The sequence below is a fragment of the Caenorhabditis remanei genome, chromosome V (assembly GCF_010183535.1).
Source record: "Caenorhabditis remanei strain PX506 chromosome V, whole genome shotgun sequence".
Lineage (NCBI taxonomy): Eukaryota > Metazoa > Nematoda > Chromadorea > Rhabditida > Rhabditidae > Caenorhabditis > Caenorhabditis remanei.
Genome location: NC_071332.1, coordinates 1,082,936 through 1,352,798, shown reverse-complemented (window position 1 = coordinate 1,352,798; position 269,863 = coordinate 1,082,936). Strand labels below are relative to the sequence as shown.

At 38.9% G+C, this 269,863-nt stretch overlaps 65 protein-coding genes and 1 pseudogene across 66 annotated transcripts; 34 read left to right on the top strand and 32 right to left on the bottom strand.

Annotated features, from left to right (window-relative positions):
* Positions 1 to 485: 485 nt before the first annotated feature.
* Positions 486 to 1,082, bottom strand: GCK72_016654 (uncharacterized protein; the record flags this gene model as incomplete). The annotated part of the gene is made up of 2 exons (XM_053731610.1): positions 486 to 691; positions 1,016 to 1,082. 2 exons carry the CDS (start codon positions 1,080 to 1,082, stop codon positions 486 to 488), a joined length of 273 nt encoding a protein of 90 aa, XP_053580523.1.
* Positions 1,083 to 12,691: 11,609 nt separating this feature from the next.
* GCK72_016653 (uncharacterized protein) lies at positions 12,692 to 16,820 on the top strand (the record flags this gene model as incomplete). Its single annotated transcript, XM_053731609.1, has 8 exons — positions 12,692 to 12,809; positions 13,261 to 13,303; positions 13,358 to 13,499; positions 13,552 to 13,625; positions 13,675 to 13,761; positions 15,734 to 15,992; positions 16,259 to 16,418; positions 16,630 to 16,820. 8 exons carry the CDS (start codon positions 12,692 to 12,694, stop codon positions 16,818 to 16,820), a joined length of 1,074 nt encoding a protein of 357 aa, XP_053580522.1.
* Positions 16,821 to 17,074: 254 nt separating this feature from the next.
* GCK72_016652 (uncharacterized protein) lies at positions 17,075 to 21,128 on the bottom strand (the record flags this gene model as incomplete). Its single annotated transcript, XM_053731608.1, has 6 exons — positions 17,075 to 17,316; positions 17,951 to 18,155; positions 18,393 to 18,492; positions 18,695 to 18,789; positions 19,654 to 19,784; positions 20,858 to 21,128. 6 exons carry the CDS (start codon positions 21,126 to 21,128, stop codon positions 17,075 to 17,077), a joined length of 1,044 nt encoding a protein of 347 aa, XP_053580521.1.
* Positions 21,129 to 32,792: 11,664 nt separating this feature from the next.
* On the bottom strand, positions 32,793 to 35,601 carry GCK72_016651 (uncharacterized protein; the record flags this gene model as incomplete). Its single annotated transcript, XM_003093756.2, has 6 exons — positions 32,793 to 32,955; positions 33,098 to 33,282; positions 33,882 to 34,085; positions 34,135 to 34,385; positions 34,847 to 35,031; positions 35,597 to 35,601. The coding sequence occupies 6 exons, from the start codon at positions 35,599 to 35,601 to the stop codon at positions 32,793 to 32,795; spliced, it is 993 nt and encodes a 330-aa protein (XP_003093804.2).
* Positions 35,602 to 37,205: 1,604 nt separating this feature from the next.
* GCK72_016648 (uncharacterized protein) lies at positions 37,206 to 44,169 on the bottom strand (the record flags this gene model as incomplete). Its single annotated transcript, XM_053731607.1, has 7 exons — positions 37,206 to 37,395; positions 37,887 to 38,029; positions 41,570 to 41,784; positions 42,401 to 42,530; positions 43,118 to 43,194; positions 43,712 to 44,046; positions 44,153 to 44,169. 7 exons carry the CDS (start codon positions 44,167 to 44,169, stop codon positions 37,206 to 37,208), a joined length of 1,107 nt encoding a protein of 368 aa, XP_053580520.1.
* GCK72_016650 (uncharacterized protein) lies at positions 38,931 to 39,533 on the top strand (the record flags this gene model as incomplete). Its single annotated transcript, XM_003093762.2, has 1 exon — positions 38,931 to 39,533. One exon carries the CDS (start codon positions 38,931 to 38,933, stop codon positions 39,531 to 39,533), a length of 603 nt encoding a protein of 200 aa, XP_003093810.2.
* GCK72_016649 (uncharacterized protein) lies at positions 40,485 to 41,093 on the top strand (the record flags this gene model as incomplete). The annotated part of the gene is made up of 1 exon (XM_003093749.2): positions 40,485 to 41,093. The coding sequence occupies one exon, from the start codon at positions 40,485 to 40,487 to the stop codon at positions 41,091 to 41,093; it is 609 nt and encodes a 202-aa protein (XP_003093797.2).
* A 5,429-nt stretch (positions 44,170 to 49,598) lies between the features above and the next one.
* GCK72_016647 (uncharacterized protein) lies at positions 49,599 to 53,386 on the top strand (the record flags this gene model as incomplete). Its single annotated transcript, XM_053731606.1, has 4 exons — positions 49,599 to 49,682; positions 50,154 to 50,603; positions 53,006 to 53,210; positions 53,253 to 53,386. The coding sequence occupies 4 exons, from the start codon at positions 49,599 to 49,601 to the stop codon at positions 53,384 to 53,386; spliced, it is 873 nt and encodes a 290-aa protein (XP_053580519.1).
* A 1,932-nt stretch (positions 53,387 to 55,318) lies between these two features.
* Positions 55,319 to 61,020, top strand: GCK72_016646 (uncharacterized protein; the record flags this gene model as incomplete). Its single annotated transcript, XM_053731605.1, has 8 exons — positions 55,319 to 55,401; positions 55,451 to 56,272; positions 56,764 to 56,897; positions 59,198 to 59,452; positions 59,504 to 59,631; positions 59,685 to 59,822; positions 60,574 to 60,885; positions 60,934 to 61,020. The coding sequence occupies 8 exons, from the start codon at positions 55,319 to 55,321 to the stop codon at positions 61,018 to 61,020; spliced, it is 1,959 nt and encodes a 652-aa protein (XP_053580518.1).
* Positions 61,021 to 62,230: 1,210 nt separating this feature from the next.
* Positions 62,231 to 64,069, top strand: GCK72_016645 (uncharacterized protein; the record flags this gene model as incomplete). Its single annotated transcript, XM_053731604.1, has 4 exons — positions 62,231 to 62,474; positions 62,519 to 62,646; positions 63,623 to 63,934; positions 63,983 to 64,069. 4 exons carry the CDS (start codon positions 62,231 to 62,233, stop codon positions 64,067 to 64,069), a joined length of 771 nt encoding a protein of 256 aa, XP_053580517.1.
* Positions 64,070 to 66,795: 2,726 nt separating this feature from the next.
* GCK72_016644 (uncharacterized protein) lies at positions 66,796 to 69,246 on the top strand (the record flags this gene model as incomplete). Its single annotated transcript, XM_003092347.2, has 5 exons — positions 66,796 to 67,039; positions 67,706 to 67,833; positions 67,885 to 68,022; positions 68,693 to 69,004; positions 69,172 to 69,246. The coding sequence occupies 5 exons, from the start codon at positions 66,796 to 66,798 to the stop codon at positions 69,244 to 69,246; spliced, it is 897 nt and encodes a 298-aa protein (XP_003092395.2).
* Positions 69,247 to 70,135: 889 nt separating this feature from the next.
* On the top strand, positions 70,136 to 70,591 carry GCK72_016643 (uncharacterized protein; the record flags this gene model as incomplete). The annotated part of the gene is made up of 2 exons (XM_053731603.1): positions 70,136 to 70,384; positions 70,457 to 70,591. 2 exons carry the CDS (start codon positions 70,136 to 70,138, stop codon positions 70,589 to 70,591), a joined length of 384 nt encoding a protein of 127 aa, XP_053580516.1.
* Positions 70,592 to 74,005: 3,414 nt separating this feature from the next.
* On the top strand, positions 74,006 to 74,450 carry GCK72_016642 (uncharacterized protein; the record flags this gene model as incomplete). The annotated part of the gene is made up of 2 exons (XM_003092365.2): positions 74,006 to 74,254; positions 74,316 to 74,450. The coding sequence occupies 2 exons, from the start codon at positions 74,006 to 74,008 to the stop codon at positions 74,448 to 74,450; spliced, it is 384 nt and encodes a 127-aa protein (XP_003092413.1).
* A 6,528-nt stretch (positions 74,451 to 80,978) lies between these two features.
* Positions 80,979 to 85,924, top strand: GCK72_016641 (uncharacterized protein; the record flags this gene model as incomplete). Its single annotated transcript, XM_053731602.1, has 8 exons — positions 80,979 to 81,320; positions 82,025 to 82,162; positions 82,213 to 82,524; positions 83,795 to 83,860; positions 84,291 to 84,494; positions 84,540 to 84,666; positions 85,591 to 85,778; positions 85,829 to 85,924. The coding sequence occupies 8 exons, from the start codon at positions 80,979 to 80,981 to the stop codon at positions 85,922 to 85,924; spliced, it is 1,473 nt and encodes a 490-aa protein (XP_053580515.1).
* A 63-nt stretch (positions 85,925 to 85,987) lies between these two features.
* Positions 85,988 to 88,171, bottom strand: GCK72_016640 (uncharacterized protein; the record flags this gene model as incomplete). Its single annotated transcript, XM_003092351.2, has 3 exons — positions 85,988 to 86,244; positions 86,294 to 86,510; positions 87,353 to 88,171. The coding sequence occupies 3 exons, from the start codon at positions 88,169 to 88,171 to the stop codon at positions 85,988 to 85,990; spliced, it is 1,293 nt and encodes a 430-aa protein (XP_003092399.2).
* A 3,815-nt stretch (positions 88,172 to 91,986) lies between these two features.
* On the bottom strand, positions 91,987 to 92,273 carry GCK72_016639 (uncharacterized protein; the record flags this gene model as incomplete). The annotated part of the gene is made up of 2 exons (XM_003092349.1): positions 91,987 to 92,144; positions 92,198 to 92,273. 2 exons carry the CDS (start codon positions 92,271 to 92,273, stop codon positions 91,987 to 91,989), a joined length of 234 nt encoding a protein of 77 aa, XP_003092397.1.
* Positions 92,274 to 94,139: 1,866 nt separating this feature from the next.
* On the bottom strand, positions 94,140 to 94,742 carry GCK72_016638 (uncharacterized protein; the record flags this gene model as incomplete). The annotated part of the gene is made up of 1 exon (XM_003092344.2): positions 94,140 to 94,742. One exon carries the CDS (start codon positions 94,740 to 94,742, stop codon positions 94,140 to 94,142), a length of 603 nt encoding a protein of 200 aa, XP_003092392.2.
* An 823-nt stretch (positions 94,743 to 95,565) lies between these two features.
* Positions 95,566 to 96,177, bottom strand: GCK72_016637 (uncharacterized protein; the record flags this gene model as incomplete). The annotated part of the gene is made up of 1 exon (XM_053731601.1): positions 95,566 to 96,177. The coding sequence occupies one exon, from the start codon at positions 96,175 to 96,177 to the stop codon at positions 95,566 to 95,568; it is 612 nt and encodes a 203-aa protein (XP_053580514.1).
* A 3,829-nt stretch (positions 96,178 to 100,006) lies between these two features.
* GCK72_016636 (uncharacterized protein) lies at positions 100,007 to 102,950 on the top strand (the record flags this gene model as incomplete). The annotated part of the gene is made up of 4 exons (XM_003092361.2): positions 100,007 to 100,168; positions 100,732 to 100,863; positions 101,337 to 101,636; positions 102,606 to 102,950. The coding sequence occupies 4 exons, from the start codon at positions 100,007 to 100,009 to the stop codon at positions 102,948 to 102,950; spliced, it is 939 nt and encodes a 312-aa protein (XP_003092409.2).
* A 180-nt stretch (positions 102,951 to 103,130) lies between these two features.
* GCK72_016635 (uncharacterized protein) lies at positions 103,131 to 106,645 on the bottom strand (the record flags this gene model as incomplete). Its single annotated transcript, XM_003092345.2, has 5 exons — positions 103,131 to 103,232; positions 104,060 to 104,201; positions 104,261 to 104,698; positions 105,363 to 105,663; positions 106,333 to 106,645. 5 exons carry the CDS (start codon positions 106,643 to 106,645, stop codon positions 103,131 to 103,133), a joined length of 1,296 nt encoding a protein of 431 aa, XP_003092393.2.
* Positions 106,646 to 109,757: 3,112 nt separating this feature from the next.
* Positions 109,758 to 111,203, bottom strand: GCK72_016634 (uncharacterized protein; the record flags this gene model as incomplete). The annotated part of the gene is made up of 3 exons (XM_053731600.1): positions 109,758 to 109,946; positions 109,993 to 110,329; positions 111,097 to 111,203. 3 exons carry the CDS (start codon positions 111,201 to 111,203, stop codon positions 109,758 to 109,760), a joined length of 633 nt encoding a protein of 210 aa, XP_053580513.1.
* A 17,448-nt stretch (positions 111,204 to 128,651) lies between these two features.
* On the bottom strand, positions 128,652 to 132,101 carry GCK72_016633 (uncharacterized protein; the record flags this gene model as incomplete). The annotated part of the gene is made up of 7 exons (XM_053731599.1): positions 128,652 to 129,101; positions 130,272 to 130,709; positions 130,765 to 131,061; positions 131,179 to 131,269; positions 131,538 to 131,642; positions 131,688 to 131,898; positions 131,951 to 132,101. 7 exons carry the CDS (start codon positions 132,099 to 132,101, stop codon positions 128,652 to 128,654), a joined length of 1,743 nt encoding a protein of 580 aa, XP_053580512.1.
* A 287-nt stretch (positions 132,102 to 132,388) lies between these two features.
* GCK72_016632 (uncharacterized protein) lies at positions 132,389 to 135,051 on the bottom strand (the record flags this gene model as incomplete). Its single annotated transcript, XM_053731598.1, has 4 exons — positions 132,389 to 132,865; positions 133,573 to 134,080; positions 134,912 to 134,964; positions 135,013 to 135,051. 4 exons carry the CDS (start codon positions 135,049 to 135,051, stop codon positions 132,389 to 132,391), a joined length of 1,077 nt encoding a protein of 358 aa, XP_053580511.1.
* Positions 135,052 to 136,043: 992 nt separating this feature from the next.
* Positions 136,044 to 136,542, bottom strand: GCK72_016631 (uncharacterized protein; the record flags this gene model as incomplete). The annotated part of the gene is made up of 2 exons (XM_003092357.2): positions 136,044 to 136,288; positions 136,350 to 136,542. The coding sequence occupies 2 exons, from the start codon at positions 136,540 to 136,542 to the stop codon at positions 136,044 to 136,046; spliced, it is 438 nt and encodes a 145-aa protein (XP_003092405.1).
* A 416-nt stretch (positions 136,543 to 136,958) lies between these two features.
* GCK72_016630 (uncharacterized protein) lies at positions 136,959 to 137,648 on the top strand (the record flags this gene model as incomplete). Its single annotated transcript, XM_003092355.2, has 3 exons — positions 136,959 to 137,013; positions 137,079 to 137,389; positions 137,439 to 137,648. The coding sequence occupies 3 exons, from the start codon at positions 136,959 to 136,961 to the stop codon at positions 137,646 to 137,648; spliced, it is 576 nt and encodes a 191-aa protein (XP_003092403.2).
* Positions 137,649 to 138,400: 752 nt separating this feature from the next.
* GCK72_016629 (uncharacterized protein) lies at positions 138,401 to 143,013 on the top strand (the record flags this gene model as incomplete). Its single annotated transcript, XM_003092356.2, has 7 exons — positions 138,401 to 138,415; positions 138,462 to 138,568; positions 138,619 to 138,721; positions 139,772 to 139,955; positions 140,839 to 140,936; positions 141,989 to 142,841; positions 142,889 to 143,013. The coding sequence occupies 7 exons, from the start codon at positions 138,401 to 138,403 to the stop codon at positions 143,011 to 143,013; spliced, it is 1,485 nt and encodes a 494-aa protein (XP_003092404.1).
* GCK72_016628 (uncharacterized protein) lies at positions 142,364 to 143,869 on the bottom strand (the record flags this gene model as incomplete). The annotated part of the gene is made up of 2 exons (XM_053731597.1): positions 142,364 to 142,599; positions 143,788 to 143,869. 2 exons carry the CDS (start codon positions 143,867 to 143,869, stop codon positions 142,364 to 142,366), a joined length of 318 nt encoding a protein of 105 aa, XP_053580510.1.
* Positions 143,613 to 145,023, top strand: GCK72_016627 (uncharacterized protein; the record flags this gene model as incomplete). Its single annotated transcript, XM_003092362.2, has 3 exons — positions 143,613 to 143,691; positions 143,739 to 143,986; positions 144,841 to 145,023. The coding sequence occupies 3 exons, from the start codon at positions 143,613 to 143,615 to the stop codon at positions 145,021 to 145,023; spliced, it is 510 nt and encodes a 169-aa protein (XP_003092410.2).
* Positions 145,024 to 145,855: 832 nt separating this feature from the next.
* Positions 145,856 to 154,498, bottom strand: GCK72_016626 (uncharacterized protein; the record flags this gene model as incomplete). The annotated part of the gene is made up of 10 exons (XM_053731596.1): positions 145,856 to 145,935; positions 145,985 to 146,057; positions 146,108 to 146,362; positions 147,046 to 147,151; positions 147,457 to 148,249; positions 149,459 to 149,576; positions 149,765 to 150,723; positions 151,877 to 152,343; positions 153,899 to 154,234; positions 154,290 to 154,498. The coding sequence occupies 10 exons, from the start codon at positions 154,496 to 154,498 to the stop codon at positions 145,856 to 145,858; spliced, it is 3,396 nt and encodes a 1,131-aa protein (XP_053580509.1).
* Positions 154,499 to 155,477: 979 nt separating this feature from the next.
* GCK72_016625 (uncharacterized protein) lies at positions 155,478 to 158,515 on the top strand (the record flags this gene model as incomplete). Its single annotated transcript, XM_003100347.2, has 3 exons — positions 155,478 to 156,131; positions 156,826 to 157,569; positions 158,309 to 158,515. 3 exons carry the CDS (start codon positions 155,478 to 155,480, stop codon positions 158,513 to 158,515), a joined length of 1,605 nt encoding a protein of 534 aa, XP_003100395.2.
* Positions 158,516 to 158,916: 401 nt separating this feature from the next.
* GCK72_016624 (uncharacterized protein) lies at positions 158,917 to 159,308 on the top strand (the record flags this gene model as incomplete). The annotated part of the gene is made up of 3 exons (XM_053731595.1): positions 158,917 to 159,036; positions 159,081 to 159,190; positions 159,239 to 159,308. 3 exons carry the CDS (start codon positions 158,917 to 158,919, stop codon positions 159,306 to 159,308), a joined length of 300 nt encoding a protein of 99 aa, XP_053580508.1.
* A 112-nt stretch (positions 159,309 to 159,420) lies between these two features.
* GCK72_016623 (uncharacterized protein) lies at positions 159,421 to 161,141 on the bottom strand (the record flags this gene model as incomplete). The annotated part of the gene is made up of 4 exons (XM_053731594.1): positions 159,421 to 159,474; positions 160,293 to 160,376; positions 160,852 to 160,992; positions 161,046 to 161,141. The coding sequence occupies 4 exons, from the start codon at positions 161,139 to 161,141 to the stop codon at positions 159,421 to 159,423; spliced, it is 375 nt and encodes a 124-aa protein (XP_053580507.1).
* A 411-nt stretch (positions 161,142 to 161,552) lies between these two features.
* Positions 161,553 to 162,784, top strand: GCK72_016622 (uncharacterized protein; the record flags this gene model as incomplete). The annotated part of the gene is made up of 2 exons (XM_003100386.2): positions 161,553 to 161,657; positions 162,518 to 162,784. The coding sequence occupies 2 exons, from the start codon at positions 161,553 to 161,555 to the stop codon at positions 162,782 to 162,784; spliced, it is 372 nt and encodes a 123-aa protein (XP_003100434.2).
* Positions 162,785 to 163,732: 948 nt separating this feature from the next.
* Positions 163,733 to 164,155, bottom strand: GCK72_016621 (uncharacterized protein; the record flags this gene model as incomplete). Its single annotated transcript, XM_053731593.1, has 1 exon — positions 163,733 to 164,155. The coding sequence occupies one exon, from the start codon at positions 164,153 to 164,155 to the stop codon at positions 163,733 to 163,735; it is 423 nt and encodes a 140-aa protein (XP_053580506.1).
* Positions 164,156 to 173,955: 9,800 nt separating this feature from the next.
* Positions 173,956 to 179,154, bottom strand: GCK72_016620 (uncharacterized protein; the record flags this gene model as incomplete). The annotated part of the gene is made up of 7 exons (XM_053731592.1): positions 173,956 to 174,336; positions 175,017 to 175,589; positions 176,657 to 176,768; positions 176,856 to 177,010; positions 177,060 to 177,183; positions 177,412 to 177,579; positions 178,856 to 179,154. The coding sequence occupies 7 exons, from the start codon at positions 179,152 to 179,154 to the stop codon at positions 173,956 to 173,958; spliced, it is 1,812 nt and encodes a 603-aa protein (XP_053580505.1).
* On the top strand, positions 178,939 to 182,369 carry GCK72_016619 (uncharacterized protein; the record flags this gene model as incomplete). The annotated part of the gene is made up of 6 exons (XM_003100359.2): positions 178,939 to 179,092; positions 179,505 to 179,552; positions 179,604 to 179,827; positions 180,567 to 180,841; positions 180,887 to 181,040; positions 181,995 to 182,369. 6 exons carry the CDS (start codon positions 178,939 to 178,941, stop codon positions 182,367 to 182,369), a joined length of 1,230 nt encoding a protein of 409 aa, XP_003100407.2.
* A 59-nt stretch (positions 182,370 to 182,428) lies between these two features.
* Positions 182,429 to 183,458, bottom strand: GCK72_016618 (uncharacterized protein; the record flags this gene model as incomplete). The annotated part of the gene is made up of 3 exons (XM_003100333.2): positions 182,429 to 182,537; positions 183,177 to 183,250; positions 183,303 to 183,458. 3 exons carry the CDS (start codon positions 183,456 to 183,458, stop codon positions 182,429 to 182,431), a joined length of 339 nt encoding a protein of 112 aa, XP_003100381.2.
* A 285-nt stretch (positions 183,459 to 183,743) lies between these two features.
* Positions 183,744 to 187,984, top strand: GCK72_016617 (uncharacterized protein; the record flags this gene model as incomplete). The annotated part of the gene is made up of 6 exons (XM_003100346.2): positions 183,744 to 183,865; positions 184,670 to 184,810; positions 184,858 to 185,025; positions 185,075 to 185,209; positions 185,257 to 185,338; positions 187,817 to 187,984. The coding sequence occupies 6 exons, from the start codon at positions 183,744 to 183,746 to the stop codon at positions 187,982 to 187,984; spliced, it is 816 nt and encodes a 271-aa protein (XP_003100394.2).
* Positions 187,985 to 190,077: 2,093 nt separating this feature from the next.
* On the top strand, positions 190,078 to 196,974 carry GCK72_016616 (uncharacterized protein; the record flags this gene model as incomplete). The annotated part of the gene is made up of 10 exons (XM_053731591.1): positions 190,078 to 190,206; positions 190,549 to 190,733; positions 192,281 to 192,352; positions 194,664 to 194,856; positions 195,636 to 195,757; positions 195,805 to 195,968; positions 196,224 to 196,421; positions 196,468 to 196,607; positions 196,654 to 196,785; positions 196,834 to 196,974. The coding sequence occupies 10 exons, from the start codon at positions 190,078 to 190,080 to the stop codon at positions 196,972 to 196,974; spliced, it is 1,476 nt and encodes a 491-aa protein (XP_053580504.1).
* A 1,114-nt stretch (positions 196,975 to 198,088) lies between these two features.
* Positions 198,089 to 199,468, bottom strand: GCK72_016615 (uncharacterized protein; the record flags this gene model as incomplete). The annotated part of the gene is made up of 3 exons (XM_053731590.1): positions 198,089 to 198,281; positions 198,335 to 198,877; positions 199,458 to 199,468. The coding sequence occupies 3 exons, from the start codon at positions 199,466 to 199,468 to the stop codon at positions 198,089 to 198,091; spliced, it is 747 nt and encodes a 248-aa protein (XP_053580503.1).
* A 328-nt stretch (positions 199,469 to 199,796) lies between these two features.
* Positions 199,797 to 200,738, top strand: GCK72_016614 (uncharacterized protein; the record flags this gene model as incomplete). The annotated part of the gene is made up of 3 exons (XM_053731589.1): positions 199,797 to 199,846; positions 199,922 to 200,506; positions 200,555 to 200,738. 3 exons carry the CDS (start codon positions 199,797 to 199,799, stop codon positions 200,736 to 200,738), a joined length of 819 nt encoding a protein of 272 aa, XP_053580502.1.
* Positions 200,739 to 201,972: 1,234 nt separating this feature from the next.
* GCK72_016613 (uncharacterized protein) lies at positions 201,973 to 203,103 on the bottom strand (the record flags this gene model as incomplete). The annotated part of the gene is made up of 3 exons (XM_053731588.1): positions 201,973 to 202,150; positions 202,199 to 202,783; positions 202,859 to 203,103. The coding sequence occupies 3 exons, from the start codon at positions 203,101 to 203,103 to the stop codon at positions 201,973 to 201,975; spliced, it is 1,008 nt and encodes a 335-aa protein (XP_053580501.1).
* A 1,080-nt stretch (positions 203,104 to 204,183) lies between these two features.
* Positions 204,184 to 204,774, bottom strand: GCK72_016612 (uncharacterized protein; the record flags this gene model as incomplete). Its single annotated transcript, XM_003100327.2, has 4 exons — positions 204,184 to 204,216; positions 204,271 to 204,419; positions 204,481 to 204,568; positions 204,709 to 204,774. The coding sequence occupies 4 exons, from the start codon at positions 204,772 to 204,774 to the stop codon at positions 204,184 to 204,186; spliced, it is 336 nt and encodes a 111-aa protein (XP_003100375.1).
* An 890-nt stretch (positions 204,775 to 205,664) lies between these two features.
* GCK72_016611 (uncharacterized protein) lies at positions 205,665 to 206,599 on the bottom strand (the record flags this gene model as incomplete). Its single annotated transcript, XM_003100332.2, has 3 exons — positions 205,665 to 205,851; positions 205,900 to 206,478; positions 206,562 to 206,599. The coding sequence occupies 3 exons, from the start codon at positions 206,597 to 206,599 to the stop codon at positions 205,665 to 205,667; spliced, it is 804 nt and encodes a 267-aa protein (XP_003100380.2).
* Positions 206,600 to 207,575: 976 nt separating this feature from the next.
* GCK72_016610 (uncharacterized protein) lies at positions 207,576 to 208,037 on the top strand (the record flags this gene model as incomplete). Its single annotated transcript, XM_053731587.1, has 1 exon — positions 207,576 to 208,037. One exon carries the CDS (start codon positions 207,576 to 207,578, stop codon positions 208,035 to 208,037), a length of 462 nt encoding a protein of 153 aa, XP_053580500.1.
* Positions 207,621 to 208,894, bottom strand: GCK72_016609 (uncharacterized protein; the record flags this gene model as incomplete). Its single annotated transcript, XM_003100367.2, has 4 exons — positions 207,621 to 207,780; positions 207,835 to 208,013; positions 208,064 to 208,656; positions 208,705 to 208,894. The coding sequence occupies 4 exons, from the start codon at positions 208,892 to 208,894 to the stop codon at positions 207,621 to 207,623; spliced, it is 1,122 nt and encodes a 373-aa protein (XP_003100415.2).
* Positions 208,895 to 209,771: 877 nt separating this feature from the next.
* Positions 209,772 to 211,783, top strand: GCK72_016608 (uncharacterized protein; the record flags this gene model as incomplete). The annotated part of the gene is made up of 6 exons (XM_053731586.1): positions 209,772 to 209,838; positions 210,555 to 210,657; positions 210,709 to 210,915; positions 210,960 to 211,269; positions 211,318 to 211,589; positions 211,642 to 211,783. The coding sequence occupies 6 exons, from the start codon at positions 209,772 to 209,774 to the stop codon at positions 211,781 to 211,783; spliced, it is 1,101 nt and encodes a 366-aa protein (XP_053580499.1).
* A 4,228-nt stretch (positions 211,784 to 216,011) lies between these two features.
* GCK72_016607 (uncharacterized protein) lies at positions 216,012 to 217,294 on the bottom strand (the record flags this gene model as incomplete). The annotated part of the gene is made up of 4 exons (XM_003100407.2): positions 216,012 to 216,171; positions 216,226 to 216,404; positions 216,455 to 217,056; positions 217,105 to 217,294. 4 exons carry the CDS (start codon positions 217,292 to 217,294, stop codon positions 216,012 to 216,014), a joined length of 1,131 nt encoding a protein of 376 aa, XP_003100455.1.
* A 3,195-nt stretch (positions 217,295 to 220,489) lies between these two features.
* On the bottom strand, positions 220,490 to 221,561 carry GCK72_016606 (uncharacterized protein; the record flags this gene model as incomplete). The annotated part of the gene is made up of 3 exons (XM_053731585.1): positions 220,490 to 220,729; positions 220,781 to 221,183; positions 221,500 to 221,561. The coding sequence occupies 3 exons, from the start codon at positions 221,559 to 221,561 to the stop codon at positions 220,490 to 220,492; spliced, it is 705 nt and encodes a 234-aa protein (XP_053580498.1).
* On the top strand, positions 220,523 to 221,804 carry GCK72_016605 (uncharacterized protein; the record flags this gene model as incomplete). The annotated part of the gene is made up of 4 exons (XM_003100364.2): positions 220,523 to 220,712; positions 220,761 to 221,362; positions 221,413 to 221,591; positions 221,645 to 221,804. 4 exons carry the CDS (start codon positions 220,523 to 220,525, stop codon positions 221,802 to 221,804), a joined length of 1,131 nt encoding a protein of 376 aa, XP_003100412.1.
* A 4,323-nt stretch (positions 221,805 to 226,127) lies between these two features.
* On the top strand, positions 226,128 to 227,413 carry GCK72_016604 (uncharacterized protein; the record flags this gene model as incomplete). The annotated part of the gene is made up of 4 exons (XM_003100352.2): positions 226,128 to 226,317; positions 226,366 to 226,967; positions 227,018 to 227,196; positions 227,254 to 227,413. 4 exons carry the CDS (start codon positions 226,128 to 226,130, stop codon positions 227,411 to 227,413), a joined length of 1,131 nt encoding a protein of 376 aa, XP_003100400.1.
* GCK72_016603 (uncharacterized protein) lies at positions 226,994 to 227,431 on the bottom strand (the record flags this gene model as incomplete). Its single annotated transcript, XM_053731584.1, has 1 exon — positions 226,994 to 227,431. One exon carries the CDS (start codon positions 227,429 to 227,431, stop codon positions 226,994 to 226,996), a length of 438 nt encoding a protein of 145 aa, XP_053580497.1.
* Positions 227,432 to 232,765: 5,334 nt separating this feature from the next.
* Positions 232,766 to 234,171, top strand: GCK72_016602 (uncharacterized protein; the record flags this gene model as incomplete). The annotated part of the gene is made up of 4 exons (XM_053731583.1): positions 232,766 to 233,031; positions 233,542 to 233,748; positions 233,791 to 234,100; positions 234,148 to 234,171. The coding sequence occupies 4 exons, from the start codon at positions 232,766 to 232,768 to the stop codon at positions 234,169 to 234,171; spliced, it is 807 nt and encodes a 268-aa protein (XP_053580496.1).
* A 6-nt stretch (positions 234,172 to 234,177) lies between these two features.
* GCK72_016601 (uncharacterized protein) lies at positions 234,178 to 234,628 on the top strand (the record flags this gene model as incomplete). The annotated part of the gene is made up of 2 exons (XM_053731582.1): positions 234,178 to 234,419; positions 234,472 to 234,628. The coding sequence occupies 2 exons, from the start codon at positions 234,178 to 234,180 to the stop codon at positions 234,626 to 234,628; spliced, it is 399 nt and encodes a 132-aa protein (XP_053580495.1).
* A 1,435-nt stretch (positions 234,629 to 236,063) lies between these two features.
* GCK72_016600 (uncharacterized protein) lies at positions 236,064 to 237,143 on the bottom strand (the record flags this gene model as incomplete). Its single annotated transcript, XM_053731581.1, has 4 exons — positions 236,064 to 236,220; positions 236,272 to 236,549; positions 236,598 to 236,907; positions 236,950 to 237,143. The coding sequence occupies 4 exons, from the start codon at positions 237,141 to 237,143 to the stop codon at positions 236,064 to 236,066; spliced, it is 939 nt and encodes a 312-aa protein (XP_053580494.1).
* Positions 237,144 to 238,212: 1,069 nt separating this feature from the next.
* On the bottom strand, positions 238,213 to 239,626 carry GCK72_016599 (annotated as a pseudogene). The gene is made up of 4 exons: positions 239,623 to 239,626; positions 239,103 to 239,412; positions 238,444 to 239,028; positions 238,213 to 238,390 (listed from the first exon to the last, which is right to left on the bottom strand). Coding segments are annotated over exons 1-4 (1,077 nt in total).
* Positions 239,627 to 240,985: 1,359 nt separating this feature from the next.
* On the top strand, positions 240,986 to 243,544 carry GCK72_016598 (uncharacterized protein; the record flags this gene model as incomplete). The annotated part of the gene is made up of 2 exons (XM_053731580.1): positions 240,986 to 241,073; positions 243,039 to 243,544. The coding sequence occupies 2 exons, from the start codon at positions 240,986 to 240,988 to the stop codon at positions 243,542 to 243,544; spliced, it is 594 nt and encodes a 197-aa protein (XP_053580493.1).
* A 547-nt stretch (positions 243,545 to 244,091) lies between these two features.
* On the top strand, positions 244,092 to 245,629 carry GCK72_016597 (uncharacterized protein; the record flags this gene model as incomplete). The annotated part of the gene is made up of 8 exons (XM_053731579.1): positions 244,092 to 244,163; positions 244,210 to 244,404; positions 244,455 to 244,610; positions 244,826 to 245,071; positions 245,121 to 245,217; positions 245,265 to 245,355; positions 245,402 to 245,509; positions 245,557 to 245,629. 8 exons carry the CDS (start codon positions 244,092 to 244,094, stop codon positions 245,627 to 245,629), a joined length of 1,038 nt encoding a protein of 345 aa, XP_053580492.1.
* A 620-nt stretch (positions 245,630 to 246,249) lies between these two features.
* On the top strand, positions 246,250 to 247,624 carry GCK72_016596 (uncharacterized protein; the record flags this gene model as incomplete). Its single annotated transcript, XM_053731578.1, has 3 exons — positions 246,250 to 246,268; positions 246,520 to 246,829; positions 246,913 to 247,624. The coding sequence occupies 3 exons, from the start codon at positions 246,250 to 246,252 to the stop codon at positions 247,622 to 247,624; spliced, it is 1,041 nt and encodes a 346-aa protein (XP_053580491.1).
* A 1,309-nt stretch (positions 247,625 to 248,933) lies between these two features.
* GCK72_016595 (uncharacterized protein) lies at positions 248,934 to 250,209 on the top strand (the record flags this gene model as incomplete). Its single annotated transcript, XM_003100328.2, has 4 exons — positions 248,934 to 249,123; positions 249,172 to 249,764; positions 249,815 to 249,993; positions 250,050 to 250,209. 4 exons carry the CDS (start codon positions 248,934 to 248,936, stop codon positions 250,207 to 250,209), a joined length of 1,122 nt encoding a protein of 373 aa, XP_003100376.2.
* Positions 250,210 to 251,350: 1,141 nt separating this feature from the next.
* GCK72_016594 (uncharacterized protein) lies at positions 251,351 to 254,079 on the top strand (the record flags this gene model as incomplete). The annotated part of the gene is made up of 6 exons (XM_053731577.1): positions 251,351 to 251,418; positions 251,480 to 252,064; positions 252,118 to 252,206; positions 252,858 to 253,167; positions 253,266 to 253,841; positions 253,890 to 254,079. 6 exons carry the CDS (start codon positions 251,351 to 251,353, stop codon positions 254,077 to 254,079), a joined length of 1,818 nt encoding a protein of 605 aa, XP_053580490.1.
* Positions 254,080 to 255,326: 1,247 nt separating this feature from the next.
* GCK72_016593 (uncharacterized protein) lies at positions 255,327 to 256,525 on the bottom strand (the record flags this gene model as incomplete). The annotated part of the gene is made up of 3 exons (XM_053731576.1): positions 255,327 to 255,510; positions 255,564 to 256,148; positions 256,224 to 256,525. 3 exons carry the CDS (start codon positions 256,523 to 256,525, stop codon positions 255,327 to 255,329), a joined length of 1,071 nt encoding a protein of 356 aa, XP_053580489.1.
* An 845-nt stretch (positions 256,526 to 257,370) lies between these two features.
* GCK72_016592 (uncharacterized protein) lies at positions 257,371 to 258,857 on the top strand (the record flags this gene model as incomplete). The annotated part of the gene is made up of 5 exons (XM_053731575.1): positions 257,371 to 257,471; positions 257,784 to 257,978; positions 258,021 to 258,330; positions 258,378 to 258,649; positions 258,701 to 258,857. 5 exons carry the CDS (start codon positions 257,371 to 257,373, stop codon positions 258,855 to 258,857), a joined length of 1,035 nt encoding a protein of 344 aa, XP_053580488.1.
* A 2,716-nt stretch (positions 258,858 to 261,573) lies between these two features.
* On the bottom strand, positions 261,574 to 262,176 carry GCK72_016591 (uncharacterized protein; the record flags this gene model as incomplete). The annotated part of the gene is made up of 2 exons (XM_053731574.1): positions 261,574 to 261,784; positions 262,055 to 262,176. 2 exons carry the CDS (start codon positions 262,174 to 262,176, stop codon positions 261,574 to 261,576), a joined length of 333 nt encoding a protein of 110 aa, XP_053580487.1.
* Positions 262,177 to 264,825: 2,649 nt separating this feature from the next.
* On the bottom strand, positions 264,826 to 265,613 carry GCK72_016590 (uncharacterized protein; the record flags this gene model as incomplete). Its single annotated transcript, XM_053731573.1, has 3 exons — positions 264,826 to 264,982; positions 265,034 to 265,311; positions 265,359 to 265,613. 3 exons carry the CDS (start codon positions 265,611 to 265,613, stop codon positions 264,826 to 264,828), a joined length of 690 nt encoding a protein of 229 aa, XP_053580486.1.
* A 1,668-nt stretch (positions 265,614 to 267,281) lies between these two features.
* On the top strand, positions 267,282 to 268,069 carry GCK72_016589 (uncharacterized protein; the record flags this gene model as incomplete). The annotated part of the gene is made up of 3 exons (XM_053731572.1): positions 267,282 to 267,536; positions 267,584 to 267,861; positions 267,913 to 268,069. 3 exons carry the CDS (start codon positions 267,282 to 267,284, stop codon positions 268,067 to 268,069), a joined length of 690 nt encoding a protein of 229 aa, XP_053580485.1.
* Positions 268,070 to 269,863: the final 1,794 nt, after the last annotated feature.

Sequence of the window (269,863 nt, the reverse complement as noted above, 5' to 3'; positions counted from 1 at the left end):
CTTGTTTTTTTAATTCAAGTATTTTCGCTAATTTGACTCTCGATTGGTTTAGCCGAACAGCGAAAACAATTTCTTGACTTCCCTCTTTTTTTAATCGGAAAATATATTTCAGGGAAATAAACGTTTTGTTTGTTTTATTTCTGTTATTCTTAACAAAAAAAAATCGCCCCTTATCAAATTTCAAAAAAACTTTTCATACTTCCCCTCTACTGATAAGAACTTTGGCGAACTAGTGTAGGCAAACACGACCTGCCAATTTCACCGCCGTTCTGGCCGAGTGGTCTAAGGCGCTGCGTTCAGGTCGCAGTCCTCTCAGGAGGGCGCAGGTTCGAACCCTGCGGACGGCAAATCTTTTTTTGTTGGTTTTTTTGTTTTATTTATTCAAGGAAAAAAATGAAACACGTTTCATTGGTCATAAGAAATATATACAAAAGATGAGATGCGTTTGTTTCAAAAAGTTTTAAAAAATCACGATTGCAGAAAGATTATTTCTTGCCAATCATCGCTCCCATCGCTGCTCCCAGAAGTGCTCCTCTCAACATTCCTCCAACTGGATTCGGTCGGTAACCATATCCACCGTAGCCTCCATAACCACCATATCCACCATATGGCATACCACCGTATCCATATGGGCCTCCACCATATCCACCATACATTGGTGGGTAGCCACCGTAACCACCGTACGGCATGCCTGGAAACTTTACATTAACTAGGGAAAATCAAGAGTCGTGACCTATATAATTGGAAAGCTGAAAAAACGCTGATTTCAAATATATATTCAGTTTTTTCTCTCGATTTTTTCTGGTTCACGAGAAAAGCAAGATCAACGTTCTGGAAAATTCTCTATTTTACCAAACTTCGATCTTGTTTTTCTCGAATACCAGACCTCGAGGGCAAAAACTAAATATATATTTGAAATCAGCGTTTTCTCAGCTTTCCAATTATATAGGTCACGACCCATAACTCCAAACTGACCTAGTTTCGAAATGTCCTTATAAATTTCTATAACTCTTACCTCCGTAAAACTGAGCTGTAGTTGTTCCAAATGCCAGTACAAATAGCACCACTGTCAAGTAGTTCATGTCTTTTCTGGAAAATTCGATTCGAATATTTCAATGACAGACACAGAAAAGTTGTCCAATTTATGTATTAGAAAACTGGGCAATTCGACGAATTGGAAAATCAGAAAATCAGGTGAAGAGGAACGAAAGAAAACGAAAAGAAGGCGACGGTCAGAAAATGACGGGGAGAAGAAGACACGCCTCATTGAATAAGCGATTTGGCGGGGGGACAAGATGACTGGTAGAAAACGAAAAAAAAAACGATTATGGATTATCTGAAGGAGATCTGTGTGTACAGTGAAGAAAGGGGGAAGTTATTTATATCAGTAGGTCGAATCTGTGTGTGGAGAAGGTCAATGACGTTTGGTGGGGCGGGGTCAAAGTATCTGAGAGAAACCGAGAAGGTTCTGGAAGTTTTGGTCAATGTTTTGGCGTTTTATTGAGAATTAAGAAAATACAGCGGGAAATTAAAAAAAAATCAAGCGTAGTTTGTTTTCACCAAAAAATGAAGGAGCTGTATCCATCGGTAACTTGAGAGGCGGCCTAGGTATCTCCAGTGAAACAAGGACGTTCGGGTACAAAAATGTGAAGCTGAAATACCTAGTTTGCCGTATACACTAAAGTTCGAGACATCACAACTGGAGAAAGATCACACACTCCAAAAATCAATATTCTAAACAAAATAACATATGACTAAAAAGCTGAAATCATGAGGATTCTGAATTTGTATTCAAATTTTCACTACGACCCGATTGAGCCGAGTTACAAACCTTTTTGTCTGCATCACTTCCTCGGGAGATTGACAACTTTGTTTCTCGATTTATTTTCATCTCACTCAAAATCTGAAAAGATTTCTAGAATCCTCATGACTTCTTCTTTCCAATGGTATATGTACAGCGTGTCACCAGAACTATATGACTATTCTGACAAGGGAAGTACACGACAGACCGAGTTGAACTTTTTCTATAAATTTGACCATAGGTAATTTCAAGCCTGGGAATTCCAAATCTGCAAGAAAAATCTGCAAAATGGCCCCGTGGGCCGAGTTATGAGCCGTCCAACTTGAACTTGAATTGAAACTTGAAAAAGAAGAAATAATCTAGGTTGTGGCAGACACTTCGGCAGACCGTGTGTCTCGTGGTAAAAAAATTAATCATAGGAAAAGGTTGATGGCTCATAACTTGGCCCACGGGGCCATTTTGCAGATTTTTCTAGCAGATTTGGAATCCGCAGGGTCGATATTACCTATGGTCAAATTTATAGAAAAAGTTCTACTCGGTCCGTCGTTTACTTCCCTTGTCAAGAAATTCAGGAGAGACTGCACAGAGAAACGCGCCACGGGTGCGCCAGTTGCGTGTTGTCCTGAGTATGACTACCTTTTGTCATTGCACCCAGATAGTTCTCCTATTTTTTTCCCTCGAGACTCCCCTAACAATTCCAAGCACACAAACTGTTCTCCGATAAAACAAAATCGAGTTCACACTTATGTTTTGATCATTCCCTTCTATACCCCATATGTTTTATATTTCTTTGTTTCCCCTAGTCTAGACAATTTGATATTTGAAACATCTACTCTATATATTAATTTGTTTCTATTCAAGTTGTGCTCTCTCGATTCTTGTTTATTGCTCTTGGGTTGGATGGAGGCAGGTGATAAAGAGATTGGAATTTGAGATCTAACTTCACACTCAAACCCCTGAATTAAATATTTTTCAGTTTTAGTATTTCGACAAGAAATTGGCACCTTTTCGAAAAAAATTTTAAGAAAAGTTTTTGTTTTCGATTTTTTGAAAGTCATATGACGATATTGAATTCTTCAAAAGTTTTTTGGCATGTGGTTTGTAGGATGAACACATTTTCATTTTCGAGAACGCCATGAGGATAATCTGACGCTATCAGGATTCTGAATCTGCATTCAAATTTTATCGGAAATTAAACTCCTGCGATGTTAGTTGCAGTGACAAAGTTACAGTGACCAAACTACACTGACAATTTTGGACATTTGAGCGTTTCAAAGCGGTTTTCACGCTTCAAGCTTCAATTATCATCGGTTTTTGATTGAAAATTATGATTTTCAACATGTGCAACGTTAGACACATTTTTGGCCCTTTATACCAAATGATTCCCACCCAAAAACGACAATTCTAGCCTGTCTGGCGCACCTGGGACGCGTTTTTAGAGAAATGGTGCATCTGACTAAGTGTTTCCTGTATTTCCCCGGTGTTTTAATGGAAATTATGATTTTTAACATTTGGAACGTTAGACACATTTTTGGCCCATTTTACCCAGAAACGGCAATTCTAGACTGTCTGGCGCACCTGGGACGCGTTTTTAGGAAAATGGTGCATCTGACGAATTTTTGACGGTTTTTATTCTATGTTTATGCTATACTTTTTACATTTTGTTTTTTTTTGTTTCAAAATCTCATTTCCCTTCCCTTTTCATCCTCTTCACTTCTCAATTTCCTCCCCCTTCTCCCTCATCCGGAAATCCATTTTCCTTCCCCCAACTGGGCTCTCAAATATCAAACCGGATATCCTCCCCCATGTATCACCCTCTCACTCATTCTCGCTGTGTGGCCTCTTGAAATCCGACCTCTATATTTCATTTCCTCATCTTTAAAGGGGCTACCTAAATTTCTACATTTTGTTTTGTACTGCATAGAATTGGTTCTTTGGATTTTCATGTGTTTCTCTTATGATCTTTCTCCGAAAAAACATGATTACATATTGCAAAATGGCTTATTTTTCATCTTTTCTCTTGAAAAAGTGATCCAGTTGGTTTCCTTCCTTCCCCCCCCCCCTCACATCATTTTTTATTGGTTGACCTTCCTTCAATAGTGAGTCATGTTAAAATTTCCAATCTTTTCAGCGAAAAGGTTTTTTTTTCATGATTCATTTTAAATTGTTGACCTCACCACTGACCTTCATTTAATTGCGGTTGGCACGTGTCTTGATAAAAAAAACACGTCAAGTTTTAATTGCGTTCCTTAATTATATAGGCTCCGCCCACTCAAACCAAAATACAATTAAACGTTGTTCTTACTCGAAATACGGCAATCACATGAACGGAAATTGATGTATATATAAAAAAAAATTTCCTGTTCTGTCTTGTGTATACAATGACGGAATTGCAACATGAATTGGGGGAGAATAATATATAGAGGTACTGGTCACAATGGATAGAGAACAACAGTTTTTGTTGAATAACGTCTTGAGCAAGCTATATGCAAAGTTATGGCAGTCATGATGATTTTTTAAGCGATTTTTGATTTCATGGTTTAAAAATGTTAAAAGGTAGTGAAGAACATGAATAAATTTAAGTAAAAAAAGAGCTACCAAAACCGAGCTTGCTGCGGAAACATTTGAAAAGTGTCATTTTTCAGCATTTTTTGGGTAATTTTTGACGATTTTTCTGAAAAAATAGCAAAAAACGCTCAAAAACACCAAAAGCTATGCCCGGCCGTCTTGTCCTTATGAAGAACAGACCAATATCTTGCGAGTTATCCGTAGAGCGCACTTGCAGATGTAACAGTTGAAAAATGCCATTTTTCAGCAATAATAGTTTTGCTGTTTTTGAGCCTTGAAATCATCAAATCTGTTGAAATTTTTTGAAATTTTTTGACAAGTATTACTAGCACGTCCCGCTTCTTACAACCGCGCTCCCCCGAAATCCAAGAAAATTGTGTGCGAAATTGAGAGACGCATAGAAAAAGAGACATTTTCAAGGGGATCTCGGTGGAGCGCAGTTGTAGGAACTGTGTCCAGCTAATATACAAAGCTAAAGTCATCAAGATTCAGAAACTGTTTTCACATTTGATGCATCATCAAAATGAACGGTGGCATACTTGTCAACCGGGCCGAAACGGGCCTACACGGGCCGGGTCGTAACTTCCTTAAAACTGTATTCTATGAGCTGAAAAATATACCAAAATGTAGATCTCGACGAGTTCTATGTCCGTGACCTACTACGGGCCGGATATTTGGCTATTCGTTAATGTGCCGCGGGCCGGGAAAAAGTGCCAAAAAACGCGAAAATGGCCAAAAAAGCCATTCTAGCCCGGCCCGCTGCACATTAACGAATAGACATCCGGCCCGTAGTAGGCCACGGACATAGAACTCGTCGAGATCTACATTTTGGTATATTTTTCAGCTCATAATATTGATTTTGAAGCGAGTTACGCGCCGGGCCGTGTCGGCCCGTTTCGGCCCGGTTGACAAGTATGGACGGTGGCTTACCACATTGAAGCTAGCAACACTCTTACATATCCCTGGCAATGGCACAGTTCCATCTTTTTGCTAACAGAAAAGACCCCTTTCTTTTCAATTTTCGGAGTCTTCTATCTATGTTTTTTGTCAGAATCACCACGTCTTCTTCTTCCCAAACATATGATTACCTTTCTCTCTCTTTCTTCTCCCCAAAGACACTTTTCTCTTCAAAATCAGATCGTGAATAACACGATAATATGTATGTTTTAGACTCGAGTTGAAGTGCAAACCAAATTATATAAGTGGGTTCAACTGCGTTATGAAATAAACAGCTGACTCAATTATCTCACTTTTCATTCGATATTTCATTCGTTCCTCTAAAATCTCTTAACTTTCAACAAACTTCATATTTTTTCAATCTTTAAATAACCCATTTTCATTTTAAATAGTCATCAAAAGTCTCCGACTTCACCTGCTCTAAATCAATCAGTTAATTGAATCCTTCTGCTCTGACTGGCCTTGTACTATTTCACTTTAGGACATGACGAATACGGAACTATTTGAAAATTCTAAGATGTGCTTTTTTGCAGCTGGTTTTATTATGTGACAAGTTGAATTGGCACAAATTTTTGAACGTGATTTCTGAATGTGGCTGTTAAGTTGGGTGTTTAGGGTTTTCTTGAATTTTTTATTTTTTTGAGGTCCATATCAAGATATAATAGATAGCTCAGAGAGTCGATACTCAAATCCTGAGATTTTTCGAAATTTGATGTTTTGATATCTCGAAAATGGAAAATAACTCACCAGCAAGGCTGTCAAACATCGCGGCCGGCCGTGAAGGGCCATGAAGGGCCGCGACCGGCCGCGGCTTTCTAGAGTTCCAACTGAAAACATGACTTGATATACTTTTGACTTTTTGGTACCATTCTGACCACCAGGGTTCGACCCAGAGCCTCCCCCCAGGAGCCTAGGGTCGGACCGACCGCGGCTATTTGAAATTTTCAATAATAAGGCCGTACGACAGCCTTGCTCACAAGGGGAATCCTCAAAGTGTCCTCTTTCAAGCAACTCAAGAATTTGGCCCCTGACACTTTCGAGTCCGTAGATTCCGAATCTGAATTGAAATTTTGCTAAATTTTTCTGTGAGTCTTCAAAATTTTCATATTGTCAGGGAAAGTTAATAGGGAAAATTTATCACGAACGACCAAGTATCGAGATGTCTCAGTTTTGAAATTTTTTGGTTTTGCAGCATCTCTTTTTTGATCTCACATAGTTCTGTTATGAAACTTTTAAGTTTTTGAAACGTCTCAGTTTTGGAAAATCGTGGTTTTACACGGTCTGGTTTGGAAATGTCTCCTTTTTCTTTTTTCTTTCGAAACGTCCTAGAACCTATTTCCTCAACATCGGTCGTTTTTTCGAAATCTAACATAAAATTTGAAAAGACATCCCACAGTACTGTAATCACAGGTTACTGTAGTCGACTTGAACCTAAGGAAAACGTACTCAAAACCACAAAGAAACAACTTTTTCGGTCACACCAATCTTTCTGATAAAAACGCGCCCTAGTCGCACCAGGCCTGTTCTCAAAATTCTTTTCCTAGTAAATAAACGCCGTAGTGGCAGAAATTAATGTAGTTAGGTAACTTCAACTAGTAATACCAAAACGGACCGACGGACCACGGGGACCATTTTGCAGATTTATGTTGCAGATTTGAAATCCTCAGGGTCGAAATTAGCTATTATAGAAAAAATTATAGAAAACGTTCAACTCGGTCCGTCGTGTATGTACCTCCTTGTAAAACTCATATCATCTCGATAATATCAACCCTTCCAACAAAAACGCGCCCGAGGTGCGCCAGATTGACTTAATTTGACTTTTTTAGACATATTGAACTAGTTGATTCTTAATACATGTTCCCTTGCTCTTGTTCATGTAGTTGACTCTAAACGCGCCCACGGTGCCCCAGATTTGTTCTGAGAATCTAATTAACCCCTGATTCTGGTTCAGAGTTGAGCGGAATTCCGCCTTCCGTTTTCCGCCTTCCGCTATTTTAAGATTTTTTTTCCGCCTTCCACCTAGAGGATATCAACTTGAGAACTTTGTTCGCCCACTCCAATTTACTGATGTTTTTGAGGTTTTTTGCAGCAAAACTATCAGTTTTTAACGTAAAAAGCAAAATTTAACACTAATTTAACCATTTTAAGCAGACTTGTCAAAAATCGAGCCGGCCCGGGCCGGGCCGGGCCGGGCCGAGATTTTTCTTGACCGGGCCGGGCCGGGCCGAAATTTCTCTTGGCCCGGCCCGGCCCGGTCGGCCCGGATTCAAAAATGGGTACCCATGTTTACCAATTTTTTTTTTGAAATTTTTCGAAAAAAAGAGTAAAAATGCTTAAATTATCATACACATTCACATTTTGATTCAATTTTAAATGTTTATTCAAAAACTATACTTTTTCAAAAAAGTTCAAAAAATTTCCAAAAATTTCCAAAAAAAAGTTCGAAAACAAAAGATGTTTTGGAAAAATGTTTCAAAACGGGCCGAGCGGGCCGGGCCGGGCCACGGGCCGGGCCGGGCCGGGCCGAGATTTTTCCTGATTTTGGCCCGGCCCGGCCCGTGACAAGTCTGATTTTAAGGGCTTTTTACAACAAAATAAGAATGAAATGTTTTTCTTTAAAATGGCATTTTATTCCGCCTTCCGCCTTTTGGCTCTTTTTTCATTTCGCTTTCCGCCTTCCGCCTCCCGCCAAAAAACTTGTGCTTCCGCCTTCCGCTTTCCGCTTTCCGCCATTTCAAAAACCGCATTCCGCTCAACTCTGTTCTAGTTCCCTGTTCCTTGTTCCCACTCGCTTCACATTTTTATCAAATTTTTTCTCTTCTCTCTTCCCTAAATTCATAATTTCGCTTTTGATATTTCCATCTTACAAAAGAAGTAAAAAACATAAACAAGTTTTGGTATATCACCCCGGCAACCACATCCACCAGACCCTCTCATTTACTCCGCTCCGACTCCTTCTCTCCTCGCTCTATCTATTTTTCAATTTTTTTGGTTTTGGTTATTGGTTTCTTCCTTTTTTCCACTTTTTGTTAAAGAAATTTAGTTTGTAGTATGAAAAAAAAACGGACGGTTCATTGATTCCTCGTTGAATCCAAAAATTGATTTCATCATAATACGCTTGTGAACAGAAAGGAAGGCGTGCGTCTAGGGGCTCCACTAATTGAGTGTGACGTTGTCAGAAGGGGGGCGCTCTTGCCTTTTCGTTTTTGTGTTATATATTAGTTGTTTCTGGTCAATAACAATGTGAGCAAGAGCTGTTGTCTTTGGGAGTTCGATTCGATAAAAATTTGGCTCTATTCCAGTTTAGATGTCCTTTAAAAACTAGAACGTCCCAAAAAACGTTCAAACGTCCCATAAAATGTTTAGACGTCCCTTGAACCCTTTTAGTGACTTTTAGTGTTGAAGTGAGTCTAAATATTTTTGGGACGTCTTAATGTTTTGAGGGAAGTCTAAGTGTTTTTTTTGACGTTCAAGTTTTTAAAGGACATCTAAACTGGAATAGAGCCAAATTATTTTTTGATAATTGTGGTTCGATCCTGATGGCCGTTACGTAGTAGGCTCCCACGGGTTTATCCAGCGTACCCCCATGCTTTCGAAATTCAAAAAAAACGTTCAGAAAAACGAAATTTCAGTTTTACTCTGTAAGGTGAACTTTTTGAAGATTGTGATTTAGGCCAAAAGGGTACATAACGTTTTTTTCTAAAGAAAAGATATCGACCAACGGTGAAATGCAAAAAATTCAGCATAGTTAATAGTACCTTTGCGTCAAATTTTAGCAAAAATGAACAACAAATTAAATAAGTTGAGTCCTTATCCGATTCCTCTAGAAAAATAGATTATTTGGCACCGTTCCAAGTTTTCCTTATCACCTAGACCTTGACCCCCCTTTTTTACGCTCCACGAGTTTCCATGGAGTTCAAAATAGGCGAAGCGTGAAATTGGTGGAGCGTAGATTTTATCGCAACCTTTGATATCTCACCTCATTTTTGTGGTAAAACAATTTTGAATACAGATTCAGAATCCTCATGATGCCAGCTTTCGAGTCATAGCAAAAAATTTCAGATGTCCATAGTTTTGCTGAAATTGAGGTCGATTAGACTAGAATCCTTGTATCTCTGTGCATTTTAACGCTAGAAGAATTTTGAAAACACATTCAGAATCCTCACGACGTCAGCTTTCGAGTCGTACAAAAATGTTGATAGTACATCTATGAAAACTTTTTTTTGTTGCAGAGTTCCTAATTCCAACTCCTCATTACTACATATACTAGTTGCTCTGATGTCTGGTCTGGTTTTCGTTTCTTCTTCCTTTTTTTCTTCAAAAATTTTGATATTTTCTTTAGAAAAACAATTTCTCATACTCTCTTTCCTTCTGTCGTAAGGTATCATTTTACTTTGTTTGTTGATATTACTCTTTGAAATTGTCTTCTTCTCATTTCTTTTTTTTCAACTTGTAGTGTGTATGTGTCAAGTAGACAACAAGATCTTTACTTGTTGCTGAGGATATTGTGGAATTTTTTGTTGAAGAACAGAATTTTCAAATTCTCAAGTGTTCAGTTCTTTTCTTCTACTTGACTAAATATTCTAGACTAAGAAAGTAAACTTTTTAAAAGGGTTTTTAGAGTTTCAAAGTTCCCTCTAGAGCTAAATTACACAAAAATAAAAGCTTCTAGTATTATCAAACTTGCTTATTATTTTAGCTTAAAAAAAACAAAATTTTAAATTTTAAAAATCCAATTTTTTGACTCATAACTAACTAGCTTTTTATTAAATTCTGACATTTAGTCAAAAATTCGACGCTATTTGACAAAAAGTCAAAACATTTCAAATCTTTGTTCAAAATTTATTCCAAAATCGCTCCAAACGCCGCAATTCCCGTTCTCCTGACTCAAAATGAGGTTTGGTGGAATAGTTTTTCCGTGTAGTCCTCTCGGACAAGATTTTTTCTCAATTGTACACTACATCGATAACACTCTATTATATCAACGTACTCAATAGGAATTCTCCAGATTTTTGAGGATTATAGAAATTTATAGTAATAGACAGGTGTAATTGTGAGAATTTTGAATCTATTTTCAGATCTTTTGTAGAAAAAAAATTGGTCATAATTTTGAATCTCGGCACAGTTCCTACAATTGCGCTCCACCGAAATCCCCCCTAGACAAATATCTATTTTTCTCCGTTTCTCCCAATTTCGCGCTTTCTTCGGTTTCGGTAGAGCGCGGTTGTAAGAAGCGTGTCGTGCTAATATATGTGATGCTCCATGTATCTCGGTCCAATTAGGAGCAGATTCAGAATTCTCACGTGTTCAGCTTTTTAACAATTTAAAACCAAGTTTTTGGGACACAACCAAACCATTTATCATCCCATGCCCTTTCCAAACTACCGTACCCCAAAAACTTCCAGAATTTTCTGAGCCTTGGGGATTTCTGTGTCTAAATGTTTGATCTTCTGAATATCTCTGCTCGTACATACTAATTACCGCTGTCTAGTCTTCACCTGATCTCCTTATATCATTCATTTTCAGCAACCACTACTTCAGTTATTTCCTTTTTTCAAATAGAAATATAGAAATCAAATTTCCGGACACTTTGTCATCTTACTCCGAGTTTCTAATGTCGTGGGGACCTGGAGAGGGGAAATTAAATTCCACCTGCTTTTAGAGAGAGAGAGGTAGAAGGAAAGACAAAGTGTGATATGTGTATTCAAACCACTTTTCCAATTTTTCGGGGATGACGTTTTGTTTTTAGATTTTGCTACTATTCGATTTCCGCACTTTTTGAGTTTTAGCAAAGTTTTAGCAAAAACGGCTCTATTCCAGTTTAGATGTCCTTTAAAAACTCATAAGCGTCCCTTGAAACACTTAGACGTCCATCAAAACATTTAAACGCCCTTTGTGGTATCAAATATGCTAAAAAACATTTAGACGTCCCATAAAATATTGAGACGTCCCTTGAAATATCAAAATTTGGTTTCACATAATTAGACGTCCCAAAAAACATTGAAACGAACCAAAAATATTTAGACGTCCCTTCAACACTAAAAGTCACTGAAAGGGTTCAAGGGACGTCTAAACATTTGTTGGGACGTCTAAATTTTCAAAACTATATTTTGGAGTTTCAAGTGACGTCTAAACATTTTAAAGGACGTTTAAGTGTTTCAAGGGACGTCTATAAGTTTTTTGGGACGTTCTAGTTTTTAAAGGACATCTTAACTGGAATAGAGCCCACGGTTTATTTAAACTCGGCCCATTTCTTGCGGCAGTGTTAAAAATTTAAGACACATTCTCTGTGAAACTCGAGCATGGCGAAGTACAGAAAAAAGTCAAACCAGTTTTTATGAGGTGGTAGTATGCATAGTTGGTACCCAAACAACTAATAGCACATTCATATTTCAAATACGCATTTTTTTGTGTTCAGACCATATTTTCAGCGTCTCGTTTTCATTGGGAAAAAATGTTTTTTCAAACTTTGGGTGCGCCCAATTTTTTTCGCTGCAGAACGATTTTTGAGTTTTTTGTAAAAAGGTACGTTTTTGTTTGTCACCAAAGTTTTCCAATTCCCAAAATCCCAACTTTGCTATGAGTCTGTATTATTTTTCAGACTAAAACAATCGCAGATCCTTTAAACTTTCGAAAAATACATTCACAGCTTGGATCGTTTCTTACTTCTGCGAGAAGGTGAAGTTCTTAAGAATCCTTGAAATCTTTGGATCTCGCTTAATATTGATCTTGGTCGAAATCTGAAAACAGTTTCAGAATCCTCATGACTTCAGCTTTCTAGTCGTCTAGGAATCATACTAAAAACTTTTTTGATCAAACTTTAAACACCAATTCCCTTCAGAACCTTCCCGTGCTCATTTTCAGAAAATACCATCATCACTTTATTCATCTCTCCCTGACATCACTTGAACATCCCACCACCCACTCGTCATTCTATTTATCACATTCTCGACCAACTCTATAATTATCACCAGCTGCCTCGGTCCTCTAGAGACAGTTTTTCAATTTTTCCTCCTCTTCCCCTCTCCCATTCATCGATTTCTCACTTTTCTGCTCACACACTTTTTTCCTCTTCTCGTTTTTTCCTTTTTCTTTTCAACTGAAAATATCGAGATCATGAGCGAAGCGTGTGCTCTGAAGTCCGAAAGGCGCTAATTAGGGGCTGCTGCTCGACGAGCCGCTCTCACTCTCTCTCCTACTCCTCCCACAGCTTTTCGTTTCGAAAAGACACGGCATTTTCCGTTTTCCCGCCTGCTCGTCGTCGCCATCGCTACCCCCAAACAGAAATATTCCTATTCGCGCACCTTACTGAATATTTTTGCTATTTTCCGTTGTATTACGATGAACTTTCTCAGAAGAAGACAGATGGGAAATTGTGATAGCCGAGAACTTGCCGAACAGACAAAAACTAACAAGAAGATTAATACGGAGCTCGCGACGGCGAAGAAGGATGACGAGAATGTTATCAAGTTGTTGTTGTTGGGTAAGTGAATGAGCTTAAATGTCCTTGAAAACTGTTAAAATGTGCTGAATTCCATAAAAATCCCTCAAAAAGCGCAAAAATTTCTCAAATTTTTGAAAAAAATCGAAAAATTGAAGTTTTTACAATAGAGCGCATTTGCACAGTCTCCATTCAAAGTTTGAATTTCAAACTTCCCCAGCCCTTCTCCCAAGTCCAGCGCCCTCTTCCTTTATCACCACCATCGCAAGCTCGCCGCTTCCCGCCCCCTGTGGCCGAGTGGTTAACGCTCACCACCAGTAGACAACCCATCCTAGGTTCGATTCCTCTCCCCCGCCAAATGTTTTTTGCATTTTTTAAAATTACTGTATCTCGGCGACCAATCGATATTTCTGCCTGAAATTTTGTAGGAACAATCACAGAAACTAGTACTACACGTGACACAAAAAAGTTACCCAAAAACTCACTATTTCAGGAGCCGGCGAAAGTGGTAAAAGTACAGTACTCAAACAGATGAGGTAAGTAAAAGTGATTCCTCTCCAGTACCCCCTAACAAAATATTTTGTTTCCAGAATCATCCATAACAGTGGTTTCTCTCAAGAAGAATCCATGACAAAGAGAAATGTGGTTTGTGCGAATACAGTTCAAGCAATGGGAGCCCTGGTGGAAGGAATGAGATCCTTGCGGATAGATTTTAGTAATCGATTATGTAATGTAAGAGTTTGACTATTTGGTGGTAGATATGTATGTACATACACAATTTTAGGCCCATGAAAAAATGATTCGTGAGACGTTGAGCGAGAACACCGAGTACAACCCATTCACCGATGAAATGTTCACGTAAGAAATAGAATATTGTGTAGACATGCCTAGAAAAAAGTTTTTTCAGCGCATTGACAGATCTATGGGCAGATAAAGGAGTTCAAAGTGCCTATGAGAAAAGGGAATTGTTCTATCTCCATGATTCTGCCAAATAGTGAGTTGTCAACAGGATACAACTACTTGAAAATCGGAAAACTCTTTTAAATTTTGAAAATTGGTTCAATTTAGCACTTTTAAGCGTAAAATTAGCTGGGAATAGCCTCAAAACCCCCGCTCCCCGCTTCCCCCTAAAAGTGGGTGGAGTCTCAGCGCACACAAAACATAGCGGGCGGCGGAACCCGGGAGATGTCGGCTGCTGCGCGCAATCACCTCCCATCGCCGCGCCGTCATCAACGAGACCATACTATACAGAATCATTTCTGAAGTATGTATCTCGTAATTCCCATCAAATTGGTAGAGATGCCATCCGCGATGAGTGGGAGACGGGCGGGCCGCGAGCGTGAAACAGTCCTTTCGAGGACTTGATGACCGCACGGAGCCGATGAATTTTGGAGCCGTAGTGGCCAGCTCTTCTGAGCGGATATTTATATTTATACTGAATGAAAGATGGTTGAAGTTGAAGCATTTGGAAAAAATAGAAAGTTTCTCAACTGGAATTCTAGTATTCGCAATTTCAAGAATATTTTTCTAGGACAAGTTTTATAGATTCTCGTGGAATTTTTTATTCTAAAAAGATTTTAACTATAAACTATGATTTTAAACCCAAAATTTGCTTGTTTCACCCTAATTCCATCATTTTACCAGTCTTTGCCTCTAGAACTCCCATTTCCAGCCGAAAATCCCCTGTATTTCCTCTTTTTTTCGTCGCTAAAATCCAATTTTTCTGGAATTTAGACCATTCCCTCGTGGAAATCACAAAAAGCAAAAATGGAATTTTCACAGTTTTCAGTCAGACATTGAATGCCATATATCTGAAAATGTACATTTCTGCTCATTTTAAATTTTGGACATCTGGACATGCCTACACACAGACAGACAAGACTTTTAGGCATAATTTTGAGCATTTCAAGTTTATTGAAATTAATTTATAAAATCAAAAAATAAGTTTTTAATATCCACCCAGTTTTTAATAATCCTGAAAACAAATGCCCTGTTGTCTAAAATGACAAAAAAACCAATTTAAAAAAGATTTGCCGTCCGCAGGGTTCGAACCTGCGCCCTCCTGAGAGGACTGCGACCTGAACGCAGCGCCTTAGACCACTCGGCCAGAACGGCGGTGAAATTGACAGCTCGTGTTTGCTTATAGTTTGCGGTCTTTTTTAGTAAGGGAGTTTCGAAATTAGTTGAAAAATTCCGAAATCAGGTGAAAACAAACATGTTTTTTTGAGGAATTTCAGTTTCTGTTTTGAAGAGAGAAATCAAGAATGAGAATAATAATAGGTAATTTATTTCCTTAGGGTAAAGAAATCTAAACAATTAACTTTGAATTTTTGAAAACATGTTTTCTCTTTCTGAAGTCGGAGGGTTTTTCGAAAAATATCAAGTTTATACTGAAAACTTACTAGTTAGGCCAATAGATGTCAAACGTATGTAAATCTGAAACTTTAAAAAACTCGGCAATTGCCAAAACTGCCACTAAAAATGGAAGAAAACTTGAGCTTTTTATGTCAAACTTTATGGTTTTTGTGGGAAATTTGGAATTCAGTGGGTTTTTCTATATACTTCAGCACTTTTAAGCTCTAAATTCGCTTGAAATACCATCAAAAACCCCAAAGTCCTCGCTTCCCCTAAAAAGTGGGCGGAGTCTCGGCGCACACAAAACATAGCGGGCAGCGGAACCCGGGAGATGTCGGCTGCTGCGCGCAATCACTTTCCGTCGCCGCGCCGTCATTAACGAGACCATACTATACAGAATCATTTCTGAAGTATGTATCTCGTAATTCCCATCAAATTGGTAGAGATGCCATCCGCGATGAGTGGGAGACGGGCGGGCCGCGAGCGTGAAACAGTCCTTTCGAGGACTTGATGACCGCACGGAGCCGATGAATTTTTGGAGCCGTAGTGGCCAGCTCTTCTGAGCGGATATACCTATAAATACTTTCATTTAGAAACTTGCTATGTTTCAGCTTCTTCGAATCGCTGAAACGAATCAATGAGAAGGATTACATTCCATCAGAGACTGATATTCTACATATTCGGGTTCCCACAATGGGAGTGATTGAGGTGAAATTCAATATGAAGGGAAAAGTGTTCCGGGTATTCGATGTGGGTGGTCAACGGTCGCAGAGAAAGAAATGGATTCACTGTTTCGATGATGCAAAAGCATTGATTTATGTTGCATCGTTGTCTGAATATGATCAAGTTTTGCTGGAGGATAATACCACGGTTTGTTTCTAAAGGGGGCTGCGCTATTCCCGAAATGTCGACATTTTTACATGAATCGATGCAGAATCTGGGGGAAAGAAAAGTATAGTTATTAGGTCTGAAATTTTAATTGAAGGAAGTTGGGAGCTGGCACCTGGCACGTTGACAGCTCATAACTTTCTTCAATCTAGTTCTCAGACCTACATCCAAGACGATGTTTTTCTTTCCCTCAGATTCTGTGTCGATTCATGTAAAAAAAAGTCGACATTTCAAGAATCAATTTTCAGAATCGAATGCACGAATCGTTGCAACTCTTCAAACAAGTCGTCAACAACAAGTACTTTGTCAACACCTCAGTCATCCTATTCCTCAACAAAATCGACCTATTCCAAGAGAAAATAGTCACCAAGAAACGGAGTCTTGCCATTGCATTCGAGGCATTTAGTGGTGAGTCGACGTCTTCTCTCCTCTCCAGGGCGTGTGCATATGTACGCCTTCCACCCCTCTCTCCTTTCGTGCTGTTCTGGCCGAGTGGTCTAAGGCGCTGCGTTCAGGTCGCAGTCCTCTCAGGAGGGCGCAGGTTCGAACCCTGCGGACAGCAAATCCTTTTTTTTTTCTTTTTTAATTTTTGAAATTTTTAATTAAAATCTTTTTTCAGGACCTTACGAAGACTGGGAGAAAGCCGTCGAGTTCGTCGAGAAGAAGTATAGAGGAATGGCTGAGAATAAGGAGAAGAATATTTATTGCCATCAAACATGTGCGACGGATACACAACAAGTGCAATATGTGCTCGACGCGGTGCTAGACACGATACTATCCTCTAAACTCAAGGGATGCGGATTGTATTGAATTCTTCTTTTCACTTTATTTTTCTCTTTCTTACAACCGCGCTCTACCGAAACAAAAGGAAATTGTGCGATGGAGCGCAGTTGTAAGAAAAAACTTATATATTTCATAGAGATCTGTCATTTTATTACTCATCGCAATTGGCGGGTGGTTTCGTATATTCTCTTTTTTGTCTGACGGAATGAAGTAAAAAACATTAAAAAATCAATAATTAATTTATGTACAAGTGATATGGTAAGCTCGCTCTATGGACAATTTTACACAAATTGAGATTGCTTTTCGACATTTAATCGATTGGTGCTTCGATGAGGGTCCTCCTCGATTTCAGCAGACTCCCCAACTTGGCATGGCAGCGTGTCGATTCCCAACTTGCTCATCTCGTTTATCAGAAGTTTCTCGAGCTCGTAACCGAATTTTATTTGATTTGCGATGAATGCGGAGAGCACAAGCCAGGCTTCAGAGGTGATAGGGCACACGGATTTGACGCCGTCGACTTCATCTGAAATTCTTTTTTACACGTTTTTTTTTGAAAAATGGGTAAACTTTGACAACAATGACGTTGATTTGCAAATTTTGGACAAAAAAAGTTTTTTTAATTGAAAAATTGGTCAACTTTGACACTATGTTTCAGTGTCAAAAACTAAGAAATTCGAACAATTTTTAATACGACTGGATAGCTCAAGAATAGCTCTACATTTTTGTAGTTGGCAGTTTTTTATAGCTTTTCACCCTACTAAGATATTCGTCTTCAAAGATAGGTACCTAAAAGGAGGAGAGCGCAAGACGCAGAGAAATGAGAGCGGCTGTCTTCTCTGCGTCTCTCCCCCTCTCTTCCTCTCGACGCCAGAGGTCTATATCTTTAAACGCACATATCTCAGCGGGCTTTAGAGCTATCAAAAAGTTGGCAACTACAAAAATATTGTTTTAGACTTGATCTACACAACTATAGTAATTTCAAAGTGGTAAGTTAAGTTCTGAGTCTGTGGCAAGCGGTTAAAGTTAGGAAATTTTTAGAGTAAAAAATGTTTGAAAGTGATTTTTGTGCTAAATTATTCATATTAATTATTTATTCGCGCTGTTATGTTAATGCTGGTTCCTTATAGTTCGGTACCTGAATTTATGTGAAAACTTACGTGAACACCTTCTGCTATTCACACAAGACGAGCAGAATGAGGATTCCTCCTTCAAAGTTTGCATCTGCGATTCTGAGTGTCGAGTGGTCAGAGGCTTCGGGTACCGTTGACCCGATGATAAGGAGGTACAAGAGGTGCACATATTTGAGGTGTTATCAGTGCTCGAGGAGTCGGTCACAGCGTCTTCCATTCGGCTTTGGGTTTTCTGGAAATTTTTGTTTTTAGCTCTCAAAACATATCTGGTTGGATTCAACTCGTTAAGACAATTCAGAAAAGTATAATCATGATAGGTTTTGGTGGAAGTTGGGTCTTTGCGCGATGGTTACTGTAGTTTTCGTGGTGGGACCACAAAGTCATCAGAACCTATCCATGATTATACTCATTCAAACCGCAATTATCTACTAATTCTGAATATGATAATTTCAACATCGATAGACCGTACCTCCACATCCAAATGATCACTTTCTTGTAACTGTCCCGCCGCCTCGTTCATACTATTCGCCAACCGCTCGAAGTAGAGAGCAGACACCCGTTTTGGATATCTGAAAGCGAAAAAGATTTTGGTTTAGGAAGTTTTTTGAGAAAAATCCTTTTCGAAAAAATCGTAAATCATTTGAGATTTATGTGAATCTCCTGAAAAGGAGGGAAGAAATGGAGACAACAACGAAAAGTCTCCCGATGGGAAATGGAAATTGAAATTGAAAAAAAAAGGAAATAGGGAAGAAGAAGAAAAATATAGCTCACTTGGCATAAATTGCGCCGAAATCGCGGAGAATGTCGATGGAAGTGGAGGGCTCTTTGAGCCGACGCATTGTTTCGATGAGCACGGTGACGAAGCGCTGGAAATACACAATTTTAGGGTCACAGACTGGTCTAGGATTTCAAAACTTTAACTTTTTGTGTAGGCCAAACCTAGAACTACATTTTTGTAGTTGACAACTTTTTTCTACGGGTGCTCCCTGAAAAGTTATGGCTGTTCAAAATACCAGTGCCGATTTACGGTGGAAAAGTGAGTTTACGAGGACTACGGTATGTGCGATAGAGCGTTATTGCGGAGTTTGAAGATTTAAAAGTGGATTATGTTGTTTCATTAAAAAACACAGAAAAACAACACAATTTAGGTTCTCAACGATTTCGTACGCATGTTAACTTGGATGAGAACCCACATTATACGGAAATTGAGAGTTTTCTGTTTTTTCAGGAATTCAATTGGCTAGCCTTGTAGATGGTGGCAACAATAACGTTGAATTGCAAGTTTTGGGCAAATAACGGTTTTTTAATTAAAAAGTTGACCAACTTTGACACTATGTTTCAGAATCAAAAACTAAAAAATTCGAAAAGTTTTTAATAACTGCATAGCTCAAAAATAGCTCTACATTTTTGTAGTTAGAAGTTTTTTGATAGCTATTCACCCCGCTGAGATATTGGCGTTTAAAGATAGGTAGCTGAAATGACAGGAAGGAGAGACGCAGAGAAACGAGGGTGTCTGTCTCTCTGCGTCTCCCCCAATCTCTTCCTCTTGCCGCCAGAGGTCTCTATCTTTAAACGCGCACATCTCAGCGGGGTGAAGAGCTATCAAAAAGTTGTCAACTACAATAATGAAGATCTTGGTTTGATCTACACAGTAAACTAAGTTTTATTTCTATCAGACCATGTTTGACACCATAACCACTTGTTGAAGTTTCACTTTTTTTCAGACAAACCTGCACATGAATCTTAAAATTGATATGATTCCACCAGTTGACCTCATTCTTCAAATCAATGTAAGCAAGATACTGTGGATTTTCGGTGAAGACGTGCTCAAACATCCGTCGCCCCATCTCGTAGACAGTGCCTGAAATTCTTCCATGTTTTTAAGTGAGAGGGTGACGCAAGTAATTGGTGTCCCCTGAGACAAGAGGAGGACACAAATGTTTCGCAGAAGTTCGCCCAGGACAAAAAGAAGAGAAAAAGCGAATTCAATTACTCTCTTCTGGAGTCCACACTTTTATAGACTCGATTGACGTCACGGGCGGCCTATTCAGGAAGTTTATCTTGTGGGAGACGAACGGAAGGCGACGTTCCGTGATTGAATATTCAGAATACTTTTTTGATTTGTGACGCAAGAGATGGCAATTGTTTTAGGAGAGAGAGAGATCAAAAAGTGAAAACTCATGGAATTTTTTTTCTCGAAATAAATTGGACCGTGTAGATTAAATCCAGGGCTTTATTACTGCAGTTGAAAAATTTTCGATAGCTCTTCACGCTTTCGAGATATAAGCCTTTAAAGATAGTTAGCCGAAACAAGGAGGGAAGAGACGCAGAGAAAGCAGACACTCTCGCTGTCTGCGCTCTCTCCTCCTCACCACTGAACTTTAACGACGCGTATCTCAAAAGCGTAAATAGCTATCAAAAAGTTGTCAATTACAAAAACGAAGATTTGGGTTTGATCTACACAGTGAATGCAAGTTCAAGTTATTTGGTCATAATAGGACTGAGTTACAATCTCCCAAAGTTAATCAATTTTCAGCAAAATTTTCTACGAAAATTTCCCTAATCGTTGGGACCGTATATCTGACTGAGTTTAATTTTTATTCTCAGTAAAATTGAAATTCCGGACAGTCTGATATCAGACTAAAATTGACGCTAATCCTTAAAGTTGGCAAATTTACGACAAAAATTTCACATTAAAAAAATTTTCTCCCGAAATTCAATAACTTACTAGTGTAAGAACCCTTACAACCGCGCTCTATCAAAACCAGAAAAATTGCGCGCAAAAGGGAATTGCGGTGGAGCGCAGTTGTAAGAACTTTGCCGAGCAAACACATAAATCAGAAACGTTTGAAGCGATAAGATGAAAACTGACTTAAGTACAGTTTCTGACCAAAATTTCGGTTTTTCAACTCCAAAATTTTTCAATCATTTTACCTCTATCCATCCGATTCCATTTCCTTGCCAACAACGCCTTCTGATGGAGTGTCAAACCAGTGACCGGACAGACCGCCCGTCTCAAATTATTGCGATCCTTATGCCGAGTGGTTCTCGACCTTCTGATACCCCCACCCTCTACGGGAACACTCGTCGGCGGACGTCTCACACTGGCACTTCTGGTAGCCGTCGGACTCTGGGATACCGTCCGTTTTGGTGTTTTTGAAACGTTGTTGTTTGACAAATCGGAGCTCGATTCGCTGTTGCCCATCTCTGTCAAAACAAGAGCAAATTGAATGTGAGTTTTTTTCGAAAAGATAGAAGAAAAGAGATAAGCCCGAAGATCATGAAGGTCATGAAACAAGAGAGGAAACGAAAACGAATTTGAGCGAAGAGAGCACACGGAGCCCAAGAATGTGTGGCCGATGGGAAAAAAGGGGGGAGAGATATTTGGGAAAAGAAGGGGGCGGAGCCTCCGGACCCCCTCTCAGGTGTGTGTTCTGTGTATTCACATGGAGGAGAGATGGGGGATCATGGGGTGTGGAGGTAATTAGAGATGGTTTAGAGGTTTGGATTTCAGAGACTGACTCATAGTAGTTTGGTTTTTCGAGGTGAAGAAACGGATAGAGTAGAGAATAGTATTGTAGCGGAAGTGTTTTGGAGGACCCTAAGAGAAGAATTTGGGATGACTAGGAACCTGAAGTCGTGAGGATTCTGAGTTTGGTTTTAGATTTTATTAAGGGAAGTGAGATCTTGAAAATGGTGTACCTTGGTGTCATTCTGAAGGTACCGTAAGAGGATTTGAAAAATTTTGAAGGTACCGTAAAAGTGTTTTCTCGGATTTTTACGGTTATCCTGAAATTGAAGTCGCTCAGACTAAAACCCTTGTATCTCCATACATTTTAACGCTAGAAAAATTTCAAGAACTGATTCAGAATCCTTAGGACTTTAGCTTTTTGAATATACCAACTTATCAATGGAATTTTCATTTTTACACAAAAATTTTCCAGTTCGCGAGCTGATGACCATCAAGCTTCAGGTCAGGCAAAGGTTTGTCCGGGTACGGAAACAAAGAGATACTGTCTACAGAAAAATTGATATGCTTGGAAAACTAACGTCATCAGAATTCTGAATCTGTTTTCAAATTTTTTCCACGATTGAAAAGAAACGAGTTATGGGAGTTTAAAAATTGACATATTTACTTGTTTTGAGTCCAGGAAAATTTTTAAAAACGGATTCAGAATCTAAAGAACGTCCAATTTTCAAACATGTAGATTTTGTCGGAACATCCCTATAACTGGACGAGGTCTGATTAGCCAGCCGAGTTTGAGCAAACTCGCTCTACCGTAATGCGATTTCCGTAGAGCGCGTTTACTCTCTTTACACTATTTGAGATGGTATGGTTGCAAACGATACAAAGGTATTTTCGAATAATCTGCTCGCTGCGTAGCCACTCGGAACGAAAAATTGTTCGTTGCAAGTGCTCCCGACCAAAGAGTAACAGTGGCCGTTTGGCATCCTAAAAATCGACCTGAAAAATCGAGAACTCGCCGACTTTCACCTCGCTGATTTTCTATTCCAGAGGTCAATGTTTCATTCTCGCATTGTTCATTCACTCACATCAACTAAGTCGTCGAACCCAAAAGGATTCATCCGAGCAGAAAATGAAAAACCCAACGAAACAAAATGAGCGGGGTGTCTACCTACTGGAAACAAAAAAAGCTAAAGAAATAAGAAGGGAAAAGTCTTGAATTTTTTCTCAAAAGGGCACACATCATGTTTTATGGTTCTCCGTTTCCTTATGTTGGTTGAAACTTGAAACAAATTGAAAAAAAAGGAAGAGACCACTGGGGAGAGGCGAAGAGATATGTATCTGGACAGAGATGAGGGAATATATGTTTTTTTGTGGTTTGACGGGAAAGATAACATGATGAAAGTGACAACAGACAGGTGGATGAGTCTAGCAGAGTGTGCTTTGAAGGATGGGGGTACAAGGTCCGGAACATTAGTTTTGGCGACTTGCTAGGACAAGTGGAATGGCTATAATGTGAAAATTTGTCTTCAAATTTCATCCACAAACTACAAAATTTCAGCCTGGAAGCTTTTTGACAAGATTGCCATAGGCGGTCATGTTGTCTCGGGAGGCATCGTCCAAGTAACAAGATTTAGCCGGCTTATTAGGGAAGGCCTCCGCAGTGACTGTGGAGTTGTGGGACGTGACCTATAGCATTAGAAAGCTGAGAAAACGCTGATTCCAAATATATATTCAAATTTTGCCTTCGAGGTCTGGTATTCGAGAAAAAAGAGGTCAAACTTTAGATCACTGACAAGCCGTTACCGTTAGAGATAGGCAAGGATTAATTGAAGTTTGTACAAGACTTTTCCAAGACTTGAGCAAAATTCGGACTATGCTCCCAGTACCGGACTATGATCACCTGTACCAGAGAACGCGAGAGAGCTGTGACGGCGTGTGTAGATTTACGAGAAGGATGATTTACGAGGATCAGAACACGGCAGTATTGCTCTGTTAGGTAGAGCGAATTTGTAACCCTATTTGCTTTAAATTTATCAAAAAGCGACTGTCCATAAGTGATTGCTCTGGTTTTACGCACTGCACAAAAATGTTTGCTTGAATGTTGATTCGTGCTGTAGATCAGACAATTCCTATTTCTTTTGGTAATATCTCTGTAAAATAAAATCAAAATTCGTAATTTTTAAGGTTTTCTGCCCAAAAAATCGCAATTTTTCGAAAACTTTTGATTGTGATCCAGTGGTTAAGGTAACGATGCCTATTGCGCAAAGGGTCGGGGGTTCGATCCCCATGGTGGTCAAAACTTTTTGATTCTCTTTTTGCTTGTTTTTTTCAGGTTCTACGTGTCTAATAACCTATAAATCTGGAGTTTTTGAGATTTTCAACTACAAAATTGAAGGTTTTAGTTTTACCTCATAGAACCACGACTCCCTACACAAAAAAAACCAATTGGTAAACAAAAAGCATTGCTCAATTCACATCATGTTAAACAATCTTCTTGTCGACAACGTGTCACCCGAATAAGGGCGGGAAATGAGAAACATGAGGAAGAAATAGGAGCAGAAGAAAGCGTTTTCGTCGAGAGCCGAATGATGGATGATGGAGGGGGAGCAGCGCCCCTCTCCGATAATCGGTTATCAAAAATGCACATGTTTTTTTATTCTCGGAGCATCGGAGCACTTTGTTCGACGATGGGTCGTTTGAACTCTCTCAAACATTCCTCAGATATATGTATTTTGTGTTAAGGAGAGATAGATCTCACTTACACACGAGTAGTCACGCGTTCGGTTATCACAGGTGACACACCATGGAGAGTTAGAGGAGAGGGTGATAAAGTGATAAAACATTTTTTCTTCTTTTTTTTGCAGAGAGAGAGATGAAAAATGTTTTGGGGTCATGAAAGAAAGGTTTTGGGCGGATAGAGTTAAAAGGGGACTGCGGTATTCCAAAAATTGAGATTTTTGATATGGATCGGCTCAGAAATTTTTCATTAATTCCATGCGAGAGGCCCTTTTTTGACACTTTGAGGCCTCATAACTCGTTGTAGACTAATTTTCGGACCTACCTCCAAGAGACTTTTCTCTTTTCTACAAAATTCTGAGTCGATTCATATAAAAAAGTCTCAATTTTTGGAATACCGCAGTCCCCCTTTAAAGGATTTTTGGCACAGGGATTCTGGAAATCGGTGCATTTTAAGAATGGCTCAGTGGGTATGGGAAAAATCCGAAATCTAAAAATTCGCTGTCCGTCCCGCCCGTAACCCGGCTCGCCCAATTCTGAAAATGCTTTGAACAAATTTTGAAATTTTGAATTTTTTGATTTTAAAAATTGAAAATTCAATCAAAAAGTGAGTATGTATGATAATTTTAGCATTTTCACTCTGAATTTTCAAAACATTAAAATTTTATTTTTCAAAATTCCCAAAATTTGACATTTCGCTTTCGGGACGTTTCGAAACGTTCAGTCACCTTATTTTTCTCAATTTTTTTCAAAAATTATACAAGACTAAAAAGCTGACATCATGAGGATTCTGAATCTGTTTTCAAAATTCTTCTAGCGTTAAAATTAACAGAGATACAAGGATTTCAGTCTGAGCGACTTGAATTTCAGCATGACCGTGAACATTCTGTAAGATCTTTTTACAGTAAAAATTTGTTTCAGAATTCTCACATTTCCAGCTTTTCAGACATACATAGCACCTACTTAGGTAATTGACATAACTAGTGTACGATCTCAAATTTGGAATCTCAAATGTTCAATAACTGCTAGAAATCTAGAAATCTATATATATACGTGACAAAAAATTTGAAGCCCCCCAAAATTCAAAAGTTATGAAACTTATTCATAAAAACAAGGATGAGACCCCAAAATCTGGATATTGTTGCTCTCCTCCCCGTCCAATTCTTGACAAAACAAGCTCTGCCCCCAAGACATATCAATTGAGCACACCAAACGCTGCTCCCCCCTCCTTCGACATCTCCGGGGGATTCATTCACACGGGCGTGTCTTCTGTGTCTTCTGATGGCAGCGGCGGCGTCTTTAAGCTTTTAAAAGAAAAATACGAAAAGAAGAAAAGGAGCAATTGGGGGTGACACCAGCACACACACACGAAAATTGTTGCCATTTTTCCATGTCAGGGAACAATGGTATAGAAAGGGGAGGGGGGAACTTAGTAGACACACCAGAATTTGATAAATGATAGTTAGTCGTTACTCGAATAGAGAAGATGTACCCGCGAAAGTTGAAAGAGTAAAGAATGTCTGTGGATATTATCGGATTGGGATGGGGGGATGATAGCAGACACGGAAGTTGGTATAAATCTTTTTAGGATAGTGTGTTTGTTTTTATGGAAAAATGTGGCAATCTTAATAGGGAAGGCCCTAGAGTCATTCTGGAGATAAGGGACGTGATCAATATCGTTGGAAAGCTGAAAAAACGCTGATTTCAAATAAATATTCAGTTTTTAGCCTTGTGGCCTGGTATTCGAGAAAAACGAGGTCGAAGTTTGGACCCCTGGCAAGTAGACGTGTGAAAAGTGAAAAGGGATAGCTGAACATGGGCTAGGACAGTATGTTTTGCTCTAGTGTTGGTCAGGCCTATATTACGTCCAAACACTTTTAAGGGCCTCCCGTTTCACTCTTCCTTTCTTAGCTATGGAATGATCCCGGTGATCCATTCTTAGTTCTGAAGTTTCAGTCTGGACTACCTCAGCTGAAACACCCAGCCTGGGACTAGTTTAGGCGTAGGCTTAGAATTCCTAATGATTTTACCATATGTACTTGTCAACAGGCCCGAAAATGGACCGAAATGGTCCGGCGCGTAAGTCACTTAAAATGCAATGCTATGAGCTGAAAAATATACCGAAATGGAGATCTTGGTGAGTTCTATGTCTGTGGCGTACGAGGGGGCCGTATGGCAATTCGTTAATGAACCGCAGGCGTTAATGCCTAGCCATCCTGTCCGTTGTATGTCACAGACATAGAACTCGCCGTGATTTACATTTTGGTATATTTTTAACTTCAAAATTTTTATTTTGACGAAAGCTACGAGCCGGCCCTTAAGTTTCTATGGTACCGTCCGAAAAGTGATTTTTTTTTCTATTTTGTTATAAAGCTGAGATTACGTTAAGCTCAAAACCTGACAAAAAAACAGACCTAAAGTTTCTTATTTGCCAGATTTTATTCCCAAAGTTATTATTATTCAAAGGGTATCATCACAAAGCCCTGGATTGTCCCACAACTTCAATATTCTCAGAATGCCTAAATCTCTATTTTTCTAGTTTTTGAGATATGGGACTTTGAATATAGCTACGCACTGTCAAATCTTGTTATTAGTTGAAATTTTGGACAAAATTGATTATTACATTTGGAAACAGCGTTATTCCAGCTCTCGGCACAGTTCTTACAACTGCGCTCCACCGAAATGCCCTTGAAAAATGTCTCTTTTTCTCTGAGTCTCTCAAGTTCGCACGCAATTTTCTTAAATTTTGGTAGAGCGCGGTTGTGAGAAGCGTGCAGTGGTAATATGTCCTTTGGATATCTTGGCTCAACCGTAAGTGGCAATTTGCAGATTATCGGGTAGCCAAGCACAGACCACAAAACTCAAAAACGTGCTCTTCGAACATCTTTTTTCATTTCCTCCTTGCCCTCCACCCATATTGAATTGGTAATAAACTTTTGGGACGGACTACTTGTTTCCACAAATTGGATTTCGAATGAATAGCAGGACAGACATCATAAAAGTGGAGAAGAATAACTTATGTGAATGACATGAAAGGAGTGGGAATGATGAAAAAAGAACTTCCGTGTGTGAAAAAGGATTACAAAGGAAGAAAAATGATGGAATAAGAATAAGAACGACTGGGGGTGAGTGTGTCACTTACAAGTTCAAAAACTTGCTTTTTTGAAAACGTTTTTTTCGCAAAAAGCAACTCGTGAGAAGAGGAGTTGCAAAGGGGAAGGAAAAACAAAAAATGGCTACCGTAGTGTTGAAATCCCTTTGGGGACGTTCAAGGCTCAAGGAATGGAAGAAGTTGCGTACTTTGTTCCGGAAAAAGGTCTTTAGTCAAGTTGGAAGAAAACACGATTCGAGGTGATCATTCATTCGAACTTTTCACACAAAAAACACACAGAAATACATGTTTTGGAACAGCAAAAAACAAGAGGAGAGGATATTTGGGAACAGTGCAGTAGAGCGACAGCTCATAACTCGGCTCGCAGAGATATTTAGCTGGTTTTGAATGCAGAAATGGATTCCCCGTGGTCGAAAGTACCTATAGCCAAATTTATAGGTCGTTTGAAAGTGGCGTCTCCAAAGACTTCCCTTGTCAGAGCAGCAAGTAGCCAATCACTAGTAAACTGAGAGAATTATTTAAATATAAAATAGTATCAACAAATGGTTTTTTGTTGAACGAAAACTCGTTGGGAAGATGATCAGTTCTTAGTAACGCCGAGGCACGTTCGGAACATCCATACGACCCGAAAAATGAGTATGAAGGTACAAATATCTACAATAAACTGAGAGAATTATTTTAATATGAAATAGTATCAACAAATGGTTTTTTGTTGAACGAAAACTCGTTGGGAAGATGATCAGTTCTTACTAACGCCGAGGCACGTTCGGAACATCCATACGACCCGAAAAATGAGTATGAAGGTACAAATATCTACAATAAACTGAGAGAATTATTTTAATATGAAATAGTATCAACAAATGGTTTTTGTTGAACGAAAACTCGTTGGGAAGATGATCAGTTCTTAGTAACGCCGAGGCACGTTCGGAACATCCATACGACCCGAAAAATGAGTATGAAGGTACAAATAACTACAGTAAACTGAGAGAATTATTTTAATATGAAATAGTATCAACAAATGGTTTTTGTTGAACGAAAACTCGTTGGGAAGATGATCAGTTCTTAGTAACGCCGAGGCACGTTCGGAACATCCATACGACCCGAAAAATGAGTATGAAGGTACAAATATCTACAATAAACTGAGAGAATTATTTTAATATGAAATAGTATCAACAAATGGTTTTTTGTTGAACGAAAACTCGTTGGGAAGATGATCAGTTCTTAGTAACGCCGAGGCACGTTCGGAACATCCATACGACCCGAAAAATGAGTATGAAGGTACAAATATCTACAATAAACTGAGAGAATTAATTTAATATGAAATAGTATCAACAAATGGTTTTTTGTTGAACGAAAACTCGTTGGGAAGATGATCAGTTCTTAGTAACGCCGAGGCACGTTCGGAACATCCATACGACCCGAAAAATGAGTATGAAGGTACAAATATCTACAATAAACTGAGAGAATTATTTTAATATGAAATAGTATCAACAAATGGTTTTTTGTTGAATGAAGGGTGAAAAGGGACAGTAGAGAATGTATGCGACCAACTCAACTGTGAGTAATTAATCAATATGGTATTATGGAAGAGGTCTGTTTGTCTTTATTGTCCTTGTGACCATTTCGCTGATTGACAGTTTGATAACCACCTGTGACAAGTTGGAACGTCATATGTGATGATTCTGTCGGCAACTTCATAGAAATCTGTCCTATAAATAGTGTGAACGGATAACTCTGAACAAAGTTGACCTTTTTTGTATGCCACCGTGGTTGGTTTTTTGATCTGCTGCGTCTGTTGACAAACACCTGCGAAAATCCGTTTTTGACTTGAAGAACATCCTCCAAACACGTCTCGTCGATACTCTGTCGTTTGAGGTGGGCGCAGTTGTAATAAAAAAAAAGCTCGACTAATACAGTAGCCCCCGTAAACTAATTCAGATTGAAAAAGAAAACGAGTGCATTTATCACAACAAAAAAGTTTCAAATTTTTTACAGACGCGCAAGACTCGCGCTACTGATCTACTGGAACGCCCACTAATCATGAACATTTCTTGTGCGAGATCAGTTTTATTCGCATTGATTCCGCGGGTAAAAAAATTGAAAAAAAACCGCTTTTCATCAAATTTGATATATTTTCATTAAATTTCCGCATTAGCAGTTAAATTTCAGGAAAAATATATCAAATTTGATGAAAAAGTTGCTTTTTTTGAAAAACAATTTTCCCGCGAAACCAATGTAAATTAACTGAAACCAGTTCCCTGATGTTGCAAAAGAAATGTTGACGATGAGTGGGCGGTCTCGGAGATCTGTGGCGCGACTTTTGTCTTTAAAAATGTCAGAACTTTTCATTCTGATAACGGGCCGGGCCGAAATCAAAAATATTCTCGGCCCAGTCCGTTTTGAAACATTTTGAATTTTTGAATTTTTTTGGAAATTTTTGGAAATTTTTCGAAATTTTTCGAAAAAAGTATAGTTTTCGACTAAAATTTTTAAATTCAATCAAAAGGTGAATAAATTTAATAATTTAAGCACTTTACCTTTAAATTTTCGAAAATGTTCTGAAATTTAAATAAAAAATGAGTACCCATTTTTGAATCCGGGCCGAGCAAAATTGCGGCCCGTCCCTGTCCATTTTTTGACAAGTCTGCTGAATTTTTTTTTGATTTTTGACAAGGATAAGTAAAAGAAATTTTGATTCCAACGCAAGGAAGTAATCGAGAAACAACAATAACGGACCAGTGACTCAAACAAATATTTTGCAGCAGTACTGATTTTTTTCAACTTCTCCGACCCGTCTCTCAATGTCAATTTTAGTTGAACGGTTCTTTCACAGCATCAAAAGTATGAAACGTGCCATCTAGGGTACTTTCAGTTCTTTGACCAGCGTATTCTTGACCAGCAGATGCTTTTGGCTCTAATTGTGAGTGACTTTGTTTTCCAATACTACCCTCCTATCGAACACGTTGTAACTTGCCAAGTCCGATACAACAAGTCTGCAAATGGTCCTAGTTATTAGAAAAAGATGCAATTAAAATGAACTAACTTCATAAATGCAGCAATACGAATTTCTTCCGGCTTCCATTTCTCCAACTAATGATTCTGATTTGAGCTTGAATCAGCTTTTTCCTTAGCGGAATTGGCTCAATTTTCAGCAATCTGCACGAACTCGAGTGTACAAAACAAACAGTCCAGTATGCAGCACTTTTAACTTTTGAAAAGAACGACTATAGTCTACCAGAATTTCAGACGTCAACGATCTCTGATCAATTGGAAGCCAATTGTTGTATTTACCTTGAAAATGTTTCTAATTTAAAAAATTTAAGTTAATTTAAAAAAAAGCTTACCTTTCCCTTCAGATGAAGTTGATTGAATTGAATTGGAAATTTCCGTGCTTTCACAGACATCATCCTTATGGATCTTATTCTGATTCCCTTGACTAGGTGTCAATCTTGGTTGAACGGTTTTTTCACACCGTCGACGGTTTAAAAAAGCTTAAAAGCGCACACTCGACCAACGTTGATAAACAAAAGTTTCTCTTGTTTGGTATTCAAATGTTCGCCTATGATCCTTCTTCCACGGCTTGAAACTGAGTTTTATTAGCTGAAAATTATACCAAAATGTAGATCTCGGCAAATTCTATATCTATGACCTACTACGGGCCGGATAGCTGTTCGTTAATGTGCCGCGGGTCGGGCTTGAATGGATTTTTCGGCCATTTTTGCGTATTTTGGCACTTTTTCCGACCCGCAGTCAGCCATCGGCATACTTGCAAAATCTCGTCCTGGATTAACAAATGTGCGCAATATTTAAACTTTTTGTTTTTAATTTTTCGATATTTTCATAAAAAAAATAGTCAGATAGTTCGACATTTAATTGAAATTTGAAAACATGGTCGAAAATTCTACATTTTTGGAAATAATTCAAAAAAGTTCAACCTTTTCAATTTTTGTACTGAAACCTGGGCCAGATGAGCTCACAACTTTGTTCAAAATTGTCATAGAAATATTGTTCTACTAACATTGAAACTGTATACTCATTTTGATAAATCTTAATAAATCATGATATAAATTACACCGTAAAGTTGTAAATTCTCGGGCTCACCAAGGAAGGTAATGGAGTCAATTTGAAGATATTGGACGTGATCTATACCATTGAAAAGCTGAAAAAAACGCTGATTCAAATATATATTCAGTTTTTGCCCTCGAGGCCTGGTATTCGAGAAAAAAAGTTTTGAAAAATGTCAAATTATTACCTTTCTGAGTCGCGTGTAATAATCCTCTATTTATAAAACCTCGAGCTTGTTTTTTCGAATACCAGACCTCGAGGGCAAAAACTGAATATATATTTGGAATCAGCGTGATTTCAGCTTTCTAATGATAAAGGTCACGTCCAATATCTTCAAATTGACTCCATTACCTTTCTTAGTCACATTTTGATGATTCGTTTCTCTCCTCAAAATCAGCGCCTTGTTTTCGTCTTATTACAATTTGAACCGCCTTCTTAGTGTATGAAACAAAATGCCATTTTTGACTTACAAATAATACCTACCGCTGATTTAAGACCTACGAATAGACGATCTTTGACTAATTTCTGACGCTTCTAGTTGTTCACAGCCTGATTTTAGACACTTCTTAAATATTATAAGGTAGTTTGGTTAGCATCTAGAAATTTCAATTTTGAAGATACGGAGTAGAGAAATTGAAAAATTGCATAACTCTTTGAGCTCTCCAGTAAAGAGTCTCCATTCGGCATTTGAAAATGTCAAACGTAAAAAAGTGATCTTTCAATACCCAAATATCAAGATGAAATCCCCGAAATAAAAACAATTTCCATTCCGATTAAATCTACGAAAAGAAAAAAATGACGTGCGAGTTCTTCCGTAGCAGAAAAAAGGCGAGGAGGCGGCAATTGAATTTATCGGACGATGGAGGGGCTCTCCGTGCGCAAGGAGCCGTTTAAATGTGCTCGAATCTTGGACGTGAATCTAAAAGTCATCGACCAAATAGACTTTTTATAGAAGAAAAAAGGTGAAAAGGGGAGAGTTTTCGGAGAAATAGGGAAAAATGGGGATCTGGAACGAAGCTAATTTACAGTGGAGGGAGAAAAGGGTGGCTAAACTTTGTAAGGGATCAGTTTTAGAGTTTAGTCAAGCAAACTTATTTTTAGAACTGCAAATTGTCGTAGTGGTGTTTGCACACAATCGGGGCTACAGTAATCTATAGGTAGAAAAAAAAGAGTTTACAGCATTTTTAGCCTGTTTATAGCGAATTTTTTCGTCATATTGCTGTGAAAAACTGTTATTGCAACTGCGCTCCACCGAAATTGTTTAAAAAAATAGCATGAAAAACCGGGATACGCAGTAAAAAACGATACGACTGACAAGATTATAAAAACCATGCCGCTCTAGTTGTTGCACAGTCCGCAACGAACCGATTTGATTTTTTTTTTCCGGTCGCGTTGCGTGCGCGTCGCGGCTTATATTGAAAGAACCTTCTGTGCTATCGGAAAAAGTTAATATTTATTACAACAACTAATTAGTTCAATCAATTAGTTCAATCAACCACACCATACACATATTCAGCTTTTCTTTTCACATTCTCCGTCAGTTTTTCAATCAAATTCTTCGGATAATTTGTATTTCTCAACACTCCAAATCTCAGTACCACTCTCAACCATTTATCTCCCCAATTCCCCATTGATTGATCTCGATAATGTCTGAAAATCTTTTTCGTTATTAGCACGGCACAGTTCTTACAACCGCGCTCTACCGCAACCGAAGGAAATTGTGTGCGAAATTGAGAGACGCAGAGAAAAAGAGACAGCGCAGTTATAAGAACTGTGCAAAAAGAATATGTACCTAACAAGTCCGTCCGTCGGTTTGACACCTGCTTCAATATAATTTCCATCCGGGAAGAACTGTGACACACTGTGTACCCACATTATAAACACTTTGGATGTGTCAATTATGCATTTAGAAGTATGGCCAGGAGCACCTATTCCAGTAGAGTTGTGCCAGCGATGAGTTGGCATCCATTCGGTTAGCTGGAAATTTTATGGATATAATTTTGGTTTACTAGGGAAAGTCAAGAAGTCAGTTTGGAGTTATGGGAAGTGACTTATATCATTAGAAAGCTGAGAAAACGCTGATTCTAAATATATATTCAGTTTTTGCCATCGAGGCTGGACATTCTAGAAAAATTAGGGCAAAATTCTGAAAAATTGTTTATTTTTTGACACGCAAAACACTCTTTTTTGCAATTTTCGCATTTTTCAGATGTTTTACCTCATTTTTCTTGAATACCAGGCTTCAAGTGGTAAAACTGAATATATATTCGAAATCAGCGTTTTCTCAGCTTTCCAATCATATAGGTCACGTCCCATAACTCCAAACTGACTCCATGACCTTCCCTGGTTAGTCTTGGTTACAGGTACAAGAAATCCTACGGAAGTTGCCCTTTTCAGAACCGTTCTATTTTAGAACTGTCCCTTTTCAGATCCGCTGTTTTTAGGGCTGTAACCTATTGTAACAGAATGTAACAGAATTTATTTTAATCCTGTTCAAAACATTTTCTGGGCATTGGAAACCTAAAAAACAACGGTTCTGGGATGGGATGGTTGCGAAAAGTGTCCCAGTTACAAACCTCCTCCTCTCCCTCATACTTCTCCGGCATTTGCTCGGTTTTCAGAACCCATTGCTGTCTAAACTTCAGACTTCCAACTCTCTCATTCTCAACATTTTGAACGAATCTTCGAATTGTTCCCATATAATTTGACATGTATATCCGTTCATCCAGATCTGCGAAAATCGTCCATCTTGATTCAAATCTCGACCACACTACGCAGTCCTTCAATTAGGTATATAATAAGTTGGAGATACTATTTTCAAATAATTACTGCAATATGGACCATCTGCCAATGGTCATCCGTTCTTCGATCTCTTTCCAATAGATAATGAATTTCTAGTTCACCAGTTACAACATAGTCATTTATCACTTTCAAATCGTAAATCGATGCATTGTGAATATGAGTATAGAAGTGTTGAACACCTTGTAGTTTGTAGTGTTCAATCATCTCAATAAACATTAACCACTTTGGCTCAGACCCGTACAGAGGTGCTATGCACATTGATAACTCGTATTTTGGTTCTGGAATTTTTATTCTTATCATTTTTAAAAGCCGAGTCGCGAAGTGAAAAAGTGTGAAAAATTGGCCAACTTTGAAGATGCATAACTTTTTTATGTTCAGCACAACAACTTTGTTCTTACATTCATTGTGTAGATCAAAACTCGCTCTATATTTTTGTAGTTGACAGTTTTTTGATATCTCTTCTAGGTTGTGAGATATAGTGGCTCAAAGTTTAAGGCGTCACTGAGCGAGAGGGTGGAAGGGGGAGAGACGCAGAGAAGTCGGCCGCTCTCGTTTCTCTGCGTCTTACCCCTCCGCCTGCTAGAGGCGCCAATCTTTGACACCACGTATCTCAAAAGCGTAAAGTTCTATCAAAAAATTTTCAACTACAAAAATGTAGAGCTAGATTTGATCTACAAAACTAATTTTTATTCATATCATTTTCTTCCCGCCCATCCCAAGTTGGCGAGTCCCAACTCACTTTTCAACATTCTGTCGATTAGTGGAAATGACTGAAACTCTCCATTCCTCTCTACACTCAATCCAATTTTCCTGGTTCCAAATCTTTTCTGACAGGCTACAGTATACTCTGGATATGTAAAACTTTTGAACGGCTCTCCGATTTCAAGATTGTTCTCATCCACGTAGCGACAGTAGACTCGGTATCTGTGGAATTAATTTTGTTGATTTGAACCTTCCGGTTTTCAATTTTTCTGTTGCACTTTTTTATTTTGTCATGTCGAGCCGGTAAATTGAATTAAAATCGGTCAAAATCGCTCAAAAATTATTAAAACCAGCGAAAATTTACCGGAAATTGGCTTTAAATCGTTTTAAATCGCTCAAAAAACATTTGAAAGCGGTTTCAGCTGCTTTAAATCGTCTCAAAGCTATCTAAATTAGTCTCAAAATGTTCCAAGTCCCCAATTAAGGCCATTGGTGTAGATTCCAGGAGTTTTTGTGTCGATATACGGGGAGTTTTGTCAATTTACGAGCCCAAATTGACAGAAGTCGGCCTTAAAATGGTCCTTGGAGATTTACGATGCTAGTTCTGTGTCGATTTTCGATCCTTTATATCTTTTACAGATCGATTTACGAAATTAGTCAAAATAAGTCAAAAATCAAAACAAGTCAAAGTATTAAAAAGGACTGTTCTGAGATTGGACAGTTTTAAAAAAGAACAGTTCTAAAACGGAAATGTTCTAATAAGACCAGTAATTTGTTAACTACTCACCCCATACGATCCTTTGAAGTAATAGTTACTGTTATTTCGTGTTCAAATTCGTAGGCACTCAAAGTGCTTATATTTGTGGCAGTCTTTAGCTGAAAGTATTTCTATTTTTAACTTTTTTTCCGTTTTCTAAACGACTCCGGGACGTTTTGGAACGAAACGGTTAGTAACCGAGTCATTGACATGAAACGTCTGGTTTTCAAATGTCTGATATGCAAATGTCAAAATTGCCAAAAGTCTCGGTTTTGAATAGCCTGGTTTCATAACGTCCATAAGCTCTCCTTACCTTTATTATTTTCTCCTTTAAATACATCTGCCTCCTGTACCATTCAAATCTATCCATACCACCAATCATATATGAGGACGAAGGCCACAAAAATGGAGAAGAATTGTTCGAAATATTCACGCTGATTTCAAAAAACTCCTTCGAAGATTTAGAAAAAGAAAATACCGGATAGACAAATATCATCATCAATGTAGAACTTGCAGTAATAATAAATAGCCAGAGTAGTGTCTTCATGGGAAATTAATTTTTGTTTCAAGTCCCAGTGTCTTATTTATATGTCTCCGGGGAGAGACAAACTATGAAAATCCATCACGCCCATTTTTCCTAGAACAACATGGGTGTGGGTGAGAGAAATTTCAGATATCCTTTTCTCAGTCAGGATTCATTTATTCGAGATCCAAATCTTGGTCACTTTTCCTTTTCTTGAATAGGAAGTCATAACATTTTCATTTTCCTTCATTTATTCGGAAGATCAATCGAAAGACTAACAATTTTAAAAACGTTAATGTGCGATTGAGATGTGAATCGAGTTTTCGACGCGAAAATGACATTTTTGAGCCTAAAAACGCGGTTTTTACAGCATTTCGAGTGTCTGGCGCGTTTTTAACAGAAAAACAAGTTGCGCTTATTTTAAATGCTGAAAATCTCACTCTGGGCTAAAAATATTGAAAAAAACCTCCGATTTTTTATGACTCGTTGGGTGTCAAATCCGGAACCCTAAGAACCACAGCAAACGCGCTCCGTCGCAAAACAGTGGACACGGTGCTAAAAAAAAGTTGCCAATACAAACCGCGACGCGCACGCAACGCGACTCGAAAAAAATTCAAATTTGTTCGTTGATGATTAATCATCATTTTAAAACCAACAGACCACAACTTGGTAGTTCTGATTTGGCCGGTTCTTATTCGTACCAGTTTTAATTTGGGAAAATCTAATTAGGGGTAAAACGTGCGGAACTAAAAATTCGAAACTTTTCCGAATTGTTCTTTTCGGAAACTCAGTTTTTCATGTTTCTCACAGTCAAAATCAATAAATATGCAGTAAAAACTTAAAATTCTGTAAATTTTGACACCGGAAATTTCCGAAAGTTCCGAAAACAAAATTTTTAAATTTTCCGACGGAAAACAGTTCCGAATTTCCGATTTCCGGTCCGCACATCCCTGGGTAACACCTCCGGAACAAAGTCATTTTTCAAAGGAACACAGAGTTTGTCTTATAAAAATATTTTCCGTGTTTTAAAAAAATTCAAAAAAAATTTTCTGGGGGATTTCCTCCCCTCGCTAGTAAAACCTTTATTCGTACATTCTTCGAATCATTATTTCTAGTTCAGGATTTCGAATCAATAAAATGAATATCCTTTCCCATGACAATCAAATAGAGCACAGGTGCCGGTGACTTCATATTGACAATATCGTAGAAACGAAGATTAGTGTCGTTGAGTGCAATCGGGAAGAGGTCGGAACAACGAGACGGTTTGTAGGTGCAATAGTAGAAACGAGAGTTGGTAAGAAGGGCTCTGGAATATTTTGAGACGGTGGGAAGTATGTACAGTACCGGGCAAAAATGGTATCAACTTTGGCTGTTTTCAGTGGAAAATGACTAACTTTGAGATTGTGTCATGGTAATACTTATTGTACCATCAAGTAGATTTTTAATGGATCATACAAATCAAAAGTAGAGCTCTATTTTTGTAGCTGACAACTTTTTTGTACGGACACTCCCTAGCAAGTTACATATCGACAAAGTAATTTCTCCCTCAAATCGACCAATTTCAGTGCATTTTTGAGCTGTCGTCTTAAAATGACCATAACTTTCTAGGGAGTGTCCGTACAAAAAAGTTGTCAACTACAAAAATGGAGCTCTACGTTCAATCTATATGATTCATTAAAAATTTTCATGTTGTGACATTCAGAATTGCTACGGCACACTCTCAAAGTTGGAAATTTCAACTGAAAACAGCCAAAGTTGATACCTTTTTGTCCGGTACTGTACGTGGTGGGGACTCACTCATAACGTTTCAAACTTTTGAGGATCACCGAGAGACGAGCCGACGAGGAGAACTCGAATTCCACTTCGGTACGAAGAATGTCACGTCCAAAATTCTTCATGATGGAGACGTAGGTTGGGATGACCTCAACTGCGCCGAGTTGCTGGAAATGAAAATTATACAGTCCCGGCCTTGAAAATTACAAACTTTGAGAGGGTGTTACGGTATAACTGATTGTCTCACAAAGTAAATTATGTACAAACCATACAAAGCAAAGGTAAAGCTTCAATTTTTTAGTTGACATATTTTTTGTACGGGCACTTCCTAGAGAGTTATGGGCATTTTAAGACGACAGCTCAAAAATCACCCTATTTTGCACTGAAATTGGTCGATTTGAGGGAGGACGTAACTCTTTGAGGAGTGTCCGTACAAAAATGTTGTCAACTACAAAAATGAAGCCCTATTTTTGATCTGTAAGATTCATTAAACCTGTACTTGATGGGACAATCAGAATTACTTTGACACTATCTCAAAGTTGGGCAATTTCAATAGAAAACGGCCCAACGTTTTGACCGGTACCATTACGACGTGACCCGACACTCTCCACCTGTCTCAAGTAGGCGACACTTCTGTTGCCTATACTTTTCTAATGGGTACTCATACAGTTAACTACAAAAATGAAATTCTAGACTTGGTCAACTTATTTTACAGGTTTTGTTATCAAGCCGTGTGACTCCTTATTCAATTTCATCATTTTCCCACAAAAGATATTATTCTATGAGCTGTCATATTATCGTAAACACAATCTGATCTTCTGAGAAACTTGGAACATACATTTTTAATTACGTGAAGATACTGTACTGTAACGTGTGAATTCGAGAGTGCGAACGCGCCGTCAAGCCCCGCCTCTCATTCTGAAGAGACATCAGTCACTCTCATTCAGTCATTCCCATTGACACACGACTACTGTCACAGCACACACTTTTACTCTCTCTTGTTATTGACATCGACTATTTCAATCAATTACTCCATATTCTTCTGAATTTACACTTCCTGCTTTCGTCATGGCACCAACCCAAAACTCCACTGTCTCCGCTTACTCTCTCAACTGCCAGTTTGATTCTACTAGAATCCAGACCAAGATCTATGCGGGAAAAACCAAGAAGACCATCCAAATTACTCCAACGATCTCTGAGGAGGAAGTTTTCGAAGAGAAGTTCAAAAAGGAGTTCCCCGAGTATATTGAGCGAAAGAAGGAGAAGTACACATGGAAGCAATACTATCAAAAGAGAATGGAGAAAAAGCAGAAGAAACAAGAGAAAAAGATGGAGAAGTTGGTGTCGAGAATTGGAAAATCCACTGCGATTCAACGGAAAGAAACGTCCAAGACCAAACTCATTGATATTGCTGGTTCAACTTCTGGGAAGAAGCCATCGAAGATCCGCCCACTCTCCACCAACCAAGGAATCCAGAGAAAGCCGCCTACTATCCCAATTGCCACTGCTACTGTCATCAAGCCTCGCCAAGTGTCTGCTCCCCTACAAGGACCAACACAAGTTCGGCGTGTTCCACCTGCTGCCGTCGCTAGGACCTTCACTCAAAATGGAGCATCTACGAAGAAAACAACTCCATTGATGCGAAAGTGTCTCCAGATGATGAAGAAGTAATTGTTCATAATTAAATGTTTGCCATTTTTCTATCCTAACTTAATTAATCTCAATTTTTAAAAAACTTAATAAACCTTATAAAAAGTGACTCTTGTTTTTCAATGAGAGAGTTGGGATTCTGAAGTTTAGGCAGCAATGGGTTCTAAAAACTGAACAAATGCCGGAGAAGTATCAAGAGTCCCTAATTATATCTACCTTTTGATTGAATTTTTAAATTTTAGTCAAAAACTATAGTTATTTCAAAAAAAAATTCAAAACTTTTTTCAAAACATGTTTCAAAACGGGCCGAGAAAATATTTTTGATTTTGGCCCGACCCGGCCTGTGTCAAGTCTGCTTTCAAGTGCGTTTTTCTAATAAATTCCTTCCAATTTCAGAATTTGATACAACTCTTACTATGTGACGTATAATTGGAACCAGCTCGCACAATTGGTTAAATTCTGTCACCTACCCATATGCTCCATCTGATAACCTGGTAACCCACGTCTTTGATCTTTTGCGGACACTTCTCCGCACTATATCTTTCAAGGAACAGATCGTACTAAAATGGTATTTCCTATCAAAATGAAATTCTAGACTTGATCTACTTAATTTACAAGTTTTGGCATCTCGGGTCAATCAGTGTTACAGTGTGACTCCTTATTCAATTTCATCGTTTTCCCAAAAATTCATTGAGCTGTCATATACTCGTAAACACAATCTCATTCACTGAGAAACTTGGATCACACATTTTTAATTACGTGAAGATACTGTACTGTGACGTGTGAATTCTAGGGTGTGAACGCGCCGTCAAGCCCCGCCCTCTCATTCGGAAGAGACATCAGTCACTCTCATTCAGTCATTCACACTGACACACGACTACTGTCATAGCACACTTTTGCTCTCACTTATTATTGACTCCGGCTACCTCAAGTTCTCCTTATTCTTCTTCATCACTACTTTCTGCTTTCGTCATGGCTCCTTCCCACACTACCGTTCTCGCCTCTCAAGCTTCTGTTGGTCAATTCGATTCTACTAGAACGCAAACCAAGATGTTTGCTGGGAAATCAAAGAAGACCGTGCCCATCACTCCGACAATCTCCGAAGAGGATATTTTCGAGCAGAAATGCAGAAAGGAGTTTCCAGAGTACGTTGAGAGAAAGAAAGACAAAAACACTTGGAAACAATTCTACCAGAAGAGAATGGACAAGAAACAGAAGAAACAAGAGGAGAAGATGAAAAAGCTGACGTCAAGAATTGGAAAATCTACTGCGATTCAACAAAAATCAGCACCCAAGACAAAGTTAATCGACATTGTTGGTTTCACTTCTGGGAAGAAATTCGGACAATCCTCCAAACTCCGCCCACTCCCCACCAGCCAAATGACCTCCATCACAATCTCCACTCCCAATGTTCTCGTTCCCGTCACCAAGCCCCGGCAAGTTATTGCACCTCTTCAAGGACCAACACAAGTTCGGCGTGTTCCACCTGCTGCAGTCACCCGTACCTTCACTCAAAATGGTGGATCGACAAAGAAAACAACTCCATTGATGCGAAAATGTCTCCAGATGATGAAGAAGTAATTGTTCATACTCATAATTTTGTCATTTTTCAATCCTGACTTAATAAATCGTAATTTTTTAAACTTAATAAACTTTATAAAAACGATTCTTGATTTTCCATTCCTTACAACCATTTTCAAGCGCGCTTTTCAAATTTTCTGTGCGACAAAGTGTGTTGCTAAATCGGGCCAAATTCAATAACTAGTCATATTCTGACACTGATTTTACGCTCGATCTGATTACTTGGGAATCCATGTCTTAATGCCATTTTAAGGGGACAGCTCAGAAACTGATTTCATCAGAAACCATCGAAATTCCGCAGAAATTCCGTCGAAAATTCAATAATTTGAAAGTGGCAAAACATTTTCAACGGAAGACGGAAGTCGGAAGTAATTTTTCTAAAAGGGAAGTCGGAAGAGGGAATTCCGCACAGCCCTGCTGTACGGGACTGTATAGTGGAATTCATAGGACACCGAGAGTGTTTTTCTCTTACTTACCGTACACACCGATGGTTTCGAATCCGATTGCCCTGAACACACCTTATCGCCAGCCAACTTGACACACGTCTCATTACAACAGCCCGGTGATCCATCGAACAACGCGGCACTCGCGTTCTTCTTGAGACAAGTGTCACAAATCACATGGTCACATCCGAACTGGCTGGTGTCTTTTTGTGGGACTATCTTACCGCATGGACCATCGCAGAGCACATCTGGAATTGGTTTCTACAGTACCGGTCAAAACGTTAGGCCGTTTTCAGTTGAAAACGTCCAACTTTGAGATTGTGACATGGAAATATTAATTGTCCCATCTAGTAGATTTTTAATGGATCGTACAGATCAGAAATAGATTTTCATTTTTGTAGTTGACAACTTTTTTGTACGGACACTCCCTAAAGAGTTATGGTTATTTTAAGACGACAGCTCAAAAATCGCATATTTTACACTGAAATTGGTTTAAGAGAGAAATTACTTTTGCGATATGTAACTTGCTAGCGAGTGTCCGTACAAAAAAGTTGTCAACTACAAAAATGAAGCCCTAAATTTGTTCAGTAATATTCATTTAAAAACTTCGGCACTGTTCTAGAACGCCGGAACGAAAGAAAAATCCCGGAACGAAAAGAAAAAATCCCGGAACGAAAAAAAATCCCGGAACGAAAAAAAAACCCCGGAACGAAAAAAAAATCCCGGAACGAAAAAAAAATCCCGGTACCAAAATAAAATCCCGGAACGAAACAAAAAACCCCGGAACCAAAATTTTCATTCTATTATTTAAATTTTTTTATCGTTTTTCTTTCAATATGTGTCTTATAATTTAGCTAGTCATACATTTTTTCTTCACTCTGCCTTTTTTATTACAACATGATTTTTGCGGAATCTTTATTTGGAATACATGATAAACAAGGTCTGTGTCGAGTCTGGCTTGGTAGAGGCTTACAAGAGCATGCACAAGAAGTATCTGAAAAATGAAATTTACAGGTAAAATTGATAGGAATCATTACCAATGTCTTCCTGTTGGTGATCTGGTTCCGAGTCATCTGGCCCATACTCCAAAGGTACAACAAAATAGGGTACAACGAGGAAAAAGTTACTCTTAGGGTATCATGACTCAAAGGGTACTATACTTTTAGGGTACAACAAGTAAGTTGCTCATAAGGTACAACAGATTGTTGACTCAAACGGGACAACGAACTCAATACTCGAACGTTGATGTCTTATACTCGAGCCAGTCAGACATTGTCACTTAAATAACCAAACACGGTTGCTATGTTTATCAAATTTATGAATTTTGGACCAGTCTGAACAATATTCCACAGTAAAACTTTTATTTTGTGGAACATCATACAGTTTGAATAATGATACTTGAAAAAGTTCAGTCCAGTTTTTTATTGTACCCTTCGAGTATTGAGTTCGTTGTCCCGTTTGAGTCAACAATCTGTTGTACCTTATGAGCAACTTACTTGTTGTACCCTAAAAGTATAGTACCCTTTGAGTCATGATACCCTAAGAGTAACTTTTTCCTCGTTGTACCCTATTTTGTTGTACCTTTGGAGTATGGGCCAGATGACTCGGAACCAGATCACCAACAGGAAGACATTGGTAATGATTCCTATCAATTTTACCTGTAAATTTCATTTTTCAGATACTTCTTGTGCATGCTCTTGTAAGCCTCTACCAAGCCAGACTCGACACAGACCTTGTTTATCATGTATTCCAAATAAAGATTCCGCAAAAATCATGTTGTAATAAAAAAGGCAGAGTGAAGAAAAAATGTATGACTAGCTAAATTATAAGACACATATTGAAAGAAAAACGAAAAAAATTCAAATAATAGAATGAAAATTTTGGTTCCGGGATTTTTTTCTTGTTCCGGGATTTTTTTTTGGTACCGGGATTTTTTTTTCGTTCCGGGATTTTTTTTTGGTACCGGCATTTTTTTTTCGTTCCGGGATTTTTTTTTTCGTTCCGGGATTTTTTTTTCGTTCCGGGATTTTTTTTTCGTTCCGGCGTTCTAGAACAGTGCCAAAACTTCTTGGTAGGACAATCAGTATTACCATGACACCCTCTCAAAGTTGGACAATTTCAACTGAAAACCATCAAAGTTTACACTCTTTTGACCGGTACTGTAGGATGACTCACTTCCAGAAATCTTCATCATCGACGACTTTTTCTTGACCAACGGAGCCGGGACGTCAGTTTCTGAGGAGGCCGTCTCAGCAGCCGCAGGGGGTTTCTCATATTTCTCAATCCATTTAAACTGATAAGTCAGCACAGGTTTATTATCTTTAATCTCGGTGATCACTTCCACTTTTTCAACTTTCGCTACTTGACTGGATTTGAGGAATGGTGGGAGGAACATGTGCATATTCTTCAGGTTTGGCGGCTCCTGTGACAGACTTTTGGATTGCTGAGGTTTAGTCGACAAGAGCTCCTGGAAGAGTCTGCCGGCACGTCGGTGTTGTTCATGGATTTCTCTGGAAATGGAAACAATTTGCTGAGTATCGACTCACGGTGGCGATACGGAGACTTGGTACACACTTTCAAAGCTGCGCCGCAAGTGCGCCCTATTGCTAAACTCACTCAAGACTTGATTGCATTGCTGACCGTTCGAAAGATCACAACAGTGTGGTATTGATTGGTAATAAATTGTGGTGGGGGATAGAATATACATACTGAGTAGAAGAGAGTGACGTGGCAAAGATTGGGAAATAGATAAGGGGATTTGGGAAGGACAGGTCACGCCAAATTTTAAAATAAATAATGAAATTATGTTTTAAGAGTTCACGGTCTCCAACACAGTGAAAAAGAACTGCAAGAAACGTGAAGCCAATTTTTTTGCACTGAAAATGCAGTTTCAGACGTCGCCATGGCTAAAGAAAAGGTCCCATCCATCAAAATTTGAGAAAATGAATTTCTCTATCGAATGAGCCAAAAAGCATGGATTTTGGTCAAAAATTGACTTTTTTGATACAGAAAAACAGATTTTCTGAAAAATGAGTATAAATTTTTTGGAAGAAAACATTTTCGAGCAAAAATTGCACATAATGTGCAGGGATGTGCGGAACGGAAATCGGAAATTCCGAAATTTCCGACTTTTTTCGGAACTTTTTTCCGTCGGAAAATTTCCGAAATATTTTTTCGGAAATTTCGGAAATTTCCGATTTCCGGAAATGATTTCGGAAAAAGAAAACGTTTCCAAAATTTCCGAAAAAACATTTCGGAAATTTCGGAAACAAAACAGTACTGTAGTTTTAAACGCACATGCTGAAAAAATTACATTGGTCTCGCGAATAATTCGAGAAACATTCGAATTTTCAAATTTTATTTGTTTTTAATATTCATATTTCCCAATAGAGTACAGCTTCCGCTGATCTTTCATGCGTTTCATTGCAATTAATTGAAAATTATTGTTTTCAGCATCAAAATTTATCTACTTGTCAAATGACGGCCCGGCTAAACAATGATTTCCGGAATTTCCGGAATTTCCGAAATTTCCGAAAAAAAAATTTCGGAAAATTTCCGAGTTCCGAAATTTCCAAAAATTTTATTTCCGCACATCCCTGATAATGTGTTTGACGATGCTCTGAAACTGTTACAATTTTTATAATCATATTTTTCTGAAAATCTGTTTTTCAGTATCAAAAAAAAAATCAATTTTGGCCAATATTCTCGTTTTCTGGCTCATAGAATAGAGAATTTCATTTTCTACAATGTGATCCGGTTTTCATCCATTTCGACGTCTGAAAACCTTAAAATACTGTTTTTTACCGTTTCAAAGTTTTCAGCTTTGGAAAACGCTTGTCTTGGTCTCTGTAGTGAGCACACTTTTCTTCAAAACTTTTTCCTTTCATTTTTCTAAAACACCTGTCAAGCCACCAACTCAAAAATCCCCCCCCCCTTATTTACACATTTCTTGAAAATGTGGCTATTATTAATACAACTTGTTTATGTCATTCCTTCCGTAGCCCTTTATATTCTGACAGTTTGTACTATAATAGTGAAATGGAGCACTTTTAAATCCTCATTTTTCCAGTTCTTCTTTTTTGATTTTGGGGTGGTGAGTCTTACAGCCTTGCAATATTCGTAAACCTTTTTTCTCAAATTCCAGAATATTTTCACACTTCTCAACACTTTTTACGTACTCCGCTTTGCCAATTACACATGTGACACTTGCTTTCTAGCTCCAATTTTTCAGAATCTAGGTTTGTAGCTCAAATCCAATCAGAAATCCCAAAAAACGATTCCAGACAAATATTTTAGTTCTTCATTCTTCTACGCCATGCAATACCATATGGCTTATGTTCAGTATGCGTCAACTTTGATCACTTCCTTGAATCGTCTCTCTGTGATCTATAATTTTGGACGTTTTGAACCGGTTGAGCATAGACAGACAAGTCTTTCAAAGTCAGGTTTTTTTTTATTTTCAGCTGTGGAAAATGTATAGTTTTATTGCAATGTTATTTATATTAGTGCTGCCAACTCCTAATACAATTTGGATGATGGGTTATGGAACAAGTTGGACTTATGATGAAGTGCAATCGAGGTTTTTGTTGCATTCTCCATTGGTAAACAGTTTTTTGAACATGACAACTTGTTGATACCTCTGCGAGCTTTTCAGATACAGACGTATAAGAGACACAGAGAAGTCAGATACTCCCGTTTCTCTGCGCTCTCTGTTGTTTAACCCCTTTTTTAAGAGGACATATCTCAAAATCTTGAAGCGCTATCAAAAAGTTGTCAATTACAAAAATATTCTCCTGTTCTAGACCTTTTTTTTTGTAATTGATAACTTTTTGATACCTCTACGAGCTTTTCAGATACAGACGTTTAAAAAAAACTCAGAAAACAAAAAACTCATTGTCAGAGAGGAAAAGGGAGACGCAACTTTAAAGCTTCCTATCTCAAAACCTAGCAGCGCTATAAAAAAGTTGTCAACTACAAAAATATTCTCCTGTTCCAGACCTTTATTTTTGTAATTGATAACTTTTTGATAGCTTCACACGTTGTTGAGATATTAAGTCCGAGAGGAAGGTGGAGACGCAAAGATGACAGACACCCTAGCTTTTCTGCGTCTCGTGGATTGCCTGAGTTTGCAGCAATGTATCTCAAAAGCGTGAAGAACAATGAAAAAACTGTTAACTACAAAAATTTAGCTCAAATCAAGGTTCACATTTTTAAAGTTAAATGGTTTTTTTTAGCTTTTGTAATTTTTGAGATATGCGGATCTAAAGATAACTAATTAGCACCTCGAGAGAGCGGGCATTTCAAAAAGAAACAATGACATTTCATCACTAAACGGGAAAAAATCACTGAAAAATAAAGTTTATCTATTCAAATTCCACAGAAATAGCAGAAAAACTCCTCATTTATTCAAGTCTGGTGTCGAAATGTCATGGTACACTTTAAAGCGCCCCATCTCGAAACCTAACAGCGCTATAAAAAAGTTGTCAACTGCAAAAATGTAGAGCTTGGTTTTATCTACACAGCCGACCCAAATCTGGCACATCCAGTCAACTAATTTGACAATTTATAGACCTAAAAATCGATATCCACTGTTCTCCTCCCCTTCATGGTAATTTCAATTATCCTATCCCTCGGCCTAAACGTTTTCAGCTTAATTTTAGTCCGACGTGTGAGTCAGCAAAGAAGAAAACTGGTGGGTAAGTCGTACCCTCTTCTTTGATCGGACACCTGATCGGATTCTTTTTTTAGAGACTCATTTTCTCAAACTAATTGTTATTACCTGTGGGGTACAACTTTTGGGGACTTTGTTGACGGTAAGATCGTCTTTATTATCATTTTTGATATGGTACATTGAATTTCCAGATAATGCTAGGAATAACTCCTCCTACTTCATTCATCTTCTCCCTTATCGTCTACGCCATCCCATTCATCAGCGACTGCCTAACTCTTTGCCACCCATGGCTGCTTATCTGGTTAAGCAAACCTGTCAGAGACACTATTCTAAATATAATCAGATCTACACCAGCGTCGTCAAGCATTCTGATTATACAGAGAAGATGAGAAACAACATTATTTTGTAGTTTGATAAATTAAAGAAAGCGTATGACCCTCTTATTATGACATAGGTCTCACTTTCAGATCAAAATAGAATTTGATGACTTATGAAGATAGCTGATGCTTTTCCAGATGAATGAAGAAATTTGTTGAGGATATTTGGATAGAAATCAGAGAGAGCATTCCTTGGCTCCGTTGGTCTGGGCAGACTTTTGAGCAGACTTCATACAAGGGCAGGTGTCGACATCAGTCGTCTCATTTTCTCTAGACAGAGGCTTGACACGGAAGTTCCGGCCGTATATCATAGAACACGAATCTAAACTTTTCAAGGGCTGAATAACAGTTTACCTGAAAAAAGCATACCAGAAAAATCATCAAATCCCCTTGGAAGTATGTACAGTACCGTGCAGTAACATATCCAATTTACAATTAGTTTTTTTCAGTTAAAATGTCCAATTTTAAGAACGTGTCATGCTATCACTGATTGTCCCATCAAGTACATTTTTAATGAACTATACAGAACAAAGATGGAGTTTTATTTTTGTAGTTGACAACTTTTTTGAACGGAGACTCCCTAAGAAGTTACATACCGACAAAGTAATTTTTCCCTCAAGTAGTGTCAGTGCAAAATAGAGTGATTTTTGAGCTGTCGTCTTAAAATTATGATAACTCTCTAGGCAGTGTCCGTACAAAAAAGTTGTCAACTAGAAAAATAAAGCTCTACCTTTGTTCTGTATGGTTTATACATAGTTTACTTTGTGGGGGACAATCAGGTGACACCGTAACGTCCTCTCAAAGTTGGTCATTTTCAACTGAACAAGGCAAACATTACGGTACTGTACGTGACGTGATCTATATCTTTTGAAAGCTGGGAAAACGCTGATTCCAAGAATATATGTAATTAGGTTTTTTCTTTGAGGCGTGGTAAGAAAAATGACAATTTGAAACATTTTGAACAGTTTTTTGCGTATTTTTCTGAATTTTAGCTTTGTTTTTTTCATATTTCAGGTCTCAAAGGCCAAAGCTAAAAACGTTTTTGGAGTCAACATTAGGTCACTTGTGAGCTCAGAGTTTAGTAGAAAGTGGTTTTTGACAAGGCGGAAGACGGAAGGCAAAACGCGGAATGCGGAATTCCGCTCATACCCTGTTCATGTTCGATAACTTCTCGGTCACTTACTAGGGAAGTTTTATATTTTTTAAGATGTCATTTTTTAGAACTTAGACCTGATTTTTCTCGAATACCACGCCTCGTGAGCAAAAATTAAATATATATTTTGAATCAGCGTTTTCTCAGCTTTCTAATGATATAGGTCACGTCTCATATCTCCAAATTGACTTCATGGCCTTTTCTAGTTAGTAATTTTTTCTGCCGATGCAGCGACTTAGTTAGTTTCCGGGTTTTCCAACTTTATACTTTCATAATAAAAAACCAATTAATTGTTGCTCAATTTTTTCACATGTTTTAAACATTTCAAACCTACCTACATGCATTGTGCATAATGAGCACACATCACCTTCGCATGTACCCTAAAAACCTAACTCCACCTCCCATCTTATCACGAAAAGAAACTCATTGGACTAGAACTTATTAGACTAGAAGAAAAAAAAACACAATTTCGTGTCAAAAAATGGCACCAATGATAACATTTATCGTATATTTACTATATGCTATACCATCTCTTATTCTGTATTTTATGACGCTTTTTGTTATTATAAAGAATAAATCGGAATTTAGCTCCTCATTTTTCCAGTTGTATTGCTATGATTGTCTAGTGGTAACTTTCCAACTTTTTTCCCGCATTCCACCTTTTGGTTTCAGAATTTTGCAACATTTTTGAAAGTGTTCACAACTCTCCGTCTTCCAGAAATCACTTGCCACGAATGCTTACTGGCTTCCAGTTTTGAGTGGTGTAGTGAGTTATTCGAGGTGGAATGTGGTTGCTTACTCAAAATTGATTATCCAGATAAGTACCTCCCGATGCCTTTCATATACTCTATGGGGTACCATATGGCATTTCTACAGTATGGTATCACTACGATAATCTCGTTGAATCGTTTGACAGTGCTACTTAATTATAAATTATTTGAGCCGGTAAGTTTATTACTAGTACGGCACGCTACTTACAACCGCGCTCTACCGAAATGGAGAGAGCCAGAGAAAAAGAGACAGACATTTCGGTGGAGCGCAGTTGTAAGAACTGTGCCGAGGTAATACAATTTTTCCCGCCTGAAAAAATTTTCCTTGACAAGTTTTATATGACCCGAAAGCTGAAAACATAAAGATTCTGAACCTATTTTCGAATATTTTCTAGTATCAATACGAGCTGACTCAAATCCTCGTATCTCGCCTCATTTTGACCCTGGATAAAATCTGAAAACAGATTCAGAGTTATCAGCTTTCCAGGCATATAAAAATTTTCAGAAAATTTTGACGTTTCGAAACCAAGCGTTTATAAGCTAAAACATTTCGATACTAAAGGTGAAATTGAACAAAAAAAGACTAAATTCTTCAAAATGTCTATTTATGAAACGGTCTGGATTCTGTATATTAAAAAAATTCCAGCTCTGGAAAAAATACTGCTGGATCATAATCCTACTCCTTATATTCCTTCCATTCCTGAGCACCGGTGCCGCCTTTAACTACCCATCTCAATTCACGTACCTCAACTCAACCGACTATTACTCCCTTACCACCGAGATGCCTTTACTAGAGATCTACGTCAGTCTTATACCATTCATGATAATTGCTATAATTATCTCGTTAATTGCCAACTATTCAAGTTTCAAGTTTGTGAAAAAGGTGCAACTTTGGAAAGCGAGTAAAGCAGAGTCGAATTTTCTGAAAATTCTATCGACAACATTGGTGATTCAAATGATTGGCACGTTTCTGAGTACAGGAATGTTGGTGTTCGAGCAATCGGATTTTAAAACAAATCTATCAGTGATAAGACCATTTGTGAGTGATGGATTGACACTGGTGCAACCATGGTTATTGTATATTTTCAGTCATTCGGTAAGTCAGGGTGCAGGGTTGATAAAGGATATGTCTGAGGGAATCTGGGACATTTAGAAACCAGTCGTTTTGAAACCATGGCATCGTTTTTCTGTACATTTTGCTTTTTCATCTTCGAAATGCCATAGTTTCCAAACATCTGGTTTTGAAATGTCTGGTTTCGAAACGTCCTGGAAACCCATTTTGAGAATTCCTGGTCAAAATACATATGTATGAACAGTTTAATATTTGACAGACTATCAACGTATTAAACTTTTTCAGTTTTGTTACACTTACAATTTTTGACCTTTTTTGGCCCATGCGCCTTTAAATTCCACTCGAGATCCAAAAAATCAAACATAGTCATGATTATACTCATTCGAACCATCTTGACGCGCTGATTCTGAGAATATATGTCTCGAAGGTCTCGCCACGAACATCATAGAGTTACGGTAGTTTAAGTGAAATGCATGTTTTCGAAACTTTTCGAAACTCTGTAACTCGGAGAGTTTTTGTCTGTTCGTAACGATTTTTGGCTTAAAATTTGTAAAATTTGTAGAATTTTTGATTTATATAAAAACGACTAACTTTGAGAAGGTCTCAATTTATTCAAATTTAGTATCACTAGAATGTACAAACCTGGTACTTTAAAGGCGCATATCTCAAAGCCATGCAAACCTATTGAAAATTTGTCAACTACAAAAATGTATTTCTACCTGGAAAAATTAGTCATCTTTGACACCGTGTAACTCAACATCAAACATCTCAAATTGTCCGAATTTAGCTTTGTTATGTAGATCAATACTAGCTCTCCATTTTTGTAGTTGACCACTTTTTGATACCTCTTATAGCGTTTGAGTTACACCGCCTTGAAAATACGCTACAGTAAGATCAATTGAGGCGCAGAGAAGCCAGAGTGTCTAACTTCTCTGCGCCCTCTCTACCAGAAATTCCATATGAAATTATTTGTGTTTTCCAGATTCGCAATAAAATCAACACGATGCTCCGAGGAAGAAAAAAATCCGTCACAACTACCAGTAGAATTCTTATTGGTCGATCGCCATAATGTTTTATTTTAATTTTTTAGCATGATTCTCTGATTTTCCATCCCTTAAAAAACTACTCATGCAGTACATTTACGCTCAAATTGACTAAAGCAGAAACTTTTTTTATTTTCTGCAGATTCCCCTCGTACTTTTGAAAATTCATTCTTCTTCTTTCAATCTTCCTCCATGTCACCTGCTTGGTCTATATTCTTGATTTTCCTTTTCTACTCAGTACCATCTGTCATACTGTACTTTATCACTTTCTTTGTGGTTTTGAAGAATAGGAAGATATTCAACTCCTCGTTTTTTCAATTGTTTTTGTTCGACGGTTTCATGAATATTTACACTTTTTTGGTGGGATTTGTACAGGTTAGATTAATGAGTATCACGAGGACAGGAACACTGCTGACATCGTTTTATCTTTATATAGGTGGGTTTGTTTTAAGTTATGGCTGGAAATCTGGAACATGGAGATTTTCAATTTAGTTTCAAAATTTGAATTTAACCTGACACTGGGCTTATTTAAAGGTTTGACAAGACGGATTCCTGTTTTATACGGTTACAGTAGTTAAAGGAGACTTTCAAAAACATTTCCGCGTGTATAATAGAGAACGGAGATCTTTTGAGCTTGGATGTACTTTCGATCATCAGTAGTTTTGCATTTGGAACGCTACTATAAAAGACACGATTATCAATGGGGCACGGTTGCAAGGGCGACTAGTCTAGTGTAGCTGTAGTGTAGGGAAGACAAGGGCGGTGAGCTGGTTTTAAATTCAACAGGCAGAGGACACGCTTCCGCTCCGGTTCAAATTAATTGTGCAGTGCTCATAAGGTTATCAACTTTAAAAGTGTATTTTGGTGTCACCTGATTGCCTGGCAAATGTCATTTTGTATGGGCTAGACAGAGCCAAAATAGAATATAATTTTTGTAGTTGACCATTTTTTTTGTAGGGATACTACCATGAAAACAGGTGTCAAAGGGAAAAACTCCAAAACACTTCGGAGACCTGTAACTTTGACAATAGAGTGTCAATACAAAAAATTGGTCAACAAAAAAAAGATGTGCTATTTTTGCTCTGTCCAACCCATACAAAATATAATTTCTTGGATAACCAGGTGGCGCCCAAATACACAGTCAAAATTGACTATTTTCCACTGAAAACAAACAAAATTGATCACCTTTTGAGCGATACTGAACTTCTCAGAATCAGGGCTGTCGAGGTTCTCAAATGTCTCAGTTTTTAAATATCTGGTTCCAAAACGTCTCCGAGCTCTGTTACCTACCGTACATTCTTAACACCCAGCCCAATTCCAGGTACCTACACCTCGTTCAGCAACTTCCTTACCGCTATGACCTTTCACATGGCCTATGTACAGTATGCTACCACTGCACTCATTTCATTGAACCGTTTCTCAGTACTCCTCAAATACACTTGGATTGAACCCGCTTGGAAACACTATACCTGGCTCTTAATGCTCACCATTTATATTCTTCCAGCTGTCAATACTCTGAGAAACTATGAAACTGAAATACTGTACTTGAATGATACTGACAGTTATAAGTATGAGTCACCGATGGTAGGTTTGAAAGGTTCAGTGTTTCTGTGCAATAACAGATTTTCAGCCGAGCAGTGCCGTCTTCAAGTATTTGATCCCCTTCATGGTTATAACCACCATTATCTCAGCGACACTAAATATCGCCTCTCTATCAATAGTCCGAAGTATGAAGGCTCAATTAAGACAGAAAGTGGAGACTAATTTAATAATAATTATGTCTCTAACATGTCTTGTACAAATTCTTGGCACAGTTTTGAGTGTTGCCATTGTCTGGACTGTCGGGCTCCCAATTTGTAGAGTATTTGCATTTATTCTTCCGTTTGTCAGTGATGGATTGACTTTGATTCAGCCTTGGTTGTTACTTGGATTCAGTCAAGCGGTAGGAGGAATTTTATGGAAAATGGGGAAACTCTTTTTTTCAGATACGGGAAAAAATAAGCTGTATGCTTGGGTTGAAAATGAAGACGAGCATCTTGTTTGTTCCGAGATCTAACACATGGTGAACTTTTCTTTACATTTTGGGTTTTTTCTGTAAAACCTTAAAACTTGAATAAATTAATGTGGTCTGTTGTTCTCCATGTAAATCAATTACAAAAAGTCACTGACATCAAAAAATGAAAGAGCGCTCTATATTGAAAAGTTCAGTAAAACATTTCAGAAGTGTTAACATGATTAACATTATTTTACTTCCAAACCGATGACATCAAATGTTTTTCTTCAACCACTTCTGTACTTCGAGCCGCTTTATTAGCACGGCACGCTTCTTACAACCGCGCTCTACCGAAACCGAAAGAAATAGTGTGTGAAATTGAGAGATTCAGAGAAGAAGATACATTTTTAAAGTAATTTCGGTAGAGCGCAGTTGTCTTACTGTCATCGAAAAATTATTTTTCGGAGTTTTTATTCATTTTGTGCCGATTTTCTGTCGGTTTTGACTTAAAATTCACCCATCTTAATTTCCGATTTCCAATTTATCTGTGAAAAAAAGTGTTATTTGTGTTGAAAAATTCAATTACATAAATTGTCACTTCTGACTGAAAAATGCCGTTTTGAGTCAGAAAAATGCTTGAAAACCTTCAAAACTTGAGATTTTCATGTATTTTCGCGCAGTGTAGTCCTCTCGGATAATATTTTTTGCTCAATTCCTCGTTTCCCCAGTTTTTCCATAAAATGTTCTGACGTCGTTCGAATTCTGAATCTGTGATGTAAAAAATCGACACATTTTGTCCGCGAGGAGTACACGACCGAGCGGAAAAACTGTTTCAACAAAGCTCCTATTGAATCGGGAGACCGAGGATTATGGTGTCCAGAGAGATTTATAGTATTTGCGTCAATAATAAAAGTTCCTTAGAATTTTCTGAAGTATCGGAATGTGCAATTAGAAAAATACATATAACTTCACTAAGGAAGGATCCCGAGTCGAGATGGAGTTACAGGACGAGATATATATCACTAGAACGGAAATTTTGCGCTGATTTCAAATATGTATTCTGTTTTTGCTGAACGATCTCGTGAAAAAAGTTATTCGCAATTTTGTGGCTTCTCGGTGTAAAAGTGAGCATTTTCAAGACACCCGGAATTAACGTTTTTGAAATTTTTTTCAAATTTTTTGTGTTGTACGGGTATTTCCAATTATGAAGATTGTATTGTTTGTGTTGGAACTTTAGAAAATTTTATAAATGCAAAAATCATCTTTCCATCCGTACTCATACATACAACACAAAAAAATTTGAGAAAAATCTGAAAAACGTTAATTGTGGGTGTCTTTTAAATGCTCATTTTTACACCGAGAAGCCACAAAAACGCGATCAACTTTTTGCACGAGATCGTTCAGCAAAAACAGAATACAGATTTGAAATCAGCGCAAAATTTCCGTTCTAGTGATATATATCTCGACCAGTAACTCCATCTCGACTCGGGATCCCTCCCTAGTCAGTACTCCTGACACTCCCTCCCTCCTTCGTTTGTCTCATTGACGATTGTTCACGTGAGGGTACATTGACCACTTAGCACTTACACATTCCCATCTGCAGCGTATCCCGTTAATCTTGAGTACAACAACATCTCAGCCATCTGCTCGTCGACCTACGAGAAACCAGTACTCACTCTTTACGACAGTCATTCCCTAGTTCAATGACGTCCGCTTATTTCCCTCTATTCTCTCTTCCCTACCTTGCTATCCAAGAAGTTTTCGATCATTTCGGACCTCAAGGAATGTGAGTTTTACCCAAAATAAAACCAAAATGTTCCACTTTTTCATTCCAGAATAAATATCTCATTGTGCTCTCAAAGGGCGAAAAAACTTGCAATATCATACCGAGGACCTTCGAAAAATGTTCAACTTGACTTGGGATTTGGTGCAATGAATTGTCTAAAACACTCAGATGACATGACAATTGAGTTGCTTTTGAAAGTGGAACAAATTTCAACGCTTTCAAAAAATCGAGCACTGAGTACTGTAAAAATTGGAGAGTTTTCCAATATTCCTGTAGAAATGGGTGTTGTATGTGAAGAGCCTTGCTTGAAGACATACTGGGAAGATCGAATCGTTGGGTTGACCGAGATTGGAAATTACGCCCGTGAAATATTTAATCAGAATATTTATAAAGTACTTCTTGGAAATCAATTTGCTGAAAACGAGCATAGACGGGCGCTTAATTGGGTTATGAGGACCCAACAGTCATTAGAATTCCTTCATTGCGAATTTACATCAAAAACCGATCAAGATCTCGACCAAGTAATAGAATCTTATAGACTCACCAAGAATCTTACTGTATTTGTGAAACCTTCGAGAGACTACCGTCCCGCCGCAATGCCTCACATCAACATTGATAGTATATACATTTTTCCAAGTTTTTGGATAAATCAGGATCATTTATTGATGATGAACTGCAAATATGTTATCTTACAAGATTCGGTATTAACGCGCCAAGATATGAATGTGTTCTTGAAGCATTGGAAAAGTGGAGGTTGTTTTGAGTTAAAAGAAATTTATGTTACCTGTGAAGAATTGATCGATCTTGATTCATTGTTGGATGATGTTGACTTCATAGAAATGGGCAATGATATGAAGAGATCCTATGTAAAGTAAGTGTGATATATGTACAGTACCGGTCAAAAGGTTATACAACTTTGGCCGTTTTCAGTTGAAATTGTCCAACTTTGAGAGTGTGACTAATTGTCCCACAAAATAACTTTTCACGGGATCAAACAGACCAAGTGTAGAACTCCATTTTTTGTAGTTGACAAATTTTTTGTACGGACACTCCCTAGCAAGTTACATATCGACAAAGTAATTTCTCCCTAAAATCGTCCAATGTCAGTGCAAATAGGGAGATTTTTGAGCTGTCGTCTCGAAATGACCATAACTCTCTAGGGAGTGTCTATACAAAAAAGTTGTCAACTACAAAAAGAAAGCTCTACCTTTGGTATGTATGATTAATTAAAAATCTACTAGATGGGACAATCAATATTACCATTGCACACTCTCAAAGTTGGTCAATTTTAACTTAAAAAGACGAAATATGGTACTTTTTTGGATGGTACTGTACATAATTACATACAGTTTCCTTTTTCAGTGAAGAAAATATTCATCATACTATCACTGCTGGTGTTGATATCAAAAGAACGACTGATGACGTCAAAGCGACAATCGTAGATTTTGGACCTGACTCAAAGCAGTTTTGGATGATTGTTTGGCCGGATTTTGTTGGTAATTCTTATTGATTCATTTTTTGTGAACTTGAATTTCAATAAATATACTTCCTCGTTTTTTTGAATTTCAGTAAGTGTGTTTGTATTTTACCGAGATAAATTTGATACCCTATTTGTCATCTTAATGGTTTCAGATATCCGATGATTTGGGTCATAATTCCTACTTACAGTGCTGGCCATAAAGAATGCGACACTTGCAGTTTTTAGTTGAAAATGGTCAACTTTGTGAATGTGAGACGGCCTATCTGCTTGTATCACAATATTGATTGTTTATGGAGTGTATAGAAAAAAAATAGAGCTTCATTTTTTTAGTGAACAACTTTTTTGCACAGGCACATCCCAAAAAGCTACAGGCAGTCAATGAAAACAACTCAAAAACGTCTTCTTTTAGAAATAAAAAAGGGCAAAATTTTCGAGAATATTCTTTGACGATTGATAACTTCTTAGGACGCGCCCGTACAAAAAAGTTGTCAACTACAAGAATGGAGCTTTATTTGTGATCTTTACATTCCATAAACAATCAATATTATGAAACTATCAGGGAGGCCGTCTCACACTCACAAAGTTGACCATTTTCAACTAAAAACTGCAAGTGTCGCATTCTGTATGGTCAATACTGTAGTTAAAGGTCACTCCGTAGTAAAAAGACTAGAAAGATGAAAGAAAGCTTTTTCAGAGCGTGTTTTTTCCAGAACCTGTTGTTCAACTCTCTTTGCTACATCAGAAACAAATTATTCTTTTTATGAATTACTTTGTTTTTTTTTAAATTTCAGATTTACAAATCCGATTTCGAAAAAAATAATAATAATTGTTTACACATCACATCAGAATAGAGTGTCTATGACAGAGGGAAAACAATTATGTTTCACCTGTTTCTTCTTTTTTATGCATTCACGAATGAACTAGATTTTTTTTCTTAGTGACCTTTGGTTTTCATCTCCAAAATGTGATGTAGTTATGATGAAAGATTTTCGGATGTAAAACTCAATTTGATTTATCTTTGCTCATAAAATTTCAGATTTTTGCATTGTTCAAACATGAAAACTTATGGATTCAAAAATCTCTGATTTGTGTTCTTTCTTAACCTTTTTCGCAAAAAAACTATCTAAACATGAAAAACAAAACAAATTTACTCACGACATTTGAAAATGTCTAGGGAAAACCGTTGTGAGAATTTCCCAAAGTCCCCACATGGGCCATTTTTTGCAGAAAGTTTCTGAGCTCTTTAATTTTTGATGTCCCTCCCTCATCTCGGTCTGGTTTAAAAGCGTCCCAGAGGCGAAACTTTTTTGTGCTTTCACAACTGCGCTTTATTGAAATCAAACAATCTGTAACTCGATCAGTTTTTGACCATTTCATACAGGGATTAGCTTGAAATAAAGGAAAATGTGTGGTTTTTGTAAAAAAGTACTACTCTGAACACTCATGTCTCCAATTTCGGGTCACACCACGAAAATTGTGAATATTTTCAATGATTATGCTCATTCGAAACCTCTCGACTTGTTGCTTTCAAAAATATAAGTTTCATAGGGTAGGAGCGAAAATTTTCCATGTCTGGGAACTCTGATATAAAACTTCCCCCATGGCCTTTTTGACTAGCGCTTGAAATGGGACGAGTTGGGACGTCTCGCGAGTTCCAACTCGGATAGTCATAAAATGATAAACCTATATTCTTCAAACTTTGGAAGTCACGTCCTCAGCTATGTCTTCAGGCAAAATTTGACTACTCTCCGACAAAAATTAACTGTTTTCCAAAATGACTGGAAAAAAATGGGACGCCCAATTTCGAGCGCTATTTTTGACAGCCATGGTTCCTGTACTGTCTTCATCCCCTTTCCTTTCCAAAATTCTTCTGAAACATCACATTTCTTCAATGTTTAAACTCTTGAACTCTTCTCTCCACCTCTTCACGTTCCTGTTATTCACTTCTGAATCCTCCCGGGAGAGTAAGTTGGTCGCTTTCGTTCTAATCACCTTATCCCTTCTCTTCTCAGAATTAAAACGCGGATTAATCACTAGTTGACATGCTCCATTCTAGTTGTGAAAATAAATTTGCATATTTTTCTCGTTTTCGTCAAAATTATGTATATGTGATGTCTGCGGGTGAAAAGATTTTAAAATTTTGAGTCAGACACCTAAATTAGCAGTTACAAGCCAAATCTCTTTGTTATGTGGTTGTGATTTTTTTTTTCTTCACGTGGTATTTTAGAGTTTGGTTTTTTGAATCTGAGTCTTTGCGTAGACCCGTCCAGACTCCATAGCTCTTTCCCGCTTCAAAACTCTAATCCAAATTTTCAGCTCTTCCCAACATGCTCTCTGCTTGGCTAACATTTTGTATCTACCTCTTCTATGGTATACCATCATTCGTCCTCTACATCCTAACCTTCTTCATTATCCTCCGCTACCGTAAGACCTTTGACTCATCATTCTTCCATCTCTACTTGTACGATGGCGCCTTGAACCTATTCACGTTTCTTAATAATTATTTCAAAACTCGAATCCCGGCAATCATTGGGTACAACAGCTTTATTGGTGCATTCTACAGAATCCTTGGTATTTTCAGACTTTAATTGTTTTTTTCAGTAAAGCAAATAAATATTCCAGCTAACTCGATCCTGCTAGACTTCATAATGCTGATGAATTTCCACATGGCGTATGTCCAGTATGCAATTACCACTCTAGTTTCGTTGAATCGTTTGTCTGTTATGCTCAAGTACAACACTTTTGAGCCGGTAAGTGGGGAATACTGACTATGAGAAATTATTTGAAAAATTGGGTAATTTAGCTCTGGCGGAAGTACACCTGGATCGCTATCGTTTTGATATGTTTCGTTCCGTTATTGAATACCAAAGTCGTCTTACACTACGATACTCAACTGACCTATTTGAATACAACGGACACTTATTCTATAACAACAAATATGGTGAGTGGCGAAGAGAGAGCTGGATAGCGTGCAGAGTTGAGCGGAATGCGGTTTTTGAAATGGCAGAAGGCGGAAAACGGAATAAAAAAGTTTTGGGTGGAAAGGGGAAAGCGGAAGGCAGTATGAAAAAAAGCGGCGGAAAGCAAAAGGCAGAAGGCGGAAGGCGGAATTCCGCACATCGCTTCTAGCGATAGAGATGTTCTACACGGCATCAGATGCTACCACGATGTGACATTGATAGTCGGTTTCCTATGGTTAAGGAGCTGTAAACTTTGAGGGCTCATATCTCGGTTCAAAGTGCTGAGCGGATTCCAAAAATTTCAGGGGAGTCTATTCAGGCCTAGACAAGCATATGTTAGCATTCTCATCAAATTCCAAAATTGCAAGTGCTTGGGGTTCCCTTGTGAAGGTACACCCGAGAATATGCGTGTAACGTTTCCTTGCTGGAATAGAGCCTACTTGTCAACAAGGCCGAAACGGATCAAGACGGACCGGCGAAAAATATACCAAAATGTAGATCTCAGCGAGCTCTATGTCCGTGGCCTAATACGGGCCGAATGGCTATTCGTTAATGTACCGCGAGCCGGATTAAAATTGCTTTTTTCGCCACTATTGCGTTTTTGATACTTTATCCCGGCCCGCGGTAGATTCTCAGCTTCAAGCGAGTGGCTAGTTTCGGCCCAATTGACAAGTAAAGTAAATTGCTCGACCACTCCACAAAAAGGTCATCCATATCTTGTTCCCATTCCAGGCGATCGACGAAGTCTTCTCCATCTGCATTCCCTTCATGATCATCTCCACAGTCCTCTCCGTCGCCATCAACTTCATCAGTGTAACAGTCCTCCGAAACCTCCAAACCCAAATCCGCTACAAAGCCGAATCCAACTTCATCATGATCACATGTATCACTTGTCTCGTTCAACTCTGTGGGACTGTGTTAAGTGTAACAAGACTCAAATTTGTTGGAAGCGAGATGGCAGTGATGTTAGCTACGTTTATCCCGTTTATCAGTGACGGGTTGAGTCTGGTACAACCGTGGTTGCTTTTGGCATTTAGTCATGTTGTAAGATTAAACATTTTGTAATGTAAAATATGTAAATTTCTTTTTCAGGCTCGAGGAAAGATCATGGGAACCATTTTTCGGAAGAAGCTAAAGAAAAGTGCAGTTGCTATTCCAAAATCGACAACATACGTCTGACTAATGCATTTATTCTTGAGGGATGCTTTTTTGAGTCATCATACTTTTTCGAATAAATTTGTGTTCGATCTCTGTGCTCCCAATCGGATAGATCTGAATGATCTTGTAAAGAATGAGGTGCCTGAAAAAGAAATTGATAGAAATGATTGAAAAAAAACCTAAGGAAAATGCATTTTTTAAAATTCCCTAGTTGCAGAACTTATTGGGTTTTGATCTGAAATATTCGCTTCTTCATTTTAGGAGTTTCCACTTTTACAGCAGTATCACAGTTCAAGACGGTATTGGTCAGATCATAGTCAAAGTTGCTGTGATTTTTTTTCGAATGATCTGAAATTTACATCTTCAGATGCAGCGTATTTCCAGCTTTCAGAAAAGTATAACCTTGTCTATATCTTAGTACCTGCACCTTTAAACTCGGGTTACTGTAGTTTTTTTGAAGGGAACTGTGCATGATCTACTGTATCGCTTAGTTTTACACCAAATTCTTTGAAATTAATATTTTTAAATTCAGCTCGTCGAGAGCTTTCCTAAAAGTATAATCATGCCCAGGTTTCGAAAAGATGGGTCCCACCACAAAAACTACAGTACCCCGGTTTAAAGGAGCGTGCCATACTTTCATGGTCATGCGATTTCATTCGAGTTTTGCCTTATAATTAGAACGCGGCCATTTTACTGGTGCTGCAGAATCAAACCTTTAGGGATCAGAACCGCCCGGAGGAACCATGCAAAATTCCCTGCTTCGATATAACCATAATTTGGTCGGTTACGGGCAAAACATCCTTATTAAAATTTTATAATTATTCAGTTTAATTGAAAAAGTATAGTTAACGACCTCTTGCCCGGTGGTGTTAAAAGCGCATGGAATTTGTACGGATGGGTCTCGTAGTTGATAGCATGAAAACCGTAATAAATTACAATCAGGATTTGTGAACTGACAATACATATCCGTGCGCAACTCCATTCTCTTCCATCTTTAAACTTTTGAACTATTCATTTATTTTTAAATTGTGTACCGGAAGTAAAAACTCAAGTCTAGTGGATTTAGACAGAATGTCAAGTCAGAATTGCAAATTAGCGGTTATCGAACTTTTTTGTTGTTGTAAAGGTTAGAAAATATTTATTTTAACATTACGTTTGTCAGACGCTTTTCGAATCGATGTTTTCTTACTATCCTTATTTAACAACCTAAAAATTCTCAGCTCTTCACAATATGCTCTCCGCTTGGCACACATTTTGTATCTACCTCTTCTATGGTATCCCGTCATTCGTCCTCTATATCCTAACTTTCTATATCATACTCCGCTACCGTAAGACCTTTGACTCATCCTTCTTCCAACTCTACTTATTCGATGGCGCCTTGAACCTATTCACGTTTCTCAATAATTATTTCAAAACTCGAATCCCGGCAATCACTGGATACAACAGCTTCATTGGTGCATTCTATAGAATCATTGGTAATTCAGATGTTAAATTTCAGTAAAACAAATAAATATTCCAGCTAACACATTCCTGCTAGACTTCACAATGTTGATGAATTTCCACATGGCGTATGTCCAGTATGCAATTACCACTCTGGTTTCGTTGAATCGTTTGTCTGTTATGCTCAAGTACAACACTTTTGAGCCGGTAAGTGGGGAAAATTGAGAGATAATTTGAAACTTGTGTTTAGCTTTGGCGGAAGTACACCTGGATCGTTATCAGTTTGATATGTTTTGCTCCCTTATTGAATACCAGGGTTATCTTGATTCATAACACTCAATTGACATATTCAAATGCAACAGACACTTATACAATAACTACAGATATGGTAAGTAATTAAAAAAGTGGGGTCTGAGAAAGATCAGCTGACCTAGTGTAGGTGTGTCAAAAATAAACATTATCAAGACATGCCAAAGCAAGAGAATATTAGCCAAGCATTTTTATTACAACTGCACCCCACCGAGAGACGCAGAAGTTTTTCAGGCGCCGACTCTGATTTTCACAGTTTTTACCTATTTTTCCTATTTTTCAAAAGTTTTTGTTAATTATTATGAAAAAATTCCAATAGGTCAAAAACTGGAAAAATCTGTGGCGGCGCGAGAAAAAAACTCAGCGTCCCTCGCCGATACTCTCTCGTTTGCGCGGTTGTAAGGGTGGGTGAGGTGGAATTATTAGAATTCCGTCTTCTTACTACATATTGCTATATCTTGCTACGTCGAGTAGCTTAATCAGTTGGAGTAACTTATCTACATTGGCCTGATTCGCAAACTGTTGTAAGATCGGACAGTGTCGCTAGCCATAGACAAAACTACTAGCTCCCGTGTGGTACAAACAGATTAGATTGCTTACTGTTGCCCGATAAGTCGATCAGCCACACCTCAGCAAAGCTTTATGGCAAGTCTGAACTTCTTGTCCTGAGTTTTTTTTAACTAAAAGGGACACCACGGCCAGATCCATGACCGCCACAAAAAGCTTAAAAGTAAGAGAGCTCATAACTCGTCTCGCAGAGACATTTAGCAGGTTTTGATTGCAGAAATGGACTCCACGCAGTCAAAAGTACCCATGACCAAATTTATAGATCGTTTGAAAGCCGGGTCTCCAAAGAATCCTTTCCCAATTCCAGCCCATCGACAAAATATTCTCCGTTCTCATCCCCTTTATGGTTATCTCCACTGTCTTCTCCATTGTCATCAACATCTTTAGCGTCACAATAGTCCGGAACCTTGCCAGCCAAGTCCGCTACAAAGCAGAATCCAACTTCATCATCATCGCATGTATCACTTGTCTCGTCCAACTCTGCGGCGCTGTGTCAAGTTTTATCAGAATTCAATATATCGGCTCCCCAATCGCTGTGACGTTAGCAACGTATATCCCGTTTATTAGTGACGGGTTGAGTCTGGTGCAACCCTGGCTGCTTTTGGCATTCAGTCATGTTGTAAGAATTTTGATTTTGTGAAAATATCAATGACGTCTATTCTTCCAGATTCGGAATAAGATCATTGAAACCATTGGTCGAAAGAAACAAAATAAAAGTTCAGTTGTTATTCCGAGGTCTACAACTTTCAACTGATTCATCGCAGACTAATGAGCAATTTGCCTCCCGAGGGAAGCTATTCAACTGCTGTTTTTGAATGATCACAAGTTTTTCCGAATAAATTCGTTATTGGACTCTGTGATCTAGACATGTTAGACTATATAAATTAAGAGGTCTCCGGACCTCTTTTCCGGATTTCATGTTGCGTGTTGCAAGTTGCGCGGCTCAACGGCAGGTGCGGTACTAAGCTTGTGGAGCTCAAGCCCTAGCTTAAAGCACGACAGGTGTCCGTTGTTCTTTTTGTACTTCACGCAAGGATTTTATGGGTGGACACGGGATTTGTTGGGGGGAGGTCTGAGTTTCTATACAGATTTTCCGTTTTCTGTTCCCGTTGGGCATGTTTTGAACTATATTTCATTATTCTTCAATTTTATGCCAGTCGAGGGTATCTATTTGATAAATGTTTAATTTAAGATCCTTACAAATAAAACATAAAAGATGACTTGAAACGTTGGGAACCGATTTTGAAGCTTAAAAATTAAAGAAACAACCATTTTCAGTCTTATCGGCAGCGAACAAAACCAGATTTTTTGTTTTTAGGGTCATAACATTCGTACTGCTTGAAAATTAACATCTTCAGACTTCAAGATTTAGATCTTTTTGAGTTCTATGTTGGTGACCTAGTTTGTAACCTGGCCTGTCATACTGATAATAAGTTTAGAGTAAGGCATAGAACTCGCCCAGATCAAAATTTTGGTTCATTTTTACCTCAGTTTGAAACGAGTCATGCGTCGGGCCGTATTGGCTCCACTTCGGACCGATTTGCATGTACAAGAAGGCTAGTTCACCGCTAGTTACTATACTTGCGCACCGGGACGTCGCGTAACTCGTTCCAAACTTAATTCTCAATTCTATGAGGTAAAAATATGCCGAAATTTAGATCTCGGTGAGTTCTACATATGTCTGTGGCCTAAGACGGGTCGGATGGCTAGAATGGATTTTTTGGTCTTTTTTTGGCACTTTTTCTTGGCACCCGGCATACATATTAACGAGTAGCCACATGGCTCGTAGTAAATCACTGACATAGAACTTGCCGAGATCTACATTTTCGTATATTTTTCAACTCATTGAATTCAGTTTGATGCGAGTTACGCGCCGACCAGTGTAGACCCAGTTTGCAAGTATGCTTAATTAATCTAATCCCAATTTCAGTTTTATATTAAAATTGGTTCCAATTATGCATTGAATCGTCTCCGATACCTTAGAAATACAAAATTCCCAAACAGCCTTTTAGAAAAATCAGTGATTTCAGACCAGTTCAGTGTCTTGTTTCTTGAATTCCCTCTCTACCAATTAACTAAATTTCCAATTTTCTTTTTTTTTCGTCTAGCACGTTTTCAGACAACGAATTTTATTTTCTCTCTTCCTTTTTGTTTTTCTTCGTTCTTTAAACTGCCGGTGTCCTTACACTACCATTTACAAATCTTTCTCATTTCACAACACTCATTATCAAAAAACTTCCTGTTATAAGTATGCGTGACTAAAAACTTTCACAAGGGAGCCCCAAGACCATGCAAGTGCTTTTTTGGCTGAAACTTTCATTCCTGAAATTTTTGGATTTCGCTTGACACTTTTAGCCAGACAAGTCGAGTTAAAGCTGAAACATTGAAACACCGGGAAATAATCATCCTATTTTGTGTTATCCCCGTTTCTGATATGTTTATGGTCTCCACTTTCTACATGAATGACCCCTATTAGGTCCAGTGGCGTCAACCGATGCTGCTCAAACATCGGGAGCCTACAATACTATAGTCGCTGGGTAATAGTTTATTCATACTTGTCAACGGGCCGAAACGGGCCGGCTCGTAACTCGCGTCAAAATGAATATTATGAGCTGAAAAATATACCAAAATGTAGATCTCGACGAGTTCTATGGCCGTGGCCTACTACGGGCCGGATGGCTATTCGTTAATATGCCACGGGCCGGGCTAGAATGGCTTTTTTGGCCATTTTCGCGTTTTTTGGCACTTTTTCCCGGCCCGCGGCACATTAACGAATAGCCATCCGGCCCGTAGTAGGTCACGGACATAGAACTCGCTGAGATCTATATTTTGGTATATTTTTCAGCTCATAATATTCATTTTGACGCGAGTTACGAGCCGGCCCGTGTCGGCCCGTTTCGGCCCGTTGACAAGTATGAGTTTATTTATGTTTTAAGTATTTTGTACTCAAATAGCAAAACGGATTAGTTACATCACATGGCTCCACTGGGGAACCGTTAGCTACAATTTGAGCAGTCTGGAGGTTGGATATATAAATGATCAACATTTTTCTTCTTTCTCTCACTTTTTTCTCTATTTAAAGTTTTTTATTAGTTTTCGTCAAAATTTAAGGGCTATTTTAGACGGTAAAGGGGCAGAGCCAAATATAAAATACTCTATGTGTTATTAGTTGTCTAGGTAATTACTATGCATCACGCAACCTCATAAAAACCTTTTTCTGTACATCGCCATGAATGTGTCTTAAATTTTTCAAATGATGTATATCTGTTATTTTCAGCAACACAAAGTTTCAACGAACTCATCCGAAGCGTGCTCTAATTGGTTCTCGTCACGCTCGTCTGGCATTTTCCTCAAAACCCACCAATTTTCAGCGGCGTTCCACTTGAATTCTGACTTACGTTCTCAGGGTGCTCTGGTGGGCGTGGTCTCAGAGGATTCAGAATTTGAAAGGGGGTCTCTTTTCTATTTGCTTACTCCAAGATGCTCTCAGCCCTTCTTACCTTCGTTATCTCCGCCATCTACTCGGTGCCATCTATCCTACTGTACTTATTCACCATCTACATCATCTTTCGCTACCGGAAATCTTTCGATTCCTCTTTTTTCACGCTATACTTATACGATGGAGCCATGAACCTATTCACGTATATCGTGGGATTCTACATGATGCGATTGAATAGTATCACTTGTGACACTTGTGCATTCGCGTTTTTATACCGGAATATGCGTGAGTGGGGGGAATTGTTTGTGTGACTCATTTTTCTGGATAACGAGATTAGGATAACAATGCATAATAAGATTTCCGGAGAGCATATAGATACTCAGGTTCAAATCAGAAAACTCAAGACCAAGTGGATTTAGATTCCATTTAAAAATTCAAAAAGTATAATGACACATTTTGAAATATTTTAGGTTTAGGGTCCAAAAGGTAACTAGAGGGGTCTAAATTTGAGTTTTTCTGAAGTTAATGCTTTTCCGAGCAGTTTTGATTTTCTGAGTTCTGTTATAAACACTACTTCTGCTAAAATACAAAATTCAGGCAGTTTTAGACAAAAAACGAAAAATTAATGTTTTCATTTTTAGTATTTTAGTCATAATGAGCTCAAATCAAGTTTTTAGCGATTCTACTTAAATTTTTTAGAATCTACGTGTTAAGACGGATTAGAAAAGTATAATCATGGTATATTTTGAAATATTTTAGGTTTTAGAAATATTTTAGGTTAAGGGCGTAAAAAATTGGATTTTTCTGAAATACTTCATTATTATACTTTTCTGAACCTTCTTAGTTTGCTTGATACTGTTTTGAACACTAATCCTACCAAAATAGAAAATTGAGACAGTTTTTGACCAAAAATGTAAAACTATTTTTACTCCCAAAAACCGATTTTTCCAGACAACTACTTCCCGATGAACTTCCTCACTTCTATGAGCTACCATATGGCTTATGTACAGTACTCCACCACCGCCCTTATCTCTTTCAATCGGCTCAGCGTTCTTTGGAACTACAAAACTGCGGAGCCGGTAAGAAAACTGATTCAAAGTGGTGATCACCAAATTAACTTCTTCTTCCAGATCTGGAAAAAATACACCTGGCTTATCATGCTTATAGTCTTCGCTCTTCCGTTTTTGGACACCCATCGATGCTTTTATTATCGGACCGAGATTGTTTATGATGAGGAGTCGGAGAGCTATGCATTAAAGACACCGATGGTGAGAGGGGATCATTTTTGTAGTTGGAGAATTTCAGGTAGCTCTCAGGAACTCAAAAACTGTTCAATACAACTGAATAGCTCAATAATAGAGCTACATTTTTGTAGTTGAAAGTTTCTTAAGGGTTTTGAGATATGCGCCTTTGAAGTTGAGAGGGGAGAGAGTGCGCGCAGAGAGGCTAGAGTGTCTGACTGTCTGCGCTCTCTCCCCCATACACTGATTTGCCATTGATAGTGGGAAAAATGACGTTGAATTGCTAATTTTGGTACAAAAAAACTTTTTTTAATTGAAAAACTGGCCAAATTTCAAACTATGTTTCTGTTTCAAAAACTAAGAAATTCAACTTTTTTTTAAGACGACTGAATAGCTCAAGAATAGAGCTACATTTTTGTAGTTGAAAGTTTTTTGATAGCTTTTCATCCTACTGAGATAAGCGTCTTCAAAGATTGGTACCTGAAAGGAGGAAAGGGGGAGACGCAGAGAAACGAGAGCGACTGTCTTCTCTGCGTCTCTCCCTCAAGGTACCTATCTTCAAAGGTGGGTGCATATCTCAGTAGGGTGAATAGCTATCAAAAAGCTGTAAACTACAAAAATGGAGAGCCGGGTTAGGAGTACAGTTTTGTAATTGACAACTTTTTCATAGCTATGCTAAGGTTTGAGATATTTCCAGCCCATCAACGACAACTTCTTCTTCCTCATTCCCGCCATGATCTCCATCACCATCCTCTCCATCGGTACCAATATCACAAGCCTTATGACCGTCCGAACCATCGGCACCCAAAAACGGAGCAAAGTAGAATTCAACTTTGTCATCATCATGTCCATCACCTGCTTCGTTCAATTTCTCGGATGTGCTCTCAGTGTCGCCCGTGTTGCTCTTTCCACTCATCCACTAGCCACTACTCTTGCAGGGATTCTCCCGTTCATCAGTGATGGATTGACATTGGTGCAACCTTGGCTTCTCGTCGGTTTCAGTCATGCGGTGAGTTGGAAGAGACGTGGTACTACAGTTCTTACATCTGCGCTCCACCGAAACCCTCTTCTCTTTTTCTCTGAGTCTCTCAATTTTGCACACCATTTTCGATAGAGCGCAGTTGTAAGAATAAAGTCGTGCTAATAGGACAAATGAGAATACGTGGAGGTTTTCAGATTCGTGCGAAGATTAGACAGATGTTTGGATGGCAGGATACAAATGTTCTGGTGGTTCGCTCGATGACCAGTTAACACATTTTCTCTAGACACCTTTTTTTGAAAAAAATTCTGTCTACCATCTGTTTTTGATCTCACGACATTCGCCTTGTGTCCTTTGATATAAAAATTCTCAGCCAATATCTTACAATTGCGCTCCACTAGACATCATACGAACACCTCCACTGATGCTTCAAAAATTAAAAAATCTAAAAATCTAACGAAAGTCATCAGACCAAGTGGGAAAAAACACATTCTAATATTTCACACCTAAATGGAACGGAAAGTGCGAAAAGTGATGTGGAATCAAAAACCTATCGGAAGTTTTTGGTTGGGTAGAAATAAAAGGGGGTCGGGGGGTCCTGGGGGTCGGAAATTATTTCGCTGCGTAGCGACTTGATAAGCGCGTGGACAGGGAGTGGCTCCGAGACGTTTCTCAACTACGCCATTTCGCAACTTGTCGTTTTGCAACCAGCGTGAATTTCCGGAACGTTTCGGTAAATTTTATCAATAAATTATCAATAAATTACCGAAATGTCCAAAAAAATATGAAGTTTTTCTTGAAAATAAACATTTCACAACCGGACTTTTCAAAACTGTTTCAAAACGACCGGTTCCAAGACGTCCGCTTGCAAAATGTCCGGTTTCGTGACCAAGACAAAAATGAATATTTACCGGTAAATTTCCGGTAAATTCACAGTTTTTTTTCATGTTTCATTATTTATTATCTTCGTGAACTTTCTTTCCTCGTTTCAAACCCATGAGTTTTTTTCAAATTCCCGCGTAACCTCTCCCCCCTTATCTTCCCTATCTTCCAACTCATCTAGACCACTAGATCTAGAGCACAGATAAGGGAAACCCCATATAAGGCGCCCCTCTCCCCACTGAAACCTCACAGTTTGTCAAAAACTTCCCAACCAACACCATGGCTCAATCCGTCCCACCAGGAGACATCCAGACCCAGCCAAGTGCCAAGATCGTCTTCAACGCCCCGTACGACGACAAGCACACCTACCACATCAAGGTGATCAACTCGTCGGCTCGTCGCATTGGCTACGGTATCAAGACCACCAACATGAAGCGTCTCGGAGTGGATCCACCATGCGGAGTGCTCGACCCAAAGGAGGCTGTTCTTCTGGCTGTCTCTTGTGACGCCTTCGCGTTCGGACAGGAGGTAAAACCCTTAAACCCCCCCCCCCCCCCCCCCGGAATCCCTCGATCCCGAATCTTATCTGTATTTTTCTAGGACACCAACAACGACCGTATCACCGTCGAGTGGACTAACACCCCGGATGGTGCCGCCAAGCAATTCCGTCGTGAGTGGTTCCAGGGAGACGGTATGGTTCGTCGCAAGAATCTGCCGATTGAGTACAACCCATAAATGATTATCAACGTCGATCATAGCAACTCGAACCGTCCGAGACTTGGCCAGCACAAATAAAACTGCAAATAAATTGTTTGGTTGTATTCTATTCTAGTTTTTTGTTCAATATCACATGTGCTTTAACGTCTACGGAGCATACTGGCAGAATGCATCTTACAATGGAGCCACGAGCACTCACTTATAAGCGATCTACAAGTGACTGAAAAGAGGATGAGCATAGCTCGTGTATCGCGATAAAAAAAATTGTGCTGTGCAAAAAATAGATATTTATCACAACAGAACACAGTTCTCTCGATAACACGGTTTAAGAGGACGCACTTAAACTCGCGTTACAATAGCGTATGGAATGAGCAACATATTAGGCATTTCGAGTCATCACTATAAAATACCGTTCGCCCAGAAATTTCTGTTGTCATTTCCAGGCAAAAATCAAATTTTTAGCTCTTGTCGTTGAATTTGAAAATCGGCCTCATAGGTTTGTGAAAAAAGTCTTTGTGCATCTTTACCAAGAAAAGCATTATATATATATTGTTGGCACCAAAGCTAAAACTTTGGAACTTCAACAACTCACCACGAGCTCAGAAATGGCCCGGTTAACATGAAATTTTGTGAGTAAAATGTTTGAACCTAGCACATTATTTTCTCACTAGGGAAGGTCATGGACTCGGTCTGGAGTTATGGTTCGTGACCTATATCATTTGAAAGCTGAAATCACGCTGATTCCAAATATATATTCAGTTTTTGCCCTCGAGGCCTGGTATTCAAGAAAAACAAGGTCAAAGTTCGGAAAAATGACAAATTATGGCCTTTTTAACACGCGAAAATCGCTAGAAAGTTTCAAAACATTTTTCGCGTGTCAGAAAGGCAATAATTTGTCATTTTTCCGAACTTTGACCTTCTTTTTCTTGAATTTCAGGCCTCGAGGGCAAAAACTGAATATATATTTGGAATCAGCGTGATTTCAGCTTTCAAATGATATAGGTCACGAACCATAACTCCAGACCGAGTCCATGACCTTCCCTAGTCAGTTTGTCACTTTTTTATACACAGGTGAGTCGCGAACGACCCGTTACGGATGCACCGCAAGTCGCGCGCGGTCCGCATAGGAATCATATGTGGGCCCGTATGCGATCAGTAACGGATCGGTTCGCGAACGGATTGAATGTAACGGCGAGCGCTTCCTCCCTTCTATTTTTGTTCTCATTTACTACAAAACCCCGGTTTTTCAAGTCAAACCATACGAAATGGATATTTTATTTTGTTTATTCTGAAAGAGATAACATTTAATACATAAATACATAATTAATACATAAATAAATACTTAAAATTACATAAAATTGGGATAATTAGGTTCACAAAAATAGGTTCGAATCTGGGACGGAGACGGCGGATGACTTCTGATTTCACCGTTCTTGTACCCCTGAAATCGGAATATTGAGAGTACGGTACAATTTTGTAGCTCCTTTTACCGCATCGTTCCATTCGAACTCTGCACCATTTCCTTCGTTAACTGCCGAAATTCTGAAAAAATTTGATTAAAAAATTATTTTGTATTGGCGATACTTACTTCCATTGTTAGTCGTTTATCCATTTGATGCAGCTGGCGGAGGCCCGAACGTCCATCTTTTCCATCTGTCGCCGTTAATCATTTTCTGAAAAGTAATAAATTTAGGATAATTCCATGGAAAGTCAAATATATCGACGGCTTCCGATGCAATCCTCATGCGATTAACATTTTTTTAAGCAAGATTTTGAACGATCGCGAATGAAAAAAGTTCAAAATTAGAAAACAAACAAGAAAAATAAATAATTCAGCAAGAAAAAATAGATGGAAGAGGGTGCAGTCTTTAGTCCCTCAGACCTCAGCCATCGGTAACGGATCCGTACGCGAATCCGTATACCATCCGCGCGCGAGTCAATTGCTTTTCCACGCGAAAGTTCAGAGCCGTATTCTATCCGTTCGCGATTTTTGGAAACGGACCGTACGCGACTGGCCAGTCGTGAAAATAGCCATAACGGATCAGTTACGGACCAGAAACCTGGTCCATCCGCATACGGTTGAAGCGCACTTTACCTGTGTAGGACCCCCTCCCTGGCTTACTATTGAGAGAGAGAGAGAAAAATACCATTTCATGATAAGTGTAGTCCATCAGTTCAGGGAAAATCCGCATTAAAAAATGATCAACTACAAAACTGAAGTACAAGGACTGATGTGTTCACATTTAAAGTTTCAAGACTTTTGCTCAACTCCGGAGCCTGTGCCATTGCCGCAACTAGTACACCTTGTTTTTTAATGTTCTTCCGTGGTTTTGAAAAAAAACAGTTATACTTTGAAGAAGTTGTAGATCGAGAATGATTTCCAACGGATCAACGTAAATATGTAATGTTTCCTTTTGATATTTTGAAAAAAAAAGTCAGTGAGACCCCGAAGTACTTGACAACAGAGTTGTTGGGAAGTAAACTCGGAAGTTAGAGGGAAGTGAGTTTTATTTTGACAACATGAAACGAACTTCAAAAATATGAAGTTAATATGTCGTATTGATGGTATTACTACCCTTCGAGCATAAAAAATTCCAAAATTTTTCTTATCCCTTGCCAGTAGACCCGAAAAAGCAGCCGAATTTGAAATCCGGAAGTCGGAAGTCGGAAGTGGAGACTTTTTCAGGTCTACTGATAGGGGATAAGAAAAATTTCGGAAATTTTTATGCTCGAAGGGTAGTAAGACCATCAATACAACATATTAACTTTATATTTTTGAAGTTCGTTTCATGTTGTCGAAATAAAACTCACTTCCCTCTAACTTCCGAGTTTACTTCCCAACAACTCTGCTTGACAACTGTCTCATTTTGGAGAAACCTCTCGCAATTTTAAACCAACAAGACCTTGATGTTAAACAACATTAATTTGTCCAGATTGAATTTTTTTGAGTGTCTAAGAAATAGGCAAAAAAAACTCCAATATACAGTGTAGCGTATTTACTAAACACTTGGTTTTTCTGAACCTGGATTCAGAAAGACTATCATAAACCGCAGTCTTCCGAGAACTCTAAATTTATTCGAAAGGTCTTCTTACTCCTCAACTGGTTTCTCCCAGTACTCGCGTAACCACTGTTTCCATGAGAAGTTTGGTTGCAATTTCAGTGGAGCGCTATTGACAGCTCGTAAGCGCGGGAACTTGAAATTCTCAAAAAATGTGATACTTAATTGTTTCCGTGAACTCTTACAGTTTTTATCCAATTTTATCCCTTCACTATTTTTTTTAATTTCCGCGTAACCTCTCCCCCCTTATCTTTCCAATCTTCCAACTCATATAGACCACAAGATCTAGAGCACAGATAAGGGAAATTCCATATAAGGCGCCCCTCTCCCCACTGAAACCTCACAGTTTGTCAAAAACTTCCCAACCAACACCATGGCTCAATCCGTCCCACCAGGAGACATCCAGACCCAGCCCAGTGCGAAGATCGTCTTCAACGCCCCGTACGACGACAAGCACACCTACCACATCAAGGTGATCAACTCGTCGGCTCGTCGCATTGGCTACGGTATCAAGACCACCAACATGAAGCGTCTCGGAGTGGATCCACCATGCGGAGTGCTCGACCCAAAGGAGGCTGTTCTTTTGGCTGTCTCTTGTGACGCCTTCGCCTTCGGACAGGAGGTAAAACCCCTAAAACCCCAAGGAATCTGTGGATCCCAAAACCCAAATTTCCATGTTTTAGGACACCAACAACGACCGTATCACTGTCGAGTGGACCAACACCCCGGATGGTGCGGCCAAGCAATTCCGTCGTGAGTGGTTCCAGGGAGACGGTATGGTTCGTCGCAAGAATCTGCCGATCGAGTACAATCCTTGAGGAGCGCTACGAAGCTAATCATAAACTGCGTCATTTGATTGAACATAATGTAAAGTGAAAATTGATTTTTTTAAACATGTTTTTATGACAGCACAGAAAATGCGCTCTATCGCACTGGCAGGTGCTGAAACGGAGCGGACATTCATTACTACACCAATCTGACAGTTTTCTAGAAACTCGGTGCGTACCGACTCAATAAAAACTACGTGGGTTCAATAGAGCGTAATTACAACACACGGTTACTGTAGCACTGGACTTTCTGTTATAACAATAATATAAGCTTGAAAACTATGGAAGGAAACTGACTTTTGATTTTTCTAAACCAAAACAAAAAGTATTATTTACTCATGACATTTGACGATTTTCAAATGTTAAGCTTTGGGAAAGCCTTGGATAAAAAAGAAAGCCTTCCAGAAATACTATGACATTTTCATTCCCTCCAATGTCCTCCGCTTCCATCACTGTCACCCTCTCCATTTTATACGGTCTCCCTTCTGTATCCTTATACATTCTTACTATAATTGTCGTCTTAAAAAACAAGAAAAAGTTTGATTCCTCGTTCTTCAACTTGTACGTTTTCGATGGATTCATGAATGTGTTCACCTACCTGAACGTATTTTTCGCAGGACGAATTCCAAGTGTCACCTGTGATACTTGTCTGTTGGCACCGGTTTACAGGAATGTTGGGAGGTTCATCTCGTTTAATTTTGTACTCGCTATGATATATCATATGGCTTATGTGCAGTACTCAATTACTGTTTTGGTTTCTTTGAATCGATTTTCTGTTCTGCTCAAATCACATGTGTTTGAGTCGGTTAGTAATAAGAGCACAAGTGCGCCCCATTGACAATTCCAGATCTGGAAAAAATACACGTGGCTCTTCATGATTTCGATTTACTTTCTTCCATTTCTCAATACAAAAACGTGTTTCGCTATGAAGCAGAAATGAAATATATCAAAGATTTGAGCCGTTATTCGTTAGTCTCCCCGGACCTGGTATAAAGACAAATCGACTACGGCCTTTACCTAATCAATTAGTTTCGGAATGTCTCTTTAATTTTCTCCATCTCAATCCCCTTCATGATCCTTGCAATGTCCTTGACTATATTCTTCAACATAGCCAGTGTAGTTTTCCTTCATGGAATGAGTATACAGAGGAAGCAAGCGGAATCCAAATTTCTATTCATTACGATCATCACGTGTGGGTTTCAACTGATAGGAACTATCATGTCCATATGCTTTGTTTATCTGGAACCATCCGATTTTCTTGAGAAACTCGCTCTGATAGTGCCATTCATGAGTGACGGACTATCCTTGATTCAGCCGTGGTTATTGTTGTGTTTCAGTTCAGCGGTAAGGCAGCCAACTGGATAAAATTAGATGTGGATTTTAATTTCAGATAAGAACGGAAATGAAGAAAACGCTCGGTTGGGAAGTTAATTTAAAAAAAAAATCACAGGTTCAATCGGTAACCATTTGATATTTGATAATTCAATGAATGATTTCATTGATGTGCGTGAGAACGTAATTGCTCAGAAACGTCCCATAACACAACGACGATTAGGATTTTCGAAAAATTAATGTTGAAGTTATTTGCTGCGTAGCGACTCAGAGGATAGCTAGAAGGATACGAAGCGTAAATTAAATCGGCCTGGAGACTACCGTTATCTATTTTTAGCGGTATTCTATCCGATTTTAAGTGATTCACAACATTTTTTAACAGTTTTGAGTTGTTTTTTGTAATTTTGTAATTTTCATGCTGAAATTAAGAATTTTTGAGCCAAGACCGGCCAAAAACAATCCAAAATGATCAAAATCGATCATTCAGCAATTTCGACTATTTTAAATACGATTTTCAGCGGTTTTTTCTTTGTTTACGTGATTTTTTAAAAGCATTTTTAACACAGAAAACTAGAAAAAGGTACCAATGGCGTTGTCTTTATTGTTACTAGAGCGCGTTTTCTTTGTCAGACCTTTCCACAAATAAACTCTCGACTTCCCTAATCATTTTCTCATGACATTCCAATAATGCCAAATTCTCAGAAAATCCTCAAGAAAAATCTTCTTCCCCTTCCATTTCCAACTAAATGTCCTCCGCTTCCATCACTGTCACCCTCTCCATTTTATACGGTTTCCCTTCTGTATTCTTATACATTTTGACAATCATTATCATCCAAAAAAATAAGAAAAAGTTTGATTCCTCATTCTTCAACTTGTACGTTTTCGATGGATTCATGAATATGTTCACCTACCTGAACGTACTTTTCACCTCTCGACTGTCAAGTGTCACCTGTAACACTTGTTTGTTGGCACCGGTTTACAGAAATGTTGGGAGGTTCATCTCGTTGAATTTTGTGTTGGCAATGTTATATCATATGGCTTATGTGCAGTACTCAATTACTGTTTTGGTTTCTTTGAATCGCTTATCTGTTCTGCTGAAATCACATGTTTTTGAGCCGGTTAGTATTGAGAGCACAAGTGCGCCCCATTGACGATTCCAGATCTGGAAAAAGTACACGTGGCTCTTTATCATTTTGATTTACTTCCTGCCATTTCTAAACACCAAAATTGTATTTTACTATGAAACAGAAATCACATATTTCGACGACATAGATCAGTATTCTTTGATTTCTCCAGAATTGGTAAGGTTTGCAGGAGGATTGCGTTAACATAACCGTTTAGCCCGTCACCCAAATTTTCTCCATATTAATTCCCTTCATGATCCTTGCAATGTCTTTAACTATATTCTTCAATATTGCAAGTGTAATTTTCCTTCGTGGTTTGAACATTCAGAGGAAGCAAGCAGAATCCAAATTTCTACTCATAACAATTATCACGTGTGGGTTTCAACTGGTAGGGACTATTATATCGGTGCCATTATCTTTGCTGGAAGTGTCTCCTGTTTTGATGAAATTATCACTTATCTTACCATTCACAAGTGACGGATTATCGTTGGTACAGCCATGGTTGCTGTTATGCTTTAGTGCGGCGGTAAGTGGAAGAGACGTCTCTCGAAATCTTGAAGCTCTATCAAAAAGTTGTCAACTACAAAAATGTTCTACTAGTTTAGATCTTTATTTTTGTAGTTGACAACTTTTTGATAGCTCTGCAGAGCTTTGAGATACGCGCCTTCAAAGATTGGTGAGGAGTGGAGAAGGAGAAGAGAGAGCGCAGACAGTCAGACACTCTCGCTTCTCTGCACGCTCCCCCTTTCTCTCTTTTTCTCTACTTTAAAGATCCGTATCTCAAAACCTAGCAATACTATCAAAAAATTGTCAACTACAAAAATGAACTCCTTACCCGGCTCTACATTTTTGTAGTTGACAACTTTTTGATAGGTCTCCTAGCTTTCGCGATATGTGCTTTCAACGGCAACCGGTGGGGGTGAGAGAGCGCAGACAGTCAGACACTCTAGCTTCTCTGCGCGCACTCTCTCTCTTCTCAACTTCAAAGGTACATATCTCAAAACACTTAAGAGCTGCCTGAAAATTTCCAACTACAAAAATGTTTCCATATCTTTCAGATAAGAACCGAAATTAAACAATTATTTGGCTGGAAACCTAAAACCAATAAAATCCTACAAATCCAGTCTGTCACAAGTTGAATTTGTGTATCCATCCAACAGATCACTTTTTGCTTCACTAATTCTTTGTTCCGCTTGATAACCCCACCCTAACAGACGTGCGTACCTTGCTTTAAATAAACTTTTTTTTCACTTCCGCCATTTCTTTTTTCAAAAATGCCAACTCCCACAGTTCCCCTGATATCATTCATTGCATCAGTAGCCTATGGCTTACCATCAACTATTCTATATTTTCTAACGTTTTATGTGATTCTCAACAAGAGAAAATCCTTTGATTCATCGTATTTTCAAATCTATGTTTTCGATGGTTTCATGAATTTATTCACGTATTTCAATGCGTTTTTCACTATCAGATTGAGCAGTATCACCTGTTATGACTGTTTCATGGCACCCGTTTTTAAGAATTTGGCTAACTTCCGTTTTCTAAAATTCATTGCTACCATGGGCGTCCATATGGCATATGTACAGTACTCCATAAGCACCCTTGTGTCTTTGAACAGACTCTCGGTGCTACTCAACTATAGTTTTTTTGAACCGGTAAAAAACAAACAAAGGGGGTCAAAAAACTTCTTCTTTTTTAACAGATTTGGAGAAAATTCACGTGGCTTTTCATTATTTTAATCTATTTTCTCCCGTTTTTCAACACTTATATAGTATTTGAGTATGAAGTTAAAGTGATGTATTTTGAAGAGGACGAGTCGTTTTCCTTGGTTTCACCGGGTTTTGTGAGTTTTTCTTTATTATTTTTTTGTAATTTACAACTGTTTGATAGCGTTTCTAGAGTTTGAAATATCCACCTTTACGGAAAGTGTTTCTTTTCTCTGTGTCTCATTTTTAACCGCCCATATCTCAAAAGCTAGAATAGCTATAAAGAAGTTGTCAATTTTGAAAATGCGCAAAATGTTACGTAAAATATTTTTGCAATTTTTAACTTGTTGATAACTTTTTTAGATTTAGAGATATACGCGTTCAAAGATAGGGTCTAGGAAACACTAGGGAAATCCCTCCAATCTGTGAAGCTCCTGTATCACAAAACCTAGCAGAGCTATCAAAACGTTGTTGCCAATTACAAAATTAAAAATCTTGTCGAATACAGCATTTTTGCAGTTTATAACTTTTTGATAAGCCCTCTAGCTTTTGAGATACGCACCTTCAAAGTTAAGTATCTCTAGGGTGAGACGCAGACAAGCGAGCGTGTCTCCTTTCTCTGCGTCTCTCACTCTCGCCTTCTACGGTACTTTTCTGTAAAGGAGCGTATCTCTGCAGGATGAAGAGCTAATAAAAAACTTTCAACTACAAAAATAGAAATCTAGACTAGTAGAACATTTTTGTAGTTAATAACTTTTTGATAGCTACAGTAGTTTTTGAGATAAATGAGTGTTTTCTTTCTTTCCAGCCCGTCGCCAAACTCTACTCAATTCTCATCCCATTCATGTTTATCACGACAACCCTCTGCGTCTTGCTCAACTCTTTCAGCGTCCTATTTTTACGAAGTCAAAGTGTTCAAAAGAAGAAGGCGGAATCTAATTTCCTTATCATTCTCTCCATCACATGCCTCGTTCAAATTATTGGAACAGCTCTAACAATAGCTATCACACTTCTGTCAACGTCATCTGTACTCGGCGTTCTTTTGATGATTCTTCCCTATTCTAGTGATGGTCTCTCCTTGGTCCAGCCCTGGTTGCTAGTATCTTTTTGTGGCTCGGTGAGTTGGCTCACAGTGCTGAAAAGTGAATGTGAAGTTTTCAGATCCGAAAAGAAATCAAGTCACTATTCGGTTTGTCCCCTCTGAAATCCGAAAGTCAAATGTTCCAAGTGAGATCCATAACCAACTAAAATTGAATATGCACTTTCGAATTGTGACGCACGTTTGTGCTGATTACTTTCAATGTCTGCTTTTCTGAATAAAAGTGCAAAGAGATGTCTGGGAAAAGGAAGTAAACAAACTAATTAGGAAGATATTGTGAATGTTGTTTATGGGATGACAAATTCTAGAATAAGACGGATATGTTTCCACAAAAATGGTGTAAAAGGAGAGACTCAGAGAAGTCAGACACTCTCGCTTCTCTGCGCTCTCTCCCTTTACCCAACCTTTAAAGACTCATATCTCAAAAGCTAGAGTAGCTATCAAAAAGTTGTCAACTACCAAAATAAAGTCCCAGATTTTATCTACACAATGAATATAAATTTGGAAGAGCTGGACAATAGTGAAAAACCGAAAAAAATTGAAATACCGTACTCTGGGGTTGATGATCTGCTCTGTCGTAGAGAAAAAGGGAAAATAGATTTGGAATCCTCGTGTTTTCAGTTTTTCGGGCATATAAGGAATTTTTGTGAGGAATTTTCAGAATTTTTGAATTTTTGAGCTATAGGGATTCTCTAAAGTGTTTGAGGGAGGCGCCCAGTTGCGCTCTATCGAGACACCCCTTGAATTCCAGAGCAATAAATTATTTTCTTTTCAGTAGAGCGCGATTGTAAAAACCATGCCCTGTTGAAACGTTTTTAGAACTCTGTCAACTTTTTATGCAACCGCGCTCCACTGAACATAAAACAAGAGAGTTGGAAAATGAAGAGAAGTCGAAAAGTTCTCAGTGAGTGTTCACTCTCTGAAATTCAGACAAAAACATTCTGTGGGAACGCTGAACTTTCAGAAAACTCATGATGAAAAAAGCCATAGGGCGTGTGCACATTTTCAGATGACCAGCCAAGAAAAAGTTCAGGAAATTATCTATTTATTATATAACTTTCTTTGCTGAAACTGAAGAATATGCATAGAATTCTTAAGTTCCCCCTTTTCTATTCCTTCGCTGTAGGTGAAACTCCACCTCATTTTCATCTTTGAGACAACTCATCGTCCCCAGAGTGTTCTCTGTCTACCTCATACATATATAAAGTGTCTCCTCATTCTTCCCGTTTTGTTAGAAATGATATCCTTTCTGATTTCAATGGTCTATTCCATCCCATCCGTTGTGATCTACACACTTACTGTCATTATAATACGGTTCAAATGGACCACTATTGGAACTTCATTCTATCAATTTTATATGTTCGAGTATGCGATGAATATGCTGACCTATTTCAACACTCTTTTATCAATACGGTTCCCAAATTTGATCGGTGCGGATAGTAGACTTAGAAACTTTTTTGCGAGTCAGAATGAGACGACATTCGAGTTGCAATGTCAGTTCTTTCTGCAATTCCATATGGCATTTGTGCAATATGGCACGACTACGGTAGTGGCGATTAATCGAATGACTATTATTATTAATATGGAGTATTTTGAAAAGGTAGGTAGTTGGTTGTTAAAGATAATTAGAAAAAAGGATTCTAAAACAGTTTTCAAAAAAAATTGGCGCCAAAATAGTGCGAGATACAAAGTCTCAAGTACATTGTCATTTCAACATGTAATAGAGACTCAGTACTAAAAGTCATGTATCTTGGTTCAATTTAATCTTTGAAAAATTCTAAAAACAGATTCAGAATCCTCACGTTTTCAGCTTCCTACTCACCTAAAATTCAGAAAAATTTGGATTGGTTTGACAAAAAATTGAGGGCGCAAAACTTCGACCACCTGAATTTTCATGTTAGTGGCTCATGTTGTTGGCTAAACCTTTGTCTTAACAAAAACAGTTGCAAACCGGTCCGTTTTGAAACTGTATCGTTTTGTAACTACAAGGAAGTTTTGAAACCGTCATTTTTCGCAAATTGGGACAGTTGGCATCTGGCAACTCTTGTCCCAACTTACGACAATTTTCTTACGTGAATTTGCATATTTTCTGGAAAACGCGCCGCCGTGGGTAGAAATAGGCGATAAATTCTAATTTTGTGTTCTCTAGGAATTCAGGGTTTTCCAGAAATCAGTTTTTTTTAATCTGAAATTTCGAGATTTAGTACCAAAAAGTGGCCAAAATTCCCAGTTGCAAAACGTCTCAATTTTGAATTTTCCGGTTTTCAAAGATTCCTTATCCCCTTATTCCCTAACCACTTCCAGAAATGGCGCCGCTTCAGTTGGTTATGGATGATTCTAATCGTCTCAATCCCCTTCTTCGTAACCTTCCAAGTATTCCTCTATGACGTCTTCTTCAAATATAACAAGACATCGGATCGATTTGATTTGACTAGTGGTTGTGTGAGTTGTCCCTTCCCTTCAAAGATATATTTTATTATAACTTATTGCAGCCCATTTTCAGTTTGTTCTCATTTCTATTCTATTTCATGTGCGGTTGCTCTGTCATCACATTAGTATCAAATGCAGTGACATTTATAAAGATTAGACGGCTACCTATTAAGACAAGAAAACTGGAAATCCAATTCTGCCTGGTATCCCTTATTGCCGGTATCATCCAAATCATCGGCACCCTTTTAACGTTGGCCATGAGAAACGCCGTACCCAACACTGATCTCTTCAAACTCACAAATCTATGTCTACCATTTGTCAGCGATGCACTATCGCTTGCTCAACCTTTTGTGCTGATGACGTTCTCGGAACCAGTGAGTTTTTGGAGAAAAAAAGAAATCAGAATGAGGAAGTGAGAGGAAAGGGGTCCTTGGGGATAGGTATACGTAGATAAGAGACTGCTGGGAATTGTCTCAATTAATTAGATGATGTCAGGGGGAAGGGGTTTAAGTTTCTTTTAACATTTGAGCAGGAAAATATTTAGGATAATATGATCTCTGAACTTTCCAGGAATTGGCAATAAGAAATTCAGTAATCACGCTCTACTGAAACTCATAATGTTGTTAAAAAATGAATTTCTTAGCTGTACCGTAGAGCGCACTTATCCAATCGTTGGGTACACCCAAACTTCATATTTTTCTGACCTAAAAATTTAAATACTATTGGGAAAAAAACGGAAAATATTTGAACCTCAGACTGAACCCAATCGTATAGTGAACCTGAGACACAGGGGTATGTCAGGGCAGATTTAACTGAGGACTATGGGGTACGGTACTTTTAATTGTGGACTATGGGGTACGGTACTAAAAAAAGCAGTGTCACGAAGTCACATCACGACCAAAGCGTACAGATTTAGGTAATACGGATAGATCAAGAGGGAAATGCGCTCTCATAAAAAAACAACACAATGAAAAAAAGAGAGACGCAGAGAAGCGAGAGTGTCTAACTTCTCTGCGCCCTCTCTTGATGTTTGCAGCATCTCAACTTAGAAGACGTGTATCTCAAAATTGAGTAAAGCTATCAAAAAACTTTAAACTACAAAAATAAAGATCCAGATATGTAGATTATTTTTGTAGTTGATAACTTTTTGATAGCTCCGCAGGGTTTTGAGATACGCGCCTTTGAAGACAGGCAGATAGATTGGTGGCGCAGAAAAGCTAGAGTGTCTGACTTCTCTGCGCCTCCATCACAATTTCTCTTTGAGAAATTTAAAAATTCGAGCTCAGCTCGTCTCTGGCTTTCAGAAAAGTATAAACATGCCCCACTTCTGCTTATTTTGAAAAAAATCGGAATCTATGCGCCTTTAAACTAGCCAGTTTTCGTGGTGAGACCCGCCAAACCATGATTATACTTATTTGAAAGGTCTCGACGCGCTGATTTCAAAGGTGTTGTCAAAACTGAAATTGGGTGAAAACTAAGCAAGATACATCTACTTTAAAGATGTTTCAGATTTTCGAAAAGTTTCGAAAATCTGTAACTTTGCTCGTTTTCACTTGATTTTCTTGGCTTTCGGCTCAAAATTCCACTAAATTTCGAGGATTTCCAGATTCCTCAAAGTCCATTTTCCCAATTTCTAATTTGCAGATCCGTAAGCTTGTCACCGGCATCATGTTCAATTTCCACTGCTGTGGATGTCTCGTGCCAACTTCTGTAAGCCGTGTAGCAGACGCCTCAATCACTTGATTCTGACTTTTTTCTGTGTCTAACACCTTTTGGTCCCCTTTTGGGAGGCCCTTATCTCGTTAACACAATCAGAAATTTGGCTTTTTTTCGAAATCTCATTCTCGAAATGTGGCTGTTCGTTCTAGCTCTCATCTACTCGATACCTTCACTTATACTGTATTTCGCAACGGTTTTCGTCATAATAAAATATTGGAAAACCTTGAAATCCTCGTTTTTCGTCTGGTACCTTCTAGACTTTTCCATGAACTTATTGACCACTTGCGTCACTTTCATCACTCTTAAACTGTCCTCGGTAACCTGTCAGACCTGCTTCCTGTCCCCTCTTTATACCTGGTTATCGAGCAACTTGATTTCAAATTTTTTGTACTGTATGATGTATCACTTGTCATATGTACAGTATGCTATTACCACTATCATATCGATTAATAGAATGACAATTATATGGAATCATTATTTGTTTGAACCGCTCTGGAGGAATTATTCATTCGTGTTGATTTTTGTGATCTACTTCTTGCCATTCATCAGTACTGGACAGTTATTCGAAAGCGATTGTACTTTTGGTAAACGATCGGATGACACTTTTGTGCTTTCCTGCTCTTTGGTAAGGGGTTCACCGTGTATTTCACGAGGACAAGTTCTTTTTCAGCCAACTAGCATTCTATTTACCCCACTTATTGTATTCCAAATCGGATGTATGGTGTGCTCAATAATTTGCAACGCCACTAGTTTGATATTGGTTGTAAGGGCTACCAAAGAGATCAAGGCTAAAATGGGTTAGTTTTTGAAATTTGAGACTTATTTTTTGAGCACAAAAACAACAAAATGCATTTAAAACGAGCAAACTTTTTCAGTTTCTGAGTATTTACCAAAATTTTTGCAGATTCATATTCAGCCAATTGAGACGGCTCAAAAAAGTACCCACAAGCCATGATTTGACGCAATTTAGGTCTCGACACGATGGCGGTTGGGTTACGGTAGTTTTCGTGGTGGGACCCGAAATGCTTCATAACATGGCTTGTGGGTACTTTTCTGAACCGTCACAACTAGCTGAACATGAATCTGCAAAAATTCTGATGAATACTCAAAAACTGAAAAAGTTAGTGCAGTTTTTACTTTTTGAATTTTCGAAACATTTCGAAAATCTGGAAATTTCAAAATCGATGTATCTTGCTCACTTTTGGTCAAAACTAAAAATTTTTGATAGTTTTAGAATCAGCACGTCAAGACCTTTCAAATAAGTACAATCATGGATAGGTTTGTAACATGTTGGGTCTCGCCACGAAAACTGGTAGGTTTAAGGTTTAAAGACGCATAGATTCCCTTTTTCGAAATAAACAAAAATAGGGCATGTTTATACTTCTTTGAAAGCCAGAAATGAGCCGAGCTCGAATTTCTATGTTTCGAAACCCCTTGCGCTTTGCCTGACCCTATTCAAATTTTCGAAACTTTTCGAAAATCTGGAAATCCTTCAAATCGATGTATCTTGCTCAGTTTTCACTCAATTTCAATTTTGACAACACTTTTGAAATCAGCACGTCAACGCCTTTCGAATAAGTATAATTATGGCGGGTCTCGCAACGAAAATTATAGTATAGAACTTTATCGAAATAAACAGAAATGGGGCATGTTTATACTTTCCTCGAAGCCAGAAAGGGTCTGAGCTCGAATTTCTTTGTTTTGAACTAAAAATTTTCCAGAAATCAACTTCCTCATCCTTATAATCGTCACAACCGTTGTCTTATTCCTCGGAGCCGCCATCTCCTTCATCCTCAGCAGCTACCCAACCTACCCGATGTACAGTTTCTTCCACACCTACGGCCTTCCATTGATCAGTGATCTCTTCACTATAATGCATCCGTGGTTACTGTATGTCCTGAGTAATCCGGTGAGGCTTATAGCATGGAATTAAAAAAACTATAATAATTGCACTTTCAGATCAAAAAACATATCCATCGTGACATACTTCGTCTGACGCCTAAAAATGTTGATGTCGCGCCCCAGACGGGTTCAAGAATCAATGTGAAAATATGAAACCAAAAATATATCATTCTTTATTAAATACATAATCTGTACTAAAATAAATATTTTAAATATTCAAATGTTCTTAAAGGGCAACCCATCATGCCCATTTTCAAATGCCTCCTTCATATTATTCTGTAGTTTTATATCATCCACAGAACTCATTAACGATCCGCCTGCTTTGCATCCAAGTACAGCCATGTAAAACGCTAGAATTGTCTCCAGAATTACCAGAAAACTCAGAATGAAATCGCACACGATGGGTTCGGTTTCAGAGACGAAAAGTTTCGCGTCGGCACGGGGGAAGATATACGGGAAGACTGGGAACAGGCCTGGAAAAAAGGAAATTGGCATTAGAGCGCAAGTGACAAGCAAACTCACCAAGAATAAATGGAACCACAGCAAAAACTGTCTGCAGAGCGTTTGTAGAGAAGCAAAATAAAGCAGCCGAGTAACTATTTTTCTTGGCCGCGTACATACCGACAAGCGGTGGGAAAAGAGCAAAAGTGGCGAAGATTATCTCGATGCCGATTGCCCAAAGAGAACCCCAGAAGATTCGGGCGCATCCGACGGAGAAGATTCCAATGCACACGAGGACCTGGAATAAAAAAACATTGGTGAAGTTTGAGAGCTCGTATCGGACACCAGGACAATTCAATTGTTTCAAATTTGCATTCATTCAATAGCCCTAAGCAAGAACTTTATGTTTGCAGTTGACAACTTTTTGATAACTTTTCTAGCTTTTGAGATATGTTCGTTTAAAGATAAACAACTTGAAGCGAGAGACGCAGATAAACTAGAGTGTCTAACTTCTCTGCGCCCTCCCTCTCTCTCTCTCTCGTTTGCAGCATTTCAACTTAGAAGACATGTATCTCAAAACCGTGAAGGACTACCAAAAAATTTTTAACTGGAAAAATAAAGATCCAGAAATGTAGATAATTTTTGCAGTTGACAACTTTTTGAAAGCTTTTCCAGTTTTTGAGATATAAGCCTTCAAAGATAGGCAACCCGATCGGATGAGGAGGGTGACGCAGAGAAAGCAGACAGGCTAGCTTCTCTGCACCCTCCTCCCTCTCTCGACATTTGCAGCATCTCAACTTTAAAGACGCGTATCTCAAAACCTAGCAGAGCGATCAAAAAATTGTCAACTACAAAATTGTAGAGCATGAAATTTCACACATCTTATTACTTGTCAACTTTTTGATAACTACTTTCGCTTTTGAGATATAAAGCTTCAAAGATGAGCGTTAAAACTAGAAAGGGGGAGAGAGTGCAGACAGTCAGACACTCTCGCTTCTCTGCACCCTTCCCCTTTCTCTCTTTTTCTTTACTTTAAAGGCCCGTATCTCAAAACCTAGCTGAGCTATCAAAAAATTGTCAACTACAAAAATTGAGTACTAGATTTGATAAACTCGAATATCAAAAATTTGAAAAACTAACCTGCAAAGAGCAAACCAAACTGATCATATTCCAGCTGAGATAGTTCGATCTCTGCGCAAGCTGATTTGCCACTGTCCTTGGCGACGGTTTCTGCTCCATCATAGCCGCCGGTACAAATGCTCCCATCTGGGACAATGGGACAGGGTGTCCCATCGATGGGACAGCGGACGCAGGGCGAGAGTGCATTTGGAATTCCTGTGGTGGCCCGTGAGGATAGAACGGCGCCGCGTGCATTGCTTCCATGGGATCCCTGGGATCCCGTGGAATTGTGTTGAACGATGGGAACCTCTGAGCCATCGGATGCATCGGTGGCCCCATTGAAATCGGAACAAATTCACTATGTGGTTGTCTTCCGTGACTCATAGATGAAGCGGATCTGAAGTGCTGTCCTGGTGGAGGCGGTCTGCCCCAAGTCAACTTCTGTTCCCTTGTCATTGTCCCCCCAGCCGCACTCTCCGGTCGGGCTCTTCCAACCCTCGGCGTCGCTGGAGCAGATGGTGGGGACACTTGCTCTATATTATCAGTCGCATAGATGAATGGAGACATCTTTGGAGGTCTTAGTGTCCCACTGTGCACTGAATCTCTCGTTGGTTTGGGTGTCCGATTCAGTGTGGCTGCCTTGAATGGAGTGTATGAATAGGTCTCTTCACCGGATTGCTCGGCATTCCACATTTTCGTGCCATCCTTGTATTTCTTTGGTTGGAATTGTTTTGAGAGAGTGCCGGTTCCGGTCATCTCGGCGCCAGCTGGCGCGCCGTCGTCGTGATACTCATCGTGGGTGTCCACGTTTTGGAAGTAGGACTTTGGCTGCTGGCTCATTACTGAAAATGGGTTTTGTGGACTCAGAAAAAGTGCAAGATGAGATTGAGCACTAGATTTTGGGAAGGGGAATATTTTTTCTAGAAAAAAAATTGCATTCGGGGGGAATAACATATTTGAGAAATTGGAGCATTTAAGAAGAATTCAAATCTAGAACTGGGACGGATTAGAACCGGTTTTTATTAGTTTTAAAACGTGCGGTTCTTATTAGGGAAGTTTGACTCATTATCACCACTTTTTAAAATTTAGAAAAGCGTCAAAGGCGCACCAGCCTCGGAATTCTTTAAAGAAACGCAACGGAGATATTTAGTCTAACTTCCAATTTCGTCCGTGAAAACGGTATTACTGTAAACGCGTCAAAGATGCGCCAGTCAGGTTTTGTAAGATTGCTTTAAAAAGTGAATAAACTCAAATTGTCAACAAATTAACCAAAAGCGTCAAAGGTGCGCCAGATTCAAAATTCTTTTTAAAAAGTGGTTAAATTACATTTGATTTCAGAAAACCCCATAAGAAAAACGCGTCAAAGGTGCGCCAGCTTGAAAATTTTTTTCTAAAACAAGTGTTACAAGAAACTTGATAATAAAACCTGACTTTAAGAAACGCCTACAGAAAAACGCGTCGAAGGCACGCCAGTTTCAAAATTCTTCTCAAAAAGTGATTGAATAGAGAGCGTCAAGAACCACATAAAGAAATACGCATCAACGGAGCGCCAGACACATAAAAACGACACAAAAATTCAAATTTTCAAAAAATTTAAAATTAAAGTTCCTTATCAAAAGTCATCAGAAGGAATATGAAGTTGTTCAGATATTCGAAAATAAAATTAGGCCCGAACGACGGATTGAAAGAGAATTGGCCGAAGGAATGTGATAACTTCTCGGGGTGGTCTCTATTCACTGTCTGCGTCTCTCACTCTCCCACACTATTTCTCCGGCTTCCGATTCCGAGACCTTGAATTGATCCCCCTCCCTTTCAAATCGGCAACAAAAGAGTGTCGTCGTCTCCATCTCTTCGCAATAATAAGAGTTATCAGTGGGGAAACGGAATTGTATAATGGAAATGGAGAGGAGGAGGGGTGTCATATCAGATATGCAAAAATAGAGTAAAATCCAATTATACCTTCTGTTTCCTCTCCCTCATTTGTTTTTCTCCTCCGTTCTATATTGAACACTTGTCTGAATACTAATAGGAAATATTTCAGAAAGAATAGAGAGTAACGGCCGGCTAGGAAACAGAGAAACATTAGTGAGGAGCTGAGAGCTTGAGAAACGAGGAATTGAAATCTGATACCTACTAATAGTTGTGTTGACATATTGACCTGTGTGGACAGGTTGAAAAACTGTTGGGAGCATCTGAGCAGGTGGGAGGGGAATCGCAGATATAGAAGACTATTATGGTCTTAGACCCACTACGGGCTGGATGACTATTCGTTAATGTGCCGCGGGCCGGGCTAGAATGGCTTTTTTGGCCATTTTTGCGTTTTTTGGCACTTTTTCCCGGCCCGCGGCACAATAACAAATATCCATCCCACACAGATTTGAAAAGCCCGTATCAAAACTGTTACGGTTTAAAACCGGGAATTGAATCCATACGTGTCATCCGGCCGTTCGGGTCGAAAAACGATGATGGGAAATCCGATTCGGGGAGAAAAGGTCGGTTGCAAAAAAGTTTTTTTTTACAGTAACTACACCGCTTTTTCGCGCCTCCGCCCTTTCTCCTCGAACTGTATTTCCCGCTTTTGTGGTTCCCGGTGGAAAAGGTCTGGAACATAGAACTCGTTGAGATCTACATTTTGGTATATTTTGAGCTCAAAAAACTCAGTTTGAAGCGAGTTAGGCGCCGGCCCGGTTTGCAAGTATGGTAAAAAGTGATAGCTTTGCTGCAAAAAAAGCCTCAAGAAATGTCAGTAAAAAAGTTGTAAAATGGTGGAAGGCGGAAAGCGAAATTCCGCTCAACCTTGAGTGAAAAACCACCGAGCGTGTTCGTGTTTTTTTTTCAATTTATATCGTAAAAAAAGAAGAAAAAACACGAAATTTTGTTGAAAAAAGCAAGAAAACGAGAAATCGAGAAATAAAAAGAAATAATTTTGTCCGAGAGGACTACACGGGGGCAAAAATTCGCATGGGAAAACTCTTCCACCTAGGCTCCTTTTGAGCCGGGAAAACGTGAATTTAGGGCATTTAGAGCGATTTTTAGCACATGCTCCAATGATGAAAGTTGTTCAGAATTTTCTGAAGTATCAGAATCTGAAATAAAAAATATGACTTCAGTCCTCCTTTAAACAACTTTTTTTTGCAATTTTGACGCATAGTTTGCTTAACTGAGCGGTGGTATTGCAAAAATGGGTGAAGCGTAATTATATTTTTGAGTTCAATAAGGCATGTTAAAAGTTACATTTACAAAAAAATTGAAACTCATCCCCTCTTAAAACTAGCAAAGAGGAAGTTGAACGGGTCAAAAGCCCACCAACACAACAATCTATACTATGAACCGGACACACGAAAAAAAAGGGAGAAAGTGTTTCTTTTTTTTGAAATTGAAGGTGAAACGAAATGATGGATAAACCAAGATAAGATACAATCTTTCTTGAGAGGGGAGGCACACCCAAAAATTTGAAAAAAGAGAAATTAGGAAAATGGGAAAAAACCGTTTTTCCCGAGACTTTTTCCCCATGCTTAGCGGGGAAAGAAACTTGCAAAAACCGCGAAGAGGGAACGTGTTCTTAGTCATATCTCGATTATCTTGTCGTCTTTCGTCGGCGGGGCGAATCACACTTTCTCCTCTTCTTCCTTCAGAATTCCGAACAGAGAGTCCATCCAATCAAGGAGTGAGATTGTAACATAGTCTCTCTCTCCAGGAGATCCATGATTAATTGTTTCGGGGATTTGTATAGAGAGAGAGAGAGAAAAGGTTAGCAAGTTTGTCTCAGACAGGTTTTTGACCTGAATCTGAATCTCAGAGTGAGAAAGAGAAAGATACGGGGGGATTAAGTTTTGATAAGCGCTGGTGATTCTTCTCATAACATAATCACGTAATTAACTTGATTTGTTTGTATAATGCAGGTGCGCTCTAATTGTCCGTAAAGCGCACTGGCACGTTTGAGTTATAGCAATTATGCTGCACAGAGAGTTTGACAGAGCGCAAATTCAAATTCATTTTCCAACCTTTACGATAGAGCGCGCTGACCATAGGTATACTGTACTACGTGAAATTATCAAAACGTCATTAAATTTTACACCAGTTAGCCGAAATACTAGCTTTACTGTGGAGGTCAAAAAGTCAGGGTCACATTTTAATTTCCTTCTCCCTTTTTCTTCCTTTTTCTCTAGACAACTAATTTCTTAATGCTACGGGATAGCCAATTGACCACTTGACCGTGATGATCTTTTTATTTAAAAACATCAAGTTTTGTTAAAATTTTTTGGTGAAACTCTTGAATTTGATATCTTTGAAGCTTGGAGTAACTTCCTTACTAATCTTAAAAGCGACAAAAACCTTACAACGTCAAAAAACAGGGGTGCCGGGATTGAACCCCGGTAGCTCGGAGCGTGGCGACCGGCTCGTTACCGGCTGCGTCACTCGCAACCGAGTCGGCAACTTGGCTTCGCTGCCAAGATAAGCTGGTGAGTCGCCAGTTCTTGGGCGCTGCGTGACTTTCAGGAATTTTCAAAATAAAAATCAAACAAAGAAAAAGGCATTCATTCTGAAAACGAATAAATACTATGACAAGAAAAAGCAGAGGGGTGTTGTGAGTTGTTGAGTTGTTTGTACAATTTTTTGGAAAAAAATTATCTCCAGTGTCCAGTAGAGCGTATTTACTTTCCGTACCATCCACCGTATGGTCCTCCTCCGTAACCGCCTCCCCATGGTCCTCCCCAGTGTCTTCTTCTCCATCCACCACCGTATCCTCCCCATGGTCCGCCACCATATCCTCCGTATGGTCCGCCTCCGTATCCTCCATATGGGCCGCCATCTGGAATTCAGATATATTCTTTTTTAGATAATCGAGTTCTGGAATAAACTTACATCCCCACTGGGCATCAACAATAGCCAAAATAGCGCAGAAAAGCACCACAAGAAGTAGAGAAGTCGTTGAAATCATGTTGATGATATCAAGTGACAATCTCTATTTGCTTTTATACCACTCCAGACTCCGCCCACAATTTCTTGTTCTTCGCCCTACAATGACTTCGTCTCGCCAAAAAACGTCATCTTCTTTTCGATTCTGACCAGAAGGTCAGAAGACAAAAATGACCTTACCTTTCTGTGACGGTCTTCTGACTTTGAAATGATAACGGTCGGTCTAATTCATTTCGAGAATTTCGTTCTTTAGTTTTTTCTTTCGAAGTAAATAAAATTAAACCAAATCAATTTGACCAGTCCCCGATGACGATGACATCATCGGCTTCTTCTCCTTTCTTCGCTGAATTATTCCCTTCCTTGTTATCAGTGTAACGCGTGACACTGTAATAAGTGATATCCATTTCTGATTTGTGAGAAGAAACATGGTCACAGTTATAATCTGATCAGATCAAGATGGATGTTTACTTTGTGTCTTCTATCATGATATCATTGAAAAGCTGAAGGCGTGAGGATTCTGAATATGTTTTTAGATTTTGTATAGGGGCAAAAGTCACTGAGATATGTAGAAGGCTTTGAAAGAGCAAGGAATATTTTTAAAAAGATTTATTGAAAGAAATTAGACTAGCGTCACCCGCCTGCCGGCGGGGTCCGCTATGCTTCCCGGGTCTTCAAGAGTTCCAGGGCCTGCGGCCCTGAGCCAGAGTAAAACCGGGCCTTCGGCCCTGTTGCCCTGTGTCAGAAATGCTTCCCGGGACTTTAAGAGGGAATCGCCGCATACTTACTCCTAATTGAAATGAATGGAATTAAATTTGTCACTGGTTTGGCCTTGGTCATTGAAAGGTCACGAATGTATTTTCACTGAAAAACACTTAAAAATACAAACTTTTCAAGCTAAAAAAGTGAATTTTACTCTACGGCTCACAGCTCGGCCACCAATGATGTTATCACACCCAAATTTTCCAGGAATGACGGGACAGCCTATTCCTAATTGTTGCAAAAAAATTAGGTGAAAATGTGAAAAACGGACAAAGTTATTAACGGTCAACAAAGCGTGACATTTTTGCTAGTGAGAAATGAAAAAATTGTAACGTTTTTCAAATTACAAAACATTCACCCCCCATACCTAGTGGGTTTAAGAAGAGAAGGTTGCAGATACAGTACCGCTCAAAAGTATATTAAGTTTTGCCATTTTCAGTTGAAAACGTCCAACTTTGAGATTGTGTCATGGTAATACTTATTGTCCCATCAAATAGATTTTTAATGGATCATACAAATAAAAGGTAGAGCTCCATTTTTGAAGTTGACAATTTTTTTGTACGGACACTCCCTAGCAAGTTATATATCGTCGAAGTAATTTCTCCCTCAAATCGAATCTTTTCAGTGCAAAATAGTGCTATTTTTGAGCTGTGCCCTTAAAATGACCATAACTCTCTAGGGATTGTCCGTACAAAAAAGTTGTCAACTACAAAAATGGAGCTCTACCTTTTATTTGTATGATCCATTAAAAATCTATTTGGTGGGATAATAAGTATTACCAAGACACAATCTCAAAGTTTGGCGTTATCAACTGAAAAAGGCAAAACTTAATATACTTTTGAGCGGTACTGTAGGGTCCTGAAATTGACAAAATTATTATTATTGTTCCCAGATAGCCATAAAAAGTGTCATCAAAATTTTAAGGATGTAGGCTCCATGTGTCGAAACATGATAACATGTGTTGTGAAGTGTTTTCAATTCAGTAATACAATTGGTGATACGTTGAATCGGATCCTGAAATTGGATTTGATCTGAAAAATCTGAAAAAACTGTAACAATATAAGAAAAAAGTTAGTTTTTATAAGATTTATTAAGAAATGAGTTAAAAAGACAAAATTATTATGAACAATTACTTCTTCATCATCTGGAGACATTTGCGCATCAATGGAGTTGTTTTCATCGTAGATGCTCCATGTTGAGTGAAGGTCCTAGCGACGGCAGCAGATGGAACTCGGCGAACTTGTGTAGGTCCTTGTAGGGGAGCAGATACTTGGCGACTTTTGTTGACAGTAGCAGTGGCAATTGGGATAGTTGGCGGTTTTCTCTGGATTCCTTGGTTGGAAGGGAGTGGGAGGATCTTCGAGAATTGGCCGGATTTCTTGACTGAAGTCGAACCACCAATTTCGATAAGTTTGGTCTTGGGTGCTGAGTTTTGCTGGAGAGCCGACGATTTTCCAATTCTCATTGTCAACTTATTCAATTTTTCCTCTTGTTTCTTTTGTTTCTTGTCCATTCTCTTCTGGTAGAACTGCTTCCAAGTGTATTTCTCCTTCTTTCTCTCAACGTACTCAGGGAACTCTTTCTTGAACTTCTCCTCGAAAATATCCTCTTCGGAGATGGTTGGAGTGATAGAGGCGTTCTTCTTCGATTTCCCAGCAAACAACTTGGTTTGGGTTCGTCTTGAGTCGAATTGACCATCGGAATTTTGAACGATAGTTTGGTTTGGAGCCATGTTGAAAATAGGAAGTAGAGATGAAGAAGAATAAGGAATAATAGAAATAGTAAGAGTCAATAATAAGTGAGAGCAAAAGTGTGCTATGACAGTAGTCGTGTGTCAATGGGAATGACTGAATGAGAGTAACTGATGTCTCTTCCGAATGAGAGGGCGGGGCTTGACGGCGCGTTCGCACTCTCGAATTCACACGTCACAGTACAGTATCTTCACATAATTAAAAATGTATGATCCAAGTTTCTCAGAAAATCAGATTGTGTTTACGAGTATATGACAGCTCAATGAATAGCATACTTTGTGGGAAACTTGGGACATTGAAGAAGGAGTCACACTGTAATACGGATTGACCCGCAATATAAAAAAGATTAGATAAGAAAAAGTCTAAAGCTTTCTTTTTGTAGTTAACTGTATAGGTATCGATTAGAAAAAAGCAGAAGGGTCATCTACTTGAACCATGTGGCTAGTGTCGGGTTTAGTTACAAAAACTGTCAGGGAAGCTAGATACTAAAAAGTTGTCAACTACAAAAATGAAGACCTAGATTTGATATACAAACGCATAAAATTGGTACAAAAAGATAATTTCCGGTGGCAGAATATAACCAGCTGTGTGAGCTGCTTCCAATTATGCGCATAGTTAAGCCTCTATCGAATCCTGAAATTGGGAAAGACTCCATTTGAAAAAAAACCCCAGGAACCAAATAAGAACAAGATTCGTTTTTTATAAGATTTATTAGAAGAGAAAAACACTGAAAAATGATTGTAAAGGGTGGAAGAACTATTAAAAAAGAAGTTGAATTAGAAAAATTATTATTTTTATTAACAGTTATTTCTTCATCATCTGGAGAGCTTTGCGCATGAGAGGAGCAGTTTTCTTCGTTGAAGCACCATGCGGAGTGAAGGTACGGGTGACGGGAACTGGAGAAACTCGACGAATTTGTGTTGGTCCCTGAAGATTAGTGGAAACTTGGCGCGGCTTGGTGACAGAAGCAGTGATAGCAATGAGAGTGGTCGGCCTTTTCTGGCTAGCTTGACTGGTGGAGAGTGAGTGGAGTCTCGAGGATGAACCGAATTTCTTGACTGAAGTTGAACCACCAATTTCGATAAGTTTGGTTTTATGGGCTGATTTTTGCTGGAGTGCGGAGGATTTTCCAATTTTTGACACCAGCTTATTCATCTTCTCTTCTTGTTTCTTCTGTTTTTTCTCCATTCGCTTCAAATAAAATTGCTTCCAAGTATACTTATCCTTCTTTCGCTCAATGTATTCTGGGAATTCTTTTTTGACTTTCAGCTCGAAGACGTCCTCCTCGGAGATGGTTGGAGAGGTTGGGTTGGTCTTCTTCGATTTTCCCGCATAGACCACGGTTTTTGTTCTGACAGAGTCGAATTGTCCATCGGAAGAGTGAGCGGGGAGAACGAAAGTTTGGTTTGGAGCCATGACGAAAGCAGGAAGTGTAAATTCAGAAGAATACGGAGTAATTGAAATAGCCGGAGTCAATAACCAGAGAGAGCAAAAGTGTGCTATGACAGTAGTCGTGTGTCAATGGGAATGACTGAATGATGTCTCTTCTGAATGGGAGGGCGGGGCTTGACGGCGCGTTCACACCCTAGAATTCACACGTCACACGTACAGTATCTTCACATAATTAAACATGAACGATTGTTTTGACGAGTATATGACAGCTCAATGAATTATACCTTTTATGGGAAAATGATGAAATTGGATAAGGAGTCACACAGATTGACCCACGATAACAAAACTTGTAAAGTAAATGGATCAAGTCTAGAGCTTAAGGGCTCCGTAGAATTAAAACAAGATAAGATTTTTAAATAAAGATTAGCAAAATTGTTGTGTGTCGGTGTCCGGTGGTAAAAAATATAACCAGCATAAATGTCATCTACTTGAGAAAGGTGGGTCATCATAAAGACGGACTATAACAGATCAGGGAAACTAGATACGAAAAAGTAGTCAACTACAAGAATAAAGGCCCAGATTTGATATACAAAATTAGAAAAAATTGGTACTAAAAGATAACTTGGGGATTTCGTGGCACACTTTGAAAGTTAGGTCAGCGTATTAGACTGGATATAGTCTCAAAGATACAGTACTGGCCATAAAGAATGCGAAACTTGCAGTTTTCAGTTGAAAATGGTCAACTTTGTGAGTGTGAGACGGCCTCCCTGATAGTCTCACAATATTTATTGTTTATGGACTATACAGATTACAAGTTAAGCTTCATTTTTGTAGTTGACAACTTTTTTGTACGGGCACTCCCTAGCAAGTTATCAATCGTCAAAGAAATTAAGAGAAATTTTGAGTTTTACTTTGTCGATTGATAACTTCTTAGGATGTGCTCGTACAAAAAAGTTGTCAACTACAAGAATGGAGCTCTATTTGTGATATACACACTTTATAAACAATATATATTGTGAGACTCACAAAGTTGACCATTTTCAACTAAAAACTGCAAGTGTCGCATTCTTTATGGCCAATACTGTTGTCTCGAAGATATGAACATCTGAATGAAAATTATGTGTACAATTTGGAAAAGTGAATAATTTTCAGATTTTCAGGAATCGTTGGTCTATCTGTACATACTATGTCATGTGATGTGCAAACACGCTCAATCGAGAAATGAAAAAAATCAAAATAACGTCATTTTTATGAGTTTTAAGCTTTCTACTACATTTTTCCAGGTTTCTGTCCCAACGTCATCTAAAAATGCAGATTTTCTTTCATAGAATGATTTATGGACATCTATATACCCTCTACAATTCGTCATACCTCCTGTCATCCCCACTTCACATCAACCTTCAAAAACGCTAGTAGTCCTCAAAGTCGATTCTTCCAACAAAATAAATTAACCCATTGGTGTTCTCAATTCTTCCTCTTCTCCTTTTCCTTCTTCTTCTCTTTTTTTCCTCATTTCCATTTTTCGCGTGCACACATACACACACCCCTCCACCAACACTCGATAGCCCTGGACGACGGGGGCAGCTTCTTCGTCAAATTGGAGCAACGACGACCATAAAAAATTATGCTGCGGGCTCAACGCGCTTTTTTGCCTTTTTTAAGGGTTTTTAGAGGTGTTTAAGGTTTTTAAGGGTTTTTAAAGGTTTTTTAAAAGATGTTTTATGGGTTTGAGAGTTTTTAAGGTTTTTAAGGTTTTTTAGGTTTCTAAGGTTTATAAGGTTTATTAAAGTTTTTACGGGTCCTTAAAATTTTAAGGTTTTCAAGGTTTTTAAAGGTTTTTTTGAGGTTTTTAAGGTTTTAAAGGTTTTTTTTTAAAGGTTTTTAAGGTTTTTAAGGTTTTTAAAACAATTTTTTTAGGTTTCCATAAATTATGCGGACTCTACGCTTGTTTTTGCCTTTTTTGAGGTTTTAAGGGTTTTAAGGGTTTTTAAGGTTTTAAAGGATTTTAGGGTTTTAAAGGTTTTTTTAAGGCTTTTACGGTGAAAAATATACCAAAATGTAGATCTCGGCGAGTACTATATCTGTGACCTGCTACGGGGCGATTTTCTGGCCATTTTCGCGTTTTTGGCACTTTTTTCGGCCCCAGGCACAATAACGGATAGACATGCGGCTCGTAGTAGGTCACGTGCATAGAACTCGCCGAGATCTACATTTTGGTATATTTTTCAGCTAATAATATTGCGATTTAGGCGAGTTACATGCCGGTCTGCAAGTAAGAAAAAATGCATATAATCTAAAATTTTCTTATCCGGATTTTATCTTCAATCCGCTTAAAAATAGAGTCTTTTCGATTTCTGCTCGTCTCCCGCAAATGGACTATAAAGGGTTCCGTGCAAAAAAATAAATGGCGGGTGCTAGTCCTCGCCGACTGACCCGACCAATTGACGTGACAGATGGTCAAATCCGACCATTGTGTAAATGCACTCCATTGAACTTCTATTCCTTTGTATACCTATCTAAAATGCAGAATCTGAAATATAATTTGTAATTAATGCAAACTTTTATAGTATTTATAAATTTTCAGATTTCCTACTCTCTTTTGATTTGTAAAAGTGCAGAGTCTTGTGAAATATAATTTAAAGTTTCAAAAAATTGTAACCCCAACGGATTTGCATTCGTGATACATTTATAAAGTGCAGGTTCTGTTGTCACCTGAATTTGAAGGACGACGAATTATTTTTATGCACTTTTAGATGTTGATGACAGAAATGTGTACCTTTTTTCCAAATTTATTCTCTAAGACAACTAAAAGTACGCATTACGATTTTCCGGATTCTCCAAAATAGAGAAACTAATTTCAAATAAGAATTCTGAAAATAGAAGATGTCCCATTGTTTTGTATCTATATTGGTTAGAAAGCCCTGATTTAGCTCTTCATTTTTGTAGTTGACAACTTTTTGATAGCTTTTCTTGGTTTTGAGATAAGAAGCGTCAAATATGGAAGGTGCAGAGAAAGAGGGCGCAGAGAAACGAGAGTGTCTGCTTCTCTGCGCCCTCCCTTTCTCTCGACGTTTGCATCATCTCACTTTAAACGCTTATATCTCAAAACCGTGTAAAGCTATCAAAAAGTTGTCAACTACAAAAATGAAGATCTAACTACTCTCTATATTTTTGTAATTGACAACTTTTTGATAGCTCTTCTAGGTTTTGAGATATAAGCGTTCAAAGATGAGGTGAGGAGGAGACGCAGAGAAGACAGACGGTCTAGCTTCTCTGCGCCCTCTCTCTCTCATGGCAATCTTTAAATCCTTATATCTCAAAAGCGTGAAAAGCTATCAAAAAGTTGTCAACTACAAAAATGAAGAGCTAGTTTTGATCTTTTCAAATCACTAAAATTTTATAGTGTTGGATTTTTGAAAAGTAATTTTTTTTGTGAAAACCTGACTTTTCAGTAGACACTATACATTTTCCGTGTCATGACTGTCACAAGTTTCGAAATTGCGCTTCACTGAACTAGCCGCTATACCAAGAAAAAAAACTTTTCTATGTACCGGTCATAAAAATTCTCATAAAATCCAAAAAAGAGAAAAATCCCTCGAGATTGCTAATCAAACTTTTATGTCCATACACTCCAATTATATTTTACTGCTTTTTCGAAAATATTTTCTTTTTTTTTCCATTTTCTTCTTGATTCTAGATTCTAGACTCACCAATTTCTCCAACCTTTCCAAATTTTTCTTTTGTTTTTTTGGTGCCCCGCCACTTATTTTTTTTTGTTTTTTTGATCTACCAAAATATTGCGTCTTCCAGAGAAATGAAATCAATCAGATATTGGTTTCTCTCACTCTTCCGAATGCTCGTCTCCAAATTCGAGATGCCCGATGACGTCAACGTCTTCTCGAAATCGAAGCGGAAGGGATTCGTGGTCGACGACGTGGATATGGAGGACAAGGTCAATGGAATCTTCGCGTTAGACGCGCTTCCAGTCGAGATTGTCGCCAAAATCGGAAGTCAGGTGAGTATAAATTTTAAAGGCGCTTATCACAAAAGTGGGCGGAGCTACCAAAAAGATGGTAACTAGGAAAATGTAGCCCGGTTTTTTATCAGAATTTTTGTAATTGCCCGTTTTTTGTTTGCTCTGCCCACTTTTCAGATATGCGTCTTTAAAGATTTGGAAGTGTGAGAGCATGCGAAACGAAGAGGGCGTCTCGCTTCTCTGCGTCTCTCGTCCTAGGTACGTATCTTTAAGGCTGCATATCTCAAAAGCGTGAATTGCTATCAAAAAGTTGTCAACTACAAAAATATAGAGAATAGTTTGATCTTCATTTTTGTAGTTGACAACTTTCTGATAGCTCTTCACGGTTTTGAGATATAAAGCTTTAAAGATTGGGAAGTGAGAGATCGGAGGGGGAGGAGACGCAGAGAAGCAGACACTCTCTCTTTTCTGCGTCTCCTCTCCCTCCTCTCAATCTTCAAAACCGCATATCTCAAAACCGCAAAGAGCTATCAAAAAGTTGTCAACTACAAAAATATAGCCCTATTTTTGATCTACCAGAAAAATATAAACATTTTTTGCAGCTCGGATTCAACGACGTCGTCTCGTTCCGTCAGTCGAGTCAAGCCATGAATCAAGTGTACCGAGAGTTCAGAGGACTTATGAAAGGTCCGGAGATCCACGTTTTTGTCAATATTGAGGAGGGACAAGTTGTGGTGAGTTACGTACAGTACCCCTCAAAAATTTATCAACTTTGGCTGTTTTCAGTGGAAAATTACCAACTTTGACAGTGTATTTTGGTGTCACCTGATTGTCCGATAAATTCAATTTTGTATGGGTTGGACAGAACAAAAATAGGAGATCATTTTTGTAGTTGACCACTTTTTTGTAGGAACAATATCTTGAAAGTTACAGGGTGTCAAAGCCAGTTCTCCTTGAAATTGACTAATTTCAGTGCTTTACTTTGACCACATGTAACTTTCAAGATAGTGTCCCTACGAAAAAATGGTCTACTACAAAAATGATCTCCTATCTTTTTTCTGTCCAACTCATACAAAATTGAGTTTATCGGACAATCAAGGGACACTGAAATATACTGTCAAAGTTGATCATTTTCCATTAAAAACAGCCAAAGTTGATAAACTTTTGAGCGGTGCAAGTACGCTCTAATCCCAATTTCTCTTTCCAGACAAGCTTCCGCGGACACCGTCAATATCGAGGAGCGACTCACCTCGTCCTCCGATCAGATAGACCGATGATATTCCGAAATGCTGAAATCACGTTGACCATCAGACTCGGTGAGACGCCGATGACGCCAGAAGCTGCCGCTGAAATTCTGGAGACTTTCGAAAAGTCGCAGATTGTGAGAATCCAGTTGAGAGCTGAGAGTTGCTCGTGGATAACAAAGGATTTGATAAATGAATTGGAGTCGCCGAGTGTCGAGTTGAATGTCAGACGGTACCATGAGTGTATTCCGGAAGTTAGGAATGTGAGTTTGCAAAACTAAAAAATTTTTAAAAAAATAGTAGCTGGGGTCGAACCCTGAACTGAAGATTAGTCATCACTGTTACCAATTTCGCCATGAGTGCAAAAGCCACGGCTTTACTGTCGGCACCTCAAACGCGCTCCAATGAGATTTTCGCGCGAAATTCAAAATTTTGGGTTACAATTTCCTAACTTTCAACGTAACTTGCTTTAAACTGAGTTTTATGAGTTTAAAAATATACCAAATTGAAGATCTCGATGAGATCTATGGATGTGACGCACTACGGACCGGTTGACTATTCGTTAATGTGCCGCGGAATGGCTTTTTTGGTCATTTTCGCGTTTTTTGGCACTTTTTCCGGGCCGCACCTCAACCAAAACAGCTGAAAAATTGCAATTTTTACAGTATTTTACTCAAAAAACTTAATTTTTTACCAAAATTCTTGGTTTTGGAGTCGGTTTCAGTCACAAACCTAGAATTTGGGCCAAAAATCTCGATTTTCCACTCAAAATCCTTCATTCTCGACTGAAAATCCACGTATTTGTCATAGAACTGAGATTATCAATCACACCAGGTCCACTTTCTTATAAATCAAACTTTCTTTCAGCTGACTGACCTAAAAACCCGTCAAGAAATGCTCTTGATATATTTTTGGCTATTTTTTCGTTTTTTGGCGCTTTTTCTTGGCCTACAGTGCAGTAGCGACTAGCCATCCGGTCAGTTGTAGGTCAGAGAGATAGAGCTCGCCGAGATCTATCTTTTGGTATACTTTTCAGCTTATAAAACTCATTTTAAAGCGAGTTACGTCGAAATTTAGGAATTTGTAACCCAAATTTTTGAATTTCGCGGGGGTAATCGCACTGGAGCGCGTTTCCTTCGAGGTGAGCTGCTGACAGTGAACCCGCACTTTGCACATATGGCGCAATTGGTAACAGGATGACGCGCGAAATTTAAAATTGTTGAAAATTTTAGCTAACCGACCTAAAGATCCGTCAAGAAATGTACTTCTTCCAACTCCAAACGATCCTCGCCATAAATCTCCCGAGCCTCAGCGTCCACGTCACCATCGCCTCGCTTCCCAAAGTTTTCGAGTGTATCGACGAGTGGCGAGAGTCTCGCCGAGACATTCTCAGCTGGTTCTTCAAAATCCCATTCGTCGAAATCAATCCGACATTCCCACGACTCGAAATCGATTGGCGGAGATCGGTGATGGACAGAATCGACCGTACCGCCCGTCTTCGTATGCACACGAGAATTGGCGCGTTGGAGGAGGGCGACGCGATGCAATACCAGACGATTAGCTGGGTCATGTCATAGAAATTCTCTCTTTTTTTTTTGATTTCTTGTAACAATTTCTTGTATTTGTACATATATTCCTTTAACATGTATACCCCCTTTTTTTTGTGATTCTAGTTTCAAACAGTTTTCAAAAAACTTTCTGTATTGTACCTATATTTTTATTATTATGGAGATGTATTTAGAGAAAAAAATGAATTTTCAGCTGGTCTCATTTTCAGTTTTTTTCGAAAATAGCGAGATCACGAAGAAGACGGCGAATATCAAGGCGACGATGGCAAAGTAGCCGGAGTAGATGACGAACTGAAATTAGAAACAACGTGAGTATGTCCGATTTGGTGGAAACTTGATTTTTTTAAAGTTTAATGTGTAGATCAAAACCAGAGCTACATTTTTGTAGTTTACTGTTTTTTGATAGCTCGTCACGCTTTTGAGATACATAGAGCGGTTTCACTTTCGCTCTTCATTTACAGTACCCCAGATTTAAAGGCGCATATCTCAAAAGTGGGCGGAGCTAGCAAAAAGTTGTCAACTAACAAAATAAAGATCTGGACAGTTTCAATCAAAAAACCATAAACTTGAAAAATATGAAACAAATTTGGAGGCGTGATGGGCTGTCATAGTTTAGGAATTTTTCAATGAAACAAGAATTGTACTTTTTTGACTCTTCTTGGTTTTTTTAGTTTTTCAAGCGATTTTTTAGGGATTTTTTGATTTAAAAATGTCTAGGTAACTATTAGCAAGCAAAGAGGAAAAGAGGGCAAAGAGACGCAGAGAAGTCAGACACTCTAACTTCTCTGCGCCCTCCTCCTCCTGTTTCTCTCTCTGCTTTGAGATACCCGTCTTTAAAGGCGCATATCTCAAAAGTGGGCGTAGCTAGCAAAAAGTTGTCAACTACAAAAATACAGATTGAGACATTTTCTATACAAAAAATTTAGTTTTGAAGCTGTCGAACAAAAAATGACAGAGTTACGGGGAGTCAAATTTGGCCAAGTTTTTTAAAACTAAAATCGCAAATTTTTTTCAATTATCTTTGACCGCCCATATCTCAAACCCTTGAAGAGTTATCAAAAAACGGTCAACTACAAAAATGAAGAGCTAGTTTTGATCTACTTATTCCTATAACTCACTTGTGTCCTAATACCCAAATGCAAGAACCGTGAGTCGACAACGACCAGTGTAAGTATCGATTGAAGGCAAACCGCCAGAAATGTGTTGCACCCGAATATCAACCCATGATTGTTAGATGACAGCTCTTTCGCCACGTTGGCTCTGAAATGTTTTTTTGTAGATCAAATATAGACCACGCCCCTCTCAAACTTTAAACTTACGAAGCAGCAGTGATCAACATGTGATAAATCGACGCGATCACCACATACGCCACGTAAGCCACCATCACCGTCTGCGTCTGCGAACACACATACAGTAATCCAGCCACAATTGCAGACGTCACAAAAAGAATCATCTGTCCGTGACGTGCCCAATTGATAGACAAATGATGGATGAACAACGAGAGAAACGCGCCGAGCGCGGTGTTCACAAACTCGACGACGCCATTCGCCACGTCATCCGGATCCGTTTGCATCTCTTTCCATAGTGATTGTGTGTAATTTTGGACTTGATAAACACCACAGCTGGCTAGAGCCCACCAGAGAGACCACTTGAGGAGTTCGTGGTTTTTTGAGCATGTTTTGAGCTCTTCTAGGGAGCGTTTCAGGTATTCTTGGGTGTAGCTGAGCTGTTTTTCTTTGGGTGAAGAGGTGACTAGTCTGGAAATGCAGGAAATGTGTTTTTGTGTAACTCGTAGTGAGCTCGCAGTGATAACGTGGTGGAAACTTAGAAAATACGCTGCGAGCAAAAGAAAACTCGCAGCGTGAAAAACTCCTACTCACTCCAAAGTCTTCTGCTCTGGAAATGCAGAAAATGAAAACTTCTGGTATAACTCGCAGTGAGCTCGTAGTGAGTAAGCTACGAGAACCGAACACTAAGGACACAACGTTGTGAGAACTTAGAAAATACGCTGCGAGCAGAAAATGAGATTTCAAGAATCTCGCAGTGAGTTTGATTTAAGCACAAGCTCTCAAGCTAGAAAACTCGCAGCGAACACGCTTCCACCTCGCAGCGTGAAAAATGTGAAAATGCAGAAAATGAGAGTTTCTGGTATGGGAGAAGCGTGTAACTCGCAGTGAGCTCGCAGTGAGATTTCGGTGTACATTTTTACAAAACTCGCAACGACCTTGCTATCAGGCATCACCAGGCACGCAGTGAGCTCGCAGTGAGTAAGCTATGAGAACCGAAAAAACCGCTATGAGCAAAGTGAAAACTTAGAAAACTCGCTGCCACAAAGTTAGTAAAAAGCAAATACGCTCTCAAGCAAGAAAACTAGCAGCGAGCTCACTACCACCACGCAGCGTGAAAAACCCCCTAACTCACTCCAAATTTTGCTGCTCCTCAATCGACAACGCTCTCATCGAAACTTTCGCTTTTTCCGATTTGACACGTGGCAAGAAAACCGCAATTACAGTCACCAGACAGACAGCTCCAAGTGAAATTTGATTGAGAACCAAGTAATTTGAAGTATGCGTTGAAATCAGGGTCTGTCCAAGACCAAATGCCACTAATTTTCCGAATAATGCAGCGGATCTGATGTAAGATGTAGCTCGTTTATAGTGTTTTCGATCGACAATAGAGTAAATGTAGGAGTAATACGCGATTTCAGCGGCAGACGCGACGCCTGGAAGGAATTTTGTCACTAGAGCGAATTTGGCTCTATTCCAGTTCAGATGTCCTTTAAAAACTAGAACGTCCCTCAAAACACTTAGACGTCCTTTCAAATGTTAAAACGTCCCAAAAATATTCAAACGTCCCTTGAACCCTTTCAGTGACTTTTAGTGTACAAGGGACCAGAGATGTTGGGAAGTGAAAATTTTCTTATCCGGAAGTCGGAAATCGGAAGTAAAAAACACCCCGAAGTCGGAAGTCGGAAATGGATTTTTTTGCAAAAGTTCAAAAACTCCAAGAGAAAAGATCATAAAATTCGGAAAAATTGGTGAAAAATTGTTTTTGGCAGAAGAAAATCCTATTTTCTGTCCTTTTTGACCATTTTTCCAAGTATTTCTGTCATATATACTCTTCGTAAATTCCACAGTTATGAAATGACGTAAGTCGGAAGTAACTTTCCTTATCCGGAAGTCGGAAGTCGGAAGTCTGAAGTCGGAATTCCCAACAACACTGCAAGGGACGTCTAAATAGTTTTTGGGACATCTAAACGTTTTTTGGGACGTTTAAATGTTTTTTGGGACGTCCAAGTGTTTTAAGGGACGTTCTTGTTTTCAAAGGACATCTAAACTGGAATAAAGCCGAATTGTCAGTAGAGCACGTTTTCTTTAATATTATGACCTACCAAACGAGACTTGCATAATCTGCATTTGAGTGACTCCTTTTCCAAAAACCAGCAATGCCCACGTGGCAACTAATCCGATTGCTTCAATCATCACTATCGGTTTATATCTCAGAATATCGGTCAATACAAACATCGGAATCAAGGCCATCATGTAGGAATACGTCCAATAGGGATAGACTTGAGAGTATAATTCGTCGAGAGTCAGATTCTTCTCAGGGGATGCTAGGAATGGAGTGAGGAACGGTGTCGCCGGACGGAACTCCTTTACAGCTCCGTAGAGACAGAGGACGGCGGTGGTGGTACGCCAATCCATTGGTTTAGGGTTACTGGAAATTATGGGAATTATTAGAAAATTGACTGGATGCAAAAAATTTTAACATAAAAATAAATAGAACGAGAAATTGTATAAATTTTGATGGATGAATTTAGACATTCTGTTTTCTAGAGCTTCTTAGTCTGTTCTTTGAGATATGCACCTTAAAAATTGAGGGAGAGACGCAGAGAAGCCAGACACTCTCGTTTCTCTGCGCCCTCTCTCACTCTCTCTATCTCTCACTCTCCCGGCAATACGTCTTTGACCGCTGATATCTCAAAAACTAGTGAAGTTATCAAAAAATTGTCAACTAGAAAAATGAAGATCTAGACTTGATCTATCGATCTAGTATAAATTCATAATAATTTGTCAAATTTTGGCGACGTAGCATCCTGTCAAAATTTGTTAATTTTTCAAAAGCGTATTTTTGGCTTTTCTCCGGTTTTTTTCTGTTATTAAGGTTTTTTGAGCTTGAAAAGTGCCGAAATCATTATTGAAAAGCAACGTTATTTGAAAATCAAAAAGGACGCGGAGACGCAGAAAAACCAGACAGTCTCGCTTCTCTGCGCTCTCTCCCTCTCACCGCTCAAGCTGCCTCTCTTTGAAGCTTCATATCTCAAAAGCTAAAAGCGCTAACAAAAAATTATTAACAACAAAAATAAAGAACTAGACTTGATCTATTTGATAAAACAATGATTTCTAAGATCGGATGTTATATGGCCAAGTTACAAGCCTTCAAAATTCGTCAATTTTCACTTTTTTCAAACCAAAATTACAAAAAAATGGGATTTTTCAAGAGAAAACAAATGAAAAAGGAGAATAAAACAATTTTAAGACAGATTTTATTTTATTTAGACCAAAAAGTTTGTAATTTTTTAAGGAAAAAAGCAATAATTCCACATTTTGGCGAAATTGACAAAATGGCTTTAAGAAAAATGAGAGTCGTGGCAAAGTTTTGGTAAAATTTTAAATCGTGGCAAAATAATTGTAGCAAAATTTTTATTACCTAATTTTTGTCACGTTAATATATTTTCTTTCAGAAATTACGAAAATTTGATTATTTTTACTTTTACGTAAATTTAGTCCCCGCCCACAAAACTTAAATTTAACTGTCTTAAAATTGGGATCTCTAGAAGCAATAATAATATGTGCCTTAATTATTTAACACACAACTTTCTTAAAGTTTCAATATTCTGCAATGGAGCGCGTTGATATAAAACATCTGCAATCTCATAAAGCTTTTCCATTTCAAAAATCGCGGTGTCCAGTCGTTCCAGTCCACCGGAGCGCACTTGCACTAGGCGGCGCCGACAGACAACAAACGTTTGTGTGTCAAAGATAACAGATAGGTGATAGGAAAGAAATGTGTTATCACACAGATAAGCGAAACTTTTTGCATCTTTATTTACACATAAAAAAGGGGGAAAAAAGGGGGAAACTTTTGGGAAAATGAAATGGTTTTTGTGGTGCGGAAAGGGAAAGAAATTCATATAAAAGTAAGAAAAAAAATTAAGCAAAAACGAAATATTCAGCAAAATGGAAGCCACGGAGATCACAGATGGGCGGGACGGAGAGAGAGAGAGAGAACATGGGGAGCAGAGAGATTCAGAGAAACATAGAGAAAGAGAAAATATTTTTGTTCTTGATGGAATGGTTGGTTAAGAAACAATGTGTTTAGTAAGCAAGCGGCAGAGTGCAAGGATGCAGAGGGGAGAAAACTAGAGAGAGAGAGATACGCAGATGGCAAAAGATATGACAAAAGAGAGAGAAAAAATTTTGAAGGGAGATGCGGGAAGAAGAAGGTGAAAATGTGGAAATGAAGAAAAACTGAACGTGGTATTGTAGAGAGTTGGCGGCAATTAGGCATATGGACCTGAAAAAATGTTTAGTTCAAGAGAGAGAGAATATAGAGAGCTTGTCCCAATATCTATTTAAACATTCTTATAAACAAAGTAAAGATCTTCATTTTTCTAGTTGACAACTTTTTGATAGCTGTTCTTGGTTTTAAGATACGCCGCCTTTGAGGTGCAAACTAACGTGGGAAGACCATGGAGTCAGTTTGGAGATATGGGACGTGATCTATATAATTGGAAAGCTGAGAGAACGCTGTTTCCAAATATCTACTCAATTTTTGTCCCCAAAGGCTGGTATTCAAGAAAAACGAGGTCAATATTTGTTAAAGTAGAGAATTATTGTATTTTTAGGTATAATGCTTGAGGCCTATGGGTCCAAATTTCTTAAAATGTAGTTCATATAAAAAACCAAGTCAAGACCGTCAAAATTATATTAATACCTTAAGTTTTACTTGAGTTTTCAGAGAGTTAGAAATATCTGAAAAAAAACTCAAAAAAAAATTTGTTGGTATTAATTAGACTTCTGAGCTTAAAGCGCCTCCCAAAACACAAACTTAGGGTTTATCTGTCTGTCGGTGTGTCCAAATGTCTGGATGTTCAAAAATCCTACTTTTTAATTTTCGTTTGTCAGAAAGTAAATAATCTATCATTTTAGCGGAATTTTGACCTTGTTTTTCTCGGATATCAAACCTCGAGGACGAAAGTAAAATATATACTTGGAATCAGCGTTTTCTCAGCTTTCCAATGATATAAGTCATGTCCCATATCTCCAAACGGACTCCATGACTTTCCCTAGCAAGGAAGCGCAGTGACGCGAGGTTCTCTAAATATTACCCACTTTGAAAGCTTGCCCTGAAGTTGAATTAAATGTAAATTTTGAAATTTTACATTTTATAGATAGCTCTATTTTAGAATTCAATTTCTGTAGTTGATAACCTTTCGACAACTTTTCTAACTTTTAAGATATGAGTCTTCAAAGATCAGCAGCGTATGAAAGTAGACACTCTACCGTCTCTGCTAAAGTCAGATTTCCCTCGAATTCATTAGTTACACAAATTCTTAACTACAAAAATGAAGATCTAGACTTTTTTTGTTTCAAAGTTTTAAAGTTTTCTATGAAATCTCAATTTTGAAGCATTTCGACAATTGCGAAATTTTCAGCAATTTCACAACATGATTGTTCACAAAAAGTTCACACATCACATCCTGATTCATCAATTTTCATATAATTTTGCTGTTTCTTTCAACTATTTTCTTTTTCACGTGGAAAACACATGTCCCAAAAACTCACACGACGCCCCAACTGGTTGCTGATTATTGCTGCGTCTCTTCTTCGCCCACTCCTCCATATATCCGCTCTTGATACTGTCAGCCATATAGGATATCACACACATCCAACTTTTAACGGCTTCACGTTTCGAGCGGACGCACTCCACTTTTGTGATGAGCTGGAATTCGAGATCTGAGTGGGCGTGGCCTATTTTCAGAACATACCTCTGTGAAAGCTTCTCCGAGTTGATCGAACACAACGCCACAGCATTTCTCATTCATGTTCACGTGAGCCGCTCCGACGTCTTGGCACTTTGCCAGAACAATCTTCGCTGGCTGATGGAGATCTGTCATGAGGGTGTCCAAAAGCTCACAGAGAAGTTTAGCGTGAGAATTAAGATCACAGACTGAGTTACTGCTGAATCCGCCGACAATCGACATCTTTTGGAACATTTCCCGACAGACTGGAGAGCGTTGCATAAGAACTTTGAAGACTTGAGTGAATAGAGTGGATTGGGTTTTGATACGAGGCCAGGTGGAGGTGAGCAGTTGGACTTGGTGGCTGGAAAAGTTTATGGTTGGGAGAAAGAACTCGTCGGGAGTTTTCACGCTGTGAGTTTTCACGCTGTGAGATTTCACGCTGCGAGTTTTCACACTGCAAATTTTTACGCTGTGAGATTAAACGCTGCGAGTTTTTTCAGCTATCAAAATATGAGCTCGTAATGAGTTTCAACGCAGCAAGTTTTCACGCTGCGAACTCTCACGCTGCTAATAATAACGGGGCTGCGAGTTTTGACGATGTGAGATCTTACGGTGCGTGTTTTCATGTTTTTTTCACGTTGAGAGTTTTCACGCTATGAGTTTTGACGCTGTGAGGTGTGCGCTGCGACTTTTCTTTATCAGCGTCACTTCGGCAGTTTCCTTGTTGTGAGTTTTCACGCTGTGAAATTTGACGCTGAGTGCTTAGCTAGCGTTACGTCGGCAATTTCCATTTTGTGAGTTTTCACGCTGCGAGTTTTCACGCTGCGAGTTTTAACGTTGTCAGTTCTGACGCTACGAACTTAAACTTTGAATGCTGCGAGTCACTTTTCCGGTATTTAACACGTTGTGAGTCGACGCCGCCGCGAGTTTTCAGGTTTCTACTTTTTTTACTTTCCAAGTTTTGACGCTGCGAGTCTTGAAGCTGCTTGATTTGGCGCTGTGATATCCTACGTTGTTCTAGCTTTCGCAATACGAGCTCACAATGAGTTTCAACGCACCGAGCTTTTTACGCTGCGAGATTTCACGCTGCGACTTTTCCACGCTGCGAATTTCCACGAAAAAACTCACGGTGACAAATGAATCGCATCGGTAAACGACATATTCTCGACTCCATTACTATTCTCCAAATGAACCGTCGCTCGACTCATTCGGCGTGACGGCACGTTGTTCCCCATTTGTTCGCTGAATGAGCGTCGTCTGAAAAAGGAAAAGAAAACGTCATCCAGTTCCTCACATACAAAAAAGAAAAAAAGAAGAAGAAGAAAAAGGATAGGAGCAATAAGTAAAATGGAAGCGAAAGTTGACTTCCCGAACAAACGGAAGTCGTGGTGCCGGATGGCAAAAAAGGGGAGTGTATCCATACACTTTGAATGGAATGGGTAGATTTCAGCGCTCTACTGCACTGTGCGATAGAGCGCACTTTCAAAATTAAGAAATTGGAAACTCACGGCGAGGAGCTGTTCGAGTAGTCCGTCGAAAGACGATGCTGGTTTGGTGACGGTGGTGGAAGTTGGACGGATGGGCGTGGCGTCGTACACGAATGTTTCGTCTGGAATATTATATATGAGGAGGCGGAGCTTGTGAGACGGTGTCTCTAGACAGTAAAGTGCATGAGGATTAAGAGTTTTCATTATTAGTTTGGTCAGAAACATGACGGAAAAGGGAAATTGGATTCAATGGGATCAATCGGTTTTGAAACGTCACAGTTTCCAAGTTTTTTGGTTTTAAAACGCACAGTGTTATTAATGGAGCGCGTTCACAACAGTTGCTCAAGTAAAATACAAGTTTTGATTCACATTACGAAAAACGCGGAGACCGTGAACGACTGGAGTGCAAGCGCGCTTTACAGATTCATAGCTTTGGGTAGGATTAGTAAGTCAAAATCCATTTTTTCAAAAATAAAATTAAAATGACTAGAAAGCTGAAATTATGAGGATTCTGAATCTACTTTTAAATTTTTTCTACGATCAAATTGGACCGAGATACAAGAGTTTGAATTTGGGAGTTTTTCACAGCTCTCGACGAAAAGTGTCAGATTTCGAAGTTGGGTATCTTAGTCCATTTTGAGGATACAAAAATTTTTTTAAACATATTCAGAATTATCACGTTTTCAGCTTTCAGAATCTGTATTTAATTTTATTCTAGCTTTAAAGCTAACCGAGATACACAACTGGGAATCTTGTGGAACCTAACTGAAAATGACGGAAATTGAGACCTTTGTATCTTTGTCAGGTTTTATGCAATAAAAATTTTAAAAACAGATTCAGAATTATCACGTCTTCAGCTTTCAGAATCTGTATTTGAAGTTTTTCTGAAATCAAATTTGACCAAGTTACACCACTTTCAGTTTGAACGACCCTCGAAAATAAGCTCCATAACTTCAAAGTCGTGTAACTCCGCTCATTTTTGTCCTATCAAAATTTCGAAAACAGATTCTGAATCCTTACGACTTCAGCTTTCAGAAACTGATTTTGAAATTTTTCTAGCCCTTGAGAAACACATCCAGATAAGTGCTAAAGAAATGTTAAAAAGATAAAAAGAGATTCAGAATCCTTACGTCTTCAGTTTTCACCTATAAAACTGGATGACGCTCTCTAGACCCCAGATTCCAAACCGCCCCCCTTAAAGGTCACATTTTCCCCCCGAAAACCTATGAATTTTAATATCGCAAAGGTTATATCGCAAAGGGAGACACGAAAAAATACATATATCTCTTCAGAATGAAATTCAACAACACACAGTGAAAAATGTAAATGCATGTATATGTACATGTCTAGAGGGGAGCTCAGATTTGCATGGGTGAGCACAAGAACAGCTCTCTCTCTCTCTCTTTCTGTTAAAACGAAAAAAAGGGGGAGGGGACAACCTTAATCAGGTTAAAAGCCTTTCTCGGTAACAAGGTTGGTTCCGGTTTTAAAGTGCAACATTTAGAGTGGGAAAGTGCGCTCTACTGCTCGTAGTCTGTTTAGAGTTATGGGACGTGACCAATATCATTGGAAACCTGAGAAAACGCTGATTCCAAATATATATTCAGTTTTTGCCCTGGAGGTCTGGTATTCGAGAAAAATAAGGTCAAAGTTTGGACTACACAACAGCACGCATTTTATGCGTTGAAAAGATCCAAACTTTGACCTCACTTTTCTCGAATACCAGACCTCGAGGGCAAAAACTGAATATATATTTGAAATCAGCGTTTTCTCAGCTTTCTATTTATATATAACATATTCCATATCTCCAAACTGTCTCCATGACCTTCCCTAGTAAAATTGAAAAAACGCTCATTTCAATCCACTTCTGACCCCCCCCCCCCAAATGGGAAAGGGGGGAGGTCAGTGTGAGAAGGGAAAATGAAAAAAAAACGAAAGGAGCCGGGCTTCAGGCTTCACCCCACAACAAATAAGAACACTCTAGACGAATGGGAGAGAGAGAGTCAAAAGAGCAAAAAACAAAACAGAAATCTAGGAAAGGGGGGGGGCTTTTATATAACGGCATTGAAAATTATTTGGAAAAGATACAAAGTATTATGAACAGTTTTGGGTCAAAACTGAATCCCGTAAAGTAATAAAATAATAACATTTGGAATTTTAGGCTTTTGGGTTTTTGTTATTTCGAAATTTTGGGATTTCGATTTTCTAGGCTTTTGGGCTTTGGGAATTTCGAAATGTCGAAAAATGTGAAATGTCCTAGAACGGTTTCAAAATGACCCGGTTTCAAACCGTCTTACCGTCCAGAAACATTTTCAACTGGACTATTTTAAAAGTATCTCTATCATACATAGTCGCTGAGCAACTATTAGCACTCACTGTGGCTCTCACAGGATCTCTCTTCAAATCATTCGTTTTTTTTCGTTTTTCCCCAATTCATATATATTTGGAAACCTGAAGTCATGAGGATTCTGAATATGTTTTCAAGTTTCTTCTACGATCAAAATGAGCCGAGATACAAGAGGTTGAAGTTGAGAGTGTTTCACAGCTGTCGAAAAATGCCAGATTTTGAAGCTGTGCATCTCGGTCCATTTCGACGATGTAATTTCAAAAACAGATTCTGAATCCTCACGTCTTCAGCTTTTGGAAACTGTATTTAAATTATTTCTACGATTAAAACTAAGCGAGATACAGCTCTTTGGAGTTTGTTGATTTCCAAAGGTTGCCCAAATTGTGGCAGACAAGAGACCCTATATTTACTGCTCAAAAACTTATGAAAAAAGGATAATTGCCAAAAAACAAATAATGTGGCTAAAAAGTTGAAGTTATGAGGAATCTGAATCTGTTTTCAAATTTCTTCTATGATCAAAATGAGCCGAGATACAGATCTTTAAAGTTTACTGGTTTTCAAGGAAATGGGGCAGACGAGGTACATCGCTATATCTATCGCTCTAAAACTAATAAAATCAAAAATGTATCAGAACAAAATTAGTATTGTTTGAAAGTAAAAGAGTTCAAAATTTTGAATCTGCTTTTCAATTTCTTCTACGATCAAAATGAGCCGAGATACAATACTTTGAAGTTGAGAAGGTATGAGTCGTCCCAAATGTGAAAAGTGTAAAAACCCGCCACTTTCAAACCATTGTATCTCGCTTTATTTTCCACTTAGATAAAATTTGAAAACAGATTCAGAATTCTCACAGTTTTAACTTTCTGGATACATAATTTGTTTTTAGATAATGATCCTGATTTCATGAGTTCTTGAACAGTAAATATAGGGTATCTTTTCTTAGGTAACCCTTGAAAACCGACAAACTTCAAAGACCTGTATCTCGGCTCATTTTCAACCTGGACAAAATTTGAAAACAGATTCAGAATCCTCATAATTTCAGCTTTTTGAAAATATATATGCCTGATAAGGTTTGGCTTGAAATCCCTCTAAAACAGTGGCACCAAGGAAACCCAAAAAATCCAAAAAAGGACATCTCTAACAGTTCACTGAGCACCACGACACCACGTCTCCATCGTCTATGAATGCGTGCTGTCGCGTCGTCCGTCTGTCAAACGAATTCTAGTCCCCCCATTCATATTCGAATACTTTCCCCCTTATTTTTTGCACACATATCCTAAAAGACACATATCTAAGAATCAGATGACGTCGTCTCGGGGCGGGAAGAAGACACTTTTACGTAATGGGGTCGTCATTGATAGTAGTTTTGGTTGGGAGAGGGGTTAGTATGGGGGAAAACGAAAAGAAAAAAACAAGACTGGTGGTGTCGAGCCACCCCGTCTAATTCTTGCCGCTTCAAAGCCACTTCCTTTCCGTCTCCGTCGCCTCCCAAAATGTTTCGAATCAAGAAAAGGGGCGTGGCCTCTTTGCTTGACGCACCAAAACGTGATAACTGAATGTGACTAACACACAGAGACACAAACTAAAAAGGAAACCAAAAAGTGAATGCGCGAACGGAAATATTCAAATGACACATTTCCTCATCATCTCTCTCATCTCATCTCACACAAATTATTCATAGAAGGACAACGTATTAGTCTCGCATGATGAGAGCAGGGGCATTTCCGTTGGGAAAATCGAAGTTTTTAACCCAAAAATTTGAATTCCGCGGCGAATAGTTCGGTGGGGCGCGTTTTCCTTCTGTGTCGCCCTGCGCATGCTTGGATGGCGCAGGCGGTAACGAGGTGGGCCCGTAATCTTGCATCGAGGGTTCGACTCCCAAATACCCTTTTTATTTTTTGCATTTTTTTCTACGCATTAGGCAAGTTATACGGTGCTGGAATCCTCAGGTTTACTGTAGTTTTCAAGATTTTGCCCCGGGAAATCCGTATTTTTGAGTTTTTTCATGGAAAAATCGGGTTTCCATTGAAAAATCGGGTTTTTAACTCAAAAATTTGAATTCCGCGCCAATAGTTCGGTGGGGCGCGTTTTTCTTGTGTGCCGCCCTGCACCCCGTCCTGTTCGGATGGCGCAGGCGGTAACGAGGTGGGCCAGTAATCTGGCATCGGGGGTTCGACTCCCAACTACCCTTTTTATTTTTTGCATTCTTTTCTAGTCATTAGGCAAGTATTACGGTAGTTTTCAAGGTTTTTTAAATGAAATTTCTCTTTTTTTCTAATTCATACTACAGTATACCTTACTTAGTTCAAGGAGATCAAACTTATGACACCTGACGAGACGAAAATTTTTGATTAAAACCCATTAAACACACGCTAACGATATTTTTGATATATACTTTTGGTATCTAATTGGATAGGATATTGACGAATTTCCGGAATTCAACTATCAAAGATTACGTATATGTTACGAATCACTTTTTATGGGAAAAAATATCGTAGATGAAACTTTTAGGCTTCTAGGGGATTAGGTTGGCGCCTGCCTTATGAGATGAAAAAAAATAAATATAGAAGCCAAAAATCTGCAGCGGAAACGAAACGACAAGAAGGTGAGACACCCATGAGAAGAGATAAATGAAGCGAGAGAATTCGGAAATGACTTTTCATATTTATATAAGCATTGAGTACTCGAAAGAGAAAAACGAGATGCAATTTCAACAAAACTTTTGAGCTGTCCCCCCACTTTTGAGCAAGAGGAGGGGAGGGGAGGAGCTCTCTGATTTCAATTCCAAAATTTCCCCCTAAATTTAGTTTAGGAAATAGAAATTTGATAGGTTGCTCTTAGGGGAGGTATTGGTGACATCAGTGGAGGTGTGAGAAAGTTGGGGATAGTTTTGAAGTGGCTTAGGCTTCAAAGATGCGGATTTAGAATATGTTGAGGTTTGGACCTTGTGGTAGGGGTCAGACGACGTTTAAACCTGGGAAAAAACTTGCCAACTTTGAAAGCTCGCCCTAGCGTTGAACTAAAACCAAATTTTAAAGTTTTACATTTTGTAGATAGCCCTATTCCAGATCTTTGTTTTGTTAGTTGACAACTTTTTGATAGCTCCTTTGGCTTTTGAGATATACGTCTTCAAAGATAGGCACCTCAAAGCAGAGAGAGAGAGAGAGAGAGGAGGGCGCAGAGAAGCTAGAGTGTCTGACTTCTCTGCGTCTCTGCGATCTTTTTGATTTTTGAGATTTTTAACTAACTTGGTTTTTCAATAATAATTTTTGCTCTTTTCGAGCTCAAAAACACTCAAACCAGGAAGAGCCAAAAATGCGCAATTGAAAAATTAACAAACTTTGACAGCCCGCTGCGTCACCAAAATTTAATAAATTACTATAAAAAATATACTAGATCGATAGAAAATGTTCAGATCTTCATTTTTGTAGTTGACAACTTTCTGATAGCTCTTTTAGTTTTTGAGATATGCGTCTTCCAAGATAGGCACCTCAAAGCAGAGAGAGAGAGGAGGAGAGACGCAGAGAAAGCAGACACTCTCGTTTTTTTCTTTTCTCAGGCTGCTATCTTTAAAGGCGCATATCTCAAAATCTAGACTAGCTATCGAAAAGATGTCAACTACAAAAATGAAGCCCTAGATTTGATCTACAGAATGAGCTAAAATTTGAAAAAATTGAGCGATCCACAACGGTAGGACGGAGTCTCAAAGTTAGTCAATTTTCTCTGAATTTACAGAGTTTATGAAAAATTATTCATTTTTGCAAGATTATGGTACTTTGTCTTTTTTCCATCAACTTTCGAGACAGGAGGTCACATTTTTGTGAAAAGAGACGCAGAGAAGTCAGACACTCTCGTTTCTCTGCGCCCTCTCCCTCTTTTCTTTCAGCTTGCTATCTTTAAAGGCGCATATCTCAAAAGCGTGAAGAGCTATCAAAAAGTTGTCAACTACAAAAATGAAGCACTATTTATGATCTACACAACAAATATAAATTCATAAAGTTAGGGATCTCCCAGCTTCTCTTATTTTCTTATTTACCGATCCATATCAAGTACAACTACTATGAATGACCAAGCGTGAAGACACTTAGAATGCATTGCCTTGAATACTAAAAAAACAGAAAAAGTTGGCAACATGTCTGATACCGTAATCATACATGAATGCGGTTTGTGACAAGTTTTCTTTCAGAAGACAACTCGAGAACCCATCCATTGTTGAATAGGGGTATTGAGGTTGACCTATAGTGGGGATAGCTGGACTCTCAGACTCTCAGAATGGGTAAGATACAGGGGACCGATTTTTATATGTTTTTGTTATGTTATAGATAAAGACTAGATCTCCATTTTTGTAGTTGACAACTTTTTTATAGCTATTCAGGTTCTTGAGATATGACGGTTTCTGAATACGCGAATTGGTCAAAAACTCAGCCAACTTTGACACAGGGTTACGGTCTCTAGTGTTGTCTCACAATTACAATTTTTATATATTTGTGTAGGTCAAACCTAGACCTTCATTATTGTAGTTGACAACTTTTTGATAGCTATTCTAGTTTCTGAGATATGAGCCTTTAAATACGGGAACCTCGAAGCAGGGAGAGAGGGAGAGGAGGAGGGCGTAGAGAAGCGAGAGTGTCTGACTTCTCTGCGTCTCTCTCCTCCAAGGCAGCTAGGAGAGCAAGCTGCCCATCTTCAAATGTGTGTATCTCAAAATCTAGAAGAGCTATCGAAATATTTCCAACTACAAAAACACAACTCTAGATTTTTTCTATACGACAAATGTAAATTCAAGATCCTAGCATGTCTACCGAGGCCGCAACATGCTTTAAAAGTAGGCTTTTTTTCTTGTGAATGTTAAGTTGGTTTTATTTTGGATATCACTAAAAAATAATGAATAAGTCTACTTTTTTATCCGAAAACTAACAAATCATGCTGGTGCACTTTATTTCGGAATTTTTTTTTAAAATTTTTTGATTCATCGGTTTACATGAGACCACCGGAAGATACTAACTAAAAATATATATGAATAGGAAGATAAAGACGTGAAGATTCTGAATATGCTTTCAAAATTGTTTTACGATCAAAACTGAACGAGATACGGATCTTTAAGATTTGTTGGTTTTTTAGGGCTTTCGCAGGCAGGAAATCCTCTGTCCACAAACTCATTAAATCAGAAATATTATCAAAAAACAAATGATATAGGCAAAAAGTTGAAGTTATGAGGATTCTGAATCTGTTTTTAAATGTCTTCTACAATTAAAATGAGCCGAGATACAGGTCTTTGAAGATAGTTGATTTTTTGACCATAGTTTTGTCTGCCTCAACTTCAAAGCTCTGTATCTCCGTTCATTTTGATTATAGAAAAAATTTGACAACAGATTCGGAATCCTTATAATTTCAGCTTTCTGGCCATATACTTGTTTATAAAAAGTTATCCCGATTTCATGAGTTTTTCAGCAGTAAATAGAGGGTATCTAGCTTGCCACAGTAGCGTTGCCATTGAAAACCAACTAACTTCAAAGACCTGTATTTCGGCTCATTTTGGTCATATCGAAAATTTGAAAAAAGATTCAGAATCCTTATAACTTCAGCTTTCTAATCATGCAACACTCAAACTACAGTACCCTTACCTTATTCACCATCCCAGCGTCGAGACTCCGGCGCGCGCGCACATCGACATTCGCAACAGCCGACTGATCGTTTCCCATATTCCTGAAAGAAGAGAGTCACTTTTTTTTTTGCTTTGAGCCTAAAAATGACGGAAAAAGTCAGGAACGTGTGGGGGCATGGCAATAAAACTAATGCCGGGTGGGATTACCCTCTTGAAGTGAAAAAAATTCCGACGCAAAAATTTGTTGCACGAGGTGTGGGAGGAGAGGGGGGGGACCCCGTACAACAATCCAATCATATTTTTTGTTCATCCACTTCTGAAGGAATAGGAATAAGGGAAGAGAGAAAAAATATATAGGTAGACTTCTCTATTTTGAAGTGGAAGAAGAAGAAGGGAGTAGGAGGAGCAGGTCAAGTGACGAGCTTGTTTTCATGAGTGGAGTGTGAGAGAGGAGCCATAAGTGGAAGGGGGGGTCTCGATTTCAAAACTTTTTTTGCGCTCCTTTTGAGTTGTTATTCGCGTTGTCGACTAACTGAAATACATATCTAGATGAGGTGGAGAGAAGGACACTTCGGGGAATCTGTATCAGTACAGAAAGAGTGCTACAAAAGGACTTTTAGAGAGAAAAAAAACAGGAAGGAAGCGTCAGGACATAGGTCACAGATTCTGATGAATGGAATTGATAACGCCTAACTAAGGATACCTGAAAATTGCTTGAGACTAACTAAGGAATAATCCCGGGTAGATTTGGAGTTATAGGTCGAGATATATACCATTAGGACAAAAATTTCACGCTGATTTCAAATCTGTATTCCGTTTTTACAGAACAATCTCGTGAAAAATGTTATCAGCGTTTTTGTGACTTCTTAGTGCAAAAAGGACCGTTTTCGACCTGTAACTCCGCCTCGACCCGGGATCCTTCTTTAGTGAGCCTATACTTGTTAACCGGGCCGAAACGGGCCGACACGGGCCGGCTTGTAACTCGCGTCAAAATGAATATTATGAGCTGAAAAATATACCAAAATGTAGATCTCGACGAGTTCTATGTCCGTGACCTACTACGGGCCGGATGTCTATTCGTTAATAAGCCGCGGGCCGGGCTAGAATGGCCGGGCATAGATCTCACCGAGATCTACATTTTGGTATATTTTTCAGCTCATAATATTCATTTTGACGCGAGTTACGCGCCGGCCCGTGTCGGCCCGTTTCGGCCCGGTTGACAAGTATGTTTGAGCCTAAGTCTAAGTTTTTGTTAAGTCTAAGCTCCTACAAGAATGCATAAGCCTAGGGAACTTGTCTGGGCCAGAAGCAAAAATCTGGAAATCCCGTTAGCCTAAGCCTTGTAAGGAGTCCGCCTCGGAGTCAAAATCTGAAAATCGTCTACGCCAAAACTTGATGATTCACTTAAGCCTAAACCAAAGGACGAATACCTTAAAGCCTAAGCCTAAAACAAGCATACGGTAATCCATAAGTCTAGAATACGGATTAAGACTAAGTCTGGAGGAGGGTAGGCCGAGAGAGTATGTCTGGGCAAAAAATTAAAAATCCTGTAAGCCTAAACCTATGGATTGTGCTGGCGTACAGAAATGCATGAGACTAGGAAGCTTGTCTTGGCAAAACTTTGAAAATCTCGTAAGCCTAAGCCTAAGAGTCCACTGTGTTTAAATCTGAAAATTGTCAACGTCTAAACTTGAAGAATCACGTAAGCCTAAGCCTAGGACCCTGTTTGTACGGACCGCCCTGACCTTAAACTTAGAATATTTTAATCAGAAACCTTTGCAACCATCAAACGACTCCAGAACTTGGCCCCCGGTACTTTCGAGTACGTAGATTTCGAATCTGGAATAAAATTTAGAAAAATCCTTCTAATAGCCGAGAGGCTCATTAGACATGGTAACTAGGGGATACTATAATGGAATAATAGGAGATGTCTGGCGAGTGACGAATTCATTTGGGCATATATGAGGAGAGGATGTCTAGCACGTTGTCTAAACACAGGAAAATATATACAGGGGACTTTTAGATCAAGGGAGTTGAAAAACTTTAGAATACTACTCAACTTTGAGGTTATATTACTAAATCACTGAATGCTCAGACAATTTAAATGTGTAATAGTTGTGTAGACCACAAAAAGGGCTTCATTTTTGTAGTTGACAACTTTTTGATGGCTTTTTACGGTTTTGAGATATGACGGTTTCCGAATGGGCGATTGGTCAAAAACTAAGCCAACTTTAAGACAGTGTTACGGCATCCGGAGTTGTCTCACAATTATAATTTTTATACAATTGTGTAGAAAATGTCTCGATCTTCATTTTTGTAATTGACAGTTTTTTGATAGCTATTCACGCTTTTGAGATATGCGCCATTGAAGTACGGTACCTCGAGGCAAGGAGAGAAAGTGGAGGGGAGAGACGTAGAGAAGCGAGAGTGTCTGACTTCTCTGCGCTCTCTCTTGATTTTTGATATCTACGGTTTTAGGTATGTTGTGGAACAAGCTACATGTTTAATATTAATAATTTTTTGATTGCTATCTCAGTTTTTGAGATACAAGGCCTGAAAGTGGCATAACTCTCAGGTCATCAGATCATCCGTTTCGTGAGCCTGTATCTCTAAAACTCAATAAGATATCAAAAAGTTGTCAACAACAAAAATGTGTAAAAACTTACGTAGATAATTTTTGTAGTTGACAACTTTTTGATACGGTTGCTCCTTGGAGAGATATAAACTGTGGAAAGTGTCTGTCTTTTCAGCGCCCCCGCTGAAAGCAAGCCTTGCTGAAACAGTCATATCTCAAACCCGTAAAGAGCTACCAAAAAGTTGTCAACTACAAAAATAGAGATCTAGGTGTGATCTACAGAGTGAGCTAAAATTTCAAAAGATTGGACAACATCGGACACAGTGGCGGTAGGTTGAAGTCGGTGGTTTTCAAAGAACATTGGAAATCCAACTCAACTTGAATTGAACCGATTCAACCCAAACTTTTACAGAATATATACCAGTAAATTGGTCAAAGAGAATATAAAGTCTTCTCTCTGGTTATTCTTCTTCTATTCTTCAAAAAAACCGAAAGGAGAATTCAACAAAAAAACAAATGATTTCGAATTCCATCCCCCATCTCCGCTCGCGCGCCAAATAAAAAGAAGAGAAATAAAAGAAGTCAGTGCTTTCGTTTCGTTTTGACCCCACAAAAAAACACATTCATATTCGAAAAAAAAGGAGAGAGAAAAACCGAGGAGAACGATGTGCAAATTGAGGTAGTGGAGGGGAGATGGGTACGTCGTTTATATGCGAAATATCTAATAGAAGAAGACTGACTGGGATGGGATGGGCGTAGAGTATTAACATTCCAAAGATTGCAGCCAAAACCAACGTCACAAAACTATTTTGGAATACTAATAATCATTAGTTATTGAAATTAATTAATAGTCTGGCGCGCCATCGTCGCCGGCATGTATACGCATTGCGACGTGTCTTCTAAATGTGTTCACGTGGCCGAGTGGTTAGCGGTGATGGTTGACACCATGAGGGTTACTGGTTCGAGTTTTGTCGCTGGTCGCGATTTTTTTTTGGGAATTCGTTTTCGGGGTTTTTCGAAATGTATCGAAATGTTCCAAACTTCCGGAATAGAATAGAATCCAAATGATATCAGTTTACAATGAATTATTCAAGATGCGACTAGAGGACTTCGGGGGGTTTAAATCTTCAAATCCGGAAGAACATTCCATGTCTTATTCTCTCTCCGCCTTCTTTTCTCCTATTTTCAAATTCTAAAAATCTAAGTTCAAAATGAGCAATTAAACAAGTAAAGTGCGCTCTAATGATAGTATTTAGGAAATGCCGGGAATTTCTCTGTTTTTGATTTAGAAGGAAAGGTTTTGTGAGAATTGAGAGGCAAATGGGGGAAAAAATTAGAAAATGACGAATTTCTTAAAATTAAAACTTAAAATTGGCTCCTGGAAAGTCTGGGGGAAGAGAGGGAGAGAGGGAGTAGAGAAGTGAGACACTCTAGCTTCTCTGCGTCTCTCCCCTCCCCTCTCTCTCCTTGCCTCGAGGTACCGTACTTCAATGGCGCGTATCTCGAAAGCGTGAAGAGCTATCAAAAAGTTGTCAACTACAAAAATAAAGCCCTTGGTTTGTTCTATAACATATCAAAAATCTGGCAAGTTAGGGTTTTAAATGACGACGTGGCAGATGGTCGAAAAACGCTAGGTTTTCACTAAAAACTACATCTAGTCGGGTCAGAGATCCATAGTTTTTGAGACAGTTTTAACGTTTTTACGTCTTAGGGACACAGGTAGTTTTTTACGTCTTAGGGACACAGTTATAAGCAAAGCCGCACATAAGAGATAAAGAGAGAGCAAGAGAGAAGAGCGCAGAGAAGTCAGACACTCTCGCTTCTCTGCGCCGTCCTCCTCCCTCTGCCTTGAGGTACCCGTCTTTAAAGGGTCATATCTCAAATACTAGAAAAGCTATCAAAAAGTTGTTAACTACGAAAGTGAAGATCGAGAAATTTTCTACACAACTATATAAAAATTGGAATTGTGTGGTAAATCCAGAGACCGTAAGACTGTCTCAAAGTTGGCTTAGTTTTTGATTTATACGTTTTTTTTGAGGTACCTATCTTTAAAGGCTAATATCTCAAAAGCGTAAAGAGCCATCAAAATGTTGTCAACTACAAAAATGGAGATCTAGGTTTGTTCTATAATATAGCCAAAATCTATAAAAATTGGGCTATCCAAGAGCAAGGTACAAAATTTCAAAGTTAGTCTAGTATTAAAAAAAAATGGTTGATGGTAAATTTTTAAAAATTGGCTTTTTTTGAACAATACTTTCAATTTTGATAAATTTCAAACCGAAAACTATAAAATACCATACAAAAAGAGAGAGAGAGGGAGCGCGCAGAGAAGTCAGACACTCTAGCTTCTCTGCGCCCTCCTCCTCCCCTTTCTCTCTCTCTCTGCCTCGAGGTACCTGCCTTTGAAGGCGCGTATCTCAAAAACGTGAAGAGCTATCAAAAAGTTTTCAACTACAAAAATGTAGCCCTAGACATTTTCTATACAACAAATATAAATTCAAGATCCTAGCCTGACTAACGAGGTCGCAACATACTTTCCAAGTTGGCCGATTTTTCAAGGAAATGTCACAAGGTTTGATATCATCTAAAAGGGTAAAAGCTAATAAGAACTAATGACTAACTAACTTCAATTTTTGATAAACTTTAAACTTAAAACCAAAACTATGAAAAAAACAAATGTTCAAAGGAGGAAAAATAAGAACTACCGGTCAAGCAGCCAATCCCTCCCCGTTCTAACCCAATTTTCGAAAACGCGACGACGACAATTTACGTAATATTACGTTGTAAAAAACACTTGCAAGTCTCCACTCTAGAATTGGAACTCTTCTAAAAACTCGTCTCTGATATTTCCATAGAACCAACTGAAATTGCACTGCATGTTTAATGTCAAAGACGGAAAGGAGGTGAGAGCCGAGCTATGAGAGCCATGAAAACGGAAGAAAAACAGAATTCAGGTCTATAATTAGTCCCCGAAAGGGGAGAAAATAATAATGGGAGATCGACAAGAAATATTCACACGAATAAGAATCTCGTTTTTAGAAAAAAAAAAGAAAAATGAATTGACTCAGTTCAACCAAATAAATTATTGTTCATTCACCACGTCAAGGTGTGTGGACAATAAAAGGGGGAAAAATTGGACAGACAAACATTTTGAATGAGACGAAAAAGTGGTCTCTAGATGTGTTCTGTTCTTTGAAAGTTTCCTGTCTGGCGTGACGTTGGCGCGTTTTTGAGATGTTTTTGAGAGCCTGTCTCGGAGCCAAAATTGCTCCAAACTTCCCGGTTTTTTGTTATGTTATAGAACAGCCCTAGATCTTCATTTTAGTAATTGACAACTTTTTGATAGAACTTCACGTTTTTGAGATATAAGCCTTTGTAGTAGGGTACCTGTCACCCAAAGAAAGGAAAGAGGAAGCAGAGAAGCCAGACTGTCTGGCTTCTCTGCGCCCTCTCTTTTGTTCCACTTGTTTTATTTTTTGATATGTTAGAGAACAGCCCTAGATCTTCATTTTTGTAGTTGACAACTGTTTGATAGCACTTCACGTTTTTGAGATATGACAGTTTCCGCCGAATATACGATTTGGTCAAAAACGAAGTCAACTTTGAGACAGTGTTACGGTCACTAAAGTTGTCCCACAAACACAATTTTTATACAGTTTTGTAGAAAATGTCTCGATCTTTATTTTTGTAGTTGACAACTTTTTTCTAGCTCCGCCCACTTTTGAGATATGAGCGTTTAAAGTTGGAAATTCGCCAAAATTGAGGAAAATTGTCATTATTAACGCCAAAATGTGATTTTTACATCAAAATGACTGGAAAATTCTATTCCTGACGTTAAAAACCATTCAAACCTTAATTTTCCATAACGGAAACCTTTTTTTTTTACAAAAACCAAGTTTGACCTAGTGGTTGTTGGTCAAGGTTCACCACTATGAGAATGGATACCAGGGTTCGATTCCGCTTGGGATCAATTTTTGTATAATTTGATTTTGTTTTTCTTTTTTTACTTTATTTCATCTAGTAGATCAAAACCAGGGCTACATTTTTGTAGTTGACAACTTTTTGATAGGTCTTCATGCTTTTGAGATATGCGTCTTCAAAGTCAAGAACCTGCGAACGCTCTTCCGGCGTCAGGTGACTTTAAAGGCGTATACCTCAAAAGTGGGCGGAGCTATCAAAAAGTTGTCAACTACAAAAATATAGAGCTAGGCTTGTTTTATGAATTATCAAAAACTGAAACAAGTGGAACAAAAGAGAGAGCGCAGAGAAGTCAGACAGTCTGGCTTCTCAGCGCTCTCTCCCCTTCTCTCGGTTCCTGGTACCGTACTTCAAAGGCGCACATCTCAAAAGCGTGAATTGCTATCAAAAAATTTTCAACTACAAAAATGTAGAGCTAGGTTTGATCTACACAACCATTATAAATTTGTAGAAGTTGAACTTGAATCAAGAGCTGTGACGGGGTTTCAAACTTCCTTTATTTTCATGGGTTACGGTATTAGACATGATGTTTATTTCGTGAAAAACCTATCTTAAAATCGAAAAGACCAAAAACCGCACAAATTTTTGTTTATGTCATAATATTAGTTAGTAGTCCACCGAGTATCATGAATGAAAAGGGAACGGAAACTGAAAATAATTGGGGTGGCGCTTCTCAAATGAGGATGAAAAACTGGGAATAATAATATTATGACGGAAATTATGACGGAATGGTGGTGGCCGAGGTTTAGGAAATGGTGGCCGAGGTTTAGGAAATGGTGGCCGAGGTTTCATAAATGGTGGCCGAGGTTTAGGAAATGGTGGCCGAGGTTTAGGAAATGGTGGCCGAGGTTTAGGAAATGGTGGCCGAGGTTTAGGAAATGGTGGCCGAGGTTTAGGAAATGGTGGCCGAGGTTTAGGAAATGGTGGCCGAGGTTTCATAAATGGTGGCCGAGGTTTAGGAAATGGTAGCCGATGTTTCGCAAATGGTGGCCGAGGCTTCGCAAATGGTGGCCGAGGTTTCGCAAATGGTGGCCGATGTTTCGCAAATGGTGGCCGAGGTTTCGCAAAAACTCGGCCACCAAAATAAATGCGTTCGAGAGCAAAGAAAAAAGATTAGCATAATCTTTTCTACACTTTTGACAAGAACGAACGACTAAATTATTATTATTTCTCTTTTTTTTCTTTTTCCCTAATATTTTCTGACAACACATTAAAAGGGGGGAGATGCGATTAGTGTTTGACATTAAACGAATAAAAAAAAAAAGATGTTCATTCGAAGAGAAAAACATTAGTTAGTCAGAGATCCCCTTATTAGAAAAATTGAAAACAATTTTTTACGTAATTTTTTTTTAATCGGATAAATGAAAACGCGCTCTACTGATAAATTTCAATTCTTACAATTAGATAAAAAGTTATTAATGGAGCGCACTTGCACACAGGTACCTTAATAATGTTTCGATGTGTGTATAGCAATAGCGCTCCACCGCACACACGAGAGAGTGAGAGAGAGAGAGAGAGCGAAAGAGACGCAGAGATTTTCACTAATTCCCATAGTTTTTTTTTCTAAATTATTATGAAAATCGCAAGAAAAACTCTGCGTCTCTCGCACTCTCTCGTTCGTGATGGGGCGCGGTAGCTCAAAAATTTCTAAGAAAATGCGCTCTACCGAAAAATCGGTTTTTTTTTTCAAATTTTAAGTCATTTTTTGCTATTTTTCTCAAATTTCCTAGATTTTGGTTGCTTGAAAACAATTCTTTACCAAAATAGAACGTTATTAGCAGTGGAGCGCACTTGCTCAAGCTCAAAGTCAATTTTTTTTGAAATTTATCTAAATTTCGGAATTTTTCCGCTCCTGAAACCTCAAAAAACGCTCCAAACCTATAGTATAGGATCTCTCGGGGTCACAAATAAACAACTCAAGCACAAAACAATGAGTCCCTCCTAATAAATAAGCTGCCGGCGGGGAAGAGAAGTGAAATATGAACACGCGAACACAAAACAATGGGGGAGGCCCCTTTCATCTTTTTTCATCAGAAGATTCCGATGAAATCCATGTCATTTTTCCAAAATTTGCCAAAAAAAATCGTAAATTTTTATTAATACGCAGTACAATTCTCTTACAACCGCGCTCCACCGCAAACGAGAGAGTATCGGTGAGAGAGACGCAGAGATTTTCAGTTTTTGGCCTATTTTCACTATTTTTCATAAAAATTTTCAAAAAAAATTTTGAAAATATGCGAAAATAGGCTAAAAATTGTGAAAATCTGCGTCTCTCTCACCGATACTCTCTGTCGTTTGCGGTGGAGCGCAGTTGTAACGAAATTGCTCTGCTAAATAATAACTGAAAATTAACTGAAAATGCTGAAAAACTTTGACGAAAAATAGTCAACATTAAAAATTAAAAAATAATGCTGAAAATGCTCGAAAAAAACTCTAAAAATAACGAATTTTGGCTGAAAATATCCAAAAATTAACCAAATTTCAGCTATTCCTAACATTAGCAAGATTGTGACTGAAATTGCTCAAAACATGACTAAAATCGGCTGAAAATACCCAAAAATCAACCAAATTTCACTGAAAATGCTCTGAAAATGCAGAAATTTTGACTGGAAATTCGTCTGAAATAGCTCTTGACTGAAAACAATTGATTTCACTGTTTCATACAACAAAAAATACACAAAAAAGAACACGTTAATCAAACCAAAACGAAATAGATATCGAGGGAGTGGTGGAGCGAACGTAATGCCACCATTTCTGTGGGATGAATAGAGCGTCGCCGGCGTTGACGACACCGTCAAACATCCGACGGATTCTGGAGAATTCTGGAAACTCCGTGGCGTCTGGATTCTCCACGTCGACCTGACTTGTATTCCCCAGAATTCCATCGAACGGATAGACAGATGACGTGTCTTCTGGAGACACCATTCGAAACAGTTTCGTCCCGTTAACCTGTACAAACATGTTGTTCCGAGGATCCGTGTGAAGTGGGGATACTGTATTCGACGGTCCAATCCACATATTCATATCCACGTCATCTGGATTCGTGGATTCTCCGAAGCATTCGTCTGGGATGATGACGTCACGCTTCAGATGGGGAACTTGGTCGAATAGGCGGTGTTGGGCGAGGTAGAGACGTTGGCTCTGGAAATGTTTTTTTTTGAAAAAAATAGTGATTTTTGAAGATTTTTTCACTGAAAATCGGTACTAATTTACATGAAAATGTGATTTTTTCGAAAATTTCGAAAAAAATTGGTTTTTTAAAAAAATTTTGTGAAAACAAAACCCATTTTTTGCTGAAAATCTAGTGTTTTTTGCTCAAAATTGTATTTTTTGAGCAAAAATTTGAAAAAAAAAACGCCTTTTTCTAATTTTTTTACGGGATTTTCGCCGAAAAAAAGGAAAAAAGATAAATCTCAAAAAATGGCAAACTTTTTGCACAAAAAACACAGTTTTGAGCGAAAAAAATGCGTTTTTTTGTCAAAAAATAACTTTAAAAAAGTTGCAAAAATACCAATTTTTAGCAAAAACCATTAATTTTATTCAATTTTCCTTTAAAATCGGCACCAACTTACATAAAAATGTGATAATTTTCATCAAAAATGCCTTTTTTCTAATATTTTTGAATTTTTTTCCCCAAAATCACAATTTTGAGCGAAAAAATGCGTTTTGCTGTCAAAAAATTGCGAAAAAACCTATTACATCGGCACAGTTCTTACAACTGCGCTCTACCGAAATGCCCTCGAAAAATGTCTCTTTTTCTCTGAGTCTCTCAATTTCGCGCACTATTTTCTTCGATTTCGGTAGAGCGCGGTTGTAAGAAGCGTATCATGCAAATATTGTCAAGCAAAAATTAATAATTTTATAATTTTATTCAATTTTCACAGAACATCGGTATTCATTTCAATGAAAATTGGTATTTGTTCTATCGAAAATGCTTTTTTTCTGAACTTTAACGGAATTTTCAGAAAAATCAGAAAAATAACATGTTATACTAGCCGAGCATTTGTATTACAACTGCGCTCTACCGCAAACGAGAGATTGGCTCTAGATTTTCACAGTTTTTGTGTTGTTTTTGACCTAGTTTCGCTATTTACCATAATTTTTTCGGTAAATTATTATGAAAAATAGCGGAAATGGTTCAAACTCTGTGAAAATCTGTGTCTCTCTCGCCAACACTCTCTCTTTTGCGGTGGAGCGCAGTTGTAATCCACATGCTGAACTAATATAACACAACTTTCAGCGAAAAAATGAGTTTTTTGTCAAAAAATACCAAATTTTAAGCAAAAACCAATAATTTTATTCAATAATAACCTCCGAATTCTCAACAAACTCCCCGAATGTCATCAACTTTTGCGACCAGTCTTCATCCGAATATTTCGTTCCAATTTCCACTGGAAACGTTCTCGAATGCAGCTCTTTCAGCAAAAACTCAATATTCCACTTGCGAACCGCCGGCATATGCATACAGTGTTGCCGAATTAGCAGAGGAGTTCCCTGGCTAATCGCTGAAATTACACGTTCCAGACAATCGTCATCACTATCGTCACATTCTGATATGGGAACGGAATTCGGGAGCGGCGATAGAAAATTTCGAGTTTTTTCAGCGGAAAAAGACGAAAAACTCGGATGAATCGGGGCAGAAACCCCTGGTAACTGCTCATGAATCAGCCAAGCCAGCTGGCGAATCGGCACGATTTCCTCATCGATCCGTCCCATGCATAAGCCTTTATCTGCGATTTTTATGGCGTTCTGAAGCGAAAAAAGTGATTTTTTGTCGATTTTCGTGTTCCCCCCTCAAACAAACCTCAAAATCCGCTCGTTTCCCTCTAAACAACAAAAAACTCTGTACAAAACTGACGAGAACGTACAATTTCCGCCAATTCTCATCTACTTCATTGAAATGTCCTGTATTTAACTTTGCATCCGCTATTTTCAGAAGATTTATCGATTGTTTCACAATATCCGATGATAAATCATGATTTCCATCGAGAAATTGTTGAGAATTCGCGCAAAAATTGATGAAATTATTGCGAATGATTTTTGAGACGACTCGATCTTCCAAGTGGATATGTAGACTGCAAATGTTCCATGTCTCGAGATTCTGAAATGAAAAAAATGGAAAATAAACTCGGAATGTTTATTAGACAGAGAATCACAGCCTAGCAAGAATCTCAAAATCATTTAAAAAAGTATAAATTAAAAATTAAAATTGGTCGACCTCAAGTCTCTGCTTGTACGCCTCGATCTTCGGCAGAATTGATGGATGACGTGCGTCGTATTCTTCGTAGACAACGTCGGATTTTTCAGCTCTGAAAAGAAAAAAAATCTCTTTAAAAAACCAATTTTCCGATTAGAAAAAGCTTTTTAAAAAGCAAAAATACGTGGAATTTTTAAAGGCGCATGTAGTTATTTACGAGGGATATCTCGCCACGACAACCGTACTTTGCAGGATTTACGGGGGAGTGACGTGGCGGAAAAATTATTTTTTTCCGAATATTCGGCCATTTGAGTTAAAACAAAGCTAAAAACGCTGTTTTCGTTAACAAAAATCGCTTAAAATCTGATTTTTTCACTCACTGATGCTTCAAAAACACTGCAATCGACACGGGCGTTCCCCAGAAGATTGTCTGATGCGGGATAAAAGTTTCGTCTTCGATCCAAACTTTCGAGAGGACTGTGAACCTAAAATTGTATATTTTGAAATTAAAATTGGGTTTTTTTGATTACCCTAAGGACACATACGCCTGAAGAGCGGTCACCTGGGCGTAGGCGTAAATTGATGAGCTCGGTGTCTCGGTTTGGACGTAAATCATCGCTTCGCGAACGAGATCGGTGGCGATTCTTCTTCTACGAAACTCTTTTAACACAGCAACTCGTTCCATTTTCAGCAAATCTTGTTCAACGGGCCGGAGACGAAGACATCCGACAGCGCGGTCTCCTGGAAAACATTAAAATCGTTTTATTCATTTTTGCATTAAAAAATTATTTACCACTGAACGCTACAAAATACACCGAATCTCTCTCTTCCTCTTCTTCCCATTCCATGTGTTCCGGACAGTTTTGTTCTTCAATGAACACTTTTCGTCGGATATCGAACACTCCTTCACGACATTCCTCGATTGTTAGCCGTTTGATTTCCATTTTTCTGGAAATTCACGCGGCGGGTTTTCTATGAATCGATAATCAAAAAGCGATGATGAAATTAAAGACCAAAAATCGAGTATTCAAAGGTAAAAACCGTCGTTTCAATGGGAATACTTCTGGGATAATCGACTCTTTCATACGTAAAAAAGGAAAAAAACAAACAAACAAAACAAAAATAAATCATCACAAAACATACAAATGCACTAGATGACTACTGAGCAAGGGGACCTTTCATTATGAAAGAAGACAAGAAAAATCAGATGAGAAAGAAATCATTTATGGAATCAAGCAGTTCTCTGATAGTTCACTTGTTCCTGCGACTGTAAGACGAACGAGTTGGCTGCGGAGGATCGTGGGGCCTTCTGAGTCTTCTGTGCCTTCTTCTCCCCATTATTCTCCTTATTCTCCTGGCGTGCCGCTTCCGCGTCTCTTCGCTGCTTCTCTTTCACTTCCGATTCCTTTTCCAATCGTTCCGTCACCCGATCATTCTTACTATTCTGCGCTTTCTCCGTCGCCGATCGCACTTCTCGTCCGCTACTCTCGATTTCTCGCGCCGCTTTGTGAACTTGTTTCAGAAAGTACGGACCGCCTTTGTTCACCATCCAATTGTAGATATAACGGGGAATGTTGGCTTCCGGATTATCACAATACGTCAAGATATAGTCGACGCCGTGGGATTCCCAGTTAGTGTGAGCGCGGATCGACATACGGGACGTGTAGGAGCGAACACGGACGTTCGTTTTGGAGATTGATGGGAATACCTGGAAATTGAACATTTCATTTTTATTTTTGGGAATTTTTCGGGCCGAAACAGGCCGACGCGTAACTCGCTTAAAACTCAATATTATGATCTGAAAAACATACCAAAATGTAGATCTCGGCGAGTTCTATAACCTACTACGGGCCGGGCTAGAAGGTTTTAGCGTTATTTAGCCGTTTTGGCGGTTTTGGTCTTTTTTCCACATTTTTGGGTTTTTTTTGAAGTTTTTTCGCTTTTCTTCGCGTTTTTGCGCGTTTTTTTTATTTCGTCGCATCTTTTTCCGACAAAAAAAAACACCAAAAACTCAAAAAAGTACAAAAAACGCCTAAAAAACGCTAAAAAACAGGGAAAAAGGCCAAAAAACGGACCCGTTTTCGCATTTTTTCCACATTTTTGGGTTTTTTTTTTTACTTTTTTGAAGTTTTTTGAAGTTTTTTGAAGTATTCTTGCGTTTTTTCGCGTTTTTTGGGTTTTTGGCGTTTATTTGATTTCTCGCATCTTTTTCCGGCAAAAAACACCAAAAAAACCCAAAAAAGTCCAAAAAAACGCAGAAAACGCCAAAAAAAAGCAAAAACGACCAAAGAAACATTCTAGCCCGGCCCGTAGTAGGTTATAGACCTCGCCGAGATCTACATTTTAGTATATTTTTCAGCTCAAAATATTGAGTTTTAAGCGAGTTGCATGCCGGTTCGCAAGCATGGAACATACCTCCGGCTGCACCGATTCGCTATCAATAACTGCATATTTTTCATTATCCGACACCCACGTGCGTCTCACATAAACATATTCTCTCGGATACATTGGATAAGGGAATTTGGATACCCATCTGATCAATTCATTCTCGTTTTCCTCTTTCACCACCTCTATCGTCACAATATTCTCATCCCACTCTTTTCGATACTTCAAATCATTTTGTGCGTCGAGAAACGTCCGGGGACTTATATCATAATAAGTGCCGACACACTTATATTCATACATTTCGTAGGGTCCTTCTATGCGTCGACGGAACGCCAGCATATCTTTCTCCTCGTAAAGCAACTCCCATCCGTTGCCAGGCGTCTTCCGGTGAGCGAACTCCTCTTCGCAATTGTCGCATTCTGCCATTCGTTTATCACTGATTCCATGCTCTTTGAATGTGAAACCGAGTGTCGAGGCGGCTATCGCGAATCTAGTGAAGCGTCGATCGTTTCGGTAGAGGGAGAAGGAGTATTGCACGCTGAAAACGTTGGTTTTTTGAGGAGAAAAGTGTCGGCGCTCTCTCATTTTCGCATACTCTCTCGTGCTGCCACGTGGCACACTGAGAGTGAGAGACGCAGAGAAAAGTGGGATCTCTGCCAGATTTGGGTGAAAAAAAGCTCAAAAATGTGAATTTTCAGCTTAAAAATGTGAATTTTCAGCTCAAAAACGCTCAAAAACTCTTTTTAAGCTCAAAACGAGAAGTTTAAGCTCAAAAATGTGCATTTTAAGACCAAAGTAGGCATTTAAAGCTAAAAATGTGCACTTTAAGCTCAAAAATAAGACTTTTAGCTCAAAAATGTGCATTTTCAGCTTAAAAATGGACATTTTAAGCTAAAAATGTGAATTTTAAGCTAGAAATGTGAATTTTCAGCTCGAAAAATGGGATTTTCAGTTCAAAAATGTTAGGATGCTGAATTTTTATGAAAATTGCCGGTTTTTCGCGTCAGTCCCGTTTTCTGATAGTTATCACCCGAAAACCGCGATGATAGATAAGAAAAATGGGATTTTAGAGGTAAAATTAATAAAAAGTGCGGATTTTCAGTCAAAAACCTCCATTTTCAGCCATTTTTCTTCGATTTTTGTCGATTTTCGTTAATTTTGAGCCTGAAATTCTTTAAAAATCGGTTCCTGAAGGAGCTAAAGCTGTATTTTTGTGCATTTCCAGCTGAATTTCTAGGAAAACCCGTTTTCTGATAGTTTTAACCCAGAAAACTGCGATTTTTAAGGTGGAAATCCGTTCCCGGTCGAAAAATGCCTGCGCTCTCTCATTTTTGCACACTCTCTCGTGCAACGTGGCAAAGAAACTTACGCTCTCGCTTTAAATCGTGTCCACTGCTGACGGAAGTTTTTATATAGGGAAACCTGAAAAATTATAGAGTTTTCCTATCAAAAGAAGAAGAAAAAGCTCACTTGTCTGAGCACAAAACTGCTCCAATTTCTGTTTAACATCGCGGAGATTGGCGAGTTCGCTTCAAAAACTACACATTCGAGTAGAAAACTAGAGGAAATAAGATTTTTTTCTTTGAATTTTTGAAAACAAACAAGTTTTGATTATCAAGATGATTATTGATCAGTTCACGCGAGATAGCGGTAGGTACATAACCTTTTATGATAAAAAATAGCGGAATGGAACGATTTTTATAAGTTTTATAATAAGAACAAACTGGAACGGATTTTTACATGGGAAAAGTTTGAAAAATATAGCAAGAAGCATCGCTGAGAGTTTGTGTTTAAAAAAATCAAACTTGCAAACCGGGCCGGCCCGTAACTCGCTTCAAACTCAGTATTATGAGCTGAAAAGTATACCAAAATGTAGATCTTAACGAGTTATATCTCTATGACCTAATACAGGGCTGATGGCGGGTCGGTAAAGTGCCGCGGGCCGGGCGAGAATGGCTCTTCGTCTAAAAAATTTCGATTTTCCACTTCTGAATCTGATTTCACCCGGAAAATCCAAGTTTTCTCACTAAAATTGTCGATTTTCCCCCGAATTTTCGTTCAATTCGCGCCTGAAATCTCATATTTTTCAAAGAAATTGGCGAAAATTCTGCTGAAAATGTCGATTTTTGGTCATTTCTACTGAATTTTCGCCAATTTTCATCATGAAATTCCAATTTTTTACGAAAAATATGAGCAGGCTCGCTATTGATAGAAAATTCAGTAAAAATCGATAATTTTAGTGAGAAAAATGGGATTTTCGGGGTGAAATTAGGTATGGAAGTAGAAAAATGATTGAAAATCATCATTTTTCGTATGAAAATCGATATTTTCAGACAAGAAGCCATTCTAGTCCGATCTGCGGTACATTACCGATACATTTTGGTATATTTTTCAGATCATGATATTGAATTATAGGCTAGTTACGGGTCGTTCCGGTTTGCAAGTATGAAAAAAATAGAATCACAAGAAGAATGAGTGAGATTTAATAATAAAAAAAGGAATCAATCGAAATCTGGTGGTGGCGCTGCAGCGGAGGCGAATGACGGTGGTGGCATCAATCCATCTCCATCGATTGGCGGACAAACTGTCATCATATAGTTGGCGATTGGAGCAAGTTTCTCACGAAGAGCCAACATTGCTCCGGTATTCGTGTTGGCGCCGGCGTGAACGATGAAGTAGTACCTTGCCAACGAGTGTATGGCGATTTGATGCGATTCGTACATTGCGAATGTTGTCTGATGGCCTCCTAAAACCTCTGATCGCTGTTAGAATCGCGGTTTTCATCTTAAAAATAGGAAATTTCTTACCCATATTGAGTTTATGAATCTGCGGAATCGTTGTCACATGGCTCACAATCAGCTGTTGTCTGAATCGAGAGTTGTCCAATGTGACAGGAAGCCCAACGTTCAAAATCAATCCACCATCGTGATCGGTGATAAAGATTGCGCACACCCCTTCGTAAGTGAGCATCAACTCCTCCAGTTCTTGTTGGACATTCATTATTTTTGCTGAAAATAATTTTTGACTCAATTTTTTGTTTAAAAATCTGGTGAATAACCAAAAAAATCAGTTGAAAAATAGGGAAAAGCATGCTGAAAAAGTTGAAAAACAACGATGGCCGAGTTTTCCTCGTGATGGCCGAGAAACGATGGAAGAGAAATCGGTGAAAAGCGCGCCGCACTTTGCGTTTTTACGGGCGTTGGACTCCTCCCACTTTTACAGGAAAAAGTTCCATTTTATTAATTTTTAAACGTTGTCGTTCACATTTTTCAGTGATTCTTTTTGTAAAAATTATAGAAAAATCGATAGATTCGTTTATTGCGCATTTTTTACACCATGTTCCGTTGAATTTGGTCGAAAAACGTTCTTAAAATTTTAATCGATAGTTTTCGCTAATAAAAAAATTAATTTAAGGTATGTCCGGAGCCGCAAAGAGGGTAGCGACATCATCAGTGAACTGGGGAAAGCTCGGTAAGTATTTTTTTCTTAGTTTTTCCTTTTTAAATCGTTTAAATCTAACAATTCCCTTATTCCAGCTGAGCGCTTGGTGCCAGAGCACTCTGCCGAGCTCACCCGCGTCAAGGGAGTCAGCGGAACGTTCCAGTCCGCCGTCAGCCAGCTCCCAGCCGATCTTCCAAAGATTGACTTCGCCGCCTTGAAGAAGGCCCTTCCAGCTCACTCCGCTGTTCTCGATTCTCTCCAAAAGCAGTATGAGGCTGTCAAGATCCCATACGGAGAGGTTCCAGCCGATTACTTGAAGGAGGTTGACCAATGGGTTGAGTACAACAATGCCCGTATCAAGCTTCATGACGTCAAGGTTGCTGACGGACTCCAAGAGGCCAAGAAGGTGAGAAAACTTTCGAATTTTGTCAAATCAAGCTAAAAACTCATTTTAGGTCGAGGAGAAGTGGGCCAAGGCTCCACCAGTTGAGCACTTCGATCGCCAACACTTTGTCGAATATTTCCCAGCTCATTTCTATGATCTTCGCTACCAAAACAGAATTCCTGACCCATGCAACATCGGACTCAACGAAACTCCGGAGATTGAGAACAGATTCAAGGACTACAAGGTTCTCCGACGTGCCGATAAGGTCGACGACCATTAAACGACTCGACAGTGAAGCGCCGTTAATTAGACCCCAATCGTTTTCTTTTCGTCACTCCCCACCAACTTTTCTCTTTTAAATCATAAATCGCCTGTCGGATTCGTTTTGTAGTTTTCCTTTTTTATTTTATAATTTTTCCACCGAGGCTCTTCATTTTTCCAAATCCCCTCGGTGCTGATATAGTCCTTTCCTCAGATTATGTTCTTCATAAGAAGTGATGGCAAGATAAAGAACTTTCGGATGTTTTCGTTGCCTTTCTTTTCATGTGCGCGGGTCCAGTTGGCATCTGCATCATTGATTACCTTCTGTGATGGGATGGAAGATATCAAAACAAGTTTTTGCATTCCCCTTTCTCTCTTACAATGGAAGTTCTTTATAGTTTTTATTCATTTTATTCGGTTTAGTTTATTGTTTCCTCTCTTTAATAACTTTATGTGTCTTCCAAAGATCAAGAAGTTTTGTTGTTGCCGAAAAGTGCACCAATCACTCCAAACAACTGATAGATCACACTAATTTGAGAGGGTGGATGAGTCGGAAAGACGTCTTTTTCTCTCTTATCTTGATTCGATAAATATGCAACAAACAACCAGGAGGCACGACGTCAACTTGTTATTTGTCCTTTTCTTTTCTTTTAACACAATTTTCCATTTTTTACCTGAAAAAATAATAAATAAAACCTTTTTTTTTGCCTTTTTTAGTTGCAAATCGTTCGCAAATCCCCAAAATTTCAGGGTTACCTCATCGTGAAACCGATGCGACACCAAGCAGTAAGTTCTCAGTTAAAAATACTGAAATTTTAAATAATTTCTGTAGACACGACGACGACGAGCGCCGTCGGAAACCTCTTCGATCGCATCGAGTCGACGCTCGTCATTCGCACAAAATGGGAATTCGTCGCGGAAAAGTTCCGAGTTGAAAGGGTACTTTCCTGCTGAAATCACTCTAAAAAATCTCTCAATTTTCTATTCAGACCATGCGAAAAAGTGGTTCATACCGCCCAAGATTCGCTGTTCTCGACGAGTTCTGGGTGGACAAACTTTCGTGGATTCTTCAATTTGTCGATTTTGTTGCTGGTAAGGGTGTTGCTGGTGGTTTTGGAGCAAAAAAAAGCGAAAATTCTGGGATTTTCGACAAATAAAAGCGGTTTCCAGCTAAAATACTCGATTTTTAGACTGCAAAACTATAAGAAATTGGAATTTCTTGCAATCTTAAGTGTTTTCTATTAATTTTCAGACGTTTTTTTGGGATTTTAAAGTGATTTTTTAGGTTTTAAATCCTTTTTCAGATCTCTCCAATAAAAAACTTTAAAAATCAGTATTTTTTCATAATTTCCTCTGAAAATCGGCGAAAATGTTCCAATTTTCCACATTCCACTGATCTGTATAGCGATTTTGACACATTTTCAGTCCAAAGTTGTCATTTTTCGAGGTTTTAGACAGTTTCCGCTCATTTTTTTCTATCACAGTCAGAAATTCACGAAAATCCTTGGTTTTTCAAGCAAGAAAATGCTGAAAAATCACATATTTCAGCTCTAACCTCATTTTTCCCAAGTTTTTGACAATTTTTCCGCTGAAAATGTCCCAAAAACGGATTTCATGCTTCTTTTTCTGAATTTTTTATCTTTTTTCAGGGTTTTGACAATTTTTCCACAGAAAAAACTCAAGAAATTGTTATTTCGAGCTCCCGAAAACCTTAAACTCCGATTTTTGACCATTTTCAAAGTGATTTCAACCAAAATATCCTCTTTTCGGAGCAGTTCTCCGGAAATTTCGCTAGGAAAACTACGAAAAATCCTAGAAATCGGTATTTTTGAGCTTTTTCTGAGTTCAAATCGCGTTTTCAATGTGAAATATCGGGAAAAGCTGTCGAAAAAAGCTGGAAACTCGTTTTTTAACAGGAAATGCACAATTTTATCATTTTTCAGCCGATTTTTTAAGCAAAAAACTCGATTTTCCAAGAATTTCAGTGGGTTTTTGTCTGAAAAAGGTGTCAATTTCTCTTTTAATTGGTTTTTTAGAGTTTTCACTCCATTTTGATCAGAAAAATGCAAAATTTTTTAAATTTTCACCTCTCCCTCTCCCTTTTTTTCCCAAAAATAACCCCAATCACCCCCTCTATTCCAGGTTCTGTCAAACGGTCGCGTTGCTTTGGAGAATGTGATCAAGTATGGAATACTCATCACCCCACTCCAATGGATCTCCACATTCGTCGAGCACAACTATTCGATATGGAGTTGGCCGAATCTCGCGCTGATTCTTTGCTCGAATTTTCAGATTTTGCTGGTGTTGGGGGTGGAGAAGATACTTGGTGAGAGATCAAGCTAAAAAAAACTGAAAATGACCCCAAAATCGTGAAAAATTGCGAAAAATTGGCCAACAATCGAATCTCTGGACATCCAGACACACAGATCGACACAACTTGGTCTCTCCGGATATCTGTGTGTCCGGATGTCCAGATGTCTGTCTGTACAAGTGTCCAAGCGTCCGGATGTCCGCAGATTCGATTTTTGATTTTTAAAGATTTTTCAAAATTTCCTGGTCATTTTCAGCTCTTTGAAGCTACAATTTGAATTAAAAGAGCTGAAAATTACCAGGGAATTGCGAAAAATTGCATAAAACGAGTCAAAATTCGAATCTTGGGACATCCGGGCACACAGATCGACACAATTTGGTCTGTCCGGATATCTGTGTGTCCGGATGTCCGCAGATTCGATATTTGACTGCAATTTCATGATTTTGGAGCTTTTTTCGCGAATTTTCAAAATTTCCTGGTTATTTTCAGCTCTTTGAAGCTACAATTTGAATTAAAAGAGCTGAAAATCACCAGAAAATTGCGAAAAATTGCCTAAAATCGGCCAAAATTCGAATCTGGGGACATCCGGACACACAGGTCGGCACAATTTGGTCTCACCGGATATCTGTGTGTCCGGATGTCCAGCTACTCGCTAGTCATGTCTGTCTGTGTGTCTGTCTGCAATAATTTGCAATTGCGCTCTCTGGCGCGGCATCAACTTATTTACACTCACACAAAAAGTCTCCGCCTCTTGTCTCTCTTGGCAGCAGCCAGTCACGTGGTCACTAACCAAAACAACACCTCGCGCCCCACTCACTTTCTGTTTTTTCTTCTGTTTCCCGAAAATTTTGTCTCAATTTTTCAATTTTTCTCCTAAAAACATTCAAATTCCTCTCAGAACGCGGATGGCTGGGCAACGTGTTCGCCGCCGTCTTCTACACGACTCTCGTGATTCTCCATTTGATGATTCCGGTCGTCGTCACGCTCACCCATACGGTTTGTTTTTCGAAAATTCCAGTTAAGAGCCGTTTTTTGGTGTCGATTTACGGAGCGCTCGTAAATCGACACGAAAAACGTCTCTTAGAGATTTAAGCTTAAAATTTCGATGAATTTAGATTCCGGTGCTTTGAAAAACCCTTAATTTTCAATTTTTCACGAAATTTTGACTTGAAATCTCTTTAAAACTCTCCCAAACTTCGCAATAATCGCCGCTGCCACGTGTCGCCGTAAATCCACACAACTGGTGGGTCTCGCCACGACATGACGTTTTGGTTACTGTTGGGAGTCGTTTTTTGTGTCGATTTACGGGGCGCTCGTAAATCGACACGTGAAACGGCTCTTGGAGATTTGAGCTGAAAAAAGAACCTTCTGAAAATTGAAGTTTTTTTTGCTTAAAAATCCTCTATTTTCTCAAAAATACCTCCTTCTGCTTCAGTTTTCAATACTTTCCCCCTTGTTTTCAGTGTTTTCAGTAAAAATCCCAGTTTTCGAGGTCAAGAGCCGTTTTTTGTGTAGATTTACGGAGCAGCCTCGTAAATCGACACGGAAAACGGCTCTTGAAGATTTTAGCTTAAAATTTCTATAAATTACGGATTCCGGTGCTTTAAACCCCGTTAATTTTAGAAATTCAAGTCAATTTATGTAGGAAATTGAAGTTTTTCGCTTAAAAACCACAATTTTTCTGAAAAATACCTCAATTTTCAATATTTTTTGAGTCAATCTCCCCTTGTTTTCAGTGTTTTCAGTGAAAATCCCAGTTTTCGAGGTCATCTCGCTTTCAGAGCCGTTTTTTGGTGTTGATTTACGGAGCAGCCTCGTAAATCGACACGAAAAACGGCTCTTGGAGATTTGAGTAAAATTTTGAGAAAATTGAAGTTTTTTCGCTAAAATACCCCATTTTTTAATAGTTTTTGTGTCAATCAACTGTCAATTTCGGAGATTTTAGCAAAAATTTGAGAAAATTGAAGTTTTTTCGCTAAGAACCCTCATTTTTCTGAGAAATACCCCATTTTTCAATAGTTTTCAAGTCAATCTCCCCATCTTTTCAGTGGAAAAACCCGCTATGGTCGGTGGTAATGATGGGCGTCTACGTGATCGAAGCGCTGAAATTCATCTCCTACGGACACGTCAACTACTGGGCACGTGATGCTCGTCGCAAAATCACCGAACTCAAAACGCAAGTCACCGATTTGGCGAAAAAAACGTGCGATCCGAAGCAGTTTTGGGATTTGAAGGATGAGCTATCGATGCATCAGATGGCGGCGTCCTATCCAGCGAATCTGTCGCTTTCAAATATTTATTATTTCATGGCCGCACCCACACTGTGCTACGAATTCAAGTTTCCAAGGACTCTGAGGATTCGAAAGCATTTTTTGATTAAAAGAACAATCGAACTCGTTTTTCTCTCTTTCCTTATCGCTGCATTAGTTCAACAATGGGTTGTGCCAACTGTAAGGAATAGTATGAAGCCACTGAGTGAAATGGAGTTGCCACGATGCATGGAACGTCTTCTGAAACTGGCGATTCCGAATCACTTGATCTGGTTGCTCTTCTTCTACACATTCTTCCACTCCTTCTTGAATCTTGTCGCCGAACTTTTGAGATTCGCCGATCGAGAATTCTATCGAGACTTCTGGAACGCTGAGACCATTTCTTACTTCTGGAAATCATGGAATATCCCGGTCCATCGCTTCGCTGTACGCCACATTTACAGCCCCATGATGCGCAACAATTTCTCGAAAATGAGCGCGTTTTTTGTGGTTTTCTTCGTTTCAGCGTTCTTCCACGAGTATTTGGTGTCGGTGCCGCTGAAAATGTTCCGATTGTGGTCCTATTACGGAATGATGGGACAGATTCCGTTATCTTATGTGACGGATAAGATTGTGAGAGGCGGGAGAACTGGTAGGGTCTCGCCACGAAAACAAAACATGTTTTTTTGAATTTTTTAGGAAATATCATCGTCTGGCTCTCACTCATCGTCGGACAACCGCTTGCGATTCTCATGTATGGACACGACTGGTACATCCTGAACTTTGGAGTTTCATCTGTCACAAATCAGACAATCGTTATCTAAATATTATTATTAGCACACTTCTTCTAGATATTATCTATATATTGCACGTTGTTTTTTCATGTATTACTGGTTTGTTTTGCTACAATTTGCTCCACATTTTCCAAAAATAGTGCCATTTTGATCTAGTACCTTGCCATTTCTCTTTATTTATATTAGCAGAGAATTTTTGCTGCAACTGCGCTCCACCGCAAACGAGAGAGAATCGGCGGGAGACGCAGAGTTTTTCTCGCGCCGACACAGATTTTCACAGTTTTTGACCTATTTCCGCTGTTTTTCATAACAATTTACCGAAAAAATTATGGAAAATAGCGAAAATAGTTCAAAAACTGTGAAAATCTGTGTCGGCGCGAGAAAAACTCTGCGTCTCTCGCCGATTCTCTCCCGTTTGCGGCGGAGCGCAGTTGCAGCAAAAATTCTCTGCTAATACCTCATTTTGTTTAAAAATTCTCATTTTCAAAGGTAAGCTGAGCTCTATGTAAATGAAATTATTATTTAGTTGTTTTTTTTCCGCTGAAATTGATTTTGTACTATCTTTGAAGTATCTCAAGATCTCACCTCAGACCAATAATCTGAAATTCTGAAATTCAATTTCGATTCAGATGTCGATTTTGGTCTACGATCGCGAGCACAACTTCAAAAAGTGGTACATCTATTGGATTCCCAAGACCAAGACTCTTGGTGAGTTCCAGAATTCCAGAATTTTAGCGATTTCAGCACATTTTCAGGCGTAAAAGACGGCAAAGACGTCGTCTACGAGAAGATGGTCACACTCACCGAGCGTACCGAACTTCTGAAAGTCAGCAAGTCGCTTGTCGAGGAGAAATGGGCGGCGCTTTTCTCGGAATGCGGTTTGCATATCGAGGAAGTTTGCGATAAAGAGCTCGTGCTCACTTTCGCTCTTCAACGAAATATCACTTTGGAGCGTACTGAACTATCGGGAAATTTCGATGAATGCCTTTATTTGGAGTATTTGGTAATTTAATTTTTCTTTAATTTTTTTTAGCTTTTTGACGAAATTTCGACCTGAAATCTCTGTCGGGAGCCATGGCGATTTACGGGGCATTTTTTTAAACTTTTTGCGCAATTTTTCTGAAAATAAAGCGTTTTTCAAGCAAGATTCTTAGTTTTCAGCGCCTAAAAACACTTATTTCCAATTTTTTCTCGAAATTTCGAATTGAAATCTCTAAAATTAAGCCAAATTTCGCAAAAATCGCCGCTGCGCCACGTGGTACCGTAAATCCACACATACACCTGATGGGTCTCGCCACGACATGATGTGTCGGGTTACTGTCGGGAGCCGTTTTTGGTGTAGATTTACGGGACATTTGTTTCTTTCGCAATTTCGCTGCAAATAAAGCGTTTTTCTCCAAATAAAGCTTAAAATCATTAATTTTCAGCGCCTAAAAACACTTATTTTCAATTTTTCACGAATTTTCGACTTGAAATCTCTAAAATTATGCCAAATTTCGCAAAAATCGCCGCTGCGCCACGTGGCACCGTAAATCTACACACACCTGATGGGTCTCGCCACGACATGACGTGCCGGGTTACTGTCGGGAGCCGTGGCGATTTACGGGGAATTTTTTAACAACTTTTTTCGCAATTTTGCTGCAAATAAAGCGTTTTTTCTCCAAATAAAGCGTAAAATCATTAAATTTCAGCGCCTAAAAACACTTATTTTCAGCTTTTTCACGAAATTTCGACCTGAAATCTCTAAAATTAAGCCAAATTTCGCCAAAATCGGCATTTTTTTTTGGTTTTTTTTCGCAATTTTGCTGCAAATAAAGCGTTTTTCTCCAAATAAAGCGTAAAATCATTAATTTTCAGCGCCTAAAAACACTCACCAACGTCTCACCAATGAAAAGAAAGCGTACCGCTTCATCTGTCGATCATCTGAAGCCAGAAGACGTCAAACCGATGCTCGTCCCAAAAATCGATCCGGTCAAGAAACGAACCGCCCGTTTGACGGCGAAAGCCACCGGGCCAGAATTCGATGATGACGACGAATAAATCAAAATATTGCACCCTTTTTTTTCATTTTCCTTGTTCCATGATTTCATGTTTTTCCTGTACATTCTCTTATATTAACCCATCTCACAACAATTCCTGTATTTCCACTTGTTTTACAATTTATTCCGACAACTTATCGTAACAAAAAAAGCGGTATTTTAAATTTTGTCTCCATATCAATCTACAATTATGTATTGAAATAGTCTCCGGGTGTTTTTGGGGGGTGGAAAGTGGAGGATGGATGGGATGGGAGTTTTCAAAGAAAATAGATATAAAACACATTTTTTGATGGGTTGGAATTTGTAGCAAAAGTCTCATGAGTATTAACATTTTCAGAAAAATTCCAACAAATCAAAACAATGTGCAAGTTCAATAAAAAGAATCTTCTGCATGCGGTATGCGGAAAATATCTTTGAAAAGAAGAAGAAAAAACATAAATATTTAGAGCAATCATGTAGTTGTGTGGGGAGGGGAAGGGGGGCGGGATAATACGACACGGTCTTTATGAAAGATAGAAGGTGCCAGCACCTTTTTGCCGGGCGAAGAACGGGGACTGAACTCGGATTAAAGATAATAACTTATACGGAGAGAGGAGAGAAAAGAGGATGACCACCAGAAAAACAGGAAGGAACACAAGAAAAATGATGAGAAAATTAGGAAAAAAGAACATAATAGATAGCAAAAAGAGATTAAAATAGGTAGGGATAATAATAATGAAACACTAGAATAAAAAAATTATTTTACCGTAATAATGATTCAGCGAGACAGAAAATAGAAGAGAGATTGCACGGGGGGAGAGAAAAAGAGAGGGAGAGAACGTTGTAGATCAAAATTAGTTCAAAATTCGAATGGCAGCTTCGTTTGAATGTTGCGATGGGGCCTTGTGATCCAACCCGATGTAGACTTGGGGGACTGAAAATATTTGAATAGAATTTTCAGCATTTTCAGCCAACTCTCTCACCTCCAGTCGTCTGATTGGCCATATCCGTCAAGTTGACCTTCTCGCCGACGTTGAACTCAATGTTGCGACAAAGCTGTAACTAGTTTGGAGTTCTTTACGCTTGCTCTACACTTCGTCTAGTACCTTATCCCGGCTGAGCAACGCGAATTTGTATTTCGCAAACTCGGCGTCCGTCACGTCGGGCAACTTCCGGCGGAGACGATCCCTGACTTCAGTCATCAGCTCTCCGTTACGGATTTTGATGACAAATGAGACACCGAAGAGCTTCGTTGGTTCACGCTCAAAATGGACTACTGGACAGAAGAAGTCTCCTGGTGTAATCTCCAGCTCATCCAATGGAATCTCCTCGATACGGGCGTGAAGAGCTTGTTGGATATTCTGAAACTAAGATATCAATGATATCATATTAGTGGAATGTGGAAGGTTAAAGCATACTTAACTGCTTTCAAACTGAGTTTTATGAGCTGAAAAATATACCAAAATGTAGATCTCAGCGAGTTTTGTCTCTATGACCCAATACGGGGCGGATTGCGGCTCGTTAATGTGCCGTGGACCGGGAAAAAGAGCCAAAAAAACATTATGCCCGTGATTTTTAGTCGAAAATGAAGGATTTTGAGTGGAAAATCGAGATTTTGGGCGTATATGAATCAAAAATTGAAATTTTCAGCCCAAAGTGAAGGTTTTCACCAAAAAACCCAAAAATTTCAGGCAAAAATTGAGTTTTTCGAGTAAACAACTGTGAAAATTGCACTTTTTCAACGTTTTTGGTCGAAAATTTGGGAAAAATCGGCTGAAAATGAAGAATTTGAAGTAAAAACTGTAAAATATCCGATTTTCCAGCAGAAATTGAGGTTGTGCGGAAATCGAGTTAATTTGGTGCGGCCCGGGGAAAAAAACCAAAAAGTGCCAAAAAAGTCATTCCCGTGGAATCCTAACAAATAGCAATCCGGTCCGTATCATATCACAGACATAGAACTCGTTGAGATCTACATTTTGGTATAATTTTCAGCTCATAAAACTCAGTTTGAAGCGAGTTTTGCAAGTTAAAGAATCACTCTTACCATCTTATACATTGTTCTCTGATCGACATCAGCAAGAGCCAGGTTTTCATTGTAGATCTGGTAGACGCGTTGGTTATTCAGCGGTGAGTTACCGATTTGGAGCAGTCTGGAAGATTGAAAATAGTGAATTTTCTTTCTTACAATTGCGCTCCACCGAAACCGAAGAAACTTGTGAGCGAATTTGAGAGACTCAGAGAAAAAGAGACAAGGGGATTTCGGTGGAGCGCGGTTGTAAAACGCGTGCCGTGCTAATGGCTCGGAACTGTTCTTACAATTGCGCTCCACCGAAATCCCGTTGAAAAATGTATATTTTTCTCTGAGTCTCTCAATTTCGCACACTATTTTCTTCGGTTTTGGACCCAACTTTCGGTAGAGCGCGGTTGCAAGCCGTGCTAATCTATCATTTTCTACCTGAACTTCCTGGATCCTCCCTCTGCATACGGATAATATCTCTCAGCTTCTTCCAGCAAATCCGCCACAGTTCCCTCTTTCGGTGGGAACAAAGTGGCCTCCTCCACATGTCCATTTGGCAACTGCCAATAGAGACGACACTGCATTCGAGTCTTGCTAACTTCCTCAACGTCAAATGGCATAATGATATACTGAACACGATATACTTTCATAATACGTGGATCGTGGATTTGGCGATTCATTAGTTGTCTGCATTGATGAATCGAATAGTCATCGAAACACGCCTCCTGACGGTTTCCAGACATACGGGTCCAGAAGAGAATTCTACGATGGTCAACGTCATGACGTGCTGCGACTTCTTTAGCAGCGTCAGTCAATGGCTGATCCAAAGAGAATTTCAGTAAGAATGGCTCAATTGGCTCCTCCTCCACTTTCTTATTATGGAACGCTTGATGGAACTCAAACTCGACTCTCAAATACAACTCGCTCATTTTAACCTTCGCATTGTTAATCGGCGTCGACGTCGCCGCCTTCTCCACAATCAGAATCGAGCCGTCCTGATCTTCGACTAGTCTGCCGAGCGTGTTCTTATTGGTCTCATCAATATACTCAACAGTCATTGGGGAGTGCTCGATGTAATATTTCAACTCGGTGTCCGTCGGCAATCCAAGAATCTCACAGAGGTGTGAACGGTACAATGAAACTCTTTTATGACAATCTAGCATTGTGTGAGTGATGATATTGAATTTATGGGTGATCGCATCGTAATACTTGATGAAGAAGAGTATATCTCCTGGAATTTTATAATTAAGTAGAGATTTTAATTATATAAATCATAATAACTCGCTTCAAACTAAGTTTTGTGAGCTGAAAAATATACTAAAGTGTAGATCTCAGCGAGTTCTATGTATCCGATATGATACGGACCGGATTGCTTTTTGTTAGTGTACCAAGGGAATCCCATTTTCGGCACTTTTTTCCGGGTCGCACCAAATAAACTCAATTTCCGCACAATAACTATAATTTCTCACTTTAAAACCTCAATTTCTATTAGAAAATCTTCAATTTCTATTAGAAAATCGATTTTACAGTTTTTACTTCAAATTCTTCATTTTCAACCGATTTTTTCAAATCTTTAAACCAAAAACGTTGAAAAAGTGCAATTTTCACAAGTTTTTACTCGAAAAACTCATATTTTGACCAAAATTCCTGGTTTTTTGGTGAAAAACCTCCACTTTACGTGATATGATACGGGACGGATGGTTTTTCAGGCGGTACTAGCTTTTAGAACTGTTACGAAATGGAACTGTTACGATATGGAACTCCGGTGCAGTGGAGCGCGTTGCTTTTATTTTGAACTTTTCCCACTTTTTTTTCCAGATTTAACACAAATGAAGGATGATTTATGAAAGAAACTCGATTTTTTAAGTTATTTTTCATAAATCATCCTTCTTTTGTGTTAAATCTGGAAAAAAAGTGCGAAAAATTCAAAATAAAAGCAAACGCGCTCCACTGCACAGGAGTTCCATATCGTAACAGTTCCATTTCGGAACAGTTCTAAAAGCGAGTAAAAACCATCCGTCCCGTATCATATCACGTATAGTAGAGGTTTTTCACCAAAAAACCAAGAATTTTGGTCAAAATATGAGTTTTTCGAGTAAAAACCCTGTGAAAATTGCACTCTTTCAACGTTTTTGGTTGAAATTTTGGAATAATCGGCTGAAAATGAAGAATTTGAAGTAAAAACTGTAAAACATCCGATTTTCCAGCAGAAATTGAAGATTTTCTAATAGAAATTGAAGTTTTAATGTGAGGTTAATTTGGTGCGGCTCGGGAAAAAAGTGCAAAAAACTCATTCCCGTGGCACACTAACAAATAGCGATCCGTCCCGTATCATATCAGAGACATAGAACTCGCCGAGATCTACATTTTGGTATAATTTTCAGCTCTTAATATTGAGTTTGAAGCGAGTTCGGCGCGGTTTGCATATAAACTATCTTACTCGTTGTCAAATAATCATTCAGCGGTCGATCCTTATTATTCGAGAACTCCACATACAACACCTCGAATTCCGAGGATAGAATCGAATCCAGTCGCATATCACCACTGCATTCGATGAACTGAAATCAATTTTTATTGGTAACTTCCAAAATATTCATATTAAAAGTTATTACAACTGCGCTCTACCGAAACGCTCTTGAAAAATGTCTCTTTTTCTCTGTGTCTCTCAATTTCGCACACAATTTTCGTCGGTTTCGGACCAAACTTTCGGTAGAGCGCGGTTGTAAGACGTGTGCCGTGCTAATACCTCAGTTGGTCTCAACCGACTCGGTTGCTTCTGACTCTTCTCCATCGGGTACGCATCTGACATTCTCCACAATCGGAAGTTAAACTTTTTCGATTTAATCTGACGAATCACTCGATGTCTCAATTCCATAGCATGATCATCATTATCAAACATATCAACTTTCGGGAGATCACTCTTCTGGAACAGTTTATCATTCACGAAAAGATAGAGTTCAGCAGTCATCATATGCTTCCAGACAGTCTCATGTGGAATAACTTCATTGATAATTGTCTGTTCGACGAGATCATACGTGTGATTGGTGGCGACAATGTCAGGTGTCACAAGGGCTACTGTCATACAAAGTTGCTCCTCCTCCATTTTCTTTTTCTCTCTGTTCCGAGTCATTCTCTCCAACTCAAAGGTTCGAGACACTGACTGCGGGATTTGTGTATCTGGAATCGGTGCCAACACCTGTTCGATAGCATTATCACGCACGTAGACCAGCATATAAGCAGACGTATTCATAGCCTTTTCGCCTCCAAAATTGCTAACTATCGCGTCATCTGTAGTCGTTCTCGACACCACGTCATCATCAAACTTGCACCATTTCGCAGTGGCAGTCGGGTCGACAGCCGACTCATGAAGATTCACATTTATAAACGTGACGTAGTGTCCGCCGTGGAATTCTCCACTGTGAACGAGCACCGCGTGCAAACTATAAACACAATCCTCCTCGGTGAGCAACGGTCCCAACTCGCAACACTCAGCCAGATTCATTTTCTCTGGAAACGAGAAGCGCTCGTTGATTTTCTGCTCGACACCACAGTATTGGAAACGCATTAGTTGGACGTGAAGGACTGGTGGCAACTCGACGAATTTCACTCCTTTCTCGGCTCTCTGCAGTCCATGATCCCCGGCGTCGTACTTATTCTCATCGTCGAGGGTTTCAGATGTGGTGTAGGCTTGGAATGCGCGCTCCACTGAAAAAAATTAATTTTTTCCCTAAAATTCCTAAATTTCAACGTAACTCGCTTTAAACTCAATATTATGAGCTGAAAAATATATCAGAATGTAGATCTCCGCGAGATCTATGTACCACGGGCCGGGCTAGAATGGTTTTTTGGCCATTTTCGCGTTTTTTTGCCACTTTTTTTTCCGGAAAAAGAGCCAAAAAATGCGAAAATGGCCACGGCACATTAACAATCCGCCATCCGGTCCGAAGAAGATCACGGACATACAACCGCAGGCCGGGCTAGAATGGGTTTTTGTCTAAAAATATCGATTTTCCACTTTCAAATCTGATTTCACCCGGAAAATCCCAGTTTTCTCACTAAAATTGTCGATTTTCACTAGATTTTCGATCAATTCGAGCCTGAAATCTCACATTTTTCGCTGAAAATGTCAATTTTTGGTAATTTTTACTAAACGTTCGCCAATTTTCACTCGGAAAATCCAATTTTTTACTGAAAAATATGAACAGGCTCGCTATTGATCAAAAATTCAGTGAAAATCGGCAATTTTAGTGAGAAAACTGGGATTTTCCGAGTGAAAATCATCATTTTTCGTATGAAAATCGATATTTTCAGACAATAAGCCATTCTAGCCCGATCCGCGGTACATAAACGAATAGCCATTCGCCCGTAGTACAACTGCGCTCCACCGCAAACGAGAGAGTATCGGTGAGAGACGCAGAGTTTTTTCAGTTTTTTTTTCTAGCGCCGACTCAGATTTTCACAGTTTTTGACCAATTTTCGCTATTTTTCATAATTTTTCAGTAAATTATTAAGAAAAATAGCGAAAATTGGTCAAAAACTGTGAAAATCTGTGTCGGCGCCAGAAAAAAACTGAAAAAAACTCTGCGTCTCTCACCGATACTCTCCCGTTTGCGATGGAGCGCAGTTGTAATACAAATGCTCGACTAATATGTATTTGACCTACTACGGGGCGAATGGCTATTCGTTAATGTACCTCGGATTGGATTCTTGTCTGAAAATATCGATTTTCATGCGACTTTCAATCAAAATCCCAGTTTTCTCACTAAAATTGCCGATTTTCACTGAATTTGGTATATTTTTCAGCTCATAACATTGATTTTGAAGCGAGTTACGCGCCTTTTCACAAAGGTGTACTTACAACTATCCATTCCTAGAACATTGAGCTGTACATCGTAGAAAGACTCAGTTCTTGAACTCTCATAATCTACATCAAGGCACTTGATATATGACTTCATATTACCACGGAACAGATTCGGAATCGATTTCTCTTCAGAACTTCCCTTCATTTTCGTCTCTAGATTGTCTAAAAGCACACGACAAAACTCTTGAACGTCGTGCTGATTGAACGCGTCAAGTTTATCCCATCCGAACGCCCGTGTCAGACTATTCGTCTCGACTGCTTCACTAGACATTTGCAACTCGTAGAAGACTCGCTGCATGGCGAGAACAATGTTGCTCTCGCTTGGCTCGGTGCCAACTTCCATCTTATATACAGCTCGTCGGAAACCCGTTGTGAAGTAGAATGATTGCAATATCGAGTTCATGTAGCATGTGGCGCCCTGGTTTCGAAGACCAATGCATCCAGTGTGTCGTTTGCTGTCCCATCTGGAAATATTGAATGAGTATAGGGGTTGGAGGTTGGGAAACTCAAAAATTGACTAGAATTTTCAGGTTTTTCTGAAAATTTACGTAGGAAAAGACAAAAATGGTTTTTTAAGGTTTCAAAGTGTCAAAATTGTAACTTTTTCATTGAAAAACGTCATTTTCACAATTTGAAACCTTACAACTTGCTTGTTTTGGATTGTTTTTTCGAGAAATTTTGAATTGATTCGTATTAACAGTCCACCCCTTTCACAACCGCGCCCAACCACAAACGAGAGAGTATCGGCGAGAGACGCAGAGTTTTTTTGCACCGATTCAGATTTTCACAGTTTTTGACCTAGTTTCGCTGTATTTCAACAGCTTTTAGCGAAAATAGGTCAAAAACTATGAAAATCTGTGTCGGCGCTAGAAAAAAACTCTCTCGTTCGCGGTGGGGCGCAGTTGTAAGAGAGGTGGACTGCTAGTATACGAAGAAATTTGAATTTTCTCGTAAAACACTCAAAAACCAGTTGTAAGGTTTCAATGCATGAAAATGACGTATTTGCAGTCCACCCCTTTTACAACCGCGCTCCACCGCAAACGAGTGAGTGTCGGCAAGAGACTCAGAGTTTTTTTCTCGCGCCGACACAGATTTTCACAGTTTTCGAACTATTTTCGCTAAAAACTGTTGAAAAACAACGAAAATCGGTCGAAAACTGTAAAAATCTGTGTGGGCGCGAAGAATTACTCTGCGTCTCTCGCCGATACTCTCTCGTTTTGCGGTGGAGCGCAGTTGTAAGAGAGGTGGACTGCTAATACGAATAAATTCAGAATTTCTCGTAAAAACACTCAAAAACAAGCAAGTTGTAAGGTTTCAAGGTGTGAAAATGACGTATTTGGAGCCATCCTTTCTTACAACTGCGCTCCACCGCAAATGAGAGAGTATCGGGGAGAGAGACGCAGAGTAGTTTTACGCGCTGATTCAGATTTTCACCGTTTTAGACCTAGTTTCGCCGTTTTTCAACAGCTTTTAGCAAAAATAGGTCAAAAACTGTGAAAATCTGTGTAATACTCTCTCGTTTGCGGTGGAGCGCAGTTGTAAGAAGGGTGGACTGCTAATATACGAAGAAATTTGAATTTTCTCTCAAGGTTTGAAAATGACGTATTTGGAGCCCATCCCCTCTTACAAGTGCGCTCCATCGCAAAGGAGAGAGTATCGGCGAGAGAGACGCAGAGTTTTTTCTCGCACCGACACAGATTTTCAGTTTTTGACCTATTTTCGCTAAAAACTGTTGAAATACAGCAAAAATCGGTCGAAAACTGTGAAAATCTGTGAAAATCTGTGTCGGCGCGAGAAAAAACTCTGCGTCTCTCGCCAGTACTCTCTCGTTTGCGGTGGAGCGCAGTTGTAAGAGAGATGGACTGCTAATATACGAATAAATTCAGAATTTCTCGTAAAAACACTCCAAAACCAGTTATAAGGTTTCGAATTGTGAAAATAACGTAGTTCAATGAAAAAGTCTCACTTTCAAACCATGAAAAACCATTTTTTTGGCCCAATTTTCTCTCACAAACTCACAAATAACCAGCTCCACTGGGAACATCGGCTGTGAATCGACACCTCAATTTGATGGTATCATTCACCACATATCCGTCTTTTGGATTCATCAACGTATCATACTGATCATAATTCGAAAATCCCCAATCGACTTCACCATTGTGAAACGAGTGATGAATCTTCTTCTGAATCGACGCCCCCTTCGTATTCAACACCTCAAGTGTCGCCTGCCCATAACACCTCCAAATGCCGCGCTTCTGAAGCAACTCGTCGTTGTTGCACTGAAGGAAGAACCCGAAATTATAGTTGTTTCGTGAGACGCGTGAGCTTATCGTGTGCCGTCCGCCCTGTTGAGATCTGGAATAACTAAAAACTTCGCTCCCTATTTCTCAATTTTCCCAGTCGCCGATACCTGCAAATCGCCAGAATGCGCCATGGAATCCCGCGAACAATCACTGGTTTCGACATCATTCTGTTATCCGGACGATTCATGAATGCCGAGAAGCAATCGATATCCAATGATAGATGACCTTCCGGTCCATACGGATCGTTACACTCATCATACGCTGGAATATCGTGCGTCGGCATCACAACCATATCATCGGGATCTGGTGAGCACATTTCTCTTTCTGATTCTAATCTCACGGCCTCTTTCTTTCTCTCACACGACAACACAAGTCAGTGATGATAAAACAACCCAGTGTCTTGGTTTCCTGCAAATATCGATTTTTTTTTGAAAAAATGGAAATTTTGAAATTTCTGAATATTTCGTTATCAGGAAGGAGGCAAAAACAAAAAATTGGAGAATTTATTTTTAGTGTGACGTTTCGGGGTGAGAAAAGAGGCAGCAAGGCGCGGAGGGAGCAGAAAACAAACTGAGCGAAATGAGAGGAAGTAATATTGATTAATTTCCGATGAAAATGCATTGTTTTAATGGAAAAATTAAGGAAATTTAAGCTTAATTTCAATGAAAATTCGGTAAAAATAGTGAAAACTCTTCCGAACCGGGTAAATTTCAAAAAAAATCAAAAAATGAAAGTTTTCCAGTGATTTTTGATAATTTTCGCAGCATTTTTACTGATAAAATGCTAGAATCGATCAAACGTCACACGGCGATGGAGTTTCGCAAGAATTTTGGCGCTTTTATTTCAAAAAAAAACATGAAAAACAACACTTCGGTGTGGGTGTCACTGAGAAAAACGCCGTTATAAAAACCATGCGGCGCTATTGCGAAAACTGTGTGCGGCGTGTTGCGTTTGTCGGCTCCGCCCACAAATTGTGTAATTCAGCATAACGAGTTGGACGCTGTTTTAATGGGTTTCGGGACTGTTCAAGCTGAAATTTTTGCTGGAATTTTAAAATAGACATTATTTTTAGCGTTCTGGTGACGAAATATTACGTTTTTAGGTGTAAAATTATGGTTTAAATTGGTTTTTTAGGTTGGGAAGTTTTTAACTTATTTTGACAAATAAAGTCGTGTTTTTCGTTAATTTTGCTGATTTTTGAAGCTCCGATAGTAGTTTTATCTCTATTTTTGAGTTTTTCCCTTGAAACCCGTCAATTTCCCATGAATTTTCAGCGGTAACACCTCCCAAAAAGGATGTCGAACTGGAACGTAAACGCCAACTCATTCGTGCCGAACGTTAACGCGCCCGTCTTCGTTCCAGGCCAACCATACACACCGCCAGCACCTCAGCCAGCTCCCGAGCCAGCAGAGGACTGGGAAACTCAAGCGGACACGTCTCCACAAGAGGAGCAACCAGCTCCACCCGCGCCAATTGAGGAAGCGGCTTCGGCTCCAGAAGCTCCGGCTCTAGAAGCAGCAGCAGCCCCACAGAAAAAGGAGCCAACACCCGAAGAAGATGTGATCGCGCCACTCGCCAAAAAGTTCCAACGAACTGTCTACGTTGAGGACGGAACCCACAAAGAGCACATCAATATCGTGTTCGTCGGACACGTCGACGCCGGCAAATCGACAATCGGTGGACAACTCATGTTCCTGACTGGAATGGTTGATAAGCGGACACTGGAAAAGTACGAGAGAGAAGCCAAGGAGAAGGGACGTGAGAGTTGGTATCTGTCGTGGTGTATGGACACAAACGATGAGGAAAGAGAGAAGGGAAAGACGGTAGAAGTGGGAAGAGCGTATTTCGAAACGGAGAAACGTCATTTCACTATTCTTGATGCACCAGGTCACAAGTCTTTTGTGCCGAACATGATCGCTGGAGCCACTCAAGCTGATTTGGCCGTTTTGGTCAGTAACAATTTCGCAAACCGGACCGAAACGGACCGGCCCGTAACTCTCTTGAAACTCAATATTATGAGCTGAAAAATATACCAAAATGTAGATCTCAGCGAGTTCTATGTCTGTGACCTACTACTGGCCGGATAGCGGATCGTTAATGTACCGCGGATCGGGCTAGAATGGCTTTTTGTCAAAAAATATCGATTTTCCACTTTTGAATCTGATTTCACCCGGAAAATCCCAGCTTTCTCATTGTCGATTTTCACTGAATTTCTGATCAATTCGAACCTGAGATCTCTTATTTTTCGCTGGAAATGTCGATTTTCGGTCATTTTCACTGAATTTCCGCCAATTTTCATCCGGAAAATCCGATTTTTCTTGAAAAATATGAGATTTCAGGCTCGCTTTTGATCGAAAATTTAGTGAAAATCGACTATTTTAGTGAGAAAACTGGGATTTCCTTGGTGAAATCAGATTTAAAAGTAGAAAATCGATATTTTCAGGCAAGAGGCCATTCTAGCCCGGCCCCCCGTGGTGCATTCACAATCTGCCATCCGTCCCGTATCATATCAGAGACATAGAACTCGCTGAGATCTACATTTCGGTATATTTTTCAGCGCATAAGCTTGAGTTTAAAGCGAGTTACGCGGCGGCCTTGTTTTCCACCAATTTCAATGAATATTCAACAAAATCCAATTTCCAGGTAATCTCCGCTCGTCGTGGAGAATTCGAGACCGGATTCGACCGTGGAGGTCAAACCCGTGAGCACTCTATGCTCGTAAAAACCGCCGGTGTCAAGCATCTAGTGATCCTCGTCAACAAAATGGACGACCCGACTGTCAAGTGGGAGGAGGAACGATTCAAAGAGATCGAAGGAAAACTAACACCATACCTCAGAAAACTCGGATTCAACCCGAAAACTGATTTGACCTATATTCCATGCTCCGGTCTTACCGGATCTTTCATCAAGGATCGGCCATCAGCGTCCGATGGTTCCTGGTATACAGGTCCATGCTTCATAGAGTTCATCGATGTTCTTCTCCCATCCTACAAGCGTGATTTCAACGGACCAGTTCGATGCATTGTCTGTGAGAAATACTCTGAAATGGGAACAGTTATCATCGGAAAAATGGAGTCCGGATGTGTCCAGAAAGGAGATACACTCGTTGTGATGCCCAACAAGCATCCAGTTCAAGTGCTTCAAATCTGGGCGGATGATGTTGAAACAGAGCGTGTCGTTGCTGGAGATAATATTAAGTTCAAGCTGAAGGGAATTGAGGAGAGCGAGCTGCAAGCCGGATTCATCATTTGTTCGCCTGATTCGTTGGCGAAGACTGGAAGAGTTTTCGATGCGGAGGTTCTTGTGTTGGAGCACAAGTCTATCATTGCTTCCGGTTATTCGTGTGTACTTCATATTCAATCCGCTGTTGAGGAGGTTACAGTGAGGGTCAGTAACTGACTAATCGAAAAAATTCCCGATTTTAGACAGTTTTTGACTGGAAACTCAGGTTTTTGCGCTCAAAAATCCCAATTTTTCGCCGTTTTTCAGCTTGAATTCGGGTTTGTTGGGCAGAAAATCCGTTTTTGATGTATTTTTCAGTTGAAAAATACGGATTTTGAACACTGTTTGACTGGAAAATCAGATTTTTGGACTGAAGAGTCTCAAAAATCCCAATTTTTCGCCGTTTTTCAGCTCGAAATCGGGTTTTTGATCTGAAAATCCGATTTTTAAAATGAAAAATGCTTTTTGACGTATTTTTCGGCTGAAATATACGGATTTTGGACACTTCTTGAGTGGAAAATCGGGTTTTTTAGGCTGTCATGGAATCAGTTTGGAGTTATGGGACGTAACCTATATCATTGAAAAGCTGAGAACCCGCTGATTCCATATATATATGTATATATATATATATATACAGTTTTCGCCCATGAGGCCTGGTATTCAAGAAAAATGGAGTCAAAAATCTGAAAAATGACAAATTTTTAACTTTTAAAACACTTTTTTTGCGTTATTTTTCAGATTTTGACCCATTTTTCTCGACTACCATGCATCGAGAGCAACAACTGAATATATATTCGAAATCAGCGTTTTCTCAGCTTGCCAATGATATCGGTCACGTCCTATAACTCCATGTCCTTCCCTACTGAGTGAGAGCTTTCTTAATGAAAAAATGAAACATTTCCAGGGGGTCATCGCCACAATCGACAAGAAAACCGGCGAGAAGAAGCGTGCGAAATTCGTGAAACAAGACGAGAAATGCATCATGCGACTAGAAAGTGTCGAAGCATTCGTTCTCGAGCCATTCAAAGAGTACCCATACCTTGGAAGATTCACTTTGAGAGACGAAGGAAAAACGATCGCCATCGGAAAAGTGCTCAAAGTTATTGAGTAAATCTAAATAATTAGTTTTCATCTTTTTTCCAGTAATTTTCTCTCTGTTTTGATTCCAGCCGGTTGTTTTTCCCATTTTCCTCTCTTTCTCTCTGTCTCTCCATTTCGTCTTCTCACATTTATATCCTCCGTCTGAAATGTGTGATTACTGCTGTTTCTGTTTCTGATAGAAATATATTTTTTCCTATTCTATTTCTTCTAATTCTTTTCATTGTATTTGAAATCTATTCTTGTTTTCTCTTTATTTATTAGAATGACCTTGGATCATTCTTCTATTTTCACTATTATGAATGGGATGTCACTGTTTGTTAATGTTTTATTGTATCATTTAGGAAATTCCCACCTATAAACTTATATCTACTCGAAAAAAACATTTTTAGAAAAAACAATTTTTTTCTAGAAATGTCACTAAGAAAACGAGTCGTCGACTTGTACAAAAATCTGTACCATATGGGAAAAGAGTACCCGGGCGGTTCGAAATGGTTTCACGACCGCTTGAAATTGGCATTTTCTAAGAATAAAGTGAGTTTATTTAATTAAATAATTAATTGACCAATTAATTTCAGAACGTGGAGGACCCGACGCAAATCGAACAACTCATCGGACGCGGTGAGTTCGTCGTCAAAGAGATCGAAGCGTTGTATTCGCTTCGAAAATATCGAGCAATGAAGCAAAGGTAATTAACTAATTAACCCTAATTATGGTAATTATCTCTAATATTCAGATACTACGACAAGGACGACGAGATCACCGCGGCGACTCAAAAATTCGAAGAATCCGTTAAAAAATTGTGATTGAAAAAGTGTATTTTATGAAAATTTTATTATTTTTAAACGTTTTTTTTCGCTGATTATTAATTTATCAAAACTTTGAGCAGGGAATTCCACGTGGCAATTTGTGAGCACTTTAACGGAAATCTTCTGGATTGTAGAGGCCGCGAGCACGGTTGAGAATGCTGTCCTGAAATGAGAAAATTTGAGAGATTTTCAGCAAATTTCAGCAAAAAAATCTAGTTTTTTAAAAAAAATTTGGATTTTTCGGAAACATTTTCAGGTATTTTAAAAAATTGCAAATTCTTGTGAAAACTAGATTTTTATATGCTGAAATTTCAGTTTCGTTGAAAAATTTTCAGCTAAAAAATCGAAATTTTCTTGTAAAAACTATTTACATTTTCATGTTGGAATTTCAGATTTTTTTTTAATGTTAGCTATTGTCAAAACAAACTTTCTTGACATTCGGTGTTTGCGGACCTAAGTTCCCGCGGTCAAAATAAGCCACGCCCTCTTTCCGTTGTCTCGGTTATATATTCAGAAAAGATCGGGGAGTTCGACTAATATCATAGCCGAGACAACGGAAAGAGGGCGTGGCATATTTTGAGCGCGGGAACTTAGGTCCGCAAACACCGAATGTCAAGAAAGTTTGTTTTGACAATAGAAATCTCGTATTTTTCTAGAATTTTGGATTTTTAGCTAAAAAATTCCAAAAAAATCCGAAATTTCAGCATAAAAGCCTAGTTTTCACAAGAATTTTCGATTTTTTAGTTGAAAAATTTCTTCAAAATTTAAAAATTTCAGCATAAAAATCTTTTAGCACGGCACACTTCTTACAACCGCGCTCTACCGAAATACCATTGAAAAATGTCTCTTTTTCTCTGATTCTCTCAATTTCGCACAATATTTTTTTTCTGATTTCGGTAGAGCGCGGTTGTAAGAAGTGTGACGCGCTGATAAACGTTTCAAAAATCTGAAATTGTTTTCCAAGCCCCGCCCCCTTCTCACTTTCGACGGATCATACGGCGCCTCTTTCGACGGAATCTCCAGAACAGCCACGCTCGTTTGAGGCTTCTGCGCGTGATCGTCGACCTGAAAAATGTTTTGAAAAATTTTTGAAAAATTTAAATTTTCGTTCTCCGCAATCGCGCTCCGCCGACAATCACGAATTTCTGTCAAATTGATGGTTTCTAGATGATTTATCGTGAAAATTCGAGAAAATTCGATCGAAATTCTGAAAATTAAGAAATTTAGCCGTGTACTCCTCGTGGACAAGAGGGAATTTTTTTTGAAAAATGTGAATTTTGGTAGATTTTTCTAGACTTTTCTCAATTTTCCGGCAAGTTGAGTGTTTCTAGATGATTTATCGTGAAAATTCGAAAAAAATTGATCGAAATCCTGAAAATTAAGAAATTTATCCGTGTACTCCTCGTGGACAAGTGGGAATTTTTTTTGAAAAAAGTGAAATTTGGTAGATTTTTCTAGACTTTTCACAATTTTTCGGAAAATCGACTGTTTCTAGATGATTTATCTTAAAAATTCCAAAAAAAATCATGAAAAAACTCACCACCTGCCGAATTCGTTCAGCGACATGCTGATTTATAAGAATGATCGCAATGTCGTCTCGAGTACAAAACGCTCTGAACGCTGACTCGATCTCCTTATCAATTGTGTGCTTCTCGACGATATAGAAATTGGATTGACGGGCCTGAAAGTTGCATTCGTGCTCCATGGGACTCATTTGCAGTGGAGCGCACTTACCGCATTCACCTCCCCAATTCCTCCCATTAGAAATCCAACGACGGAATCCTGGTCGCCAATGACTGCTACTAGCTTTCCTCTCACCTCGGTGCTCATTTTTGGAAAATGGAATATTCTAGACGATTTTGGGGGTTTATTGGAAAAAAAGAATTGGAAAAATGTAGAATTCCACGTCACCCAGGGCCGGGGTCATGGCCAACTTTGAGCTCAAATTTCACCTCTTAAAATCAAAATTTGTTTGAAAATTTTTATATGGTTGGAAAGCTGAAGACGTGAGGATTCTGAATCTGGTTTCAGATTTTTTCTAGGATGAAAACTAACCGAGTTACATTGGTTTTAGTAGAGCTCACTTTTAGCGTGACACCCTAAAGTCCTCAAAACCTCAAAACACAGTTAAAAAAAAAAACATTTTGCCTCTTTTTGTGAAATTCCCCAATTATTTTACGATTTTCACTCCATAAAAAGTCAATCGTAATACTCTCTTCGTGGCTCGAATAGTTTGGAAGAATGGCACCAAAAGGGACCACTGTTTCTGCGAGAATTGAAAGCACCACGGCGGAAACTTTCAATCATGTCATTATTGTGATTCGAAACTTCAAGGAGACGGAGACGGTGCGTAACGGGGTCTAGATGCATTTTGGGTAGTGTGAACAGATAGAAAAAGTCTAGAGCTACATTTTTGTAGTTGATAAAATTTTAGTAGGTGCAAAGGGTTTTGAGATATAAGCGCTGGAAGATAGGTTGCTGAAACGAGATAGAGTGGGAGGGCGCAGAGAAGCTAGAAAGTTTGAAGGCGCGTATCTCAGAACCCAAACATGCTACTGAAAAGTTGTCAACTAGTAAAATGTGCAAAATTTCAAGTAGATCATTTTAGTACTTTTCAAAATTCTGGTACCATTCTTGGATTTTGAGATATAAGCTCTGAAAGAAAGGTAGCTGAAACGAGATAGAGGAAGAGAGCGCAGAGAAGCAATACAATTTAAAGGCGCATATCTCAAAACTTAGAAGAGACATCAAGAAAGTGTCAACTAAGAAAATGTGTAGAATTTCAAGATAATTATTTTCATAGTAAACTATTTTTTGGTAGCATCTCTAGTTCTCGAGATATGCGCCCTCAAAGTCCCACGTTTCAGCTACTTATCTTCCAGTGCTTATATCTCGACATCCAAGAAAGCCACTAGAATTTTGTTTACCTCAAAATAATTGCCTTGAAATTCTACACATTTCCTTAGTTGACACTTTCTTGATATCTGTTCTAAGTTTTGAGATACGCGCCTTTAAAGTTCTCGCTTCTCTGCACTCTCTCATTTCGAGGTGCCCTCTAACTTCCAACGCCAATATCTCAGAACCCAAAAATTCTACTAAAAAGTTGTCAACTAACAAAATGTGTAAAATTTTATGTAGATCATTTTTGTAATTGACACTTTTCCGATAGCTCTTTTACATCTCAAGATATACTCTCATTATTCCAGTGGTTCCTAATTCTCATCAGCATCATGGCCCTCCTCATCTCGCTTCTCTGTGGTATCTGGTGTCTGTTAGCTGCGAAAAATGTGAGACAAGATGGGACATTGATTATTCTGGACGATGATGAGCACGATAGATCAAAAGGTTCGAGATCCACTGCCGGCTCAGAATTCTCGGCGATTGATATGGAGGAAGATGAGAAGGGAGGAAACGGAGGAATCAAAGAGTATCTGAAGGGAATTGGGCGGAGTCTCATTTTTATGAAGAAGTAGAAAAGGAGGAGGAGGTGGAACATCAACGCACAACGTACATCATTTTTGACCCGATAACTCTTTTTGAGTGGCATTGTAGAAATAAATTGAGAGAACTTTTAATCAATTTCCACCATCTTGAATCAAAAATGCTTATAAGAAATGTTATATGCCTGGAAAGCTGAAGACGTGAGAATTCTGAATCTGTTTTCTGATTTTATCCATGGTCAAAATTAGCCGAGATACGAGGGTTTGAGAATAGGGTGGACTAGAAGCGGGGGTAACTCGACTCGTTTTTATCCTAGAAAATATCTGAAAATAGATTCAGAATCCTTATGTTTTCTGCTTTCTGTTCATATAACATTTGTCTGAAAACATTCATTTTCAGGGGAAGAAATGCATGCATTTGAATTTTCAGAGCCTGCCCAACTGGTGTCGTCTTAACTAAAAGCCGCTTAACTCGGTCCATTCGAATCTGACGGAAATTCAAAATACAGATTCAGAATACTTATAGCTTCAGCTTTCAGTTCCTATAAAATTTGTCTAGAAATATTTATTTTCAAGGTGAAAAAATTAACCAAATTGCATGTCTTTGAATTGGAGATCAATTAACGATGTCGGGATTAAAAGTCGTGTAACTTGACTCATTTGAACCGGACAAAAATATAAATCACGGGTTCAGATTTCACATGTTTTCAGCTTTGCAATCATATATTTTTGTCTGAAAATATCGATTTGGCTACAGTAGGACTACAGTAGGACTGCTGTAGGTACAGTAATCAAAAAATTCTCGTTCACAAGTTCATTTATTCTATTGTAGATTTGAGAAAAGGTAAAATTCAAATTACAATAAAAAATAAATGGGGAAGAAAACCTCGCGACTAATTAACCAATTAGCGTGCTTGACTCCGTCTTTTTCCCCAGGAGTTTGAAAGTGCGCTCTAGCGAACATTGAATCAATAATTATCCTTAGCAAAATCCTCGTCGTTTCATGTGCCGTCTACTCATCACTTCCTTCTCGACCTGGTGTTTTTCCTTCTTCACTTTTTCCAATATCTCCACATATTCATCTAGCTTATCCTCACCTTCCATAGGCTTCCACTCCTCAACAGATTCTTTCGCTTCACGGATTCTTGTCTCCATCTCCGACATGACCAGATCCAACTCAATATCTGATAACTCTCCAAGCGTAAATTCGTTGTGATCGATGAGGAATTGAATGAAGAGATTACGGTATTCGGGGGGAGTGGGGAGGTGGTAGGAATTCTTGGGGCAGTCACAGTTGATCGGTTGGCCTCGAGTGTTGTGGAGGCAACAGTAACGGGCGTTCCAGTGAGCATGAATATGAAGGATTTCTAGGCATTTTCGGGCTCGGAGGGTTGGGAAATCCATGGAGTCTGGAAAATGGTAGAGATTGGTATGATCTGATAGTGAGTAAGCTGTGATTTTGAGACCCGAAAAAGCACAGGATCGTCAAATCTAGGCCTAATGGCTTCAATATAACGTTTAGACATCTTTCAATCGGTTCTAATTCCAACCAGTTCTATATAGGCCGGTTCTAATAAAGGCAGCACCATTTTGAAGTAGTACCGTACAGAGACACATCCACTAGCAAGAGTTTGGAGCATGGCTATCTCAGCTGTCTTTAAAGATATAAAAATTTTTCAACTAAAGAAATATTCTATGAATATTAAGCTATATTTTGTCAGTTAACAGTTTTTGATATTTCTATTCGGGACCGAGATATACCACTGTGATCAGACAGGTTTTACGGTATCTACTTAACGGACTCCTTTAAAAAAGGGATTTTCAAAAAAACTTTGAAAAAGTAAAAATCATAACCGTTGAAATGAGTAGAACAGAATGAACCAATTCGAATGCACAGAGTCGTCTGGCCTGTTCAAAACAGCTGCATTATGTTGTTTTTTGGTATAAACTGTGCAGGTGTTCATAGTTCGCAGATGTATACAGTAACACATGTGTGCAGATGGTGGTGTTTTTGTGTTCCAATAGTTTTTGAAGATCGACGGTGCTGACACAAATTGGAACTGCCCGGATCAAAACTGGTACAAATCAGAGTCAAGCATTTTTAATCCTTTAATTCGGAACAGCGTCAATATCAAATCGTAAAGTTTCGGGACTAGGAAGGTTTCAAAATCATAGATGAGCTGTTGACCTGTGTAACTTTCTAAGGAGTGCTTGTACAAAATAGTTGTCAATTACAAAAATGATCTACATGAAATTTTACACATTTTGCTAGTTAACAATTTTTTGGTAGCATTTTTGGGTTCTGAGATATTGGCGTGGAAGTCAGAGGGCACCTCGAAATGAGAGAGAAGGGGAGAGCGCAGAGAAGCGAGAAACTTTAAAGGCGCGTATCTCGAAAACTAAAAATGCTACTAAAATTTTGCTTACTACAAAAATGATCAGCTTGAAATTCTACACATTTTATTAGTAGACTACTTTTTGATATCTCTTTTAAGTTTTAAGATACGCGCCTTGAAAGTTTCTAGCTTCTCTGCCTCCTCTCTCGTTTCAGCTACCTATCTTCCAGCGCTTATATCTCAAAATCCAAAAAGGCTACCAGAATTTTGAGAAGTACTAAAATGATCTACTTGAAATTTTGCACATTTTGTTTGTTGACATTTTCTTGATAGCTATTTCAGGTTTTGAGATACGCGCCTTTAAAGTTTTTAGTTTCTCTGCGCTCTCTCCTTTCTTTCCCCTTGAGCTACCTATCTTTCAGCGCTGATATCTCAAAAACCTTTGCTTCTACTAAAATTTCGTCAACTACAAAAATGTAGCTCTAGACTTTCTCTATCTGTTCACACTACTTAAAATGCATCTAGACCCCGTTACCCACCGTCTTCGTCTCCTTGAAGTTTCGAATCACAATGATGACATGATTGAAAGTTTCCGCCGTGGTGCTTTCAATTCTCGCAGAAACAGTGGTCACTTTTGGTGCCATTCTTCCAAACTATTCGAGCTACGAAGAGAGTATTACGATTGACTTTTTTATTTGGGAATTTCACAAAAAGACTCAAAATTTCACCGTTTTTGGTGCCATGCTTCCAAAACCACGTTTCTCACTGCGTTTCTTTCCAAAACAAAATTTAAATACATCTTCAGAACCCCCTTAATTTTAGCTTTCCAACTATATAACATCCTTCTAAATTCTTCTAAATGCCCCCAGTTGATTGAGTATTCGATTCCAACAAGTGCACTTTAACAGAGTCCCCCCCCCCCTCCCTTATAAGACCCTCATTACAAATTGAACAAAAAAAAAGGGGGCTCTTAATTAAAATGTTCTCTTCCATTCTCCCTCCCATACCCTGAATAACTGATCACATTCATTTGCAGCACGCGTGTTCTTGTCATTTCATCGTTACTAAAAAAAAGTGCTCTTTTTTTGCAAAAGAAACATTTTGATGAGTCAGATAGATGGTTGCAGCTCTCCGACCTAATTGTCCTCCAGTATTCGAAACTCGGGGCCCCCGTTTTATTCCCGTCAATTTGTATGCAAAAATGGGCTCTTTTTCGTTAATTTTCCATGAATAAACTGCAAGGAATGGCCATAATGAGGCTCCCTCGTTTTTCTTTCTTCTCCCGTCATCATCTTCAAGAATTCAGCTATTTTTTTGGTGTCCTTTGTCTTCTGAATCCCTTCTGAATCCCTTCTGAATCCCAGTCATCAACACATCCCCCGTTTACCCAAAATATTCTCATTCATTCTCACGACTCTTAACCACCATCTGTGACGTGCCGGGGGGCTTTTTGTGAGATTTAAATGGAAATGAAAGGATTTTTAATTGATTTTAAAAGGGGGAAGGCTTTCACATCCCCAGGACCCATTATTTCGATCAGTTTGGATGCTTTGGTAATGTTTCTATTTGAATGTGTCTTGGTGCCTTTAATTTCAAAGAGCTAAACTTCAAACCCTCGCATCTCAAAATCTTGAAATCTTGACACCCGAAGTAATCTCACCATTTCAAAATCAATATGGTTGTGTAGATCAAAAATAGGGCTACATTTTTGTAGTTGACAACTTTTTGATAGCTACTCACACTTTTGAGATACGACGGCTTGAAGTTAGGCGATGGGGAGAGGAGACGCAGAGAAAGCAGACGCCCTCGCTTCTCTGCGCTCTCTCCTCCACTCACCATCTCCTTTAGCTATGTTTAAAGGGGCGAATCGTTGATAACTATAAAAATGATTAGCCATATATATTACATGTTTTGTTAGTTGACATCATTTGAGCAGCTTTTTAAAGTTTTGATATATGCGTCTTTAAAATCACGCTTCGTCAACTACGAGAGAGTGAGAGAGTGCAGAGAAACGAGAGTGTCTGACTTTTCTGCGCTCTCCTCTGCACAGTTTGCGTTGCTTATCTTTGAACACCCATATCTCAAAAGCTATTAAAGTTATCAAAAAACTTTCAACTAGTAAAATGCGTAAAACTTTAAGAAGCTTATTTTTGTAGTTAAAAAATTTTGGCTAGCTATTCTATGTTTTGAGATATAAGCGTTCAAAGATTGCTTACTGGTAGCGAAAGCAGAGAAGCTAGAGTGTCTCGTTTCACTGCGTCTCTCCTAGGAGTCGTTCATCTTTAACCACCCATATCATAAAAGCTTGAAAAGCTATCAAAAAACTATCAACTAACAAAATGTATGAAATTTTATGCTGATGATTTTGTAGTTTATAACTTTTTGATAGCTCATAAAGATTCTGAGATATACTAGTTTTTGATAAAGCCAGTAGTTTTTGATAAAGCTACTCTAAAACCGAAAGAGCGACGCAGAGAAAGCAGACACTCTCGTTTCTCTGCGCTCTCTCATTCTTACTAAATTCGCAACATTTTTAAGTATCGAACTATTCATTCTTCTGGAAATTCAGACTTTTTCCGGAAACAAAACTTTGTTTTTTGCTTTTGCAAGAAAACAAGGAAATGAGCAAACATCTTGAAATCTTGTCCGAGAGGAGTACACGAAACTCTTCCATCTAGGCTCATTTCGAGTCATGGGGAACGGGAATTAGAGCGATTTTTAGCATATTTCTGAAAGTTTTGAAGAATTATTCTGAACCATTTAATTGTTTCCTCTTGTTCATTTAAAAATTGGTATCCTTGAATTGCAACAACCTTGAACCTCTCACCTATGGTATCATTGACCACTTGTATTTTGTACTATTATCATCACCATTGTCTATATACATTGATATCATTTGATCATCATCCCACTACTACTACTACTAACCCTTCCACGTGGTGACCATCTCCATCTAACTATGTATACCTGTTAACTAACTGTCAGATCGAATCGTTTCCGCCCTGTCCGCCGGCGTTGACATGCGCCCCAATGTCTACACACACTTTTCGAGAAAATTTCGAAAAATTCAAAAATTCGTTTGGAATGTCAGACAAGTGTCATGAGTCACTTACCTAATCTCCGGGATTAATAATCTCTGATTTAATAATTTGTACTTTCTACCCTTTAAGAATTCTGACTAAACATAAAACATTTTTTTTGGTTTCCCTGAAAGATGTGTGATGCCTGTAAATGCGTATGTTTTTCACAATTGATAGTTAGATACTGTTGACGTGGTTAAGATCTTGAAAATATTTATTTGATAGAAATTAGAAATATTTCAATGAAAATTGGAGAGGAATCAAAAAACCGTTTTTCGGGAAAGTGATGTGACCGAATTTTTTATTTTTTGTGTTTCTAGGCCACCAAAAGTTGAATTCGGTGATTGAAAGTTGGATAAGTGTGAAGAGAAAATGAAAAGAGGAGAGGACGCAGAGAAACGAGGCACTCTCGTCGTCTGCGTCTCCAATTTACAACTTTTTGTTGTCTTATCTTCAAAAACGTCTATCTCAGAATCTAAAATAGCTATCAAAAAGTTTTTTACTACAAAAATACTCTACGTAACATTTCACACATTTTGTCAGTTGATAATTTTTTTATAGCTCTTCACACTTTTGAGATATCAGGGCTCAAAGTTGGAGGCGCCACCTAGTGGAAGGGGAGAGACGCAGAGAAGTGAGCCGCCCTCGTTTCTCTGCGTCTCTTCTCCTCCTTGCTGACTTTAAAGGTGCATATCTCAAAAGCGGGAAGTGCTATCAAAAAACTTCCAACTGCAAAAATGAAGTGCTATGGTTGATCTATACAATGATAAATAAAAATTTGTGAAGTGGCCTAGAAACACAAAAAGGAAAAGTTCGGCCAGCACGGACCGAATTTTCCCTGAATTAACAGAAATCTCACTTTCGAGGGTTTTGAATCTGGAATTGAATCTGGAATTAGCTTAGAATATGGAAGATTATTTGATTTTAAGACATTTTGTAGTAAGATTAATAAAATAAAAAAATATATATGAAGATTATAAAAGGGTGCGGGGGTGAATGTGAATATCAGATTGCAACAAATGAGAGATTAGAGATTATTAACAATAGAGCGAAGAAAAAAAGGAATTTTCTAGAATAAAACCATATGACTTTTACTTTTTTGTTTGGTTTCAATTTAAAAGATCACAAGTTCGGCAATACATGTCGATCCATCATATTTATTTATAGGGACACTATATTTCTTCTCTCTCAATAAAGATATAAATGAGATTGATAAGAGAACGGGGAAGCCGTTGTCGATACGTGATTAATGAGAAGAAATCGACAAGAAGATGGAAAAAAAATGATATGAAAAATTCATAGGTCGATCATTAATCAAACAATAGATGTCTAGTAAAAAAAGTTTTTTTTTTCAAAAAAAAAAAGAAACAGTTAGACCTTGAAAGTTAGACAGTTAGACCCGCATAATATATGGCGTCCCTGAACCGTACGATAAACACGTGTGAGACCCAAGTGGGCGGAGTCTACACCACTTGGCAACCGGCCAACTCGGAAAACACGCCCCGCCCCCTTCAAAGTTAGCCTCCCCCCCCATCTCTTTTGACACGACGATAATAACGAGAAGGAGAAGGAGAAAGACACACACACGTTTTTCCCAACTATTGATTGATTTATCAACAAAAAAAATCATTCATACTTTGTCACTCACTCATCCCGTTCCGTACCTCCCTATTATTTTACTGAATGCGCCAAAAGTTTGACGGGCGACCATTGGATATCAAAAATGCTGTTCCCACCTACTTTGAATATTGCATCCATTCAATGGAGACGCCTGACTCGGCGTGTCCACTGCTTCATGGTAAGAGTATTAGGTTTTTTTTTTGTTTTTGGGAAGGGGGTACTAACTTTATTGAAGACTTTTTAAAAAAATCGTAAAATCTCAAAATCTGAAAAAATCTTTAAAAAAGTAAAATTCCGGATTTGAATTTTTGAACTTTTTTCACTACGAGTTTTAAAATTTTTTTTGTTTGAATATTCTCCATATCTTCTCTCAAGTAGATTCCTCAAGAACCTTTGAAATCTATAAAAAATCAGTCCTCTATTGAAAAAATTGAATTTTTCCGGTTCCGTCTTGTGGGAAAAAGTCTGCTTTATTGTACTAATAAGTTTTACTTTTGATTTTTATAGATTTTTATAAATTTTAAGACTTTTTCATAAAAGTTATCTATTTCCTTTTTCTCTTATCCCACTTCCTTATGTTGTACTTCACAACTATTGAACCTATTACCAGTTGACCAATTAAATCTGAAGTCATATTTTTTATTGCGGATTCCGATACTTCAGAAAATTCCAACAAATCATACTTGTCAAGGCCCGGCTTCAAAAAATGAACCAATTTTTTCAAATGTTTGATTAATAACGTGAACATTCCTGATGATGCTGGTCGAAAATTTGACTTTTTCGCAAAAAAAGCTAAAATTCGAAAAAAAATTCGAAAAAGATTACAAATTTGAACTTTGGCGCCAAGTAGCCGGGCCTTGACAAATTTTTAAAAGTTGTTTTTATCTGGAAAATTCTGAAATTTTTTTGAAAACTTTTCGAAGCTGGGCGTAGTTTGGCAAGTATGAGTTTTTAAGAACTTTCATCGATTTCTGGAAAATCTGAAAATCTCAGAATCCGAAAAAGGTAATTTCTGAAAATTCTGAATATTCTAAAACCATTTCAATATCTGAGAAGTCTAAAAATTTTAAAATTTCTGAAAATCTCAGAAATCCGAAAGAAGCTGAAATTTCTGAAAATTTTGAATATTCTAAAACTTTTTCGATTCCTGGAAAATCTGAAAATCCTAAAAACTCTTCAACATTTTTCTACCTCCTTAAGTACCGTATACCTATTTACAAATGGTACTGTAGCCCGCGGTGGAGCTGTACCACGGGAAAACTTAGGCCACCGTAGTTTAAGGAAATTTTCCGTAAAATTTGAAAATTGTAATATCTCTTCAAACTTACGGTGGCCTAACTTTCCCAACTCTGCTACACAGTACCCAGAGGCACATAAGTGGGGTCACCAAAACCTTTTTAAAATAGAATATTAAAATTTGAGTCAATTGCTCTTTCCTAGCTATCATATTTCCATCTCTAATCAGTCTGAAACATTTGACTCACTGCCCCCACCTTCCGTTCCCCCCCACTTGCACTTTCCCCCCCCCTCTCCGTCCGCATTACACTTATTAACAAAATATCAGAAAAAAAGAGTGAACGACTGCAAATGTTGCTCCCCTCCTTAATACCCCCTTTTTGCAGAATTCGTGATTGCGCCATTTGCACTAGAGGAATGCCGTCGAGGGGGCGCCTCGTCGTCTGAGCCGGCACGCATGCGTCCATTTTCGGACGCGGTGACGGCGGCGTCGACGAGCCGGACGACGACGACGACGGCGGTGGCGACGACGGTGGTGTCTTCTTCTTCCGAAGAGCACTCACCTTGCTGCTCGGCTCGACCGCTTGCCATCGGTGTGGTCGCCGTCTCGATGAGCTTTGCACTTATTTATTTTTTAATGATTGTTCCCCTGACGACGACGATTCTACCTGTCACCTCTTCACCACCACCACTCGATACAGTATCCCATACTACAGTAACCCTTCCCTCCACAGCTTCAACTACAGTAATCCCTGAAATCACTACGACAGAAGATCCCCTTTACAAGTACATCGATGATAAACACCACCGTCTACAAATCCCGCTGATCCATATCCCACAACTGTACGAAGTAAAACTTAAGTTATTTGTTCCATGGAATCCGTAAGTCCCCCTTTGTTTCTAACCCCATTCAAAACTTATAAACGTTCCAGAAGTGTCAACTACGGTACCGACAATTTCATTGTCGAAGGACATGTACGAGTGCATTTCACGTCGGGCGGCGGATCCCGTGTCCTCCTGCATTCCGACTCAGAACAACACGTCGGCGAGTGTCTGGTGAAAGACGAGTTCGGACGCGAGATTTTTGTGAAACATGTCGGACGAGGGTTCCCCCAAGTGCTTGATCTACATCTGGCGGCTGATATGATTCATGGCATGAATTATACGTTAGATGTAGCGTTTCGGAGACATATTCGAAGGGAGTCCGCAGCAGGCTTGTTCGCAGTACCGTATACCCATGGAAATGAGACAAGGTGAGGGTTTCATCTTTGACCGCCCATATCTCGAAACCTAGAAGAGCTATCAAAAAGTTGTCAACTGGAAAAATGTGTAAAATGTTACGTAGAATATTTTTATAGTAAAAAACTTTTGGTTAGCATTTTTAGAAACCGCTTTTAGCTCTCTGTTTAACTTGTAATATCTCGCCACCCAGCATTGCTATCAAAAAGTTTTAAATTGGAGACGCAGACGACGAGAGTGTCTCGTTTCTCTGCGCCCTCCCTCCCTCGATGTAAATTACCGCTCAAAGCCTCTGAGGCTTGGTTCCGCTTCAGGTGTTGATCGGAATTCCGTGTTAGGAATTCCGTCTACGGGTCCGCAAGGAACGGCTTCCTATCGTAACCCTAAGGTGGCCCTAAAAACTCTAAAACCTTAAAACCTTAAAACTCTGAAACCCTAAATTTAACCAAGGTCGAAATCGTTTTATTCCGCTTCCCCTCACGCCGCTAAAGTACAAGATCAGAACACAAATTGTCTCTTTTTTTCGTTTTGAAAAAGATAAAAAATGAAAAGAAAAAGTATAAGATCACATATCATAAAACATTCCACCTTCAACTGCATTCTGACCTAGAATAATTCATAACGCGCATTCGAAATGGGTATTTTTTTTCCTTATCTTCTTTTTCATAGACATCAAAATAATATATTTCAGATACGTCGTGGCAACTCATCTACAAATCAGCGAGGCGCGTACCGTATTCCCATGTATAGATGTGCCAGAGGTCAAGGCTCAATTCGACACTATAATTATCCACCCGACGGGCACCACCGCCATAGCGAACATGATGGATAACAGTACTGTCGTTGAGGGGTTAGAGCATTTTATCTAATTTTTGAAGGGACCGTTCCATAAGTTATGCGGTTTAGGGGCTGGACAACTACAACATTCCGGAGAACACCTCCAATGTCTACCTACCTTTTCGCGCTATCAGTTTCAGACTATCCATATCTTGAGAGATATTCCTCGAGGGGTGTTAGAGTAAGTCTTCACTATCTACAGTACCCCCCTAACTGTCAAATTGCAGTCCCGCGTCTACTGCGACCCATCAAAACTTGACTCCGCCCAACTGCTCACTGATACTATTAGCCCTGTACTAGACTTCTATGAAGACTATTTCGGGATACCGTACCCATTGGAGAAGCTCGGTGAGTAGTATACTACTTTTATTATTTACACATGATACATAACATAACAAAAAGAAAAAAATTATACTTGCCAATCGGGCCGGCGCCTAACACGCTTGAAATGGTATACTGTGAGCTGAAAAATATACTAAAATGTAGATCTCAGCGAGATCTATCTCTGTGACCTACCACGGGCCGGATGGTCAATCGTTAATAAGCCGCGGGCCGGACTAGGATGCCTTTTTTGGCAATTTTCGCGGTTTTGGCCCTTTTTTACGGCCTGCGGCATATTACCGATCGTTCTACGTTAATATGCCGAGGGCCTGTAAAAAGTGTCAAAAACGCGAAAATGGCCAGAAAGGCCATTCTAGGCCGGCCCGCGGTACATTAACGATAAGAACTCGCCGAGATCTACATTTTGGTATATTTTTCAGCTCATATAACTCAGTCTGACGCGAGTTACACGCCGCCCCGGTTTGCAAGTATGAAAAAAATAAGTCAAAACATTTAAAAATAAGAAAAATACTCGTCATCTTGTAAACCGTCCATCCGCTATACTCCTACACAACTTCTCCATCCATCCAGTCTGCTCGTTCTGCTCTTTTCCCCGAATGTTAGTGAGTATGGCCACTTGAACATTCTGCCACGTGTAGCCGATTGCCTCGGTTCCTGCCAGAGATCCAATGTGATAAAGGCTCCCGTCATTTCCTAGTTGCACACCCCGCCCGTAATTCCATCGGACTGCTGATGGAGTGATGATCCATCTGAATCTTCGGAGCTTGTGCTCTTCGAGATGATGGAATACTTTTGTGACGTCTTCCGCTGTCATCGCCCAACCTGCCGCAGAGTTTAGACGGCGAGTGCTCCAAGAGGTGTAGGCATTCGCATTGTCGTGAGAGTAGTAGGTTACCTATAAAATGGAGCGTATTTGCTCAACTAGGGAAAACTTTCGAGTGACCGTAACCTATAGCATTGAAAAGCTGGAAAAACGCTGATTTGAAATATATATTTAGTTTTTGCCCTCGATGTCTGGTATTCAAGAAAAAGAAGGTCAAAGTTTCACTACCACCCAAAAACTGTCCAACTTTCACATGTTCCCTTAATGTCACATTGTGTCCCATTTGTCCCAAATTTATATGTTTCTTGTAGATCAAAACACGGTCTTTATTTTTGCAGTTGACAACTTTTTGATAACTCTGCCCACTTTTGAGATATGCGCCTTGAAAGTGAGACACTCGGAGAGGTAGAGACGCAGACAATCAGCCGTTCTCTTTTCTCTGCGTCTCTCCGCTTAGGTGCACTCACTTTAAAGGCGCATATCTCAAAAGTGAGCGGAGCTATCAAAATGTTGTAACTTCAAAAATGGAGCCCTTGTTTTGATCTTTAAGAAAAACATAAATTTGGGACAAGTGGGACACAATGTTACATCAAGGGGACATGTCAAAGTTGGACAGTTTTTGGGTGGTAGTGAAACATTGACCTTGTTTTTCTTGAGTACCAGTCCTCGAGGGCAAAAACTGAATATATATTTGAAACCAGCGTTTTCTCAGCTTTCCAATGGTATAAAACACGCCCAGAGAGCACACTTACCTCCTCCGATGGGTCCCCCTCCTTCCCTATCGTCGCATTCACCCCTAACGGCTCCAGCACTTTCTCCAACGCGTACTCCTCATAACTCCTGCCAGACACTTTCTCAATAATTCTTCCTAATAAAATGTATCCGATATTCGAATACATATGCCTTCCACCGGGGAACAGTATCGGGAACTCCTTCTGCACCACTCGCATCAAAAACTCTGTCTGATTCTGTTCCATTCTATCGAACTCGAATTTGCTCGTGTGCGGCCACGCCCCCGAGGAGTGCTCTAATAAGTGGATTATGCGGACGTGAAGGAGGAATGGGTGGCATGGAGAACAGACATCATGGAGGATACCGGCGGGGCCGAAGACCGGGGTGAGTAGGTCGATGTGGTTGTAATCAGCGAGAAGCTCTCCGATTGTCATAGCAGTTACCAACTTGCTCACCGACGCAATACGGTAGCGATGTGAGGTTTTGACGGGGATCGCTTGAAGGATATCTGCGAATCCGTAGGAAGCGGAGTACTCCATTTTGTTATCGCGAAGGATGTGGATAGAGATTGAGGGGATATCGTAGCTTCTCATCTGGAATTGAGGAGGATTTTGAGGAATAGTCTATAAACAAGTTACATATCTAAAAAGTTAAAACCATGTAGATTCTGAAACTGTTTTTAAAATTTTCATAGCGAGGAAACTGGCAGAGATACAAGACTTTAAACAAAAGGTACATATAAAACTAGTTTACAAAACTTAACTTACCGTATCTCGGTGAATTTTGATGCTAGACAAAATCTGAAAACATATTCAGAATCCTCACGGTTTCAGCTTTTTAGGCGTGTAACATCTATTAAGAATAATTAATTGATCAATCTGTGAGCACTGGGTAAAAACCACGGTTTCAGCTTCAAATTTAGCTAGAATCCTCCTCACTAAAACTTGCGTAGCTCGGTTCGTTTTATACGTACAAAAATTTTGAAAACCGATTCAGAATCCTTATAAATTCAGCATTCCAAGCACATCCGGACGGATAAAATTTTTTGAAAAAAAAGATGTGAGACGCAGAGATAAGAGGCACTCTCGTTGTCTGCGTCTCACTGGCCACTGGATCGATGTGTCGGAGTTACGAATTCGTCAAAATTTTAAAATTTTAAAAACTTTCTAGTTGGAAAAGGAGGATCTCAACAATGCCTGCATTGCTATTGTAAAATTTTTTCATTTTTTACAAAACTACTCATTCTAGGGGACGGGCGCCAAATTTCGGACCGAGTCAGTTCTCGGAGCTTCAATATTTTTGTTTTTGTTACAAAAAACTTTATTTTTTCAGTAAATCATAAGTAGATCACATCAAAATCTTCCATTTTCTTTAAAAAAACGAAAAGATTGGAGACGCAGGCGACGAGAGTGTCTCGTTTCTCTGCGCCCCTCCTCTGCACGCATATCTTTGACCGCCCATATCTCGAAACCTAAAAAAGCTATTAAAAAGTTGTCAACTAAAAAAATGTGTAAAATGTTACGTAGAACATTTTTGTAGTAAAAAACTTTTTGATAGCTATTTTAAATTCTGAGATAGACGTTCTTGAAGATAAGGGAGCAAAAAGTTGACGCAGACGACGAGAGTGTCTCGTTTCTCTGCGCCCTCTCCCCTCACTCACCCTATGCTCAATCACCAAATTCAACGCCTCCCAATTATGCTCCATCTTGCTCAAATCCCTCGGAATCGTGCGATTCCCCCACGTAAACTCGTCGCCATGCCACAATATCCATCTGGGAAACGGTCGTTTCTGTCCCAATCTGTAACAAATCTGCGTCTCCTCCCCTCTCTACGACCTTCCCTCACATTGCTCACCTCACCTTGGGAGACTCGCGAATTGAACCGGCTCCAAGTCGGTTCTCTGCATATCCGTCAACATTTCATTCACCTCAGTGCCGTATTGAATTCGATACTTTTTCCCGAATCCCTTCCTCCAGATTATGATTGCACGACTGATATTATCATTTCGATATGTCTAAAACCGAAAATTTCGAAAACCCCTGAGTAGCTTGGCTAGAAAAGACCTGAAAACAATCCGCATAATATCCACGTGTCATCTGCAATCGATCCTTCTCAATAATCTCTCGAATCGGTCCCGAATCCACTATAAAGTGCCAGACAAAATCGGGCGAGTGATGCCAGACAGCGCTGAAATTTTAAAATTTTCAAAATCTTTGAAAAAGAGAGAGAAAAAAAGAGACAGTTTCCCATTGTCCATCACGAGGTACTTATATTGACGATAATATAAGTTGACACGTACAGTTGACCAGTCAATAAATAATTCAATATGGGAAAGAAAAACAATGTATAGAGGGAGAAAGTTCTAGAAACTTTTTTTTCTAGATTTGAAAAAATTGAGGGACCGTGAAGACTCACCTGTAAGTATCATTATTCGCGCCCACACAAATAAAGTTGACTTTAATCCTTCGATCCGTCATCTCAGACATTTTTCGTTCCATTTCCGTCATGTTCGCATCTATCAAAACCTCGCTTCTCCCGATACCGAACATTGTGTTCAATGTGTAGAATGTTACGTTGAGATGTCTGAAAATCACTGGGGTGACACCTTGGAAACAGGGGTACATTTCAATATTTTGAACTATAGTTGACATAAATATCTTAACACAATGGGAAAAAAACTAAAAAAAATGACTTTCAGACTTGCAAAATTTGTGTTTGAATCATACTTTTCAATCCGATCCAAGCCAGGACTGACAGGCTCGTAACTCGCTTTGAAATGAATATTATGAGTCCAAAAATTTACCAAAATGTAGATCTCAGTGAGCTCTATGACTCTGATATGATACGGACAGGCACAAAATTTAGTATTGTACCGCCGGGCGGGCTAAAGTGCCAGTTTTGCTGATTTTTGTCTTTTTAGACACTCTAGCCCGGCCCTCGGTACAAATATGAATCTTAAGCTGTGTCTAAGATATAGAGCTCGTTGAGATCTATATTTTGGTATATTTTTCAGCTCATAAAACTCGTTTTGAAGCGAGTTATGGCAACTATAGTTTAAATCCTTGAAGAGCTCTGATAAATGCGCCCTAATGATGAAAAAATTGGAATGAACATTCTATCAATAGAGCGCACTTGTCAGGCGTATGATATAGCTATACTGTTATAGTTTTACTGTAGTCATGATAAAGCTGTGCACACACTGTCAAGTAAAAATGCAGGCCTACTATCAAGTACTATTTGCTAGCTGACCCTCAAGGTGTCCTCATTTAAATGACTCAAAAATTTGGCCCCTGATACTTTAGAGTCCGTAGATTCCGAATTTGAAATAAAATTCTGCTAAATCTTTCTGTGAACCGAGTTATGAGTCGTCAAAGTTTTACAGTGGTTAACCTGCCTATCCCCTTAGGAAAAGTTTGACGGGTCGTAACTCGGTTCATAGAAGACCTTTGCAGAATTTGATTTCAGATTTGGATTCTACGGACTCTAAATTATAAATTCTTCAATAGTTTGAAAAATTACACTTTGAGGTTTTCCCTTGTTAGAGGTGTATGCACAGTACCGTAAAGTTTAAAACTTTAAAAAATTAAGAAAATTGGATTGTCTTTGTATACCTAATAGCGCTTCATAGTAGGCCAGCATTTTGACGTGACGGTGTGTGCCAAGTTTTATTATGACTACAGTACACCTATATCAGTATCACAGGAGCCTGGCAAGTGCGCTCTAATGATAGAATTTGAAACTTTTCATATTTTCATTGGTTCACACGCATATCAGAGCCCTTTATTAGCAATTCGAGTTGTTCCATAACTGACACCTTAAGGATTTCCTTTGTAAGTGAAAATGCACCCAAAAAGTGTACCTGTACGAACAAACGGAATGAATCAACACTCCGTTCATTTCCGCCACATTCTCAATCGCTTTATCCAACGCCGCTCGTGTCAAATGCATCCTTCCATCGCCCTGATGACTCGGAATCGCCGCAAATTCCGGGTACACCGTGGACGTCTTCGTCGGAAACAAATGAGTCCGAATCATGCCACGTGTCTCCCACAAGTCGCCAAGTGTGAGCAACGTGACGTTCGATGGGATGGCATTTGTGAGGTTGAGGTTGTGAGGAATAAATAATAGAAGGAAGAAGAGAAATATCTGCTTCACCATGGCATTTGTGAATATGATGAGACTGGCGGGGGGCGAAGGAAACAGTGAGCGGATTGATGCCTGATTATTATCGTTCCGCCTCGCATCTTTTTTATGCAAGACGGAGGATAAGAGAGAGAAAAGGAGATCGATGAGAGAACAAGAGAAGAGGAGAATAAGGACGGGAAGTCGAATCCATAGAATCCAGACTTTGTTTTTTCTCCGACCATCTAAATATCTAAATCCATCTCTTGTCGAGAAAAGACATAATAAATCCATTTGTTTATACCCAAAAGTTATCTTTGTGAGACGGTATGTGTGACCTTCTTTGCGACTCGTTTTCTCTTTCTTCTAATTCACTATTCTTTCAGATGTTGTAATCGTACCCGCGTTGAGTGTTACGGCTATGGAGAATTGGGGTAAGAAGATTCTAGATTTCTCCACTACAGTCACTCAATATACAATTTTAGGGCTGATCACGATTCGACAAACCGATGGGCTTTACAAAGAAGGGCAATTTTCGATCACTCAGAAACACAATCTGCAAGAGATCATCTCCCATGAGGTGGCTCATCAGTGGTTTGGAAATTTGGTGACGATGAAGTGGTGGAATGATTTGTGGTTGAATGAGGGGTTCGCCACGTTGATCAGTGTCAGAGCTGTGGATTTTTTGGAGAATACCACGTGGAGATATGTGAGTTTATGTAGAAGCGAATAGACAATGAAAGGAGTCAGCGAGGGTTGGAGAATAAGTTAATCCTCCCTCAAGTTCTCAAAATTGAAAATGAAAAAGAGTCTCGGTCTTTGTCACTCATCTTTAAAGGCGCGTATCTCAAGAATTAAGCGAGCTGCAAAAAAGTTGATAACCAATAAAGTGTGGTAAATTTCATGTACATTATTTTTGTAGTTGATAACTTTTTGATAGCTCTTCTAGAATTTGAGATACAAACGTTCAAAGATTGCTTACTGATAGCGAAAGAATGAGAGAGCGCAGAGAAACTATAGAGTCGCGTTTCTCTGCGTCTCTCCTCGGCATCCTCATCTTTGACCGCTCATATCTCAAAAGCTAGAAAAGCTATTAAAAACTTTCAACTAATAAAATGTGTAAAATTTTAAGTAAATTATTTTTGTAGTTGACTACTTTTCGATAGCTATTCTAGATTTTAAGATATGAACAATTCAAGCTCAACGGTCGTTTTCAAAGTCTATCTTCAACTAAAAACCTGTCTTGCTGAAACCTGCTCTATCTCAAAAGCTAGCAGAGCGATCTAAAAGTTGTCAACTACAAAAGTAATCTACTTAAAATTTTACCCATTTTATAAGTTGGCAACTTTTTGAAAACTGTTTTATTTCTGGAGATATGAGCTCTTAAAGTCCAGCTTTTCCGAACACCACTCCAATTACTACCAAGTAATTAACTATAATTACTCCAGGAAGATAAATCCGCAGAACTGCAATGCATTGCTCTCCGAACCGACCAGATGGATGGGATGATTCCAGTGAGTGCGAATTCTAACGCAAACATCGGGAGATATATGGAAAAGAGTCCGAAAGTGAACGCGATCGTCTACAAGAAGTCGTCAATTATCATCAGAATGATAGAGAGACTTATCGAAGATGAGACATTCAAACAAGGTCTTTCAAGGTTTTTGAACAGTTTTCTGTATAAGAACGCGGATCACGAGGACTTGTTCAATGTACTTGTCTAGTGAGTTTTTTTTCTTCCTTCTAGAACTTGATTTCGGAGTTTCAGCGTTCACGATTCATCAGCAGGTGGCCATCTAAGCGGTCAGAACTTCTCATTGTCAGATGTGATGGACACGTGGATTCGACAGGCGCACTTTCCGATAGTTCACGTGAATCGGCTAGAAGGAAGTATTGTTACACTCAGACAGGAGAAATATGAGGTTGGTTCGGTTGTTGGCATCAGAAATCATCAAACTTATAAATCGGGCCCAGAAATGACTTTGAGACTTGAAAAATATGGGCTTGAATCATAATTTTAGCTGTAACTCGCTACAAACTGAGTTTTGTGAGCTGAAAAATATACCAAAATGTAGATCTCGACGAGTTCTATGTCTGTGACTTACTACGGGCCGGATGGCGGATCATTAATGTCCCGTGGGCCGGGCTTTTATAACTTTTTTGGTCATTTTTGAGTTGTTTGGCCCTTTTTCACGTCCGACTCGTAGTACAGGGTTGCCGCCAAAAATAGATCGACCCGAGAAAAGAAAATGTTTTTTATCGTTTGGAAATAAAACCGAAAAACAAAAAAAAATGTTTTCGTCGGTTCACAAGAATCCGAAAAAAACCGAAAAACTGAAAAAATTTTCATTCACTTAAAAACCAAAAAATAAGTGATGGCAAACGAGCAAAATGTCTGAAATTATCAAATTACAGGAACCGTCAGAGAGAAACTATGAATTTTTTTACATTTTGCCTATTTTTCGGTTTACAATTTCTCTTTTTTCCAAACAAAACTTTTTTTTTCAAAAACGAAAAAATTTTCTCCGCTTTCCGGAGGGCGAAAATAAAACATATTTTTTGTCTAAATACCACCGCAAAACCCAAAAAACCACAAATATTTTTTGGGCGGCAACCCTGGGCCGGATGGCTATTTGTTAATGTGCCGCGGGTGGGGAAAAAGTGCCGAAAAACGAAAAAATGACCAAAAACCACCATTCTACCTCGGCCCACGGCATATTACCAATCCGCTATCCGACCAGTAGTAGGTCACAGTGATAGAGCTCGCTGAGATCTACATTTTGGTATATTTTTCAGCTCAAAATATAGAGTTTTAAGCGAGTTACGGGTCGGACCGGTTCGGAAGAATGATCAGAAATCACCAATCGTTTTTCCAGCACGTTCCATACGACCCGCCACGCGAGAACTCGCAGGTGTGGAAGATCCCAATCTTCTACGACGATCCCGTATCGGGGAAACACAAAGTGTTCTGGCTGACTGATAAACAACCCGCAGTATTCGACATGGGCGGACAGTTTGTGGTGGATCCACATCAGCTGACATATATGCGATTACGATATGATATGGACGTGTATTCGGATATCACGATGGCACTGTTGCGAGATCATAATTTGGTGCCCGCCAACTCGAGAAGTCGACTCATTGATGATACGATGGCGATGGCGGAGAATGGACAGATGAGCTACAAAGTGCCGTTTAATATGACAATGTATATGACTAGTGAGGTAAGAGAGATCTTTAGAAAAAGATAAGAAAAGATACGATTTATTAGTTCACGGGTAGAGAACAGAGATCTCGAATTGGAAACATTTTAAACTGGGGTCGGCGCGCCGCGTGATCTTTCCATGAATCGTTTGTAGGCAGTCAAGTTGTCAGAGTTTTTGTAGGTCTTGTGGTATGGGAGCATTGGTACGGGGACACTGAAAAAAATTTCATGTTAAATTTATAATGGTCTTGTAGATCAAGAGTTGGTCTTTATTTTTGTAGTTGACAAGTTTTTGATAGCTATTCTAGGTTTCGAGATACAGCCGCTGAAAGTTTGATAGGCGACCACCCGAGAGGAGGGGACGCAGAGAAAGCAGAGTGTCTCGTTTCTCTGCGTCTCTTCTCCGCACTCAACTTTGACCGCCCATATCTCAAAAGCTTGAAAAGCTATAAAAAAGTTGTCAACTAAAAAAATGTGTAAAATTTTATGTAGATTATTTATGTAGTTAACAATTTTTTGATATGATATTTAGATTTCGAGATATGCACGCTGAAAGATAGGTAGCTGAAGCGTGATGAGCATAGAGAAGTCAACAAACTTTAAAGGCGCATATCTCAGGATCTAGAGTAGCTACCAAAAAGTTGTTAACTAAGAAAATGTGTAGAATTTCACGATGATTATTTTCATAGTTATCTATTTTTTGGTAGCATTTCTAATTTTCGAGATATGATGCGTCTTTGAAATTCCTTATCTTATTTTCCAGTGCCTAAACGCCAATATCTCGCAATGCTAGCAGAAAGTTGTAAATTAACAAAATGTTTCAAAATACAATTTCAAGATTTAAGTCACTCACCCATCCTGATCAATAAAAGTGTTCTCCTGTCTAGTCACAATTGGTCGTCCTCCGAATGACCCGATAAACAAATCCTGAAATCGTTTCATTTTATGTAAATCTGAATTTTCCCCCAAAAAAACCAACCGATTTCATACCAACATCTGCATCAGAAACCCTTGCGTCTTCCAATGGATTTCTAGCCAGTGGGACACCATCAGCCTCACTAAAATATCGGCTGAGCACCGATGTGGCGGAGCTCATTGCCACGAGTAAAAAGAGAATAGACGATTTTTGAATCATTTTTTGATTTGTTTGGTCTAAAAAATACTATTAAATAGAGACGTCGCACCTTGAAATGGAGTAGTGAAAAAGAGAAGAAAGAGAAAAAAAGAAAGAGAAAAAGTAAATACACGCCTTCTAAGGCAAACGATGAACATGTGAGAAGACAGACCATCTGACACTTCTTATCAGTAAAAAGAACCAAAGCACGAAGGCGTAGATCACAATGATATCATCACCATATTCCAGACCGCGTACCGCCCGTTCCAGACATTCAGTGCGTACCTCGATTTCTTTCTTCCAAGAATGTATGTTCACGAGACATGGCCAAAGTACAAAGAGTATCTGGAGATTGTGTTCGGTGTGCCTTATGAGAAGTTCAGCAGGCAGGGACTAGATTTTGATATGGATAATGACACGGACTTGTTGTAAGTTTTTGGGTTATCAACTTTGACTGTTTTCAGTGGAAAATGACTAAAGTGTATTTCGGTGTCACCTGATTGTCCGATTAAGTCAATTTTGTATGGGTTGGACAGAACAATAATAGCACATAATTTTGGTAGTTGACAATTTTTTGGTAGCTCCGCCCATTTTGAAGATATAAGCGTTTTTGTTTCAAAATTTTAGAAAAAAAACTGTCCAACTTTGACATGTCCCATTGATGTCGCATTGTGTCCCACTTGTCCCAAATTTATATTTTTCTTGTAGATCAAATCCAGGGCTACATTTTTGCAATTGACAACTTTTTGATAACTATTCACGCTGCTGAGATATGTGCTTTTAATGTCAGATAAGCGAGAGTGAGAGAGAGAGGGCGCAGGCAAGTCAGACACTCTAGCTTCTCTGCGTCTCCCCGATACTATCTTTAAAGGCGCATATCTCAAAAGCGTGAACAGCTATCAAAAAATGGTCAACTACAAAAATGAAGCCTGTGTTTTGATCTACAAGAAAAATATAAATTTGGGACAAGTGGGACACAGTGTGACAGCAAGGGGACATGTCAAAGTTGTAAAAGTTTCGAAACAAATACGCTTATATCTCAAAAGTGGGCGGGGCTACCAAAAAATGGTCAACTTCAAAATTGATCTGCTATTTTTGCTCTATCCAACCCATACAAAATTGAGTTTATCGGACAATCAGTTGACACAGAAATACACTGTCAAAGTTGGTAATTTTCAAAAAGCTGTATATCAGGTTACTGTAACACAGATAGGTAACGAAATTGTTTTCAGCCAGTCTCGAGATATCGTAATCACAAGAGCATGTACAATTGGCTACGAACCATGTGTGAAAATGGCGAGAGAAAAGTTTGATGAAGTGAAAAAGAATTGCTCGGGAGAGCACCAGTTTTTGAATGGAATGGGATGTAATAAGTGAGTCATTTCTAATTATTTTCAGTTCCTTCTAATGAATATTCCAGATTGCCCTACTACCTGCGTCCAATTGTGTACGCCTCCGCATTAAGACATGGGGATGAGGAGGACTTTGATTTTTTGTTCAAAAAATGGAATATGGAACATTATTTATTGGAGAGAGACAGTATATTCACGGGACTTTGCAACACGAACTCGAGGACGAGGAGTGATTTGTAAGCAACCTTTTTTTATGAAGGAAAATTCTTACTCCTTGGTTTTCAGAGCCTGGAAAACGCTACTCAACAATAGAGCCCGTGAAAACATACTGGCCAGAGCTGGAACGTGCTCCAAACGGCTGATAAATGATACGTTACTCCTTGACATGTTTTATGAGCAGCCCGAGTATTTGAAGGAGTTGTGAGTCGCTGAATCTGAAAAATCATGGAAATTTTTGAACATTTCAGAACGGAGACAGCTGAGGGACCAGTCTATCATATTTTGACGTTGGTGTCTCGAAATTTGAATACGAGGAAGGATATTGAACGGGTGAGTTGGGTTAATTAAGTTTTGGCTGCGTAGCGACTGAGGATACAGAGAGCTTGTTATCTGATAGGAATCGGTTGATTTCAGATTTGCGAAATATCGGCCCTTTCACAAAAGTTTTCGAAAATTTATGAAATTTTTAACAAAAATAGTCAAAAATCCTATGTTTTATCAATGTTTAAAAACATAGTAAAAAATTTAACTTTTTGCAAAAAAAAAAATCGAAAAAATTCAAATTTTCAAACTTTTGTACTGAGAGCCGACCCGTCGCAAGTCTGGTTGATTTTGACTTCAAAAATGAAATACTTATACTCAAATTAGTCTTCTTCTCAATTTTGAACGAATTTTGAGCAAAAATTAATACCCGTTCACACGGAGCCCCCTATGCAAACCCGCTCTACTGCACTCTTACTTCTACCCTTAAGCGTTGCGGTGAAGCGCGATTGCCTTTAAGATTTTCTTGTGTTATTTTATATTACTAAAAAGCTTAGTTCAGGAGGATTCTGAATCTGTTTTCAAATTTCGCCTTGGACAAAAATGGACTGATATACGACATTTTGAATCCAGGAGCTCAAATAGAATTTCTGACGGAAAAAGTCAACCGCACTAAACGCTTTGTATCTCCGTTCATTTTCGACCTAAATAAAATTTGAAAACGGATTCAAAATCCTCATGACTTCAGATTTTCAATCATATAATAATCGTTCAAAAAATTATTCTGAAGAAAAGAAAATTGAGAGAAAATTAAGAGGCTGACTAGCGTCCCCCGCCTCCCGGCGGGCTCCGCAGTACTCGGCTGCGCCTCGTGTGCGGTGCTTAGCAAGTTTTAAATTCAAAAATTAGCTTGCTCGATTTGAAGAAAAATGGAAGAACGTCCAGCTTTTGAATTCAAAACAGACACACCGACTGATACTATTTTCCCCGTATTCGATCAGAACATTCGAAATTTTTACAATATTTCTTTTCATATTCATTTAGAAAGTTCATACAAAAACAAAAAAAACAAAAACGAATAAGAAGGTTTCGAACCCCCAGCCCACCGATTCTGACCCCCGCCCTCTTCCACTGCGCCACTTGTGCACAGGAAAACGTGGTCATGGAGAGAATAGAAAAGAGGGGAGATCCTCGCAGCAGTACAATGACACATACAATGACAAAATGGTCAGTGTATTCGAAAAAAATGTCAGTGGAGATTCAGGTTTCTCCACAGAATCGTCCGGTGTCAATATTTTTTGATCGGACTTTTTGGTTCCATTAGATCTCCGAAAGTTTAGATCGGTGTCAAAAATCCAGAACGATTCAGTGGATCCAGTCCCCAGGACAGCGAATAGAAAAAATCCCAACATGACCGAAAAACCGCGAAAATCACAAAATCCGGTTTTCTGAAAGCTTTATCAGCTAAAAGCATATTGATTTTTACATGGATCGATAGAGATTTTTTTTCTACACATTTCCTTTTTTTCGGATCCTGAAATTTCTTAAAACTGAGCGAGTTACAGCCGGTCTAAGTTTTGGGCGGAAAAAGGGGGATCGATCGATAATTGCTCATTTTTTGACTGTTTTTTGAGTATAACTCGAATGCATCATTTCCAATTTGAAATCTGTTTTTTTAGCCATCTTTCCCATGTCAAGTTACATATCTATACCAAATTTCAAAGCTCTCGGTTCAATACAACGCGAGATATCGAGAGGAAAGTGAAAAATTCGGGAAAAAAAGTAGTTCCCTTTATTTTATGGCCATAAATCATATTTTTCCAAATTTCCAGATAATTTTTACATGTCTCGATAGCCAGATGTTCAGAGATCTTAAATCCAGAATATCCCCCCGAAATGTTCAAAACTGGCGCCGTACGAAGCAGGAAAAGGCGAAGATCGTGAATTTCTCAAGCCATTTTTTTGAGTGAAAAAAGTTGCTCTCACTTTTGTGCTCATAACTCTATCCCAACTGCTCCAAACCCACCCCCTGGCAGTGGCCACATCCGTATTAAGTTTTTGAAAACAAACAAAAAAGAACTTTTTCGAAATCTCTAAAGCGAAAAAACTTATTCAAAAAATGACTGCGGAACAAAATTATCTACACTTTTTTTGGACAAGCTCCGCCCACTCCAAATCGGCACGCTCATACTTAGGCGTTTTAAGAAGAGGGGCCGACCAACTGGGGTGGCTCACAGCAGTTCGAGGCGTAAGATCGCGGAAACGCGCTCCGTCGCACAACGGTTGGCACAGTGCCAAAAAAGACTTGGCAGTTGCCGTATCTTTCAATGCAAACCGCGACGCGCACGCTACGCGACTCAGGAAAAAATTTGAATATTTTTGTTGCGGACCTTACGCCTCGTATCCCTGTGGAATGGTATTAACTAAATACCCGCATATCTCGATTCATTCGAATCTGACAAAAATTCAAATTACAGATTCAGAATCCTCATGTTTTCCTCTTCCTATTGGTGTAACACTTTTACCTAATTCAAACTTTTTTTGCAGTTCGACGAAATCCTAAAACCCCACCCACAATTCGCCAAGTACATGGCTGGCGCCCGACATCACGCCATCGATCGAATCGGTTGGCGTCATCGAGTGGCTCCATATTTCGGTGGAAATGCTTCTGAAGCCGTTGTAGAGATGAGGAGGCTTTCCTTATCTGCTCTCTAATTTATTGATTATTTTTTTAAAATATTTCATTTAAATATTTCCTATTCTCCTGTGATCAACGTCCTTCTACTCCCCTTTCTCTTTTTCTCTCCACGTGATCTTCACCCCGTGACAACATTTTATAATGATCTTGTACACCAACAAAGTACAAAATGCGCTCATTGTCAATAGGGCGTACTTGCCTAGGCCTCTCTCTCTCTGTCTCTATCTTCGCGATCTCTCTCTCTCTCTCTTCTATCTGCTTAAGCTATTACGTGTGTCTTACAATTTGTACATACAAATAAATTTATTTGGATTTTGGAATCGGTTGGGGTCAGAAGATGACGAGAGCAGTAAGTATATGTAGGAAAAAAGAAATAAAAGAGCAAGATAATTTGGGTCCCCTCTTTACCTCCTCGTGCCAGCCAGGATCTTGTCTTTTATTCTGAATAGAGGGTCCCCCCGTCACTCGTTTCCTCCTTCCATTCTTTTCTTCTATTCCTATTCCAGGTGGATGGGTCGGGAACGGGTCACGACTTGTTTTCGGGCGGTTTTCAGAGATTTTTAGACATGCTTTTTTTCCCTTTTTTTCAGTAACTTCTAGAGACAGGAAATTCGAGTTAGAAGAACTTCCAGGATTAGTTCTAGATATGTACATATGCTTTCTGATGATTTGTACTAATGTGACTTGAGCAATATGTCAATTTGTGTTAGTGTTAGACCTAGTCCGTAGTCATTTCAAATTGAGTCTCTGGAAGAAAGTTATATGAGTGGATAGGTGAAGTTGTGAGGATTCTGAATCTGTTTTCATATTTGGTATAAAATCAAAATGAACAGAGTTATACAGCATTTTCTCGGACTTCGGGTTCAATGTGGAGAAATTCGACGTTAGATAACACATTTATATTATTGATGAATTCCATGATGTACTAAGATGTTTAAACGTGTTTTCTGTTTTTGACTGTTTAGTTACTATCAAGATCACTGCTCGGTTGCTCGGAAATTCGCTTTCCACCATTTTAAATAACGGATTCCATTCAACTTCGTTAACAAATCGCGACTTCACACTTTTGACCCCCAAGTTTATATGTTTCCAATGAAGTCCCTATACCATTTTTTTGTCTTTGCAAAGTTTCTGAATACCTTTCAATTTTCGGTAAAACTCATTGGTGCTCATAGCCACTTCAAAAATGTTTCTAACAAACCGAAAAACATCGCAACTTTAAAATTCAGGAAAAAAAATACATGAGTTTTTCCTGTGCTCAGTGGCAACTAAGGGTGTCCAACAGGCTTACTAAATTTTCCATGATGTTATTGCTATTTTGTTAGGGTATGTAGTTGAAACATAGAGGTACACGCAAAATGAGTCTTGGATTCCCAGAGATTTCCAGCCAATCAGACTAACTCTGCTTTTTTTAAAGATTTTTGAATGCGTTATGTAGTTGAGTATAATCGGAAGTATATGTGTGCCAAGTTTCATCAAATTCTCAACGAAAAACCATACTTAAACCTGACCGCCACGTAACTTGCTTCAAACTCAATATTATGAGCTGAAAAATATACCAAAATGTAGATCTCGGCGAGCTCTGTGTTACTGACCTACTAAGAGCCTGATGGCGACTTGTTGCTGTGCCGCAGGACGGGCTAGAAGGACCTTTTCACCATTTTACGTTTTTTGACACTTTATCCGGTATCATATCAGAGACAAAGAACTCGCCGAGATCTACATTTTGGTATATTTTTTTTCAGCTCATAATTTTGCTTTTAAGCAAGTTATGCCTTGGCCCATTTCGGCCCGGCTTGGCCCGAAGATATATTGTTAGGCAAACGTTTTCCTAATTTCTTCCCCGAATTCCGGTGCAAATTAGGGAAGATCAGTAGCAAATTTATGCTACGACTTCCCCGTTCCAGCCAACTTCTCAAACTCATGATGTTTTGACATCCAATAATTTTATGAAACCATATGAATCTTCTTCCTCTCTCAAAAATAATTTATTCACCTTCGTTTCTCAAATTTCTCCACTACCCCACATACACATTCATACATAAAACATCATCCAGAATTCCTTGCCATCCTCCATCCTCCATCCTCCGCCGTCTTTCGTAAATAGTCAATGTTCCAAAAGTGGCGTTTGGAAACCATGACGCCGGAAGAAGCGGCAAAACGAGGGCCCTCTCGCACGGCTCTTTCATTTCTGACTGCAGTCAAACTGGACGCCAATTCGGGAAATAAGAAGAGTAAGGTGAGTTTTTTTGAGGGATAGTACCGGACAAAAAGAAATCAACTTTGACAGTGTATTTTTGTGTCATATGATTGTCCGATAAGCTCAAGTTTATATGGGTTGGACAGAGCAAAAATAGTACATTATTTTTATAGTTGACCATTTTTTAGTAGGGACAATATCTCGAAAGTTACAGATAGTGAAAGTAATTTCTCGGTGAAATCGACTAGTGCACATTTTGAAGCTTTTCACTTTGATAGCCTGTAACTTTCAAGGTACTGTCCCTACAAAAAAATGGTCAACTACAAAAATGATGTGCTATTTTTGCTCTGTTCAGCCCATACAATTCTTTAGCAATTCCAGAACATCCCAATCTCTGAGCCCATCTCAAAACTGGAGCTCCTCCGCCTCGACACCTCCGACCTGTCCTCCTCAAAAGAGAACACTCTACTCCTACTAACACCATCTGACATTTGCCGTGACCCGTCTCCGTTAAACTCGTTGAACAGGAAGAAATTGAGCGCGCCGCGACTCGAAAAAACGAAAAGGTACGTGCCATTGGCTATAGGATCTCTCTCGCGCGGCTTAGTGAGTGTGTGCTGAATACTGAATACAATTTGTGTCGTATTGTTGTCTCGGTTAGATTAGAAATATGGATTGTGAATGAGGAGGAGATTATCCGCTGTTAGAATACTAACAAATTTCTTGAGCACTTGATTTACCGACTTTCCAGTTTTGAATGTGACGCTGTCCGCGTTTTCCAATACTGGAAGTCAAAAACACCAAATGTTCTTAATGCGAAATATCTATTAGCTCGGCACAGTTCTCACAACTGCGCTCCATTGAAATCCCCTTGAAAAATGTCTCTTTTTCTCTGAGTTTCCCAATTTCACATACAATTTTCTTCGATTTCAATAGTGCGGTTCTATTAAGAACTTCAATGGTCATAAAATATTGTCAAAAGGTACTTATTTCGAATCTGAACCAATATTTAGCATGTCTATGCTTCCCGGCGTGACATCAAGCTTCAAGTAAATTCCGCTGCGTAGCGACTCTGGATACGGAGTCATTTTTCAAATGTTTTAAATTACCATACTTGCAACAGACCGGCCCGGGTCATGATTTGAACTAAATTTTTGACTATACTTCAGAATTCAACCAGAAACTAGTTATGCATCATAAAGTTGGATTTTTTATTGGAATATTTCTTTTTAAAAATTTGGTAAAAAATTATTTTCCTTTTCATGAAACCGTGCTGGGCCAAAAATTTGCAAGTGCAAGTTTTTTTTTCAAATTAAATATTGGAAATGTAAATCCTTACGATTTCACAAGCTCCAAAACGTATCCTATATCATCGGAAAGCTGAAAAAACGGTAATTTCAAATTTATATCTACTTTTTGCTTTCGAGGCTTGGTATTCGAAAAAAATGTGGAAACTCGGCTCCCTTTGACCTCATTTTTCACGAAAATCAAGCTTCGAGGACAAAAACTGAATATATATTTGGAATCAGCAGGTTTTCCAGCTTTCCAATGGTATAGGTCATGTCACTAGGAGCCTGGTAGCTCTCGCTGCGTAGCGACTGTGGATACGGAATCCATTTTGTTTTTTGACCTTTTTAGTAGTGCTTACCAGAGTTGAATGGAATTCCGACTTCCGACTTCCGGGCATTTTTTCCATTCCGACTTCCGACTTCTGTCATTACATAACGGAGAAATTTCGGAAAAGTAAATTTCGCAGAAATACATGGAAAAATGGTCTAAAAGGACAGAAAATAGGCTTTTCTTCAGCCAAATACTAATTTTCCACTGATTTTCGGCAATTTTATGATTTTTCTCTTGGAGTTTTTGAAAATTTGAGAAAAAATTTAATTCCGACTTCCGACTTCCGAGTTCCGACTTCCGACTTCCGGATAAATAATTTTCACTTCCATGCAACTCTGGTGCTTACCAAGGACCTAGTCTAGTAGTGAATTTAAAATTAATTCGCATTTCCTGATTTATCTTCCTCCATCTCATCGCATGTCATCTTTTTTTTCTTCTTATTTTCCTGCTTTTTACACATTTCTCAGTTTCAGTCCCCCTATCCATTTTTCAGCGACGACATGGTGTTTGCCGAGATCGAGGCGTTGACAGTGATGGAGAACAATCTGTTTTGTTCGTTGAGAAAGTATGTTTTATCTATGTTTATTTTTCGTAAATCTGGTGTAGTGGCTGCTGAAACTGTAAAATCTATACTTATTTTGGTGTCCACGTCATCCATCCAACACAGCGCAAATAAAAATTGTCATTTCCTGAAAAAGAGTTGCGAAAGAAGTGGTGTCTCTCTGTGTCAGTTTCCATGGTGGTTAGAAGTACTTGAGGGGACCACTTTCTCTCTTTTTTTTGTTGGAGAGCAGACTAGGACAACAATAAGTTTTGCAGGGGAGAAAAGAGTGCAAAGAATTTATTTATTTCAAAAAGGAGAGTACTGGGTAATGGACGAAATAACTGGATTGGGAAGAAAAAGACTTTAAAATAATTATATTTTGGTATCTCAGAAATTTAAGATAATACTAGAAATACTGAATATACCCTCCAAAAAAAGCTCAGAAAATTAAAAGGACGAGACCCTAGTCTCTTGACGCTATCAAAGACCATCTTATTTTAGAAGTTAAAACGAATTATTTTGTGAAGATAAATTGTTTCTTAACCACAATTACTGGCTCATGCATGTTCTGTTTCGAATATCATAACTCCATCTACTTGAATCTGAGTCAACCAAAATTTATTGCTGATATTGTATGATCGCCGTTCAAAAAAACAAGAATGTTATGCTCTTCCATTCGAAAATGCAATCTTTGAAATTGTGTCACGGTTTGACATGTTGAAATTTGTTCGGATGGGTCTCGTAGTTGAAAACTTGAAAACTGCAGTTAAATACGGTATTTCAACTATAAGACCCATCCGAAGAAATCCCTTACGCCTTTACCACCTCCCGGCAAATGTTCGCGAACCGATGATATATATTACTCTCTCGTACTAAAATGCCGTTAAAGTCGTTTTGAAAGTACGGGGCTATTAGTAATATCGTGATTCATTTTATAATGTTCATCTGAAAATCTTTTATTCACAAGAGAAGTCTTCGGAGACGCGGCTTTCAAACAATCTATAAATTTGGTCATAGATACCTTCGACTACGTGGAGTCCATTTCTGCAGTCAAAACCGCCCAAATGTCTCTGCGATCCGAGTTATGAGCTCTCAAAGTTTTGCGAAGGTTTTTCACATGGAATTCCAAACATCTTCGCGTATACTATTATGGAATTTCAAAATCTTAACCATGTGAAACGTTTGAGAGCTCATAACTCGGAACGCAGAGACATTTTGGCGGTTTTGACTGCAGAAATGGACTCCACGTAGTCGAAGGTATCTATGACCAAATTTATAGATCGTTTGAAAGTGGCGTCTCCAAAGACTTCCCTTGTTAGACGTCTCATAAAAAAACCGATGAAAAAGATTTAAGCTCAAATATTAGTACGTGAGATACCACAACTTTTATTTAGTTCCTTTTTCAAAAATCCGGGCTCAATTTCCTTTTCAACTTGGAATTCGAAAAATCCGTCTTCCTCTTCCCACTATTTCGAAAATCATTCAGGAATGTCACATATTAAACACACACGTATATCACACACCACCCTCTCTTTTTTTCTCGTGTTATACATCTCTCTCACTCTGTCTCTCCTCGTGTGCATACATCTGGTCCCCATGACAACACGTGTGCTCGAGACGAAATCTCTGAAATCTCTTATCCATACCCTTACTTTTTCCAAACGCGTTGCTGCTCTCACTATACTAATTTTTTTGAGTCAAACGATTTGTAGGTATAATTTGAAAGAAAAATATATTTATGAAGACTCCAAATTTCGCTTACAAGCTTCCAAACTTCCCAAATTTTTCAAATTTCAAATTTCGCAAAATTAATTTCATTTCATAAATCTAGCTTGACAATTCATTATAGGAATTCAACTTGTTCTCCATTCAGACCGCTCTAATTAGATTTATATCGACTCAAAAAAATAACCTAGAATGTTACAGTCATTTTAAAGGGACAGCTCGAAAATTGCACTATTTTGAACTGAAATTTGTCGATTTGAGAGAGAAATTACTTTGTGTAACGATATGTAACTTGCTGGGGAGTGTCGAGAGACGCAGAGAAACGAGGGTGTCTGTTTCTCTGCGTTTCTCCATCTCTCACATTGCCTCTGGTAAGGTCTATATTTAAAGACGCGTATCTCGAAATTGTGAAGCGCTATCAAAAAGTTGTCAACTAGAAAAATGTAGCACTACCTTTGTTCTATAAGGTTTATACATAATTTACTTTGTGGGACAATCAGTTATACCGTAACACCCTCTGGTCATTTTCAACTGAAAAAAAACCAAATTGTATATCTTACTGCGCCGTATTGTATGAGTCCTTGCTAAAATTCTCCCTGAATTCCAGCTCATCGAAACGCCGGTGCGACGCAATGGACAAATACGATAGAATATCGAAACTTGGCGAAGGTTCCTATGGAGTTGTGTACAAGTGCAAGAATAAGGATACCGGGCAAATTGTGGCGATCAAGAAGTTTGTAGAGACCGAAGACGATCCACATATCAAAAAGATCGCGTTGAGGGAGATTCGAATGTTGAAGGTTGGTATAAAGAGGGAATTGCGCTCTAATGAGAATAGCTGTCCGAAATTTCTTCCAAAATCCTAAAGAAAGCCCTGAGAATACTAATAAAAAACGAAATCACAAAATTTATCATTTTCAATTAAAAACTGCAAAAGGACAAACTTTGAGAGTTTTTCAAATTTTATGTTTTTTGACAGAGCTTGTAGTTTGTAGTTCTTCACGGAGGAGAGGCGCAGAGAAACGAGAGCGTCTGCCTTCTCTGGGTCTCCAACACACCCTAACTATAGGTTCCTGCCTTTGAAGACGTGTATCTCAAAATCTAGAAGAGCTACAAAAAAGTTGTCAACTACAAAAATGCTCTTCAAAAAATTTTGCGCTTTTACTAAAAAACAACTTTTTAACAGCTTCACGGAGTTTTGAGTTAGGAGGGTTTCAAGTTATATCGATTGTTTTATAAAAAAAAAAGATATATCTTGAAAACCATAAGTGTTATCAAAAACTTGTTAACTACAAAAATTATCTTCACAAAATTTTACGCATTTTGTAAGTTAACAACTTTTTGATAGCTCTTCACGTTCTTGAGATCTGCGCGTTTAAAGATGGGCGACTGAAAACAGAGAGACGCAGAGAAGCAGACACTCTCGTTTCTCTGCGTCTCATCTTTTGTTAGTTTTTGATTGCTTGAGTTTGAAGCGGTGTATCTCAGAAACGTTAAAAGCTACGAAAAAGTTGTCAACTCCAAAAATAAAGATCTAGGTTTGATCTACATAGCGTTAAGCTAATTTTCATTTTTTCAGCAACTAAAACATCAAAACCTAGTTGGACTAATCGAAGTGTTCAAACGAAACAGAAAACTCCATCTGGTCTTCGAACTATGCGACAGGACAGTTCTACATGAGCTCGAGAAGAGTCCCACGGGGTAAAACTATAAGATTTTTGCAACCGCGCCCTACCGATAACTTTCAGAGTCAACGATGATCTAACGAAAAAAATAATCTATCAACTTCTGGATGCTCTCCGCTTCTGTCATAGTAACAAGTGTATTCATCGAGATGTGAAACCAGAGAATATCTTTTTGACAAGAAATGATCAAGTGAAACTCGGCGATTTTGGATTCGCAAGAATTATTAGTAAGTTTTCAAAATCGTTAGCAAACACGCTCTACTAGACTATCATAAAACCTCTATTAGGGGCCTGTTCCCAACGGTATATCTCGGTTCTCAAAGCAAATATCAAAAAGTTGTTAACTGACAAAATATAGTTTAATATTTATAGAATATTTCTTTAGTTGACAAAATTTTCATATCTATAAAGACCGCCGACATAGAGGGTTTCAAACTATTGCTAGCGCCTCTATTACAGATCTTACGGTATTCTATTTCCAGACACCACCGAAATGTACACGGACTACGTGGCAACCCGTTGGTACCGTAGTCCTGAGCTCCTCGTGGGCGATGTTCAATACGGACCGCCCGTGGATATTTGGGCGGTCGGGTGTGTCTACGCAGAGCTGATGACCGGGGAGGCGTTGTGGCCTGGACGAAGTGATATCGATCAGTTGTTCCTTATAAGGAAAACGTTAGGTGAGACAGGTTGCAGTAGAGCGCATTTACATTTTATTTTTTAAAGGAGAATTCCTTCCCCGCCACGTCTCCATCTTCCGAACCAACCAATTCTTCTTTGGGCTCTCAATTCCGGAGCCCGAGCATCTCGAACCCCTCCCATCGAAACTACCGAATGCGAGTAGTGGGCAGTTGGACTTCCTCTATGTAAGACTTTTTTTGAAAATTGGAAAAAATTTTCATGACTTTTTAGAAATGCTTCGAAATGTCGCCGGATCGTCGATGGTCTTGCAGCGAACTCATGCAACATGCGATTTTCCAGAATTGGTCTTTAAGAATACGCATGGATGATAGTACCCAGAATGGGGGACACACTTCGAAGAGAGTGAGTCTATTTTTTGAGATAAAATATTGATTAATGTTTTATTTGCAGAGTCCCAACTACCTGCCACTTCTGAATGGCAACTCCAACAACTTGGTCACCAAAAATTTCAGTTTGCACACAAGTCATGGGAGTAATTTGAATAACAATGGGAATGGGATGAATCGGAATTATCTTCCTACTATATCTTAATTTAATACTTTTTTTGGGCAATAAAAGTTTTTTCAGCAACAGGTCTTCATCTTCGGATACTTGTATCTCAAAATCCTGAACAGCTATCAAAAAATTGTCAACTACAAAAATTTTCAGCATAAAATTGTACACATTTTATTAGTTGACAACTTTTTGATAGCTTTTTTAGTTTTTGAGATATGGGTGGTCAAAGAAGAACGACGTAAACTGTGCAGAGGGGAGACGCAGAGAAAGGAGACACTATAGCTTCTCTGCGCTCTCTCACTCTCAGTAAGCAATCTTTAAGTGCTCATATCTCAAAACCCAGAATAGCTATCAAAAAGTTGTCAACTACAAAAAAATAAAACAAAACCTGGGCTACATTTTTGTAATTGACTATTTTTTGATAGCTCTTCTAGGGTTTGAGATATGCCGCTTGTTCGCACCATCTTCCTCACCCGATCTTCAAAGGCTTGTAATCCTGAATAGCTATCAAATTACTGTGATAAGACTACTGTGATAAGTCGATGGCGACGTACATGGCTGGGGTATTGATGGTCCAGGGTCATCTTTTCTCTGTTGGCCTTTGGAGCCTCTGGGGATGTTACGATTATCTTGACTCTCATAGAATGCCACGTCGTCTGAACACACACTCAGAGGCCAGAGTCTTTAGGTGTAACCTGTTTGCTTACTGTACTAGATGGATGGAGTCACAGGCCAGTTTCTGTCCTGTCTCTAGATGACGTGGCAACCCATACGGATCAATGAGAAGAGGACCGTCGAACATTTAGAGGTCTACATATGGTCGTCCAACTATTTGCTTACTGTAATTAGCACCCACCAGTGTGCATTAGATGAGACTTTAGGTATTCTTTCAATGATGGGAAAAAACGATATCCAAAAGAATGGAAAAGAGAACGTGTCGCGGTCCGGTATATGAAACTTATTATCAGGTTTTGCCATACATTTACTAAAGAAACGTATCAGTAGAAAATAACTTTACTGGAAGCATAAATAAAATTTGAAAGTTAGACAAAATTATCAATAATTAATTGTGTATAGTAATTGGGTTATTAGGATGAACGAGCAATAAATCAAGAAAGTACAAGAAAGAATTTGAAACAATCGAGTTATTTCAATCATTTATATTTTTCACTTCACACGAGTTCCCTTTCCAGACGGCGAAAGAAACAAAATGATTCTCGATTGATACAGAAGCTTCTACTCCATCACCGTCTCTTATCAAGTAGTCACGAAACAAAAACCCGACCTTCCTCGACTTTGAGGGTAACTCTGAGAAGAACCTCTCCGGACGGTAATATGAGCAGCTGAAATATTATCATTTGTTCAACTGGAAAATAGAATACCACTTTGAACAAACCTCATTTGCCAAGAAATATGAAGAATATCTTCTGCTTGATCCAGCTGTTTCACATCTATATCTTTCAATAGCTTTGGAGCGTTGTAGTTGCTTCTCCAATTAGATCCAATTGATAGAGACTTCAAGTTTTGGAATCCTTGGTTTGACTTCCACTCTTTCAGAAATTGTGAGATGGTAGAATCATGAAATTCCGTTGAATCAAATTGAAGTCGGTTACCTCTAAAGCGAAGCAGAATCTCATCTCCATGGCCTTCATTGACACAGATTCTCAAGTGTTCAGCTCCAAGAATCGCCGAGTTTGAACACAAACTTCCATTAAAATCACCATTAAGTTGAATGTATTCTTGATTCGGAGAAGTGACGAAGCATGCTTCCAACTTTTCGGCAGTCGTGTTTCCAGGTACTTCTATACAAGTTCTTTTGATGTTTTTCAGACTTGGGGGTAGTCCGTGTTTAGATTTGACCTCATAATCAATTGATGACGATCCGAAAAATGCATACAGATAATCATGAATTCCATGGACAACTAGTTGCTTCTGCTTTCTGTTGTAGAGATATATTCGTTTGGAAACGTTTGGATGCAAACATAAAAAAAATATTTAAAAAAAGCTCATTGTTACACACTGTGTGCACGAAACACATTATTGAAAAGATCTTTTTAGACTGTCTGAGAAAGCCTGAGAATAAGTTTCATATACCAGGCCAAGACACGTTTTCCTTTCCATTCTTTTTGATATAATTTTTTTCCCATCATTGAAAGAATGCCTATAGTCTTATCTAATGCACAATTGCGGGTGCTAAGCACAGTAAGCAAATATGGAAGACCATATGTAGACCTCCACGGACCTCTTCTCATTGATTCTTATGGGTTGCCACGTCATCTGGAGACAAGACAGAAACTGGCCTGTGAGACCATCTACATAGTACAGTAAGCAAACAGGTTACATCCAAAGGCCAACAGAGACTAGATGAACCACATTATGTTCGAGACCTTCAACACTCCAGCCATGTACGTCCACCTAGTACAGTAGGCAAATACGTTAAGATCATAGTTGGCCTAAATCTTTATTATTGATTCTTGAGGAATGCTTTGTCGTCTACACACACTCAACGGCCTACCAACCTCATGAACATCCCATTTTCTTTCTCATTTCTTCTCCAAACCCTTTTCATTTAATGATACATATCACTTTAATTTTCAGAGGTAACCATGAAACTATTGAAGCTTCCATCACTTGTCCAGAAAAACGTTTTTCAATTTTTGGAATTCAAACAACTTTTAATTCTTTCCTTCTGCTCAAAACGAACAAGATATTCGATTCAATCGCTTCAAAAATATCGATGGAAAGATATCACATTTGTGCAATATTTTTTCGATAAAAAAGACAACATCAATGTTTCTGTGAAATCAGAAAATATTTACGAGAGCTTCTCTTTATCACCAACTACACTGGGAAAGGCGATGATTACTCCAACAGATCTGTTTGGAATGGGACCAGAGGTTCCTATCCGGTGAGTATTGGATAGTTCAGGCCTAGATTGGATTGAGCTCTGTCTTTTTTGTATTCGATTCAATAACATTTCCAGTTTGCATCCAAACCTTTCCAAACGAATATATCTCTACAACAGGAAGCAGAAGCAACTAGTTGTCCAGGGAATTCATGATTATCTGTATCAATTTTTCGGATCGTCATCGATTAATTATGAGGTTGATTCAACTGGACATGAACTGCCACAAAGCTTGAAAAACATCAACAGAACTTGCGTCAGAGTACCAAAAAACACGACAGCGGAAGAGTTGGAAGCATGTTTCACCGCTTCTCCGAATCAAGAATTCATTCAACTCGATGGTGATTTTAATGGAAATTTATGTCCAAACTCGGCGATTCTTGGAGCTGAACACTTGAGAGTCATTTCCAATGAAGGTCATGGAGATGAGATTCTTCTTGGTTTTAGAGGAAAACGGTTTGATTGTGACTGCCCTTTCCATGATGCCACTATTGTTCAATTCCTAAATGAATGGAAATCAAACCGAGGATTCCATAACCTGGAGTCTCTTATAATAAACTCTTGCAAGTCTAAAAAATACTACGATGTAATGCTTTTAAAAGATATGGATGTCCAACAGCTTGATCGACCACAAGATACACTTCATATCACTTGGCAAACGAGGTATGTCCAATAAGGTGTTTTCCAGATGAACAAATTATGATATTTCAGATATTCCTATCCTATAGTAAAGGCAATGGGTTCTACAAAGTTGTGGAAGGTCGGGTTTTCGTCTCGTGACTACTTGATAAGAAACGGTGATGGAGTAGAAGCTTCTGTATTCATAGAGGATCATGATGTTTGCTTCGCTCTCTGGAAAGGAAACTCGTGTGAAGTCAAAAATATAAATGGTTGAAATAACTCGATTGTTTCTAATTCTTTCTTGTCCTTTCTTGATTTATTGCTCGTTCATCCTAATAACTCAATACTTGTAATTCTTTGCTCCTTGATTTTCCATCAATCGCTTTTCAGATAAATGTTTAATGAATAAACTTATAGCGTATTAAAGAAAAGATTTGTCCAGGGTTCTATTGACCTTTTAAAATTGAAGAATATAGGAAAAGTCATCTTTCTGAATTACTAACTTTGACAGATTGCTGGAACGTTAGATGTTAAGTTATATATTTAAATTAACACGCGTTTTGAAGATCAACTATAGATCATAATATTAACTGCTACTTAGATTAACTGCTACTTCCACTCAGAAGATGAAATTTTCAAATTTGGCCTGTCTTATATGGTAATTGATAATTTTGTCCAACTTTTTAAGTTTATACTGAGTCTGCATTCTGACGTGAAAAAAATTGTCAGAAATTGTTTATTTCGGAAATATGCTTCCAATAACTTTCTTTTTTTCTGATACGTTTCTTTTCTGAATGTCTAGGGAAAGTCAATATATGCTATTTAGAAAAATAATCGGTTAACCGGTTAGAGAAATTGGGACGACGAAAAATCAGGATTAATAGTTGGAAGCAATTTTCCTTATCCGGATGTCAGAAGATGGAAGTCGGAAGTCTTTGAAAGAATACCACGTGGCATTCAACAAGAATCAATAATAAAGATTTAGGCCAACTGTGGTCTCAACCCATTTGCTTACTGTGCTAACGTACATGACTGGGTTCGAGATCTTGCAGACTCAGTATAAACTTAAAAAGTTAATGCAGACTCAGTATAAACTTAAAAAGTTGGACAAAATTATCAATTACCATATAAGACAGGCCAAATTTGAAAATTTCATCTTCTGAGTGGAAGTAGCAGTTAATCTAACTAGCAGTTAATATTATGATTTATAGTTGATCTTCAAAACGCGTGTTAATTTAAATATATAACTTAACATCTAACGTTCCAGCAATCTGTCAAAGTTAGTAATTCAGAAAGATGACTTTTCCTATATTCTTCAATTTTAAAAGGTCAATAGAACCCTGGACAAATCTTTTCTTTAATACGCTATAAGTTTATTCATTAAACATTTATCTGAAAAGCGATTGATGGAAAATCAAGGAGCAAAGAATTACAAGTATTGAGTTATTAGGATGAACGAGCAATAAATCAAGAAAGGACAAGAAAGAATTAGAAACAATCGAGTTATTTCAACCATTTATATTTTTGACTTCACACGAGTTTCCTTTCCAGAGAGCGAAGCAAACATCATGATTTTGTATTAATACAGAAGCTTCTACTCCATCACCGTCTCTTAGCAAATAGTCACGAGACGAAAACCCGACCTTCCGCAACTTTGGAGGATCCACTGCTATAGGATAGGCATATCTGAAATATCGTAATTTGTTCATCTGGAAAACACCTTATTGGACGTACCTCGTTTGCCAAGTGATGTGAAGTGTATCTTGTGGTCGATCAAGCTGTTTCACATCTATATCTTTCAAAATAGCTGCAGCGTCGTAGTTTTTAGACATATAAGAGTTTATTATAAGAGACTCCAGGTTATGGAATCCTCGGTTTGATTTCCATTCATTTAGGAATTGAACAATAGTGGCATCATGGAAAGAGCAGTCACAATCAAACCGTTTTCCTCTAAAACCAAGAAGAATCTCATCTCCATGACCTTTATTGGAAATGATTCTCAAGTGTTCAGCTCCAAGAATTGCGGAGTTTGGACATAAATTTCCATTGAAATGTCCGTCAATTTGAATGTATTCTTGATTCGGAGAAGCGGCGAAACATGCTTCCAACTCTTCGGCAGTCGTGTTTTCTGATACTTTGATACAAGTTCTTTTGATGTTTTTCAGGTTTTGTGGCAGTTCATGTCCAGTTGTATCAACTACATAATTAATCGTTGACGATCCGAGAAATTGATGCAAATAATCATGAATTCCCTGGACAACTAGTTGCTTCTGCTCTCTGTTGAAGAGATATTTTCGTTTGGAAAGGTTTGGATGCAAACTGAAAACATTATTGAATCGAATACAAAAAAGACAGAGCTCAATTCAATCTAGGCCTGAACTATCTAATACTCACCGGATAGGAATCGTTGGTCCCATTCCAAACACATCCATCGGAGTAATCATCGTCTTTTCCAGTGTAGTTGGTGATAAAGAGAAGCCCACGCTACTATTTTCTGATCTCACACTAACACATATTTTGTCATTTTCATCGAAAGAATAATGAACAAATTTGATAGCTTTCCATCGATATTTTTGAAGTGAATGGATCAAATATCTTGTGCGTTTTGAGCAGAAGGACAGGATTAAAACTTCGTACATACCCAAAAATTCAAAAACATTTTGCTGGACAAGAGATGGAAACTTCAAGAGTTTCATGGTTACTTCTGAAAATTTAAATGATATGTAACATTAAATGAAAGTGGTTTGGAGAAGGCAAAACGAGAAAGAAAACGAGATGTTCATTAGGTTGGTAGAGGTCCTTGAGTGTAAAGTCTCCAAGAATCAATAATAGAGCCTTAGGCCAACTGTGGTCTCAACGTATTTGCCTACTGTGCTAGGTGGATTGCGACGTACATGGCTAGGCTGTTAATGGTCCAGGGTCATCTTTTCTCTGTTGGCCATTGGATTGAATGGGGCCTCTGGGGGTGGTACGATTATCTTGATACTCATAGGATGCCACATCGTCTAAACACACACTCAGAGGCCAGCCAATCTTAAAGGGTAACCTGTTTGCTTACTGTACTAGATGGATGGTCTCACAGGCCAGTTTCTGTTGTGTCTCTAGATGACGTGGCAACCCATAAGAATCAATAAGAAGAGAAGTTATTTTTGAGAGAGGAAGAAGATTCACATGGCTTCATAAAATTATTGGAGGTCAAAAATCGTAAATAAGAGAAGTTGAGCTGTGTCTGATTTCCTGGATTTCAGGAACTCACCTTTAAGAGCTCATATCTCTAAACATAAAAAAGCTATCAAAAAGTTGTCAACTATAAAAATATAAAGCGAAACCTGGGCTACATTTTTGTAATTGACTATTTTTTGATAGCTCTCCTAGGGTTTGAGATATGCCGCTTGTTCGCACCGTCTTTCTCACCCAATCTTCAAAGACTTGTATCTCGAAATCTTGAACAGCTACAAAAAAGTTGTCAACTACAAAAATAGAGATCTACAGTTGAACTTTAAAATGCATGTAAATTTGAATATATAGCTTGACGCAATTTCTAGAAGTCTTAGCAGATTCAAAAAATCAAATCTCAAATCCTCAAATTGTAAAAACCCATCATTGTTAGCTTGAACCTTCTAAAAATTGAAACCGAATTAAACAACTACAGTATATTTTATTTAAAAATATAAAAAAACAAACATTTCATGGACACATTTTACCAGAAGACCTATCTTCTAATCTCCCCAAACGATGAAACTTTTGGCAGCCTGCAACAAAAATTATGTCAAATTTTTCGTTGAAATTTAAAAAAAGTTACATACCAACACTAAATACGCTTGAAAATCTCTCCGATCCCTTTCATATTCGATTTCTATTCTACACGCCCCTGCACCTTTCCGTTTATATTTCGATTTTGAGTCATCGTTATCCGGTTTGAATTCTCGCTCGAAGTGGTAAACAGTTGATTCTTCTGAAATCCACAATCTCATAATTCTTATTTAGAAATTGCAACAGCGCTCCATCGAACTTACCGCTTATCTTTCCAGCCGCGTAGATACACCACGAGCCACATGAAACAAGGATGCAGATTAACAACACGGTTATTAAGACACTGGTCCACTGGAATTCAAAATTATTATCACTTCACGCTTCTTACAAAGACGCTCTATCGAAGCCAAAAAAATTGTGTGGGAAATTGAGAGATTCAGAGAAAAAGGTCATTTAGGTGGAGCGCAGTTGTAAGAAGCGTGAGAACTAACCCATTCGATATATGTATGATTCTCAATTGAAATGTCGACATAATTGAATGATTCCGTTTCAGTCATTTTTGTGTTGGGAAATGATTAGACTTGCATATTCTATTTTTATCAAGATGGTTTTTTTCAAAAAATTGATTTGGAAAAAAATCCGAAGGTTTGGGATTCGGAAGGTCACGGGGGAAGGGGAGATTCACGTTATTAATAGGGTAGTCTTATTGGATTTTTTTTACTAATAAGAGATGGAATTTTGAATTTCAAATAAGAAAACTTTTGTCCGACTTCGGTCATTCCATAACTTTTGGAAAAAAAATGATATAAAGGTCAGAAAATACCGTAAAAGCTGCAATAGAGGTGCGCCTGTTCGCAGCGGCATATCTCGGTTCCAAAGGAAATATGAAAAAACTGTAAACTGACAAAATATAGCTTAATATTCATAGAATATTTCTTCAGTTGAAAACATTTTTATATCTTTAAAGACAGCCGAGATAGGAAGCTTCAAACTCTTCTTAGAGGGTTTAGAGGGCTTTTCTTCAGCCAAAAATAATTTTTGAATATTTGCAAAAAAATACTTCCGACTTCCACTTTCCGACTTCTTAATAAGGAAAATCAGTTCCGACGATTAATCCTGATTTTTCGTCGTCCCCATTTCTCTTCTTCTTCAAAATAGCATAAATTAGACGTTCCCCAGACACTCAGAAACGTATCAGAAAAATACTTTATTGGAAGCAAAAAATAAACTTTAAAAGTTGGACAATATTATCAATTTTCTTCAATTTTAAAGGTCAATCAGTGTTATATTAAACATGCTCCAAAATCATGATGGAAAATTAAGAAGCAAAGAATTGTAGTTGGAGATAATTTTTGAGTAATTAGGATGAAGATTTGAGTTATTAGAATGATCAAGCAATAAATTAACAAAGAACAAGAAAGAAAGAATCAGAAACAATCGAGTTGTTTCAATCATTTATATTTTCCATTTCACACGAATTCCCATTCCAGAGAGCGAAAGAAACAAAATGATTCTCGATTGATACAGAAGCTTTTTCTCCATCACCGTCTCTTATCAAGTAGTCACGAGACGAAAAACCAGACTTCCACGACTTCACAGGAACAAATGATGTGATCGGAAAGGTATACGAACGGCTGAAATATCATAATTTGTTCATCTGGAAAAAACCTTATTGGACATACCTCGTTTGCCAAGTGAGATGAAGTGTATCTTGTGGTCGATCAAGCTGTTTGACATCCATATCTTTTAAAAGATCTGCAGCGTCGTAGTTTTTAGACCTTATTGAGTTTATTATCAGAGACTCCAGGTTATGGAATCCTCGGTTTGATTTCCATTCATTTAGGAATTGAACAATAGTGGCATCATGGAAAGGGCAGTCACAATTAAGCCGTTTTCCTCTAAAACCAAGAAGAATCTCATCTCCATGACCTTTATTGGAAATGATTCTCAAGTGTTCAGCTCCAAGAATTGCGGAGTTTGGACATAAATTTCCATCAAAATCACCATCGAGTTGAATGTTTTCTTGATTCGGAGAAGCGGTGAAACATGCTTCCAACTCTTCCGCTGTCGTATTTTTTGGTACATTAATGCAAGTTCTTTTGATGTTTTTCAGACTTGGTGGCAGCCCGTGTTCAGATTTGACCTCATAATCAATTGATGACGATCCGAAAAATGCATACAGGTAATCATGAATTCCTTGGACAACTAGGTGCTTCTGCTTTCTGTTGTAGAGATATATTCCGAAATATTTCGGATGCAAACTGGAAATGGTATTAAATTGAATACAAAAAATAATGTAAGACAGAGCTCAATCCAAACTTTGCCTAAACTATCTAATACTCACCGGATAGGAATCTCTGGTCCCATTCCAAACACCTCCATTGGAGTTATAACCGACTGTTCCAGTGTTATTGGTGATAAAGAAAAGAACCCGATTAAAAATTCTGATCTCACACTAACACATATTTTGTCATTTTCATCGAAAGAATATTGCACAAATTTGATATCTTTCCATCGACGTTTTTGAAGCGACTGGATCGAATATCTTGTGCGTTTTGAGCAGGAAGATAGAAATAAAAGTTGTTTGAATTCCAAAAATTCAAAAACATTTTGCTGGACAAGTGATGGAAGCTTCAAGAGTTTCATGGTTACTTCTGAAAATTAAAAGGATATGTATGAGTAGATGAAAGTGGTTTGGAGAAGGCTCAAAACGAGAAAGAAAACGGGAATTTCATGTGGTTGGTAGGCCGTTGAATGTGTGTAGACGACGTAGCATTCCTCAAGAATCAATAATAAACCCTTAGGCCAACTGTGGTCTCAACCTATTTGACTACTGTGCTAGATGGATGACGACGTTGTCTCGAACATAATTTGGGTGATCTTTTTCTCTTTTCTCTGTTGGCCTTTGGATTGAGTGGGGCCTCTGGGGATGTTACGATTATCTTGATTCTCATAGAATGCCACGTCGTCTAAGCACACACTCAGAGGCCAGCCAATCTTTAGGTGTAACCTGTTTGCATACTGTAGATGGTCTTACAGACCAGTTTCTGTCCTGTCTCTAGATGACGTGGCAACCCATAAGAATCAATAAAAAGAGAACCGTCGAGGTATCTAGATATTGTGCATTAGATGAGACTTCAAATATTCTTTCAATGATGGGAACGTTTTTCCCTGAAAATTGGTCACAATAAGAACAATGGAAAAGGGATTACAATTTTTAAATTTTTATTCGCACCCGCAAATGAACAGAAAAAATGATAAAGACAAAAAAGGGCGGTTTTTTAAATTTTTTAGGAAAAGTAGGGGATTTCTCTTGTTAAGCAATGATTGCAATAACAAGACAAGAAAGCTGGTGGTGATGGGGGTTTTGAACTTGAATGAGCAAGTTGGGGAAGGTGAGCGCTTAGAAGCACTTGCGGTGGACGATCGATGGACCGGATTCGTCGTACTCTTGCTTGGAGATGCACATCTGTTGGAAGGTGGAGAGGGAAGCGAGGATGGATCCTCCGATCCAGACGGTGTACTTGCGCTCTGGTGGAGCGTTGATCCCGATCTTCATGGTGCTGAAAAGAGAAGGGAATTAGAATTTGAAGAATCGAAGAGTTATAGAAACTTACGATGGGGCAAGAGCGGTCATCTCCTTTTGCATGCGATCAGCAATTCCTGGGTACATGGTGGTTCCTCCGGAGAGAACAATGTTGGCGTACAAGTCCTTACGAGTGTCAATATCGCTCTCCATGATGGAGTTGTACACAGTCTCGTGGATTCCGGCAGACTTCATTCCCAAGAAGGATGGCTGAAAATGATTGGGATTGAATGATATCTGTGAATTATTGATTTATTTACCTGGAAGAGAGCCTCTGGGCAACGGAAACGTTCGTTTCCGACGGTGATAACCTGTCCGTCAGGAAGTTCGTATGACTTCTCAAGGGAAGATGAGGAAGCGGCGGTGGCCATCTCCTGCTCGAAGTCGAGAGCGACGTAGCAGAGCTTCTCCTTGATGTCACGAACGGTCTCACGCTGAGAGGTGGTGGTGAAAGAATCACCGAACATCTTCATGAGATAATCCGTGAGGTCACGTCCGGCCAAGTCGAGACGAAGGATGGCGGGTGGTAAAACATATCCTTCGTAGATTGGGACGGTGTGGGTGACACCATCTCCAGAGTCGAGGACGACTCCGGTGGTACGTCCGGAAGCGTAGAGGGCGAGACAGGCTTGGACGGCGACGTACATGGCTGGGGTATTGAAGGTCTCGAACATGATTTGGGTCATCTTTTCTCTGTTGGCCTCTGGATTGAATGGGGCCTCAGTGAGGAGGACTGGGTGCTCTTCTGGGGCAACACGGAGCTCGTTGTAGAAGGTGTGATGCCAGATCTTCTCCATATCATCCCAGTTGGTGACGATTCCGTGCTCAATTGGGTATTTGAGGGTAAGGATACCTGAAATTAGGGATTTAAATCAAGTTCATTGCTTTCCAAAATCATTACCTCTCTTGGACTGGGCCTCATCTCCGACATACGAGTCCTTCTGTCCCATATCGACCATGACTCCTTGATGGTCTGGTCTTCCGACAATGGATGGGATCACGGCGCGTGGAGCGTCGTCTCCGGCGAATCCGGCCTTGCACATTCCGGATCCATTGTCTACAACAAGAGCGGCAACCTCGTCGTCACACATTCTGATTAGTTTTTGATGTACCTAAAAAGAAAATGAATTCATACGACGAGATTATGAAAAATATGCGAGAGAGGAAAAAGATATGAACGGCTAAGCAACATTTAACATATTGGCTCAGCGACAAACCGCGACAGCAAAACGAGAAAGAAAACGAGATGTTCATTAGGTTGGTAGGTCCTTGAGTGTGTGTGTGTGTGTAGACGACGTGGCATCCAACAAGAATCAATAATAAAGATTTAGGCCAACTGTGGTCTCAACCCATTTGCTTACTGTGCTAAGATCTCGAACATCTTTTCTCTGTTGGCCTTTGGATTGAATGGGGTCTCTGGGGATGTTACGATTATCTTGATTCTCATAGAATGCCACGTCGTCTGAACACACACTCAGAGGCCACCCAATCTTTAGGTGTAACCTGTTTGCTTACTGTACTAGATGGATGGAGTCACAGACCAGTTTCTGCCCTGTCTCTAGATGACGTGGCAACCCATAAGAATCAATGAGAAGAAGGCCGTGGAGGTCTACATATGGTCTTCCATATTTGCCTTCTGTACGTAGCACCCACAATTGTGCATCAGATGAGACTTTAGGTATTCTTTCAATGATAGGAAAAAAACAATATCAAAAAGAATGGAAAAGAGAACGTGTCTTGGCCTGGTAGATGAAACTTATTCTCAGGCTTTCCCAGACAGTCTGAAAAGATCTTTTCAATAATGTGTTTCGTGCACACAGTGTGTAACAATGAGCTTTTTTTATATTTGTGAAAACATCTACTTCCGACTTCCATATTCTGACTTGCGATACTATAAAACAACTTATTTTTAGTCCGAGATTAAGGAATTCGTATCGACAGTTTAGTATGTATACGTGTCTGCGCACAATGGCCAACCAACAAGGTCCATATGAAGAGAAGGACGTCACCGTGTTAAGAATCTTGGAGTTGGACAGTAAGCAAACAGAGAATTGGTCCAAGATGCTAAGTAACGGACGGACCTTTTCCTATCGAATCTTTGGGATTGCCACGTCACCAGTTCGGGCACACACACATAGAGATCAGCCATCTCGTCTACTCTAGGGAGGAGAGGCAACAGTTGACCTTAACGACGTCTTACCGTAATGACTTTGGAGGATTGCCACGTCATCTACGCACACTCACACACACAGACAAACCGATTAAACCTCCCTACTAGACCAATCCACCGGCCCATAATCCAACGGTAGAATCTTTACAGATGGAGTTCACGGAACATGTTACTGCTTTTTTCAGAGATGAAATGACATGAAAACTATTTTAACAACCATTTGCAAGATGGTCATATTGGAGCTTCTATAATTGATTCAAACATCTTCTTAAATACAAAATCATATTATTTCATCTCTCTGAAAATCAGTCAACATGTTCCCTGAACTCCGTCTGTAAAGCTTTTCTCAAAAATTGATGAAAACTTTAAAACTTCTGAAAAATTCTGAAAATTCTGACTCGATGTACCCTATGATAATCCCATCCTTGATGTACTCTCAGATTTACTGTGCCCTCCGATTCAATGAACCCTATGTTCACGATGTACCTTTTTTGATGTACCCTTGGATTATGGGTCCAATCCACCCGAACCTTGTCGACCTTTTTCTCATCACAAATAATTCATTGAATAACTTATTTCAGATCGACAACTTTTCGACAATGAAAGCAGATCCTCCACCTCCGTTTCCTATATTAAAACTCCCGGCAGTTCCATTGAATCAAGTGATGCGGAACATGCATGGAAGTGAAATGCAAGTTTTTGAATTGAAAATGTCTTCTGATAACTATTTTTCAGAATAAAGCTAGCAATGTGCTCTTATAAACTGGAATTATTTATAAGATCATGGAAGTACAAACTCAAAAGACTCGAAGTTCACTTAAGACATGAATCACTGAATTTTAATCTAACAGAAGAGAATGACAGCTCAAGAATAGTTTTCAGGGATATAGACCGGAATCCCCATTTAGAGCCTGTAACCAAGATGTCTCAGTTATGTGACAGGTGAGTTTTCGCTAAAAATCGTAAAAAAACAATTGTGTATTTAGATTGGAGAAAAACAAGTACTCGACAGTATATATTCGGGGTTTCTCCCGGGAAACCATGTTTGACTTATACAATCTTGTCATGCCACTCTATGCACCTGCCACTATCCGATGGGTACTTGACGTCAATGTGCTATCACGAGAGACTCTTCTGAAATATTTGGATAAGGGATTGTCTGAAAACTGTACTTGGATAATTATCGAGCGTGGTCAATTAAGTATTGAACGGCTAACAGAACTGATGAACAGAATACCACTGGCAAATCGATTGGGAGTTACTTCGTGGATACCAGCGGATTTCAAACATCCAAATGTGAGTAATTGTTCTTCTTAAGAAGGTGATTTGTCATGTTGATTTCAGGCATTTAAATATCGGGCTATATGGTATAAAATGGCACAATGGGTTACTCTGGATGACCTCAAGTCTATTAGAAATGTCGATTCAGTAGAATTACACTGGACAAGTTTCAATTGTAAGGATATGAATGAGTTTCTCAGATATTGGGTTGATTGTGATGAGGGAATGATGAAGCGGTTGGAGTTGAAAATCCGTAAAGAAATCGATCAGAATGTTCTTACTGACGAGCTTTTGGTTTTGAAAGTTGAGGAGGGAAATTCACAACATTACTTCTTGTGAGTTAATTGATTAATTTGTTAATTGACTAATTTCATGTATCCATTTCAGAAAAAAGAGGAACCAGAACACAGGAAAGATTGTGTTAGGCCATTTGGAAGTGAAGGAGTTCAACTGGATCGTCTTCTCAGAAAGGAATATCACTACCATTACAACATTGGATGATTCTATGAGAAAGTTTTTGTTGGAATAGTAATGTAACCGTGGCGTGTGTTTCGAATACTTTTTATGTCTGTCAATTATTCCATTCCTCTTCTTGTTCATCCTTCGAACTGTTATATCTCATGTAGCAAATTTCAAGGGCTACATTTTTGTAGTTGACAACTTCTCTCTAGGTTCGACCACTTTTGAGATATATCGCTTTGAAGCTGAGCGCTCTGAGAGAGGGAGACTCTCGTTGTGTGCGCCTTCTCCTTTTTCGAAGCGTTATATCTCAAAAACTTGAATAGCTATCAAAAAGTTGTCAACTACAAAAATGTAGCACTGGAAATTTACTATATTTTTGTAGTGGACATCTTCTTTCTAGCACCGCCCACGTTTACGATACAACGGCTTGAACTTGAAGTTTCTGTCTTTAATAAAAAATTGTATTTCTTGAATCATTTTTGGTTTCCAGATGAATATCAATAGTTTTGATACTGTATCAAACTCATTTGCAGCCGAAAAAAACAATTTACGAATTCAGATTCCTGTTTTTTTCCCTGAATCACCTCCAGTCCCAAGTCTGGACCACCCAATGTGCCACACCCCATTCAAAAACCATTTCTCCTCTTTTCTCTATCTCCAAGATCTTTTGAGTAATGTGTTTCGTGCACACAGTGTGTAACAATCGAGCACACACAGGGATTGTTCTCTACGGAGGAAAAGATCTTTTAGTGCTCAACACTCTTCAACAGCTGCGTCTCTCATCGCCCCCCATGCTATTTCTCTCTCCGAATGTTACAACATCACAGATGTGCCATTGCGCAACGTGCTTTTATCCTCTAGTGCCAATAGAAAGAGAAGATCGAAGGAGACAGACAGAGAAAGATGCAAATATTCTCAAAAAGTGGTGGCCGGGCGGTCCCGACATGCAAAGCAAAGAGAGACGGACGGTCACTTTTTGCTTGCACCGAGGATAAGCACCGGCGCATGCGGTGGTCATGCTTCAGAGAGAAAGATGACCCCATTTGAATAAGAACAAATATTGAAAATGGACATCTCGACAAATCGACAGACAGACAGACAAAATACTCGTGAGAATCAACACCGCGTCGGTGGCACGCCAGCCAATCTGTATATCGGTTTGTCCGGATGTCCATCGCCTTCTCATTTTAGAAACATTCTGAAAACATAATACTGAAAGAATTTTGATTTTTCTTTTCCCTTATTTTTAGAAACGTTCTGAAAAATCCGAACTATTTCGAGGATTTTAATGGAAATTGTGTGAACAAGTCGTCACTTTCTCCGATTCTTGCCGCTTCGACTGAAAACGCGTCGATGGCACGCCAGCTAATCTGAATGTCAGTTTATCCGGATGTCCAAAATCTTCTACTCCTTTCGAAAGTTCCAGAAAACACAATATTAAAAGGATTTTGATAGATTTTCTTTGTTTCCCAGTCCCCGAAGCCTCCTATACAAAAACGCGCCGACTGCGCGCCAGACAATCTTAATGCCAGTCTATCCAAATGTCCACAATCTTCTGCTCCTTTCGAATATTTTGAAAAATGAAAAAATAAGTGGATTTTTGTGGAATTTTAGTGAAAAAATCCTCAGATTCTCCGATTCTTGCCGCTGAACCGATCACTGAATCGCTTCGATCCGAAAACGCGTCGATGGCACGCCAGCCAATCTGTATATCGGTTTTTCCGGATATCCACGACCTTATCATGTTTTGAAATGTTCTAAAAATATAAAAATAGAAGGATTTTGATGGAATTTTAGTGAACAAATCATCATTTTCTCCGATTCTTGCCGCTGAACCGATCACTGAAGCTCTTCGACAGAAAACGCGCCGATGGCACGCCAGCCAATCTGAATTTCGGTTTTTCCAGATGTCCACGACCTTCTGTTTCCTTTTAATATTCTTAAAATGCAAAAAAAAGTGGATTTTCATAGAATTTCAGTGAATAAATCATCAGTTTCTTCGGTTTTCGCTATTGCACAGCTTCCGAGAGACGTTACGAGCTGAAACGCGCCGGTGGCACGCCAGCCAATCTGTATATCGGTTTGTCCGGATATCCAACTCCTTCTTACTTCCCAAAATACTCTGTAAAACTAAAAATTAAGTAGATTTTCAATGAATTTCAGTGGAAAAATCAACAGTTTCTTCGTTTCCCATCTCTCCGAATCTCAACTCCAAAAAGCGTCGGTGGCACGCCAGCCAATCTGATTTTCAGCTTATCCGGATGTTCACGACCTTCTGCTTCTTTCGAATATTCTGAAAAACTGAAAATTAATTGGATTTTTATGGAATTTTCGCGAACAAATCATTAAATTCTAGAATTTCTGCCTCTACAATGCTCACTGAAGCTCCAATACAAAAACGTGTCGATGGAACGCCAGAAGACATCAATCGATTTGTCCGGATATCCAACTCCTTCTCACTTCCCAAAATATTCTGAAAAACTAAAAAAATAAGTGGATTTTCATTGAATATCAGAGAGAAAATCATTAGTTTCCTCGCTCGGTCAAAAACGCGTCTACTGTGCGCCATACAATCTGAATTTCAGTTAGTCCGGATGTCCACAACCTTCTGTTCTTTTTGAAATTTTTCAAAAATCAGTTTACACGTACTCCGAAACCTGCTGATTCTAAAAATCACAACAATTTTTCTGAAAAATCATTCGAAAATTGAGAAATTTCGCTTTAAAAGTTGCTGTCAGCGAAAACTGACTTAAAAAATGGAATTACAGGACATTTTCAGTTAAAAATATGCAAAATATCTTGATTTTCAGTTTAAGTGTGTTCGAAAGTGGCCATTCAAAAGTTTTTCTTCGGATTTTTGTCGATTCTCGCAAGTCGCCGACGAGAAGAGCAAGCTGAAAACGCGCCGACGTCGCGCCAGCGAATCTGAATATTCTATTCAATTTCAACATTCTCATCATTCGCAGCATCTTCTAAACCAACTATTCTTTCAGATTTTTTCAATTTCGCATTCGAAACAAGCTGGTAATCTGAAAAAATCTGAAAAAATCCGAGAAATCTGTGCGAAAAACATAAAATAAAAAGCGCGCCAACGTCGCGCCAGACGCGAAATTCATCCTCAGTATTCGTCGCTGCACTCACAAGAAGACGTCGTAAATCGAGAAGTCGCTTCTGAAATTTTTCAAAAATCAGTCTACACGTACTCGGAAAGCTGCTGATTCCAAAAATCACAACAATTTTTCATAAAAATCATTCGAAAATCGAGAAATTTCTTTTTGAAAGTTGCAGTCAGCGAAAACTGACAAAAAAAATAATAAAATGACATTTTCACTTAGAAATATGTTGATTTTCAGCTTCAGCGTGTGCCAAAGTGGCTTTTCACAAGTTTTCTTCCGATTTTTGCCGATTTTCGCAAGTCGCCGACGAGAAGAGCAAGCTGAAAACGCGTCGACGTCGCGCCAGCGAATCTGAATATTCTATTCAATTTCAACATTCTCATCATTCGCAGCATCTTCTAAACCAACTATTCTTCCAGATTTTCCAATTTTCGCCTTCGAAACACGCGCTTAATCTGAAAAAATCTGAAAAAAATCCGAAAAATCAAGCGCGCCAACGTCGCGCCAGCCGCGAAGTTTCGTCCCCCGCGCTATCAATTTCAGCCGTTTTTTCACGAATTACTGGCTGAAAGATGACTCAAAAAGTTGATAGTTTTGCTCTGGAATGCTTTAAGACGTTTTCAAACACAGTTATCATCACAAAACCGCCTACACTCTTCGTCTCGTATCTTTTCTCTCTTTTTCACAAAGATTTGTGTGTGTTTTCTCCTATCAGTTCGTCTCTTTTCTGCCTCCGCATGTTGTGTAAACAGATGCTTTTCCGTCGTGGGAATAAGATGAAGCATCGGAATGTGTGCTTTCTCTCTCTCTCGAGCAGTATCTTGACGAACGTTGCGATTCTCGGAAATTGCACCGCGCCCACTCAAATATCTCTCGCGTTTGTCTCTCTTTTCTTCTCAATGATGAGCAGCACAATTGTGTGTAAGTGGTTCACACGTTTTTCCCTGAAAATTGGTAACAATGAGAACAAAGGAGAAGAAGGGGATTCAATTTTTAAATTTTTATTCGCACCCGCAAATGAACAGAAAAAATGATAAAGACAAAAAAGGGCGGTTTTTTAAATTTTTTGGGAAAAGTAGGGGATTTCTCTTGTTAAGCAATGATTGCAATAACAAGAGAAGAAAGCTGGTGGTGATGGGGGTTTTGAACTTGAATGAGCAAGTTGGGGAAGGTGAGCGCTTAGAAGCACTTGCGGTGGACGATCGATGGGCCGGACTCGTCGTACTCTTGCTTTGAGATCCACATCTGTTGGAAGGTGGAGAGGGAAGCGAGGATGGATCCTCCGATCCAGACGGAGTACTTGCGCTCTGGGGGAGCGATGATCTTGATCTTCATGGTGCTGAAAAGAGAATGAAATTAGAATTTGAAGAGACGACGAGTTATAGAAACTTACGATGGGGCAAGAGCGGTAATCTCCTTTTGCATGCGATCAGCAATTCCTGGGTACATGGTGGTTCCTCCGGAGAGAACGGTGTTGGCGTACAAGTCCTTACGGATATCAATGTCGCACTTCATGATGGAGTTGTAAGAAGTCTCGTGGATTCCGGCGGACTCCATACCCAAGAAGGATGGCTGAAAATGATTGGGATTGAATGATATCTTTGAGTTATTGATTCAATTACCTGGAACATAGCCTCTGGGCAACGGAAACGTTCGTTTCCGACGGTGATAACCTGTCCGTCAGGAAGTTCGTATGACTTCTCGAGGGAAGATGAGGAAGCGGCGGTGGCCATTTCTTGCTCGAAGTCGAGGGCGACGTAGCAGAGCTTCTCCTTGATGTCACGAACGATCTCACGCTCAGCGGTGGTGGTGAAAGAGTAACCGCGCTCAGTGAGGATCTTCATGAGGTAATCAGTAAGATCACGTCCGGCCAAGTCGAGACGGAGGATGGCGTGTGGGAGAGCATATCCTTCGTAGATTGGGACGGTGTGGGTGACACCATCTCCAGAGTCGAGGACGACTCCGGTGGTACGTCCGGAAGCGTAGAGGGAGAGAACGGCTTGGATGGCGACGTACATAGCTGGGGTGTTGAAGGTCTCGAACATGATTTGAGTCATCTTTTCTCTGTTGGCCTTTGGATTGAGTGGGGCTTCAGTGAGGAGGACTGGGTGCTCTTCTGGGGCAACACGGAGCTCGTTGTAGAAAGTGTGATGCCAGATCTTCTCCATATCATCCCAGTTTGTTACGATACCGTGCTCAATTGGGTACTTGAGGGTAAGGATACCTGAAATTAGGGAATTAAATCAAGTCCATAGCTTTCTGAAATCATTACCTCTCTTGGACTGGGCCTCATCTCCGACGTACGAGTCCTTTTGTCCCATACCGACCATGACTCCTTGATGACGTGGTCTTCCGACAATGGATGGGAACACGGCGCGTGGAGCGTCGTCTCCGGCGAATCCGGCCTTGCACATTCCGGATCCATTGTCTACAACAAGAGCGGCAACCTCGTCGTCACACATTCTGATTTGTTTTTAATGTACCTGAAAAGAAAATGAATAAATACGACGGGATTATGAAAAATAAGCGAGAGAGGAAGAAGATATGAACGGCTAAGCAACATTTAACATAGGAATTGGTCTAGTCAGTGTATTTATATTGAGAAATGTCCTGTAGGCGGCGGCTAAGAAGGAGAGAATCAAATAAGGCAGTGACTAATGTTTCCGATGAGTCATCGTGTCAATCCATGTACAGTTATTATTAGTTTTTTCTTCCTTTGTTTTGTTTTATGGTCAAATTGTATTATTTCTAATCAAAAGAACTTTCTGATAGTGTTATCATCGAAATTTGGGACTGAGAAACAAAAGAAGTGAGTCTAGAACTGATAAAAGATGACTATTTCAAGAGAACAATTTGAAGTAAAAGAAAAGAAAATGAGAAGATGAGTGAGCTCTGTGTGACTCGGCACCGAGGCTTTTATACTGTGCCATGAAAGACGATTCTGCGTATTGCATTCACTGACTACACAACGAGGCGAGAGAGCATTAAAACTCAAGAGATCCGAGACATTCGCGGGAGAAAACTCCTCCCATAAACTCCCCCTTTTCTCAACGGGAGCATCCCTCTTGCCAAGTTCTTCGTATTGGCCATAGCCCACCAACGCCCTCTCGATATCTTATCCTGTCGGCGTCTCTTCATTTCGTTACAATCTCTCGTTGATCGGACCGATTGCGAAGGCGAGCAGTCCGCGGAAAGAAGGCGAGGGAGGTGAGAAGAGTGATGCGGCAACGTTTTTTGTCTATGACGAGAACCCGATGGCAGGGGGTTCGTGAAAACAACAATAACCAATGAGAAGAATACAGCGGAAGTGAGATATGTGTGAAAAGGTAACAACTTCGTTGATTCCTGGCTCCAGTGAACGCTTATTGGCAGTTTTTGAGGAAAAAAAGTGTCGATTGCAAAGAAAATCTAGCAGATGTTGTACAGAAAGGCCAACGATGACCATATGCGAGTCGTGAAACACATGCCACAGCGGAATTTATCGTCTAGAGCTGTCCTTTTAATTCGTAGAATGGAACGAATGACATTATCGATTTGAATGCTTGAAAATTAAGTCCATTTCGGCGAAGCACACAAATGACAACAATGAAATTCTGCTAATGAATTTCCAATCCCTTTTAGCATCAATTACTTCCAAGAAGAACCAATCAAACACCAGAGGAACTCATCAATTAGAGCTGTGCTCGCAAATGACCTCGGGTTGCGCACTAATGGGAACACATGTGTGATGGAATATTCACAGAAAGGAGACAGACAACATATGCTTTCCATTTTAGATTCCGGCGGATTTTGAATTCCTCATCATTTCGTATTCATTCTCCTTTCCATCGGCATCAAACTATTTCTCTATTTCGATCGAAAGTGTTGTGCACTGTTCACTGATAGTGGTGTCTGTGTGTGCAAGCACTTGTGAGGGCGGAAAGTTGTTCAGAAATCATTGGAAGAACCAACTGATGTGAGAGATGAAGAGAAGCAACGAGAGAGATGGCAGAAGAAACACATGCGGGAACTTCTCGGTATTCAAGCTGAGAGATAGATTTATCTTTTGAAAAAAAGAAAGATTTTCGAGAGAATCGAAACACGGGGATCGGAAGTGAGTCCAGGAACCAAGAAACCAAAAAAAATCTGATCCCAGTAGCGAGAACGCTAGAAATTGCGTGGGAAGGATGGAGTCGTATCATTAATATAAATAGGTAGCGCTGAACCCCCATCGAACAATCATTTTCGTTTTGAAGTCGTCGTTTCCACTCATCCTACAAATTTTCGCTTCCCTTTTTTGACAATGTCCTCGTGACAGAAAGAAAATGAGGCGTATATAACGATTAGCGCATATTCGACCACCGAATACGTCTTCAACAGCAATTGCCAGTCAGAAGAGCTTAAGTCAAACCATTTGTAAGACAGACAATGACCGGTTTTTTCGGGTCTCTCAGCTTTTCGTCTAGGCGTCTCATTGATGAAGAAAGACATCGTTGAAGAAGTAAAACCAGAGACTAGGATTGAAAATTCCAAAAATTTCGCCATAAAATCGCCTCCAACTATTTGAAATTTTCGATTCATTCACTTTCTGCGTACTCTCCGCCTTTCTGGCAGATGGCCAGAAGAGAATTCCGAAATTTCGAAATATTTGCGATGACTCACGCGAATTCTGAGAACCGATCGCATGTTTTCACAAGCGCTCCGCCTCTTTCTCTGGTCTAGAAAGGAATGGCATTTTCCACATTCCGTACGTATATTAATTTTGACATAGATCGTCCCGACAATCATTCTCCTTTCACCGGCGCTTTCCGTTTGACCCGCTCTTCTTCTTCTGTACGGAAACGACGGAGATGGAAGGTTAGATGCGGCAAATTCTTCTTCTTTCTCTTCTCTTTTCTTCGGATTTGTCTCCATTCCTATTATTATATCCCTATTTTACAAGAGAGGTAGCGAAAAGTCGAGAAAAAATTATTTTCTCTTCCAAAAAGTTTTCCTCCAAATTTCTCTCGAATTCGACGATAATTTCTACAAATTTTATTATTTCTCACCTGCCGATTCGTTGAAAACCTTTATTAATGACAAAAAACTGCGAAAACGCGAAGAAAATAGCCGAAAAATGAGGAAAAAACTGACACGTGTTCGAAAAAGGAAAAAAATGATGACGCGCCAAAGGGGTATGCAAACGTGCTCTATCGCGCTTCCCGCGCGGAACCCATTTGAATGTGCGCGCGAAGCCACGCCCCCGTTCGAGAGTTTTCTTTTTGTCGATTTGGGCATTCGATGCGGTTTTCGTCCATTCGTATCGAATTTTTATCTTTTTCTCACTTTTTCTCTTATCAAACACGTTCGCAACGTTGTTCAAACATATTGATAAGGGTCTCTCCGCCTATTCTCACCGATTCGCGTCGCAATTTTGAGGAAAATATGCAAATTTTTAGGCCAAATTTTCTGTCGCTGACTTTTCGCTACTTTTTCTCTTTTGTGTGTGGAAAAATCGATTGCGCGTCATCCCGAATAACGTTTCTCTCCACTTTTCTCCTATGTCATCCCGTTTTCTCCCATTTTCGCCGATTTTTCCCCAGTTTCTCCCATTTTCGCCCAAATTTCCTCCATATTCTCTCATTATCGCCTTTTCCTCGTCTTTTCTTCTCAATTAATTCAAATAGCATATATTTTTCTTACAGGCCAAGTTCCTCCACAACTAATAAAAGATGTGTGACGATGATGTTGCCGCCCTCGTTGTAGACAATGGCTCCGGTATGTGCAAAGCCGGTTTCGCCGGAGATGATGCTCCACGTGCCGTGTTCCCCTCCATCGTCGGACGACCACGTCATCAAGGAGTCATGGTCGGTATGGGACAGAAGGACTCGTACGTCGGAGATGAGGCCCAGTCCAAGAGAGGTAATGATTTCAGAAAGCTATGAACTTATTCTAATTTCCTAATTTCAGGTATCCTTACCCTCAAGTACCCAATCGAGCACGGAATCGTCACAAATTGGGACGATATGGAGAAGATCTGGCACCACACCTTCTACAATGAGCTCCGTGTGGCCCCAGAAGAGCACCCAGTCCTCCTCACCGAAGCTCCATTGAACCCAAAGGCCAATCGTGAAAAGATGACTCAAATCATGTTTGAGACCTTCAACACCCCAGCCATGTATGTTGCTATCCAAGCTGTTCTCTCCCTCTACGCTTCCGGACGTACCACCGGAATCGTTCTCGACTCCGGAGATGGTGTCACCCACACGGTCCCAATCTACGAAGGATATGCTCTCCCACACGCCATCCTCCGTCTCGACTTGGCCGGACGTGACCTCACTGATTATCTCATGAAGATTCTCACCGAGCGCGGATACTCCTTCACCACCACCGCTGAACGCGAAATCGTTCGTGACATCAAGGAGAAGCTCTGCTACGTCGCCCTCGACTTCGAGCAGGAGATGGCCACCGCCGCTTCTTCATCTTCACTCGAGAAGTCCTACGAGCTTCCGGACGGACAGGTTATCACCGTCGGAAATGAACGTTTCCGTTGCCCAGAGGCTCTGTTCCAGGTAAATAAATCAATAATTCAAAGATATCATTCAATCCCACTCATTTTCAGCCATCCTTCTTGGGAATGGAGTCTGCCGGAATCCACGAGACCTCGTACAACTCGATCATGAAGTGCGATATTGACATCCGTAAGGACTTGTACGCCAACACAGTTCTTTCTGGAGGAACCACAATGTACCCAGGAATCGCGGATCGCATGCAAAAGGAGATCACCGCTCTTGCTCCATCGTAAGTTTCTATAGCTTTTGTATCACTCAATTTCTAACTCATTCCTTTTTCAGAACGATGAAGATCAAGATCATCGCACCACCAGAGCGCAAGTACTCCGTCTGGATCGGAGGATCAATCCTTGCTTCCCTCTCAACATTCCAACAGATGTGGATCTCAAAGCAGGAGTACGACGAGTCCGGACCATCCATCGTTCATCGCAAATGCTTCTAAACGTTTTAACAATTTATGTAATATTCTCCTGAACTTTTGGAAATGTCCAGATAACGTCATCTGCCTTACGGATTTTCACACCCGATTTTAATTTATAAATCTGCTTCGTGCAAGTATCGTATCAATTTTTGTCGGTTTTATCAATAATATGTCTCTTCTTCAATTCGCTCATGTCTTCCGTTCTATCTGACTGTGTGGCTCTATGATGGATGTGTTCAATCTTGTATTGCACAATCACTCATATTTTGACCAATCTATATATATATATCTTGATACTTCTCCGTTGCGCGTTCGCTAATTCGACTCGACCACCCAAGGGCAGATCGCCGAAATTGATAAGAGATTATGGAGAAGGTGAAGGAAGTGTTATCAAGAGGGTGCCGATTGCATAATCGTTCGTATCTCGTGTAATATGAACTACTTCGTCTCCTCATTCACCTCGGAATAGACTTTCGGAAGGGAACCGAATGTAGTTTTAGCGCAAGTTGTTGCTATAACTGACATGTAAACTTCAACCTTGAACAAATAATCGCTTTCTTCGAAGATTTCCTGGAACGGAGCCCGCTAATGCCCACTAATTCTTTGTAGACGACGAAAAAACTAAGAAAACGTTTTTTTGCGCTTTTTTCGTGTTTGAGTTGTGGAATACTTTTTCTTATTTTCTGTTCCACTTGGCATACAAGAGAGGGGTAGCAAACAGGGGCGAGACGGCAGAGTAATCAAAAACTTAGTGCAAATCCCCCCTAGTTAGTTGGAATTAGGTAGTAACTATTCGTGTGTTTACACAACTTCAAATCGACGAGAAGGTTGGACGAAACAAAAGCGACGTCTTCCGAATTTCAACATCTGCAACTTCATTCAACCGAGCTGTCTCTTCTTTGGGTCTCCTATTTTCTCAATTTCATCGTTTTGGTCAGCGGAGGCTGCAGTTTTTTACCAACAGAAAACGTGTTCATGCCGCTGGTGTTGTCTCTGAATTCTATGAGTTCTACGCACTGTTTCTCACGCCTTCCTCTTCTCCTTCTTCAGCCGTCCATTTTTTTCCGTCCGGCTGTCCGTCAATGGTGACTGGAGGTACTACCCACCCGTCGTTACTCGATAGGGCCTTTTGTGGATGCCTGGGGTCTCACTCTCTCTCTCTCTCTCTCTCCCTGACTCCTCTCCCTATTCTATGTCCATTGAGAGGGCGCACGCGCCGGCCGGCGTCCGTCTTCTACTGCTGGACGATAGGGACACTTTGTGGCGGACTGACTAGAGGGACTGACACAGAAAAACGAGCGCGCGCGCTGCGCAGTATTTGAAAATATCGCTCTCTCTTTGCGTCGGTCGAAAGTTGGGGCGCCCGCCGAAAGTTGTTTCCGAATTCAATTCAAAACTCATAGTGACTCTCTCTCATCACCCTTTGTTCAAGTGTGGAGTCGTCCCCCTTTAGTGTCATCGATCGTTAGTGCAATCGCCATCTGATCAAAGGGTAATTATACTGTGCCCGCCGAGTCACATTATTTTAGTCTCTTTCGACAATTTGTCTCCAGATTGAAAAAAGGAATCGGAAGAGAACGATGACAGTTCTTGTATCATTCGATGAGTCATCCGCGTCGTTCTAGGAAAATATATTCAATTCCCCTTTTGTTTTTATTGCGAAACATTGCTTTTTCGCCTATTTTTCCCTTCTTCTGAAACGAAAGTGACTCATGTTTTTTGAAGAAAAAGCAAAACTCCATTTCTCCCAAAAAACGGAAAAATCCATCATCCAGCGAGGGACGATCGTTCAGAAACGAGCCTTTTGTTCTAATTTCCGAGAGCTGAATACGGAAAATAGGAAAAATAGGTATAACGTTAGAAGGGATGCATAATTTATGCGGTGTATTGTTGTCTTTCTCATATTACATCTAGTCGATACACACAGAACCCGAAAATTATTGCACTTTAGTTATTGTTTTTCAAAGTAGTTCTCGTTGAATTTTGCATATTCGAGCTAGTTGATAAAAAATTGGTAGCTGAATGTGTTTACACGAACGAAGAATGATTGTTGTCCTCAGAAATCTCTGGAAATTGTTTCATTTCGCTGCGAAAGATCAGAAATTCATGGATTTCTTCTCCATTTCTTGAGACAAATGTTCCCACAATGTTCACATTCTTCGCCTATTTTAGATGCTTTGAGATTTCCTTTTCAGTCTTTATTCCGAGCTTCCTAGATTGGCATAGTTAATAATGTTTTCTGATCACCGAGGGCCTTTACAACTATGCTTTTTCGTTTCAAGAAAAAAGATTGGCGCCCTCGAATTTAGTGTGATTGATCCTAAAACCGAGCATCGTGCTCATTGAGATTTGCCGACTTTTTCTCTTTTTTTGTTACTCCTCATTTCTTCTTTCCTCCACACACCGTTGGCAGACACTATCTCTCCCACATCTTGCCATTATCTCTATCCATCGGCCGCCTCTTCTATCCCCAATACTTTCTAATTATCCTCGACAGTGATATGATTCCGCGGGGCCGCCGTTGTCTTCTTCTCTTCTTCTACTTCTATTGTGCCAATCCGCCCCATCATCCCAATCGTTGTGTTCTCTTCGTTTCTCTATTTCTCTTTTCAACCAACTTCCTCGGCTGCTCTCGGGGGGCATGCTACGAAGCGTTTCGGTGTAATCTTCGTAAAGAGAATCTACTGCTGCTGCTGCTGTTGCTACTGCCTCTTGCGATCCCACTCCACCCACCCCCTCGATTCACAGAACTGCACAGGAGGAAACGAAGAAGAGTGTAAACCGTCGAGTGTGCTCGAGGTGGGAGAGCCAGGAGATCCCGCCTCGTATTGGCGGGAGAGATTCTCCTCCACAAGTCAGTCATTCGGAGAAAATGATCCAATCGGTCTACGCCTTCTAATAAAATCTTCCCCTCCCTATTCCTTTCATAGCTCAGCTCCAATTGCTCATTTGCAGGTATTTCTTCTCTAGGTATAGGTAGACTCCCTCTGAAGCCTCTGAAGTCTAGCCATAGCTACATTGCTTATCTGGTTACCTAGTAATATTTAGCTATAGGCTTGAAGAAACAATCAAGCATATAGGAATCATAGTACTAGAGCCCTGAGAGATGCACTTGATAACGATGACGGCTAAGGCTGTGGCGGCAGCGGCGACGATGATGATGACGATTTCTGAATTGATTTGGAGTGCATTTTGCATAAAGTACTTGTGCGGGGCGCCCGCCGCGATCTCTCTCACTCGCTCTCTTTTAGAACTTTGACTGTTTGCGCTGCACTCGACTGATTAGATACTCGTTGCCACCCACCCCTTTTCCAAATCTATAGAAAGAAGAAGAAGCAAACTCCTAATCCATGATTTTCGCTGCGTTTGAAAATGTTGCTCACCTTTCATAATTTTCTTGTGTACTTACGCATGTAACCCAACAGAGCGAATTCTTGGAACTGTCCACTGTGGAGAGTGTGTGTGTCAATGCTTTCCGCCCTCTTCTGCACTGTGTTGACTTTAGCGTATTTCTCAGAATTTCGAGCAGAAAAAAGAAAAAGCGACAGTATTTTTAGACACCCTCTCGCTCTCTCCTTGCTACTTTTTTTGTGAGATGCTGCTTTGCGGCTAGTGAATCAGTAAGGACAGTGGATTCGTCATAGAGCACGTGCTGGTCAGGGTCTGGCGCCCATATTTTCGACCCTTTTCCTTCACCTATGAGTCAACATTAGCATATGTACACACAAGAGCCCATACCCTTTCGCTCACATATTTTCTCAATCATAACTTTTCGAATGGACCCGAGACAAAGATTCTCTCTTTTTCTCTACTTTTTGAAAATGTCTGCCAACGATTCTTGTTGACTGCCATGTTGTAAGCCTCCTCAGCGATATCATTCAGAGAAACAAGAGAGAGAGAGAGAGAGAGCTGATTTCTTCTCAGAATCATCTCTCGACTCTCTCCGGAAAGATCACTTCGGGAGGGTGGCCGGGAGCACAGCGGCTGTTGCCATTCATCGGCGGCGGGGTCTCCGCTCCCGCCATCTTTCTCTCTATCCCATCGCTTCTGTTTCTCTTTTACTGATGAAACAACAGCTCCGCCCACTCTTTGCTCCCCTCTTCCCTACGTTCACACACATGAAGCAGCAACCAACCATCGGTCTTCATAGTGTCTTCGGGTCCATAGCACACAGAACATCTGCAGTATTTTATGACCATTGGTTACGAAATCGCCATACATTTCTTTTCTATATGCACTTTCTCATTCCTTCTTTCATTTCTTCGTTCAATTCTCTCGCTCTCCCTTCACCACTTCTCTTTAATAACTCTATTTATTTTCAGGTATATTAAAAACTAATCAAAAATGTGTGACGACGAGGTTGCCGCTCTTGTTGTAGACAATGGATCCGGAATGTGCAAGGCCGGATTCGCCGGAGACGACGCTCCACGCGCCGTGTTCCCATCCATTGTCGGAAGACCACGTCATCAAGGAGTCATGGTCGGTATGGGACAAAAGGACTCGTACGTCGGAGATGAGGCCCAGTCCAAGAGAGGTAATGATTTCAGAAAGCTATGAACTTGATTTAATTCCCTAATTTCAGGTATCCTTACCCTCAAGTACCCGATTGAGCACGGTATCGTCACCAACTGGGATGATATGGAGAAGATCTGGCATCACACCTTCTACAATGAGCTCCGTGTTGCCCCAGAAGAGCACCCAGTCCTCCTCACTGAGGCCCCACTCAATCCAAAGGCCAACAGAGAAAAGATGACCCAAATCATGTTCGAGACCTTCAACACCCCAGCCATGTACGTCGCGATTCAAGCCGTTCTCTCCCTCTACGCTTCCGGACGTACCACCGGAGTCGTTCTCGACTCTGGAGATGGTGTCACCCACACCGTCCCAATCTACGAAGGATATGCTCTCCCACACGCCATCCTCCGTCTCGACTTGGCCGGACGTGATCTTACTGATTACCTCATGAAGATCCTCACTGAGCGCGGTTACTCTTTCACCACTACCGCTGAGCGTGAGATCGTTCGTGACATCAAGGAGAAGCTCTGCTACGTCGCCCTCGACTTCGAGCAGGAAATGGCCACCGCCGCTTCCTCATCTTCCCTCGAGAAGTCATACGAACTTCCTGACGGACAGGTTATCACCGTCGGAAACGAACGTTTCCGTTGCCCAGAGGCTCTCTTCCAGGTAAATAAATCAATAATTCAAAGATATCATTCAATCCCAATCATTTTCAGCCATCCTTCTTGGGTATGGAGTCCGCCGGAATCCACGAGACTTCTTACAACTCCATCATGAAGTGCGACATTGATATCCGTAAGGACTTGTACGCCAACACCGTTCTCTCCGGAGGAACCACCATGTACCCAGGAATTGCTGATCGCATGCAAAAGGAGATCACCGCTCTTGCCCCATCGTAAGTTTCTATAACTCGTCTCGACTCTTTCAAATTCTAATTTCCTTCTCTTTTCAGCACCATGAAGATCAAGATCATCGCTCCACCAGAGCGCAAATACTCCGTCTGGATCGGAGGATCCATCCTCGCTTCCCTCTCCACCTTCCAACAGATGTGGATCTCCAAGCAAGAGTACGACGAGTCCGGCCCATCGATCGTCCACCGCAAGTGCTTCTAAGCGCCTCGTCCCCACCATTTTTCTCTATTATTTTTTCCTTTTTTACCATCTTTTTTTCCTTTTTTGTCACCAAATCGTTATGGTCCCTTTTGGGACAATAACAACTTCCGTATCATCATTTTAAGATCATGAGACCATCCAAAAAAAGACCATCAAGATTTTATTTTTTCCGATCCTGCCACACATAAGACCCCCAATTTGCTCTGTTCTTTGTTTTGTGCATATTTGTCTCTAATTGCTACTTGCTATACACAAAATTTACAAAATAAAATGTTCCGGGCTCATTATTCACTTGTTTTCAGTTGTCTTTTCTTTCAGATTTTCAGGAAAACTTTCAGAAACTTTTTCAGAAGACATTTGAAACTGGAAGAAGCTTAAAAGTGAGTTTTGGCTGGAATTTCAGATTTTCAGACAAAAAGTATGAAATTTTTTTTGAAAAAAAAGAAAAACTCATCAAATTTAGCTGTAAATAACACCGAAATTATTAGAATTTATCTTTTTTGTCGGATTTTTGCAAGTTTTTCTTCACTTTTCACTCAAAAAAACATCAAAATTTAGATTTTTTCAGGGAAATTCATCGATCGACTTCAATTGAAAGCTGGAAAATCGCTTCGGAATTCGATTCGAGATTCGAGAAGCGACTGAAAAATTGTGAAAATTCGTTTAAAATGTGTGAGAAAACAAAAAAGTGAGAAAATTTCCGGAAAATTGGAAGAGTTCTTCGAAGAAATAAAATCAATATGTTTTAACTTTTTTCTTTGCCCTCCATGCCTGTTTTCTTTCGTGCATCGGTGGCGCAGTGGCAGAGGGCGGGGGTGGGAATTGGTGCGGTGGTGGTTCGAATCCACGATTTTTTTTTTGTTTTTTGTTTTTTTTTCTATGAACTTTCAAAAAGATTGTGCAAAGAAAGATTGTAAAAATTTCGGATTTTCTGATCGAACAAGGGAAAAGTCAATATGTTTAAATATGCGAATGCTAATGAAAGTTGAGGAAGATTTCGAAAAAAAATTTTCATCGACTCTGAAACCCGGTTTTTGCAGTCTGGTTACTGTAGAAACAACTGGACAACTGGAATTGGAATTTGAATTGGAACAACTGGAATTTGAAATTCCATGGATTTCAAGCAGTTTTGAGCCCTTTTCGGTAAATTTTAAGAGACAATGTCTCGCTCAAGTTATTCCGTTTTGACTGATTTTTTGATATGTTAGTATCCTTGGAATTCTAAGAATTCAATACGATACCAGATTAGGCTCCGCCCCGTTTGACCTACCGAAACGATCGACTGAAGTTGAAAAATTAAAATTTTTCTTTTGAAAGATAGGACCAAAATTCTTTCAGAATTGAATTGCCAGCCTCGTTTTAAGCATTTTATAAGAGAAACTGTTTTTTCTAGCTCCCCTGCCACATATAGAAAAAATTGTCAATTTGTTCAAGTTTTTTTTTGATTTTTCGGCAGGTCGATGATAAAAAAGAGAACTTGTGCGGAATCAAAAGAAATTGATTTTAATCTAACGTGAACGGTGCCAAAACGTCCAACCTGAGTCAAAATTTACAAAATTTTTAGTTGTTACTGCATATTTACTGGATTTTAACTATCAAAAGTTTGAAAAACCGAGTTTCCGAAATTTCCGGAATTTCCGAAAATGAAATTCGGAAAAGTTCCGATTTCCGACATTTCTGAAATTTTTATTTCCGCACATCCCTGGTGGCAATCCTCCAAAGTCAATACGAAAAGAACGGTAAGACGTTGTTAAGGTCAACTGTTGCCTCTCCTCCCTAGATTGCCACTTCATGGATGGAATGATAATTAACAAACTTGATGTAATTCAATTGGTATCTTTATCTTTGGGGATTGAACCAAATACCTGGTTCGTTTGGAGGATGAGAACTGATTTACAGTACTGGCCATAAAGAATGCGAAACTTGCAGTTTTCAGTTGAAAATGGTCAGCTTTGTGAGTGTGGGACGGCCTCCCTGAAAGTTTCACAATATTGATTGTTTATGGACTGTACAGATCACAAATAGCGATTCATTTTTGTAGTTGACAACTTTTTTGTACGGGCACATTCAAAAAAGTTACAGGCAGTCTATGTAAAAAGCTCAGAAATTTCTCCGAGAAATTACTTTGACGATTGATAACTTTTTTGAATGTGCCCGTACAAAAAAGTTGTCAACTACAAAAATGAATCGCTATTTGTGATCTGTACAGTCCATAAACAATCGATATTGTGAAACTTTCAGGGAGGCCGTGTCACACTCACAAAGCTGACCATTTTCAACTGAAAACTGCAAGTGTCGAATTCTTTATGACCAATAATGAAACCAAGCATCTTATTCTGGACAAGAAATGAAAAACTTAAGAACCTCATGGGTGCTTTTAAAAGTTGCAAGATTTTGGTGGGTAACATCCTTGGCTTCTCTCTTTGCTTACTGTGTTTGGGTTTCCCTAGGTGTGTATCCCATGAGAATTAATGTTTTCGTTCCAGAAAACGTAATAAGCGAAAAAAACACATTTATTGAAAAAATGAAAATAAGAATTGGATAGCCAGAAAAACTGTAAAACCCGTTCGTATTCAATGCTGAATATTAATGTACTCTGTTTCGCAAGAGTTATTATTCCAGAGAGCGAAACAAATATCATAATTGTCTATGAATACAGAAGCTTCTACTCCATCGCCGTCTCTCATCAAATAGTCACGAGACCTAAAACCTGATCGAACTGACTTTTGAAACGGGGACCCCTTCAAGTGATTGACGTAATGCAACACTCTGAAAAAAGAAATTTCTTACTATTAAACTGAAAAAGAATAAAAAAAACGCACCTCATTTGCCAAGTGACATGAAGTATATCTTGTGGTCGATCTAGCTGTTGGACATCTATATCTTTCAATAGGTTTACAGCGTCATACTTTTTATAATTAAATGAATTAATTACAAGAGATTTCAAGTTTTGGAATCCTCGATTTGACTTCCATTCTTTCAGAAATTGACAGATGGTAGAATCATGAAATTTCGTTGAATGAAACTGAAGTCGGGTACCTCTAAAGCGAAGCAGAATCTCATCTCCATGTCCTTCATAATTGATTCTCAAGTGATCTGCTCCAAGAATCGCGGAATTCGTGCATAACTTTCCGTGGAATTCGCCATCAATTTCGATGTATTCCTGGTTTGGAGAAGTGACGAAGCATGCTTCCAACTCCTCGGCAGTCGTATTTTCAGGTATTTTGATGCAAGTTTTGTTGATGTTTTCGAGACTTAGTGGTAGTTTATGTTCAGTTGATTCAACCTCATAATCAATTGACGATCCGAAAAATTCATAGAGAAAATCATGAATTCCTTGGACAACGAGCTGCTTCTGCTCTTTGTCGTAGATAAATGAAAACCCGGAACGCTTCGAATGTAGACTGAAAGATGAAGTTTAGATTGAAAACAAAACCAAGTTAAGCTGACTCAAAAAATATACCAAAATGTAGATCTCGTCGAGTTCTACTGTACCGCCCAAAATAATTCCATATTTTGGTTTCTTCAGTTGAAAATTCCCAACTTTGAGAGTGTGTCATGGTAAAACTAAATGTCCCACAAAACAAGCTTTTAATGGATCATACAGATCAAGGGTTGAACTTCATTTTTGTAGTTGACAACTTTTTTGCACAGACACTCCCTAGCAAGTTACATATCGACAAAGCTATTTCTCCCTCAAATCGATCAATTTCAGTGTAAAATAGTGCGATTCTTCAGTGGTCGTCTTAAAATGACCATAACTTGCTAGGGAATGCCTGTACAAAAAAGTTGTCAACTACAAAAATGAAGCCCTCTTATTAATCTGTATAAACCATTAAAATTGTACTTTGTGGATGAAACTGTTTTACTGTGACACACTCTCAAAGTACGGCATTTTAAACTGAAAACTCAAAATCTGATATAATTTTGGCCGGTACTGTATGTACATGACCTACTACGGGCCCGGACACGTTACTCGCTTCAAACTCCATGTTGTGGGTTGAAAAATATACCAAAATGTAGATCTCAACATGCTCTATCTCTCTGATCTAATTTGGGCCGAATGGTAAATTAGTAATGTGCAGCGGGACGGGCTAAAACAGCTTTTTTGCGTTTTTCGCGTTTTTCTGCACAATAACGATCCGCTATCCGGCCCGTAGTAGGTCTCGCCGAGATCTACATTTTGGTATAATTTTCAGCTCATAAGCTTGAGTTCGAAGCGAGTTACAGACAGGCCGGTTCACAAGAACGTATTAAATCAATACTCACCAGATTGGAGTCTCCTTTCGCATTCCAAACACATCCATCGCGGTCATGACCGGCTGTTCCAGCGTAACTGGTGATATATAGAAAGGCCACCAAACATTATCTCCTCTTACATTAATATACACGTTGTCCTCTTCTGTGAACAAGTATCTGATGTATTTGATATCAATCCATCGGTATCTTTCAAGACATCGAATCAAATGTCTGGTTCGTTTGGAGCAAAAGGCTAGGATTAGCAATGGGTGGAATTGAAGAAATCCAAATATTTTTTGCTGGACAATAGAAGGAAATTTTAGGAGTTGCATTGACAAGACTCTGAGGATTGTGAGGGGTCTGTGAGGGTGAGTGGACGACGTACCAATCTACTCAAGAAGAGGACCACTAGACGTTTTGGGGTCAACTGTGATCTCTATCTATTTGCCTACTATTCTCAACGTACCAGTTTCCTCACTGTCTGTTCCGTTTGAAGATGACGAACTCTACAGTTCAGTCAAGTGTTCCATAAGAGAGAAAGCATTTATTCATTAAAGATTTATTCCGAAATCGAAGGGAAAGCTTTATGTAATAATAAAAAAGGTCATCTCATTGAATGGAATTACTCGACTCCGCGATTTTTTTTGTCAGAAAAATGAAAATTTTCAAAAAACAAATTTTCCGATTCCGAAGCGAATTTCCTATTTTCATTTGAAGTCGATGGTCCCATTTCTCCATTACGAAGCCAGTTTCCCTAAAAAATCTAAATTTTAACTTCTTTGAGTGAAAAGAGAAGAAAATCCGGTTGAAACCCAAAAAATTTCCACAGTTTTGGTTTTACTTTCAGCTTAATTTAAAAGTTTTCTCACATTTCAGCTTCTTCCAGCTTCAATGTCTGTTTCCTGAAAGTTTTCCTGAAATTCTGAAATAAAACTCTCTTCTGAAAGCTTTCAAAACCTAAAAACAGTGATTGTCAGTTATTTCTACAGTAATAGGACTGCAAAACACACTCAAGGGCCTACCAACGTAATGAACATCCCGTTTTCTTTCTCGTTTCTTCTCCAAAGCACACTCATCTAACAATACATGTCATGTAAATTTTCAGAGGTAACTATGAACCTATTGAAGCTCCCATCTCTTGTCCAGCAGAAGATATTTGGATTTATCGAATTTGATAATCTCCTAGTTCTATCTCTAATTCTTTCATTCTGCTCCAAACGAACCAGATATTTGGCTCGTCCCCTACAAAAATACCGTTCGAAATACATCACCACTATAACAACGTCTTACCGTCCTTTTCGGATTCGCTTTGGAGGATTGCCACGTCATCTGCACACCTTCAGTCTCTACCTGTCTGCGCACAGTGTCCCACCAACAGGGTTCATATGAAGAGAAGGACGTCAACGTGTTGAGAACCTTAGATTCGGACAGTAAGCAAACAGAAAATTGGTCCAAGATGCTAAATAACGTACGGACATCTTCTTATCGTCTTTCTGGGTTTGCCACGTCACCAGTGCGGGCACACACATAGCGATCAGACACCTCGCCTACTCTAGGAAGGAGAGGCAACAGTTGACCCTAACGACGTCTTTTCGTATTGGCTTTAGAGGATTGCCACGTCGTTTACACACAGACTCACAAACCAATCAATTAAACCTCCTTACTAGACCAATCCCCCCAAATCTTGCCCACCTTTTTCTCATATTTTAATAATTTCTTGAATAACTTATTTCAGATCAGAAGCTTTTCGACAATGCAAAGAGATCGTCCACCTCAGTTTCTTATATTAAAACTCCCGGGAGTTGCATTGAATGAAGTGATGCGGAACATGGATGGAAGTGAAATGCAAGTTTTTGAAACAAATTGGTACTCTAATCACTATTTTTCAGAATAAAACTGGCAATGTGCTCTCATCGACTGGAATTATCTATGAGATCATGGAAGTACAAACTCAAAAAACTCGAAGTTGAATTAAGACATGAATCTCTCCTATTCGACCTAACACAAGAAAATAACAGCTCTGAAATTGTTTTCAGGGATATAGAGCGGAAGCCCCATTCAGAGCCTCTAACCAAAATATCTCAATTGTGTGACAGGTGAGTTTTCAATGTAAGACGTAAGCGAACAAGTGTATTTAGATTGGAGAAAAACAAGTACTCGGCAGCATATATTCAAGGTTTCTCCCGGGAAACCATGCTTGATTTATACAATCTTGTCGTGTCACTCTACGCACCTGCCACTATTAGATGGGTACTTGACGTCTATGAGTTATCACGAGAGACTCTTCTGAGATATTTGGATATGGGTTTGGCTATAAACTGTTCTGAGATAAGTATCGAAAATGGTGATCTGAGTATTGAACGATTAACCGAATTGATGGATAGAATAACAGTAACAAAAATACTAAAAGTTACTTCATGGATTCCATCAGATTTCAAACATCCAAATGTAAGTATTTGTTCTTCTTAAAAATAGTCTTATGGTGATGATTTCAGGCATTCAAATATCGGGCTATATGATATAGAATGGCACGATGGGTTACTCTGGATGACCTCAAGTTCGTCAGAAATGCCGATTCAGTTGTATTAGAATGGACAAACTTTGATTATAAGGATATGAATGAGTTTCTCAGATATTGGGTTGATTGTGATGAGGAAATGATGAAGCGGTTGGAGTTGAAAATCCGTAAAGAAATCGATCAGAATGTTCTTACTGACCAGCTTTTTGTTTTGAAAGTTGAGGAGGGAAATTCACAACATTACTACTTGTGAGTTAATTGATTAATTTGTTAATTGACTAATTTCATGTATCCATTTCAGAAAAAAGAGAAACCAGAACACAGGAAAGATTGTGTTAGGTCATTTGGAAGTGAAGGAGTTCAACTGGATCGTCTTTTCAGAAACGAATTTCAATGAGAAGGGGAATACCATGACAACATTGAATGCTTCTGTGAGAAAGTTTTTGTTGGAACAATGATATAACCGCATACCTTAAATATCTGTCGATTATTTCAGTCTTAAACTATTTTTTGAAGAATTAACAATTAAACCTTTAATTTTAATCTACATCTGAACAAGTAATTTGTTGAAAGTGCATTTTTCTTCTGTCTTTAATAAAAAATGTAATTGCTTGAACCATTCTTGAATTCCAGCTGAATAAAAAGAGTTTTGATACTGTGTCACAATCTCATTTAATTAGAAAACGTAGATCAAGACTAGAATTTTATTTTCTGACAATTTGTTGTCAGTTTAACGTCTCTGGAATACAACTTGTCAACTCAACGGCCCGATCACTCCGGGTCACACCATACTTGTAAACCGGGCCGAAATGGGCCGACACGGGCCGGCGCGTAACTCGCTTCAAACTCAATGTTATGAGCTGAAAAATATACCAAAATGTAGATCTCGACGAGTTCTATGTCCGTGACCTACTGCGGACCGGATGGCTGTTAGTTAATGTCCCGCGGGCGGGGGAAAAGTGCCAAAAAAGCCATTCTAGCCCAGCCCGCGGCACATTGAGATCTACATTTTGGTATATTTTTGAGCTCATAACCGGCCCGTGTAGACCCTGGAAAGTGTACTGATAAGAAGTTGGCCAATGAAGGAAAAGGAAACAGAAACAGTTGTTTGGTGCTTTTGGCAGGTTGAGAACAACATTTAGTCAACAAAAACATTTATTAGAAAAACAATACAAAGTGTCCTTTAAAGTTACATAATAGGAATATGACAACATACCGTAAAACCTGTAATAGAGGCGCCCCTGTTCCCAGCGGTATATCTCGGTTCCCAAGGTAAATATCAAAAAACTGTTAACTGACAAAATATAGCTTAATATTCTTAGAATATTTCTTTAGCTGAGAAAATTTTCATATCTTTAAAGAGAACCGAGATAGGATGCTTCAAACTCTAGTTATAGGTTTTACGGTAACTATTTTCATACATCGGTTGAGAATTTGATGACACTTGGCACATATATACTTTTGATTAAATGGCGGCTTGAGAATTAGCAAAATCCTGCTGATTAATTGAAAAACTATTCTACAAATTCTCAAACCGCCATTTAATCGAAAGTATATATGTCCCAAGTTGCATCAAAATCGCAACCGGTGTATGAAAGAGATTTGTATAAAAATGACAGTTTTTGAGAGTACTCAGGAACATTTTCGTACTCTTCATTTTTGCAGTTAACAACTTTTGGATAGCTCTTATAGGTTTTGTGATAAAATCGTTCAACTTTACTGAAAGAAAATGAGACACAGAGAGACAGAGAGCTCTTTGTTTCTCACACTTGGTAAGCTACGTACTTTGAAGACGCGTATCTCGAAATCTGAAAAAGTTAACAAAAAGTTCTCAACTACAAAAATGAAAACATTATGAAAACATTAGTCATCTCGCCAACACATCTTCTCCAGTTAATTTTTCAATTCTGCATTTTTCTCCATCTCTTCCAGAATAGCTAGAAAACGAGGACAGTAATCAGAATCATATGTGAAAAACTGCATCCACCTTTCGTAAACGAATTCCAAACGACCTAACACAAGCCTTCCAGTTTTATGATTTCTCTTTTTTCTGAAATAGGTTTTGAACTTTTAACATAAACTAATTTATCAATTGACTCACATGTAGTAAATCTGTGATTTTCCCTTCTTAGCTTTCAAAACCAAAAGTTGATCAAAGAGGATATTCTTATCGATAACTTCATCTCTACGCATATTTAACTTCAATCGTTTCATCATTTCCTCGTCACAATCAACCCAATATCTGAGAAACTCATTCATATCCTTACACTCAAATCTTGCCCATTCTAATGCAACTGAATCGACATTTCTAATAGACTTGAGGTGATCCAGGGTAACCCATTCTGCCATTTTATACCAAAAAGCCCGATATTTAAATGCCTGAAATGAACATTATAATTACTCTTTTTAAGAAAAACGAATACTCACATTTGGATGTTTGAAATTTGATGGAATCCATGAGGTAACTTTTAGTCCTTTTGTTACCGGTATTCTGTCCATCAGTTCTGTTAACCGCTCAATACTCAATTGACCACTTTCGATACTTATCTCAGAACAGTTTATAGCCAAAGCCATATCCAAATATTTCAGAAGAGTCTCTCGTGATAGCACATTGACGTCAAGTACCCATCTGATAGTGGCAGGTGCATAGAGTGACATGACAAGATTGTATAAATCAAACATTGTTTCCCGGGAGAAACCTCGAATATATACTGCCGAGTGTTTGTTTTTCTCCAATCTAAATAGACTTGTTCGCTTACGTCTTACATTGAAAACTCACCTGTCACACAATTGAGACATCTTGGTTACAGGCTCTAAATGGGGCTTCCGCTCGATATCCCTAAAAACAATTTGAGAGCTGTTACTTTCTTCTGTTAGCTTGAAATTCAGAGATTCATGTCTTAAAGAAACATCGAGTTTTTTGAGTTTGTACTTCCATGATCTCATAGATAATTCCTGTCGATGAGAGCACATTGAAAGTTTTATTCTGAAAATATTTATCAGAAGACATTTTCAATTCAAAACTTGCATTTCGCTTCCATCCATGTTCCGCATCACTTCATTCAATGCAACTGCCGGGAGTTTTAATATGGGAAACGGAGGTGGAGGGTCTCCTTTCATTGTCGAAAAGTTTCTGATCTGGAATAAGTTATTCAAGAAATTATTGTTATATGAGAAAAAGGTGGGCAAGATTTGGGGGGATTGGTCTAGTAAGGAGGTTTAATTGAATGGTTTGTGAGTCTGTGTGTAAAAGACGTGGCAATCCTCTAAAGCCAATACGAAAAGACGTCGATCAGGTCAACTCTTGCCTCTCCTCCCTAGAGTAGACGAGGTGGCTGTTCTCTATGTGTGTGTCCGCATTGGTGACGTGGCAAACCCAGAAAGACGATAAGAAGATGTCCGTCCGTTATTTAGAATCTTGGACCAATTCTCTGTTTGCTAACTGTCCGAATCTAAGGTTCTTAATACGTTGACGTCCTTCTCTTTATATGAACCCTGTTGGTGGGACACTGTGCGCAGACAGGTAGAGACTGAAGGTCGATATGAATGTCTAAATTTAGACTTTAAAAAAGTTATACAAATAACTTTCCGTTTTTGAAACTCAAATTTAATGATATTATACAGTAACGATCAATAGGATATACACTATGGCTCAAAATTGTCTAACTTTGAGAGGGTGCGATGATAATATTAATTTTGTCATCAAGTAGATTTGTAATGAATTATACAAATCAAAAGTACAGCTCCGTTTTTTTAGTTGGCAACTTTTTTGTACGGACACTCCCTAGAAAGTCGGCATCTATGTGGCGTCCAGATGGGGCAAAGTCTGGAGCTAAACGGAAATTCTGAACCGTTTTTCAAACATTATTTCAAAACCCACAAGTGTACATTAGATGAGACTTTAGGTGTTCTTTCAATATCGGAAAACAGGGTTGTAGGGAGCAGAAAACAACATCAGTAACAGGTTTATTCATACAAATTTTTATTAGAAAACAACAAAAATACATCAAAAAAGTACGAGAAAGAATCAGAAAGAATCGAGTTATTTCAACGAGCAATAGTTTCCTTTCCAGAGAGCGAAACGAACATCATGATCTTCTATTAATACAGAAGCTTCTACTCCATCATCATCTCTTATCAAGTAGTCACGAGACGTTAAACCTGATGGAAACGACTTCAGAGGAAAAAATCCGACCATCATAGAAGAGGGATATGAGATGCTGAAATATCATAATTTGTTCATCTGGAAAACATGAAATCTTATTGGACGCACCTCATTCGCCAATTGATATGAAAAATATCTTCTGCTTTATCGAGCTGTCTGACATCTATATCTTTCAAAAGTTCAGCGGCGTCGTAGTTTTTATAATCAAAAGAGTTTATCACAAGAGACTTCAAGTTCTGGAATCCTCGATTTGACTTCCACTCTTTTAGAAATTGACAGATGGTAGAATCATGAATTTTCGCTGCATGAAATTGAAGTCGGGTACCTCTAAAGCGAAGTAGAATCTCATCTCCATGATCTCCTCTGAAAATGACTCTCAAGTGTTTAGCCCCATAAATAACAGAGTTCGTACTGAGAATTCCATTGAAATGTCCGTCAATTTCAATGTAATCCTGGTTTGGAGAAGCGGGGAAACATGCTTCCAACTCTTCGACTGTCGTGTTTTCTGGTACTTTAATACAAGATTTGTTGATGTTTTTCAGACTTGGTGGCAGTTCATTTTCAGTTTTGATCTCATAATCGATTGATGACGATCCGAAAAATTGATACAGATAATCATGAATTCCATGGATAACTAGGTGCTTCTGTTTTCTGTTGTAGAGATATTCGTTTCCGGAATATCTCGGATGCAAACTGGAAATGGTATTAAATCGGATACAAATAATAATGAAAGACAGTATTCAATCCAAACTTTGCCTAATACTTACCGGATAGGAATCTCTGGTCCCATTCCAAACACATCCATCGGAGTAATGACCGGCTGTTCCGGTGTAATTGGTGATAAATAAAAGAACACGTTCATAGTTTCTAATCTCACCCAAACATCGATTTTGTCATTTTCATCAAAAGAATATTTCACAAATTTGATATCTTTCCATCGATGTCTTTGTAGAGATTGAATCAAATACCTTGTTCGTTTGGAGCAGAAAGATAGAACCAGAAGATTATCAAATTCGATGAACCTGATTATTTTCTGCTGGACGAGTGATGGGAACTTCAACAGTTGCATGGTTACTTCTGAAAATTTACGTTATAATTAGATGAACACGGTTTGGAGAAGACAGAAAACGAGAAAAAAACGGGATGTTCATTAGGTAGGTACGTTGGCCCTTGAGTGTGTGTAGACGACGTGGCAGTCCTCAATAAACAATAATCACAGGTTTAGAGCCTTAGGCCAGCTGTGGTCTCAACTTTTTTGCCTACTGTGCTAACTAGGGAATGACTTACACATAGGTTGGAGAAACACAACATGACCTATATCGCTGGAAAGCTGACGTTTCCCTGATTCCGAATCTATATTCAGTTTTTGCAGTGGCCCTCCCAGTTTTGAGAAATTCGGCTCCAAAGTTTGGGTAAATTTTAGTGCTAAAACTCAAGTTGTCAACCCGCGTGTTGCCATAACGCGTAAATCCATTCGGAGGATAGTTAAATCAGCGGTTGAATGGTCGAAGGGGTTACAGGTGGGGTAGTAGGTGGACACTCTGTGGATCGACTCCTTGCCTTTTTTCCTTCTTTTTTACTTTTTTGTAATCCTCCTTTTTGGGTCCCATGGTCTTCACAATGTGTCAGAATTCGGTTTTTGAAGCTTTTCGAGTCTATATTGACTTCCTGCGACGTTTTAAGAAAAAAAAATTTTTCAAGAAATTCAACTTTTCTGTGACCAAGTCTATGGTGGGCAGTCGGAATTTTTTTTATTTAAATTATCGTTAAAAGTTAGAAAAACAATAGAAAATGTTATAGCAAGGTATAAAAATTATTTTTTCCAAAGTTTACTAGTCTAGTTACTCTGGTATGTACTTCTTTGAAGCAATTACTCTGCTTCTTCGCAGGAAGTCAATATACGTCGCAGGAAGTCAATATAGACTCGAAAAGCTTCAAAAACCGAATTCTGACACATTGTGAAGACCATGGGACCCAAAAAGGAGGATTACAAAAAAGTAAAAAAGAAGGAAAAAAGGCAAGGAGTCGATCCACAGAGTGTCCACCTACTACCCCACCTGTAACCCCTTCGACCATTCAACACAGGTGAACCGCTGGGAATCCTATATGTGAAGGTGCCAGAATAGCGCCCTATGTGTGTCCATAAATGAAAAGTGGATCGCGCGTGTGCCGCATATGTGCGGTCGTCTTTTCTGTGTACTGGCAGCGCGTGCACCCATATAGGTTGCACATAGGATTCACATGTCAGTGAGAATTAGGCACATGTGGAATGCTAAAAATTGTCATTTGGAACGCAGAGGCCGGAAACTCATGCACGTTGTGAAACGTGGTGAGTCGGAAATCGTGGAAATGAGTTCGAAAAGATTTGAGATTCAATTTTACAGAACTTTTGTTCGTTTTATAAGTCTTATAGTTGTTTTTTCTGTTTGAACCTTATAATGCCGAAAACAATTTTGAGCCATTTTGATACGAAAAAGAGGAAACATGAAGAAGGTATGCAGATAATTGGTTATTCAAGAGATAAATTGAAATTCTAATAGACGAAGAGTTACGTGAGAGAGATGTGTATCCTGTGGACCTTGATGTTTCCGGAATCCGCGAAAATGATGACACTGAGGGAGGCAACTTGAACAGTTCATATGAAGAAGATATGAATCATGAATATGACGACGATGAAGATGAGATGAGAATGGAAGATGTAGACATGGCAGATGATGACGAGACGGAGAGTTTTGGAGGTATAATTGGAATGAATGATAAAGGTTTCACGAAACTTAAAACGAAGTGTTTAGAGTTTTCCAAAATGATAAGAGATGCTTCTGATGCTCAGTTACAGTTGCTTTTGACCGGTTGTTTGGGAAGGTGGACTCAGCGAGGTAGGATAAACGTCAATGCCTGCTGATACAGTAATTTTTAGATTTCGAAAGAACTTTAACATCGTTCGATGATGAGTTTTCCGCAAAAGTGAGAAATATTTGGAATTGTAAAAAGAGTTCGTTAAGTGTCGTTTATATTTGTAACTCTTGTGGGACGGTTCTGCAAAAAGGAAGACAATGGTTTTCATCAAAAAAATCAAAGAGGTGGTGAAAATATTTTAAATTTTCAGTTGTACGGATGGTCATATTGCAAAATTTGTCCGTTTGGGTGTGAGCTCACAACTTTCTGAATTGATTAATGCATATTACGATTCCATTTTGAACATTCGCCAGAAATTGAAACGTGGAGAAGCGACGAAACACAACTTGGCCGGCCCATTTTTCCGCCCTCTTTGGCAGACGGAGCCTGAAGGGAATGTTTATCTGTCTGGGGTTCTGTCGGTCGACGGAGTGTGTGTTCCCGGCAACAAGAAGTAGGAGCAGTGAGAAATGCTGAAAAATATTAGAATTGCAGGAAAGTATGGCCGATCACCATGGTGGTAGTTGATTTAAAGACATCTGAAATGCAGGAGTCTTCAAACGTTCTTGTTGAAGGGATAGTAGAGTGTTCTGAGAATCCATCTACAACTTTATGGAACTCGATCTATGATTTGGTCTGTTCTGACTGTCACAAATTGAGTATACGCGTAAAGAATAAGACGTTCACGTTACACTGCGTTACTGTATCAGCTGACCAGCCGGTGTGAATATCAAAAGTTTTAGAGCTAGTTTCCAGTTTTCAGGCGAAAAGAGGTTTACTGGGAATGAAGAGCCACCATGCAGCCGGATCTTGTTTTTTTTGTATGTCTTCTGGAACGTTTTATAAATCGAAGGGATCTTCACGACAGGAACGTGGATTCGACGAAACGATGAAGGACAGTATGAACGGGTTGAACGGGTTCAATTCAGTCCCTTCTAAATATAACAATCTCTTTATGCCTTACGAAACACCGGTTGATGTACTTCACAATTTTGGAGAGGGTATATTTGAGGTTATATGTAAAGGTCATTTTTTCAACTGGAAGAAGTTGTAAAGTTGTAGTGCTTTCAGAGTTGTTTATTAAAGACAGTTCGCTCGTGCCCAAATCTGATTTGTTTAAATGTTCACATTGTGATTATATGCACGAGCTGAGCAATGTAGTGTTGCCGTCGGAATTTGCTAACATATCTAACAGGAGAAATGCCACTGACAAGATATTGGTATGTTCCGAGTGATTAGGGTAATTATTATCTACGATTCCCTCAATTTCTAGTTCTTTCGGTTGACCTTGTGCCTAAATGCGATCGCCTCCGACACTTTGAATACAAAAGCTCGTTTAGTAATCATTGCACTTTCTCTTCTTTGCAATAAAATGTACACAGGAGGTCGAGCTTCTCAAATATTTGATGGAGAGATGACTGCCTCAGCGTCGTGGTTTCTGATGGAAGCTAGTGAGCGTTACATATCCTGCAAAGCACACGTAAGTTGTAGTGAATTCAACTAGTTTCTGAATCCAGTCCAGGAAATACTTTACCATCTGCCACATGCCAATATGTTATTCAACAATGTTGCCCCGCTTTCCACTTTTTGTTTTGAGTCAGCCTATCAGTACATTCTCCTGGGATACTCTTCCAAAATTACACGGAACCACTCTGAAACCGTATGTTCGCGGTGAGGTGTCACACAGGAAATCATCATAATCAACTGTGACAGTTTCAGCGTTTTACTACACAACCTTTTAAGAAGAGAAATCGCAAACCGTGCCGAGAGTAGTCATTCAAAAAAACTAAAGAAATTCTGCTCTTTAGCTCCAGGAGTTTTCAAGCCTTCTTCTGCTTTGAAGTATCGGGTAGACAAATTGAAAACCGAAGACATTGTTTCCACCCTCGATATCAACTGTAATTATTTTGGCTTCCTTTCGATGTCGTTAGGCTCCTTGAAATCGGAATACTGTGATTCGAAGACTCAAAACGATATATTCTTCGTCGAGAACTCTGGAAAAATGGAATGTTACAGATTTGTTGTTGCATTTGAGGTCGATGGCTTAAAAAAGGTATTAGCTGAACCTATACGCTCCACAGAGGAAAGGTTTCTGTCACTTCGCACTGGAGTGGAGGAGCTCGCTGACACAGATCTTCACTACGGTCTAACAGTTCTAAAAATGATGGACAGCTACGAAGGAATTACGTGCGGAAGGTTAACAGGAGAGAGATCAATCATTGCGGCTTCATCAATACATTCCATTGCATGTTACACTTATAGCGATGATTCCATCATAGCTTTGGCCATCAACGGAATAGCTGTTCATAATTGACTTCTCTTTCTCTCTTCAAAATCTTCAAATAAACCGATTGATTCGTCATCAATGTTACGGGAACCTGAAAAATGAAAGGCGGAGAAGTATTAAGAGTTTCATTCCGACTAACCGCTAGTTCTGCCAAACTCGTTTTTATATTGTTCGTCCATAAATGTCCTGCAAAAATCAATGACGGAGAAGTATTTATCCGAAATTTCCCACTAACCGCAATTCCCTGATTTCGTCGTTGATAATGTCATGTATTAAAAGAAAAGAAAGAAAGAGGGAGAAAATACGAGCTAGTTCAGCATCACTGAATTGCAGGTTTAACACGAAACAGAACGCATGCGGGGGTTGCGAAAAGGCATGCCGCACCTTGCCAATGTGAACCGCCCATCTCGCCTTACCGCCACTACACCGTTTATCTCCTATATTTCAGTTGCTAGTGTGTATTCTGATTAGAGTAATGGTTCTTCCTCCAACTCCTACTTCTACGAAAAGAAAATCTCCTCGTCTGCAACGAAACACAGGAAAACTAAAGGATGTTACTTCTACATCAAATAAAATGAAACCTTCTACCACAAAATCATCGTCGTCTGCTCATTTTAAACGAGTGAAGGCGAAGAACGCTCAAGACGTAATTGAAACTGAATCAGGTTTTCGGTTTAACTTCTTACTTTCAGATTGAGACTTATGATATCCATAATGATGCTCGCGAAGAGGACGACGACTTGTATGACGAAATGGGTTATGTTGGAAACTCTATGGCACCCGAAGTTATCGAAACTCCCAGTCACAGTGGAAGGGATTGGGAGAATGAAGATCCCTATGAAATGCCAGTTGTGCCGTCTTATATGAGAAGTATAAAAAGAGAAATTGTAAGCCGCTTCTTCCAAACTTTTACCATTACTTAACTATAACGTTTCAGTTGCCATATGACACTTCAAGTTCAGAAGCCGTCGAACCACTGTCGGATGTTTCAGTTGAAGTTTCCCACAACAAACGCTGGAATCCTATCTCTTTCGCTCGATCTGAAATGTTCGATAACGAAGCCGGAGTTCCTCTATGTAGAAACTCAATTGAGGTTTGCTTTTCCTGGTTTCTGCTAACCCATGTTTCAGGAAAACCTCAAAAAGCTCGTCAAAAACAAGCAAGAGATTGATAGCAGCGAATTTCTCCAACTCGCTTCATCATTCAACGATAACCATCAGCTCCAGTCACTTTCCTTGGGGATGGCTTTCCTCTCTGAGATGGTATGCTTCATTTTGTTGTTCCAATCGTGATATTTTCAATTTGCAGATCAACAGGGAGATCAGGTCGTCTAAAAAATGTTCGGATCAGTCAGCCATATCATTGAACACTTTCGTTACTTCTAAAATTGGCTTTAATATTGGTTGCGCCCGTCAAAACGAAGTCTTCATTTACCTACCCAGTGGACGTCGCTTCAAGATGTCTTCAACTATGACCACTTTCTCTTCATCTAATTACACTTCATCGAACTACGTCACCGATGCGAAATCTATTGTTCGGCGTGCGCTCACTAAGGTGACTTCCATTTATCTGTCTGAATTGTGTAAGACAGTATTAGTTTCAGGTTTCAGAGTCCGACCCATTTTTCGCAGCGTATACATCTTCTGAAACTTCAAGCGTATATGTCCCTCTTGGCGCTGACTTCTTCCGATCCATTTCTAGTGAGTTCTTCCCATCACTGAAATATAGAATCAAACCGTTCTTTCAGAATTTCTCATGTTCGGATTCATTCAGAAATTCTCAGAAGAACTCGAGACGTTTACAATCAGATTGTGCAGAGACGTAGCTTGCAGTTTGCTGTAAGTTATCCGATGGAAACGTAATCAACTGAAAATTTTCATTCAGAGACCGAACGAGAAGTCAGTTTAATCAGAATCATTCCACAACATCTTCTGTTGAATTGGCTAGAGACTTGAAGAAGTTTTTGGACGAACGGGCTGGCCGCATACCAATGTAAACAAATCATGTTACCCCGACGTTTCTATATTCGTGTTTTCCAGAGTGACTCTCGAGTTCTCATCTTCGGATCATCCGACTTCCCAGGCTTCTTCATCTTCCACCTTCAGACTGTAACAAGCTTTGAGCGAAAACCTTTATTCAAAAGTATCCCAGTTTTTTTCCCTCTCCGTATCACATTGTTATTTCTAGAACTTATTCGTCCCGTTGTTTCTGTACTCACTTCGACTGTTCTTTTGTTGATTTTGTAATAAATTCACTTGTATGACCTCATATAAGGCAGTAAAACCAGTAATTATAATTACAGGAACAATAATAACAAATTCACTAATATATGTATCACAAATGAGAGGAATACGGATGTCACATGTCTCCTATACGCATCCGTATGTGTTCCATATGCGCTCCACGTTTTCGGCCGACCGCGCGGTGATCCACATAGACACATATAGGGCCCAACCCTCATTCTTTTTAGCCGCACATACGCCACCGCGCGGTTACATATGTGTTCCCCAGCGGTTCACCTGTGAACCGCTGATTTAACTATCCTCCGAATGGATTTACGCGTTATGGCAACACGCGGGTTGACAACTTGAGTTTTAGCACTAAAATTTACCCAAACTTTGGAGCCGAATTTCTCAAAACTGGGAGGGCCACTGCAAAAACTGAATATAGATTCGGAATCAGGGAAACGTCAGCTTTCCAGCGATATAGGTCATGTTGTGTTTCTCCAGCCTATGTGTAAGTCATTCCCTAGTAAGTGGATGACGACGTATGTACATGGCTGGGGTGTTGAAGGTCTCGAACATGATTTGGGTCGTCTTTTCTCTGTTGGCCTTTGGATTGAGTGGGGCCTCTGGGGGTGCCACGATTATCTTGATTCTCATAGGATACCACGTCATCTACACACACTCAAGGGCCTACCAACGCAATGAACATCCTGTTTTCTTTCTCGTTTCTTCTCCAAACCACACTCATCTAACAATACATATCATGTAAATTTTCAGAGGTAACTATGGAACTGTTGAAGCTCCCATCTCTTGTCCAGCAGAAGATATTTGGATTTATTGAGCTTCATAATCTTCTAGTTCTATCATTCTGCTCCAAACGAACAAGATATTTGATTCAATCGCTTCAAGGACATCAATGGAAAGATATGAAATTTGTGACATATTCCTTCGAGGAAAAGGACACAATCTGTGTTAGTGTGACATCAGAAACTATGAACGGACTCTTTTCTTTATCACCAATTACACCGGAACAGCCGGTCATTACTCCGATGGATGTGTTTGGAATGGGACCGGAGATTCCTATCTGGTAAGTATTGGATAGTCTAGGCAAAGTTTGGATTGAACTCTGTCTTTCATTATTATTTGTATTCGATTTAATACCATTTTCAGTTTGCATCCGAGATATTTCGGAAACGAATATATCTATGACAAAGAACAGAAACAACTAGTTGTCCAAAGAATTCATGATTATCTGTATCAATTTCTCGGATCGTCATCAATCGATTCTAAGGTTGAATCAACTGAACATAAACTGCCACCAAGTCTGAAAAACATCAATAGCACTAGTATCAAAGTACCTGAAAACACGACAGCCGAAGAGTTGGAAGCATGTTTCACCGCTTCGCCAAACCAGGATTACATTGAAATTGACGGACATTTCTATGGAAGTTTATGTCCAAAGTCTGCAATTCTTGGAGCTTATAACTTGAGCATCTGTTTCAAAGGAGGCCATGGAGATGAGATTCTAAGTCGCTTTAAAGGTACCCGACTTCAACTTCATTCAGCGAAATTTCATGATTCTACCATCTCTCAATTTCTAAACGAGTGGAAGTCAAATCGAGGATTCCAAAAGTTGATGTCTCTATCAATAAGTTCTTATCATTGGAAAAACTACGACGCTGTAAAGATATTGAAAGATATGGATGTGAAACAGCTTGAAGAAATTCTTCGAATCATTTCGCCAACGGGGTCATTTAGGTCTCGTGACTATTTGATAAGAGACGTTGATGGAGAAAAAGCTTCTGTATTGATTGAAAACTATAATGTTCGTTTCGCTCTCTGGAAAGGGAACTCGTGTGAAATGGAAATTGTCAATCGTTGAAATAACTCGATTGTTTCTGATTCTTTTTTGTTTTTTTTTGTTAATTTATTGCTTGTTCATATTGCTCTCGTTGTTTTTTAATAATTTTTTTAAATGAATAAGCAGTTATGTCACAGCAACTCTTCTTCAGAACACATGTCCTCATCATTGCTTTGATCCTCTAATCTGCAGCCAATGATATTCAGCAAATGTCATTTCCTTATGCATCACAAAAATCTACCATTCGAAATCGTTGAACGAGTACCTCGAGTCATCTTCACTCGGTGCTTCTTCCTTCTGGGTAATCCCGTGATCTCAAGCTCCTTGCTCTTCAACTCTTCCTACCGCTTCTTTTTTAACGATATTAGCTTATCGGGATCTCTTCTCTCTTTCTTCTGTGCACCAGGCAACGGTCCCGTGGCGTCGGTTCGTTCTTCAGATTCTCAATCGCCACTGTTATGCCCATTGATGGCAGGAGAACGGAATTTTACTGTTAGCGGTGTACCCGATTTCCCACTATGAAAAGAATATCTAAAGTCTCATCTAATGCACACTCATGGGTGCTAATTACAGTAAGAGACAGGACAGAGAGAAAAATTAATATAGACAAAATATGACCCTGCGCATTCAGACTGTCTGGCGGGCCATCGACGCGTTTTTGAGCCTCACGAGTATTTTGTCAGTATGTCTATCGACTTGTCGAGATGTCCACGTTTCATATTTGTTCTTATTCAAATGGGGCAACTTGTGGGTGCTAATTACAGTAAGCAAAGAGGGGGACGACCATATCTAGATCCCTCTACGGACCTCTTCTCATTGATTCTTATGGGTTGCCACGTCATCTAGAGACAAGACAGAAACTGGCCTGTGACTCCATCCATCTAGTACAGTAAGCAAACAGGTTACACCTAAAGATTGGCTGGTTTCTGAGTGTGTGTTTAGACGACGTAGCATTCTGTGAGAATCAAGATAATCGTAACATTCCCAGAGGCCACACTCAGTTCAAAGGCCAACAGAGAAAAGATGTTCGAGACCTTCTCAATAGCCCAGTCATGTACGTTAGCACAGTAAGCAAATGGGTTGAGACCACAGTTGGCCTAAATCTTTATTATTGATTCTTGTTGGATGCCACGTCGTCTACACACACTCAACGGCCTACCAACCTAATGAACATCTCGTTTTCTTTCTCATTTTGCTGTCGCGGTTTGTCGCGGAGCCCCTATGTTCAATGTTGCTTAGCCGTTCATATCTTCTTCCTCTCTCGCTTATTTTTCATAATCTCGTCGTATTAATTCGTTTTCTTTTCAGGTACATCAAAAACTAATCAAAAATGTGTGACGACGAGGTTGCCGCTCTTGTTGTAGACAATGGATCCGGAATGTGCAAGGCCGGATTCGCCGGAGACGACGCTCCACGCGCCGTGATCCCATCCATTGTCGGAAGACCAGACCATCAAGGAATCATGGTCAATATGGGACAGAAGGACTCGTACGTCGGAGATGAGGCCCAGTCCAAGAGAGGTAATGATTTCAGAAAGCTATGAACTTGATTTAATTCCCTCATTTCAGGTATCCTTACCCTCGAGTACCCAATTGAGCGCGGAATCGTCACAAATTGGGACGATATGGAGAAGATCTGGCATCACACCTTCTACAACGAGCTCCGTGTTGCCCCAGAAGAGCACCCAGTCCTCCTCACTGAGGCCCCATTCAATCCAAAGGCCAACAGAGAAAAGATGACCCAAATCATGTTCGAGACCTTCAACACCCCAGCCATGTACGTCGCGATTCAAGCCGTTCTCTCCCTCTACGCTTCCGGACGTACCACCGGAGTCGTCCTCGACTCTGGAGATGGTGTCACCCACACCGTCCCAATCTACGAAGGATATGTTTTCCCACCCGCCATCCTCCGTCTCGACTTGGCCGGACGTGATCTTACTGATTATCTCATGAAGATGTTCGGTGATTCTTTCACCACCACCTCTCAGCGTGAGACCGTTCGTGACATCAAGGAGAAGCTCTGCTACGTCGCCCTCGACTTCGAGCAGGAGATGGCCACCGCCGCTTCCTCTTCTTCCCTCGAGAAGTCCTACGAACTTCCAGACGGACAGGTTATCACCGTCGGAAACGAACGTTTCCGTTGCCCAGAGGCTCTCTTCCAGGTAAATAAATCAATAATTCGCAGATATCATTCAATCCCACTCATTTTCAGCCGTCCTTCTTGGGAATGAAGTCTGCCGGAATCCACGAGACTGTGTACAACTGCATCATGGAGAGCGATATTGATATCCGTAAGGACTTGTACGCCAACACCGTTCTCTCCGGAGGAACCACCATGTACCCAGGAATTGCTGATCGCATGCAAAAGGAGATGACCGCTCTTGCCCCATCGTAAGTTTCTATAACTCGTCTCGTCTCTTCATATTCTAATTTCATTCTCTTTTCAGCACCATGAAGATCGGGATCAACGCACCACCAGAGCGCAAGTACTCCGTCTGGATCGGAGGATCAATCCTTGCTTCCCTCTCAACATTCCAACAAATGTGCATCTCCAAGAAAGAGTACGACGAGTCCGGCCCATCCATCGTCCACCGCATATGCGTCTGAGCGACTTCCCCAACTTGCTGCTCATACAAGTTCAAAATCCCCATCACCACCAGCTTTCTTCTCTTGTTATTGCAATCATTGCTTAACAAGAGAAATCCCCTATTTTTCTTTAAAATTTAAAAAACCGCCCTTTTTTGCCTTTATCATTTTTTCTGTTCATTTGCGGGTGCGAATAAAAATTTTAAAATTGAAATCCCTTCTCTCATTTGTTCTCATTGTCACCAATTTTCAGGGAAAAATGTGTTACACAAGTTCGCTGCTCATCATTGAGAAGAAAAAAGAGTCTCATAGATAGTTCCAGAGCACATTGCCAGCTTGATTCAGAAAAATGGTGATCAAAAGACATTTTCAATTCAAAAACTTTCCTCTCACTTCCATGAATTTTCATCTGAAATAGATTATTCAATAAATTATTTGTGACGAGAAAAAAAACTGCAAGATTTGGGAGATCTGTGTATGAGTGTGTGTATAGATGACGTGGCAATCATCCAAAGTCAATATGAAAAGAACCGTAAGACGTCGTTAAGGCCAACTGTTGCCTCTCCTCTCTAGTAGGTGGCTGTTCTCCATGTTTGTGCCTACACTGGTGACGTGGCAATCCTAGAAAGTCGATAGGAAAAGGTCCGTCCGTTATTTAGCATCTTGGACCAATTCTCTGTTTGCTTACTGTCCGACTCTAAGATTCTCAACGCGGTGACGTCCTTCTATTCACATGGATCTTGTTGGTTGGCCATTGTGCGCAGACACGTATACAGACTAAACAGTCGATATGAATGCTCTTATTTGGAATAAAAATAATAAAGTTTCCTTTTTTGAAACTCAAATCTAACGACCTTATATCTCTATTATACTTTTGAATTTTCGTTCCTTTTGACACATCGAACATGTTCTAATCCTAATTATTCAGAATCTTCTCATGCAACTTCTAAAATTTCCACATCTCGTTCAAGAAAAAATATTTGGAAGTCTTGAATTAGACGAACTTCTGGTTCTATCCTTCTGCTCGAATCGAACCAAATATTTGATCGAATGTCTCCAAAAAAGTCGATTTAGAAAAATCGCAACTATCTCGTACACCTTTGATGTTAATTATTTTTCTGTTTGTACTCAACCCTATTATTCTAAACAAGGTTGTAGACTAATGTTCGACATGAGAAAAAAAGTGAAACCAATGCAACTGTTTGGAATAGGCAGTATGATTTCACTTTGGTAAGTAATTATCAATTAATTATTAGTAATTGACGACTACTTCAACTAATTATGTTTTCAGTCGGTGGAAGAACTCTCAATATGATAGCTCAAAATATGAATACGAGAGCAGTCAGGAGCAGACAACAGTCGCCAAAGCAGTTCATTCCTACTTGTACCAATTCTTCGGATCCCATGCCGTCTATCAAGTGTTCTCTTGCATACGGCCACCAAGTTTGGAAAAAATTGACAGAACTCACATAAGAGTTCCTGAAAACACGACAGCGGAAGAGTTGGAAGCATGTTTCACCGCTTCTCCGAATCAAGAATTCATTCAACTCAATGGCTATTTTAACGGAAATTTATGTCCAAACTCCGCAATTCTTGGAGCTGAACACTTGACAGTCATTTCCAATAAAGGTCATGGAGATGAGATTCTTCTTGGTTTTAGAGGAAAACGGCTTGAATGTAGTGGCCCTTTCCATGATGCCACTATTGTTCAATTCCTAAACGAATGGAAATCAAACCGAGGATTCCATAACCTGGAGTCTCTTATAATAAACTCTTCTGATTATAAAAACTACGACCGTGGAGATATTATAAAAAATATGGACGTCAAACAGCTTGATCGACCAGAAGATATTCTTCAAATCACTTGGGAAATGAGGTGCGTCCAATAAGATTTCATGTTTTCCAGATGAATAAACTGTGATATTTCAGCCATTCATGCTCCTATTCGATGTTTTCAACTGTTCCTCCAAAGTCGACGCCGTCTGGTTTTAGGTCTCGGGACTATTTGATTAGAGACGGTGATGGAGAAAAAGCTTCTATATCAATAGAAAATCGTAATGTTCGTTTCGCTCTCTGGAAAGGAAACTCGTGTGAAATCATCAATCGCTGAAACAACTCCATTGTTTCTGATTCTTTCTTGTTCTTTGTCAATTTATTGCTTGTTCATTTTGTTTTTGTGGTTTTATAATAAAAGTTGTATGAATAAGATGCTGTTGTTTTCTGCTCATAGCTATCCGATTTTCCACTCATGAGAGAATGTTACAGAAAATATCTCTAGATGTAAAATGATTGATACGGTCAAGAACACGAAGCAAATGAGAGAATGCACCTAAAAATTGGTTTCCCTATGAGTATGTGTTTAGACGACGTGGCATTCTATGAAAATCAAGATAATCGGTGACACCCCCAGAGGCCCCACTCAATCCAAAGGCCAACAGAGAAAAGATGACCCAAATTATGTTTGAGGCCTTCAACACTCCAGCCATGCACGTCCACCTAGTACAGTAGGCAAATACGTTGAGACCACGGTTAGCCTAAGTCTCTATTATTGATTCTTGGAGACTTTACACTCAATTTTCCTACCAACCTAATATACATATTGTGTTCTTTCTCGTTTTGGCCTCTCCGAACCTCTTTAATCTAATGTTACATATCATTTAAATTTTCAGAGGTAACCATGAAACTCTTGAAGTTTCCATCCCTTGTCCTGCAGAACATATTTGGACTCATCGAGCTTCATAATCTTCTAGTTCTATCATTCTGCTCCAAACGAACAAGATACTTGATTCAATCTCTACAAAGATATCAATGGATGAACATCAAATTTGTGAGATATACTTTCGAATGGGAAGACAAAATCTGGGTTTGGGTTAGATTAGGAAATAAATTCGAGGGCTTCTCTTTATCACCAACTACACTGGAAGAGACAGTCATTACTCCGATGGAGGTGTTTGGAATGGGACCAGAGGTTCCTATCTGGTGAGTGTTAGGCAAAGTTTGGATTGCTTGTTTAACCAGCTTGCGGACAGAACAAACTTTTTATTCTTATTTTGTATCCGATTCAATAACATTTTCAGTTTCCATTCGGAAGGAAACTATATCTACGACAAAGATCAGAAGCACCTAGTTGTCCATGGAATTCATGACTATCTGTATCAATTTTTTGGATCGTCATCAATCGATTATGAGATCAAAACTGAAAATGAACTTCCACCAAGTCTGAAAAACATCCACAAAACTAGTATCAAAGTACCAGAAAACACGACAGCCGAAGAGTTGGAAGCATGTTTCGCCGCTTCTCCAAACCAGGAATACATTGAAATTGATGGAAATTTTGATGGAAATCTCAGTGCGAACTCTGTGATTTATGGAGCTAAACACTTGAGAGTCTTTTTCGAAGGAGACCATGGAGATGAGATTCTACTTCGCTTTAAAGGTATCCGTCTTCAATTTCATTCAGCGAATTTTCATGATTCTACCATCTGTCAATTTCTGAAAGAATGGAAGTCAAACCAAGGATTTCAAAACTTAAAGTCCCTTATGATAAACTCTTCTGATTATAAAAACTACGACGCTGCTGAACTTTTGGAGGATATAGATGTCAGACAACTTGATCATCCAGATTATATTCTTCATATCAATTGGCGAATGAGGTTTGTTCAATAAGGTTTTTTCTAGATGAACAAATTATGATATTTCAGCATCTCATTTCCCTCTGCTATGATGGTCGGATGTTTTCCTCTGAAGTCGTTTCCATCAAGTTTTGAGTCTCGTGACTACTTGATAAGAGACGATGATGGAGAAAAAGCTTCTGTATTCATAGAGGATGATGATGTTCGTATCGCTCTCTGGAATGGGAATTCGTGTGAAATGGAAAACCTAAATAGTTGAAATAACTCGACTGTTTCTGATTGTTTCTTGTTCTTTGTTAATTTGTTCTCGTTGTTTTCTAATAAATGTTTAATCAAAAGCCAGGAAATTTTAAGCGCAAGGTTGGGACCTATCTGGTACCTGTCTTGGAGTTAAGCACGTTGAATGGGAGTAAGCCGCAAAGAATGTGAGTTAGCCATCAGAGTTGCATGGAAGTGAAAATTTCTTATCCGGAAGTCGGAAGCCGGAAGTCGGAAATGAAAAACGCCCGGAAGTCGGAAGTTGGAAGTCGGAAGTCGGAAGTCGGAATCAGATTTTGTCGCAAATATTCAAAAACTTCAAAAGAAAAGATCATAAAATTGGCGAAAATTAGGTTTGGATGAAGAAAAGCCTATTTTCTCTTCTTTTAGACCATTTTTCCAAGTGTAATGGAAGGCTTCTGTGGCCTTCTGTGTAGCGGTTAGAATTGATATTATTTATTCATAGATAGAATAATGAAACATCATCATCTCTTAAAACATGATAAGGGAACCGACCACGAATGGTCGGGAGCAAGGGTTAAATAGTAGTTCTTATCAGTGGCATACAGGAGCTACGCCAATACATGGAAAGTTCTAGAGAAGGGTTACGTAAGGAGCACAAAATGATCTATAGTGACTCACGGGGCATAACACAAGTATTTCTGCGAAATATACTTTTCGGAAATTCCGCAGTTATGGAATGACAGAAGTCGGAAGTGAGATTTCTTATCCGGAAGTCGGAAGTCGGAATTCCATGCAACTCTGGTAGCCATGCCGGCAGCAGATCGACGCGGATCCACCGTTTTCGGAGGAACCTAGTCGGCATCTATGTGGCGTCTAAACGGGGCGTAGTCGAGAGCTAAACGGCGAGCGCAAAGGAAACATTATTGCAAATAATAATTCTATTTTTGCAATAAATGTAACCGAATGCTTTCGGAACCCACTCAATAAAAAGTTTAGAGACTTGGTTCAGCTCAACCTGGTCTCAACCTTGGTCTCAGACTTGGTCTCAACCTATTTGCTTTTTAATTTTCAGAAAATTTCTGAAAACTCAAGCACTAGAAATGTATTTCAAAATCCACAAGTGTACATTAGATGAGACTTTAGGTATTCTGTCAATGATGGGAAATAGGACTGCTGGGAGCAGAAAACAACATCAGTAACAGGTTTATTCATACAAATTTTATTAGAAAACCACAAAAATACATCAAAAAAGTACGAGAAAGAATCAGAAAGAATCGAGTTATTTCAACGATCAATAGTTTCCATTACAGACGAGTTTCCTTTCCAGAGAGCGAAGCAAACATCATGATCCTCTATGAATACAGAAGCTTTTTCTCCATCACCGTCTCTTATCAAGTAGTCAAACCCGACCTTCCCCGACTTTGAGGGTAACTCTGAGAACAACCTCTCCGGACGGTAATATGAGCAGCTGAAATATTATCATTTGTTCAACTGGAAAATAGAATACCACTTTGAACAAACCTCATTTGCCAAGAAATATGAACAATATCTTCTGCTTGATCCAGCTGTTTCACATCGATATCTTTCAATAGCTTTGGAGCGTTGTAGTTGTTTTTCCAATCAGATCCAATTGATAGAGACTTCAAGTTTTGGAACCCTTGGTTTGACTTCCACTCTTTTAGAAATTGAGAGATGGTAGAATCATGAAATTTCGTTGAATGAAATTGGAGTCGGGCACCTCTAAAGCGAAGTAGAATCTCATCTCCATGATTTCCTTTGAAATATACTCTCAAGTGTTTAGCTCCATAAATCACAGAGTTCGTACTGAGAATTCCATTGAAATGTCCGTCAATTTCAATGTATTCTTGATTTGGAGAAGCGGTGAAACATGCTTCCAACTCTTCCGCTGTCGTGTTTTTAGGTACATTAATGCAAGTTCGATTGATGTTTTTCAGACTTGGTGGCAATTCGTTTCCCACTGATTCAACCTCATAGTCAATCGACGATCCGAAAAATGCATACAGATAATCATGAATTCCATGGACAACTAGGTGCTTCTGCTCTTTGTCGTAGAGATATTGGTTTCCGAAATATCTGGGATGCACACTGAAAATGGTATCAAATTGAATACAAGTAATTATGAAAGGCAAAGTTCAATCCAAAGAACTATCCAATACTCACCAGATAGGAATCTCTGGTCCCATTCCAAACACATCCATCGGAGTAATGACCGGCTGTTTCGGTGTAATTGGTGATAAAATGAAGAACCCGTTTATCGTTTCGGATCTCACACTAACATAGATTTTGTCATTTTCATCAATAGAATATTTCACAAATTTAATGTTCATCCATTGATATCTTTGTAGAGATTGAATCAAATATCTTGTTCGTTTGGAGCAGAAAGATAGAACTAGAAGATTATTAAACTCGATGAATCCAAATATTTGCTGCTGGACAAGAGATGGAAACTTCAACAGTTTCATGGTTACCTCTGAAAATTTAAACGATATGTAACATTAGATTAAAGTGGTTTGGAGAAGCCAAAACGAGAAAGAAAACAAACGGGATGTATATTAGGTTGGTAGGTCCTTGAGTGTAAAGTCTCCAAGAATCAATAATAAACCCTTAGGCCAACTGTGGTCTCAACCTATTTGACTACGGTGCTAAGAGAATGGCGACGTACATGTCTGGGCTGTTGAAGGCCTCGAACATAATTTGAGTCATCTTTTCTCTGTTGGCCTTTGGATTTAATGGGGCCTCTGGGGATGTTACGATTATCTTGATTCTAATGGATTGCCACGTCATCTACACACATTCCCAGGGTCAGCAAATTCTGAGGCGCATTCTCCAGAATGAGACACGTCTTGTGATTTTTGAAGTACACCATAAAAACGTGGAGTTTTTCAAGTTGAGAGCATAGTTTTTTTTTTCAAAAGCCCGAATTTTCAATTTTTCGGAAGTCGCAAGTTATTCATGTTTTTAATCAGTTTGAGCGAAAGTTAACGTTTTATATTATAGAGGGGTTCTCCGTGACTTTGAGCATAGAACAAGTATTTCAAACACATTTCTAGAGTTTGGTTTTTCGGAGCATTTAAAAAATTTAAAAAGAAAATAGGTTGATAGGAGACCACAAAATAGGAGGCCTAAGTCTCTATTATTGATTCTTCAGGAGTGCCACGTCGTCTACACACACTCAAGGGCCTATCAACATTATGAACATCCCGTTTTCTTTCTCGTTTTCTGCCGTCTAAAACCATTTTAATCTAATCATACATATAATGTAATTCAGCGAAAAATTGTTGAATTTACGGTATTCCAACGACAAATAATGGATAACGCTGAAGCATCCACTCCATTGCCATTTCAACTACTAAAACTCCCTGCAGTTGCATTGAATCAAGTGGTCAGGATGATGCATGGAAGTGAGATGTAGGTTTAAAAAAATAAAATATTACTCCAACCACAATGAAGTTTTGCCCGTTTCTTGTGTCTAAATTGTAATTAAGACCATCATTGTAGAAATTGCTGACTTTTTCGATTCTAATTAGCTGATAGCTACGGTGGCTCTATTTCAGTTTAGATTTCCTTTGAAAACTCGAACGTCCTAAAATACACGTAGACGTCCCTTGAAACAGTTAAATAACTAAAAGCTTGCTCTGACACCTAGAAGTAGTAAGAGACCTTAAAGCTTCTCTGGCATTGCTCTTAACTCGGAAAACTGTATGAATGGTTTTTTTTCAGAATGAAACTTTCAATGTGCTCTCATCGACTGGAATTATTTATGAAATTATGGAAGTACAAGCTCAAAAGACTCGAAGTTCATTTAAAACATGAATCTCTGAATTTCAAGCTAACAAAAGCTTGCATAGTTTTCAGGGATAGAGAGCTGAAGCCCCATTTAGAGCCTGTAACCAAGATGTCCCAGTTATGTGGCAGGTGAGTTTTCACTGAAAATCTTAAGCGAACAAGTGTATTTAGATTAAAGGAAAACGTGTGCTCGACAGAACTTGTTCTGTTTTTTTCCCGGGAAACCATGTTTGATTTATACTATCTTGTCATGTCACTTTTTGCACCTGCCGCTATCCAATGGGTACTTAACATAGAGGAGTTACCACGAGAGACTCTTCTGAGATATTTGGACAAGGGATTGTCTGAAAACTGTTCTGAAATCAGTATTGAAAATGGAAATCTGAGTATTGAGCGGTTAACAGAACTGATGGACAGAATACCGGTAACAAAAGGACTAAAAGTTACTTCATGGATTCCATCAAAGTTTAAACATCCAAATGTGAGTTGATATTCTTCTTAAAAATAGTAATTATGATGTTTTTTCAGGCATTTAAATATCGGACTATTTGGTATGAAGTGGCACATTGGGTTACTCTGGATGACCTCAAGTCCATTAGAAATGCTGATTCAGTTGTATTAAAATGGACAAGTTTTGATTCTAAGGATTTGAACGAGTTTCTGAGATATTGGGTTGATTGTGAAGAAGAAATGATGAAGCAGTTGATGTTTGGAATACACAAAGTAATCGATAAGAATATTCTCACTGATCAACTTTTGGTTTTGGGTGCTAAGGATGGATTGTTACCACATTACCACTTGTGAGTTAATTAATTAATTAGTTTATGTTTAAAATTCAAATAATACTTCAGAAAAAAGATAAATCATAAAACGGGAAAGATTGTGGTAGGTCGTGTGGAAATCAGTTACGGAATATTTATGCAGCTTCGCACGTATGATATAGATCACTGTCCTCGTTCACTAGCTATTCTGGAAGAGATGGAGAAAGAGGCAGCATTGAAAAAGTAATTAGAGAAGATGTGCCAATCCGGAGCGAGCTGACTAATTTTAAAAATCATTTTTATATTAATCAAGTAGAACACATTTGGAACTCCATTTTTGTAGTTAAGAACTTTTTGTTAGCTTTTTCAGTTTTCGAGATATACTTTTATATAAAAACCTATATCTAAAAGTTGTTAACTGCAGAAATGGAGAATACGGTTTGTTATTTTATATACCTATTCACAAGGTAGCAAAAAATGCAAAAAAATATTTTTGCTGGTACTTTTTTTGACTTTTTTTGCTACCTTGTGAGTAGGTCCATTATGTGAAAGGCTCCGGGACGTTTCAAAACTAGACGTTTGAAAACCATGACATTCCTATTATCGGTTCACAAACTCGTGCCGGTAGGTGTTAAAGGCGCATCTAATTTATTGGGAATTTTCCGGAATCGTCTGCCGTGTTTTTGAGCTTTGCAGGTCTGAAAAACTGCAATTTATACGTTCCGCTTCGAGATCATTTTTTACAAATTCCATGCGCCTTAAACACCCCCCGCTACGAATTCGTGAACCGATATTACACCAATAGCAAAAAATCGGGACTATCCCTGATGAGAACTGCCGGAATCAGAACCATCCTGATCAGAATTGACAAAGATCACCATTGCCATTTTAAATATAAAATACATCAATTTCGTAGTTTCGATTTGAACCAGTTTTAATTCGGGTGGTTCTCAAGGGTAGCACCACAAAATCACTAAAACATGAGGAGTTTTCTATCGGATTTCACGTGAATCGCGAAAATTTGATTGTTTTTCAGCATTTTTTAATAGTTTAGTGTCGAAATGTCATGGTTTCGTTCGAAACTTCTAGTTTTGACATGTCGTTTTTATAACGTGCCGGAGCCTACTGTCATATTTTATACTCATCTTTTTCATACACCGGTTGAGAATTGAATGCAATTTGGCACAGACTTATTTTGGGCTATAACTATTAAAATTTCTTTTTTTTTTCAAATTTTCAATCAGTCAGCAAGTTTTACCAAATTCTCAACCGATGTATGAAAATAGTTACCGTAAAACCTATAACTAGAGCTTGAAGCATCTTATCTCAGTTCTCTTTAATGATATGAAAATGTTTTCAACTAAAGAAATATTCTACAAATATTAAGCTACATTTTGTCAGTTTAAAACTTTTTGATATTTACCTTGGGAACCGAGATATACCGCAGCGAACAGGCGCCCCTCAATTACAGGTTTTACCATATTCCTGTTCTGTAACTTTAAATCACTGTTTTTTAATAAATGTTTTTTGTTGACAAAATACTGTTCAAGCACCAAACAACTGTTTCTGTTTCTGTTTCCTTTTCCAAATTGACCAACTCCTTATCAGTATAATTTCCAATCGGTCACACGGTCTAAGCCATTTTCTATTCTATTATGATTCCGGGGTAGGTCAACCACCTCCATTGTGTTCATTTCCATTTCGACAACTTTTGATCTACATTTCTTCAGTAAATACACAATATTTTGACACATATTGTGTGTCTAACCCACCCTTCTCTTCCTATTCTTTGTTCACTTCCCTTCCCTCCCATCTCTTTTCTCGTCTCTCCTTTTTTGAATCCGACGAAAACCTGTTGTACTTGAGAAACTGCTAGCGATTTGTCATAAATTGGCCAGGGAGGGATTGTATAATATCTTGTGTGTATCGCTTGCGCAATTTTCGTTTTTCCTATTTCCTATTCGTATTCTAAATTCATCCTTCTCTCACCTTTTTTTGGTGGTCACATTATTCTTGGGATGAGATTTCATTTGGTTAGGTAGATTTACGCAGTGCCGTAAATTCACATCAGGATTACTGTAGTTAAAAATTGTTTTTTTTATGTTAAGACCCGAGCTATTGTGAAAAAAATAAAGTTTGGTCAAGGATTTTCACAGTAGCCGATATTCTCAAACTTTTCAGAATTACCCAAAATTAGCTAACTTTGACACCGTGCCATAGTCTCCAATTTCAACCTATTTTTTCAATATTCTACTAATATATTACTCCAACCTAGCTCTTTATTTTTGTAGTTGACAACTTTTTTGTACGATCTTTCCCCAGGTAGTTATGGACCGTAGAAGTAGACAACTTGAATTGCAAGGAATTTACATGGATGCGGAGGGAACGATCTACTGTAGCTTGTGACACATCATGTTTTTAAATTTTTTTTGTTGATTTTTGAATAAAACAAGTCTAGAGCTCCAGTTTCATAGTTGACAACTTTCAAATAACACCCATCCACCAAACGTTATACGTATTTGAAGTTGAACGTCTTTTCATGAGGTTTTATGGGATACGGTACATTTTGAAGCCATGAGCAATGCCACAGAGTTACAAAAAGTTATATTATTAAAAAATTATGTTTTTTGTATAAAACAAACCTAGAAATCCAATTTTGTAGTTGACAACTTTTATGTACGGACTCTCTGCAGTTAGTTACGCGCTCTTAAAGCGGACATCCCATCCAGCCTCCACTTTCCATCCCCCAAAAACACCCGGAGACTATTTCTATACATAATTGTAGATTGATATGGAGACAAAATTTAAAATACCGCTTTTTTTGTTACGATAAGTTGTCGGAATAAATTGTAAAACAAGTGGAAATACAGGAATTGTTGTGAGATGGGTTAATATAAGAGAATGTACAGGAAAAACATGAAATCATGGAACAAGGAAAATGGAAAAGGGTGCAATATTGTGATTTATTCGTCGTCATCGAATTCCGGCCCGGTGGCTTTCGCCGTCATACGGGCGGTTCGTTTCTTGACCGGATCGATTTTTGGGACGAGCATCGGTTTGACGTCTTCTGGCTTCAGATGATCGACAGATGAAGCGGTACGCTTTCTTTTCATTGGTGAGACGTTGGTCAGTGTTTTTAGGCGCTGAAAATTCATTTTTTGGGTGAAAAATTCGCTGAAAATCGCTTTATTTGCAGCAAAATTGCGAAAAAATCCAAAAAAATGTTTTGGTCATTTTTCAACGAGTTAGTCGTTTTTTCGTAGAAATTTCCGTAAAAATGAGTTAACGGCAGGTTCAGTGGATTTTTTGTTGTAGACGTCTATAGACGGGTGAATTATCACTCCGATTGTGTACCCCTCGCTTATTTTTCGCGATTTTTTGTCGATTTTTGACGATTTTGACCGAAACTTCGCCACTTAGTGGGTTACTTGTATAATTACTTACCTTCCCAGCTGTGGAATGACTGGGATTTTGTAGAATGCGCCTCTTTGGCGACTTTTTGTGGAAATTCCGTCGATTTGTGAGCTGCGGCTTCGAATTGTAGATTTTTCGTGTAGAATACGCATTTTTATGTGATTTTCGTAGAATTTCGAGTATTTTTCAACTCAACTCTTAGCTTTTCCAGTATGGGATGCAACATTTTATTCGATTTTCATCGAATTTTGTGGGGAAAAGGGGAAAAATGGCGCGCCTTCAACGCGTATCATGAAAAAGGGAATTAAAATGTTGTTTTGAATGTTTCAAACCTAGCCCTTCATTTTTGTAGTTGACCACTTTTTGATAGCTGTTAGCTGTGGTCATGAGGAAAACTCGAGTGATTTAAAAAAATTATTTATTATTTTTTCCAATTTTCTTAACTTTGATGACCTATATCTCTCAGGGGATGAGTCTTAAAAAAAAGTTGTCAACTACAAAAGTGTAGCCCTTGACTTAATACATACAAAAATCAAAAATAATTTACTCAAAAATAAAACTGTGGTACGGTAACAGGAGGTCCAATAAGCCGGGAAAAGCTAAGAGTAAGATTTGGGCCCTCCGCTTTCAGAATGCATAACTTTCTAGGGAGTGTCCGTACATAAAATTTGTCAAATTCAAAAATGAAGCTCTATACTTATTTCATTCAAAAAACATAAGTTTTTAAATAATAGGACAATGTGCGACCCTGTGGCGTTGTTCATTGCTTCAAAGTGTACTTTTGCTCATGAACCCGTTCAGTACTGGGCTCAAATTCAAATCTGTGAGCGGGTCTTACAAAAAGGTTGTCCACTACAAAATTGGAGCTCTAGACTTGTTTTATTCAAAAATCAACAAAAAAAATTTAAAAACATGATGTGTCACAAGCTACAGTATTCGGTTCCTCCCGCTACCATGTTGATACCTTGCAATTCAAGTTGTCTACTTCTACGGTCCATAACTATCTGGGGAGGGGGTGTACAAAAAAGTTGTCAACTACAAAAATGAAGAGCTAGGTTGGATTAATATACTAGTAAAATATTGAAAAAATAGAGTAAAATTGGAGGCTATGGCATGATCTCAAATTTAACTGGTTATGGACGATTGAAAACATTTCAGACTTTTGGGTAGCTCGACATAGATTTCAACATTTAAAAAAACTATCTCAATTTCTAACTACAGTAGTCTTGTTGTAAACTTAGTAAAATGATCCAAAAAGAATAATGTGACAAAGGTGAGAGAGGGATGAATTTAGAATACGAATAGGAAATAGGAAAAACGAAAATTGCGCAAGCGATACACACAAGATATTATACAATCCCTCCCTGGCCAATTTATGACAAATCGCTAGCAGTTTCTCAAGTACAACAGGTTTTCGTCGGATTCAAAAAAGGAGAGACGAGAAAAGAGATGGGAGGGAAGGGAAGTGAACAAAGAATAGGAAGAGAAGGGTGGGTTAGACACACAATATGTGTCAAAATATTGTGTATTTACTGAAGAAATGTAGATCAAAAGTTTTCGCAAATAGCAATATAGAAATGAACACAATGGAGGTGGTTGACCTACCCCGAAATCATAATAGAATAGAAAATGGCTTAGACCATGTGACCGATTGGAAATTATGCTGATAAGGAGTTGGTCAATTTGGAAAAGGAAACAGAAACAGAAACAGTTGTTTGGTGCTTGAACAGTATTTTGTCAACAAAAAACATTTATTAAAAAACAGTGATTTAAAGTTACAGAACAGGAATATGGTAACACCTGTAATTGAGGGGCGCCTGTTCCCAGCTGTATATCTCGGCTCCCAAAGGAAATATCAAAAAACTGTTAACTGACAAAATATAGCTTAATATTTGTAGAATATTTTTTTTAATGAAAACATTTTCATATCATTAAAGAGAACCGAGATAGGATGCTTCAAACTCTAGTTATAGGTTTTGCGGTAACTATTTTCATACATCGGTTGAGAATTTGGTAAAACTTGCTGACTGATTGAAAATTTGAAAAAAAAGAAATTTTAATAGTTATAGCCCAAAATAAGTCTGTGCCAAGTTTCACCAAATTCTCAACCGGTATATGAAAAAGATGAGTATAAAATATGACATTAGGCTCGGAGACGTTATAAAAACGACATTTCAAAACTAGAAGTTTCGAAACCATGACATTTCGACACTAAACTATTAAAAACTGCTGAAAAACAATCCAATTTTCGCGATTCACGTGAAATCTGATAGAAAATTCCTCATGTTTTAGTGATTTTGTGGTGTTACCCCTGAGAACCGCCCAAATTCAAAATGGTTCAAATCGAAACTATCAAATCGAGAACTATCAGTTTTAAAAGGACGAGTCCTCCTATCTTAGTCAGTTCTCATTAGAGGTAGTCCCGATTTTTTACGATTGGTGTAGAAATGTCATAGCTTCCAAACATCTAGTTTCGAAACGTCCCGGAGCCTTTCACATAATGGACCTACTCACAAGGTAGCAAAAAAAGCAAAAAAGTACCAGCAAAAATATTCTTTTGCATTTTTTGCTACCTTGTGAATAGGTATATAAAAGAACAAACCGTATTATCCATTTTCGCAGTTAACAACTTTTAGATAGCTTCATATAGGTTTTTATATAAAAGTATATCTCGAAATCTGAAAAAGCTAAGAAAAAGTTCTTAACTACAAAAATGGAGTTCCAAGTGTGCTCTACATGATTTATATAAAAATGATTTGTAAAATTAGTCAGCTCGCTCCGGATTGGCACATCTTCTCCAGTTAATTTTTCAATTCTGCCTTTTTCTCCATCTCTTCCAGAATAGCTAGTGAACGAGGACAGTGATCAGAATCATATGTGGAAAACTGCATCCGCCACCCGTTAACGATTTCCAAACGACCTAACACCAACTTTCCTATCTTATGATTTCTCTTTTTTCTGAAATAGGTTTTGAACTTTAAACATTGATTAATTAATCAATTAACTCACAAGTAGTAATGCTGTGACCCTCCTTCCGTAGCTTCCAAAACCAAAAGTTGGTCAGTGAGAATATTCTTATCGATTAATGCGCCCTCACGAATTCTTAACTTTATTCGCTTCATCATGTCCTCATTACAATCAACCCAATATCTGAGAAACTCATTCATATCCTTAGAATCAAAATTTGTCCATTCTAATACAACTGAATCGGCATTTCTGACGGACTTGAGGTCATCCAGAGTAACCCATCGTGCCATCCAATAACATATAGTCCGATATTTGAATGCCTGAAGTCACCATCATTAGAGTATTTTTAAGAAGAACAAATACTTACATTTGGATGTTTAAAATTTGATGGAATCCATGAAGTAACTATTAGTCCTTTTGTTACCGGTATTTTATCCATCAGTTCTGTTAACCGCTCAATACTCAATTGACCACTTTCGATACTGATTTCAGAACAGTTTTCAGACAATCCCTTGTCCAAATATCTCAAAAGAGTCTCTCGTGGTAACACCTCTACGTCAAGTACCCATCGGATAGTCGCAGGTGCATAGAGTGACATGACAAGATTGTATAAATCAAACATGATTTCTCTGGAGAAACCCTGAACACGTACTATCCCGTTCACTTCTTCTTCAAATCTAAATACACTTTTTGCACAACATTTTTAGTGAAAACTCACCTGTCACATAACTGGGACATCTTGGTTACAGGCTCTAAATGGGGCTTTAGATCTCTATCCCTAAAAGCAATTCTAGAGCTGTTATTTGCTTCTGTTAGGACGAATAGCAGAGATTCATGTCTTAAAGAAACTTCGAGTTCTTTGAGTTTGTACTTCCATGATCTCATAGATAATTCCAGTCGATGAGAGCACATTGCCAGTTTTATTCTGAAAAAAAAAACGTTCATACGGTTTTCGTGTTAGGAAAACAGCATAACCGTAGCTAATTGCTCTTCAGAATAGAAAAAGTCAGCAACTTCTACAATGACTGTCTTTAAGAGGCATTATCTGTAAGAGTGAGAATGTTTGTGTTGGGCCTTGGCACAGTTGCAAAAAGTTGTTTCAATCCGAACTCTTTTTACAGCATATGTACCCCTATGGTAGTGATTTACAAAAAATATGCCACCAGTCCCCTATGACGTCATCATAGGAATATATGCCCAATAATTGGCTTTTCACCCAAAAATTCAAAAAAAATTTCAATTTTTGAGATAACGTTATGAAACTCTCGGAACATGTTAGGAGTGTTTCTGACTATCTCTACACAACTTTTCAGCCCTCCAGACACCTCAGAAAACATTCATTTAGATTTCATTTTCATGTTTTTTCGACTTTTCTCGAAAACTCCCTCTAGAAATCCTCAAATTTCAAATCTTATACGTATTCCCCGCAAAAAGTTCTATTAGGACCAATTGAAAGCATTAAAAAACAAGAGAACCTTTTTGAGATATTTCGATTTATTCAAAAATCACATAACGGTTTCCCCCTTATGAAAGAAATTTTTTATCAAAAAAATAAATCACCTTTTTTCTAATTGAATGTTTTCTGAGGTGTCTGTAGGGCTGAAAAGTTGAGAAGAGGTAGTCAGAAACACTCCTAACATGTTCCGAGAGTTTCATAACGTTATCTCAAAAATTGAAATTTTTTTTGAATTTTTGGGTGAAAAGCCAATTATTGGGCATATATTCCTATGATGACGTCATAGGGGACTGGTGGCATATTTTTTGTAAATCACTACCATAGGGGTACATATGCTGTAAAAAGAGTTCGGATTGAAACAACTTTTTGCAACTGTGCCAAGGCCCAACACAAACATTCTCACTCTTACAGATAATGCCTCTTAAAGACAGTCATTGTAGAAGTTGCTGACTTTTTCTATTCTGAAGAGCAATTAGCTACGGTTATGCTGTTTTCCTAACACGAAAACCGTATGAACGTTTTTTTTTTCAGAATAAAACTGGCAATGTGCTCTCATCGACTGGAATTATCTATGAGATCATGGAAGTACAAACTCAAAGAACTCGAAGTTTCTTTAAGACATGAATCTCTGCTATTCGTCCTAACAGAAGCAAATAACAGCTCTCAAATTGCTTTTAGGGATAGAGAGCTAAAGCCCCATTTAGAGCCTGTAACCAAGATGTCCCAGTTATGTGACAGGTGAGTTTTCACTAAAAATCTTGAACAAAAAGTGTATTTAGATTTGAAGAAGAAGTGAACAAGAATGTACGTGTTCAGGGTTTCTCTAGAGAAATCATGTTTGATTTATACAATCTTGTCATGTCACTCTATGCACCTGCGACTATCAGATGGGTACTTGACGTCAATGTGCTATCACGAGAGACTCTTCTGAGATATTTGGACAAGGGATTGTCTGAAAACTGTTCTGAAATCAGTATCGAAAGCGGAGATCTGAGTATTGAGCGGTTAACCGAACTGATGGATAGAATACCAGTGACAAAGGAACTAAAAGTTACTTCGAGGATTCCATCAAATTTTAAACATCCAAATGTGAGTATTTGTTCTTCTTAAAAATACTCTAATGATGGTGATTTCAGTCATTTAAATATCGGAGTATATGGTATAGAAGTGCAGAATGGGTTACTCTGGACGACCTCAAGTCTATTAGAAATGTCGATTCAGTTGTATTAAAATGGACAAATTTTGATTGTAAGGATATGAATGAGTTTCTCAGATATTGGGTTGATTATGATGAGGAAATGATGAAGCGGTTGCTGTTAAGAATTCGTGAGGGCGCATTAATCGATAAGAATATTCTCACTGACCAACTTTTGGTTTTGAAAGCTAAGAAGGGAAAATCACAGATTTACTACATGTGAGTCAATTGATAAATTAGTTTATGTTAAAAGTTCAAAACCTATTTCAGAAAAAAGAGAAATCATAAAACTGGAAATCTTGTATTAGGTCGTTTGGAATTCGTTTACGGGAGGTGGATGCGGTTTTTCACATTTGACTCTGATCACTGTCCTCGTTCACTAGCTATTCTGGAAGAGATGGAGAAAAAGGCAAAATTGAAAAAGTAACTGGAGAAGATGTGTCAATCCGGAGTGAGCTGACTAATTAAAAAATCATGCTTATATTAATCAAGTAGAGCACACTTGGAACTCCATTTTTGTAGTTGAAAACTTTTTGTTAGCTTTTTCAGATTTCGAGATATACTTTTATATAAAAACCTATATGAAGCTATCTAAAAGTTGTTAACTGCAGAAATGGAGAATACGATTTGTTCTTTTATATACCTATTCACAAGGTAGCATAAAATGCAAAAACTTATTTTGCTGGTAGTTTTTTGTTTTTTTTTGCTACCTTGTGAAAAGGTCCATTATGTGAAGGTTTGCTCCCAAAGGCTCCGGGACGTTTCGAAACTAGACGTTTGAAAACCATGACATTCCTATTATCGGTTCACAAACTCGTGCCGGATGGTGTTAAAGGTCTAAGTTATTGGGAATTTTCCGGAATCGTCTGCCGTGTTTTTGAGCTTTGCAGGTCTGAAAACAACTGCAATTTATACGTTCCGCTTCGAGATCATTTCTTACAAATTCCATGCGCCTTAAACACCCCCGCCACGAGCTCGTAAACCGATAATACACCAATAGCAAGAAATTGAGACTATCCATAATTATCCACCATTTAAATATAAAATACATCAATTTAGTAGTTTTGATTTGAACCAGTTTTAATTCGGGTGGTTCTCAAGGGTAGCACCACAAAATCACTAAAACATGAGGAGTTTTCTATCGGATTTCACGTGAATCGCGAAAATTTGATTGTTTTTCAGCATTTTTTAATAGTTTAGTGTCGAAATGTCATGGTTTCGTTCGAAACTTCTAGTTTTGACATGTCGTTTTTATAACGTGCCGGAGCCTACTGTCATATTTTATACTCATCTTTTTCATACACCGGTTGAGAATTGAATGCAATTTGGCACAGACTTATTTTGGCCTATAACTATGAAAATTTAGTTTTTCATTCAAATTTTCCATCAGTCAGCAAGTTTTACCAAATTCTCAACCGATGTATGAAAATAGTTACCGTAAAACCTATAACTAGAGTTTGAAGTCCTATCTCGGTTTTCTTTAAACATATTAAAATTTTTTCAACTAAAGAAATATTCTACAAATATTAAGCTACATTTTGTCAGTTTACAACTTTTTGATATTTACCTTGGGAACCGAGATATACCGCAGCGAACAGGCGCCCCTCAATTACAGGTTTTACCATATTCCTGTTCTGTAACTTTAAAGCACACTTTGTACTGTTTTCTAATAAAGTTTTTGTTGACAAAATATTGTTCAAGCACCAAACAACTATTTCTGTTTCTATTTCCTTTTCCAAATTGACCAACTCCTTATCAGTATAATTTCCAATCGGTCACACGGTCTAAGCCATTTTCTATTCTATTATGATTCCGGGGTAGGTCAACCACCTCCATTGTGTTCATTTCCATTTCGAAAACTTTTGATCTACATTTCTTCAGTAAATACACAATATTTTGACACATATTGTGTGTCTAACCCACCCTTCTCTTCCTATTCTTTGTTCACTTCCCTTCCCTCCCATCTCTTTTCTCGTCTCTCCTTTTTTGAATCCGACGAAAACCTGTTGTACTTGAGAAACTGCTAGCGATTTGTCATAAATTGGCCAGGGAGGGATTGTATAATATCTTGTGTGTATCGCTTGCGCAATTTTCGTTTTTCCTATTTCCTATTCGTATTCTAAATTTATCCCTCTCTCACCTTTGTCACATTATTCTTTTTGGATCATTTTTATTTGAGTAGATATATTTAAGCAGTTACTAAGTTTACAACAAGACGACT